General features: G+C 54.0%; 13 protein-coding genes and 1 non-coding gene across 21 annotated transcripts; 3 read left to right on the top strand and 11 right to left on the bottom strand.

The window, feature by feature from the left end:
* Positions 1-13,097: 13,097 nt before the first annotated feature.
* LOC131095047 (Fc receptor-like protein 4) lies at positions 13,098-18,482 on the top strand. The gene is made up of 10 exons (XM_058042638.1): positions 13,098-13,203; positions 15,800-15,820; positions 15,909-16,139; positions 16,352-16,609; positions 16,690-16,974; positions 17,310-17,555; positions 17,639-17,722; positions 18,098-18,119; positions 18,208-18,287; positions 18,373-18,482. Exons 1-10 carry the CDS (start codon positions 13,098-13,100, stop codon positions 18,480-18,482), a joined length of 1,443 nt encoding a protein of 480 aa, XP_057898621.1.
* Positions 18,483-41,783: 23,301 nt separating this feature from the next.
* On the bottom strand, positions 41,784-44,686 carry TAGLN2 (transgelin 2). Its single transcript, XM_058042906.1, has 5 exons — positions 44,626-44,686; positions 42,698-42,907; positions 42,443-42,617; positions 42,263-42,365; positions 41,784-42,180 (listed from the first exon to the last, which is right to left on the bottom strand). Exons 2-5 carry the CDS (start codon positions 42,887-42,889, stop codon positions 42,039-42,041), a joined length of 612 nt encoding a protein of 203 aa, XP_057898889.1. The 5' UTR covers positions 42,890-42,907; positions 44,626-44,686; the 3' UTR covers positions 41,784-42,038.
* A 6,968-nt stretch (positions 44,687-51,654) lies between these two features.
* Positions 51,655-70,455, bottom strand: IGSF9 (immunoglobulin superfamily member 9). Its single transcript, XM_058042637.1, has 20 exons — positions 70,305-70,455; positions 69,841-70,032; positions 64,382-64,534; positions 64,122-64,273; positions 63,286-63,403; positions 63,037-63,178; positions 62,759-62,904; positions 62,510-62,652; positions 60,489-60,629; positions 60,294-60,410; positions 58,903-59,053; positions 58,696-58,819; positions 58,447-58,622; positions 58,114-58,364; positions 57,320-57,404; positions 55,788-55,958; positions 55,575-55,620; positions 53,470-54,651; positions 51,950-52,095; positions 51,655-51,863 (listed from the first exon to the last, which is right to left on the bottom strand). Exons 1-20 carry the CDS (start codon positions 70,453-70,455, stop codon positions 51,676-51,678), a joined length of 3,975 nt encoding a protein of 1,324 aa, XP_057898620.1. The 3' UTR covers positions 51,655-51,675.
* Positions 70,456-74,921: 4,466 nt separating this feature from the next.
* Positions 74,922-77,219, bottom strand: DUSP23 (dual specificity phosphatase 23). 3 transcript variants are annotated; one of them, XM_058042923.1, is made up of 4 exons: positions 77,149-77,219; positions 75,971-76,243; positions 75,127-75,308; positions 74,922-75,033 (listed from the first exon to the last, which is right to left on the bottom strand). In XM_058042923.1, exons 2-4 carry the CDS (start codon positions 76,238-76,240, stop codon positions 75,015-75,017), a joined length of 471 nt encoding a protein of 156 aa, XP_057898906.1. In that variant the 5' UTR covers positions 76,241-76,243; positions 77,149-77,219; the 3' UTR covers positions 74,922-75,014. The 3 variants fall into 3 exon arrangements, with proteins under 3 accessions (XP_057898906.1, XP_057898908.1, XP_057898907.1); XM_058042925.1 differs by lacking the exon at positions 77,149-77,219 and adding an exon at positions 77,013-77,050; XM_058042924.1 differs by lacking the exon at positions 77,149-77,219 and adding an exon at positions 76,972-76,995.
* A 1,307-nt stretch (positions 77,220-78,526) lies between these two features.
* LOC131095235 (mucosal pentraxin-like) lies at positions 78,527-79,664 on the bottom strand. Its single transcript, XM_058042896.1, has 2 exons — positions 79,520-79,664; positions 78,527-79,204 (listed from the first exon to the last, which is right to left on the bottom strand). The coding sequence occupies exons 1-2, from the start codon at positions 79,581-79,583 to the stop codon at positions 78,609-78,611; spliced, it is 660 nt and encodes a 219-aa protein (XP_057898879.1). The 5' UTR covers positions 79,584-79,664; the 3' UTR covers positions 78,527-78,608.
* Positions 79,665-80,034: 370 nt separating this feature from the next.
* LOC131095295 (serum amyloid P-component-like) lies at positions 80,035-80,726 on the bottom strand (the record flags this gene model as incomplete). The annotated part of the gene is made up of 1 exon (XM_058042972.1): positions 80,035-80,726. A coding segment is annotated over one exon (672 nt), but the record flags the coding sequence as incomplete, so codon positions are not given.
* Positions 80,727-83,674: 2,948 nt separating this feature from the next.
* LOC131095218 (atypical chemokine receptor 1-like) lies at positions 83,675-86,297 on the bottom strand. Its single transcript, XM_058042867.1, has 2 exons — positions 86,277-86,297; positions 83,675-84,598 (listed from the first exon to the last, which is right to left on the bottom strand). The coding sequence occupies exons 1-2, from the start codon at positions 86,295-86,297 to the stop codon at positions 83,675-83,677; spliced, it is 945 nt and encodes a 314-aa protein (XP_057898850.1).
* Positions 86,298-88,378: 2,081 nt separating this feature from the next.
* On the bottom strand, positions 88,379-91,161 carry LOC131095223 (uncharacterized). Of its 5 annotated transcripts, XR_009115840.1 has the most exons (5): positions 90,704-90,769; positions 90,592-90,632; positions 90,326-90,550; positions 89,166-90,141; positions 88,379-89,112 (listed from the first exon to the last, which is right to left on the bottom strand). XR_009115840.1 is itself a non-coding variant. In XM_058042872.1 (3 exons), exons 1-3 carry the CDS (start codon positions 91,159-91,161, stop codon positions 89,779-89,781), a joined length of 903 nt encoding a protein of 300 aa, XP_057898855.1. In that variant the 3' UTR covers positions 88,379-89,778. The 5 variants fall into 5 exon arrangements, 1 of the variants encoding a protein (XP_057898855.1); XR_009115837.1 differs by lacking the exon at positions 90,326-90,550 and having other exon boundaries at positions 90,551-90,632; positions 90,704-91,161; XR_009115838.1 differs by lacking the exon at positions 90,326-90,550 and having other exon boundaries at positions 89,186-90,141; positions 90,551-90,632; positions 90,704-91,161.
* A 987-nt stretch (positions 91,162-92,148) lies between these two features.
* On the bottom strand, positions 92,149-119,529 carry CADM3 (cell adhesion molecule 3). Its single transcript, XM_058042833.1, has 9 exons — positions 119,398-119,529; positions 105,808-105,948; positions 104,268-104,420; positions 102,561-102,698; positions 100,215-100,385; positions 99,302-99,392; positions 97,429-97,598; positions 93,322-93,447; positions 92,149-92,324 (listed from the first exon to the last, which is right to left on the bottom strand). The coding sequence occupies exons 1-9, from the start codon at positions 119,471-119,473 to the stop codon at positions 92,206-92,208; spliced, it is 1,185 nt and encodes a 394-aa protein (XP_057898816.1). The 5' UTR covers positions 119,474-119,529; the 3' UTR covers positions 92,149-92,205.
* Positions 119,530-164,097: 44,568 nt separating this feature from the next.
* On the top strand, positions 164,098-164,171 carry TRNAR-UCU (transfer RNA arginine (anticodon UCU)). The gene has a single exon. It is a non-coding gene; the product is annotated as a tRNA-Arg (tRNA).
* A 3,917-nt stretch (positions 164,172-168,088) lies between these two features.
* Positions 168,089-176,371, top strand: GLMP (glycosylated lysosomal membrane protein). Its single transcript, XM_058042835.1, has 6 exons — positions 168,089-168,162; positions 169,148-169,405; positions 169,609-169,791; positions 170,968-171,186; positions 174,714-174,985; positions 176,103-176,371. Exons 1-6 carry the CDS (start codon positions 168,094-168,096, stop codon positions 176,272-176,274), a joined length of 1,173 nt encoding a protein of 390 aa, XP_057898818.1. The 5' UTR covers positions 168,089-168,093; the 3' UTR covers positions 176,275-176,371.
* Positions 176,372-183,130: 6,759 nt separating this feature from the next.
* Positions 183,131-191,341, bottom strand: MCL1 (MCL1 apoptosis regulator, BCL2 family member). Its single transcript, XM_058042871.1, has 3 exons — positions 190,801-191,341; positions 185,583-185,830; positions 183,131-184,569 (listed from the first exon to the last, which is right to left on the bottom strand). The coding sequence occupies exons 1-3, from the start codon at positions 191,339-191,341 to the stop codon at positions 184,453-184,455; spliced, it is 906 nt and encodes a 301-aa protein (XP_057898854.1). The 3' UTR covers positions 183,131-184,452.
* Positions 191,342-196,753: 5,412 nt separating this feature from the next.
* ENSA (endosulfine alpha) lies at positions 196,754-206,553 on the bottom strand. Of its 2 annotated transcripts, none has more exons than XM_058042949.1 (3): positions 206,401-206,553; positions 204,122-204,250; positions 196,754-199,041 (listed from the first exon to the last, which is right to left on the bottom strand). In XM_058042949.1, the coding sequence occupies exons 1-3, from the start codon at positions 206,455-206,457 to the stop codon at positions 198,871-198,873; spliced, it is 357 nt and encodes a 118-aa protein (XP_057898932.1). In that variant the 5' UTR covers positions 206,458-206,553; the 3' UTR covers positions 196,754-198,870. The 2 variants fall into 2 exon arrangements, with proteins under 2 accessions (XP_057898932.1, XP_057898933.1); XM_058042950.1 differs by lacking the exon at positions 206,401-206,553 and adding an exon at positions 206,211-206,241.
* Positions 206,554-207,005: 452 nt separating this feature from the next.
* On the bottom strand, positions 207,006-219,468 carry GOLPH3L (golgi phosphoprotein 3 like). The gene is made up of 5 exons (XM_058042878.1): positions 219,420-219,468; positions 217,466-217,648; positions 213,481-213,612; positions 211,706-211,820; positions 207,006-209,681 (listed from the first exon to the last, which is right to left on the bottom strand). Exons 2-5 carry the CDS (start codon positions 217,640-217,642, stop codon positions 209,254-209,256), a joined length of 852 nt encoding a protein of 283 aa, XP_057898861.1. The 5' UTR covers positions 217,643-217,648; positions 219,420-219,468; the 3' UTR covers positions 207,006-209,253.
* Between the last annotated feature and the right edge of the window lie 1,685 nt (positions 219,469-221,153).

The following is a 221,153-nucleotide window of genomic DNA, read 5'->3' as shown; positions in this document are numbered from 1 at the left end:
ATCGGAATTAAATTTGGATAAAAATAGGGATTTAAAAGGGTAAAAAGAGGGATTGAAATTGGGTTAAATAGATGAAAATTGGTTAAAAATAGAGATTAAACTTGGTAAAAAAAAAGGATTTAAAAGGGTTAAAATAGGGGTAAAAAAGAGTAAAAATAGATGAAAATGGGTTAAAATAGGGATTAAAATTGGGTAAAATAAGGAAATAAAATTGGGTAAAAATAGGAATTTCAAAGGGTAAAAACAGGGATGAAAATGGGTTAAAATAGATGAAAATTGGTTAAAAATAGGGATTAAATTTGGTCAAAATAGGGATTAAAGAGGGTTAAAATAAGGATAAAAATGGGCTAAAATATATGAAAACTGGTTAAAAATAGAGATTAAAATTGGGGGAAAATAGGAATTAAAATTTGGTAAAAATAGGGATTTAAAAGGGTAAAAATAAGTAGGGATAAAACGGGTTAAAAATCTCTAAAAACGGGTAAAAAGAGAGAAAAAAATGGGCTCAAACCACAGGAAAAAAGGGGAAATGTCCCCCATATCCCTGGGAGATGGCGGCTGGCATCGGGAGGTGGCACTGGGGTGGCATCAGGGTGACAGGGTGGCATCGAGCGGTGACACGGTGACCGCAGGAGGTGGCAGGGTGGCACCAGGGTGGCCCCAGGCTTTCTTCTCCACCACGGCACAGTAGCTGTCGGGCACCCCGGTGTCCCTGTGGGCACAGAGTGACACGGGAGGGGACATCAGCGGGACAGGGGTGACACGGGAGGGGACATGGAAGGTGACAAGAGGTACCAGGAGGTGACACAGGAGGTGCCAGAAAGCGACAGAGGTGACCCAGGAGGGGACATCAGCGGTGCCAGGGGTGACAGAGGTGACACGGGAGGGGACATGGAGGGTGACAAGAGGTACCAAGAGGTGACACAGGAGGTGACAGAGGTGACAGGAGAGGTCCCAGGAGGTGCCAGAAAGCGACAGAGGTGACCCAGGATGGGACATCAGCGGTGCCAGGGGTGACAGAGGTGACACAAGAGATGCCAGGAGGTGACACAGGAGGGGAAAAGAGGTGCCAGGAAGTGGCAGAGGTGACACAGGAGGGGACACAGGAGGTGGCAAGAGATGCCAGGAGGTGACACAGGAGGGGAAAAGAGGTGCCAGGACACGGCAGAGGTGACAGAAGATGTGCCAGGAAGTGACAGAAGTGACAGAGGTGGCACAGGAGGTGCCAGGAGGTGGCAGAGGTGGCACGGCCCCGCACCTGAGGCGCTGCAGTTTCTGCTGCCCCACGCGTGCCAGGTGCTCTGCCCGCTGCCGTGCCCGCGCCAGCTCCCGCTGTCCCTCCTCGATGGCCGCGGCTCTGTCGCGCTGCCGCCGCTGCCGCGACTCGCGGATCTGCTCCTGCAGCGCCTCCCCGTGGGCACGCTGTGCCCGCTGCCGTGCCAGCTGCTGCTCCTGCTCGCGCGCCAGCTGCTCCTGCTGGGCACTGCGGACACACGGGGAACATGGGGACACTGGCACTGTGACACTGGGGACATGGGGACATCACTGTGACATTGGCACTGTGACACTGACATGGGGACATTGGCACTGGGACGCTGGCACAGCTGTGACACCGGGGACATGGAGACACCACTGGGACATTGGCACGGTGACACTGGCACGGCTGTGCCCGCTGCCGTGCCAGCTGCTCCTACTAGGCACTGGGGACACGGGGACATTGGCTTGGGGACACTGGGTCACTGGGGACATCACTGGGACATTGGCACTGGTACACTGGGGACATGGAGACCTCACTGGGACACTGGCACGGGGACACTGTGACACTGGCACAGCCGTGCCCGCTCCCATGCCAGCTGCTCCCGGTGGGCGCTGAGGACGTGCGGACATTGGCACAGCCCCTGGGTGACGTGGGGACACTGCTACAGTCCCCTGGGCACGCCTGGCACAGCGTCTGGGGCGACACTGGTGTCCCCAGCGCCACCAAGATGGCACAGGGACCCTGCCAGAGACCCCAGTCACGCCTGGCACAGCTCCTGGGGTGACACCGGAGTCCCCAACCTCTCAGCTGTCCCCATGCCAGCCCCGGTGCCACCCACCCGAGCAGGGTGAGGAAGTCGCGGCGCTCCTGCTGCAGTGCCAGCGCCCGCTGCTGTCGCCGCTTTGTCGCCTCCTCGTGGCGGCCCCGCTGCAGCTCCTGCAGCTGCTCCGCGCGGCGCCGCTCCCGCTGCAGCTCCCGGCGCCGCCACTCGCGCTCCGCCGCCTCCGCACCGCGCCTGAAGCGCAGGGCCTCCTGCGGGGACATCGGGGACACTGGGGACATTGGGGGTGTTGGGGACACTGGGGACATTGGGGGCATCGGGGGCATTGGGGGTATTGGGGACATTGGGGACATCGGGGGCATCGGGGGCATTGGGGACACTGGGGACAGGGACAGCTCCCGGTGTCACCAGGCGCGCTCTGCCGCCACCTGGCTGCTCTTGGTCCGCAGAGCCCCGGGGAGGTGACAGCGCCCTGGGGAGGGGACGGAGGCCGGGGAGGGGACAGGGGTGGCAGTGCCACCCACCTGCGCCTCCTGCCACTCCCGCTCGCGCTCCTTCGCGGCCTTGAGCCGGTCCAGCTCCCGCTGCTGCTCCTGGCACAGCCGCGCCCGCTCCGCCTGCAGCGCCACCTCCCGCTCCTGGGGACAGCGACAGCGCTGGGGACAAGGGGACACCGGGACAGGGACACTGGGACACCACTGGGGACAGCGACACCGCTGGGGAGACACCGCTGGGGACAGGGACACCACTGGGGACAGGGACATCAGCTGGGGACAGGAACACACTGGGGGACAGCGACACGGAGACAGGGACACAGCTGGGGACAGAGATATCGGCTGGAGACAAGGACACAGTGGGGGACAGAGCCCTGAGAAGGTGACAAAGCCCTGGGGAGGTGACAGAACCTCGGGGAGGTGACAGAACCTCGGGGAGGTGAAAGCACCCAGGGGAGGGGACAGAGGCCCGGGATAGGAAAGTGCCATGGGAGGTGACAGTGCCTCGGGGTGGGACAGCACCCTGGGGAGGTGACAGCACTCCGGGGGAGGTGACATCTCCCTGGCACACCGCCCTCACCCCCTTGAGGCGCTGCTCCTCCAGGGCCCGCAGCTCGGCGCGCCGGTCGCGCTCCCGCTCGCGCTGCCGCAGCCGCTGGTTCTCCGCGTCCACCGCCTTCATCTCGGCCATGAGCTGCTGCTTGCGCTGCTGCCGCTGCTGCCAGGCCTGGCCACACCGAGGGGACACCGTGGGGACACCGTGGGGACACCGATCCCGTCACCGCAGAGCCCCGCAAACCCCGCCAGCCCATGGGGATCCCAATTCCCACATTCCCCAGGGACCCCAAACCCCTGGGATCCCCAATTCCATGGGATCCCAAACCTCTGGGGTCTCCCTCAGCAGGATTCGCATTCCCTGAAATGCCCATTCCCTGAAATTCCCACTCCTTGGGATCTCCCACTCCTTGGGACCCCAAACCCCTGGGATCCCCCATTCCCTGGGATTACCCTGCTATAGATCCCAATTCCATAGGATCCCAAACCCCTGGGATCCCCTTGCTATGGATCCCCATTCCCTGGGGTCCCAAATCCCTGGGATCTCCCTCACTGGGACCTCCTTTCCCTAGGACCTCCATTCCCTGGGATCTCCCACTCCTTGGGACCCCAAACCCCTGGGACCCCCATTCCCTGGGATTGCCCTGCTATAAATCCCAATTCCATGGGACCTTAAACCTCTGGGATCCCCCTCAGCAGGATCCCCATTCCCTGAAATCCCCATTCCCTGAAATTCCCACTCCTTGGGATCTCCCACTCCTTGGGACCCCAAACCCCTGGGATCCCCCATTCCCTGGGATTACCCTGCTATAGATCCCAATTCCATGGGACCTTAAACCTCTGGGATCTCCCTCATCAGGATCTCCCTCAGCAGGATCCCCATTCCCTGAAATCCCCAATCTCAGAAATCCCCATTCCCCGGAATTCCCATTCCCCAAAATCCCGATTCCCTGGGCTCCCCCATTCCCAGAAATCCTCATTCCCCAAAATCCCAATTCCCCAAAATCCCCATTCCCTGGCACCTCCAATCCCTGGATCCCCCAATCCCTGGATCCCCCATTCCCTGGAATCCCCACCAGCTCCGTGTCCCCTTGTGATGCCACCACGTCCCCAAGGCCACCAGAGCCCCGATCCCACCCCGTGCTGCCCTCAACCCTTCCAACCGAAATTCCCAAATTCCCGCTGGGAATCTCCAACCTCGTGATCCTCCCTCTTCATCTGCTCCAGGTGTTCCAGGAGCTTCTGGCGCTCCTGGAGTTTCTGCTCAGCCTTCAGCGCCCGCTGCTCCTGGTGCTGCTCCACCTGCTTGAGCACCTCCAGCTTGTGGCTGGGAATTCGGGAAGCATTTGGGAATTATTTGGGAATTTGGGAATTCGGGAATTTGGGAATGGAAAAGTTCCGGTCTGGCTCCAGAATTGTGGAGTGCACGGGGTGGGAAAGGGAAAGGGGAAAGGGAAAAAGGAAGGGAAAGGGGAAAGAGGGAGAAAGGGGAAAAGGAAGAAAAAAGGGAAAGGGGATAGAGGGAGAAAGGGAAACGAAAAAGGGGAAAAAGAAAAGGGGAAAAGGAGGGAAAAAAAGGAAAGAGGGAGAAAGGGAAAAGGGGAAAAGGAGAGAGGGAAAAGAGGGAAAAGGGGGAAAGGAGAAAGGGGAGGAAGGGAAAAGGCAAAAAAAGGGAAAAGAAGGAAAAGAATGGGAAGGGAAGGGAAAAGGGGAAGAGGAAAGAGGGAAAAAGAGAAAAGGAAGAAGGGAAAGGAGGGAAAGGGGAAACAGAACAGAAGGGAAAGGGAAGAAAATGGGAAGAGGAAAAGGAGAAAGGGAAAAGGGAAGAGGAAAAAAAAGAATGGGGGAAGGGAGAAGAGATAAGAGGAAAGGGATAAGGAGAAAAGAGGAGAGGGAAAAGAAGGGAAAAGGGAAGAGGAAAAGGAAAAGGAAAAGGGAAGAGGAAAAGGGAAGCACGGACCTGATGATCTCCTGCTTCCTGCGGCGCTGCACCTCCTCCTCCATCTGCAGCTCCTTCTCCCGCTCGCTGTCCAGGAGCCGCACCAGGCGCTGCTCCTCCGCCTGCAGCTCCCCCTGCAGCTGCTGCTTCTCTGCCAGCTGCCTGTCCTGGATGGATCTGCAGCGGGCGCTGAGCAGGAGCTGCGGGACACGGGAATGGAGTGGGAATGGGAATGGGAATGGGAATGGGAATGGGAATGGGAATGGGAATGAAATGGGAATGGGAATGGGAATGGGAAATGGGAATGGGAGAATGGAACGGGAATGGGAATGGGAATGGGAATGGGAATGGGAATGGGAAATGGAGATGGGAATGGGAAATTGGAATGGGAAATGGGAATGGGAAATGGGAATGGGAATGGGAGATGGGAACGGGAAAGGGAAATGGGAATGGGAATGGGAATGGGAATGGGAATGGGAAATGGGAATGGGAATGGGAATGGGAATGGGAAATGGGAATCCTGGATCTGCTGCTTCTCTGCCAGCTGCCTGTCCTGGATGGATCTGCAGCGGGCGCTGAGCAGGAGCTGCGGGACACGGGAATGGAGTGGGAATGGGAATGGGAATGGGAATGGGAAATGGGAATGGGAATGGGAATGGGAAATGGGAATGGGAGAATGGAACGGGAATGGGAATGGGAATGGGAATGGGAATGGGAATGGGAATGGGAATGGGAAATGGAGATGGGAAAGGGAAATGGGAATGTAAATGGGAATGGGAATGGGAAATGGGAATGGAAATGGGAATGGGAATGGGAATGGGAATGGGAAATGGGAATGGGAATGGGAATGGGAGATGGGAATGGGAATGGGAGATGGGAACGGGAATGGGAAATGGGAATGGGAATGGGAGATGGGAATGGGAATGGGAATGGGAGATGGGAACGGGAATGGGAATGGGAATGGGAAATGGGAATGGGAATGGGAATGGGAAATGGGAATGGGAATGGAAATGGAAATAGGAAATGGGAGCCCTGGAGCTTCTCCTGCCTGTCCAGGATGGAGCTGCAGCGGGCGCTCAGCAGGAGCTGCGACACACGGGAATGGGAATGGGAATGGGAAAGAGAAATGGGAATGGGACAAGGAAACGGGAAATAGGGGAAGGGAACAGGGAAAGGTTCCGGCCGCACCGAGTTCAGCCGCCGCATCTCGTCCTCCTGCTCCAGCCTGAGCCCGGCCGCGCGCTCCAGCAGCTCCCGGCGCTCCAGCTCCAGCTGCAGCCCCAGCTCCGAGGGCTCCCGCGCCTCCCGCTGCTCCTCCTGCCGCCACTCCGCGCTGCGGGCCTGGCTGCGCGCCTCCTGCAGGACAGGGACACTGTGGGACACTGTGGGGACACTGTGGGGACACTGTGGGGACACTGCCGAGCCTCCTGCGGGACACGGACACTGTGGGACACCGTGGGGACACTGTGGGACCCTGTGGGGACACTGTGGGACACTGTGGGACACTGTGGGGACACTGTGGGACACTGTGGGACACTGTGGGGACACTGTGGGGACACTGTGGGACACTGCCGAGCCTCCTGCGGGACAGGGACACTGTGGGACACTGTGGGGACACTGTGGGACACTGTGGGGCACTGTGGGGACACTGTGGGGACACTGTGGGACACTGTGGGACACTGTGGGACACTGTGGGACACTGCCGAGCCTCCTGCGGGACACGGACACTGTGGGACACTGTGGGGACACCGTGGGGACACTGTGGGGACACTGTGGGGACACTGTGGGACACTGCCGAGCCTCCTGCGGGACACGGACATTGTGGGACACTGTGGGGACACCGTGGGGACACTGTGGGGACACTGTGGGGACACTGTGGGACACTGTGGGACACTGTGGGGACACTGTGGGGACACTGTGGGACACTGCCGAGCCTCCTGCGGGGCACGGACACTGTGGGACACTGTGGGACACTGTGGGACACTGTGGGACACTGTGGGGACACTGTGGGACGCTGTGGGACACTGTGGGGACACCGTGGGGACACCGTGGGGACACTGTGGGACACTGTGGGACACTGTGGGACACTGTGGGGACACTGTGGGACACTGTGGGACACTGCTGAGCCTCCTGCGGGACAGGGACACTGTGGGGACACTGTGGGGACACTGTGGGACACTGTGGGACACTGTGGGACACTGCCGAGCCTCCTGCGGGACACGGACACTGTGGGACACTGTGGGACACTGTGGGACACTGTGGGGACACTGTGGGGACACTGTGGGACACTGCCGAGCCTCCTGCGGGACACGGACACTGTGGGACACTGTGGGGACACCGTGGGGACACTGTGGGGACACTGTGGGGACACTGTGGGACACTGCCGAGCCTCCTGCGGGACACGGACATTGTGGGACACTGTGGGGACACCGTGGGGACACTGTGGGGACACTGTGGGGACACTGTGGGACACTGTGGGACACTGTGGGACACTGTGGGACACTGTGGGGACACTGTGGGGACACTGTGGGACACTGCCGAGCCTCCTGCGGGGCACGGACACTGTGGGACACTGTGGGACACTGTGGGACACTGTGGGACACTGTGGGGACACTGTGGGACGCTGTGGGACACTGTGGGGACACCGTGGGGACACCGTGGGGACACTGTGGGACACTGTGGGACACTGTGGGACACTGTGGGGACACTGTGGGACACTGTGGGACACTGCTGAGCCTCCTGCGGGACAGGGACACTGTGGGGACACTGTGGGGACACTGTGGGACACTGTGGGACACTGTGGGACACTGCCGAGCCTCCTGCGGGACACGGACACTGTGGGACACTGTGGGACACTGTGGGACACTGTGGGGACACTGTGGGACACTGTGGGACACTGCCAAGCCTCCTGCGGGACACGGACACTGTGGGACACTGTGGGGACACTGTGGGACACTGTGGGGACACTGTGGGGACACTGTGGGACACTGCCGAGCCTCCTGCGGGACACGGACACTGTGGGACACTGTGGGGACAGTGTGGGGACACTGTGGGACACTGCCGAGCCTCCTGCGGGACACGGACACTGTGGGACACTGTGGGGACACTGTGGGGACACTGTGGGGACACTGTGGGACACTGTGGGGACACTGCCGAGCCTCCTGCGGGACATGGACACTGTGGGACACTGTGGGACACTGTGGGACACTGTGGGGACACTGTGGGACACTGTGGGGACACTGCCTGTGGGACAGGGACACTGTGAGGACACTGCTAGGGACACTGTGAGGACATTTCCTGTGGGACAGGGACACTGCGGGCACAGGGACACTGCTGGGGACATTCCCGGGCCTCTTACAGGACAGGGACACTGTGGGGACACTGCTGGGGACACTGCTGGGGAGAGGGACACTGCTGGGGACACTGCCTGTGGGACAGGGACGCTGCTGGGGACACTGCTGGGGACATTGCCTGTGGGACAAGGACACTGCTGGGGACATTCCCAGGGCCTCCTGATGGGACATTCCCAGGACCCTGGGGGACATTCCCAAGGCATTCCTTGGGGACATTCCCAGGGCCTCCTGGGGGGACAGTTCTAGGACATTCCAGGGCCCCTGGCACGAGGGGAGTGGGAAAAGCGGGACTGGGAAAAGGGGGATCAGGAAATTCGGGATGGGGAAAATCGGGATGGGGGAAATCGGGATGGGGGAAAATCGGGGTCAGGAAAAGCAGGATTGGGAAAATCGGGTTCGGGAAATTTGGGATCGGGAAGTTGGGGCTCGGGGAATCGGGAGATGCCCACAAAAGCCGCGTCCTGGCGGGATTTGAGGATCTGCGGCGGATCCGCGAGCGGCCGCGGGGGCTGAGCCTGCTCCTGGATCCGCTGGAATTCCTCATTGCCGATGATGAGCGAGCCCGGGGGCCGATCCCTGGGAACTCTGGGGGACACAGAGCACAATCAGGGACATGGGGACAGCACCTGGTGTTCCCCGAGTCCCCAAATCCCACCTGGGTCCCCAAATCCTCTCCAAGTCTCCAATTCCCTTCTGGGTCCAACTTCCCCCTGAGTCCCCAAATCCCTTCTGGGTCTCCTCGATTCCTGTGAGTCTCCAGATCCCTTCTGAGTCCCTGGGGGGTCCCCAAATCCCCTCTGGGGGTCCCCAAATCCCCCCCGAGCCTCACACGAGGTCCCGGACCACGTCCTTGGTGAAGACGCGGATGGTTTTGGGTTTGTCCTGAGGCACCGGGCCCGGGACGCTCCTCACGTCCTGGAGCTGCGTGATGGGGCTGGAGGAGCCTGAAATCTGTGGGGTAAAAATGGGGTGAGACCCCAAAATCAGCCCAAACTCGTCCCACGAAACCACCTTCAAAATCCCCACAAAATCATCCCAAAATCTCCCCAAAATCTCGTGAAAATAATCACAAAATCCCCCCCAAATTCCCCCCCAAACCCCATAAAAATAATCACAAAATCCTCTCAAAAGCCCCCACAAAATCACCCCCCAAATCACCCCAAAATCTTCCCACAAATCCACCTTCAAAATCCCCACAAAATCCCCCCAAAATCTCATTAAAATAATCACAAACTCCCCCCCAAAATCCCATTAAAATAATCACAAAATCCCCTCAAAAGCCCCCACAAAATCACCCCCAAAATCACCCCAAAATCTTCCCACAAATCAACCTTCAAAATCCCCACAAAATCACCCCCAAATCCCCCCAAAATCTCATGAAAATAATCACAAACTCCCCCCCAAAATCCCATAAAAATAATCACAAAATCCCCTCAAAAGCCCCCACAAAATCACCCCAAAATTCCCCAAATCCCTCAGAATCCCCCAAATCGCTTCAAAATCCCCCACAAAATCCATCAAACTTTGGGGTGAGATTTTGAGATGAGAGACCCTCAAACACCCCAAAGTTCCTCCAAAATTCCTCCATAATTCCACCAAAATTCCCCCAAAATTCCTTCAAAATTCCTTCAAAATTCCTCCAAAATTCCTCCAAACTTCCCCCAAAATTCCTCCGGCCTCACCTTCCTCGCCCTCTCCCCCTTTTCCTCTTTGTCCTTGTCCGTGTCCTTGTCCCTGTCCCGCTGCTCGTCCCTGGCCAGCTCCGCACTCCGCGCTCGCCGTAGCTGCTCCTGTGGGGACAAGGGACATTGTGGGGACATTGTGGGGACATTTGGGGACATCCCTGGGGACAATCCCAGGGAACAACTTGGGGACACCCCGGGGACATCGCAGGGACACCCCGGGGCATTCCCTGGATCGGTAAAATATCGGGATGGGGAACAACGGGATCCAGAAAATTAGGGTCAGGAAAAGTGGGATTGGGAGAATCGGGATTGGGAAAATCAGGGTCAGAAAAGCGGCATCAGGGAAAATGGAGTCGGGAAAATTTGGGATTGGGAAGATGGAGATTGGGAAATTTGGGATAGGGGAAATTTGGCTCAGGGAATCAGGAATAGCGGGATGGGGGAAAATCGGGATCAGGAAAAGCGGGATTGGGGAAATTCGGGACCGGAAAATTCGGGATGGGGAGATTTGGGGTGAGGGAATCGGGAGATGCCCACAAAAGCCGCGTCCTGGCGGGATTTGAGGATCTGCGGCGGATCCGCGAGCGGCCGCGGGGGCTGAGCCTGCTCCTGGATCCGCTGGAATTCCTCATTGCCGATGATGAGCGAGCCCGGGGGCCGATCCCTGGGAACTCTGGGGGACACAGAGCACAATCAGGGGAAAAATATCCCACATTCAGGGGGGAAAAAAATCACGGATTTTAGGCAAAAATTCCTTTAATTTTAGGGAAAAAATATTTCAAATGTTGGGGGAAAACCGCCCAAATTTGGAGGGAAATAATTGTGAATCTTGGGGGTATATAAATTTTATAATAATAATAAAAGAATAAAAAATTATAATAATAAAATTAATAATAAATTTTGTAATAATACAATTTGTAATAATAAATTTAAATACTATTTTAATAATTAAATAATTTAAATGATAAATTTTATAATAATAAAATTTATAAAATAAATTTCCGAATTTTGGGGAAAAGATCCCAGATTTGGGGGAAAAGCCGCCAGATTTTTGGCAAAAAATCCAGGTTGGTTTTTTTTGTGTGTTTTTTTTTTTTTTTTTTTTTGTCCTGAATTATCGGCAAAAAAATTCGAAATTTTGGGGGAAACAATGGGGGAATTTCTGGAAAAATTAACGGATTATTGGAGAAAAAATGAGCAGATTTGGGGAGCCTCACATGAGCTCCCGGATCACGTCCCTGGTGATGACCCGGATGGTTTTGGGTTTGTCCCGGAGCGAGGGCAGCGCTCCAGGGGCGGCGGTGACATTGGTGACATTGGTGACATCTTGGAGCAGCACGATGGGGCTGGAGCGTCCCTCGGGCTGCGGGAAAGGACGGGGTGAGACCCCAAAATCTCCGCAAAATCCGCCCCAAAATTCCCTCGAAGTCCCTCCAAAATCCGCCCCAAAATTCCCACAAAGTCTCTCCAAAATCCACCCCAAAAATGCCATCAAAATCCACCCCAAATCAACTCCAAACCCCCAAAATCACTCCGAATCGCCCCAAAAAGCACCCCTAAATCCCCCCCAAATCTACCCACAATCTCCCCAAAACCACCCCAAAATCCCCGCAAAATCTGCCCCAAAAATCCCATAACAATCCACCCCAAATCAAATCCCTGAAACCACCCATCATCACCCCAAAACCACCCCAAAATCCCCGCAAAATCCGCCCCAAAATTCCCACAAAATCCACCCAAAATCCGCCCCAAAAATCCTACAAAAATCCACCCCAAATCAACTCCAAATCCCCAAAATGACCCATAATCGCCCCAAAACCACCCCAAAATCCCCGCAAAATCTGCCCCAAAAATCCTATAAAAATCCACCCCCAATCACCCTTAATTGTTCCAAAACCACCCCCAAAATCCCCTCAAAATCCGCCCCAAAATTCCCTCCAAGTCCCTCCAAAATCCGCCCCAAAAATCCCATAAAAATCCACCCCAAATCAAATCCCTGAAACCACCCATAATCGCCCCAAAACCACCCCAAAATTCCCGCAAAATCCGCCCCAAAATTCCCTCAAAGTCCCCCCAAAATGTGCCCCAAAAATGCCATCAAAATCCACCCCAAATCAACTCCAAATACCCAAAATTACTCAAAATCTGCCCCAAAAAACCCCACAAAACTCCACCCCAAATCATCTCCAAATCCCCAAAACCACCCATCATCACCCCAAAACCACCATTAAACCGCCCCCAAATCTACCCAAAAATCACCCCAAATCCCCCTGAATCAACCCGAAAATCCCCTAAAATCACGCCAAAACCCCTCTAAATTTCCCGCAGCACCCCCAAAAATACCCCCGGGTGCCCAAACCCCGCACCCGGTGCCCAAATCCCCCATCCCCAAAAACGTGCCCGGTGCCCAAATCCCCCATCCCCAGCCCTGCCCGGTGCCCAAATCCCCCATCGCCAGCCCTGCCCGGTGTCCCCCGGTATCCCCGCTTCCCCTCCCCAGTGTCCCCCGGTGTCCCCGGTTCCCCTCCCCGGTTCCCCCCGGTGTCCCCAGTTCCCCTCCCCGGTTCCCCCGGTATCCCCGGTTCCCCTCCCCGGTGTCCCCCGGTATCCCCGGTTCCCCTCCCCGGTGTCCCCGGCTCCCCTCCCGGTTCCCCCGGTGTCCCCGGTTCCCCTCCCCGGTTCCCCCCGGTATCCCCGGTTCCCCTCCCCGGTATCCCCGGTTCCCCTGCCCGGTTCCCCTCCCGGTTCCCCTCCCCGGTTCCCGACCCCGCACCCGGCGCTCCCCGGGCGGGCTCCGAGCCCCGGAGCTGTTGCGGAGCCTCCGCCGAGCCCGGGGCGCACGGGAGGCACCGGGAGGCTCCGCAGGGACCGAGGTGGCACCGGGGGCTTTGGAGGGGACCCGGGAGCCCGGGGGGGCACCGGGATGGAGGGAGGCGGATCCCGGGCAGGGGCGGATGTCGCGCGTGGCCATTGGTGGATGTCGCGATTGTCGCCGGGCCCCGGCCGAGGGGAGAGGCAGCGGCTGTCGCGAGATGTCCCCAACTGCCCCCGGCGCGAGCGGCGCTGTCCCCAACGTCCCCAACAGCCCCGGAGCCGCGGGGGGGATGGGGGATCGAGGAGAGTCCTGGGAAGGACGGGGTGAGACCCCAAAATCCCCCCAGAATCCCCCCAGAAGCACACGGTTAACTACAACAACTCTCCTTACGTAGCTTTTCATTGTGATGGTTAACTGCACGCTCAGGAGAGTTTCACATTTTCAAGCGTTCTTTCCACTTCACGTGTCCCAGGAATTCTTTTGCTTGGTTTGAGCCTTGATTCGTTTTCATAAAGTACATGCCCCAGTGCAGATTAAATTTATATATTTTATGTCCTCACAAAGCCACCCCTGTTCTGTGGTTTGACAGTTCTTGATAGCCGAAGGGTCAGTGGTAAATTCCTCTCAGCATTCTCTTTTTTGGTGTTTATTTATTTGCTACTTTTCAATGTGTTCCTATCATACACATGAGATGCTCCACCTGTACATTAAATCAACATTAGCTATTTCACAAAATTATCTGAGTTCATTGTCACTTAGCTGCACAAATAAAGAGCATTAATAAATAAATAAATAAATAAATAAAATAAATAAATAAATAAATAAATAAATAAATAAAGGCATTAGCTGCTTCTGCAACAGTTAATGTTGTAATACACAGCACATTGTCTCTATCTTGATATTTTGGGAGAGCCTAAACTATAATGTATTTATCACACTGAAATACATGTTCTACACAGGGATAAGGGTAAAAAGGATGACAAATTGTAGTGTATCAAAGGCAGTTTAAAAGTGATTATGAAACGTGTTGTATCAAAATATTTTGCAAAAACCAATAAAATAGTGAAAGCCAATGACTACAAAGTTATTCATAACAGGGGGAAGGTGTATGGAAGGGTTTATTTGACTTCTCCTTATCCTGTTCTGATTTTGTCAGCAATAAATTCAATTCATATCTCTAAATCATAAGCAGTTTTGCCCGTGACAGGATTTGATGAGTGATCCTCCCAGGATCCTCCCAGGACAGAACCCCCTCCCTTTCCCGTCTGACTCTCAGCACAAATGGCCGCTTCCTTCTTGTCCAAGAAAAAGAAAGTGAAAGCATTGAGAGAGCACAGCCCAACACCTCCATCACCCACAGCCTCCCCACCCATCCTTGCACCCCTCACACCCCGTTTTTCCCCTCCCCTGTCGCCCCCCAACCCGTTCCCTGCTCAGGTGCTCCCCGGGATTGCTGAGCCAGGAATGGAGTGAGGGGATGTGGTGCAAAAGTGAGGAAAATAAGGAAATAAGAGAAATAAAGAGAGGAAAAATTCAAGGGTGGGAGAGGGCACAGAAGCAAAGCTGCCCAGGACCCTGAAGTGATGCCTGCCCAGGAAATGAGGACCCCAAGGGAACTTTGCTGGGCCCTGGGTCACCCCAAAATCTGAGACACCCAGGGAAGGAGCTCAGACCCACAGGCCCACCCAGCCACTGCTGTTGCCAGGCACCCCCATTCCCCTGGAACCCCAAAAATAGGACCCCCATTCCTTATGTCCCACCGTGCCTGGGCACCCCCATCCCTGGACTGCCAGTGCCCAGCACAACCATTGCCTTGATCCCATCCCATGGGCTGCTTCTTCCCTCAGAACCCCTATTCCCAAGGGTCCCCTTTTTCCCCCTGCACCCCCAACCCTGGCAACCACCTGCCATGACCCCAAATCCCTGGGGACCATGTTCCCACAGCACCCCCATGCCCGAATCCCCCAAGGCATGGAGACCTCAATTCCCCTGGACCCCCATTCTCCTGGACACCCATCCTTGGTTCCCCACATCCCCTGAGCCCCCCGAGTCCTGGCAACCCCATCCCCCACCATGTTCCCAGCCTGTGCCCAGCTTGTGGCCACCCTGCCCCCAGCAAGGGCCACCAACAGGTGGGGACGGACGTGACCTCACTTCCTTCCCCTTCATCCAAAGAGCCACCAGCCAGGGGAGCGGTGGCCACAGCAGCGAGTGACAGCCAGTGCACATGGCTGAGGACACCGGGATGGCCGGGAAGGTGGCACTGCTCCTGTGGGGTGAGTGCCCCGGGCACGGGGCTGAGACCCCTGGGATGGGGTGGGGAGGGGGCACAGGGGGGCTGTGGGGTCCCCTGAGCTCCCCAATGCCAGCAGTGCCAGTCCATGGTACCCACAGTGGACCTGGATGGGACTGGGGATGTAGAGTGGCTTTGGGGACAGGAACAGGGGACAGGAATGTGGGGACTGGCACCTTTGGGCTCAGGGAGCTCCGGGGATAGGGACAAGGGAACTGGGATGCAGGGACAGAAGGGGACAAGAATGGTGAGGATGTGGCCATGGGGATCATGGGGATGGGATCATGAGCTGGTGGGGGTGACCTGGGCCAGCATGGGCTGTGTCCGTGGTGTCCTCGTGCCCGGGGTGTCCACGGTGTCCCCACCCTCAGCCCAGGGTGGCCTCAGTGTCCCTGTTCCCAAGGCATCTGTGCCACAGGGATGTGATGCACGGGTGGCTGTGACACAGACATGTCCCCCTGGCCTTGCCAAATCTTTTGGGGACCACCCAGACACACTTTCTTACAAGAACTGCTGTCCCCATGGGGACAGCTTGGGGACATCGAGCTGCCCAACACCCCCTGTGTGCCCGAGCTGCTGTCCCCATGGTGCCACCCCCACTGAGCCCTGTCCCTTCTCCCTTCCAGCCCAGACCCTCGGCCTCGCTGGTGAGTCCTCGGGGGATGCCATGGTCCCATCCCGCTGTCCCCAGCCCCATGGTGGCCCTGGAAGGCTGGTGTCCCCTGTCACCCACAGGTGCCCAGACCACCCAGATCCTCGTGGAGCCCCCATGGACACCACCAGCGCTGTGGGACTGGGTGACACTGACCTGCCAGGGCTCGGGGACCGCCGGTGCCACCATCTGGTACAAGGACGGGCAGCGCTGGGGGCAGGAGGGATGTGACCATCTCAATGTCACCGAGAGTGGCACCTACAAATGTGACAGACCCGACACCGGACTCAGCCCCCCTGTGACAGTCTCAGCTGGTGAGGGGGGTTTGGGTGTCCCCAGCCTGGCACCTGCAGGGACCCCGAGGGCTCTGGGTGGGCTCCGCTCCATGGGTCACCTCCTGTGTGACCAGAGCCTGTCCCCTGCCCTGGGGACATCCAAATGCTGGAATTGGGGACCCCTGGTGCGCTGGACCCTCCAATGGGGGGTCCTGGTGCCATCGGGTGTGACAGGTCCCCTCTGTCCCCAGATGATCTGGTGCTGCAGGTGCCGGTGCGGGTGCTGCTGGAGGGGGACACGGTGACACTGCGCTGCCGGGGATGGCTGAACAAGAAGGTCACCTCGGTGTCCTTCTACCGAGAGGGGACAAAACTGAGGGGGCTCCCCGATGGCACTGAGCTGTCCCTGTCCCCTCTGCAACTGAGCCACAGAGGCCGCTACAGCTGCAGGGGCTGGGTGGAATCCTTGGGGTGGAAGCAGTCAGCGCCGGTGACAGTGACAGTGCACGGTGAGCCCCCCACACCCCGACACCCCCACAGCCCCTCCCCAGGGACTCAGGCTCACAAATCCCCTCCTCTCTCCTTCCAGAGCTCTCCACAGTGCCAGCGCTGGTGCTGGAGGGTCCCCCCGAGATCACCGAGGGGTCCCCCCTGAATCTCAGCTGCCTCAGCACCCCCAGCCCCCTGCGGCCCCCAGCCCCCCTCCTGTACCTGTTCTATAAGGATGGGCAGGTTCTGGGGGGCCCGCAGGGGTCCCCGCAGCTGCTGCTGCCCGCCGTGGGGGTCTCCCACTCGGGGAATTACAGCTGCCAGGTGCAGTCCCAGTTTGGGGCCGTGTGGAAGAGCAGCACCCAGCTCAGCGTCACGGTGCGCAGTGAGTGCGGGGATGGGCACGGGGAGCCCTCACATCCCTCCCCAATCCCCTGGCTGGGGACCTGCGTGTCCCCTTGACACATTCCTTGTGTCCTTCCACCTCTGCCCTGTATCCCCTCACCCCTCCTTGGTGTGACCCCATCCCTGACATCGCCCACCACACCCATCCCCATTGTCCCTATGCCCCCAAAACGGCTGCCAGCCCCTCCCTGTGCCCTCAGCCCTGTCTGTGTCCCCGTGGCCAATGCCACCATCACCCTCTGTCCTGTGTCCCCACAGTGCCCGTGGCCAATGCCACCATCACCCCCGGTCCCCTGGCACACCAGGTGCACGCAGGTGACAACGTGACCCTGCGCTGCTCGGTGCAGGTGGGCTCAGCCCCTGTCACCTTCACCTGGCTGCACAACGGGCAGGAGGTGGCCCGGGGTCCCCTGCTGGAGTTTGGGGACATCTCTGTGGGACATTCGGGCACCTACCAGTGTGTGGCCACCAACCAGCTGGGACAGGACGGGCACCGCGTGTTCAGGGCAACCAGCCCTGAGCTGGCCCTGGAGGTGACACCTGGATCACCCTGGGTCACAGGTGGGGTCACTCAGGGTCACTGTGGGGTGCGGCACCCCTGGGGTGATGGGTGACCCTGATGTGTCCCCCTCTGTTTCTTGCAGTGGCCACAGGGGTCGGTGGGGCCCTTTTGTTCCTGCTCCTGCTCGTGGGTGTCATCGTGGCCTGGCACTGGTGGCACCGTGCGGGTGGGTGACAATGGGGGGACTGGGGTCCCAGGGAGCTGTCGAGACCCACAATGTTGGGGAGCTATAGGGCAGCACCCACAGCCCCAGAATTGTCACCCTGTCTGGTGGTCCTGTAGGGTTTGGGGAGGTGCTGGAGGGTCCTGCTGGGATGTTGGAGATTCTTTCAGGGGCCCTGGGGGCGTTTGGGGGGGTCTCTGTCCCTGTTGGGCTTTGGGTTCTTGAGGCTGAGTTGGTCAGGGGCATTGAGTTCTGGGGGCTCCAGAAATTCTTGGGGATGCTGAGGGGAATTGAGGGTCCCATGGGGGTTCAGGAATCATGAGAGGATTCAGGGGCCCTTGGGACCCCACAGTCACCCCTCCCTTCTTTCCTCTGCAGCTGCCAGGAAGAACCAGGAAAGGTGAGTGGGGCTCAAACCTCATTCTCCCCTTTTACCCCAACCCCCAAGATCTCCTATTCGCTCCCCCACATCCCCTTTATTCCCTCAGGGCCCCTCCGGATCCCCAGATCCCCCCAGAGGAGGGGGAGGTGCTGTACAGCCACGTCGTGGTCACCAAGAGGGCAGGGGGTGAGTACAGGGGGGACACACACAGAGGGACACGTTACCCACGAGTGTCACCCCACCCAGATCCCACAGCCCTTGTCTCTCGCAGCGTCCCCCCTTGCCACCACCCTCCAGGATCCCCAGGTGACCTACGCGGAGCTGCGGGGACACCAGGGGCGACCACTGGAACCCAGTGACATCTATGGGAATGTGCTGTGACACTGGGGGGGAACTGGGGGGCACTGGGGGTCCCCACCAATGGGCACCCACTCGTGCGGGTGCTGTCACTAAAAAATTGCTCCTCAACCTCCTTGTGGAGGCACAAAGATCCCAAAGGGCTGAGAGAAGAACAATTTCCTGAAACAGCAATGAGAGAGAATAAAACCAACAGCAACAAGGTTCAGAGTCCAAATGGTCACACAAGGAACGATTTCCAGGGAAAGCTCCCAATAAGGAACAAACCCCAAATAATCCCCTCAGCAGATTTCCTCCACCACAGGAACCTGGTAGGGCCCTGGATCTTCCTTGCTCTGATGGAGGCTCTGGATTCCCTTGTCCCCTGTCCCAAACCCCTCCTCTGCCGTGTTCCCAACACCAGGATGACACAAAGTCCCTGTGGGGGTTCCAGAGCCTCTCCCATTGCCAGGGCAGTTGGGATCATGCCATGGCATAGGGTGGGGTGTCAGAGACAGGAAAAGTTTGATGTCTGGAGACATTTTGGAACAGCTATGTGTGGCAGGGGTGGGTCTAGCTTTGCTTTTGGCGAGACACGGCCCTGTCTGTCCATCAGTCTGTCAGCCATGGCACACTGGGGACAGCGTGACGCTTTGACCAAGCCAGCTCCTGAGTGGCTGGGTGACCAGAAGTGCCATCTGGGGAGAGGGCCTTTGGCGGCCCAAGTGGCTTAAAAAGCAGAGCATGAGGTGGCCAAGTCCCTGACCGTGTCTTCATTTGGGGTGTCTGTCCCATTCACGCTGGAACCCAGAAAGCGGCAACTCCTTTAAACGAGAAATGTCTGCCAAGGAAAGTGGGAATGATCCTGGAATAGAAAGAAGACCCATATAAAAAACTCTTTATAATCTCAAAGATGATGGGGTTTCTAGGCAGAACTGTAGGAAAAGGAATACCAGCTCTTTACTGGGAAATTTATAAACCAGAACAGAACAAACAACACAAACCCAGAACTTTCCCTCCCGCTCAGCGGTGTTGGTTTTTGTGGCAGTTATAACCGCGGCCAGTAGGGGGCGCTGTAGGGAGCACTCCCGGCCAGCAGGGGGCGCCCCGGCCCAGCTCCATCCCCTCAGGGGCCATGGCGGCCTCGGGCGGGAGGGAGGAGGGGAAATCGCTCCTTTTGCAAAATCACGGGCACCAATCGGTCCCGGCACCACCACCGGCAGCAGGCAGAAGCCGCCAAGGCAGCAGGTTGGATCCCAGTGCCCACTGGCAGCGTAGCAGTGTCCCGGGGCCAGGCACACGCCCTGCGCAACACCCGTGGCTGCTCTCCATGATCCCAAATGGAAGGAAGGCAGCGCCTGACCCCAGGCAGGTCTCAGGTCCACAGCAGCCCCTCTGGTGGCTTTACACCACAATTCCTGCAAACCCTCAGCCTTTCACTCCGGTGAGGAGGGCAGGGATGGAGCAGCTTTGGGGGCGCTGGGAATCCAGACAGGGTCACTCCCCAGAGTTCCACCATGGCCGCCAGCAGAGCCTCTGCTCGGTATTCCCACACTTTTCCCTCTCGTCTGGCAGACACATCCCAAACCCAAACATTCTTTCCATGAGGTTCCAGAAGACTGCGGGTTTTGTTCAAGAAGGAGGGTCCAGCTGAGGTTGTTGAGCAGAATGTTGTGGGTTGTGCAGTAGTTTTGTGGTTCTCTCTGTCCCTTACCAAGAGGAACAAATGATCAATTGCTGCATTTCTGGACTGGTATCCCCACAACTGCCATTGCAGTGGGGATTTCCAGCCAGCCCTGCTCTAGAAACCATCAAAGACCCTCACAGAGACACTGCTTGGGCTCCCTTTGGGTGTTGTATTCATATTGTTGTATATCATACTTCCAGAGTCTCATACCTTCTGGGTGGTTTTCTCACAGCAGATCTTCACAGCAGTGGTGTTGTTGCTTCTCAGTCAGGGCTCCTCTCCAAGGCTCTCCCTGACCACCCCGCCCCCTTTTATCTCAGTTACCTCCATGGGCTACAGCTGCTGCTTAATCAAGGACATCACAGCTGCAGCCCATTTACAATAACTAGAATCAGGGCAGGGTCACTAATACAATACAAAGATCTTTTACTGCCATTCATATGTTTACAATACATATATTTACTCAACCCCCTACATTTCCCCCTTTTCTTTTAACAATTTTTCCAATTACACAGTTACAATATACATAGCTGTCCCAGCTCCCAGGCTGCCACAGCTCTCGGCTGTCTTGAATACATACAAATCCCTAGATGTTCCCAGGCTCTTTTCCTCAAAGGCCATAGTCTTATAGCTCTCTGAAAAGCCATAGTCTTACAGCTCTCTGCTGTTACAGCTCCTTGATTCAAAGGCCATGCTATATTCTAGAGTCCCAGCTCTCAGGCTGCCACAGCTCTCAGCTGTCCTATTTTCTATGATGTCAAGGGGTTCCATACCTTCTTTCAATGTTCTTTATCACGTCGGGGTCACCAGATGTTGTATTCATATTGCTGTATAATTATATTTCCAGAGTCTCATACCTTCTGGGCGGTTTTCTCACGGCAGATCTTCACAGCAGTGGTGTTGTTGCTTCTCGGTCAGGGCTCCTCTCCAAGGCTCTCCCTGACCACCCCGCCCCCTTTTCTCTCAGCTACCTCCATGGGCTACAGCTGCTGCCCAATCAAGGACATCACAGCTGCAGCCCATTTACAATAACTAGAATCAGGGCAGGGTCACTAATACAATACAAAGATCTTTTACTGCCATTCATATATTTACAATACATATATTTACTCAACCCCTACATTTGGGGTTTGTGCTTCTTGCAGGGCTGAGCAAACCACAGGCAGGCCTGTTTCTACCCACAGAATTCTCACCTCTGCAGCAGCTCTAAAGCTGCAGAACCAAAGCCAAGGGCGCAGGGGGTCCCTCAGATGCTGGCTGCCCCCTGGGGCTGGGCAGAGCAGGGCTGGGCAATGGCCATCCCTGTGCAGTGGGGCTGGGCCATGGCTGGGCCCCAGCCTGGCATTGACAGGGGTCCCCAGGATGTGCCACCCCTGGGACAGGCACCAGGCCAGGAATGTGCAGGGACATTTCTGGAACCAACACCCCCGGGGAAAGGTCCCCCCATGCTAGGATGTGCCAGCCCCTGGGACAGGATCCTCCTGGATGTGCCAGGACACCCTGGATGTGCCCCAGCAGGACAGAACCCCCTCCCTTTCCCATCTGACTCTCAGCACAAATGGCCGCTTCCTTCTTGTCCAAGAAAAGGAAAGTGAAAGCGTTGAGAGATCACAGCCCAACACCTCCATCACCCACAGCCTCCCCACCCATCCTTGCACCCCTCACACCCCGTTTTTCCCCTCCCCTGTCGCCCCCCAACCCGTTCCCTGCTCAGGTGCTCCCCGGGATTGCTGAGTCAGGAACAGGGGGTGAGGGGACGTGGTACAAAAGTGAGGAGAATAAGGAAATAAGAGAAATAAAGAGACGAAAAATTCAAGGGTGGGAGAGGGCACAGAAGCAAAGCTACCCAGGACCTTCAAGTGATGCCTGCCCAGGAAATGAGCAGCCCAAGGGGGCTTTGCTGGGCCCTGGGTCACCCCAAAATCTGAGACACCCAGGGAAGGAGCTCAGACCCACGGGCCCACCCAGCCACTGCCCTTCCCTGGCACCCCCATTCCCCTGGAACCCCAAAAATGGGACCCCCATTCCTTGTGTCCCACCGTGCCTGGGACCCCCATCCCAGCACTCACATTCCCCAGGATCTCCATGGCCCAGCACCCCATTCCCAAGGAACCTTCTCCTGTCCATTCCATCCCCTAAAAATCCTCCTTTCCCCAGGACCTTGATTGTCCCAGGACCCCCCATTCCCATGGGAACCCCCATTCCCCCAGCATTCCCATCCCATGACCCCAAATCCCTGTAGCCCACGTTACCCTGGCACTGCCATCCCTGAGTCCCCCCAGCCCTGGGCTCCCCCATTGCAAGGGACCGCATTCCCCTGGGACCCCCCATTTCCCTGGACACCCATTGCCCGGGTCCCCCAAACCCTCTGAGCCCCCCATGTGGAGAGCCTGGTTCAAGCATGGCTTAAAGAAAGAGGCCATGAAGGTGTACAGCTGATGGGAAAGTAAAAGGCAGCTGTAAAGCAGCAGTTCCCAGGCTTGATTTTGTAAATAACTAGGTTCTCAGACACCTTTTCTATAAACAGCAGGATTCTCAGACAGTCTTCCCATAACAGGCAAAAGATTCTGTCCTTGGGCTCTCTGGGAACAGATAGCTGCTCTGAGAACAGATATGAAGGTTTTCATATCACAGTGAGAACGCTGGTCCTGTTTTCAAGAAACAAACCACAGGTATTGTAAAACAAAAGGAGGGGTTAGAGTTTTCTCTGTAAACTATCGTAAGCTTGAATTTTGCAATATGCATGAAGTTAATTAACACCATTATAAAAGATGACTGATTTGATCAATAAATCGGAGTCGATGCTGATCAACAACAGGATGGGTCGTCTCCCTTCGCTTTCAACAGCCCCCCACTCCTGGGAACCCCACGTCCCACCTTGTCCACCCCAGCCTTGTCCCCAGACTGTCCCCTCCCTTCCCACAGCCTGTCCCCACAGTCACATCTCCGTGACCCTGTGCTTGTGGCCACCCTGCCCCCACCAAGGGCCACCAACGCATGAGGATGAGATATGAACTCTCTTCCTTCCCCTTTATCCGAAAAGCCACCAGCGAGGGGACAGCCACCCCTGGCAGCGAGTGACAGCCAGTGCACATGGCTGGGGACACCGGGATGGCTGCAAAGGTGGTGCTGCTCCTGTGGGGTGAGTGCCCCGGGGGACGGGCCTGACACCCTGGGCATGGGGAGGGGACACAGGAGGGCTGCACGGTCCCCTGAGGTCCCCAATGCCAGCAGTGCCAGTCCATGGTACCCACAGTGGACCTTGGTGGGACTGGGGATGTCGGGTGGCTTTGGGGACAGGAATGTGGGGACAGGAATGTGGGGACAGGAACAGGGGACAAGAATGTGGGGACTGGCACCTTTGGGCTCAGGCAGCTCCGGGGATGGGGACAAGGGAACGGGGTTGCAGGGACAGAAGGGGACAAGAACGGTGAGGATGCAGCCATGGGGATGGGATCATGGGGATGGGATCATGAGCTGGTGGGGGTGACCTGGGCCAGCATGGGCTGTGTCTATGGTGTCCTTGTGCCCGGGGTGTCCACAGTGTCCCCACTCTCAGCCCAGGGTGGCCTCAGTGTCCCTGTTCCCAAGGAGTCTGTGCCACAGGGATGTGGTGCACGGGTGGCTGTGACACAGACATGTCCCCCTGGCCTCTCCAAATCTTTTGGGGACCACCCAGACACACTTTCTTACAAGAAGTGCTGTCCCCACGGGGACAGTTAGGGACACCAAACAGCCCAACACCCCCTGTGTCCCCGAGCTGCTGTCCCCACAGTGCCACCCGCACTGAGCCCTGTTCCTTCTCCCTTCCAGCCCAGACCCTCGGCCTCGCTGGTGAGTCCTCGGGGGATGCTGTGTCCCCACCCCCCTGTCCCCAGCCCCATGGTGGCCCTGGCAGGCTGGTGTCCCCTGTCACCCACAGGTGCCCAGACCACCCAGATCCTGGTGGATTCTCCTTGGAGGCCGGCGGTGCTGTGGGACTGGGTGACAGTGACCTGCCAGGGCTCGGGTACCGCCGGTGCCACCACCTGGTACAAGGACGGGGAGCGCTGGGGGCAGGAGAGACGTGATCGCTTCATTGTCATCGAGAGTGGCACCTACGAGTGTGACAGACCCGGCACCGGACGCAGCCCCCCTGTGACAGTCTCAGCTGGTGAGGGAGGTTTGGGTGTCCCCAGGCTGGCATCTGCAGGGACCCCGAGGGCTCTGGGTGGGCTCCACTCCATGGGTCACCTCCTGTGTGACCAGAGCCTGTCCCCTGCCCTGGGGACATCTCAGAGCATCCCAGAGTGGTGGACCCCTGTGTTGGAATTGGGGACCCCTGGTGCGCTGGACCCTCTAATGGGGGGTCCTGGTGCCATCAAGTGTGACAGGTCCCCTCTGTCCCCAGATGATCTGGTGCTGCAGGTGCCGGCGTGGGCGCTGCTGGAGGGGGACACGATGACACTGCGCTGCCGGGGATGGAGGGACAGCAAGGTCACCTCGGTGTCCTTCTACCGAGAGGGGAAGGAACTGATGGGGCTCCCTGATGGCACAGAGCTGTCCCTGTCCCCTCTGCAGCTGAACCACAGTGGCCGCTACAGCTGCAGGGGCTGGGTGGGACCCTTGGGGTGGCAGGAGTCAGCGCCGGTGACAGTGACAGTGCAAGGTGAGCACCCCACAGTCGCCACCCTGAAACCCCCACAGCCCCTCCCCAGGGACTCAGGCTCACAAATCCCCTCCCCTCTCCTTCCCTGAGTTCTCCTCGGTGCCAGCGCTGGTGCTGGAGGTTCCCCTCAAGATCACTGTGGGGTCCCCCCTGACTCTCAGCTGCCTCAGCACCCCCAGCCTCTGCGGCCCCCAGCCCCCCTCCTGTACCTGTTCTATCAGGACGGGCAGGTGGTGGGGGGCCCGCAGGGGTCCCCGCAGCTGCTGCTGCCCGCCGTGGGGGTCTCCCACTCGGGGAATTACAGCTGTGAGGTGCAGTCCCAGTTTGGGACCGTGCACAAGAGCAGCGCCCGGCTCAGCGTCACGGTGTGCAGTGAGTGCGGGGATGGGCACGGGGAGCCCCCACAGAACCCCCGGGTGCCCTGCCTGGGGACCGGCGTGTCCCCTTGACACGTTCCTTGTGTCCTTCCACCTCTGCCCTGTATCCCCTCACCCCTCCTTGGTGTGACCCCATCCCTGATATCCCCCATCACACCCATCCCCATTGTCCCTATGCCCCCAAAACGGCTGCCAGCCCCTCCCTGTGCCCTCAGCCCTGTCTGTGTCCCCATGGCCAATGCCACCATCACCCTCTGTCCTGTGTCCCCACAGTGCCCGTGGCCAATGCCACCATCACCCTCTGTCCTGTGTCCCCGCAGTGCCCGTGGCCAATGCCACCATCACCCTCTGTCCTGTGTCCCCACAGTGCCTGTGGCCAATGCCACCATCACCCCCGGTCCCCTGGCACACCAGGTGCACACAGGTGACAACATGACCCTGCGCTGCTCGGTGCAGGTGGGCTCAGCCCCTGTCACCTTCACCTGGCTGCACAACGGGCAGGAGGTGGCCCGGGGACCCCTCCTGGAGCTCAGGGACATCGTTGTGGGACATTCGGGCACCTACCAGTGCGTGGCCACCAACCAGCTGGGACAGGACGGGCAACACGTGTTCCGGGCATTCAGCCCAGGGCTGGCACTGGAGGTGACACCTGGCTCACCCTGGGTCACAGGTGGGGTCACACAGGGTCACCAGGTTGTTACTGACCTCCATGGTTCACGGTCACCTCAGTGTGTCCCCCTCTGTCCCCAGCAGTGGCTGTGAATGTCGGGAGGACCCTCCTGTTCCTGCTCCTGCTCCTGGCTGTCATCGGGGGCTGTCACTGGTGGCACCGCCTGGGTGGGTGACAATGAGGGGGGTGTTGGGGGTCCTGGAGTGATGGGGAGCCCCCAGAGTGGGGTCAGAGATCAGCAGCACCCAGGGCCCCTGAGCTGGGGGACACTGAGCCCGCAGTGACCTCAGCTGGGCGTGCTGAGGGATTTGGGGTGAATTTGGAGGGTCTTGGTTGGGCTCCAAGGCCTTGCCTGGGTGGGCTTTGAGGAACATTGGGGTGGAGCTCCTGGAGGGTTTGGGGAGCTCCTGGAGGGATGTGTAAATTTTCTGGGAGGCTGTGGTCAAACCAATGGGCGCTCAGATTTGAATGTTGGCACCTGGTTTGGCCGCTGAGATTTGGACGCGCCTCTGAGAACGCAGATGTTGAAAAGCAGAGCGCTCTGTGTGGGGATTGTTGTTGTGGGATATTTCTGGGGTCCTGGGGGAGTTTTGGGGTGCCCGTCTCTGCCAGAATTGGGGTTCTGGGGGCTCAGAGGGTTGGGGGCACCAGGGGGGCTGGGGGCACTGCGTTGGTGCAGAAGTTCTGGGGGTTCAGGGGTGCTCTGAGTGTCCGGGGGAATCAGGGGTCCATTGGGAATCGGGGCTGCAGTGGGGATTTGGGGGTCCCGTGGGTGGTTGGAGCTGCCGAGGTCCCAGGAAGGTTCAGGGGTCCCGGTGTCCCCACGGTCACCCCCTCCCCTTTCCCTTGCAGCCATGAGGAATCTCCAGGAGAGGTGAGTGGGGGGCTCGGTCTGGGACTCCCCTTTCCCCCTCCCCAGACACCCCCAGACCCCCTCTAATCCCCACAGGACCCCCCCGGAGCAGGGGGCTGTGCTCAATAACCACATCAGGGGCACCGAGTGGGCAGGGGGTGAGTACAGGGGGGGACACAGGGACACCCACAAATGTCACCCCCACCCAGGTCCCCACAACCGGCGTCACTCTCAGGGCCCCCAGAGTTGCCCCCCCGCCCTGCCCCACCTCAGGATCCACAAGTGACCAACGCGGAGCTGTCGGGACCCCAGAAGGGACAGCGGGACCCCCGTGACTACGAGAGCGTCCTGTGACACTGGGGGCACTGGGGGGCACTGGGGGCATCGATTCCCCTCAGGGGTCTCTTCATTCCCCCTCCCAATGCTGGGGGAGCATTTTTCCCCCTCCTATGTACCCAAAATTCAGTTTTTTGGTCAAACTGCATGAGGAGCATGGCTCACTCTTTAAAATTTGTAAATGTTTAGTAAGGAATAAAAGGGAATATATATTATAATATATAATTATATGTTATAATTGAGAATAATATGGTGTAATATATCATCATATATGTATAATTTATAATACAGAATGCATAATATATATAATATTTATAATATATAATATATAATATATAATATAGTAATACAATAGAGTAATAATAATTTGGACAATTTGAATTAAGACAATATGAGACAATAAATACAAAGAGTTACAGATATCTGGGTACCTTTTTCTGGGCACCACGAGCCCGAAAAAGGACCCACGTTAACAGAGGATTACCCCTTAAAAACAATAACCTGTTGTATATTCATACACTTCATACGTGATGCATAAATTCCATTCAAATATAGGATTCTAGGATTCTGTCTGGTCATCATCAACTTCTTCCTCTGAATCCTGAGAGCACCTCTGAGGCAGGAAGAAGTTTGTTTCTTCTGATAAGAGGGCAATAAATTCTTTTTCTCTGAAAATTCAGGTGACCTGTGGCTGCTATCTCGCTGCGAGTCCTTTCTTTAAAAGAAGTATCCTAGATAGCACAGTTTCTATTTTAACATTTTTTTTATAACCTAAAACTATATTTAACACAGTACTTAATTAATACAGCATTACTCTCTAACACAACACACGTAACATTAATTTTAATATTTGCGAAAAGCCAATCATAAAATACATGCATTTTCCACACTGACCATCCAGCCGTCTTCACCAGACACTTTTTGGGACACAGTTGGGATTAAGCTCTTTAATAATATCTCCCGCTGGGATGTGGCTGCACAGAGCTGGTCCCAGCTTGCAGGGCGCTGCTGGAGCTGTTTGATGAAGGGAGATGCCCGCAGCCATCGCCCCACCGAGCTCTGCCCTCGCTGCGAGTCTACAACGGGGCACGGCGGGCGCGGTGCTATCGAAAATCAAAGGCTACTCTGAGGAAGGGGAGGGAACGATGCATCTGACTCCATGTGTTATAAACAAAAATCTGCCAATTTTTTTTTTTTTTTTTTGTGAGGAAAAAAAAGTTACAAAAACTAATCACACCACTGTTGCTGCTGGGGTGCTGCTCGTTTGTTATGGTAATTACGGGTCGTTGTCGTTAATAGTTGTTTTTGTATCGGTAAAAGCTCTGGCTGGGGCTCTCCTCCCCAGACGGTGAAGAGAAGGAACTCAGACATGGAAGGGGATGCACGCAAACTAACTTCGGCACCAGGACGCCATGGGAAGCTACTATTCCAAACACACTGAAAAGAACCCCAAAACAACGAGCCAGTACAGAGTTGAGAAACTGGAATGATGTCCGAACGTGAGGAACGGAGTGCTGAGCCTGCGGAGACGCTGAACACCTTCGTGGCCGCTCACCCTGAGCGCGGGAGTCGTCCCGAAACCGGGACCGAGAAGGGGGGCAAGGCTGCGGAGCTGAAGACGAGGGGTCACGGCCATAAAGGCTCCGACGAGGATTGGACCCCCAGCTCTGCTTCTAGTGGACAAAGCTGCGCATATCCGTCTCCTCCTCCTTCTCTGAGTCGCCTGGGAGAGGCGACGGAGACTGCAGACCCGTCGAGCTGCCCAATCCTGAGCTGATCACTTTTATTTCACGTGGATATCAGAAGGCTAATTAATTACTTTATTATACTATACTATGTACATTTCATGCAAACTGAATCTGCCAAGCACTCACTCTGCACACACTACGCACCTGGCCCAAGGAAACAAAACATCCTCACTTTGGGTAAATAATCTCCATATTGCGTTCTGCTTTGGCACAACACAGGCAGAGCAAGGGATAAGAATTGTGTTTTCCCTTTCTCTGAGGTCCGGAGAATGCGAATCTCAGAAATCCTTGGGAAAAATTGCGCCTTGCTTTTCTCTGTGAAATGTGGCACCACGGTCCCGCGGTCCCGCTCAACCCCTGCCGCCCCATCTGTCGCCCTCACGGTCCCGGCACCCGTTGCCCCGGTCGCGGCCGCCCCCGCCATCCCGTTAGTCCGTGCTGCCCCGGCTACCGCGGTTCCCGCCCTCGGCTCCGCTATCATGTCGGCCCCGTTCCCGTTCCCGCCCCTATGAGCCTGGCCAAGCAGCGTCACCGCCGCTGCAGATTACATCCAGAGAGTGGAACCAGCTTCGGGTCGCAGCCATGGCCGCCATTACCGGCCAGCTCCGGCAAGGTCGGGCGCCTCCCCTTCTTCCAGCCCCCCGGTCCCCCTCCGCACCACTGACTCAGCGCCGGCAATGGCCGAAATCCCGCCTGCGCCCGTCGCTGCTGTGTCTTCGCCGTCTCCTGCTGCTCCTGGACCTGCGGTACCGAAAAGGCCCATCGCGGCTGCAGCGCCCGCTGTGCAAGTTACCGCACCGGAAACCTGCCTCCCTGCCTCTGGCTATCTGACGGCTCTCCAATGCAATTATGGGATATGGAGCCCAGCCCCCCAAGCCACCCCGTGCTGGCGATTGGGCAGTGCCGCTTCTTCCCGCCAGCCCAGCCCATCTTACGAGCTGCACGCCCCGGCCCAGCCGCCGACTCGCCCATCGCTCCCCCACCGCTCGCCGTGGTCCCACCGCAGCACACCCCCGCCGCCCCCACGCCGCTCCTCAGGCCTCCCGCCACCTCCCGGGGTCATCCCCGCTGACCGGGCAGCTCCGCCACCGCCCAGGGTAATCTCCCCGCTGACCGGACCCGCTCGGGCACCGCCAAGGGCCGCTTTCCCGCTCCTGCCAGCCCGCCCGCCCCGGCTCACGCCCCGCTCTCGGCGCGGCTGCGGCCGCACCAGCTCTCTTAGGTGGAAATAGACCGATCCCTTCATCTTTTTCTTTGTTATATCCAATAGCCTTTCTCCCGAGTTTTGAGAAAGAATTTGGAGAGGGCTGCCTTATAACCGAGCTCCCTAGAGAGTTTTACTGAGCAGCCGGAGCTGTGGTTACGAGTGAAGGGAGGCTGAGAGGAGGGCATAGCGCCAAGTCTCAGTCCTCCAAGGGCGCGTAGGTGAGGTCCGAGGCAAGCAGGTGCTGGAGGAATGCGGCACGGACGTCGTTCCTTTGCCATAGCTCTGTATTTTCCCCTTATTTAGTCCTTTGCTGTATTTTGTCAGTTTACCAGACCTTTCTAATTTTGGAAGGTTTGTGGACCTCGTACGAAGAGCAGCATAAGAGGCAGGACCACCAAGGCGGCTCCGGCCATCGCGAGGTGAGAAACCCCCAAAATCCGCAGCCAGCCCCTCTCCGAGCCCCTCTCGCCGCCTCGGCTTTTCCCGCAATTCCCGAATTGCCGCAGCAGCGACCCCCGGGCAGGGAGATCTGGGAGCAGAGAGGAGAAGTTGTGGGGGGACCTCGCTGTGGCCTGGCAGGACCTGAAGGGGCTTCGGGAAAAATGGAGGGAGAATTTTCCCAAGGGATGAGTGCCCAGATGAGGGGGAATGGGGTCAGGGGTGGAATTTGGGTTGGGTTTGGGGTGGAATTGTTCCCTGTGAGGGCCTGGCCCAAGTTATTCCATGGATTTCCATCCCTAGAAGTTTCCAAGGCCAGGCTGGAACCACCTGGGATAGGGGAAGGACCTTGGAACTGGGGTGGGATTTTTGGGATTTCAGGTTCCTTTCCATCCCAAACCATTCCAGGATTCCCTGGGCTGCTTTAGATGGGATTTTAGGGATCAATCCTTCCCTGGCCCAGGTGATTCCATGCATTCCCCATCCCTGGGAGTGCCCAAGGCCAGGCTGGACAGGGCTTGGAGCAGCCTGGGCGGTGGGAGCTGTCCCTGCCCACAGGATGAGCTTTAAGGCCCCTTCCCACCCAAACCATTCCATGATTTGGGCTCAGCCTCGCTCCTCAGGGATGCCCTGGAGACCCAATTCCATGGGCACCAATTCCATGGGCACCAATTCCATGGGCACCAATTCCATGGGCACCATGACATTCTCTGGGATAACGCTCTCCAGGCTGGTCCCCACGGAGCACCTGAGCCATTTGTCACACTGGCCATGGTGACACTCTCGGTCCCAGCAGCCACCCTCATCTTTCCTTGGGAACAGGGTTGGGGTCAGTTTTAAACACCTCGAGTTTCCCCCTTTTTCCTTGAAAACAGAGTGGGGTTTTTTAAGCACCTCAAATTTACGTTTGAGCATGAATTGATTCTCCTTGACGCTCCATTTTTGTAACACACCACGTCTAAAGCCACCTCCCCTCCACTCAGGCACTGAAAAACCACCCAGGTGCTCTTCCTCTTTGTGGTGCTCATTTTTGGGTGCTGGCACCCCAAATCCTCTCTGTTTCTGGACATCCATGGACGTGTTTTGGATCCTTCATCTCACCATCCTCATGTTCATCCTCCAAACCAGTGAGTGCCGGGTGCTCCTTGTCCCATAGGGACGAGATCTTGGGGTGGTTTTGGGGTTTTTGGGGTCGAGGGCTGTGTGGGAGCACCAGAGCAGCTCCACGGGGTGGATTTGTGCCCTGTGTTGGGATCCAAGGCTGGCATGGAAACCTGCTGGTAGAGGGCTGGTTCCCATCTCTGTGTGCCTCTCTGGGGTCCATCTCTGTGCAGCTGCTGCCCAGGAGCTCCTGGCAGAGGTTATTCCATGGATTTGCCATCCCTGGAGTGACCAAGGCCAGGGTGGAGCCTCCTGGGACGCTGGAAGGTTCTGGGAGGTGGAACGGGATAATTTTAAGTTCCCTCCCGGCCCAAACCTCTCCAGAATTCCACGACTCTCCTCCAAGGAGCAGCTCCAGGAGCTCCCTGAGCTCAGAGTTTGGTGCTCAGAGCGAACCTTTCCAAGCCCTGTCCAACTTTCTCCTTTCCATTTTCACCTCCAGGCTCTGTCCTCGTGCCCCCTTGCTTGTGCCAGGCTCTCCTTGCCCCTTGGCAAGGAGCCCACGGGGGCTTTGGGGTGGTTTTGGGGACCCCCGGGAGGGTGGGGATGTGTAGGGTGAGTGCCACAGGGGGGCAGCCAAGGGGAAGGATGCCCTGGCCTCTCCCCAGGCCATGGGAACCCTCTAAAGAGGAGAGATCTGCTCCAGCCTCTGCTCCAGATGTTCTTGCAGTGGTTTTAATTTGCTAATTTCATATTTCTCTGCTAATGCACCAATTACTGTGCTGGGTTAATGTTGGTCAATCACTAGTGCACTCATTGGAAAGTACTTATTTGTTTTTTGTTGTGATGCAGGATTAGGAGAAAGGTAAAGCAGGTTCAAAAGTTTAGAAGGGTATAAAGAAAAATTTATTAACAGTAACTAAAAGAAAGAGTAAGAAGAATCAGAACAAAACTTTTAGAACTTCCCCTCTCCAGCCCCACTCTCTACAACCTTTTCTTTCCCACTGAGAATGTAAAGAGGCAAAACTTAAAATTTCCAGTCACTTTACTACCTCTAGAATAGCCTTTCTTCATTTCACTTAGGGAGAGAAGTCCCTCTTGTTAATGTTATGGCGACTTCTCTACAAAAAAATGGTTCTCTCGTGGCTCTCTCCAGGAATAGCAGCCACCCAGAAAAATCCATAAAAAAGCCCTCTCATTTTCTGTAAGTTTTTCCCACTGCTGTGCTTATGGGCCATGTCAGCTTCTGGGGAACTGCCTGACAGGTGAGCTGTTCAAAGGCAAAGGTTTTCATTATCTGTCTCTGAAATGATCTTCCCAGGGGCACTGGATCTTCATCACTCTTCTCTGCTTCTCTGCTCAAGCTTCTCATGGGATCACAGCTGCTTTAACATCTGCTTGCTTTGGCATGGTGGCTTTTGCTCGAAATCTGCAATTTGAGCGCTTTTGCCTCCCTATTCCTTCACGCGCTGTAGGGGAGAAAGAGCCTTTCTCCATAGCTTACAAGAGGATTTCAGCCCAAAACTAAAGGTACCTCCTTATCTCTGCCTTGATTCCTCTTTGCTGAGCTTGGTGTTTTATGTGGTTCCTCTGCACTGCCTGTATTGGCTGTTAACCCATCCAAGCAGGCATTTTAACACAAGCATCCTTAAATCATCTGTTTCACTAAGCTTAATTAACAACAGAAATAAAAACTGCATCTTTATAACAAAGTTACATTAACATCACACATATAAGACCCATTTTAACATTTGCAAAAAGCCAGTATTATATTGTAATATGTATCTATAACATCCCCATAGGCCCCTGCTCAGCCTGGGTTGCCAGGGACATAAAGCCAGCTCCTGTGGAGGGCATGGCGTGATGTAATATCACCTGATCTTGAAAAACAAACAGTAAAAAAAGTATCCTGCACCACTGAGTAAGGATATGCATATATGAGTAATATAAGTAAGAATAAGTTTTGGCTAGGGGTCTGGCATGCCACAAGAAAATTGGCCGGGCACACAAATTCCTTCATTCCCGTGACTGCGCTTTTCCGCTGTTCAGTCCTTTGCTGTATTTTGTCAGAGTTTATTACCAAACCATTAAAATTCTGAAAGTGAGCGTGGATCTCGTCACTTCCAGGCATGCACGAGACGAGCAGCGTAAGAGGCGAGACCACCAAGCCAGCTCCAGCTGGTGCGAGGTTAGAGAGCCAAGGAGAATTCCCCAAATCCCCCAACCCCTCTCCATCCCCTCTTTTGTAGTGAGTCCAGAGTTTCAAAGTTCCCTTCCCACAGGGAGTGGTCAGCCTGGAGAAGCCGTGGTGCAGCTGCCCCACGCACCCCTGGCAGTGTCCGGGGCCAGGCTGTTTCCAGCTCCTCGTTCCCCTTTCCCTCTCAGGTCCCCTCCGGGCTCCATCCTTGGCACAAGGCTGCACATGAGGCTCAGGGGGCTCGGCCTGGGGGTGCCCTCGTGCTCTTCCTTCACCCAGGGACCCTTCCATGAGCCCCCCGTGAGCCCTCAAACACCCCCAGGCCTGATGGGCTTCATCCTCTGGGTGCAGCCACTACAGCCCAGCTTGGTCCCATCTTGATCCCACCTTGATCCTATCTTCAGCCTACCTTCATCCCACCTCGATCCCAGCTTGCTCCCAACTCTATCCCACCTTCATCCCACTTTCATCCCAACTTCAGCCTACCTTCATCCCACCTCCAGCCTATGCTCAGCACTCCTTCACCCCAGCTTCCAACCCACCTTCATCCCCCCTTCAGCTGACCTCCACCTCGCCTTCATCCCAAATTCTCTCCCCACTTTCCCTTCCCTGCCAGTGACACCACGGAGGTGACAAAGGCCGTGCACGTGTCCGTGAACCTCTGCTGCGACATAGAAGCAAAGTCAGCAACTGAGAGTTTTTGGAAACTCATAGCTCGACACTGTTTTCCTGAATATGAATTCAAAACCCCTTTTACTGCCTGCAAGAATGACTGCGCGCTCATCATGGATCAGCTGATGAAGGATGTCGGGATGGACTTTGAAAATATCAATGGTAAGAAATCCATCTCCAAACTCTGGGCACCCAGTAGGTGCTTTTAGTGCTGTTCTGGGGGGGATTTACACTAAATGAGAGATTTGTGACACCCCTGTGCCCCCCAGAGGAGTTTGCAGAGCTCGTGTTGACCTGCCAAGCCGAGGACTTCTTGCACGGGAGCTGCAGCTGCTCCCTGCGCCGCTCTGTGCCCGGAGATGCTGACAGTAAGGACTGCTTAGACGTCAACTCCTGCACCATGGATCAGCTGAGGGCTCAGGTGAAGAAATCATCCCAGAATAAGCCCATGATGCTGATGTACATGACACAGAACCACATCAGCAGCGGGAGCTTCACTGACACCATCTCCGAGATGCTCTGCGCAGGTGAGAGCCAGGGACAGGCGGGGGAAAGGTGGGGTGTGCTGATCCCGATCCCCTGAGAGCAGGAAAAGCTGGGATTTGGAGTTGGGCTGGGCTGATCCAGATTCCTTTGAGAGCCATGGGAACATTGGGATTTGGGGTTGGGCTGATCCCACTCTCCAGGCTCTGGCTCTCCCTGGAGCGGTGGCTCAGATGCAGAGGGAAGCTCTGACCCGTGTCCCTTTCTCTCTCCTCACCAGCAATCACCACAGACCCTCCCAGCCCCAGTGAGCTGCCACCCCTGTCCATGTTCAGCTGAGCTCCCGAGTGTCCCCAAATGTTCCCAATTGTCCCCAAGTGTCCCCGAGTGCCTGGGGCAGCTTTTCCATGCCCGGCCAGGGAGGGGAATTGGGGTGCCCGAGCCCAGCACCCTCCAGCTCCTCTCAAAGAATCTCCAGGCTCTTCCCAGAGGTGCCAGGGATGGGACAAGGAGTGGTGGCCACAAACCCAACCCCAGGAAGTTCCTCCTCTGTTTGAGAACCTCTTCCCATGGAGTGTCCCCTCTGGAGCCACCCCAAACCCACCTGGCCGTGTCCCCTGCTCTGGGTGACACTGTCCTGGCAGAGCTGGGGGATCTCCAGAGTTCCTTTCTCACCCAACAACTGTGAGATTCTGGGGTTTGGGAATTTGGGGATTCTGGGATTCTCCTGCTGCTGCCTCTGCCAAGTCACTCGCCCGCCGCCGCCTCTGCCCTGGCTTGGAGTGAGATCCCCTGGAATGAGGGATCAGGGTGGGATTTGATGCCAAATTCCCTCTGCCCAATGCCTGGAGGAACAGGATTTATTTTGGGTTGTTGTAGCTGGATCTTCTCTTTTGCAGGTGTCCACTCCGGCAACTCAGTCTGGATCATGGTCATAACTGTGATTGGAATTTGTGCGCTTGTTTTGATTGTATCGATTTCGCTCATGGTCCACTGTAAATATAAAGGTGAGCCTGGAAAAACATCCCTGGAAACCTGGGCAGCAGGAGGTGGGACCTGGGAGGGGTAGCAGAGCCAGGATGGGGGTGGTTTGGGGAAGATCTGAGGCTGATTTGGGGTGGATTTGGTGCTGATTTGGGGTTCTCCTGACTCTGTCTCATCTCCCTTCATGGTTTAACACATTGTTGGGTTTTTAGTTGGGGGAGAGCCCAGGGGCTCTGGGGTTGGTTCCCTGTGAGGCAGAGACAATCACCTGGCTGGGTGTGTGATTGAAACCACTGAAAGGAGCTGAACAGCCTCTGTAGAAAATCAGATTTTTTTAAAAACCAACAAAGCCCAAGCAAAACTCTCTTTCCTCTGGCCTGGGGACCGGTTACTGGCCTGCCCCACAGAGCCAGGTTGGTGTGGGGCTGGGCTGAGGTTTCTGCCTCAGCTGGGCCTTCCACCAGCAGTGTCCCAACGCCATGAGCAGCCACCAGGAGTGTCCCAATGCCACCAGGAGTGTCCCAACACCAGGAGCAGCCTCATGGCCAGCACTGGGGGCAGCTCCAGAATCCTCAGGGCTGGGTTCTCTCAGCCTGCCCTGCACTGGACTTCGCTTCGCTGCTTTTAGCCAGGTGTGCTGCACACAGAAGGGCAAAAGCAGCAAAAGCAGGTTGTTTTGTTTTGTTTTTACCAGTGACCTGGATGAGGGGAAGGTGCTGGGCCAGCGTTGGCAGCCAGGACGACTCACACGGTGCTGCTGGGGACATGGACACACAGGCTGAGGAGTCTGTCTGATGGAGCAGATCAACCCTTTGGTGCTATACAACACTACAAATACTGTTGATAAAGCTTTAGAACAAACAAACCTACAAACACCAATTCTCTCCCAGATGAGGAAAAGGGACAAAGGTGAAAACACATAAAGAAAATAACGTGGGACACTGAGGTCAGTAAGGAAGGAGTCAAATTCTAGATGGGAGGGGAGATGCCTTAGTCACATTCTGTAAGGCAATGGTGAAGATATACTTGATATATCAAACTTTGTTTTTTCCCTGTAATTCATGGGATTATGTAGCATTCTAACCAAAGCCATGAGAAGCATCAGTATTGAAATAAGCAGATGTTGCAGTAGCTGTGATCCAAGGAGAAATTTGAACAGAGAGGGATGAGAAAGGTGAAAAATATTTCCCTGTGATCCCAGAGATGGATTAAAAGAAGTTTTATTTTTATGCTAGAATAGCTCATCCTTAAAAATACCCCCCCAAAAAGTTGACGTGGCCCCTGAATGCTGCTGTGGGAAGGCTGCAAAAGATGGAAGCATTTCACGGTTCCAGATTTCCGGGCAGCCACGAGAGAACTGTTCCTTGCTGTGGCAGCTTTAGTTTGAAACTGGACAGAAACACCAATTTTGTGAGAACTGTTCCTTGCTGTGGTAGCTGTAGCTTGAAACTGGACAGAAACACCAATTTCGTGGTGGTTTCACTAATTTGGGTTTTTTAATTTGGGAAATTTACTAATTTGGTTCACTAATTTGGGATTTCTCTGTCAATGCACTGAAATTAGTGTAATGGATTTAGTGATTAGCTGCTGCTAATCACTAGTGGCAGCACGAACCCCCTTGTGGGAATAATGTGCACTAAGTCCCTGATTTCAGAAGGCTGAATAAAATACTTTATTAAGCTATTCTATATGACACTATACTGTATTACTAATACCACACACTAACTAGAAAAACCCATGACCAGTCAGTCACGACACAGTTTTGACCCAATTTGTCAATCAATCCAAATAACCATCACCAGAGACCCAATTAACAAATCAGTCTCAGTAAACAATCTCCATAATATATTCCATATGTGCCAAACAACAAGAGCAGCAAGTAGAGACAAGAGTTGTTTTCTCTTCTCTCTCAGAGCTTTCTCACTCCCTTCCTCAGGAGAAATCCTGGGAGGAGAGAGAATTTTGTCTCTCTCTGTTCAGAGAATGTGAATACCACACACTGGAACGTAATTACCCTTTACTTGTTGTGAGATAGGATCAGGGAATGGCAAAGCGGGCTCAAAACTTAATAACAGTATTTAAAAAAAAAAGTATATTATTTATTTATTTATTATTCTATTGTTTTCTTTATATTTTTATGGTTTATTTTGATATTTATAGAACAGTATAAAAAAAGAGGGAACACTAAGAATTAAAAACTTCAGAACATTCCCCTTCCCCCTACAACTTTTCTTTTCCTACTGACAATCCAAAGTGACAATACCTAAAATTTCAGTCAGTTTATGACCTCTAGAAATGTCCTGCTTCATTTCACTTAGGGAGAGAAGTCCCTCTTGTTAATGCTATGGAGACTTCTCCACAAGAAAACAGTTCTCTTGTGGCTCTCTCCATTCCATTCCCCTCATTTTCCACAAGCTGTGTTCATGGGCCATGTCAATTTATGAGGTACTGTCAGAAAGATGAGCTGTTCAAGAGCAAAGGTTCTCTTTATCTTAGGATTTCAGCCTAAAATTAAAGGCATCTCCTCACCCCTCCCATCTGGGATTCCTCTTCACTGACCTCGGTGTCTTCATGGTGCTCCTCTACACACCAGAATTTTGTCCTTCTTCCCTCTCTGGAGGGAGGATGGAAATACTGAGAGAGGTGATACCTCAGCCTGGTTTACAGGCCAAACAACTCAGGAGAAGACTAAATTGATAAAATATGAGTTTATCGTAGCAAGGAAGAATCAAGGCCGTTAGCACAGAAACTGATAGTATTAACACAAAAGGGATATTTGAAGTGAGAGGATATTTGAAGTGAGAGGATATGTGCCTTAATGAGCAGCAGTAAGCAGCAGAAAGCTCTTGCTTTCTGAATGTGATGCGCTGTTTTCATATAAATACTTTTTAGGGGTACAAAACTTAAGAGCAATTTATAATAATAAAGGAGGTACTGTTACTGTGTTTGCACAAGTGTGTGTGTGTTGTGTGTCCATCTCATCCGTGACAGCCTGGGGCCTGCAGATGCTCAGCTGAGCCTCCTCTGCCTGAGAGATGGAGGGGCCACACAGCCCAGCCCTGTTACCTCTTTGCTAACCAAAAAGAGATTTCCCGTGATTTTTTTGGTTTTCTTTACATGGGTGTCCCCAGAGGCCTATCAGCTTTGTCTTAGCATCACTTCAGTGAGTGCCTCCCATGCAAAACCACCACATTTGAGGGGAAGCCTCCATGACGAGGGAGACTCCTCTCCCCAAGGGAGCTGAAGAAACTGAAAGTCCCAGGTTTGGTCTCTTCACGTTATCAGTGGGAAAGAAATGAGGGTGTGTGGGGCGGATAAGCATTCCAAAGGTTTATTCTGATTTTCCTATTATTTTATTTTTGACTCAGTGAATAAAGATTTTTTTATACCCTTCAAAGTTTTGAGCCCTTTAAAGGGACCACTCCAGCGAGGTGCCCTTTGCGCGGCACGCCGGGATCTGTAGTTCAGCAGGCCGCGCCAACAGCAGGGTGTCCTGGGTGTCTGGACTACAACTCCCAGCGGTCTGTGCGGGCGCTGCGCAGAGAGTGCTGGGAAATGGAGGCGCCGGGTTATGAAGTATGGGGGGTTGAGGGAGGCTGGGACTACAAATCCCGGAGAGCAGCGCAAGAGTGTAGGGCGGGGAAAGGGGCGCGGCCTGTGGAAGGGGCGTGGCCTGTGCTGTGAGGGGAATGGGGCGGGCGAGCATGGAGGGGCTCAGAAATGGGGGCGGCTCTGGGGGTACAGCGGGGTCACCCCCTCCCCGAGCCTGGGAACAGAGCAGAAACCCCCCCAGACCCAAAATTAGGGGGTACCAGACTCCCCCAGCCCGTATATCCTGGGGGATGAAGGGAGGACACTGTGACACCAAATTGGGTCCCACCCTCCCCAGGCACAGGCAGCAATTTGGGGTTCAGTTCTTTATTTGCTTCATCCAACACCCCCAAACCCGGGGGAGTCCGTAAGGGCACTTGTGGTTATGGGGGGCCGCGGGGGATCGCAGCACCGATCCCTTGTGCTTTTGGGGCGATTAGGAGTGATTTTGGGGATTTGGAGTTGATTTGGGGTGGATTTTTATGGCATTTATATATATAATATAATATACAATTATATATTATAATGTATAATAATATATTATACATTATACATACAGAATAATATATTATATTATACAGAATAATGTAATATATATTAAATCATATATCACATATAATTTATAATACAGAATGCATGATATATACAATATATTATATTATATATAATACATACGACATATTGTATACTATTCTATAATATACTATACTATATTATATTATATTATATTATATTATATTATATTATATTATATTATATTATATTATATTATATTATATTATATTATATTATATATATTATATTATATATATTATATTATATATATCTTATATATATAATGTATAATATGTATAACATATTATATATGCATAATATATACAACATATTATATAATGTATAATATATATTATAAATAACACTATAATATATATTATATAGAAAATAAAATGTGAAAAGACTTCTGTGTAACTAAAAAAAACAGTGTAAGGCCATGCACCGATGGCATGTAATCCCAGCAATTTTACTCTATATAGGGAAAATTATTTTGAGCTTTTTGGGTGCTCTTTTGCAGTTCCGTAAAACCACCCCAGCGCTGGAATTATTGTCCTTTTTTTCTCCTATCATTAAACTTTTAAAATTCTAAGGAGTAAACTCTGTTTTTCAGAGTCATTCAGAATGTTTTGTCTTTTATGTTTTTCCGTGGAGTAGCATTGCCACCTGCTGTTTGATATTCTGAATTACAGTGCTTATTTTGGATGCTTTACTTCGATTTTTTTCGGTTCTATCATCGTCATCATCACATCCTTTGGCGATGGCATTTTTTGGGTTTGAATTTCGGGTAACTCCCTATTTCCCTCATCTCAAGATTTAAAGTGAGGGGGAAACCCTGTTGCCTTCCCTTATTAAGGGTTTAAATTGAGAAAATCCCCCTTTCCCCATCATTTGAGTGATTTAAATTAAGGGAAATGCCTCTTTTCCCCATATTTTTGGGGATTAAATTAGTTAGGAGAACCCATTTAATTGTAATTTTACTGGTTTAAGGTCAACACCCAAACTCTGCCTCATCCTTTGGCCAAACCTTCACCCGGGCAGGTTTTATCTCCTCCTGTGCTGACTTTGTCCATTCCTTGACCTGGCACTGGAGGCAAGACCCAGGAATTTTCCATCTTTCATATTTATTTTGTGTTCTGAAGGTTTTAGGTCATTTGGATCAAGCCACAGCCGGTGAGATTCACTCATTGGCCCAGTCCTTCGTTATCAATAACAAACATCCGAGGATTGCTCCCAAACAAAATGGCTTTGGCTACCTTTGGACTCCTGGTGGCCACCTCTCAACTGCCCCCAAGAAATGGGAATAGAATTCTTTCCATCCTCTGTGTCTTGCTTTGAGAGACAAATACCTGCCAAGGAGGGCAGGAACGGAAAAGAAGACCCCGTGCTCCAAATTATTAGAACTTCAAAAATACGGGGGGAAAGGTAGAAAAGGGAATAGCGGCTCTGTAGTAGAAAAGAAACAGAACAAACAACACAAATCCAGAGGGGAAAAAAATCTGCTCAGAGGGGGAAAAAATCTGGTTTTTCATATTTGGTGCAGTTATAACCGCGGCCAGCAGAGGGCGATGCAAGGAGCGCTCCCGGCCAGCAGGGGGCGCTGCGATACAGCGACAACTTAGCCCCGCCCCCTTTGCTCTTGCCCCGCCCAGTCCCTGCTGACCCCGCCCCCTTTGTCGTGGCCCCGCCCCTCCACGCGGCCATGGGGTCTCTGCACCCCCAAACCTGGATCCCCCCCCTTGTAAACCAGCAGGACCCCCCTGCCCTCCCCCAGCCCCAAATCACGACCATCCAAGCCTGGAAAGAAGTGGATCCGTTTATTGGGGCACAGGGGTTGCTCCCCAACACGCTGGGGGGGGCCCTCCAGCAGCCCCCAAGGCACTGCGGGGCGGTGGGGTGGGCGCAGCACCCACCCAGCCAAATAATAATAATAAAAAATTACTTTGGTCCTGACAAAACTGGGGCCGGGGGGCACCCGGCTGGTCCAAGGCGGGGGTTAAGGCAGTATTGGGGGGGACCCCCTGGCACGCAGAGGCCTGGGGGGGGTCCGGAGGGGCTCAGAGGATCTGGCGGGGCATCCCGTAGCCCGTCATGCCAGCCTGCGAGGCGCCCCGGTTGGTGCCCATCTGCAGCCCGATGACGCTCTGCCCCTCCTTCAGCTTGTCCTCGGAGAAGACGCGCCGGTTCTCCTGCGACTTCCTGCGGGCACAGCGGGTGTCAGCGCCCCCAAAGGACCCCCCCAGCCCGGCCTCCTTCCCCTCCAGCACCCCCCAGCACCTACTTGGGGAACCAGTTGGGGTCTCCCACGAATAGCCCATCACCCTTGGCCACGGCCAGGCTGCCCAGGTTCATCAGGGTCCTCTGCACGCACGCCATGTTCTTCCCTGGAGGATCCACAGCAGGCTCAGCTCTGTCTCCATCTCCATCCCCATCCCCACCCCTCAACCTCCGGGTCACTCACCCTCCCAGAGATCCACGGTCTGGAAGATGTCGGTGGCGGCGATGCCGTAGCGCTCGGCCGCCTGCAGGAACTGCGAGATCTGCTCCATCTGCTTGAAGGCCATGGCCGACGCCTGGATCTTGGCCACGGGCGCCTGTCCCCGCGGGTGGAGGCTGTTGATGAGCCGGCACAGCACCTGAAAGGGACAGGGACAGGGACAGGGTTAGGCTCAGGTGTGTGTCACGGTCACTCCCTGCTGTCCCCAGGGGTACTCACTGTGCCATCCTTCAGCCACTGCTGGAAGCCGTCCCTGCCGGGCGCCGGCTGTGCCACCGCGCTGCCGCCGTCGCCGCCGCACTGCGCCAGGATCCAGCGCACCAGCACCTGCTCCAGCTCGGGGTCGTACTGCCGGTCGATCTTCTGCTGCACCTCCCGGCTCAGCCCGTACGAGGGGCCCCGGTTTGCCATGCTGACGGGCAGGGGGGTCTGCGGGGATGGCACCCGTCAGTGGCTCACCCACCCCGTGAGCCCCATCCTGGTGTGGAGCCTTATCACCCATGCCAGAAGCTGCCCAGGCTCTGCCCTCTTCCTGCCCGGCTGGCCGGGCGCAGGCGCTGGCTCTGTGCCCACCCAAGGGCCAGCAGGGTGGGCAGCACCCTCTGTGCCACCCTGAGCATCCCCATGCCGCGGCCCGGCCCCGCACGGGCTTGGCAGGCACCGGGGGCCGGTCGGAGCTTGTTTGCAGATCTCGCCCGTTTGCTCGGGCCCGGTGCCAGATCCGGGACTGGCACAGGAGCGTGGGGCCAGGGCTGATGGCGGCGGTGTCCCCACCCCGGCGGGGCAGCCGGACCCCACCCTGGCCAGGTGCCGTGCCAAGGTGCCGCTGGAGCGGTGCCACCCATGCTGGAGATAATGCCCACGGGGAACATGAGCGGAGCGGCCCTGCCCATCCTGCCCAAGCCCCCGGGGTCTCTCTGTGCCCTCTGCCCACCAGTGCCGTAGTGGGCACATGAGGCTGCCCACCCCTTCATTGCCCCCACGCCCTGTCCTGCGCCGCTGACATTTGGCGGGCACCGAGAAGCCAGAACACATGCAGGCAGCTCTGCGTGCCCGGCGTCCCTGTGCCAGCCGGGCACATGTGGCAGTTGCTGCCCAGCCCACATCGGGGGTGCCAGGCTGAGCTCACCCCTGCCACACACCCAGCTCGGGGGTCCCATCACCAGGAGCAGCCCCAGGACGCGAAGGAAAACCGAGCGCAGCTGGGTGTGCCCCCGGAGCCAAAGCTTTGGGGCACCGTGGGGGTCTCCGGTGCCAGGCGCCGGGCACGGGGACCCCGCGGGGAGCGGCGTGGGGAGCGGCCGGCCGGGGGCCAAGGCGTTGGGAAACAAAGAGGAGCTGGAACTGGGATCATTTCCCGACCCAGCCGGAGCTTGCCCAGGCGGGATGGGGACACACCCGCACCCAGCCCCGCTGCCCCGGCGACCTCCGGACTCCGCGGGGGGAGAAACTGCGCCCAAGCCGGCCGGGCTGGGGACCCTCCGGCCACCGTGGGGGCACAGAGGGTCCCGGTTATGGGGCAGCCACCCGGGGGTCCCCAGGGACAGCCTGGGCACCCCGAGCTCCCTCCTAGCGCTGGCAGGGAACGCGCTGTACCCAGCCCCGCTGGCACCGAGCCACGCTGGGGACCCCCCAAGACCCTCCAGTGCCAACAGGGAGGGGACCCCAACCCGCACGGGGCCACCCTGGGGACCCCGACACACCCCGGGGACAGCAGGGAGCGGCCGCGCCCAGGGATGGAGCACCCTGGGGTGCCCAGAGCCCCCCGGGAGCAGCGGGAGGGGACACCGGGGGGACACGGGGGTGGCGGGGAGGGGACCGGAGCCAGCCCGACGGGCGCGCCCCGGGGCTCCCGGCACGGCGGGGCCGGAAGCCGCACCCCGGTCCCGTTTCCCGGGCGCGGCCGCGTGTCCCGGCGGCTCCGCGGGCGCGGTCCGGCCGCAACCGCTACCGGGACGGGCAGCGGGGACACCCCGGGGGACACCGGGCGCGCCCCGAGCACCGAGCGGCCGGTGCCCATCTCCGCCTCTTTCGTTCTCCCGGTGCGCATCCCCCTGCCGCTGCCCGCGCCGCTCCCGGTGCCGTCCCCATCCATCACGTGCCCACCTGCGCCCGGTGCCCGGTGCCCGGTGCCAGCCCCTCCCTACCTGCGGCGCCGGTCCCGCGCTCCCGGGGCGGCAGTGCCGGATGCCGCCGCCCGCGCCCTTTTCACGGCTGATGTCACCGGCACCGCCCGGCACCGCCCGCCCCCGGGGCGGGATCCGCCAGGGCCGGGGCTGGGACCGAGCCCGCGCCGCGCCCCGGGGCAGCCCCGCCCCGCCACGGGGACACGGGGGGGGGCACGGGGACAGCGTGACAGGGTGGCCGTGGGGGGGACAGGATGGTCATGGTGGGGACAGAGTGGTCATGGTGGGGACAGGGTGGTCATGGTGGGGACAGGGCAGTCAGGAAGGGGACAGTGTGGCCGTGGTGGGGACAGGGTTGTCATGGTGGGGACAGAGTGGTCATGGTGGGGACATGGTGGTCACGGTGGGGACATGGGGACAGGGTGGTCAGGAAGGGGACAGTGTGGCCGTGGTGGGGACATGGTGGCTCTGGTGGGGACAGGGTGGTCATGATGGGGACATGGTAGTCATGGTGGGGACAGGGTGATCATGGACAGGGTGATCATGGTGGGGACAGTGTGGCCGTGGTGGGGACAGGGCGGTCAGGAAGGGGACAGGGTGGCCGTGGTGGGGACAGCACGGTCAGGAAGGGGACAGGGTGGCCGTGGTGGGGACAGGGTTGTCATGGTGGGGACAGGGCGGTCAAGAAGGAGACAGGGTGATTATGGTGGGGACAGAGTGGCCATGGTGGTGACAGAGTGGCTGTGGTGGGGACAGGGTGGCCATGGTGGGGACAGGGTGATCATGGTGGGGACAGAGTGGTCATGGTGGGGACAGGGCGGTCAGGAAGGGGACAGGGTGATTATGGTGGGGACAGAGTGATCATGGTGGGGACATGGTCATTGTGGGGACAGAGTGGTCATGGCGGGGACAGGATGGTCAGGAAGGGGACAGGGTGGCAGTGGTGGGGACAGAGTGGCCATGGTGGGGACATGGTGGTCATGGTGGGGACAGGGCGGTCATGGTGGGGACAGGGTGATTATGGTGGTGACAGAGTGGCTGTGGTGGCAGAGGGACACGGGGGCTGCATGGGGACAGGGTGGCTCTGGTGGCCAACGTGAGGACGGAGTGGCTGTGCTGGGGACAGGGTGACCACGGTGGCAGGGATTGTGACAAGGACAGAGTGGCTGTGGTGGCAGAGGTCAGGACGGGGTCACTGCGGCGATCAGTGTCACACACTGCGGTGGCTGTGGTGGCTGAGGTGACAATGGGGTGGCTGCTGTGGTGACACAGTGTGACAGTGGAGGGGACAGTGGGACAGTGTGGCTGTGGTGGCTGAGGTGACGATGGGGTGGCTGCTGTAGTGACACAGTGTGACAGGGCTGTGTGGGGACAGTGTGGCAGTGGTGGCTGAGGTGACGATGGGGTGGCTGCTGTAGTGACACAGTGTGACAGGGCTGTGTGGGGACAGTGTGGCTGTGGTGGCAGTGCCACACAGGGTGGCTGTGGTGGCTGAGGTGACAATGGGGTGGCTGCTGTAGTGACACAGTGTGACAGGGCTCTGTGGGGACAGTGTGGCTGTGGTGGCTGACATGGATGCACTGGGGACAGGGGGGACACAGGGACAGTGGGGACAGCATGGCTGCAGTAGCAGGGACACAGTGACCATCATGGGGACAGGCTGGGCACAACCCCCTGAAGATTTAGGTGGGGACCATGGTGACAAAACCTCTGATGGTGGCAGCGATGGGGACACTCCCCACAGTGGCACTGGTGGGTGCCAGGACCCTGCTGTGACGATGATGGGGACAAGCAGGGCCTGGCTGTGGTGGCAGGGGGACAGCGGAGGCTCGGGGAGGGGACGTGGCCTCGGGAGCAGCCGCAGTGTCCCCGGTGGCGCTGGCACCGCTCCCGTCTCCATGGCGAGCGCCACCAAAACAACAAACAGAGCCCGGGCGCGAGGCCACCGGCCGCCTCCACAACGGTGACAGGGCCACCGCCGCAGTGTCCCCGTCACCCCACCCACCCTCAGCACCCAGCTCAGCACCCGCCGTGCCCGCCTCGGCTGGGGGGCCACCACTGGCATGGCACTGTCACGCTGTGGTGCCACCAGAGCTCAGCTGGGATGGCACTGTCACACTCCAGAGCTCAGCTGGGATGGCACTGTCACTCTCTGGTGTCACCAGAGCTTGGCTGGGATGGCACTGTCACTTTCTGGTGTCACCACAGCTCAGCTGGGATGGCACTGTCACGCTGTGGTGCCACCAGAGCTCAGCAGGGATGGCACTGCCACACTCCAGAGCTTGGCTGGGATGGCACTGTCACTCTCTGGTGCCACCACAGCTTGTCTGGGATGGCACTGTCACACTCCAGAGCTTGGCTGGGATGGCACTGTCACACTCCAGAGCTTGGCTGGGATGGCACTGTCACTTTCTGGTGTCACCAGAGCTCGGCTGGGATGGCACTGTCACTCTCTGGTGTCACCACAGCTTGGCTGGGATGGCACTGTCACACTCCAGAGCTCGGCTGGGATGGCACTGTCACTCTCTGGTGCCACCACAGCTTGTCTGGGATGGCACTGTCACTCTCTGGTGCCACCACAGCTTGGCTAGGATGGCACTGTCACACTCCAGAGCTCAGCTGGGATGGCACTGACACTCTGTGGTGCCACCACAGCTTGTCTGGGATGGCACTGTCACACTCCAGAGCTCGGCTGTGATGGCACTGTCACTTTCTGGTGTCACCACAGCTCGGCTGGGATGGCACTGTCACTTTCTGGTGTCACCACAGCTTGGCTAGGATGGCACTGTCACACTCCAGAGCTCAGCTGGGATGGCACTGTTACACTCCAGAGCTCGGCTGGGATGGCACTGTCACTCTGTTCTGCCACCAGGGCTTGGCTGGGATGGCACTGTCACACTCTGGTGTCACCATAGCCCAGCTGGGATGGCACTGTCACACTCCAGAGCTCAGCAGGGATAGCACTGTCACACTGTGGTGCCACCACAGCTTGTCTGGGATGGCACTGTCACACTCCAGAGCTTGTCTGGGATGGCACTGACACTCTCTGGTGCCACCACAGCTTGGCTAGGATGGCACTGTCACACTCCAGAGCTCGGCTGGGATGGCATTGTGACTCTCTGGTGCTACCACAGCTTGTCTGGGATGGCACTGTCACTTTCTGGTGTCACCACAGCTCGTCTGGGATGGCACTGTCACACTCCAGAGCTCAGCAGGGATGGCACTGTCACTCTGTGGTGCCACCACAGCTTGTCTGGGATGGCACTGTCACATTCCAGAGCTCGGCTGGGATGGCATGTCACTCTGTTCTGCCACCAGGGCTCGGGTGGGATGGCACTGTCACACTCCAGAGCTCAGCAGGGATGGCACTGTCACTCTGTGGTGCCACCACAGCTTGTCTGGGATGGCACTGTCACACTCTGGTGTCACCAGAGCCCGGCTGGGATGGCACTGTCACACTCCAGAGCTCAGCTGTGATGACACTCTCGCTCTCTGGTGCCACCAGAGCCCAGCTGGGATGGCACTGTCACACTCTGGTGCCACCAGAGCCCGGCAGGGATGGCACTGTCACACTCTGGTGTCACCAGAGCCCGGCTGGGATGGCACTGTCACACTGTGGACCAGCCCAGAAGTGTCCCCCTGCCCTCCCTGGGTCCCTCCCGCACCCATGGGTGCCACAGGGTGGGGTGGCTTTAACCCTCTAAGGGCTGTGGGTGTCCCCTGGGGACTTTGGGTGGCGTTTCCTGTGGCTTTGGGGACACGGGTGGGGGACACGCAGGGCAGGGAGTGACAAATGGGTGACCCATGGGGCTGGGCTGACATGGGGGGGACAGAGAGGTGCAGGAACAGGGGTGGGGTTAGGGGTGACACGGGGACAGGACCTAGGGGTGACAAAGGAAGAGATTGAGGGGTGACACAAAGACAGGACTCACCGAGGGGTGGCCCAGGGTGACACAGACTGTGCCAAGGGAGCTTGGCACACTGGGGCACAGCCCGGGGACACAGGGGGTGATTTGGGGACACCCAAAGGGCACAGGGGAGGGGACCTTGGGGACACACTCAGGGACACAGGGCAGGATGAGGGGCACACACGGGCAGAGCAGGGGGACAACGGGCAGCAGGCAGGGGGACACGGGGGGGACATGGCAGGGGACATGATGGGGGGACCCTGAGGGACAGGGGTGGGTGTGACTGGGGGACACGAGGGGAATATGGGGGGACATGAGGTGGGCGGGGCAAGGGGACACGGGAGGAGCTAATGGGGGACATGGGTGGGTGTGGCAGGGGACAAAGGGGACATGGAGGGGGCGTGGCAGGGGACACGGGAGGAACATAATGGGGGACATGGGTGGGTGTGGCAGGGGACAAAGGGGACATGGGGGGACATAGCGTGGGTGTGGCAGGGGGACACGAGGGGACATGGAGGGGGCGTGGCAGGGGGACATGGGGGGGCATGGGGGGAGTGGCAGGGGGACACGAGGGGACATGAGAGGGCATTTCAGGGGGACATGGAGGAACTAATGGGGGGACATGGGGGGTGTGGCAGGGGAACACAAGGGGACATAGGGGGACATGGGGGAACATGGCAGGGGGACATGGGGGGGCATGGGGGGAGTGGCAGGGGGACACGAGGGGACATGAGAGGGCATTTCAGGGGGACATGGAGGAACTAATGGGGGGACATGGGGGGTGTGGCAGGGGAACACAAGGGGACATAGGGGGACATGGGGGAACATGGCAGGGGGACACAAGAGGACATGGGGTGGGTGTGGCAGGGGGACACGAGGGGACATGAGAGGGCATTTCAGGGGGACATGGAGGGACATAATGGGGGAACATGGGGTGGGTGTGGCAGGGGGACACAGGAGGAAGAGATGGGTGACATGGGGGGGGACATGGGGTGGGCATGGCAGGGGACACAGGAGGAACATAATGGGGGGACATGGGTGGGTGTGGCAGGGGACAAAGGGGACATGGGGGGACATAGCGTGGGTGTGGCAGGGGGACACGAGGGGACATGGAGGGGGCGTGGCAGGGGGACATGAGGGGACATGAGAGGGCATTTCAGGGGGACGTGGAGGGACATAATGTGGGGACATGGGGTGGGTGTGGCAGGGGGACACGAGGGGACATGGGGTGGGTGTGGCAGGGGGGACACAAGGGGACATAACAGGGGGACATGGGGGGACATGAGAGGGCATTTCAGGGGGACACGGAGGGACATAATGTGGGGACATGGGGTGGGTGTGGCAGGGGGACACGAGGGGACATGGAGGGACATAATGGGGGGACAAGGGGTGGGTGTGGCAAGGGGACATGGGGGGACACGGGGCGGGTGTGGCAGGGGGACAAAGGGACACGTGCGGACGGGGGGGGGGGTCACCAACATCCGTGACCCGACGCGACCCGCGCCGGAGCCCACGCGCGACCCCCCGGTGATGTCATGGTGATGTCATCCCTTTGTCCCCGCCCCCTCGGTGACGCGCTCCCGCGCCGTGGCCATATAAGGGCATGAGCGCGCAGGCCACGCCCCTCCCGCGCGCCCGGGGCCGCCGCCAGGCCCCGCCCCCTTCCCGGGAGAGGGGGGAGAACCGGGGGAGGGACACCGGAACGGGGAGGGGGAGGGGACGGGGACACTGCCGAGGGGACAGGGACAGCACTGGGGAGGGGACAGGAATGGCGGCCACCCGGATAGGATGGGGAGGACAGCGAGGAGATGGCGGGAAAATCCCATGGAGGGGCGGGGGGAGACGGAAAAAATGGGGGGAGGGCAGCGAGAAGATGGGGGGGGACACCCCAAGGGAGGAAGATGTGAGGAGGAAAACGGGGGGACAGAGCAATTCGTGTGGGGAGGGACACGAGAAGATGGGGGGGGGGTACCAGAAAGATGAGGGGGGGGTACCAGGAAAATGGGGGGGGTACCTGAAAGATGGGGGTACCAGGGAGGTGGGGGTACAAAGAAAATGGGGGTACCAGGAAAATGGGGGGGTACCAGAAGGATGGGGGTACCAGGAAAATGGGGGGTACCAGAAAGATGGGGGTACCAGGAAAATGGGGGGGTACCAGAAAGATGGGGGTACCAGGAAAATAGGGGGGGTACCAGAAAGATGGGGGTACCAGAAAGATGGGAGGGGTACCAGGGAGATGGGGGTACCAGGAAATGGGGGGGATACCTGAAAGATGGGGGTACCAGGGAGATGGGGGTACCAGGAAATTGGGGGGTACCAGAAAGATGGGGGTATCAGAAAGATGGGAGGGGTACCAGGAAAATGGGGGTACCAAGAAAATGGGGGTACCAGGAAAATGGGGGGGTACCAGGAAAATGGGGGGGTACCTAAAAGATGGGGGTACCAAGGAGATGGGGGTACCAAGAAAATGGGGGTAACAAGAAATTGGGGGGTACCAGAAAGATGGGAGGGGTACCAGGAAAATGGGGGGGTACCAGGCAGATGGGGGTACCAGAAAGATGGGAGGGGTACCAGGGAGATGGGGGTACTAAGAAAATGGGGGCACCAAGAAAATGGGGGTACCAGGAAAATGGGGGGGTAACAGAAGGATGGGGGTACCAGGAAAATGGGGGGTGGTACCTGAAAGATGGGGGTACCAAGGAGATGGGGGTACCAGGAAAATGGGGGTACCAGGAAAATGGGGGCTACCAGAAAGATGGGAGGGGTACCAGAAAGATGGGGGTACCAAGAAAATGGGGGTACCAGAAAGATGGGGGTACCAGAAAGATGGGAGGGGTACCAGGGAGATGGGGGTACCAGAAAATGGGGGGTACCCAGAAGATGGTGGGGTGGGATTGATAGGGCGAGGCCGGGCAGATGCGGGTGGGGAAGGGGAAGCCGTGGCCAGAGGAAGAGGAAGATGCGGCCACAGGAGAATGGGGGATCCCGCACAAGGCACCGAGAGCGGGACGAGGCGGGCAGGGGGACCCCGAGATCATCTCGGGGGGACGCGGCAGAACCCGGGGTGCCCTGGGGATCCCCCCCACCCACCAACAGGAGCCAGAGCTGCTCTCACGCCTCTTTATTCCCCTCCCCGCCCATCCTTTCACCCAAAAGGGGGTCCCTAAAGCAGCGTGGCCACCTCGAAGCGCTCGGAGCAGCACCCATGGGTGCCCACCCGCTGCCGGGCCCCCTCCCTGCGGCGCCGCGCCCCCAACCCCTCGGCCCGGGGGGTCTGGCGGCGCTCCGGGGCTCCCCCCGTGCCCAACGCCTCCGCCGACACCGAGCTCACCACCGGGGCCGAGCCGGGCTCTGCGGGGAGAGAAGCAGCGTCCGGCCCCGCCGCGGCACCCGGCGGGGCGGCCACGGGGCCCGGGGAACGGGGGGGCCGCACTCACGGTGCCGCTGCAGGTCCCGCAGGGCGATGGAGGAACCGGGCCGGGCCGGGGCCGCGCCCCGGTAAAGCTGCAGCGCCTCCAGGAGCTCCGATTCCAGCGCGAACTCCGCGTCCCACTCGTAGTTCTCGTCCACCGAGGTGTTCCTCCTGCGGGGAGGGGGTGAGGGGCACGGCCCGAGGGGGTGAGACCACCGGGGTGGGCTCCAGGGGAGACCCCAAAAAGGGAAACCCCGAGGGATGGGTGTGAGACCCCCAAAAGGGAAACCCTGGGGATGGGCTCTAGTGAGACCCCAAAAAGTGAAATCCTGGGGATGGGCTCTAGGAGAAACCCCAAAAAGTGAAACCCTGGGGATGGGCTCTAGTGAGACCCCAAAAAAGGAAACCTTGAGGGATGGGTGTGAGACCATGGGGATGGGCTCTAGTGAGACCCCAAAAAGGGAAACCCCGAGGGATGGGTGTGAAACCCTGGGGATGGGCTCTAGTGGAGACCCCAAAAAGGGAACCCCTGGGGATGGGCTCTAGGAGAAACCCCAAAAAATGAAACCCTGGGGATGGGCTCTAGGGGAGACCCCAAAAAGGGAAACCCTGGGGATGGGCTCTAGTGAGACCCCAAAAAAGGAAACCTTGAGGGATGGATGTGAGACCATGGGGATGGGCTCTAGTGAGACCCCAAAAAGGGAAACCCCGAGGGATGGGTGTGAAACCCTGGGGATGGGCTCTAGTGAGACCCCAAAAAAGGAAACCCTGGGGATGGGTGTGAGACCATGGGGATGGGCTCTAGTGGAGACCCCCAAAAAGTGAAATCCTGGAGATGGGCTCTAGGAGAAACCCCAAAAAGGGAACCCCTGGGGATGGGCTCTAGGGGAGACCCCAAAAAGTGAAACCCCAACGGATGGGTGTGAAACCCTGGGGATGGGCTCTAGTGAGACCCCAAAAAGGAAACCCTGGGGATGGGCTCTAGGAGAAACCCCAAAAAATGAAACCCTGGGGATGGGCTCTAGGGGAGACCCCAAAAAGTGAAACCCTGGGGATGGGCTCCAGGGGAGACCCCAAAAAGTGAAACCCTGGGGATGGGCTCCAGGGGAGACCCCAAAAAGTGAAACCCTGGGGATGGGCTCTAGAAGAAACCCCAAAAAATGAAACCCTGGGGATCAGTAGGAGAGACCAGGGATGGAGATCAGGGCAGACCCAGAGGGATGAGATGCCAGGGATGGGCATGAGACCCCAAGATAAATGCCAGGAGAGATCCCAAGCCTAGGGATGGGTGGCATGGGCAGATGCCAAGGTCAGATCCCAGGGACAAGGGGCACCACCCTGAGGGATGTGGGAGCTGCCAGGGATGCTGGGGTTGAACTGTTCTCTCAGGACAGGGACAATGGGGGTGTCCCCAGGGCACTGCAGGGCTGGCAGGCAGCCAGGTGGCTCCGTGCCAGGCCCACTCATGCCAGCCGGGCGGCACAGGCCCGCAGCTGCCCCGGCACGCTGCGGGAGCCCATCCCAGTGCCCTGCCCACGGGCTCACCTCTTCCCGGCGCCAGCATCCGTCCTGCCCCGTCCCTCCTCGGCTGCCGAGCCCGCGCTGTGCCAGCTGCCCCCATCCCCGAGCGGCGTGCCCAGGAAGGTGCCCCCCAAGGACGGTGCCAGCGAGGGGGGCCGCAGGAAGGAGCCGCTGCCCCGGCCGCTGCTCTGGCTGGTCAGGCTGCCCCGCGGGAGCTTCTCCGGGCCCGCAGCGTCCGGCGGCCGCCCGGGGGGCTCAGTCCGGAGATGTGGGGCGGGCTGGGGGGGCGGCCAGGAGGGGGAACCGGGCAGCGAGGCCTTGGCGGGGCCCAGGGGCAGCCGGGGGGGCTCAAGGAACGCGGCGGGAGGGGAGGTGGCGTTGTTGGCACTTGTGTCATTGCAGTCCGGGCACAGCGTCCGCTCCGGGCGCGGGGGGCTGGCGGGGGCATCCGAGCGGGCACCGCTACCGGGGGGAGGCTCCTCCGGGGGGGGCCAGTCGCCGTCCACACACATCTCCTTGAAGAAGGGCAGGCTGAGGTACTGCAGGATGCCGCTGATGGGGCCGGGGGGCGCCGGGGGGCTGCTGGCCGGCCGGGGGGACTCCCGGGCCCGGGGGGGCTCCGGGACGGCGCTGTAAGGCAGGGTGGCGGCGGCAGAGGCCACGGGGCTCACGTCGCTGATGCTCAACGCCACGGCCTCGTCCACCACGGGGCTGCTGCTGCCGTAGCCGAAGTAGCGGCCGTGGCGGTGCCCGGAGGCCCGGGAGCCCCGGCGGGGCTGGCCCGCGGTGTGGGGGCGCAGCGAGACCCCCCTGTGCCACACGGGCTCGTCGTCTTCCTCGTCTTCTTCCTCATCCTCATCCTCGTCATCCTCCTCCTCCTCCTCGGCGGGCAGCTGGCGGTAGGGCTGCAGCGGGTCCCGCGGAGGCTCCGCTTCCAGCTCGGGCCGCGGCTCGGTGTCCAGCACGAAGCGGCCGTCGGGGCCGCGGCAGATGCGCTCCAGCGGGAGCTCCCGGTGCTCGCGGTGCTCCTCCCGGTGCTCGCGGCCGTGGCTCTCGTAGGCCGGGTAACGGGAGCCGGCGATGCTCAGCCCCAGGCTGGTGCCGGCCTTTTCGCCCCACAGCAGGCTCCGGTGCAGGCTGCGGCACGGCGATGGCTGCAGCTTCAGCTTCACCGTGCTGCCGGGGCTAGCAGGGCCACGAGCATTGCTGCAGGGGAGAGGCAGCAGCTGCAGCACCGCCAGCCGGGCTGCTCCTGCGTTTCCTGAGCTCTTCTCCAGCCAAAAGTGCCCGCAGGGAGAATGCCAAGGGAGCAGCCTGCTCCTAACGCCCTTGGGCAGGGCGTGGCTGTGCCCAGCTTGTCCCTGTGCCCCCAGATGGTGGCGGAGGGATAGTGAGGGGTGCAGTGGGATGGGAACATGGCATGGCCAGGAGTGGGAGGCAGAGGGATGGAGGGGAGCATGGCAGGGAGAGGGAGAGGGAGGAGAGTGTGGCACGGCCAGGAGTGGGATGAGAGGCAGCAGGATTTGGGGGAGTGGAAGCCAAAGGTGTGACACGGCAGGAGTGGGGTAGGGAGGGAAGGGGATGTGGAGGAGCATGGCATGGCAAGAGAGGGACAGGGAGTGTGGCATGGCATGGCATGGCATGGCATGGCATGGCATGGCATGGCATGGCATGGCATGGCATGGCAGGAATGTGGCATGGTAGGATCAGGACAGGGAGTGGAATGGAGGGAGCATGGCAGTGACATGGCAGGACATGGGGGGAATGTGGCACGGTGGGAATGGGACAGGGAGGGGATGGGATGGTGGAAACAGGACAGGGAGGGAGTGTGGCATGGTGGGAGCAGGACAGGGAGGGAGTGTGACATGGTGGGAGCAGGACAGGGAGGGAGTGTGACATGGTGGGAGCAGGACAGGGAGGGAGTGTGGCATGGTGGGAGCGGGACAGGGAGGGAGTGTGGCATGGTGGGAGCAGGACAGGGAGTGTGGCATGGTGGGAATGGGACAGGGAGGGGATGGCATGGTGGGAGCAGGACAGGGAGGGGATGGCATGGTGGGAGCAGGACAGGGAGGGTGCCATGGCAGTGACACGGCAGCACAAGCAGGGAGCGTGGCAATGGCGTGACTTACTGTGGAGGTGGAAGCTTCTTGCTGGGGGAGAAGACGAGTGGTGGATCTGGAAGGCCATGAGAACACAGGGGGATCACACGGCGAGCAACTCAAAAACGTGATGAGGAGGAGGAGGAGGAGACAGCAGCACCCACTCGGGCCCCACCCAGGCTGGCCTGTCCCCTTGTCCCTTGTCCCCTTGTCCCCTGTCCCCTTGTCCCCTGTGCCCGGTACCTTGGCGGCGCTTGCGGACGCGCGCGGCGCGGCGCCGGTTCATGATGCAGGCGGCCATGGTGCTGAAGATGACGGCCACGCTGAGGAAGCAGATGCCACCAATGACCCCTGCCAGCACCGGCTGTGGCAGCAGCTCCGGCAGCTGCGTGCGGGACGGGTACACCTCCATCCCTGCCACACACAGGGCACCCCATCAGGCTGGCACAGTGCCCTGGTGTCACCACCTCATGGGGACACAACTCCCTGGTGTCACCACATCATGGAGACACAGCAAAGACTCAGCTCTTGCCCTATCAGAGCTCTCTGCCCTTGGGGGGTCTTGTGCCCCCTGCCACACACAGGGCACCCCATCAGGCTGGCACAGTGCCCTGGTGTCACCACATTGTGGGGACACAACTCCCTGGTGTCACCAGGACCATGGGGACACAGTAAGGGCTCAGCTCCTGACCCACCAGTGCTGCTCTGCCCTTTTGGGGACCTGTGCCCCCTGCCCCACACAGGGCACCCCATCAGGCTGGCACAGTGCCCTGGTGTCACCGCATCGTGGGGACACAACTCCCTGGTGTCACCACATCATGGCGACACAACTCCCTGGTGTCACCACATGATGGGGACACAGCAAAGACTCAGCTCTTGCCCCACCAGGGCTGATCTGCCCTTTTGGGGACCTGTGCCCCCTGCCACACACAGGGCACCCCATCAGGCAGCACAGCCCCCCTGGTGTCACCACATGATGGGGACACAGCAAAGACTCAGCTCTTGCCCCACCAGGGCTGCTCTGCTCTTTTGGGGACCTGTGCCCCCTGCCACACACAGGGCACCCCATCAGGCAGGCACAGTGCCCTGGTGTCACCACCTCATGGGGGGCTCAGCTCTTGCCCCACCAGGGCTGATCTGCCCTTTTGGGGACCTGTGCCCCCTGCCACACACAGGGCACCCCATCAGGCAGCACAGCCCCCCTGGTGTCACCACATGATGGGGACACAGTAAGGGCTCAGCTCCTGACCCACCAGTGCTGCTCTGCCCTTTTGGGGACCTGTGCCCCCTGCCACACTCAGGGCATCCCATCAGCCAGGAGTGGGACAGGGAGGGAGAGGGATGGAGAGGGAGGAGAGTGTGGCATGGCCAGGAATGGGATGAGAGGCAGCAGGATTTTGGGGGAATGAAAGCCAGAGATGTGGCATGACAGGAGTGGGATAGGGAGGGAACGGGATGTGGAGGAGCATGGCGTGGCAGCCCTCCCCATGTGTCACCACCATCACGGGGACACAGCAAAGTCTCAGCTCCTGACCCACCAGGGCTGCTCTGCCCCCTGCCATGGGCACCATGTGAGGAGATACTCTGGTCCCTGAGGCTGAAGCCACTCTGGTTGCTGCCCCAGCTTCAGCCTTGGGGGTCCTGCTCTGTCCGTGCCCCCAGTTTAGCAGCAGGGACAGAGGGGTGGGAGCAGCATGGAAGGGGGCTCTCCTTTGGGAATTATTTGGATGTTTCCCACCTCAGGTTCTTCTCCCCACGTGGCAGCCCAGCCTCACCTGCCGTGGACACGTTCACCGTGTTGCTGGGGTCGCTGATGTAGCTGCCAGCAAAGGCCACCAGGCGGAACTCATAGAAGGCGTCCTGAGGAGGGACAAGGAGGACACATGTGGGATCTCAGCACCTCAGGACAGAGGTGCAGAGTGGCCGAGAACACCCTTGGGGGGCTCGGGAGTCCTGGAATGTTGCCAGAAGTGTCTGGTGACAGGACTTTGATCCTACACAGGAGATGACACCTGTATGAGGACTGGGAGGATTTTACTGGGTGAATGGTGAAGGGATAAGTTAATTAGAGTGTGAGACACAGGGTTTAGGATTTCTGTACAGGGGGGTCTAAAGAAGTAAGATGGAGGAATTGGGGTGTGTCCTGTCCTTCTTCTTCTTCTTCTTGGCCTCCATCTTCTGTGGTGATGGTGGCACTTTGGGATTGGTCTTTACTAGAAGTGCACCGGTTAATAAGAGTAGAAGGTATTGGAGAAAAATCATAAATATTGTACACGTAACTTCGGGTATAAAGATAAGTGACCGCCCCGGGGGCGGCGGAGTGTGCCCATGGCTGGCTGCTGAGCAGACCTCTGTTGGGCTGAAAGAAAATCTTTTAGATAAACAATTAATAAACACCGAGACCGAAACAAGATCAGAAGTCTCTCCTCGTCCTTTGAAGCGCCGGGCTGTCCAAGGCCACTCTGGGCCTTTCCAGGCCACCTAAACAGCCGAGAAACCGACAGACACAGAGCCGTGAGCCACGCTGCCACAGCCACCACCCAGCCCTCAACCCGGCCCTAAAGCTCACCTTGATGAGCCCTGGCACCAGCACCTGGGTGTCAGTGCCGGGGATGGAGCGCTCCAGCACCTCCCAGCCGCCCTTGTCCTGCCGCAGCTCCAGCGCGTACCCGCTCAGGGCCACCGAGGCACGGGCAGGGGGCTCCCAGCGCAGCAGGACCCCCCTCACCGTCTCGTTGGCAGTCAGAGCCCGGGGTGGCGACAGGAAGACGTGCACGGTCATGGCCGGTGGCTCCGGAGGCACTGTGGTCACTGGGAAGCCTTGGGGAGCCAGCAGAGGTTGGCACCGGGTGGGCACGGGGGAGGCACCGGGGGTGTTTTGTTTCTGGGGAGCTGCCCTTACCCCTGGGCACGGAGGTGACGATCTGGCTGAAGGGGCCGCTGCCCAGCTTGTTCTGGGCCAGGACGCTGAACTGGTAACTGGTGTCTGGCTGCAGGTTCTCCACCAGAAGGTGCTGAGCCCCAGCTGGCACCGACAGCGACACCCAGTCGTGGTGTGCCCGCGGTGGGTACCTCACCCTGGGGACAGCAGGGAGCCGTGAGAGGGAGCTGTGCTCCCTAAGGGGGGCACACAGCAGGGGTGGGCACTCACAGAGGGGTGTACCAGACGCTGAACCTCTGGAAGAAGCCTCCATCAAAGCCTGGCTCCCAGGAGATGTTGGCTGCCAGCAGCAGCGGGAGCACGGAGACGTTGGTGACAGCGTGGGGACTGGTACCTGGCGGGCAGCAGGGTCACGCTGGGGGGCTTGGACCACCCTTTGCAGCACCCCAGGGACCACCCCAGTGACGGGCAGCTCACCCAGTACGTGGACAGAGGTGGCAGTGGTGACACTGGCCACCTGGTTGGTGGCCGTGCATTCCCAGACGCCGTGCTGCTCCTTGATGAGGGGGTGGAGGACGAGGCTGCTGTTGCCATCCACCTGGGCACTGCTCTTGCCCACGCTGCCCACCTGTGGGGCATGGACATGCTGATGGGGGCACGGACTGGGGCTGTGACACTGCCACACTGGGGACAAGGGGACTTGAACATTGGGACAGGGCCCACCACCCTGGGGCTGCTTTGGAGGCCATGGGGCAGAGTTTGGTCACTGTTTTAAAGCACAACCAAGCAAAGTGATCTCAAACCCTTCAAGAACCATGTGATGGGACTCCAGTTTGGGATGGGAGGGACACAACCCCAGGAGTGATGTAGGAAAAAGGACACAACCCCAGGAGTGATGTAGGAAAAAGGTCTGGAGGCCACGGTGCAAAGTTTTGTCACTGTTTTAAAGGACAGCCAAGCAAAATGACCTCAAACCCTTCAAGAACCATGTGATGGGACTCCAGTTTGGGATGGGACCCAGGGGGGACAGGGACACAACCCCAGGAGTGATGTTGGAAAAAGGTTTGGAGGCCACGGGGCAGAGTTTGGTCACTGTTTTAAAGGACAGCCAAGCAAAGTGATCTCAAACCCTTCAAGAACCATGTGATGGGACTCCAGTTTGGGATGGGACCCAGTGGGGACAGGGACACGACCCCAGGAGTGATGTAGGAAAAAGGTTTGGAGGCCAAGGGGCAGAGTTTGGTCACTGTTTTAAAGGACAACCAAGCAAAGTGACCTCAAACCCTTCAAGAACCATGTGATGGGACTCCAGTTTGGGACGGGACCCAGTGGGGACAGGGACACAACCCCAGGAGTGATGTAGGAAAAATGACACAACCCCAGAAGTGATGTAGGGAAAAGGTTTGGAGGCCATGGGACAGAGTTTTGTCACTGTTTTAAAGGACAGCCAAGCAAAGTGACCTCCAACCCTTCAAGAACCATGTGATGGGACTCCAGTTTGGGATGGGAGGGATACAACCCCAGGAGTGATGTAGGAAAAAGGACACAACCCCAGGAGTGATGTAGGAAAAAGGTTTGGAGGCCATGGGGCAGAGTTTGGTCACTGTTTTAAAGGACAGTCAAGCAAAGTGACCTCAAACCCTTCAAGAACCATGTGATGGGACTCCAGTTTGGGATGGGACCCACACAACCCCAGGAGTGATGTAGGAAAAAGGACACTGCCCCAGGAGTGATGTAGGAAAAAGGACACTGCCCCAGGAGTGATGTAGGGACAAGGACACTGCTCCAGAAATGATACCCTAGAGGCCAAAAACAACCTCTGTCCCTGGAGGGGGGCTCAGCTGACCCCCCAAACCAGCACCCCCTACCTTCACCCAGGTGATGGTGGGTGGGGGATCCCCTCGAGCCGCGCAGGGAATCACCAGCTCCCGGCCCACCTCCTGGAAATATTCCTCCTTGGGCCGCACCGTGAAGGCAGGAGGGTCCTGCAAGGCAGAGGGGGCAGTTTGGGGGGGCTCGGCAAGGGGTGCAGAGCCAGGAGGGGACCCCGGGGGGCTCCTCACCTTCAGCAGGACCCGCGTGGGCCGGGACTCGCCGGCGGTGCCGTAGCTGTTGTAGGGCGTGCAGCGGTACAGCCCCAGCGCGTCGTCGTTGCCCGTGGCGATGACGATGGAGCCGTCGGCACGGACGGACCAGCCGGGGAGCTGGGAAAGGAGGAGGAGGAGGAGGGATTTGGGAAGGTGGGAAGGGTGGTGGGAGTGGCCGTAGGAGGGATTTGGGGAGGTGGGAAGGAGCTGGGAGAGGGGAGTGGGTGAGCAGGAGGGATTTGGGAAGGAGCTGGGAGAGGGGAATGGATGAGCAGGAGGGATTTGGGAAGGAGCTGGGAGAGGGGATTCAATGAGCAGGAGGGATTTGGGAAGGAGCTGGGAGTGGGGAATGGGTGAGCAGAAGGGATTTGGGGAGGTGGGAAGGAGCTGGAAGAGGGGAGTGGGTGAGCAGGAAGGATTTGGGATGGTGGGAAGGGTGGTGGGAGTGGCCATAGGAGGGATTTGGGGAGGTGGGAAGGAGTTGGGAGTGGGGAATGGGTGAGCAGGAGGGATTTGGGAAGGAGCTGGGAGAGGGGAATGGGTGAGCAGGAAGGATTTGGGATGGTGGGAAGGGTGGTAGGAGTGGCCATAGAAGGGATTTGGGGAGGTGGGAAGGAGCTGGGAAAGGGGAATGGGTGAGCAGGAAGGATTTGGGAAGGAGCTGGGAAAGAGGTATGGATGAGCAGGAGGGATTTGGGATGGTGGGAAGGAGCTGGGAAAGGGGAATGGGTGAGAAAGAGGGATTTGGGAAGGGGGGAAGGATGGTGGAAGAGGGAAATGGGTGAGGAGGAAGGAGCTGGGGGAGGGGAATGGGTGAGCAGGAAGGGTTTGGGAAGGAGCTTGGAGAGGGGAATGGAGGAGGAGATGGGATTTGGGAAGGAGCTGGGAAAGGGGAATGGGTGAGCAGGAGGGTTTGGGAAGGAGCTGGGAGTGGGGAATGGGTGAGCAGGAAGGATTTGGGATGGTGGGAAGGAGCTGGGAGAGGAGAATGGGTGAGCAGGAAGGATTTGGGATGGTGGGAAGGGTGGTGGGAGTGGCCGTAAGAGGGATTTGGGGAGGGGGGGAAGGAGTTGGGAGTGGGGAATGGGTGAGCAGGAGGGATTTGGGAAGGAGCTGGGAGTGGGAAATGGTTGAGGAAGAGAGATTTGGGGAGGTGGGAAGGAGCTGGGCGTGGGGAATGGGTGAGCAGGAGGGTTTGGGAAGGAGCTGGGAGAGGGGAATGGAGGAGGAGATGGGATTTGGGAAGGAGCTGGGAAAGGGGAATGGGTGAGCAGGAGGGTTTGGGAAGGAGTTGGGAGTGGGGAATGGGTGAGCAGGAGGGATTTGGGATGGTGGGAAGGGTGGTAGGAGTGGCCATAGGAGGGATTTGGGGAGGTGGGAAGGAGCTGGGAGAGGGGAATGGGTGAGCAGGAGGGATTTGGGAAGGAGCTGGGAGAAGGGAATGGGTGAGCAGTAGGGATTTGGGAAGGAGCTGGGAAAGAGGTATGGATGAGCAGGAGGGATTTGGGATGGTGGGAAGGAGCTGGGAAAGGGGAATGGGTGAGAAAGAGGGATTTGGGAAGGGGGGAAGGATGGTGGAGGACGGAAATGGGTGAGGAGGAAGGAGCTGGGAGAGGGGAGTGGGTCAGCAGGAGGGATTTGGGAAGGAGCTTGGAGATGGGAATGGAGGAGGAGATGGGATTTGGGAAGGAGCTGGGAGAGGGGAATGGGTGAGCAGGAGGGATTTGGGAAGGTGGGAAGCTGGTGGGAGTGGCTGTACCTTGAGGGAGCTGGGAGAGGGGAATGGCTGAGGAGAAGGGATTTGGGAAGGAGCTGGGAGAGGGGATTTGGTGAGCAGGAAGGGTTTGGGAAGGAGCTTGGAGAGGGGAATGGAGGAGGAGATGGGATTTGGGAAGGAGCTGGGAGAGGGGAATCGCTGAGCAGGAGGGATTTGGGGAGGTGGGAAGGAGCTGGGAGAGGGGAATGGGTGAGCAGGAGGGATTTGGGAGCGGCCCTACCTTGTCCAGCTCCAGCGGGCGCCCGTCCCTGGTCCATGTGACGGAGAGCAGGGGCGGGTTGGCCCTGCAGGGACAGCGGATCACGCCCCTCATGCCCTTGGGCAGGTGAGTCTCCGGCAGCATGGTGGTCACCTGCGCTGGGTCTGCGGGCACACACGGGGCTGGGGTCCCCACGGGGCACCCCTGTTCCCACCACAGCCCCCACAGCGGGGCTCCCGACGGCCTGGGGGGTGCGGGAGGGGGTCTTACAGAGCACCGTGACGAAGGCTGAGGCTGAAGGTGGCTTCCAGAGCCCGTTGCTGGGGGTGCAGGTGTATTTGCCAGCGTCGTCCGGGGTGGTTCGCTGCAGCAGGAGGCTCCCGTCCACCAGGACACGGACCCGAGCCTGGAGGTGGCTGGGAAGGGATGGCACAGCAGGGAGTGGCACAGCTGGGAGTGGCACAGCTGGGAGTGGCCCTGCTGCCCTGGGGTGATGGATTTGTCCCCAGCCTGTCCCTGGCACAGCAGCCCCCGGTGCCATCTTGTACCTGAGGTGGAAGACGTTGCTGCTGCCCTGGAACCAGGTGTAGGTGAGGTTCCCTGGGTACGCCTCAGCCTGGCACGCCAAAAAGGCATCTTGGGAGATGTTGACAGTGACGTTCTGGGGTGGCACCACGATGACGGGTGGCCCTGCGGTGCGAGGCAGAGGTGGCACTGAGGGCTGGGCACATGGGGACAGCCCCAGCTGCTCCCAAAACCGACCGTGCCACGGCTCCCTGGGCACCGCCTGTCCTTACCCTGCACGAGCACACGGGTGGTGTGGGTGACGGTGCCCTCCTTGCTGGAGGCGTGGCACGTGTAGGTGCCCGCGCTGGCACGCTCCACGGTGGCGATGCTCAGCGTCCCGTTGCTCACCTGCAACGGCACCGAGGGACGGGCAACGTGCCCCGTGAACCGGGTGGTGCCACCGCGCTGGGGATGGGCAGCAGAGCCTGGGCACACCCCACGGAGGGCGTTTTCACCCTCAACTGTTGTGGTGTGCTGTAATGTCCCATTTTGGCCTTCCAGGTCATTCCCCCAGGTGTGCCTGTGCCTCTCTCCCTTCCCCCTTGCCCCCATGCTGAGTGAGTCCTGTCAATCAGGCTGAACATTCCAGCAAGGCGTCGTGTGGTTGGTCAAGTTCAAAGGACGCCCCTATGCCCAGAGGTCATTGGCCTGTCTGGGTGTCATCTTCCCCTGAGACCCTGCCCCTTTCACCTGGTTGGTGGCTCACCTGTACCTCCCCTCTCCCTGTCCCTGAGCTTAAAAAGGTGATCAGACCATGCAGCCGTGTTCTGTTGGAGCAGTTGCTCACGTTCAGACCTCTGTAACCATGGAATAAACCTCTGGACATTAAACCCTCCAGCAGAATCCTCTCCTTTTTCTCTTCACCATCGCCTGAAGCCATTCCTCCTGAGGTAAACGGGGTTTCTAACAAGGCTGGACTTGTTCAGTGCCCAGCTGCAATCTCCAGCAAGCCAAGGTATCTCTGGGGTGACACACCGCAGTTGCTGCCTTAGGCCCAGCAGCGAGGGTCAGACTGGCCCAGGCACAATCTAACTGGGAATATTGGGAGCCTTTTTCCAAAACTCACCTGCACCGTGTCCCCGCTCTGGACAGGCAGGTCACTCCTCTTCCAGGTGACAACAGGCTGGGGGTTGCCCACAGCCCTGCAGGTGAGGCTCAGCGCAGCCTGGTCCCGCACCTCCACGAACGCAGGGGGGGTCTCCAGGAAGGTGGGAGGCGCTGGAAGGCAAATCCAGATGCAAACCCTCACCCTCACATCTGCCTCAACTCCAGCGGCAGCCCCGGGAGACGCGGGGCGGAGCAGCCGAGGGTGGCACGGGCCGGTACCGTTGACGGTGAGGTGGATCCAGGTGCCGTTCTGGAAGTCGGCGTCGGTGCTGTGGCGGTCGAGGAAGAGCACCCGGCACTCGTACCAGCCCTGGTCCTCGGCGCGCAGCAGGTCCAGGCGCAGCGAGGCGCCCTCCTCCAGCCGCACACGACCTGTGCCACCAGCAGCGGCTCGGGGACAGCCACGTCCCCGGGCCACCACCTCCCTGGGGCCACCCCTCCCCATGGTCACCCCTTCCCTGGGGCCACCCTTTTGCCAGGCCACCCCTCTCCCGGGTCACCCCTTCCCTGGGGCCACCCCTCCCCATGGTCACCCCCTCCCTGGGGCCACCCCTCTCTTGGGTCACCCCGTCCCTGGGGCCACCCCTCTCTCAGGTCACATTCTCCCGGGGCTATCCCCTCTGGGGCCACGCTTTTGCCAGGGTCACCCCCTCCCCGGGGCTACCCCTCTGCTAGGTCACCCCCTCTCTCAGGTCACCCTTTTTCCAGGTCACACCCTCTCCCGGGCCACCCTCTTACCGGGTCACCGCCTCCCGTGGGCCACCCCCTCTGGGGACACCCCTCTCTCGGGTCACCCCCTCCCCAGGGCGCCCGCCCTCACCCTCGGCGGGGTCCCCCAGCACGGCGGGTCCACGCCCTTGGAGCATCACTCCCCAAACCCCCTCCCACGACACCTTTTCCCCCTTCCCCTGGCAGCTCCCCCGGCGCTCTCACCCTGCTCAGCCCCGGTCACGGTGGGGCTCCCCCAGGCCGTGGGGTCCCGGGGGGGACACGGTGACCGGGGCTCCAGGGGGGGACACGGTGACCGGGGCTCCCGGGGGGGACACGGTGACCGGGGCTCCGGGGGCGTACACGGTGACCGGGGCTCCCCCAGGTCGTGGGGTCCCGGGGGGCACACGGTGACCGGGGCTCCCCGAGGCCGTGGGGTTCCGGAGGGGACACGGTGACCGGGGCTCCCCGAGGCCGTGGGGTCCCGGGGGGGACACGGTGACCGGGGATCCCCAAGGCCGTGAGGACCCGGGAAGGACACGGTGACCGGGGCTCCCCGGGCCGGGGGGTGCTCGCCCCGCAGCAGCCGCAGCCCCGCGGCCTCTTTGATGAGCAGAGGGATGAGGGCCCGCAGCGAGAGCGAGCGCAGCCCGTTAATCCCCCGGGCTATTATCAGAGCCATAATCGGCTCAGGGTGCAGTGGGCAATTGGCTCAGCCCAGGCTGGGGTGCGCGGCCAGTGGCCCCCAGTGAACGCACTGGCACCCCCTGTCTGGGGCACCCCCTGTCTGGGGCACCCACGATCCTGGGCATCCCTTTCTCTGAGCACAAACCATCCTGGGCATCCCCATCTCTGAGCACAAACCATCCTGGGCATCCCCTGTCTGGGCACAAACCATCCTGGGCATCCCCTGTCTGCGGCACCCCCTGTCCGAGGCACCTATTATCCTGGGCATCCCCTGTCTGGGGCACCTCCTGTCCTGGGCATCCACCATCTTGGGCACCCCCTGTCCCGGGCATCCCTTTCTCTGAGCACACACTGTCCTGGGCATCCCCTGTCCGAGGCACCCATCATCCTGAGCATTCCCTGTCTGGGGCACACACCATCCTGGGCATCCCCTGTCTGGGCACAAACCATCCTGGGCATCCCCATCTCTGGGCACAAACCATCCTGGGCACCCCCTGTCCCAGGCATCCCTTTCTCTGAACACACACTGTCCAGGGCATCCCCATCTCCAGGCACCCACCATCCTGGGCATCCCCATCTCTGGGCACAAACCATCCTGGGCATCCCTTTCTCTGGGCACAAACCATCCTGGGCACCCCCTGTCTGCGGCACCCCCTGTCCGAGGCACCTATTATCCTGGGCATCCCCTGTCTAGGGCACCTCCTGTCTGGGGCATCCACCATCTTGGGCACCCCCTGTCCCGGGCATCCCTTTCTCTGAGCACACACTGTCCTGGGCATCCCCTGTCCGAGGCACCCATCATCCAGGGCATCCCCATCTCCAGGCACCCACCATCCCAGGCATCCTCTGTCTGGGCACACACCATCATGGGCATCCCCATCTCTGGGCACTCACCATCCTGGGCATCCCCTGTCTGGGCACTCACCATCCTGGGCATCCCCTGTCTGGGGTACCCACCATATTGAGCATTCCCTGTCTGGGCATTCACCATCCTGGGCATCCCCATCTCTGGGCACTCACCATCCTGGGCATCCCCTGTCTGAGGCACCCACCATCCTGGGCATCCCCTGTCTGGAGCACCCACCATCCTGAGCATTCCCTGTCTGGGGTACCCACCATCCTGGGCATCCCATTCCTCGGGCATTCACTGTCCTGGGCATCCCCTTCCCTGAGCATCCCCTGTCTGGGGCACCCACCATCCTGGGCACCCACCACCCTGGGCATCCCCTGTCTGGGGCACCCACCATCCTGGCCATCCCCTTCCCTGGGCACCCACTGTCCAGAGCACCCCCTTCCATGGGCATCCATCCTGGGCATCCATTCTTCCCTGCCACCCCGGCACCCCTTGCCTTGGCACTGCCACCCCGGGCACCCCCGGGCCGTGCCAGGTGACCTCGCTCCCGTGACACCACGGCAGGGACATGGCACGGGAGCAGCCCACGATGCCCCATGGGCATCCCAGGAGCTGCCACTTCCCGAGGGGTTCCCGACACGGGAAGTTTTGGGGAGCCCCCGCTGGCGGCTCCACCCACTGTCACCGACGGTGCCCACGCCGTGCCCGAGGCACCGGAGCCCCGGCTGGCACCGCTGTTGGGATTCCGTGCCCCGCCAGACGAGCCCAGCAAGGATGATGAGGATGAGGAGGAGCGGCAGGAGCCGGGCAGGCGGGTTTGGGCACCGAGACCCACCCTGAGCCGTGCCAACCCCGCGCGCAAACACGGGCAAACCTTTCCCTCCCACCCCCGTGCCTTCACCCCACAGCTGTGGGGACCAGGGGTCTGCCAGCCTTCACCCCACATCTGGCTGCCACGCCTGGCCCTGGGAACTGGGACAGCTCTCAGAAGCTTTGGGAAGCTCTGGGAAGCTTTGGGACAGCTCTGGGAAGCTCTCAGAAGCTTTGGGACAGCTCTGGGATAGCTCTGGGAAGCCTTGGGAAGGTCTGGGAAGCTTTGGGAAGCTTTGGGACAGTTCTGGGAAGCTTTGGGAAGCTTTGGGGAGCTCTGGAAAGCTTTGGGAAGCTCTGGGAAGCTCTGGGACAGCTCTGGGAAGCTCTGGGACAGCTCTGGGACAGCTCTGGGACAGCTCTGGGACAGCTCTGGGACAGCTCTGGGACAGCTCTGGGACAGCTCTGGGACAGCTCTGGGAAGCTCTGAGAAGTTTTGGGAAGCTCTCAGAAGCTCTGGGAAGCTCTGGGACAGCTCTGGGAAGCTTTGGGAAGCTCTGGGAAGCCTTGGGAAGGTCTGGGACAGGTCTGGGAAGCTTTGGGACAGCTCTGGGAAGCTCTGGGAAGCTCTGGGACAGCTCTGGGACAGCTCTGGGACAGCTCTGGGACAGCTCTGGGAAGCCTTGGAAAGGTCTGGGACAGCTCTGGGAAGCTTTGGGGAGCTCTGGGACAGCTCTGGGACAGCTCTGGAAAGCTCTGGAAAGCTCTGGGACAGCTGTGAAAGCTCTGAAACAGCTCCGGGAAGCTCTCAGAAGCTTTGGGAAGCTCTCAGAAGCTCTGGGAAGCTCTCAGAAGCTCTGAAACAGCTCCGGGAAGCTCTCAGAAGCTTTGGGAAGCTCTCAGAAGCTCTGGGAAGCTCTCAGAAGCTTTGGGACAGCTCTGGGACAGCTCTGGGAAGCTCTCAGAAGCTCTGGGAAGCCCCAGCAGCTGCCAGCCCCCAGCCCCAGGCGCGGCGGGAGCAGCCGGCTCCCGAACAAAGGTCCCTTTGGAAGGGATCAGAGCGGTCTGGGGACGCCCCTGAGCCTCCCCCTAATCCCCCTGTGCCGGCCCCAGCCCCCTCCTCCTCCTCCTCCTCCACCGCCCTGCAAAAAACAAAACCCCGCGGCCCAGCATCCCCCCGCGCTTGGCAACCGACATTCAGAGGGACACAAAGGACAGGGAGGGGACACAAAGGGGGCTGCGGGCCCCGCCACGCGGCCAGAGCCAGCCCAGAGCCCACCGACCCTCTCCTAGGGCAGGGGACAGTGGTTGGTGTCACTGTGGGTGGCGGTGGCACGCAGGGGAGAGCCCACCCCATCCCACCACAGGAGGAGCTGCACCCACCCTGTCCCCAGGACCCCCTTCCCCGATGTCCCCGGGAGTGACACCGGTGACAGCAGCGGCGCCACCCGATCCGATCCACCTGGCAAGCGGCGGAGAGAAGGGGCTGGCATCGCCCTGCACCCACCTCCCCCTGCCCTGCCCTCGCCGGCCGATGGAAAACAAGAAGAAGCCGCGGCCCCGCTGCCATGGCGACGGCCGCCAGCCCCCCCTTGCCCACCCACCCAGCTCGCCCTCATTCCAGCCTCCAGCCCCTTCCCCCCAGCGCTGATCCCAATCTGCTCCCGCAGCCCTCGGCGACACGGGGGAGGGCACTGCCAGCCCCTTGCCGGGTAACCGGAGCCGCGGCAGCCCCGGGGCCCCGCGGCGCTCAGGTAACAGGAGCCCGGCACCGGCAGAGCAGGTGCCTCGTCCTGCCCGGGGCGTTCCTTGTCACCGCTGGTCCCCAAAGCCAAGGCGGAGCTGCTGAAAGCATCCCCCCAAAAATCTGCACCCATGTGGGTGTGCCAGGCGAGGGGATTTTTAGGGAAGGGATCATTTTGGCAGCAGGGTTTGGGTTGTGATCCTGGCACGATCCAGCCGCCCCGAGGAAAGGTCGGAGCACGGATTTTGGCACAGAAAGTCGGGGTTTTTGGGCTGCCATCCCTCTCCATGCCCAGGGGACACTCTTGTGGTTTTCCCCTCGTGCTCGCAGGGATCGTCTCGCTGGGATTCCTCTGGCTCTGCCACCGCTCCCTTTAAATACCCGCTAAAGCAGCGAATATCCCCCTCCCACGCCCAGCCCGTCCCCGGCCCAGCTTTGCTCCAATTAGCAGCTCCCCCGAAATCCCCTCCCCAGCCTCAACCTTCAGGCGACCCGCACGGGCCGGGGCAGCGCCCGCAGCCCCCGGGGCACCCCGGTGGCACCGGGAGGGCTTGGCCGTGCCACCCTGCGGGAGATGCCCACAGGGGGTGGGTTTGGTTTGGATTGGTTTGGATTGGTTTGGTTTGGTTTGGGGGGTTTCTCCAAGATTTCACCCTCTGGATCTGCATCCCCTCTGCCACCCCAATCCCTGCTGCCACCCCTGGGCATGGGGATTGGCACTCACCTGCTGCAGGGACCCCCGAAAGAGCCCCCCACTTTTTCAGGAGTGGGTTTAAGGCGGTCTAACACCGGCAGCACCCGGTTTGACCGAACCACAGCGAGTAGAGACACCGGACAGCCCCCGGGGGTCCCGGGAACCCCTCGCCCGCCACTCACCCGCGTACTCGGGGTCCACGCGCGGCGAGTAGAGGCCGAACTTGATGAAGATGGGGAGGACGAAGCCGAAGCGGACCCACTCGATCACGTAGAGCGGCGGGCGCGCCTCGTGTGCGCCCAGGAGCCCGCAGCCCAGCACCGCGCTGCCCCCGACGCGCCCCACCACGGCCCGGGGCTCGCTCCGGCCGCTGCCTGCGGGAACGGCACCGGGATGAAGCGGGATGAACCGGGATGGGGGCGGGACGGCACGGGACACACCGGGACACACCGGGACCCTTCCCCTGCCCACGGAAGCTCCCGCCCCCGCCTCTCCGGGACCAACCAAACCAATGCCACCGGGACACACCGGGACACACCGGACCTTCCTCCCGCCCCCGCTGTCCCCAGCTGTCCCCCGCCTCCTCCCGCTTTCCCGGAACCCGGCACTAGACGGACCGGTCCCGCCGGGACACACCGGAACATACCGGAACACACCGGGACCCTTTCCCCGCCCCCGAGCCCCGGTACCGGCCAGACCGGCCCCGCCGCCTCCCTCCCCGCCGCTCCCCGGGACGGTCCCTCACCCCCGGCTCCGGCGAGCAGGCTGAGGACGGCGGCGCGCAGCCACCACCGCATAGCCCAGGCCCCCCCTGCGGCGGCTCCCGCGGCGTCACCGGGGCCCGCGGACCGGCGGGCTCGGCCGGGCAGCCCCGGGGGCACCGGCCCCGGGCGGGGGGCGCGGGGGGCTCCGCGTCCCGCCGCTCCTCATGCCCGGCCGGCCGCCCTCGGCTGCGCTCGGCTCTTCCCGCCTGCTTTCGGCTCTTTCCGGCTCGGTTCGGGTCCGCTCGGCTCCGGCCGCCGCCGCCGGGCGGCCGCAAACAAACCCGCGACGGCGGGAGGGGCCGCCCAGGCCACGCCCCCCGCCGCCCGTTGCCGCGGCGACAGCCAATCAGGAGACGTCGCTGAGCGCCTCTGGAGGCGGCCAATGGCGGAGCGAGGCAGCGGGGAGCGAGGGATGCTGGGAAATGTAGTGCCCTGAGAGGGGAAGGGGAGCGGGGGGCGTGTGGGGTGGCACGGAGGGGGACATGGAGGGGAAAGCGAGGGGGACATGGTGGGACACATGGGGGATCACGGGTGTGACCGGGGAAAGCACAGGGGGCTGAAGGAGGGGCACCTAGAGGGAGGACACGAGTGGGACACATGGGTGGGACAGAGGGTGGGACACGAGGGGTCATGAAGAGTACACTGGGGTGACACATGGGTGGGGCACACGTGGGACACAGAGTGGGACACGAGGGGTGACGCACGGGTGAGACACACAGGCAGGACCATGGAGGGGACACACATGGGATATGAGTGGGACAGACGGGCAGGACACGCAGGAAAAACACTCCCGGGACAGAGGTGGGACCAGGGGACACAGATGGGACACAGGGGTGGGACTGTGGTGGGTCAAAGAGGGGACCCACGGGTGGGACATGGATGGGACACATGGATGGGACACGGCCAGGACACGTGGGTGGCGTTTGGGTGGGACACAGGGACAGGTGGGTGGCACTGAGGGCTGTGACAAGCAAGCCCAGCCCTATGTCCCCTCTGTGTGTCCCTCTGTCCCAGCGCTCCCTGCTCACCCTTCCCCATCCCATCTCCCTCTCTCTAATCCCACCCTAAATGTGTCCCCACACGGTGCCATGTCCCCATCCCATGGGCTGAGCCGGAGCTGGGCCACTCGCCAGCCTGGGTGAGGGGGGGGACAGGAGGGGACACAGAGGGGACATCCTGGCTGTGTCCCCGGCTCAGAGCCAGCATCGAGGGACCGGCAAACCCCGCACGTGTGACACCGGCCCGGCCACATGGGCACCCCGGGAGTGACACTGGGGCGATGCCCCCCCAGCCCAGCCCTCCTTGGAGGGGGTGGGGGGTCCTTGGAGCCCCCCCTGGCCCGGCCTGGCCCCCTGAGCCCGGGGGACTCTGAGGACAGCGTGGAGTCAGCGGGGTTAAGGGCAATAATTCTGCTGTAAGCAGCTTTGGGCCGCTCTGGCCCATGTGAGCTTAGGCTGGGCACTGCCACCGTGGCCACGGCGTCCCCATCACAGCCACATTGTCCCCACTGTGTCCCCATTGTCCCCATGCTGGTCCCCACGCAGGGATGGACACCCCAAACTGGCTGTGCCCTGGGTATGTGCCCCCCATGTGAGCTTAGGCTGGGCATCAATGTCCGGCACTGCCACCGTGGCCATGGTGTCCCCATCATGTCCCCATTGTCCCCATGCTGGTCCCCACGCAGGGATGGGCACCCCAAACTGGCTGTGCCCCCCATGTGAGCTTAGGCTGGGCATCGCTGTCTGGCACTGCCACCGCAGCCACAGTGTCCCTCCCCATCACAGCCACATTGTCCCCATCGTGTCCCCATTGTCCCCATGCTGGTCCCCATGCATGGATGGACACCCCAAACTGGCTGTGCCCTGGGTATGTGCCCCCCATGTGAGCTTAGGCTGGGATCACTGTCCAGCACTGCCACCGCAGCCACAGTGTCCCCATCACAGCCACATTGTCCCCATCGTGTCCCCAGTGTCCCCATGCTGGTCCCCACACAGGGATGGGCACCCCAAACTGGCTGTGCCCTGGCTATGTGCCCCCCATACGTGTGGCCTCGCTGTGGCATCATCCTGGGGACACTGGTGTCCCCAAAACCCCACCGTGGGCCACCAGGGCCAGCTGGGTGGCCCCAGAGTTTTGGAGTGACCCCACCAAATTCTGGGCACATCTGGGCAGGGCACAGCTGGATTGCCAGCAGTGCCCGGTGTCACCACGCCAATGTCACCACCCCAGTGCCACCACCCTGGCACCTTGTCCCCAAAGGAGAATGGTGACATTGTGACATTCCAAAGGAACTTTTGGGGACTGTGGAGCTGCTGGTTGAGGCGCTGGCCCCCGTTGTGCCCGCGCCATGTGCCACCCGCCCGGAAACGGGGACGGTGACACTGCTTCCAACCAGGATTTAAATGCCACCAAGGTTAGGAGCAGCTGAGAAGAGATTTCCAGGATTGGATTTTTGGATGGAGATGCCTCAATTCCGGCTAAGCTACACTTTAAGCACCAACGTCCCGGCTCGGCCCCCGGGGCGCTGACACGCTTGTCACCCTCCACGTGGCATCGGGGCACTGGCGGGTGACAGCGCTGGGGGGGCTGCTCGTGGGCCCTGAAGGACCCCAGAGCCAGAACCACCCCAGAGCTGGGATCCCATGGGACCCCAAAAACAGCACCCTGAGGGACCCCAGAGCCAGGACCCAGATCTAAGACCCTAAAGCCAAGGCCCCAAAATGAGGAGTCCAAAGCCAGAACCCAAAGCCAGGACCCAGATTTGGGACCCCAAAGCCAAAACCCCAAAGCCAGAACCCAGAGCCAGGACCCAGAGCTGGGACCCCAAAGCAAGTCCCCAAAGCCAGGACCTAAAGCCAGAACCCAAATTTGGGACCCCAAAGTCAGAACCCAGAGCCAGCACCCTGATTTGGGACCCCAAAGTCAGAACTCAGAGCCAGCACCCTGATTTGGGACCCCAAAGTCAGAACTCAGAGCCAGCACCCTGATTTGGGACCCCAGAGCCAAAATCCCAAAGCCAGGACCCAGATTTGGGACCCCAAAGCCAGAACCCAGAGCCAGGACCCAGATTTGGGGACCCAGAGCCAGGACCCAGATTTGGGACCCCAAAGCCAAGGCCCCAAAGTGAGGACTCCAAAGCCAGAACCCAGAGCCAGGACCCAGATTTGGGACCCCAAAGCCAGAACCCAGAGCCAGGACCCAGATTTGGGACCCCAAAGCCAGAACCCAGAGAGAGAACCCAGATTTGGGACCCCAAAGCCAAAACCCCAAAGCCAGGACCCAGATTTGGGACCCCAAAGTCAGAACCCAGAGCCAGCACCCAGATTTGGGACCCCAAAGTCAGAACCCAGAGCCAGCACCCAGATCTAAGACCCCAAAGCCAAAGCCCCAAAGTGAGGATTCCAAAGCCAGAATCCAGAGCCAGGACCCAGAGTTGGGACCCTGAGACACCCCAGAATGAGCACCCCAAAGGATCCCAGAGCCAGAACTTGGAGTTGGACCCCAAAGCCAGAACCCAGAGAGACCCCAGAGCTGGGACACCAAGAGATCCCAGAACCACAACCCTGAGAGACCCCAGACTCAAAATCCTGGAACCAGGACTCTGAGGAACCCCTGAGTCAGGACACAGAGCTGGGACCCCAAAGCCAGGATCCAGAGCCAGAAGCCAAGAGCTGGGAACCCAAGGAAACCCAGAGCCAGGATCCAAAACAACCCCAGAATTGGGACCCTGAATGACCCCAAATTCAGGGCCCTGAGGGAGCTCAAAGTCAGGATCCAGAACCAGAACCCTGAGGAACCCCAAACCCAAGACCCCAGAGCCAGGATCCCAAACAACCCCAGAATTGGGACCCTGAATGACCCCAAACCCAGGACCCTGAGGGAGCTCAAAGCCAGAGTTCAGAACCAGAACCCTGAGGAACCCCAAAGCCAGGATCCAGAGCCAGGAACCAAGAACTGGGAACCCAAGAGACCCCAGAGCCAGGATCCTGAACAACCCCAGAATTGGGACCCTGACTGACCCCAAATTCAGGGCCCTGAGGGAGCTCAAAGTCAGGATCCAGAACCAGAACCCTGAGGAACCCCAAAGCCAGGATCCAGAGCCAGGAACCAAGAACTGGGAACCCAAGAGACCCCAGAGCCAGGATCCTGAACAACTCCAGAATTGGCACCCTGACTGACCCCAAACCCAGGGCCCTGAAGAATCTCAAAGCTGGGATCCAGAACCAGAACCCTGAGGAACCCCAAACCCAAGACCCCAGAGCCAGGATCCTGAAAAAACCCAGAATTGGCACCCTGACTGACCCCAAATTCAGGGCCCTGAGGGAGCTCAAAGCCAGGATCCAGAACCAGAACCCTGAGGAACCCCAAACCCTGAGGAACCCCAAACCCAGAGCCAGGACCCCAAATCCCAGGATGCAGCTGCCAACCAAGCCGGCTCTGGGGGTGCCCAGCAGAGCATCCCCCCAGCGTGTACCCCAAAACCAGACCTGGAGAGAAGCCACAGGCCAGTCCTTTAATGCAGGAGGTGACAGACAGGGCTGGGCACGCCTGGCACCTGAAGGTGCCCAATTCCATGGACGCCATCCATGATCTCAGCTCTCCTTGCCAGCGCTGTGGAGGGGAAAATGCCACCAGTGAGAGAGGACTGGGGACATTTGGGAGCCACAAATTGGGCAGGGGACCACCCAGGAGGGTGGCACCTACCCCAGGCACTGGCAGAAGCGGAGCACGGCCTGTTCCTGCTCTGAGGTCTCGATGGAGCCGGGCCGGAGGCGCCGGATCTCACGGATGGCATCGCCCCCTGCCAGGTGCTGCTCCTTGCACAGGTAACAGGCCAGCAGCGTGCCAGTCCTGCCATGGCCCAGCATGCAGTGCACTGCCACGGCCTGGGCACAGGGACACAGCTGTGGGTGGCACTGCTGGCTGCCCACGTGCCCCTCTGAGTGACAGGTGACGCCCATTTTGGCGCTGCCCACATGGGATTTCTGCCTGGTGTCACCTTCTGTCACCCCCTCCCCGCATCTTCTTAGGTGTCCCTTCTTGAAGTGACAACTCCCTGAGATGTCACAGCCACCAGGTGTCACAGCCCTACCACAGGTGTGTGTGTTCCCCGCCAGGTGTCACCCTCCCAAAGTGTCATTCCTGAAGGAGTGACCATCTCCCAAGGTGTCCATCTCCCAAGGTGTCATTCCTCAAGCGGTGCCCATCTCCCAAGGTGTCACCCCCTCCAAAATGTCCCCCACCACCAAGGTGCCATCTCTCCAAACATCCCTCCTCAAGGTGTCCCTCCTCCCTGAGGTGTCACCCTGCTGAGGTCCCCCTCCAGCCCTCAAGGTGTTCCCCACCCTGACGTGCCACCTCCTCGAGGTGTCCCAAAGTGCTCCCTCAGATGTCTTCCCAAGTGTCCCCTCCCCTGGTGTCTCTCCTGGTGTCTTCCCTTCTGTGTCACCACCCCAACTGTCCCCTCCACTCTCCCCCAGCTGCCCCACCAGTGTCTTCCCACAGTTGTCCCCTCGCTGTCCCCTCCCCCGGGTGTCCCCGGCCGTACCTCCCCGCGGCCATTGGCCTCCTCCACGATCTGCAGGAAGCTCTGGATCTGCTCGGGGCTCGGCGGGGTGAAGTCGGCGATGCGGAGCCGGTGCAGCTGGATTTGGGGACAGCAGCCGTGGTGCGGCGGGGCCCGCTCCGTCAGGGACACCAGGTGTCGCACGCCGCGCTCCCGCAGGTACCGGTAGTGCCCCGGTTCCCGCGGCATCGCCAGCCCCGCCAGCCGCCCCTCGACCACCCACGAGAAATTGGGGGGCTCCAATGCACCCATGGCCTGTGGGGGGGGGGACAGGGGACACTGCTGCTCTGGGGACCCTCAGAGCCCCCAGGTCAGGATGCCTGGAACTCCCATTTCGGATATGGGACCCCCAGCTCAGGCCCCCAAGACCCCTCAACACCATCCCCCCTCCACGCCTCCAGAAGCCCCAATACCACCCCCAAAATCCCCTGGCCAAGACCCTTGGGAGCCACAAATAAAGCCCCCAGACCCCCAGCTCAGACCTTGCCCATCAGGACCCCCAGTTCCTCAAAACCAAACCCCAGCAGAACATGGCCATGTCCCCAGGATCCCCCAGATCAAGACCCCCAGACACCCCAATTCAGACCCCCTATATATAACCCCCAAAACCACACCCTGGAGAATGTGGCCAGGGTACCCCAAAGTCTCCTGGACCCCCTTGCGAGGACTCCTGGGACCACCAAATGAAGCCCCCAGACCCCTCAATTGAGACCTCCCATGTCAAGAACCCCTGGGACCACAAAACCCCACCCTGGAGAACATGACGAGGGTGCCCCAAACTCCCCTGTACCTCCCAGAACTCCCAAATAAACCCCAAATTCAGGCCCCTCAATTGACACCCCTCATGTCAGGACGCCTGGGCCCCCCAAAACCCCACCCTGGAGAACATGACCAGGGCACCCCAAACTCCCCAGCACCCCAAATCCCAAATTCAGACCCCTCAATTGACACCCCACATGTCAGGACCCTCACACCCATCTTACTCAGCAGAGTTTAACCGGGTGCCCCAATTCAGACTCCCAACCTCATCAGCCCCCCGGGACCCCCGTTCAGCGCCCCGGGCCCAGCTCGGGGTTCCCCCCGTCCCCACAGGCCGCAGCTCCGGGGCCCCGGCCTCGCTCCGTTCCCGCCGCCCCGGTGTCCCCCCGGCCCCGCCATACCGGGGAGGCCGCGCGGGGCGGAGCGAGAACGGGCCGGGCCCGGGCTGAGGCGGAGCTGAGGCGGAGTTGGGTCCGAGCTGAGGCGGAGCTGAGGCGGAGCGGGGCCGGGTTTGGGCCGGAGCTGAGGCGGAGCCAGGCCCGGGATGTGGCGGAATTGAGGCGGAGTTGAGGCGGAACTGGGCCGGAGCTGAGGGGAGCGGGACCGGAGCTGAGGGGAGCGGGACCGGAGCTGAGGGGGAGCGGGGCCGGAGCTGGGTCCGAGCTGAGGGGAGCGGGGCCGGAGCTGGGTCCGAGCTGAGGGGGAGCGGGAACGGAGCTGGATCCGAGCTGAGGTGGAGCGAGCCCGGAGCTGAGGCGGAGCTGAGAGGAGCTGGGTCCGAGCTGAGGTGGAGCGGGAACGGAGCTGGATCCGAGCTGAGGTGGAGCGAGCCCGGAGCTGAGGCGGAGCTGAGAGGAGCTGGATCCGAGCTGAGGTGGAGCGGGACCGGAGCTGAGGGGACCGGGGCCGGAGCTGGGGCCGGAGCTGAGGGGACCGGGGCCGGAGCTGAGGCGGAGCTGGGCCCGGAGAAGCCGCAGCGAGCGACGGAGGTGGCGCGGCGGTGACACAGGGGACAGTGGGGACACGGGGGAGGTCGGGTGGGTGTCGGGGGGACAAGGGGGAGACCCGCAGCTGCGGGGCCGCGGCGGGACGCGGGGCTGTGGGATACGGGGCTGAACCTCCGGGACAGCGAGCTGGAACCCGCCTGGACAAGGGTCTGCAGGACTGGGGGAATGCAGGAATGGGGGGCTGAATCTCCCGGGACAGGGGGCTGAGCCTCCCAGGGCTCTGGGACTGAGCCCCCCAGGACACGGGATTTCCACCCTGGGGCTCTGGGACTGACCCTCAGGGGCTTCAGGACTGAACACCTCGGGACTCAAGGTTGGACCATTCAGATCTGTGTGGGACATGGGGCTGTAGGGCTGAATCCCCGGGATACAGAGCTGGACCCCTGGAGCTCCATTGCTGAACCCCCCCAAAGGCTCCAGGACTGCACCCCCAGAGCTCTGGGTCTGAATCCCCCAGGACATGGGGCTGTGCCCCATCAGTATATGGGGCTGAACCCCCTAAGGGCTCCAGAACTGCACCCCCAGGGCTCTGGGTCTGAATCCCCCAGGGACATGGGGCTGAACCCCCCAAGGGCTCCAGAACTGCACCCCCAGAGCTCTGGGTGTGAATCCCTCAGGGCATGGGGCTGTGCTCCATCAGTATATGGGACTGAACCCCCCAGGGACACGGGGCTGAATCCCCCAAGGGCTCCAGGACTGCACCCCCAGAGCTTTGCCTTGGGGGGGCCTCAACCCACTCCCCCACCCCTAAAAACTACAAGAACCCTAAAAACACATTTCTCCATTTATGCAATGTTGGGTGGCTTTTGGGGAGGGGGTTACACAGCAGGGATTGGGGACACCCCCCCACAACCTCAGGGCTTCAGGTACACCTCTCCCACGATCTTGTAGGGGAAATTGTTCCAGCCAAAAAGGGGGGTTTGGCCAGGTGTGTCATACAGGGCTGACACCACCTCCGCGGTGGAGATGCCCACGTCCCACATGTACACGGATGAAATCTCCCCCACCAAGGACTGCTTGGCATCAAAACCACCCCCAAAGCTGTCCTGGTCCTGCCCCAGCACGATGGATGCTGGCACTCCCACCGTGTATCCTTTCTGCAGCCCCTTCCTGGGCCAGGGCTTCCCGTTGAGCCAGAAGCTCACGATGCCCGTGGAGGATTCCCAGCTGATGCAGACGTGCTCGACCTCCCCGAGGTTTTCAGGCACCCTGAAGGACAAGAACTGGTTGCCCACGTTGAAGTCGTACTGGCCAGGTTTGGGCTTGAAGAGCAGGATCTCGTTGCTCTGTTTTTTGGTGGCGTAGGAGAAGAGGCTGTAGGGCCGGCTGAGGTCGGTGTAGGACTTGAGGCACACGGTGAAGTTGTTCAGGGGCTTCTCCAGCTTTGCTGTCACCTGCACGTGGGCGCTTTGGGACTCTCGGGGGAACACGAACACCGAGCTGCCCAGGTCTGCGGGAGGTGACATCGACAGAGGTGACATCCGGCACCCGGCGTGGGTGCCACCACCACCAGCTGTGGCATGGGGTGTTGCGTGTCGAGTCCCTGCCAACCCCCCATTTCTGTCCTCAGGGTGCCCCTTTGCCATCGTGCCCCCTCCTGCAGGCTGTGCCCTGCCCGTTCCTCCCTTGCAGAGCTCGGGGGTGCCCCTGTGGGTTCCTCCATGCCGCCTTTGCCCCCACCCTGCACCCTTTGGGAGCACTCAGGGTGCCCCCACAACCCGCCCTGCATGTCCCCATGCCCCCCAGGGTGTCCCCATGCCACTACCTTGTGGGGCCGTGGGGCCGAAGAGCGCGGTGATGATGAGGAGGCCGAGCCACAGCGGCCCCATGGCACTGCCAAACCCGGCCACTGTCACCACCGTGGGAAAGGGGGGACCTCAGAGCCACCCAGAGCCGCTCCGAGGAGTGACAGTGACTGGTGGTGACACTGACCTTCGTCCCCAAGCCCCAGGACTGTTGGGAAATGGCGTGTGAGCGTGGCAGGGACTGGCTTTGGGGACAATCCCCCTGTCCCCAAGGGAGGAGCCTTCCCCTTCCTGGCTCCGCGTGGGGCTGGGCAGCGCTGGAACCGCTGGATCCGTGTCCTGCCCGTGCAGGGGCGGCCGTGGGGCAGCTTGTGGGGTGTGGGATGGGGAACGGGTGCCCTGGGTGTTGGTGGCACTCAGAGTGACCCACTGCCCAGCTGAGGGACCTTCCTCGCGTTGGGTTGTAGAGGTGACGGGGTGCTGGCTGCCGGCGAGACGGGTGTGAGCGACAAAGGGTGATGAGGGGAACAGCGGGACCGAGGCCACCCACAACCCTCAGGCCCCCAGCACCTCGCGGAGCCGCTGTTTCACCACCACATCTCCCTTGACCTGGTAGCTGAGGCTGTTCCAGGCCAGCAGCGCGGGCGGCAGGCGCAGGGACAGGAAGGCCGCGCGCATCTTCTCCGGCGACAGCCCCGCGTCCCACAGGTAAACGTCGGTCAGCTCCCCCGAGAAGGAGTTGTAGACGTCAAAGCCGCCCCCAAAACTGTCCTGCTCCTGTCCCAGCAGGATGGCAGCCGTGGCCCCCACCGTGTAGCCCCTCTGCAGCCCCTTCCTCGGCCAGGGCTTCCCGTTGAGCCAGAACTCGGCGATGCCCGTGGAGGATTCCCAGCTGGCGCAGACGTGCTCCCACTCCCTGCGGCCCTCGGGGACGCGGAAGGTGACAAACTTTCCCCCCACGTAGAAGCGGTACTCCTCGGGTTTGGGCTTGAAGAGCAGGATCTCGTTGTCCTGGCCTTTGGTGGCGTAGGAGAAGAGGCTGTGGGGCCGGCTGAGGTCGGTGTAGGAGCGCAGGCACACGGTGAAGTTGCGCAGGGGCTGCTCCAGCTGCGCCTGCAGCACCACGTAGGCGTCGCTGGGATCCTTCCGGAACACGAACACCTTTCGGTACAGGTCTGGGGACAACAGAGGTGACGTGCTGGTGTTGTGGTGTGCTGTAATGTCCCATTTTGGCCTTCCAGGTCATTCCCCCAGGTGTGCCTATGCCTCTCTCCCTTCCCCCTTGCCCCCATGCTGAGTGAGTCCTGTCAATCAGGCTGAACATTCCAGCAAGGCGTCGTGTGGTTGGTCAAGTTCAAAGGATGCCCCTATGCCCAGAGGACATTGGCCTGACTGGGTGTCACCTTCCCCTGAGACCCTGCCCCTCTCACCTGGTTGGTGGCTCACCTGTACCTCCCCTCCCCCTGTCCCTGAGCTTAAAAAGGCAATCAGAGCATGCGGCCGGGTTCTGTTGGAGCAGTTCCTCACATTCAGACCTCTGTAACCATGGAATAAACCTCTGGACATTAAACCCTCCAGCAGAATCCTCTCCTTTTTCTCTTCACCATGGCCTGAAGCCATTCCTCTTGAGGTAAACGGGGTTCCTTACAAGCCTGGACTTGTTCAGTGCCCAGCTGCAACCACCAGCAAGCCAAGGTATCTCTGGGGTGATACACCGCAGTTGCTGCCTTTGGCCCGGCAGCGAGGGTCAGACTGGCCCAGGCACAATCTAACTGGTAACATTGGGAGCCATTTTTCCAATATGCTGGCAGGCTGGCGTGTCCCACAGCCCTCTCTGGCTGTCCCCTGCTCCAGCATCCTCCAGCCCTGCTGGCCGAGAGTGATCCGAGAGCTGCTGCCACATCCCCCTGGACCTGCCCTGTGCTGGCTCCTGTCCCCAACCTCGGTGTTCCCCCACCTTCCTGGGCCACCATCCAGCTCCTGTCCCCCACCCTGGTGTCCCCCCTACCTTCCTGGGCCACCATGCCTGTGAGCGCAGCCAGGACAGGAAGCCAGAGCTGCAGGAGGCCCATGGTCGGTGCTGGAGCCGGGCGGGCTCGGCGCTGCCGCCGAGTTTATGTGCTCGAGGAGGGGAGGGCACTGTCAGGGGGATGTCCCCAACCCCAGCCTCAGCAGCCTGGCATGCCCGGGAGGGGTGATTTCATGCCCAGGGAGGGGTGATTTCATGCCCAGGGTGGGTGATTTCATGCCTGGCATGGGTGATTTCATGCCTGGCATGGGTGATTTCATGGCATCACGCGGCCGTGCCACAAGACCTGGGGTCACCCGCCTGCACGGGGCTCCCCTTAGGGCTGGGTTCTGGGTTTGTGTCCCCAACCCTGGGTGACAAGGACACCCCAGCCGTGCGCCCACCTGGGTGATGACCCCAACACTCCTTCCCCAGGTGTGCCTGCTGTGAAAAACCCCCGTTGGAGGGATGTGGTTCGATTTGGAATCATCTGAGGGGTACAAGGAAAGGTTCCCCTGTCTCCCCTGCCCTGAGCCAGTTTGGGGGCACATCCTGAATTCTGCTCTGTCTGTCCTGCCCCAGGGGACTGAGATGGAGCCCCGAGTGTCCTGGGGTGACCGTGGTGACCCAAGGGGACAGGCAGATGGGAAGGGTTGAAGGTTTTTCCTGCCCCAAATGACGGTGCCGGGCTGGGGGGTGTCGAGTCCCTGCAGGGGTTTGATGGATCCCCAATTTTGGGGACGATGTGGGCTCATTCCCCACTGATCAGCCCCCCAGTTTAGCAGGGGTGAGCCCCCAGCTCCTGCAGGGCTTGGCTCGGGCAGAGCAGCCCCATTGTCCCCTCTGCTGTGCCCGTGTCACCCCCGTGACCACACGCGCTGGCCCTCGTGGGTTTTGGGTATAAATGCCCCCCCTGGCAGGCTCCAAGCTTCCTCAGGAACCTCTGCTGCCAATTCGGAGGCACGAGGAGCCCACACCCCCTCCGTTTCCCATCCTCCCCATCACCTCCCAGTCCCATCCAGTTCATTAACTGGGCTGGAGCAGCGCCTCAGGCAGTTGTGTTTGTTGTGTTTAATTCCCCGCTGCATCCTCTTGGCTTTGTCACGAGAGATGGAAAAAATCCCATCGCTTCCAAGATCCCCCCCCCCGTCTGGAGTTTGGGGTGACCCCCCTGGGCAGCCTGAGGCACCCCAAGGCTTTCTGTGCTGGGCAGTCGGGGGGTCCAAAGAGACCCCAAGGGAGGGGACAGAGCGCAGGGGGCACACAACGGGGGACGCTGTGGGGGCACTGTGGGGCCAGAAGCTGATGCCAGGGTGCCAAAGCTTGTGCCAGCTGGCCAGGGGTCAGTGCTGGGTGGCCAAGGTTGGTGCCCGGGATCCAGAGTGCCAAGGCTTGTGCCAGGGGTCCGAGTGTGGCGCGGGGGGACCGGGACTCAGTGCTGGGGGTCCAATCCGGTGCCGTGGGTCCGTTTGGTTCCGTGGGGCAGCCCCCGGATCTTGGCAGTCCCGGGAGCTCGGTAGGCCCCGGAGCTCGGCATTCCCGGGAGCTCGGAATTCCCGGAGCTCGGCATTCCCCGGAGCTCAGCATTCCCGGAGCTCAGCACTCCAGGGATCTCGGAATTCCCGGAGCTCCGTATCCCCCGGAGCTCGGCAATCCCAGAGCTCAGCAGTCCCGGAGTTTGGCAATCCCGGAGCTCAGCAGTCCCGGGAGCTCCGTATCCCCCGGAGCTCGGCATTCCTGGAGCTCAGCAATCCCCGAGTTTGGCATTCCCGGGAGCTCAGCATTCCCGGAGCCCAGCAGCCCCTGGACCTCGGCATTCCCGGGAGCTCGGCAGCTTCGGAGCTCAGCATTCCCGGAGCTCAGCAGTCCCGGATCGGGGCAATCCTGGAGCTCAGCATTCCCGGAGCTCCGTATCCCCCCGAGCTCAGCAGCCCCTGGAGCTCGGCAGTCCCGGGAGCTCAGAGGCCCCCGGATCTCAGCAGCCGTCGGAGCTCGGCAGTCCCGAAACTCGACATTCCCCAGAGCTCGGCATTCCCGGAGCTCCATACCCCCGGATCTCCCCATCATCCCCCGGCCCTCAGCAGCCCCCGGAGCTCCGTACCCCCGGATCTCCCCATTATCCCCCGGCCCTCAGCAACCCCCGGATCTCCCCATTATCCCCCGGCCCTCAGCAGCCCCCCGCAGCCCCCACACCGCGGCGGCAGCTCCGGCCGAGCAGCAGCGCCAGGGGCCCGAGGCCGCAGTGCAGCACGCCCAGCGCCTCGCTCAGCCCCAGCGCCGTGTCGAAGCGCTCGAAGGAGCCGCAGGTGGGCTGGAGCAGCCCGGCCTGCAGCAGGAACTCCGCGCCCAGCCCCGCTCCGTAGGGCGCCCAGAGCGCCAGGAAGAGCCAGGCGAGCCCGGCTCCGTTCGCCCTGAGGCGCGGCACGGCCAGCGCGGCCAGCAGCAGCGCCGCGGGCAGCAGCAGCAGCAGGCACAGGCACAGCGCCAGGTGCAGCACGTAGAGCGGTGCCAGGATGCCCACGGCGCGCCGGACACACGCGGTGCCCGCTGCCACGCCGCTGACCAGCGCGGCCGGAGCGGCCAAGAGCAGCGCCGATGCCCACAGCGCCACGGCCAAGCGGCGGCTCCGCGGGTCCCAGCGAGCCCAGGCGGTGCTGCAGGAGCCGCTGGCCACCAGCAGCGCCTGGGCGAAGACGCTCCAGTGCCACAGCAGGTGCGTGAGGCGGCACAGCCCCGTGCCCAGGTGCCAACCCCGCGCCACGCCCGCCGCCAGCGCGGGCAGCAGCGCCGCGAACAGCGCCGTGCCCAGCGCCAGCTGCGCCACCAGCGCCCGGCTCTGCGGCCACCGCCACGCTTGGGGACGCTTGGCCAGGGCCACCAGCAAGGCGCCGGTGGCCAGCGCGGCCGCGACGCTGGTGGCGGCCAGGAAAGGGGGGGCGACGCGCTGGAAGAGGGGACAGAAGTAGTTGTGGCACGGCGCGGCGCCGTAATCCAGGAGGGTGTCGTTGCTGGAAGCGTTGTCGTCGTAGGAGAGGTCGCCCATGATTTCCTCCAGGTCCAGGGAGCTGGCGGTCTCCAGGATGCCGGGGCTCTGTGGGTGGTGGGCATGGGGAGGGTGGCACATGGCCCTGGTGGCACCGTGGGGATGGGCAGGGCTGGGTTATCAGGGAGGGACACGCGGGGACAGCCGGGCTGCGGGTGGGGCCGGGATGGCGCCGTTCTCTGCCAGGAGGGACGCGGGGAGGATGCGGAGCCCGGAGGGTGCACACAGAGCCCGCGGGGACACGGAGCCCCGTGGTCCTGCCCAGAATTGGGGACCCTCAGGGCGCTGCTCAGTGCTGGGGACTCCTAAACCCCTAAAATCCCCCTAAACCCCTAAAATCCCCCTAAACCCCACTGGGGAGCACTGGGGATTCCTGCGCAGAACTGGGGACTCCTGTGACCCCACTCAGCACCAGGGATCCCCTAAAATCCCCCTAAATCCCACTGGAAACTCCCATGATCCTGCTCAGCACTGGGGATCCTCAGGGGCCTGACTCCCAAACCCCAAAAATCCCCCAAACCCCACTGGGCACTGGGGACCCCCATGATCCTGCTCAGAATTTGGGACTCCTGTGACCCCACTCAGCACCAGGGACCCCCTAAACCCCACTGGAGGAGATTCCCATGATCCTGCTCAGAACTGGGGACCCTCACATCTCTACTCAGTTCTGGGGGACTCCTAAACCCCAAAAATCCCCCAAACCCCACTGGGCACTGGGGGCCCCCATGATCCTCCTCAGAATTTGGGACTCCTGTGACCCCACTCAGCACCAGGGATCCCCTAAAATCCCCCCAAATCCCACTGGAAACTCGCATGATCCTGCTCAGAACTGGGGACCCCCATGGTTCTGCTCAGTGCTGGGGACTCCTAAACCCCAAAAATCCCCCAAACCCCCAAAATCCCCCAAACCCCACTGGGCACTGGGGACCGCCATGATCCTGCTCAGAATTTGGGACTCCCGTTACCCCACTCAGCACCAGGGATCCCCTAAACCCTCATTAACACCCCTAAATCCCACTGGGGATTCCCATGATCCTGCTCAGAACTGGGGACCCCCACATCTCTACTCAGTTCTGGGGACTCCTAAACCCCAAAAATCCCCCAGACCCCACTGGGCACTGGGGACCCCCATGATCCTGCTCAGAATTTGGGACTCCTGTGACCCCACTCAGCACCAGGGATCCCCTAAAATCCCCCCAAATCCCACTGGAAACTCCCATGATCCTGCTCAGCACTGGGGATCCTCAGGGGCCTGACTCCCAAACCCCAAAAATTCCCCAAACCCCACTGGGCACTGGGGACCCCCATGATCCTGCTCAGACTCCTGTGACCCCACTCAGCACCAGGGATCCCCTAAACCCCACTCAACACCCCCAAACCCCACTGGAGGAGATCTCCATGACCCTCCTCAGCATTGGGGGACCCTCAGGGCTCTATTCAGTTCTGGGGGACTCCTAAACCCCAAAAATCCCCCAAACCCCCAAACTGGGGACTCCCATGATCCTGCTCAGAATTTGGGACTCCTGTGACCCCACTCATCACCAGAGACCCCCTAAACCCCACTCAACACCCCCAAACCCCACTGGAGGAGTTCCCCATCACCCTCCTCAGCACTGGGGGACCCCCATTTTCCTCCTCCTCACACCAAGGACCCCCCCGTGCCCTCCCCTCCTGGGGGATGTGCCACCACCAGGGACAGGAATTTGGGGCGGGGGGTGTCACTCACCACGGGGACACAGTTGCCCATGATGCTGCTCCGAGTCTGGAGGTGGCACCACCGGGGTGGCCACTCGGACAGGGCACCCACCAGGTGCCAGGAGGTGCCCGGGGGTGACTCCTCCGCTCCAAAAGGAGCCGAGGGCTGCGGGCAGGAGATAAGAGGTGCCCCAGGGCCGGCCCTGCCCTTCTCCCGCCCTGGCCAGCCGGCGGAAAAACGGGGGGAACGGCGCTGCCGGGAAATTTGTCGAGCAGGAAACCATCGGTTCTTGGCAGGACGAGTGAAATTAATTAGGGATTATTTGTCTTTCCACACGCTCCGGGGTGTGCCAGCTCCAGGGAGGGGTTTGGGGTTTGGGCATTTGAGGGGACCCCCCCTTCTCATGGAGTCTGGAATTTCCTCAAGAGGAAGGAAGGGCTCCCGGGGGTCATCCTGTGCCATTGGAGCAGCTTGGTGACAGCGCTGGTGGCCTTGGTGGCCTTCAGGGACATCTTGATAGCGACGTCCCTATGGGGCTGGGGGGCTCCGGGGTTGGGAATTGGGGTTCTGGTGGTAATTTGGGGGTGAAAGTGACAGTTTGGGGGTGACTGTGGAGCAGATTTAGGGGTGAAAGGCTTGGGGGGCTCCAGGGGTTGGGAATTGGGGCTGTGGTGGTAATTTGGGGGTAAAAGTGACAGTTTGGGGGTGACTGTGGAGCAAATTTAGGGGTGAAAGGCTCAGGGAGCTCCAGGGGTTGGGAATTGGGGTTCTGGTGGTAATTTGGGAGGATATTTTTGGGGGTAAAAGTGACAGTTTGGGGGTGACTGTGGAGATTTAAGGGTGAAAAGCTCAGGGAGCTCCAGGGGTTGGGAATTGGGGTTCTGGTGGTAATTTGGGGGTAAAAGTGACATTTTAGGGGTGACTGTGGAGCAGATTTAGGGGTGAAAGGCTTGGGGGGCTCCAAAGGTTGGGAATTGGGGTTCTGGTGGTAATTTGGGGAGGAAATTTGGGGGTAAAAGTGCTGGGAAGTGACAGTTTGGGGGTGACTGTGGAGCAGATTTAGGGGTGAAAGGCTTGGGGAGCTCCAGGGGTTGGGAATTGGGGTCGCTGCTGTTTGGGGAGGGCTGGGGGCCAGGATTTGGGGGGCTCTGAGGGGCAGATTTGGGGGTGAAAGGGCTGGGAGCTTGCAGGGATTGGGGGTTTGCTGTTCTTTGGGGGGAGCTGGGAATTTGGGGGGGATTGAGGGAAAGATTTGGGGGGGAAAGGGATCAGAAAGAATCTGGGAATTGGCAATTTGGGGGGGCTGAGGAAGAATTTGGGAATTGGGAATTTGGGGGGGATTGAGGGGCAGATTTGGGGGTGAAATGGCTGAGGAGGAGTCCGAAAATTGATGATTTTGGAGAGGTTGAGGAGGAATTTGGGAATTGGGAATTTGGGAGGGGCTGAGGAAGAATTTGAGAATTGGGAATTTGGGGGGGCCTGAGAGGGAATCTGGGAAATGGGAATTTCAAAGGGATTGAGGGGCAGATTTGGGGGGTGAAATGGCTGAGGAGGAATTTGGGAATTGGCAATTTGGAGGGGCTAAGGAAGAATCAGAGAATTGGGAATTTGGAGGGGTTGAGGGGAAATTGGGAAATGGGAATTTCAAAGGGATTGAGGGGCAGATTTGGGGGGTGAAATGGCTGAGGAGGAATTTGGGAATTGACAATTTAGGGGGGGTGAGGAGGAATTTGGGAAATGGAAATTAGGGGGGGATTGAGGGATAGATTTGGGGGGTGAAATGGCTGAGGAGGAATTTGGGAATTGGCAATTTAGGGGGGGGTGAGGAGGAATTTGGGAAATGGAAATTAGGGGGGATTGAGGGGTAGATTTTGGGGGTGAAATGGCTGAGGAGGAATTTGGGAATTGGCAATTTAGGGGGGAATTGAGGGGCAGATTTGGGGGTGAAAATCCCAGGGATTGGGATCGGGGTTGCTGCTCTTTGTGGGGAGGTGCTGAGGGTCAGGATCAGGGTGGGTCTGGGGGCTCAGAGGAGTTTTTAGGGGGGGCTGATCTCTGTCACCCCCTCCCACCACCCCCAAACTCCCCCCTCTTTGACCCCCCATCCCCAAACACACACAGACAAGGCAGGGTAAGGTGTGTAATCCAGATATATTTATAGGATTATTTTCCGAGATTAGCACAGGATATTAGAAAGGTTATAAAGTCACATCGACGGTCGTTGGCTCCCTTTTTTTTTTCTTTTTTTTTTTCTTTTTTCTTTTTATGTACAGACAGAAAAAAAAAAAAAAAAAAAAAACAAAAAACCACAGCACAACAACACAGCCCAGCCTCTGCCCCCCACCCTGGCCTCTCCAGAGCCCCCCAAAATATGGCTTTCGTGTCTATTGAGAGTTCAGTGCCGGCCAGGAAGCCTCCAAGGTGGGTCCCCAAATCCTCCTCGTGCCCCAACACCCCACGAACGGGTGGACGTGGGGCCACCAATGGGACCCCCCCAAGGACGGGGTGGTGGCCTGGACACGGTGTCGCTGCCACCGCCCGGGTGTGACACAAATCTTCTCCCGTCCCCACCAAACCCTTTGGTTCTCAGTGCCAGAAGTGGCCTCGGATGGAATCTCTGACCCTCAGCGGCTCCTTCCTCACCTGGGGCCAGGTGACACCTCCACAGGTCCCTGCCCGCTGCCCTGGGCTGCACTGCCACGCTCCCCACGGCAGGTGGGACCTCAAAAAACACCTCAAAACCACAAAAACCACCTCGAAACCAGCAAAAACAACCAAAACCACCTCAAAATCATGTCAAAACCACCAAAACCATGTCAAAACCACCTCAAAACCAGCAAAACCACCTCAAAACCAGCAAAACCACCTCAAAACCACCTCAAAATCATGTCAAAACCACCAAAGCCATGTCAAAACCACCTCAAAACCAGCAAAACCACCTCAAAACCATCAAAACCACCTCAAAACAACCAAAACCACCTCAAAATCATGTCAAAACCACCAAAACCATGTCAAAACCACCTCAAAACCAGCAAAACCACCTCAAAACCATCAAAACCACCTCAAAACAACCAAAACCAGCTCAAAACCAGCAAAACCACCTCAAAACAACCAAAACCACCTCAAAACCACCTAAACCACGTCAAAACCACCAAAGCCACCTCAAAATCTCCAAAACCACCCCAAAGCCACTTCAGCGCCACCAAAATCACCTCAAAGCCATCTCAGAAACGCCAAAACCACCCCAGACCCACCAGAAACACCAAAACCACGTCAAAACCACCTCAAAACCGCTTCAGGACCACCAGAATCGCCTCAAAACCATCTGAGAAACGCCGAAACCACCTCAAAACCACCAAAACCACCCAAAACACCTCAAAGCCACCCGAAAAACACCCCAAAAACTCCGCGTCCTGCTCCTTCCCAGTGCTCCTGGCACAGCTGAGCCGCGGTGGCCACCTCTGCAGTGTCCCCACAGTGTCACAACCCTCGCTGTCACCTCCGCGTGGCACCGAGCTGGGCCTCCTCTGCCTCACCTGAGCCCCAAAGGTGTCCCCAAAGGTGGCACGGGTGGTGGCAGGGTTTGGTGTGGGGTGGACACTTCCAGCCCCGTGGAAGAGGTGGTGAAATTCTTCCTGCAGCTCCCAAGGTGAGGTCTCCCATTTCTCAAAGGGTTCCTCTTGTCCAGATGACCCCCAAATCCATGGAGACACCTCCCAGGTGAAGTTACCACTTCTCCAAGGGTCTCCTCATCCTCCAGACAACCCCAAATCCACAAGGTGACCTCCCAGGTGAGGTTACTCCCATCACAAAGGGCTCCTCTTCTCCAGACAACCCCAAATCCACGGGGACACCTCCCAGGTGAGGTTACACCTCCCAAAATCCATGGGGTGACCTCCAAGCTAAAGTTTCCCATTTCCCAAAGGGTTCCTTCTCCTCCAGATGACCCCAAATCCATGGGGAGACCTCCCAGGTGAGGTTACACTTCATAAAATCCATGAGGAGACTTCCCAGGTAAAGTTCTCCCATTTCTTAAAGGGTTCCTTCTCCTCCAGACAGCCCCAAATCCACGGGGAGACCTCCCAGGTGAGGTTACCCATCCCGAAATCCATGGGGTGACCTCCCAGGTAAGGGTTGCCACCTCTCCAAGGGTCTCCTCATCCTCCAGATGACCCCAAATCCATGGAGAGACCTCCCAGGTGTTGTTAGCCCTCCCAAAATCCATGGGGAGACCTCCCAGGTGAGGTTACCCATTTCTTTAAGGGTTCCTTCTCCTCCAGATGACCCCAAATCCATGGGGAGACCTCCCAGCTGAGGTGACACCTCCCAAAATCCATGGGGTGACCTCCCAGGTGAGGTGACACCTCCCAAAATCCATGGGGTGACCTCCCAGCTAAAGTTACCCATTTCTTTAAGGGTTCCTTCTCCTCCAGACGACCCCAAATCCATGGGGTGACCTCCCAGGTGAGGTTACCCCTCCCAGAATCCATGGGGTGACCTCCCAGCTGAGGAACCCCTCTGGAGGTTCCTCTCCTCCAGATAACCCCAAATCCACAGGGGTTCCAGGCCCAAGGGCATCTCCTGCCACCCCCCTTGTGCCCAGACTGGCGCGTGGGATCCCACAACACCTCATGCCAAGGCTGGCGGTGCCCCGAGGATGCCAAGGGGGTGCAGCCCCATCCTGGGGGTGCCCAGTTTGAGGGGGGCTGAGCTGGAGAGATGGGCAAAGGGGTTTGGTTTTGTCTTGGAAGTGAAGTGAAGGTGAAAGAGGCAGGAGGAAGAGCAAGGAGGAAGGGTGAACCCCCCCCCCTCCCAAAGCCTCTGTGGTGACCCCAAACTGCCCAGACCCCCAAATCCAGGTGTTCTGGTTGGGATTCTCAGAGCCAAGAAGAAAATCAGCCCTTTCCAAGCTCATCCCTGCCCTGGGAAGGGGCTGGGGAGGGAAGTGGGGGGCAGAGAGACCCCAGCTCTTCCCAGGGAAGCAGCCCCAGCCCCAGGGGCGCTGCTCCCTGCACTGAACATCTCAATAGATGGTTCAAATTGGCATTTCCAATCAGAGAATTTAAGAAAAATTAAATAAATTAAAAAAAAAAAAATCAGGGGCTTTTTCTTCTAGATTTGCCCCCCCTCCCACACCCCCAAAATAAACCTGAGCCCTCCCCCCCCTCCCGCTGGGGTGGGACCGGGGAGCTCTGGGGGCTCCTGGTGTCTCTGGGGGTCCCACCCTGGCCTTTCATCCCCCTTTTCACACACTGACTGCACGAGGACAGCTCTGCTCCCGCATGGACACTGCTCCACAAGAACCACCAAGGACAAAACCGGGCCGGGGGCTCGCTCTGCTCCCACCTGGAGTCACCCCCCGACCACGGGGAGGGGACAACGGGGACACCCAGGATGCCAACCTTCACCCCGGGAACACTCCCCCCGCCCGGAGCTGGGATTTTATCCTTGGACATCAAAGAAACCAAAAAAAGGGAGAGAAACAAAGGGAAGAGCTACATCGACCCCAGCCCAACACCCCAACCAAGGGCCCGAAGCAAAGAGCAGCCACGAAACCAAAGCCATAAAAATCAAAAAAGGTCCAAAAAAGGAAGAAGGAAGGAAGGAAGGAAGGAAGGAAGGAGTCGCTCACTCACGGGTTTTGGGTCTGTGCGGTTCGGGGCGTGGGGATGGAGGTGCAAGCAAGCAAACGGGGCCGGGGCTCTCGCTGTTGGAGTGAAGGATTTGTACAAGTTCAAGAAGCGTCAGCAGCGCCTCGAGGCCGGTGGCTCTCCCTGCTCTCTGTCCCGCCATCCCTCTGTCCGTCCGTCCGTCCGCCCGCGCCGGGCGCCAGAGAAAATCTGTTGGGTTTTGTGGGGTTTGTGGTCTGGTTGCCGTTGCCATCGGGGTTCTCTTGGCTCCATTTTTCTTTCTCTCTCTCTCTCTCTCTCTCTCTCTCTCTCCTCTCTCTCTGACCCTTTTAGATGAAATATTCCTTCTTGTCGTCGCCGCCGGCCTGGCCGCCCTCGGCGTTGATGATGGCGGTGTCGGCGTCCGGAGCGTCGTCCGAGCCTTTGGCCTCGTGGGTCAGGTACGTCCCTGGAAAAGGGGGGACAGGGCTTGGGGTCACGGGGGGCTCTGGCAGAGACCCCTCCCACAAAGCCAGAGGGACTGGAGGGTCTGCTGGGGTTGGGTGCAATGGGAAAGGCACCGGGGTGGGAGGGGTTTAATGGGATGAGATGGGATGGGATGGGATCAATGGGATGGGATGGGATGGGATGGGATGGGATGGGATGGGATGGGATGGGATGGGATGGGGACAATGGGATGGGATGGGGACAATGGGATGGGATGGGATCGATGGGATGGGATCAATGGGATGGGGTGGAATCCAAAGGATGGGATCGATGGGATGGGATCAATGGGATGGGATGGGATGGGACCAATGGGATGGGATGGGATCCAAGGGATCCATGGGATGGGATCATTGGGATGGGATGGGATTGATGGGATGGGATGGGATCAATGGGATGGGGTGGAATCCATGGGATGGGATCAATGGGATGGGATGGGATCAATGGGATGGGATCCATGGGATGGGATGAGATCGATGGGATGGGATCATTGGGATGGGATGGGATCCATGGGATGGGATCAATGAGATGGGATGGGATCCATAAGATGGGATCCACAGGACAGGATCATTGGGATCCATGGGATGGGATCAATGGGATGGGATGGGATCCATAAGATGGGATCCATGGGATGGGATGGGATTGATGGGATTCATAAGATGTGATCCACAGGACAGGATCAATGGGATCCATGGGATGGGATTGATGGGATCCATAAGATGGGATCCATAGCACAGGATCAATGGGATCCATGGGATGGGATCAATGGGATGGGATGGGATCCATAAGATGGGATCCATAGCACAGGATCAATGGGATCCATGGGATGGGAGCTGCCTCCCCCTGCATTCCCTGGGACATTCCCATGCTGGGCAGGATCAGGAGCTGCCTCCCTTCATCCCCCATTGCCCCGAGACCCCCGAGGGCTCCTCCAGCCCCACCTGCAGCCCCCCAGGCCGTACCTTTGTGCCTGATCAGGTAATGTCCCAGCACGATGAGGAGGCTGAGCAGGAGGAAGACGATGACGGCCACCACGCCGCCAATCATCGCGTGGTATGTGCTGGAGGTCGAGGGCACCGGGCTGGCATCTGCCCAGGAAGGGGGAGGGAAAAAAGAGACACAAAAAGGAGACCCTGAGACCCTGCAGGGCAGCAGAAGATGCTGCTCCTCCCCACCAGGAGCTCCATTCTGCTGAGGGTGCTGGCACAGTGAGAATGAGGGGAGCAACAGGGAAATCTCGTCTTCCATCGAAATAAATTAAAAAATCAAAAAGCAAAATGGAAATCTCATCCTCCTCAATGGGGTTTTGGCCCCAAAAAGGGAGGGTGAGAAGGTTTGGGTGGGAGGGGACATGCAGGCTGGCATGGCCACCCGAGAGGTGATGGCAGGACCCCAAAGGTGGCCCTGAATCCTGTCCCGGATGTGGAATCCAGTGGAAAGATTCCACCCCGTGCTGGAATCCTGTGCCAGCCCTGTGGCACGGTGACAAATCCTCCTGCCAGCCGTGCCCCATCAGCTCAGGGTGGGCACAGAGCCACATTTGGGAAGGACAAGACGAGGGACACACGGGGTGGCAGCAGGACAGAGGGACAACACGGCACATGGACACACAGGACAAGGGACAGCTTGGGGCTCCTCCTGGAAAACCTGAGGGACTGAAGCCACCTGGCAGGGCTGTCCCCAGGCCAGGGCAGGGCCAGCGTCCTCCTGTGGAGCTTCTCCAGGCCAAAGAGACAGAAAAGGAGCTTACGGTACCTTGGATGGGAGCTGGAGTGAAGGATGGAGCCGAGGCCATGGAAGCATGAGAGATGGGCTGGGAAGGGCCCAGGGTGGAGTGAACGTGTGGGGTGGGGAGCTGGGGAACATCTGGGGAGGACAACAAAAACACAGGACAGGAATCAATGCCACGAAGGGACAGCGAGGTGACAGAGCCCTGAGGGGACCCTGAGCGGGTCCATCTGTGACCCCTCTGCTGCTGCCACCAACCTTTGGGACACTGTGACCATCTTGACCATCTCCTGTCCTGGTTACTCGTTGAAGGACCCTCGTGGTGTCACCCATGATGAGGTGTCACCTGCACTCTGCTGGGCAGGGGTGGCACCAAGGTGGGCAAGGCTGGAAGTGGCTCCAGTGACTGACACACGAGTGGCTTTAGGGATCCCATGGGTCCTTCCTCTTCTGCCACCAACCTTTGGGACACTGTGACCATCTTGACCATCTCCTGTCCTGGTTACCTCCTGAGGGACTCTCATGGTGTCACCCATGATGAGGTGTCACCTGTGCAATGACTTTGGGGACCACAGGGTGCTGGCACCAAGGTGGGCAAGGCTGGAGGTGGCTGCAGTGCCCGAGACACGAGTGGCTTTAGGGACCCCATGGGTCCTTCTGCTTCTGCCACCAACCTTTGGGACACTGTGACCATCTAGACCATCTCCTGTCCTGGTTACCTCCTGAGGGACTCTCATGGTGTCACCCATGATAAGGTGTCACCTGTGCCATGTCCTCGGGGACCACAGGGTGCTGGCACCAAGGTGGGCAAGGCTGGAGGTGGCTCCAGTGACTGACACACGAGTGGCTTTAGGGACCCCATGGGTCCTTCTGCTTCTGCCACCAACCTCTGGGACCATCTTGACCATCTCCTGTCCTGCCAGACCTTGGTTATTCCTTGAGGGACTCTCATGGTGTCACCCATGATGAGGTGTCACCTGTGCCATGTCCTTGGGGACCACAGGGTGCTGGGCAGGGGTGGCACCAAGGTGGGCAAGGCTGGAGGTGGCTGCAGTGCCCGAGACACGAGTGGCTTTAGGGACAAAAGTGACAATTCCACCAAGGCTGGATGTGGAACTCTGTGTCTGCTGTGACAGGGGCAGTGCCACCAGGTGGGCAAGGGACAGCGGGTGCCACCTCTCAAGGACAGCAGGTGCCACCTCTCAAGGGACAGCGGGTGCCACCTCTCAAGGACAGCAGGTGCCACTTCTCAAGGACAGCAGGTGCCACTTCTCAAGGGACAGTGGGTGCCACCTCTCAAGGACAGCAGGTGCCACCTCTCAAGGGACAGCGGGTGCCACCTCTCAAGGACAGCAGGTGCCACTTCTCAAGGACAGCAGGTGCCACTTCTCAAGGGACAGTGGGTGCCACCTCTCAAGGACAGCAGCTCAAGGGACAGCGGGTGCCACTTCTCAAGGACAGCGGGTGCCACCTCTCAAGGACAGCAGGTGCCACCTCTCAAGGGACAGCGGGTGCCACCTCTCAAGGGACAGCGGGTGCCACCTCTCAAGGACAGCGGGTGCCACTTCTCAAGGACAGCGGGTGCCACCTCTCAAGGGACAGCAAGTGCCACCTCTCAAGGACAGCAGGTGCCACCTCTCAAGGGACAGCACCAGGCACCCAGGGTGAGCTCCTGGATGGGTGCAGAGAGCTCTGGGTGCTCACACAGGGGACACGGGGGACACACAAGGGTGACACAGGAGTGGCTGCACAGGGTTGGGCATTTGGCGGCTCCTTCTGGGCAGGCTGAGGGAGGGGACACAGGGGGCAAAGTGCCACCAGTGAGGTGCCACCACACTGCAGGGGAAGGAGGCAGGAAAGGGAAGAGCTGGAGCAAGGGAGGAGAGCGGGAACCTTCGGATTTCCCAAACCCAAGGGAAAATGGCAAGAAATGGGATCATGGGGGGTGGGCACGAGCTGGGATGGGCACGGGGAGATGGGGTGGGCATGGGGAGATGGGGTGGGCATGGGGAGATGGGGTGGGCACAGGCTGGGATGGGCACAGGGAACTGGGATGGGCACGGGGAGCTGGGATGGGCACAGGGAGCTGGGGTGGGCACAGGGAGCTGGGGTGGGCACAGGGAGCTGGGGTGGGCACAGGCTGGGATGGGCACAGGGAACTGGGATGGGCACGGGGAGCTGGGGTGGGCACGGGGAGCTGGGATGGCAGCAGCACACAGCACACACAGCCCTGAACCACGTGTGACACTTGGCATGGGGACATGGGGACACTGAGCATGCCAGGCCTGCTCCATGTGTGACACATGGCATGGGGACACACATGGCCCTGAACAACGTGTGACACATGGCATGAGGACATGGGGACACACACAGCTCTGTCCCATGTGTGACACATGGCATGGGGACACACACAGAGCCCTGAACCACGTGTGACACATGGCATGGGGACATAGGGACACACATGGCCCTGAACCACGTGTGACACATGGCATGGGGACACAGGGACAGGCAGAGCACAGTCAGGGGACTGCACCACGTGGGGAGCAGCAGGAGCTGCCCCTTCCCACCCCAGGACAGGTGTCAGGGTGACACGGTGACACTTTGTGGGCACACAGGTGACACAGTGACACTTTGTGGGCACACAGGATGCAGTGCCCTCACCCACAGGTAACACAGTGATACAGTGACATGGTGACACTTCTGGGCACGCAGGATGCACAGGTGACACAGTGCCACATTGTGGGCACACAGGATGCAATGCACTCACCCACAGGTGACAGGGTGACACGTTTTGGGCACACAGGTGACACAGTGCCACATTTTGGGCACACAGGATGGAGTGCCCTCATGCCCAGGTTACAGGGATGACACAATGACACCTTTTGGGCACACAGGATGCACAGGTGACAGCGTGACACCTTTTGGGCACACACATGACACAGTGCCACATTTTGGGCACACAGGTGACACAGTGACACTTTTTGGGCACACGGGTGACACAGTGCCACATTCTGGGCACACGGGTGACACAGTGCCACATTCTGGGCACACAGAGGGCAGTGCCCTCACCCACAGGTGACAGGGATGACACAGTGCCACATTCTGGGCCCCCAGGGGGCAGTGCCCTCACCCACAGGTGACAGGGATAACATAGTGACACCTTTTTGGGCACGCAGGTGACACAGTGCCACATTTTGGGCACGCAGGTGACACAGTGCCACATTTTGGGCACGCGGGATGCACAGGTGACACAATGACACCTTTTGGGCACACGGGTGACACAGTGCCACATTCTGGGCCCCCGGGGGGCGGTGCCCCGGTGCCACCAGGGCCACACTCACCGCTGACGTCCAGGTTGTACTTGGCCACCACGCTGCCCATGGAGCTGGTGGCCGTGCACACGTAGGTGCCACTGTCACTCTTGTTGAGGAAGGGGAAGATGAGGACGCTGTCGGAGCTCAGCTGCAGGGGGGCGTCGCTGCCCTCCTTCTCCCAGAGGAATTCCTGCGGGCTGGGGACAGAACGGGGCCTTGGGAACCCAGGTCCTGCCTTCCTGGGCAGCCTGGGGTCACTGGGATCTTTATAGGGTGGGGAGGATTAAATCCTATAGGAGTGGGATGGGGTCAGCTGATAATTTGGGGTTTTTCTGTTCTGATTCCTTGGGGTTCTTCTGTTCAGCTTAATATTAATGTTATTGGGCTTTTTTATAGGGTGGGGAAGATAAAATCTTATAGGAGTGGGATGGGGTCAGCTGATAACTTGGGGTTTTTCTGCTCTGATTCCTTGGGGTTCTTCTGTTCAGGTTTATATTAACGTTACTAGGATTTTGCACAGGGTGGGGAAGGTAAAATCTGACAGGAAAAGGATGGGCACAAACTGATTCCATGGGGTTTTTCTGTTCTGATACCTTGGGGTTTTACTGTTATATTTTTCTCTTTAGTTTTATATTGATGTCACTGGGATCTTTTGATAGGGTGGGGAAGACTGAATCCTAAAGGAATGGGATGGGGATAAACTGTTCCTTGAGGTATTTCTGTTGTGTTTTTCTGTTTAGTTTTATATTAATGTTACTAGGATTTTTCACAGGGTGGGGAGCATAAAATCCTATGGGAATGGGATGGGCATAAACTGATTCCTTAGGGGTTTTCTGTTCAGCTTAATATTAATGTTATTGGGCTTTTTTATAGGGTGGGGAAAGTAAAATCCTATAGGAATTGGATGGGGATAAACTGATTCCTTAGGGGTTTTCTGTTCAGCTTAATATGAATGTTATTGGGCTTTTTTATAGGGTGGGGAAGATAAAATCCTATAGGAATGGGATGGGGTCAGCTGATAACTTGGGGTTTTTTTGTTCTGATTCCTTGGGGTTTTTATGTTGTGTTTTTCTGCTATATTTTTCTGTTAAGTTTCATATTAATGGTACTGTTTTGGTTTTTTTTATAGGGTGGGGAAGACTAAATCCTATAGGAATGGGATGGGGATAAACTGATTCCTTGGGGTATTTCTGTTGTGTTTTTCTGTTTAGCTTTATATTAATGTCACTGGGATCTTTTTATAGGGTGAGGAAGATAAAATCCTGTAGGAAAGGGATGGGATAAACTGATTCCTTAGGGTTTTTCAGTTCAGCTTTGTATTAATGTTACTGGGATCTTTTCACCAAACAATCCTATTCTAGCTGGAGACCCAAGGCCAATCTCTTCAAACTTCAGGCCCAAATCATAAACAACATGAAAAGAAGCACACAAGGAGGATAAAACTTCATCTTTTGAAGCTATCAATATGCAAATAAATGAAAATAAAACTTACAAACTAGATTAAAACTTACAAACTGGACTAAAACTTACAAACTGGACTAAAACTAATTAAAATGTGAGATCTTGTGACCAAGCCCCCTTTTGCTTCCATCTTGGAGCCATCTGGGCACTGCCAGGGTGTGTGGCTTTTGATGGCATTTCAATAAAAATTCACTTTATTCCTTTTAAATCCACCCAAATCAAGCTCCTTGAGGACGTCCCAGGACACAAAGGGGGAAATGTTTAATTTAGGGGTGATCCAGAATGGATCTGCTGCTCCAGGAGAGGACAGGGGGGCTCTCATGGAACCCCCAGGACAGGGACACCCCAAACCCAGCCAGCCCCTCCTGGGGTGGGATGTGGGACCTGGCAGAGGCAGGGGAGGCCCTGAGGAGGAGGAGGGAGGTGAGGAAGGCCTTACATGGGGTTGCCCTGCCCGTCACATTGCAGCTGCAGCTTCTCCCCCTCCCGTGGGTACTGCGGGTGCGGCTCGATCTTCGCTGTGGGTTTGTCTGTGGAAAAGGGGGAGAGAAACAGTGGGGTGAGGGACTGGAACCCCAAATCCTGACCTGGCACCCCAAATCCTGCTCCTGGAACCCCAAATCCTGACCTGGAACCCCAAATCCTGCTCCTGGAACCCCAAATCCTGCTCCTGGGATCCGAAATCCTGGCATGGAACCCCAAATCCTGCTCCTGAATCCCAAATCATGCACCTGGAACCCCAAATCCTGGCCTGGAACCCCAAATCCTGCTCCTGGTCCCCAAATCCTGACCTGGAACATCAAAACCTTCCCCTGCCACCCCAAATCCTGATTGGAATGCCAAATCCTGCTCCTGGCACTCCAAATCCTGTCCCTGGCATCCCAAATCCTGCTTCTGGCATCCCAAATCTTGTTCCTGGTGCCCAAAATCCTGCACCTGCCATCCCAAATTCTGCCCTGGAACCCCAAATCTTGCACCTGGAACCCCAAATCCTGCCCCTGGCATCCCAAATCCTGCACCAGGGATCCCAAATCCTCCACTTGGAAGCCCAAATCCTGCACCTGGGAACACAAATCCTGCACTGGCACCCCAAATCCAGCCCCTGGATCCCAAATCCTCCACCTGGGATCCCAAATCCTGCCCTGGTGCCCCAAATCCGGCACCTGAACCCCCAAATCCTGCACCTGGTAGCACGTGTCACCACGCAGGGGAAGTGTCACCATGCACGGGAAGTGTCACCATGCCCCACAAGTGTGACAAGACCACGATGTCCCCGCGTCCCTGAGCCCACCAGGCCACCTGTGTGGTGTCCCCTGAAGCTCCCACCCCACCCCAAACGTCCCCCCACGTACAGTGGACCTGCAGCTTCTGCGTGGTGGACCTCTCTGAGTTCTGCAGGGACTCGTGGTCCACGGTGCAGGTGACCTCGACCTCGTTGTCCTCCTTGGTGACACGGAACTCCACCCTGCTGGTCACCGTGAAGGTCTTGCCGTTGGGGTCCTCCACCACCTCGGTGCCCGAGTCTGTGGGGACAGGGGACAGTGACAGATGGCACACTGAGCAGGGGACAGCCCTGCCTGGGGCAAGGGGAAAGACAGAAATTTCCACTCAAGGGTTTGAGCTGCAGCTGCAGGAGAAGGTTGGATTGATGTAAATGCTGTAAAAATGTTATGGTGGTTGTATTATAATTAAATTATAACTGTATTATAACTGTACTATAATTGTATTATAACTGTAGTATAACTGCATTATAATTGTATTATAATTGCATTATAACTGAATTATCACTGTATTATAATTGCATTATAACTGCATTATAATTGTATTATAACCAACTGTATTGTAACTATATTATATACTACATATTAATTATGTATTATAATATAGTTCATTATAACTGTAGTATAATTGTATTATAACTGAATTATAACTGCATTATAACTGTAGTATAACTGCATTATAACTGCATTATAATCAACTGTATTATAACTATATTATATATTACAAATTAATTATATATGATAATATAGTGCATTATAACTGTACTATAATTGTATTATAATTGCATTATAACTGAATTATAACTGTAGCATAACTGCATTATAACTGTATTATAACCAACTTTATTATAACTATATTATATATTACAAATTAATTATTTATGATAATAGAGTGCATTATAACTGTATTATAATTGTATTATAATTGCATTATAACTGAATTATAACTGTAGCATAACTGCATTATAATTGTATTATAACCAACTGTATTATAACTATATTAAAAATTACATATTAATTATGTATTCTAATATAGTGCATTATAACTGAATTATAACTGCATTATAACTGTAGTATAACTGCATTATAATTGTATTATAACCAACTGTATTGTAACTATATTATATACTACATACTAATTATTATAATATAGTGCATTATGACTGTATTATAATTGTATTATAACTGAACTATAACTGTAGTATAACTGCATTATAATTGTATTGTAACCAACTGTGTTATAACTATATCATATACTACATATTAATTATGTATTATAATATAGTGCATTATAACTGTATTATAATTGTATTAAAACTGTGGTACAACCACATTATAATTGTATTATAACCATATATATTATAATTGTAAAAATAAAACAGACAGACATTAAGCAGAAAAATCACAAACATAGCTTAGTTTAGAAAGTTGTATTAGTTTAGAAGGTTATATATTATATAATATATATTATTATATATATAATAATGTAATGTAACATTGATATGATATGATCTGATATGATATGATATGATACAATATAATATAATATGCAATTATATTGTAGATTATATAATTATATATATTATTACACATTATATAATCAATATAACATAACATGTAAGTATATTATATATTTATACTTTATGATTTTATACGGCATAATATATAATATATACCATATAATATATACTATATAATATATACTATTTAATATATACTATATACTATATATAATTATTTATATATTTTACATATCATTATATATCACTATATATTATATAATTAATATAATCAATATATAATATATATTACTATATATTATATAGTGATACTATATATTATATATAATATATCTAAAATACATATATTATATTTTCATACACTATATATAATATTATATATTTCATTATACATCTATTAAAATATATTTTATATATTATATATAATAATATAATTATATATTACCTCCTATAACTATATATTACCTCCTAAAATATATCCATTATATTTTTATATGTTATATATAATATTAGACATTTCATTATACATATATTAAAATATATTTCATATATTATATATATATAATAATATAATTATATATTACCTCCTATAATTATATATTACCTCCTAAAATATATCCATTATATTTTTATATGTTATATATAATATTCTACATTTCATTATACATATATTAAAATATATTTCATATATTATATATATATAATAATATAATTACATATTACCTCCTGACTCCCACCCCTCTATAACCAAACACCCCCAACCTCCAACAGCGCCATCCCCCAAATCATCTCACACTGAAACCAGCCCCACCCTCCATTCCCAACAGCACCCTGTCCCCCCGTGCGGTGTCCCCAAGCTGTCCCCAAGCTGTCCCCACCCCCGGACGGTGCCACCCACCCTTGATGTCCCTGTTGCCCTTCCTCCAGCGCAGCTGCGCCGCGGGTTTGCTGCCGGACGAGCGGCAGATGAGCCGCGCCACCTTCTCCTCATCGATGGGCTGCTCGTGGCCGAAGATTTGGGGCTTCTGGGGGATTCCTGCAGGAGGAGGAGACAAAAAAAAAAAAAACATAAATCCGAGCTGGCAGTGCCACCGCAAGGTGTGACATGCAGGCAAGGTGATGGGGTCTGGGAGCTGCTGATGGGGGTTGTGGAGTTCTTTCCTCAGGGAAATCCTGCACTGGTATCCCAAATCCCATCCTGGCATCCCAAATCCAGCACCTGGCACCCCAAATCCTGCACCTGGTAGCACAAATCCTACCCTGGAACTCCAAACTCTGCACTTGGAAATCCAAATCCTTCCCCTGGAACTCCAAATCCTGCACCTGGCAGCCCAAATTCTGCCCCTGGAACTCCAAATCCTACCCCTGGAACTCCAAATCCTGCCCTAGAACTTCAAAATCTGCACCTGGAACTCCAAATCCTGCCCTGGCATCCCAAATTCTGCTCCTGGAACTCCAAATCCTGCACCTGGCACCCCAAATCCTGCACCTGGTATCCCAAATCCCACTCCTGACACTCCAAATCCTGCGCCTGGTAGCACAAACCCTGCCCCTGGCAACCCAAATCCTGCCCTGGAACCCCAAAACCTGCCCCTAGAACCCCAAAACCTGCCCCTGGAACCCCAAATCCTGCCCTGGAACTCCAAAATCTGCACCTGGAACTCCAAAACCTTCCCTGGCATCCCAAATCCTGCACCTGGCACCCCAAATCCTGCTCTGGCACGCCAAATCCTACCCTGGCACTCTAAATCCTGCACCTGGTACTCCAAATCCTGCACCTGGCACTGGGAAATCTTTCATCAAGGGTGGCACAGCCTGGATTTTAGGAACAATGAGAAATCTTTCAGCCAGGGTGGCACAGCCTGGACTTCAGGGACAGTCTGGACTTTAGGAATAGTTCTGGACTTTAGGAAAAGAAGGAAATCTTTTAGCAAAGGTGGCACAGCCTGGATTTTAAGCACAGTGAGAAGTCTTTCATCAAGGGTGGCACAGCCTGGATTTTAAGAAAAGAGGGAACTGTTTCAGCAAACCTGGCACAGCCTGGACTTTAGGGACAGTCTGGACTTTAGGAATAGTTCTGGATTTTAGGAAAAGAGAGAAATCTTTCAGCCGGGTGGCACAGCCTGAACTTCAGGCATAGTCTGGACTTTAGGGACAGTGGGACACCTTTTAGCAAAGGTAGCAGAGTCTGGACTTTAAGAAAAGAGGGAAATCTTTTAACAAGGGTGGCACAGCCAGGACTTTAGGAAAAGAGGGAAATCTTTCAGCCAGGGTGCCACAGCCTGGATTTTAGGAACAATTAGAAATCTTTCATCGAGAGTGGCACAACCCGGATTTTAAGCACAGTGAGAAATCTTTCAACAAGAGTGGCACAGCCTGGATTTTAGGCACAGTGGGCAATCTTTCAGCCAAGGGTGGCACAGCCTGGACTTTAAGAAAAGAGGGAACTGTTTCAGCAAACCTGGCACAGCCTGGACTTTAGGGACAGTCTGGACTTTAGGAAAAGAGAGAAATCTTTCAGCCAGGGTGGCACAGCCTGGATTTTAGGCACAGTGGGCAATCTCCCAGCCAGGGTGGCACACTTAGGGCTGTGCCCATGTCCTACCCAGCACGGTGACCAGGGCCTTGGCTGTCCTCACGGGCATGGTGAAGATGGAGCAGGTGTACTCGCCCTCGTCGGCCAGCACCACGTCGCTGATGCTGATGGTCAGCTCGTTGGGGGTGGATCTCTCCAGCTGGATCCTGTTATCCCGCAGGGCTGGGGACAAAAGGGACACTGGGGTCAGTGCCACCACCTCAGCCCAGTGCCACCACCCCAACCACCACTTCAGCCTGGTGCCACCACCCCAAGCTCAGTGCCCAAGCTCAGTGCCACCAACCCCAGCTCTGGGGTTTTACCTCAAGTTGGGGTTCGAGCTTATTTTTCCCCAGTTCTGGGGTTTTACCCAACTGTGGGGTTTTACCTCCAGTTGGGGTTTTACCTTGTTTTCCCCAATTGTGAGATTTTATTTCATTTTTCCCCAACTGTGGGGTTTTACCTGGAGTTGGGGTTTTACATCATTTCTCCCAGCTTTGGAGTTTTACCTAATTTTTCCTCAACTTTGGGGTTTTACCTGGAGTTGGGATTTGACCTCATTTTCCCCAACTTTGGGGTTTTTGCTCCTTTTGCCCCAACTGTGGGGTTTTACCTCCAGTTGGGGTTTTACATAATTTTCCCCAATTGTGGGATTTTATTTCATTTTTCCCCAACTCTAGGGTTTTACCTGGAGTTGGGGTTTTACATCATTTCTCCCAGCTTTGGGGTTTTACCTCCTTTTTCCCCAGCTGTGGGGTTTTACCTGGAGTTGGGATTTGACCTCATTTTTCCTCAACTTTGGGGTTTTACCTGGAGTTGGGATTTGACCTAATTTCCCCCAGCTTTGGGGTTTTTGTTCCTTTTTCCCCAACTGTGGGGCTTTACCTCATTTTCCCCAACTTTGAGGTTTTACCTCCTTTTTCCCCAGCTCCAGGCTTTTACTTCCAGTTGGGATTTTACCCCATTTCCCCCAAACTGTGAGATTTTACCTTATGTTCTCCCAACTGTGGGGTTTTACCCCATTTTTCCCCAACTGTGGCGTTTTACCTTTTATTTCCCAGCTGTGGGGTTTTACCTGGAGTTGGGATTTGACCTCATTTTTCCTCAACTTTGGGGTTTTACCTCCAGTTGGGATTTTACCCCATTTTCCTCAGCTGTGGGATTTGACCTCATTTGCCCCAACTTTGAGATTTTACCTCGCTTCCCCCCAACCATGGGATTTTACCCCATTTTCCCCAACTGTGGGGTTTTACCTCATTTTTCCCCAACTGTGAGATTTTACCTCATTTCCCCCAACTTTGAGACTTTACCTCATTTTTCCCCAGCTCTGGGATTTTACCTCCAGTTGGGATTTTACCCCATTTTCCCCAAACTGTGGGATTTCACCCCATTTTTCCCCAACTGTGGCATTTTACCTCCTTTCTCCCCAACTGTGGCGTTTTACCTGGCGTTTGGATTTTACCTCCTTTTCCCCAGCTCCGGGATTTTACCTCCAGTTGGGATTTTACCCCATTTTTCCCCAAAACTGTGGGATTTCACCTCATTTTTCCCCCCAACTTTGGGGTTTTACCTCGTTTCTCCCCGAAGTACAGCGTCTGCTGGGCAGGGTTGGACCACTGCAGCGAGGAATCGTCGGGATCCTCCACCTGGCACTTGAGCACCACCGTGCCCCCGGCCACCACGGTCTCGTCCGACGTCGTGGGCTGGCTCTCTGCACGGGGACAAGGACAACTGATGGTGTCACCTCCCTCCAGAGCATCCCAGGGGACAGCAGTGTCCCCCAAAAGCCACCTGAGCACAGCTCTGTGGTGGCCCTGTCCCTTTGAAGAGATGGCTCCAAAAATCATTGGGGGGGTTTTGTCTCGTTCCTGAGCTGGGATGGGTCTTGTCACCACACCTGCAGCAGCCACATGGACATGGGGACACTGATGTCCCCAAGGCAGCTCCCAGGGACAGGAGCACGGCCCCAGAGCTGCTGGAGGGTCCTGCCATGAGCAGATCCCAAATTTGGCCAGTGAGGATGGAATTGGGGATGGAGATGAAGGGTCAATCCCAGTTTGAGGCTTCTCTGGAAATCCTGCTCAGGGAGGGACTCACAGAATACCAAAATGGTGTTCAAAAATATAACATATATATAAATATATCAAAAGAGAAATATATATAAAATGTATATGTGTATATATAAAATATACATATAAAATATATATTTATATACATAAATATAAAAATATATATAATATTACAATGTATATATATATCAAAAGAGAAATGTATATAAAATGTATATGTATATATAAAATATACCTATAAAATGTGTATGTATATATATGTGTATGTGTATATGTGTATGTGTATATATATAAAATATAAATATATACATAATATTACAATGTATATAATGTATATCAAAAGAGAAATATATTAAAAATGTATATGTATGTATAAAATATACATATAAAATGTGTATGTGTGTATATAAAATATACATATAAAAGATATATTTATATACATAAATATATATATTATATTACAATGTATATAAAATATATCAAAAGAGAAATATATCTAAAATGTATATGTATATATAAAATATACATATAAAATGCATATGTGTATATATAAAATATACATTAAAAATATATATTTCTATACATAAATATAAATATATCTATTATATTACAATGTATATAATATATATCAAAAGACAAATGTATATTAAATATATATGTATATATAAAATATACATATAAAATATATATTTTTATAAATAAATGTAAATACATTATATCTATAATACTATAATGTAAATAAACCTATATTGAAATATATAATATATCTAGCATATAGCATATGTATATAATATTATAATAATATAATATTTAATAATCTATTAAAATCAGAAATATATATTATATATTTATATAATAGCCTATATTATACATAGAAAATATTCAATATATAATATAGAATATACATTCAATCTCTATATATCTATATCTCTATATCTATCTATGCATATATATATATATATATAATTTTATATATATATAAAAAATAAAGATTTTAAAAACATATTTCCCCAGAAGATCGCTCCTCCATCTCCCAGAGCAGGGGCTGGAGGGTGCCCTGAGGGGTCCCTGCAGCCGCCAGGCCAGGGGACAGTGCCAGCCCTGGCAGGTGGCACAGCCTGGGCTGGCACGGGCAGGGCGGATGCTCCCGGCGTGCAGCACCTGGCACAGCTCGTGGTGCCAGCCCTGCCCAGCCTGGGCTGCTCTGGGGTGGCACCAGGGGACAGTCCCTGCTCCGAGACCCCTGGGCTGGGGACAGGCTGGTGCTGCTGGCTGGGATTGATTGATTGATTTGGATTTATTCATTATTATTTTTATTCATTTATTAGAATGATATTTTATATTTTGTTATTTCTATTGTATTCTTATTTATGAAATTATTTCTCCTAATTTTGAAATTGTATTTTGTTATAAAATTTTGTATTTTGTTATTTCTATTATTTACGAAATTACTGTTATTTTTATTATTCGAATTTATTTTTATTATTTTTAATATTTTATATATTAATGTTTAATTAAATTTTAATATTTTAATATTTTATATATTAATATATATTATACATATTTCATTTATATATTTATATTTTTATGTCTAGATATTTAGATAATTTTATTTTTTATATATTTGTATATATTTATATATTTATTTATAGATATACTTATATATATTTATATATAAATATACTTACATATATTTAAACTTATATATATTATATATAAGTATATATACAAGTATATATATAAAGTATATATACTCTATATATAAGTATATATATACTTATATATATAGTATATATACTTACATATAGTATACATATAATATATATATTATATATTTAAGTATATATATACTATCTATGTATATATATATAATATATATATATATATTTTATATATATTATACTATATATATAATATATATAAGTATATATATACAAGTGTGTATATATATATATACACACTTATATAAATGTTTGTTTGTTTATTTATTTATTTATTTACTTATTTATTGAGGAGTTTTTGATGGGAGCACAAGGCTAAATTTCTTTTCACCTTGAGTGTGGCAAAAGAGGAAATTCAGGTGTTTCCATTTGCTGGGCATGGGGATTGTGCCATGTCCCCCTTGTCCCTTTCCCTGCAGCTTCCCAAAAATAAAAATTAAAATAAAAAAATTAAATATAAAAATAAAAATAGCTGTCCTTGGGCTGGGGGGGATGATCTGATCCTGGAGCTGCTCTCCCTGCCCTTGGCTGCTCCCAGGGAGGAAGGAGAAGAGGAGGAGGAGGAGATGAAGGAACAGGAGCACGTCCTTGCCCTTAGGGGTGGCACTGGGAGGGGGACAGGGACACTCACAGGTGTCCATGCAGCCATGAGTGTCCCCATCCAAAAATGAATGTCACCAACCAGTCATGAATGTCCCCATCCAACAAGGAGTGTCCCCATCCAACAAGAAGGGTCCCCACCCAGAAATTAGTGTCCCCATCCAACAAGGAGTGTCCCCATCCAGCAAGAAGGGTCCCCATCCAAAAATGAGGGTCCCTATCAAAAAAATTACTGTCCCCACCCAGAAATGAGTGTCCCCATCCAGCAAGGAGTGTCCCATACAGTAATGAGTGTCCTCATCCAAAAATGACTGTCCCGTTCAAAAATTACTGTCCCCATCCAAAAATGACTGTCCCCATCCAACAGTGATTGTCCCCATTCAGCAGTGACTGTCTCCATCTAGCCATGAGTGTCCCCATACAACAGGGACTGTCCCCACCCAAAAATTAGTGTCCCCGTCCTGTAGTGGCTGTCCCCATCCAAAAATTACTGTCCCCATTCAGCTAAGAGTGTCCCCATCCAAAAATTACTGTCCCCATCCAGCAGCGACTGTCCCCATCCAGGAAAGACTGTCCCCCATCCAAAAATGACTGTCACCAACAAGCCATGAATGTCCCCATTCAGCAATGAGTGTCCCCATCCAACAGGGACTGTCCCCATCCAAAAATGAGTGTCCCCATCCAGAAACGATTGTCCCCATCCAAAAATTACTGTCCCCATCCAAAAATGAAGCAGGGATTGTCCCAACCCAGCAATGACTGTCCCCATCCAGCAGTGAGTGTCCCCATCCAGCAATGACTGTCCCCAAATCTCTGCAGCCCCACGATGCTCCCAAGCAGGAAAAAATTGATTTTCTGCATCCCAGGAATTGTGCACCACAGGCACGGAGCTGCCTGCCCGGAGCAGCTTCACTGCTAGAGATCAATAATGAAATGTTTGATTTCACCCTCAGGACGCAGGGACAGAGGCTGGGAAGGGCCCAGCAGATGTGCAGGACGAGACTGGAGCTGCAGGAGCATTTCCAAGGAATGTCCTCCCTTTTTTCCAGGCTGGGAAAGCATCTCTGGAGCAGAAATAACCCCAGGGAAAACCACCCACTGCTCCAAGCCCTCCAACGCCTCTGGTTCACAGTCATGGCCCAAAAATGTTTCTCATTTCCCTCCTTCATTCTCAAAAAAAACCATTTCTTATTTCCCACTTTCTTTCCCAAAATTTCCCTCTTTCTTTTTTAAAAAATTCCTTCTCATTTCCCTACCTCTTTCCCCAAAAAACCCTTTTCATTTCCCTCCCTCATTCTCAAAAAAACCATTTCTTATTTCCCTCCTTCTTTCCCAAAATTTCCCTCCTTCTTTTTAAAAAAATTCCTTCTAATTTCCCTCCTTCTTTGGCAGAAAAACATTTCTCATTTCTCTACTTCTTTCCCAAAAAAACCCTTCTCATTTCCCTCCTTCATTCTCAAAAAACCCATTTCTTATTTCCCTCCTTCTTTCCCAAAATTTCCCTCCTTCTTTTTAGAAAAATTCCTTCTCATTTCCCTCCTTCTTTGGCAGAAAAACATTTCTCATTTCTCTACTTCTTTCCCAAAAAAAACCCTTCTCATTTCCCTCTTTCTTTCCCAGAAAACATATCTCATTTCTCTGCTTCTTTCCCAGAACAACATTTCTCATTCCCCTCCTTCTTTCCCAAAATTCCCCTCCTTCTTTCCCAAAAAAAAACCCCCTCCTCATTCCCCTTTTTCTTTCCAATTTACTCTGTGTTCATCATCACAAAGATTCAATTCATCCCTTGGGCACAGATGTTTTCCAAAGCTCCTTTTTCTCCTCTTCAAGGATTTTATGTTCCAGGAATTCCCTCCTCAGCTCCATCCCCACTTTTCCTGCATGGATTCTTGCAGGAATCAGCCCTGGAAGGGAGGGAATTCTGAATTTCTGTGTGTCCAGGCAGAAACAGGGTGGGAATTTGGAACTTTTGTGGATCCAGGCAGGAATCAGCCCTGGCAGGGTGGGAATTTTGAATTCTCGTGGATCCATGAAGGAATCAGCCCAAGCAGAGAGGGAATTTTTAACTTTTGTGGATCCATGAAGGAATCTGCCCTGGCAGGGAGGAAATTTTGAACTTTTGTGGATCCAGGCAGGAACAGGGTGGGAATTTTGAATTCTCGTGGATCCATGCAGGAATCAGCCCTGGCAGGGAGAGAATTTTGAATTCCTGTGGATCCTTGCAGGAACAGGGTGGGAAATTTTAATTTTTGTGGATCCATATAGGAATCAGTCCTGGCAGGGAGAGAATTTTCAACTTTTGTGGATCCATGAAGGAATCAGCCCTGGCAGAGTGAGAATTTTCAACTTTTGTGGATCCATGAAGGAATCAGCCCTGGCAGAGTGAGAATTTTAAACTTTTGGTGGATTCTTGCAGGAATCAGCCCTGGCAGGGAGGGAATTTTGAACTCACAGATCAGCAAACCTCAGACATCTGCTGTGCACATCCCTTTGCAGGCTGATTTTCGCAGGGTGCGAATCCACAGTCTGGAATATCCAGAGCACAAATTCCAGGCAGCTGAGCAGCTCCAGATTTGCCAGGAGAGAGGGAAACCTGCTCCTGTTTGGGTGCATCTGCTCCTGCAGCTCCAGGGCTGGTTCCTTCCCCAGTCCAGTGGCATCCAAATGTCCCTTGGGATCCATCCAGGCTGTCCCCAAAATGCAGATCCAGGCAGGGAGAAGACGCTCAGAGCCAAAGGTGAAGGTGGGAAGGATCCAGGCAGATCCAGGACAGGGGTTAGGTAAAATGCAGAGTTCGTTTTGGGGTCAGCAAGTTGAAATTTTCAGCATTTAGGACATCCCTGTGTGGTGTCACCTGGCTCTGGGTACAGGCAGGATGAAGGAGCTGCAGAATTCAGGGTGTTCCTGTTCTCCTCACGGGGATAAAATCCACGCAGAAACTCCAAAATGGTGCCTCAATTCCTTCTGGCAGCTCCCACAGGGTGAAGGGATTGATGCCAGGGTGCCAGGGGCTGGCACAGGAATGGAAATATTCCCTAAAAGTGGGGAAAAAACACAGCCCTGGGTGTGCTCCCAGCTCAGCTGTGAGATCCCGAGGTTCAGGGGGGATCCTGAAGTTCCAGCAGGGAATGGGATCTCATTCCTCGTGACCCCAGGGGCTTCACATCTTCCCACAAATCCCAAATTTCAGAGGATTTCCCTGTAAATGAGCATTTCTGAGAAGGGCAACAGCAAGAGAATGCAGTTTCTCATATTAAACCCCGAATTCCAGAGGATTTCTCCATAAACGAGCATTTCTGAGAAGGGGCACAGCAAGAGAATGCTTCCCACATGAAATATCTTCACCCCAAACTCCAAATTTCAGAGGATTTCCCTGAAAATGAGCATTTCTGAGAAGGGGAACAGCAAGAGAATGCAGCTTCACACATGAAACTCCCAAACCCCAAATTTCAGAGGATTTCACCATAAATGAGCATTCCCTGAATCCAGGAGCTTCACACTTCCCCACATTAAACCGAGTGTCACAGCTCCCTGAGGGACCCCAAAAGCAGAAAATTCCCCCAAAATCCTGGGGTACAGAGCAGGGTGACCCCTGTGCCAGCATCCAAACCCTGAGTGGTGAGAGGGGGCAGAGCAGATGGAAATCCCAGTTCTGTGCCACCACAAATCCCCCTGACAGCATTTCCCAGTTTCACAGCTCCCTGAAGAGTCCCAAAATGAGAAAATTCCTACAGAATCCTGGGGTACAGAGCAGGGTGACCCCTGTGCCAGCTGAGAACTGAAAAGGGGCAGAGCAGAGGGAAACCCCAGTTCTGTGCCACCACAAATCCCCCTGACAGCATTTCCCAGTGTCACAGCTCCCTGAAGGACCCCAAAAGGAGAGAATTCCCCCCAAATTTCAGGGGCACAGAGCAGGGTGACCCCTGTGCCAGCACCCACACCCTGAGTGCTGAGAGGAGGCGGAGCAGGGGGACAGGGACACCACAAATCCCACAAATCCCCCTGACAGCATTTCCTGCCATCACAGCTCCCCGAGGGACCCCAAAATGAGAGAATTCCCCCCCAAATTTCAGGGGCACAGAGCAGGGTGACCCCTGTGCCAGCTGAGAACTGAAAAGGGGCAGAGCAGAGGGAAACCCCAGTTCTGTGCCACCACAAATCCCCCTGACAGCATTTCCTGCTATCACAGCTCCCCGAGGGACCCCAAAACGAGAGAATTCCCCCCAAATTTCAGGGGCACATGGCAGGGTGACCCCTGTGGCAGCACCCTCCCCCAGCGTGGCAGCCCAGAGCTCAGAACTCCAATTTCTGAGTGGGTTTTTAGCTCCTACCCTAAGGCCAATCTCCCAACATGAGTGTTGCCAAGGGAACCGGCTCGGTGCTCTGACAGTTCTGTTTTAAGGATCTCCCTGCCCAACGAGGTGGCACAGCCCAGCTGGGTGCCCTGGCACGAGGTTTGGTGGCCCTGAAGCCACCTCAGTGCCAGTGTCACCTGAAGTGTCCCAGGATTAACCGCACGGGGTTGTGTAAGAGGAGATTTGGTTTTAATATCCTTATTTTTTATATTATATTAATTATTTTATATATTTAATATATATTATATTCATTTATAGATTTATATATTATTTTATATATTTAATATCTATTTATATATTATTTTATTTTATACATTATATTATTATATTTTATACTTTTAATATGATAATATAATTTAAATAAAATAAAGATAATATATATTATATATATTATATATATTTATATAAATATATAAATGTATAATTTATATATATAATATATACAATATATAACAGATATAATATATAATATATAATATACATAATATATATTATATATTATATGTATTATATTATATATTATATATTATGTATTATATATTATATATTATATATATTATAAACGAATATATAAATGATATATAATTTATATATATAATATATACAATATATACAATATATAATATACATAAAATATATTATATATTATATGTATTATATTATATATATTACATATTATATTATACATATTATATATAATATATATAATATATATTTTATATTATATATATTTATATACAAATATATAATATCTATATATTATAAAATATATATAAATATTTATATATTTATATATATTTTATATAATATATAAATATATAGAATATATAAATATTAAACATAATAAGTTGATAACTTATAATAATAATTAATAAATCCTAAAAATTTCTTTATTTTTAATAACAGAACTGAGGGGTGGGGAAGCCCTGCCAGCTCTGCTCCTCTCCTGGGGGACAGCACAGCCAATGCCTCCTCCTGACTGGCCAAAAATTGAATCCTGGAATGGTCAGAGCGGCAAAGAACCCACAGACACCCCAACAATCCCAACCTGGGCCTGGGCACCTCGTCCAAACTCTCCTGGAGCTCCTTGGGAATGTGAGAACCTCTGGAACATCTCCCCAGGGTTTGGGGGTCCAGTTCTGGCCACCAGTGCAGACACCCCAAAGCACATCCCAGCTCTGAAACATCTCCCCAGGGTTTGGGGGTCCCAGCAATTCCTGTCCCCCAGAGCAGCCCCCAGCCCAGGGATCTGCTGCTCCCCCTGCCCACTGAGCCCAGCAGTGTCAGAACTCATTTCCCTGCAAATCCCAGCCTGAAAGCAACAGCCTGGAAAAGCTGAGCTTGCCAACAAACAGCGTTTGAGGTGTTTGGAGCCTGAGCAGAAACATCTGCAGCTCAAGCACCGCCTGGAGCATCACCCAAGGACGGGGCAGCTCCCAGGACGCTGCAGGGACACAGATCTGCTGTTTCCTACTGGAATATTTACAAATATAACCGGAGGGGACGTGCCTGAGCTTGTCTGGCCCTTGCTGCTGAACCAAATAGGGGCAACTGTGGTGTTTTACCCCAGAGACACTTTTGGCTGTGGGTGTGTGGTGTTTCACCCCATTTTTGGCTGGCTGGGTGTGTGGTGTTTCACCCCACAGACACTTTGGGCTGGTTGGATTTGTGGTGTTTCACCCCACAGACACTTTGGGCTGGTTGGATTTGTGGTGTTTCACCCCACAGACACTTTGGGCTGGCTGGATTTGTGGTGTTTCACTCCACAGACACTTTTGGTTGGATTTGTGGTGTTTCACCCCACAGACACTTTGGGCTGTAGATTTGTGGTGTTTCACCCCACAGACACTCTGGGCTGGCTGGGTGTGTGGTGTTTCACCCCACAGACACTCTGGGCTGGTTGGATTTGTGGTGTTTCACCCCACAGACACTTTGGGCTGGCTGGGTGCTGCAGTTGGATGCATGGAGACAATTCCAGGCCTGCAGGAGCTCTGGTGGTGCTGGGATGGAGCTTCCCCCCATAACAGGGGCTGCTCCTCAGGTTTCCCTCTGTGGAGAAGCTCTAAGGTGATGGTGAAGGAGTCGGTTCTGATGGAGGGTTTGGATCCAGAGCTTTATTCTCTGAGTGCAGCACCAGCTCCAACAGAACTCCCTGAGCCCGTGGGTGCTGCTCCTTTAACCCCAGGGAAGGGGCAGGGAGCCACCAAGCAGGGACAAAGGGACAAAGGACACCTGGATGGCCCAATGCCCCCCCAGGGGTTTGAATGTGCCAATCACTCCCTGCTCTTCTGGAATTCCAGGGCTGACAGACAGCGCTGGGAGGGGAAAGGAGAAACGATTGATAAACCTGGCAGGGAATTATCAAGGCACCCGAGGTTCTGAGCTAAACCCTGAGATCACAACGCAACAATTTCCCAGCCAAACTCATGGAAATGCTGTTCCTGCCATGCCTGTCACCCTCCGGACACCGGGGAGCCGCAGCATCCAGCACTGCCCGCGGTCCCCGCGCCCTCGGCCGCATCCCTGGAATGGCTCCACACATCCCCGCTCTCAGCCTCGCCTTCCCCGCCTCCCTCGGGCTGCCTTTGGGTTGTCTGCCTCGGTGCTGCTCAAATTAAAGTTCCTGCCTCTGCTCCTCGTCCTCCTACCCCCAGGGACAGCACCGGGAGGAAGAGGAGCTCTCTGGGAGGAGGATGGAGAATCTCAGCCTCTCACAGGCGGGTGGAGGAGATGGGGCAGCGCACGGAGGTCACTGCCACCCCTTCCTCCATCACCACCCCATGAAGGCTCTGCTGGTCCCGGCTGATGGTGCCCGGCCAAGAGCAGAGGGGCCAGAACTGGACCAGATGGTTCAAGCTGAGCTGACCCAGTAACTGAGAGAGGAGGAGGAGGAGCAGATCCATCTGACTGTGGGGGTGTCACAGAGCTGGCAGCACCTTCCAGGGCCCATTGAAGAGCCAGAGCAACGAGGACTCCACTCAATCTGTGCACAACCAGCTCTCGGTGGGGGCCTGCACAGCCAAGGCTGGCAAAGCAGCTCAGGTGGAGACCAGGGCTGGGCAGGGGCTGCCAGGCCCGACACTGGCACAGCAGAACAAGCAGAGCCAATCTCCCAGCTGGCACCGCCACCAAAACCACCTTGGACACACAACCAGACCCTGCCCCGCTCCTCTCCTGCACGAGACACCCTGGATTGGCACAGAACGAGGTTAGGAAGCAGGGAAAACAAACAGGAGCAGCTCTGCTGCAGCTCCCTCCATCTGCCTGCACGGCCGCCGTGCCAGCGCCGGGGACACTCCCCAGATGCCGCCGCCTCCGGTTCCTCCGGCGCTTCCAACACCCCTGGAGAGGTGACAGCGTCAGGCACAGGGGGAAGAGGCAGAATTCTGCAGGCAGGAGACCTCCCAAGGCAGGGAATCCTGGGCAAACGGGGCGTTTTTCCCCTCCAGAGGAGGGTGGGACCGCGGGATGCTCAGCTCGGGTTCCAGCAGCGTTGCCCCATTCCTTGGGGATTTCTCCTCGCAGCAAACAGCACAAGCAGAGGTTTGGCCATGCCAAATCCTACAGCGTTGGCAAGCCAGAGGCAGAATTCCTGTCCTGGCAGCGGTGCCAGCACATCCCTCACCGTCTGGGCACCTCCACAGAGCCTGATCCCAGGCTTTGTCCTACAATCCAGCCTTGCCTGTTGAGCCTAACGCGTTGTGCCAGACAGCTGAGTGGTGGATTCCGTGCTCTCCAGCCTGCACAGGGATGCTCTGCTCCCTCCCCTGGGGCTCAGCACTGATCCCAGCCCTGGAACAGCTCCTTTTCCCCCAGGCAGCTGATCCAAGTCATCCAAAATCAGGTCGAGCAGGTAGTGAGTGATGCAGAGAGGTCGCCCTCCCTCCCTTCCCCTTCGTGCCTCTCCAGGGCTGTCAGTGCTCCCTCAGCTCTGGAGCCAAGGGCTGCTGCTGGCACAGGCACTGGGAGCATATGGCAGAGCCCTAGTGGCACTGGGGACGGGGCAATCCACACATTCCTTGGGGAAAAGCACCAAGGGAAGAATTCGGCTGCTCCAGACAGTGCTGGGCTCTCCAACATTCCAGCAGGACCTGTTCAAAGGTTGGAGGTGGTAAAAAAACATGTGGGACCTCACCCCACACAGGCTGGGAGGCTGCAGGGCATCTCCCCAGGATAGAGGGAGGTTTTCTGAGTGGTCTGGCCAAGCTGAGACCTCCAGAGAGACAAAACCACCCTGCAGGACAGGGACAGAGTGCTGAACCTGCCTCTCTGCAAACCTCACCACGTCCTAAAGTACCTCAGGGAAAAATCAGCCCCAAAGTTTTGGCCCCATGGTGGCCTCTCAGGGCACTGTCCAAACAAAAGGATTTGGACCTGCAGGTGTCACCTGCTTGGAAGCTGAAGGCGACAAAAACCCTGTGGGATCCCATCTCACATGGGCTGGGAGGTTGCAGGGCATCTCCCCAGGATAGAGAGAGGTTTTCTGAGTGGTCTGGACAAGCTGAGAGCTCCAGCAGCTCCAGAGAGACAAAACTTGCAGGACAGGGACAGAGCCCTGAACCTGCCTCTCTGCAAACCTCCCCACGCCCTCCAGTGCCTCAGGGAAAAAAAAAACAACCCCAAATCATCTGGTTTTGGCCCCGTGGTGGCCTCCCAGGGCACTGTCCAAACAAAAGGGTTACACAACTCCCGAGTGGAATAACCCTGCAGAGAGAGAATGATCCTCACACACAAGGACAACCACGCACCAGCCCAAACACACCCGAATGTGCCGACAGCAGCACAAACGGCAGCCAAGAGCTCAGACAGGGCCCTCTTGTGCTGGAGCAGGGCCTGGGTGGCTTCCAGGGGTTCCTCCACACCGTGCCATGCTCGTAGCAGAGCCATCCACGGCGCTGGAGGAATGTTCTCCAAGGAGGAGGCTCTATCCCTCCCCTGCACAGGTGCCAGGCAGGGGATGTCACGCCGGGATGGCTCAGGATGAGGCACCAACCATGAAAACACAACTTCTTTTCCAAGCATCTCCCATCTCCTCAAGGATTTTATTTTTGGGGGGGTTTGTTTGTTTGTTTGTCTCTGCTGGACTCTGGCTCTGATGGCCAGGGCTGGGCCACAGCAGAGGCCAGCCCAGGAGGAAATCTTGCAGTGTCACCATCCGGGCTGTGTCCTGTCCCAGGACAGCTCTGGGTCACGGCCACCTCTCCCTTCCTGGCATGCTCGGCCATCCCCAGCCCCGCAGGCTGAGCATCCCCACGCTGGGGCTGTCACAATGTCCCCACACCCCGGGGCTGAGCATCACCCACACCCAAGTGACTCTTTCGGGCGCCCGTGGGAGGACCGTGGCCAAAACCAGAACAAATCCCGGGATTCGTGGATGGGAAGGCAGCCACCAGCCCCCAGAGGCTGTGACAGCAACAGCGATGGGTGCGGGGGAGCCGCGGGGGCTGCGGCCTCAGCCCTTGTCCCCACCGTGTCACCTCCCACCCGCACAGCCCTCGGGACCCTCGGCGCTGCTCCCGATGGAGCGCAGGGATGTGGATGGAGACCGAACCCAGCCCCAGCATCCCCAGATCACAACACGGCGGCTCCAGCCCAGCCCCCGGCCGGCGGCTGCACCTCCCCACCCAAACACACGCAGCAGCAGCATCGCTCCTGTCACGACAGGCGACTCCCGACACGGCAAACGGAGCCGCCAGCAGCCAGACAGGGATGGCGGGTCCGAGGCACCGGGGCCGCCCCGCAGGGACCCGCAGCGACGGCGGACGCGGCGCTGCCAGCGGCGAGCCCCGACACAAATCACACCCGCTCCGCGCCGGTCGCGACCGTCGCCGCCGGTGAACCCCTCTTTGTGCGGCCAGCCCCGCTCATCCCGGCGGGACGGGGACCGCCGCCCATCCCGGGGAGGCGGCTCCCACCGGAGGCACCGGGGAGCCGCCCCAGCCGCGGCGCGGATGTCACCGGGCTCCCCCGGGAGCTCCATCCGCCCCTCCGTGTGTCACCGCCGAGCCCCGGCACCCTCACGGCGGGGCGGCTCCGCCGCACCGGGGATTCTCCATCCGCGCCCCCCCCCCCTCCCGCCGCCCTCTCCGCGGGCAGCGCCGGGAGGGGCCGAGCGCCGCCGCCGCCGCCCGCCGGGGCCTGTCTGGAACCTTCCGCCGCGGCCGTGGGGGGACACGACGGGCAGCACCGGCGCCGCCGTGACCTTGAGCCCCGCCGGCCGCCCGGGGAGCCGCACCCGCAGGCGGCGGCGGGGCGGGCCCCGAGGGCCGGGCGGGGCGGGGCGGGCGGTACCTGCCTGACCCACATAACGGCGCCGCCGCCGCTCCCCGCACCTGTCGCTCGCTTCCCCGCATCCCCCGCCATAAGCGGCGGGGATAACGCGGGAGCTTCGCCCGCTCGCGGTGCCGCCACTCACCGTCGCGGGAGAGGTTTCCCCGGGCGCTGCCGAAGCAGGCGATGAGCAGGAGGATGCTGAGGGCGGGGGGCTGCATGCTGGCGGCGGCGGGAGCCCGCGGGGCCGGCGCGACCGAGCCGCAGCGCGGGCGGCGAGCGCTGCTCTCTCCGCTGCTCCCTCAGCTCCGGAGCCGGCGGTGCGGCAGCGGCGGCGATTAAATAGAGCGCGAGGAAGAGACCATTCGTGCCGGGGTGGGGGGGGGGGAGCGGGGGGGGCAGCGCCGATGCCGCCCCCCTCGGCCCCCGTGTAAACACGCCCGCTCCGGCCGCCGGCCCCCCCCGCGGGCTGGGGCGCGGTGGTGCGCGCCGCATGCGCGGCTCCCCGCGGGAGGCAGGTGCGCGCGGGGCGGCGGCGGCGGCGGCGGAGGGCGGGGGGGGGGGGGGGGACGGCGGGAACGGGGCTGCCCTCAGGGCCCGTGATCCCCTCAGGGCCCGTGATCCCCTCGGTGCCCGTGATTCCCTCGGTGCCTGTCATCCCCGTGGTCCTCTCCATCCCCTCGGTGCCCGTGATCTTCGAGGTCCTCTCCATCCCCTCGGTGCCCGTGATCCCCGAGGTCCCCTCAGTCCCCGTGATCTCCGAGGTCCCCTCGGTCCCCGTCATCCCCTCGGTCCCCGTCATCCCCTCGGTCCCCGTCATCCCCTCAGTCCCCGTGGTCCCCTCGGTCCTCGTCATCCCCCCCATCCCTTCAGTGCCCGTGATTCCCTCGGTGCCTGTCACCCCGTGGTCCTCTCCATCCCCTCGGTCCCCGTGGTCCCCTCGGTCCCCGTGGCCCCCATCCCGCCCCCGATGCCTCAAAGTGCCGTCCCCAGACCGGATGCCCGCCATAGAACCGGGGTCTCGCCGGTGTGGCGGCAGAAACGGGACCGGTCCCACCGCAGGGTCCTCTCTCGGCTGGCGGTGTCCCCGCGATGGGCCCTGCCACTGTCACTGTCACTGTCACTGTCACCCGGCTGGGTGGATGGGGCACGGTGCCTTGGCAGGGAGAGGGGCAGGAGCAGAGATGAGGGCTGTCACCTGTGCTGGGGTGTCATTCTCACCGGGATGTCACCTGTGCTGGGGTGTCATTCTCACCGGGATGTCACCTGTGCTGAGATGACACCTGTGCTGGGATGTCACCCATGTTGGGATGTCACCCTTGCTAGGGTGTCACTCCCACTGGGGTGACTCCTGTGCTGGGGTGCCACCTGTGCTGGGATGTTACTCTCACTGGAATGTCACCCATGTTAGGATGTCACCCTTGCTAGGATGTCACTCTCACTGGGATGTCACCTGTGCTGGGATGTCACTCTCACTGTAGTGTCACCTGTCCTAGGGTGTCACCCATGCTGGGATGTCACCTGTGCTGGGGTGTCACTCTCATTGGAACCTCACCCATGTTAGGATGTCACCCATGCTGGGGTGACACCCGTGCTGGGATGTCACCCATGTTAGGACGTCACCCCATGTTAGGATGTCACCCTTGCTACAGTGTCACATGTGCTGGGATGTCACCTGTGCTGGGATGTCACTCTCACTGTAGTGTCACCTGTTCTAGGGTGTCACCCGTGCTGAGATGTCACTCTCACTGAGATGTCACCCTCGCTGGGATGTCACCCATGTTAGGATGTCACCCTTGCTAGGATGTCACCCTCACTGAGATGTCACCTGTTCTGAGGTGACACCTCTGCTCACCTGTGTGTCCCAGCCCGTCCCTGTCCCTTGTCCCTCCCGGTGCCACAGCCTCCCCTCGCACTGGCCCCGCTCTGTGCCAGTCCCCAAAGGTCGCTGCCCAGTCCTGGCTGTCCCCTGGGCATCTCCCTGGCAACCCCTTTATCCCCCCTCACCCGAGCGTGTCTCACCCATCATCCGATCCCCCGAGCTCTGCCATTTCCAGCCCTGGAGGATCTCAGGCCTCTGCCCAAACGCCCCCAGCTCCTTTCCCGAGGAGAATTAACCCTTTGTGGCAGCGCTCCCTCCCCAGCTCGCCACCTGTGGCACAAAACCCTTTTCTAACCCGGCCGTGGCGGGTTTTTAAAAACTTTCATCCTGCTGAACCTAAAAACTCCCTACAAATCCCTTTCCCACAGGCTCCAAGCCCTCCGGAGGAGCTGCTCCGAGGCTCCTGCAGCGGAGCTGTGCCAGGGATGGCTCCGTTAGTCACAATCCCCGTGGGAAGCGCCCGTGGGAGGCACCGACAGCTTGGGCACCTTCCCTGCCCATCCCCGCGCTGCCTCCCGCCTCCCGGACGCGCAAGTTGCAAATTTGGGGTCAGATTTCAGGTCACAGGAGGCTTTTCCCAGGTTTTTGTTCGTTGTGGGGTCAGAGAAGGGCTCGGGAAGCGCCCATGGGAGGCACCGACAGCTTGGGCACCTTCCCTGCCCATCCCCGCACTGCCTCCCTCCTCCTGGAGATGACTAAAATTGCAAATTTGGGGTCAGATCTGAGGTCGCAGGAGGCTTTTTCCAGGTTTTTGTTCCTTGTGGGGTCGGAGAAGGGCTCGGGAAGTGCCCATGGGAGGCAGGAGCAGCTTGGGCACCTTCCCTGCCCATCCCCGCACTGCCTCCCTCCTCCTGGAGATGGCTCTGGAGGTGACTAAAATTGCAAATTTGGGGTCAGATTTGAGGTCACAGGAGGCTTTTCCCAGGTTTTTTCTCCTTGTCCTACTGGAGAAGAGCTCGGGAAGTGCCCGTGGGAGGCAGGAGCAGCTTGGGCACGGTCCCTGCCCATCCCCGCGCTGCCTCCCTCCTCCTGGAGATGGCTCTGGAGGTGACTAAAATTGCAAATTTGGGGTCAGATTTGAGGTCACTGGAGGCTTTTCCCAGGTTTTTTGTTTCTTGTCCTATTGGAGAAGAGCTCGGGAAGTGCCCATGGGAGGCACTGACAGCTTGGGCACCTTCCCTGCCCATCCCCGCGCTGCCTCCCTCCTCCTGGAGATGACCCCAGAGGTGGCTAAAATTGCAAATTTGGGGTCACAGGAGGCTTTTCCCAGGTTTTTGTCCCTTGTGGGGTCGGAGAAGAGCTCGGGAAGCGCCCGTGGGAGGCAGGAGCAGCTTGGGCACCTTCCCTGCCCATCCCCGCGCTGCCTCCAGCTCCATGCAGGGTGTTGGGACGTGGCCCTGGAGGTGACTAAAATTGCAAATTTGGGGTCACAGGAGGCTTTTCCCAGGTTTTTGCTCCTTGTCCTGTTGGAGAAGAGCTCGGGAAGTGCCCGTGGGAGGCAGGAGCAGCTTGGGCGCCTTCCCTGCCCATCCCCGCGCTGCCTCCCTCCTTCTGGAGATGGCTCTGGAGGTGACTAAAATTGCAAATTTGGCGTCAGATCTGAGGTCGCAGGAGGCTTTTCCCAGGTTTTTGTTCCTTTGGGGTCGGAGAAGAGCTCGGGAAGTGCCCATGGGAGGCACCGACAGCTCGGGCACCTTCCCTGCTCATCCCTGTGCTGCCTCCAGCTCCATGCAGGGTGTTGGGACGTGGCCCTGGAGGCGACTAAAATTGCAAATTTGGGGTCACAGGAGGCTTTCCCCAGGTTTTTTGTTCCTTGTGGGGTCGGAGAAGGGCTCGGGAAGTGCCCGTGGGAGGCAGGAGCAGCTTGGGCACCTTCCCTGCCCATCCCCGCGCTGCCTCCCTCCTCCTGGAGGTGACTAAAATTGAAAATTTGGGGTCAGATTTGAGGTCACAGGAGGCTTTTCCCAGGTTTTTGTTCCTTGTGGGGTCGGAGAAGAGCTCGGGAAGCGCCCGTGGGGGGCAGGAGCAGCTTGGGCACCTTCCCTGCCCATCCCTGTGCTGCCTCCCTCCTCCTGGAGATGACCCTAGAGGTGGCTAAAATTGCAAATTTGGGGTCACAGGAGGCTTTTCCCAGGTTTTTGCTCCTTGTCCTCTTGGAGAAGGGCTCGGCAAGCGCCGGGATTTGGGAGCAGCAGAGGGGACCCAAACTGGAGCAGGGCGAGGGTCCCGTGGGATGGGGGCGAGCTGGGCCAGCTCTGGGGGGCTCTGGGGGGCTCTGGGAGGGTCTGGGTGGCTCTGGGGGGCTCTGGGAGGTTCTGGGGGGCTCCTGGCCTCTCACTCAGCTCAGTTTTATCTGGAAAAGGGGATTTTGGGGTGGCACCGGCTCTCCTGGTGGTTTTTTTTTGGGGATCCCCGAGCATCCCGTGCTCCCCCGGGCTGTGCCACAGCTCCGAGCCCCTCCCAGAGCCCCTTTTATGCTGTCCCTTGTCGCTGTCACCCGGCTTTTAACCCTTTCCCTTCCTCCTGCGTGGGCGCAGCACCCACTCGCCGTCACTCGGGCAGGGGGAGGAAGAGGAGGGAGGAAGAGGAGGGAGAGGAGGTGTTCAGCGTGCAGCAGGTACCGAGGCGACGCTCGCCGCGGCGAATCGCTGTGATTCAGCCCCGGAGCATCTGGGAACGAGCCGGGGGAGCCGCAGCGGCTCTGCCGAGGCGTCCCGGAGCCCCCGGGAACCGGAGCTGCCCTGCACGGGGCCGGGGAGGATGGAGCTCCCTCGGCTCCCGTTTGGCCGAGCTGCTCTCGGCGTTCGCTGCTTCTGTCACAGGAGTCCAAGCTCTGTCACCTCCTCTGGGTATTGTGCCAGCCCTCCAGGGCATCCCTCAGCCAGGTGGGAAGGGCTGTGCCAGGTGTGGGTGGCACAACCACAGCACCCCTGGGCGGGGCCAGCAGGTCTCAGTGCCAGGAGCGCCTGTGGCACCATCCCAAACCCCTCAGGGCAAGGATTGACCACTCCAAGGTTCATTTTCCACCCAGACCCAGCTGGAATGTGGAGCTAAAACATTTCCCCAAATCCCTGGGCAGTGCCAGGTGTGGGTGGCACACACAGAGCATGCTGCCAACCATGGGCACCTGTGGCACCATCCCAAACCCTTCAGGGCAAGGACTGACCACCCTGAGGTTCATTTTCCACCCAAACCCAGTTGGAATGTGGAGCTAAAACACTTCCCCAAATCCCTGGGCAGTGCCAGGTGTGGGTGGCACAAGCACAGCACCCCTGGGCAGGTCTCAGTGCTCTCCTGCTGCCAACCATGGGCACCTGTGGCACCATCCCAAACCCCTCAGGGCAAGGATTGACCACTCCAAGGTTCATTTTCCACCCAGACCCAGCTGGAATGTGGAGCTAAAACACTTCCCCAAATCCCTGGGCAGTGCCAGGTGTGGGTGGCACAACCACAGCACCCCTGGGCAGGCCTCAGTGCTCTCCTGCTGCCAACCATGGGCACCTGTGGCACCATCCCAAACCCCTCAGGGCAAGGATTGACCACTCCAAGGTTCATTTTCCACCCAAACCCAGCTGGAATGTGGAGCCAAAACATTTCCCCAAATCCCTGGGCAGTGCCAGGTGTGGGTGGCACAAGCACAGCACCCCTGGGCAGGGCCAGCAGGTCTCAGTGCCAGGAGCGCCTGTGGCACCATCCCAAACCCCTCCGGGCAAGGATTGACCACCCTGAGGTTCGTTTTCCACCCAGACCCAGCTGAAATGTGGAGCTAAAACATTTCCCCAAGTCCCTGGGCAATGCCAGGTGCGATCTTTCCCCCTTTGCCCCCCACAAATCTCAAAAATTGATCTGTCTGACCGTTCTTCCCTCACAGCTCTGGAGAATTTCCTCCCTGATCATCTCAATTTAATGATCTCTTGCCTTGCCACCCATCTCCTGACTTTTAGGATCTGGCCAGAAGCTCCTGCCTTCCCTTTGCAGTCCCTGCTGTCTCAGGGATTGAGGCTGAAAGATGCAACAAATCCTCCCAAATCATCAAACAGGCTCCATAACCAATTTCCTTTTCAACAGCCACATTTTGCTGCCACCCCGGGCACGGCTGGCGTCTCCCTGGAGGCTCTGCAAAGGCACAGGAATCTCCAGGGAAGCCCTGGGAGATGCTTCCAGCATCCCTGTGAGATCCTCTGGGTGCCCAGAATAATTTCCTTTAACCTCTGTCACTCGCAGGGCCTCGTGTGCTGCTGCTGCTGCCTCTCTGCAGCACGCTCAGCCCTGTTTGTTTTTGTACCTTGGGCTGATTTTGCTCTTCAAAAAGCCCTTCATTAGCCCCACGCTGGGTTGGAGTGGTTGCTCCTGTCTGGTGGCACTCCTCAGTCCTGGATTCGCTGCTCCACGCTGAGCTGAGCTGAGCTGAGCTGAGCTGAGCTGAGCAGGGGCAGCTCCAAATCCCCAAATTCCCAAATTCCACCCAAAACCGAGGCAGGAGGAGCCTCCCTCTCCTCTCCCTGGCGGCCTGGGGGTGGTTCCTGTCCCCAGTTCCCGTCCTTGTCACCTCATTGTTGGTGTTTTGGTCCCTCTCACCTGAGCAGGTAGCCAGGAGTTCCCCAGGGGACAGGGGTGTGGTTCCATCCAGGAGTGACAATTCCATCTAGGAGTGGCAATTCCATCCAGGAGTGACAATTCTATCTGGGAATGGCAATTCTATCTAGGAATGGAAATTCCATCTAGGAATGACAATTCCATCTAAAAATGACAATTCCATCCAGGAATGGCAGTCATATCTGGGAATGGCAGTTCCATCTAAAAATGGCGATTCCATCCAAGAATGGAAATTCCATCCAGGAATGGCAATTCCATCTAAAATGACAGTTCCATCTAAAAATGACAATTCCATCTGGGAATGGCAGTACCATCCAGGAATGAAAATTCCATCTAAAAATGGCAATTCCATCTAGGAATGGCAATTCCATCTGGGAATGGCAATTCCATCTGGGAGTGACAATTCCATCTGGGAGTGACAATTCCATCTTAAAATGACAATTCCATCTAAAAAATGGCAATTCCATCCAGGAGTGGCAATGCTATCCAGGAATGGCAATTCCATCTAGGAATGACAATTCCATCTAAAATTGACAATTCTATCTAAAAATGACAATTCCACCTAGGAATGACAATTCCATCCAGGGAATGACGATTCCGTCTAAAAATGGCAATTCCATCTAAAAATGACAATTCCATCCAAGACTGACAATTCCATCCAGCTTTTTGGCTGCTCACTGGATCTGCCAGCCACGTGTTTTGGTTTTTACTCCACCTTTGCACCTCCTTTTCCATCAAACCCACTTTTCCCCGTGCCAGGCTGGCTCTGGAGCTGGTTCCTGACCGGTGCAGGCTCTTGTGGAATTCCTGAAATTAGAGCTGAGCTGATTTTACAGAATTATTCCGCACGGAAATATCTTGTCCTTGATTTGCTTCTGTTGAGGTTTGGTTGCTCCTCCTGAGTCACGTTGCTGTGAATCAGGAGCCAGAACCTGATGCTTGTGTATATAAAATATAGAATATATATTATATACAATATACAATATGCAATATGCAATATGCAATATACAATATACAATATGCAATATACAATATAATATATATAATATAATATAATATAATAGATAATATATATTATATAATAGATAATAGAAAATAGATAATATATATAGTATATAGTATATAGTATATAGTATATATACTATATAGTATATACTATATACTGTATACTATATACTATATAATATATGTAAAATATATAAAATATATTATGTATTGTATATATATTATACAACATTATATGTTATATATTATATTATATATTTAATATAAGGAATATTATATAATAGACGATGATGTAATATAATACTATATATAATATTATATAAAATTATTATGTAATTATATTATATTATATTATATTATATTATATTATATTATATTATATTATAATTATTATGTTATTAGAGTTAAATAATGTGATGTGATGTGATATAATGTAATATAATGTAATATAATATAATGTAGTATAATATAATATAATATAATATAATATAATATAATATAATATAATATAATATAATATAATATAATTTATATTATATAGTATATTTTTATATATCATATTTATATATTATATATTATTATATTATAATTATTATATTATTAAAGTTCTACACTAAAAAATTGCAGGATTACAAATCAATAAAAATTGTAAAATCTAAAATCCTCAGGCACCATTTCATCACCAATTGCCTAAATCAAATTCCTGCAGAGAATTCTCAGATTGCAGAGCAGAATCCCACTCTGGAAATGGGAAAAATCCCCCCCTGGTAACGGCTCTGGAGCCTGGTGGAGCCGAATTCAGTGGCTGAGAACTTCAATTAATATTATATGTATTTAATTAATATAATAGTATCGATAATAATAAATATCATTAATTATTATATTATTTAATTAATAATAGTTTATATTATATACATTTAATATTATTTGTGTATTTGATTTGAGCACATCTAGTGTCAAAAGAGAGCCATAAACCAAGGAAAAAAAAAAAATCCCGGCCAAAAGAAAATGGGTTTTGAAAAGCTGGCAGGAAAATTAACAGGAAAGAAGAAAAAAGATAAATGCAGCAGAACTTTCTCCTTGGTAACTCTCACACTTCAGAGCACAATTCAGAACCTTGTTTAGAGGAACTCCTGGTTATTCCCTGAGTGTGTCCTAAGTGAAAATTCTGCTTTAATCCATGGAACATTGACATTTTATAGACCCAGCTTTGCCGTCCTCAGCTCCGAAAATGAGATTTTTTGTTGAACAACTGGGTGAAATCTGAGCTTGGAGGAGCTTTTGAGGGGACAGAAAATGAGTTTTAAACGCTGAAAATGACAACTGGTGAGGCAGCCAGACAACATCCTTACCGAGAGAAGTAACTTTTGATTTATTCCAGGTAATAAAACAGGGCCTGGATCAATATTTCACTATCAAAGGCATGTTGGTTTTTATTAATATATTTATTTATACACCGAATTCTGTGGAATTTTGGAGGAAGGGCAGCTCTGCTCCACCCCCTCGTGGCATCACAAACCTCGGCCACATCCCCGCCGTGTTCCCACCTCATTTTCCAGCTGGAATTTGGGACCTTTTGGCTCCTTGCTGTTCCCAGGAAGAGCCAGAATGGGCACGGACAGGGGGAATTTTTCCATGTGAAGGAGCAGATCCGACACTTTGGGTGAGGCACGGGGGTCATTAATTACAAAAAAACCGAATTATTTCCAGGCTGGCAGCTGGGCTGGGAGCAGTCCGAGCCTCCCGGGGATTTGCAGCCTCTTAAGCCCAGCTTAGGAGTCCACACTTAAAAGGGTCGGTTTGGCTCATTTTTAAGCTCGATTTCACAGCCCGAATTCCTCTCCCAAGAAAAATAAAAATAAATAGAGAAAGAAAGGTTTGTGTTGGGATTTCACAGGAGTTATCCGTGGGTGGAGCTGAGTCCTGGGAAAATGGGAGCGGGGAGGAGGGAGGAGAGGGGAGAAAGAGAGAGGGAGAGGAGGGATGGGGGAAAAGAGAGGAGGATGAAGGGTGAGAGAGGAGGATGAAGGATGAGAGAGGAAGATGAAGGATGAGAGAGGAGGATGGGAGAAAAGAGAGGAGGATGAAGGATGAGAGAGGAGGATGAAGGGTGAGAGAGGAGGATGAAGGGTGAGAGAGGAGGATGAAGGGTGAGAGAAGGAGATGAGAGAAAAGAGAGGAGGATGAAGGGTGAGAGAAGGAGGATGAAGGATGAGAGAGGAGGATGGGAGAAAAGAGAGGAGGATGAAGGGTGAGAGAGGATGAAGAGAGAGAGGAGAATGAAGGGTGGGAGAGGAGGATGAAGGATAGGAGAGGAAGACGAAGGATGGGAGAGGAGGATGAAGGGTGAGAGAGGAAGATTGAGACAGGAGGGAGGAGAGGGGAGAAGGAAAAGAAAAGGGAAGGGGAAAAAGGAAAAGGAAAAGGAAAAGGAAAAGGAAAAGGAAAAGGAAAAGGAAAAGGAAAAGGAAAAGGAAAAGGAAAAGGAAAAGGAAAAGGAAAAGGAAAAGGAAAAGGAAAAGGAAAAGGAAAAGGAAAAAGGAGGGGAAGGAAAAGGAAAAGAGGAAAGGAAAGGGAAAGGGAAAGGAAAAGGAAAAGAGGAAAGGAAAGGGAAAGGGAAAGGAAAAGGAAAAGAGGAAAGGAAAGGGAAGGAAAAGGGGAAGGAAAAGGAAAAGGAAAAGAGGAAAGGAAAGGGAAAGGGAAAGGAAAAGGAAAAGAGGAAAGGAAAGGGAAGGAAAAGGGGAAGGAAAAGGGAAAGGGAAAGGAAAGGGAAGGAAAAGGGGAAAGGAAAGGAAAAGAGGCTCCCAGACAAATCCCAAACCCCACCTGGGAGAGAAATCCCTCTCTACCACCAAATCCTGGTGGTTTTTTTAAAAATAAATGCTTCAAATGGCTCTTCCCAGCCCATTCCTGGTGCCTGTGCTGTAGCAACACGGATTTTTCCCCTCTTTAATTCTCATTAAATGTCTCCTCCCCGCTCAGTCCCCTGCTCAGTGTGCACCTCTGCTCTTGAGATCCTCCTTTTTCTCCTTGCCTGCCCTTCCCTCGCAACATCCACTGGGATATTAATATTCCAGACAGAAATTTTCCCAACCAGCCTCTTGTGCCAATTAAATCTGAATTTTGCTTTGTGGGAAGAATTCGAGCTGCTCCTGTTTGCTCTGGTTTTAATGTTTGTACACACGGATTTCTGGCCATTAGAGCCTCATCCACGCCTGTCCTTGTCCTCCCACGAACCAGGAATGGTGAAAATTAACCCTGGAATCAGGAGGGTTTCTTGCCTGCCTTGGGGTTTTCAAAGTCAGCTTCTCTGGTGGCTAAAATCCTATTAATTTCCAGCCTGTGCTCCTATTTTTATTTTTAAAAATATATATAAAATATTTTGTATTTTATTTAATATAATAAACATTTGGGATTGTTTCGGGGTTGGTGTGACAAAGGGGCACTGCTGGACCCCATAATTGGCACATGCTTGGAACAGGGACAGCTGGAGCTCCAGGATTTGGGATCATTTTGGGATTGGTGGGACAAGGGACATTGCTGGACCCCGTAATTGACACATGGTTGGAATGGGGAGAGCAGGAGCTCCAGGATTTGGGATTGTTTTGGGATTGGTGGGACAAAAGGCACTGCTGGACCCTGAACTGGACTTTGGGAATGTGGAGAGCAGGAACTCCAGGATTTTGGATCATGTTGGGATTGGTCGGACAAGGAACACTGCTGGACCCCATAATTGACAAATTGCTGGAATGGGGAGAGCAGGAGCTCCAGGATTTGGGATTGATTTGGGATTGGTGTGACAAGGGGCACTGCTGGACCCCATAATTGGCACATGCTTGGAACAGGGACAGCTGGAGCTCCAGGATTTGGGATCATTTTGGAATTGGTGGGACAAAAGGCACTGCTGGACCCCATAATTGACACATGGTTGGAATGGGGAGAGCAGGAGCTCCAGGATTTGGGATTGACTTGGGATTGGTGTGACAAGGGACATTGCTGGACCCCATAATTGACACATAGCTGGAATGGGGAGAGCTGGAACTCCAGGATTTGGGGGTTTTTTGGGATTGATGGGACAAGGGACATTGCTGGACCCCAAACTAGACATTGGGAATGGGGGCAGCAGGAGCTCCAGGATTTGGGATTGTTTTGGGGATTGGTGGGAGAAGGAACACTGCAGGACCCCAAACTAGATATTAGGAATGGGGAGAGCAGGAGTTCAAGGATTTGGGATTGAGCTGGGATTGGTGTGACAGGGGACACTGCTGGACCCCATAATTAACAAATTGCTGGAATGGGGAGAGCAGGAGCTCCAGGATTTGGGATTGACTTGGGATTGGTGTGACAAGGGACACTGCTGGACCCCATAATTGGCACATGCTTGGAACAGAGACAGCTGGAGCTCCAGGATTTGGGATTGATTTGGGATTGGTGGGACAAAAGGCACTGCTGGACCCCATAATTGACACATGGTTGGAATGGGGAGAGCAGGAGCTCCAGAATTTGGGATTGTTTTGGGATTGGTGGGATAAAAGGCACTGCTGCACCCCAAATTAGACATTGGGAACGGGGAGAGCAGGAATTCAAGGATTTGGGACCATTTTGGGATTGGTGGGACAAAAGGCACTGCTGGACCCCAAACTAGACATTGGGAATGGGGAGAGCTGGAGCTCCAGGATTTGGGATTGTTTTGGGGATTGGTGGGACAAGGGACACTGCTCGACCCCAAACTAGACATTGGGAATGGGGAGAGCAGGAGCTCCAGGATTTGGGATTGTTTTGGGATTGGTGCAAGGGACACTGCTGGACCCCATAATTGACGAATTACTGGAATGGGGAGAGCAGGAGCTCCAGGATTTGGGATTGTTTTGGGATTGGTGGGATAAAAGTTACTGCTGGACCCTGAACTGTACATTGGGAATTGGGACAGCAGGAGCTCTAGGATTTGGGATAATTTTGGGATTGTTTTGGGATTGTTTTGGGATTGGTGTGACAAAAGGCACTGCTGGACCCTGCACTGGGTACGCTGCTCTAAACTGGGCTGGGAAGAGAGTCCAGGAAATGAGAACGGCCTGAGGCAGGGAGGACATGGAAGGAGTTAAATCAGAGCGCGATCCTGAGCCAAGAGGAAGTGCAATGCCTCAAAAACATTCAATTGAGCAATTTGGGAATGAGTCACGGAATCGCAGAATCCCGGAACGGTTTGGGCTGGGAGGACCTTAAGGACCATCCATGGGGACACCTTCCATGACCTTCCAAGCCCCCATCCAGCCTGGTGCTGGCTCCTTGCAGGGATCCAGGTGTGGGAACCCATGAAATTCCTCTGGCTGCCCTGGAGGGCTCAGAGACCTTGGCACAGAGCCCCAGAGCCCTGGGACTGTGATTTAGCCCTTGGAAAAAAACAATTACCAACCTTTATATGAAGAATTGCAAGCCACAAAAGTTTAAGTAGAACGATAGTGAATTTATCGCGGGGTGAAAAACAGAATTTTGGGGTTTTTAGAATGGGGGTTCAGGGGGCAAGATGGAGGAATCTGGGTATGTCCAGCCTTTCTCCTTCTCCTTCTTGGCCTCCATCTTCTGGGTTTTGGATTGGTTTAAGGTAGAAACTCGCTGTCTAACGTAGGTGATAGTGAGAGGAATGGTGGATTTGTCCTTCCAAACTACCTCTGGGTCTTCTGGTAGGTAAAACCAACACTGGGAGATTAAAGAAACAATGGGAAGGGTTCCACTGATTGATGAATGGAAAAAGATATTTGCTTTTACAAGTAAACTTCAGGTTTGCTGATGAATGAAATGAGACATTGAAAGATGAAAGAAACAACGGGGAAGAAAAACCCCTAAATTCCGTAAAAATTTAAAATGGAAAGGGAGGGTTGTACATTAGGGAGGAATCTTTGGTATCAGGTGTTCTGGGAACACGTGGCTCCTTTTTCAGGTTTATTTTGCCCAGAAAAAGGTAACTGGACTGTCCATAACTCGTTGTTTCTATTGTCTTATATTGTCCTAATCCAGATTGTCCAAATTATTATTATTATTCTAATTATATTGCTATTTTTATGACCATTACATTACTATGAATTTTTAATTTTTTTTTTTTTTTTAAGAGATTGGTGTTTTTCACAGTTGCAGAGCTCAGGAAAAAAAAAGATTTTCTGACACCTTGGGGGTCATCTCAAGCACAGAAACCCGAGACCTGAGCAGAGATGGAGCTTTGGTTTCCCTGAGTTTCCCCAGGTCTGGAAACAAGGAAGGAGCAGCCTTGGCTGGGGTTAATCCTCTGTTAACGTGGCTCCTTTTTGGGGTTTATTTTGCCCAGAAAAAGGTACCCAGACTTTCCATAACTCTTTGTTTCTATTGTCTTATATTGTCCTAATTCGAGTTGTCCAAATTGTTATTATTCTAATTATATTGCTATTTTTATAACCATTATATTACTATGAAATTTTAAATTTTTTATTAAAAGTGATTGGTGTTTTTCACAGTCGTAGGGCTCGGAAAAAGAAAGATTTTCTGACAATCTGAAATTTAAAAAATTGTTTTGCCCAGAAAAACATAACTGGACTGTCCATAACTCGTTGTTTCTATTGTCTTACATTGTCCTAATTCGAACTGTCCAAATTATTATTACTCTAATTGTATTGCTATTTTTATAACCATTATATTACTATTTAACTTTTAATTTTTTTTTTAATGTTTTTTACAGTCGTGGGGTTCAGAAAAGACAAAAGACTTTCTGACACCTTGGGGGTCATCTCAAGCACAGAAACCCGAGACCTGAGCAGAGATGGAGCTTTGGTTTCCCTGAGTTTCCCCAGGTTTGGAAATAAGGAAGGAGCAGCCTTGGCACGGGGGGTCAGCTGAGGACAGCGAGGCTGTGCCAGCCTGGGAGGAGGCCAAAAAAGCAGCTGGGCACTTTGGGTGGAAGGAGAAATAACGCAGCAAGGGCCATTAAACCTGCAAGATTCCATCCTGGGCCTGGGGAGTTCCCTGAGACACAGGGGCAGGGATTTGGTTACGCCCTGACACCCCCCAAAACTCCCCAGGACTCGTTGGGGGAAAAAAAAAATGAAATTATTAAAGGAGATTATTAGAGGGATTTTGTGCAGATCTGTTTTCTCAGCTATGCTGGCGTGTTGCTTTCTCCTGCTCAAAGAGCTGGAGCAGCAGATTCGCTTCCTCAGTGAGGAGGATGCTGCTTTTGGAGTTATTCCACAAGCGAGGAGCATCTGATGCTCCATCAGTGGTGATAATGAGGCGTTCTCACTTTGAATTGCAAACGGAGCTGGGAGCTGTTCCGGGGAACTCCCTGCAGGAATTAGGGATGGGAGATTGTGGGATTTCATTTTTTATTTTGACTTAGAGATGGGGTAACTGAGAGGTGTTTTAAAATTTTATTCCATTTTTCGTTTTATGAGAAGGGGGGGACAATATAGATTTGTGTTATTATAATGAGAAGTTAAATGTTTTAAAATTTACCTATTTGATTAATTTATTTATTTATACTCTATACATTAGATGTTATAATTATACTATATATATATAGTATATAATATATACTATATATATACTATATAACATATACTATATATACACTATAATATATACTATATATATTCACTATATACTATATATATATTTGTATAATTATATACTATAATATATAGTATACATCTATATTATAATTATATACTATATATAGTAGTTTTTATATAGTTTTTATAATTAGAAGTTTTATAATTAGAAGTTTAATGTTTTAAATGTATTTATTTATTTAATTAATTTATTTACACACTATACATTAGAGGTTATAATTATACTATATATATACACTATATATATAGTATATATATACTATATAATATATACTATATATATTCACTATATACTATACTATATAGTATATAATTATACTATGGATGTTATAATTTATATTATAATTATAAATATTATAAATATATATTATATAATATAATATATATTATAAATATATATTATAATTATAATTATAATATATATTATAATTAGAAGTTTAATGTTTTTAAATTTATTTTATTTATTTATTTATTTATACACTATACATTAGATGTTATAATTATACTATATATATACTATATAATATATACTATATATATTCACTATATACTATACTATATAGTATATAATTTTACTATGGATGTTTTAATTTATGTTATTATAATTAGAAGTTTAATGTTTTTAAATTTATTTATTTATTTATTTATTTATTTTCACACTATACATTAGATGTTATAATTATACTATATATATACTATATAATATATACTATATATACTATATAATATAAACTATATATATTCACTATATACTATATTATATAGTATATAATTATACTATTGATGATATAATTTATGTTATTATAATTAGAAGCTGACTATTTTTATATATTTATTTATTTATTACAATCCACTATAAGTGTTTTTTTTATCAGCTTTAGCTACACTGTGTTGTAAAAGCTTTTTGTAATTCCCTGCAGGAATTACAGGGTGCCTCATCAGGGATGGGAGACTGTGGGATTTAACATTTTATTTCGACTTAGAGATGGGGTAATTGAGAGGTGTTTTAAAAACTTTATTCTGTTTTGCGTTTTGTGAGAAGGTCGATGTTATAATTTACGTTACTATAATTAGAAGCTATCTAATTTTAATTTATTTATGTTGTTTGTTTGTGTATTATACAACAACAACAACAACAACAGAAACAACAACTATTATTATTATTATTATTATTATTATTATTATTATTATTATTATTATTATTATTATTATTATTATTATTATTATTATTGAATTTCACACATTAACTCTGCTCTGGTGAGGTTTTTCCCCATGTTCAGGACAAATTCCTGCTCTGCTGGACGTCCCATCCTCATCCAGGGACACCAAATCATCCTCATCCCCCCCAAAAAAAATGAGCTTTGTGTTTCACCTTCCCCCTGGAGCTGCTCGTTAGCAAATATGGAAAGGAGTGAAAACCGGGCAGAAATTCTCCTCTGCATCACAGACTCTTAACCAGCCTTTAACTCGAATTCCTGCTCTGAGCTGAGCATTAAATGGCTCCAAATGGAGCTGGTGGGAAAACACGACCTCATTAAGTCTGTGCCCCATCCATCAGAGGCTGGAGGCAAACAAAGCACGCAGAGAGGGGACTTGGAGCAGGGAAAAGAGGGAAACACAGCACAGGTCGTCATCCCCATCAGGTATTCCCCATCCTCACCCTGCATGAGATTCCCTGGGAAACAACAAAAAAATGAAGGTGTTTTTAAAAAATTAAATAAAATAAAAAGGCCCGGACTAAAAATATTGAATTTTTTTTTATTTTTTTTTTTTTTTTTTATTCCAGAGGCAGCGAGATTAAACATCTCCTAAATTATACATCCATGGGGCTCATTACAGACACATCAGGGAGCTGCTGGCTGGCTGGAAAAACCTGACAGGGAGAGCTGCTCCAGCTGGTGAGCAGTAAAAACCCACCAAGTGCATAAAAACCCAGCCAAGCTGATGTTCAGCCCCTCAGGGTGGAACTCTGCTCCTTCTCCTGTCCAACCTCGGCAGCCTCAGTGAGGGATTGAAATCCAGGAGACTTTGCTGATACAGCAGCGAGAAATCACTGGGCAGGGAGAAAATTCCTGTGTCTGGGAGCTTGATTCATGTTTGGGTCGTTGGTTCGTGTTTGAATCATTCATTTTTGTTTGGATCCTTGTTTGTGTTTTGGATTCTTGATTTATGGTTGGATCCTCAATTTGTGTTTGGATTCTTGATTTGTGTTTGGAGCCTCAATTTGTATTTTGATCCTTGTTTGTATTTGGATCCTTGATTCTTGTTTGGATCCTTGTTTGGATTTTTGGATTTTTGATTTTTGTTTGGATCCTTTTTTGTGTTTGGACCCTGATTCTTGTTTGGATCCTTTTTTGTGTTTGGATCCTGATTCTTGTCTGGATCCTTTTTTGTGTTTGGATCCTTGCTTGGTGTTTGGATCCTTGATTTGTATTTTTATCCTTGTTTGTGTTTGGATCCTCAATTTGTGTTTGGATCCTTGATTTGTATTTGGATCCTAGATTTGTGCTTGGATCCTCAATTCTTGTTTGGATCCTTGTTTGTGTTGGATCCTTGATTGTGTTTGGATCCTTGTTTGTGTTTGCATCCTTTATTCTTGTTTGGATCCTCAATTTGTATTTTGATCCTTGCTTGTGCTTGGATCCTCAATTCATGTTTAGATCCTCAATTTTTGTTTGGATCCTTGTTTGGTGTTTGGGGTTTGGATCATCAAATTGTGTTTGGATCCTTGATTCATTGTTGCATCCTTCGTTTATGTTTGGATTCTCGATTTGTTTTTGTATCCTTGGTTTATGTTTGGATTCTTGAATGTTTGCATTCTCGATTTGTTTTTGTATCCTTGGTTTATGTTTGGATCCTTGATTCATTTTTGGATTCCTGTTCTGACCCTGCCACCCCAGAGCCCAAAGCACAACCAAATTCCATGGGGAAATCCTCAATTTCTGGCCCAAAATGTCCTTTTGGGAATCCCCTGGTGGCGGGGGACAGCTCCACAGCAGCTCTTTGTCTGCAGGAATTAAAGGGGATTATGGATTTATTTGTTCCTACCAGGAATAATGGGAATGGCAGCCCTGGCACTCCCACATGGGAGCTGCTTCCTCAGAGAGGAGAGCCAGGCACTGGAACTGATATTCCTGCCTGGAATTTTAAAACCAGCAGGAAGACGGATGGAAGATGGAATATCTTCTCCTGCTCCAGAGGGGAATCAGGATGGGAAGTGGAGAGAATGGAACAGAATTACAAGATGACTGAGGCTGGAAAATCAGTCCCAGCTGTGCCCCATCCCCACCTTGTCCCCAGAACTCCGAGTGCCACCTCCAGGGATGGGCACTCCAAACCTCCCTGGGCAGCTCCAAGGCCTTAAAACCCTTCCTAGGAAGACATTTTTCCTAAAATCTGATCTAAATCTCTCCTCATTTTCCTGTGCCTGTTCCCCGGAGCAGAACTCGACCTTCCCTGGGTGTCCCCTCCTGTCGGGAGCTGTGCAGAGCCACAAGATCGCCTCTGAGCTTCCTTTGCTCCTTTCCCAGCTCCTTCAAATATTCCCAGCTCCCTCAGGAATTCTTCAACCTCTTTCCCAGCTCCTCAGGAATTCCCAGCCCCTCAGGAATTCTCCATTCCCTTCCCAGCTCCCTCAGGAATTCTCCAGCTCCTTCAAGAATTCTCCATTCAATTTCCAGCTCCCTCAGGAATTCCCAGCTCCCTCAGGGATTCTCCATCCCCTTTCCAGCTCCCTCAGGAATTCCCAGCTCCCTCAGGGATTCTCCATTCCCTTCCCAGCTCTCTCAGGGATTCTCCATTCCCTTCCCAGCTCCCTCAGGAATTCTCCATTCCCTTCCCAGCTCCCTCAGGAATTTTCCAGCCCCTTCCCAACTCCTTCAAGAATTCTCCATTCCCTTCCCAAATCCCTCAGGAATTCTCCAGCTCCTTCAAGAATTCTCCATTCAATTTCCAGCTCCCTCAGGGATTCTCCATTTCCTTCCCAGCTCCTTCAAGAATTCTCCATTCCCTTCCCAGCTCCCTCAGGAATTTTCCAGCCCCTTCCCAACTCCTTCAAGAATTCTCCATTCCCTTCTCAAATCCCTCAGGAATTCTCCAGCTCCTTCAAGAATTCTCCATTCAATTTCCAGCTCCCTCAGGGATTCTCCATTCCCTTCCCAGCTCCCTCAGGGATTCTCCATTCCCTTCCCAGCTCCCTCAGGGATTCTTCATTCCCTTTTCCATCTCCCTCAAGAATTTTCCAGCTCCTTCAGGAATTTCCCAGTCCCTTTCCCAAACTCTGGACACGCTCCATCCCCTCCAGGCCTTGCCGTGAGCGTCCCAGAGCTGCACACAACCTGCCCAAAACCCAAACCAGAGATTGCTGAGGGGGAATTTCTGTTGCTGCCGCCCTCCCTCTGCTCAAACCCAGCTCCAGGGGAGGCTCACCCAGGGAATTCTCCCAAGCTCTGGTGCTGAGCTGAGCTCCAAGGGTTTTAAGGCCTTGGAGCTGCCCACTCCACAGATCCCTCCCATCCCATCTGGCTCCGGCCCTGCCCTCGTTAGTGGCAGCAGCCCCTGGGGTCACATTCCTGTCATTAATTTGGCAGAGATTGCTCAGATCCTCGCTGGGAGGTCACAGCACCACAGATGGCACCGGGCCACCACCCCTGAGGTGACACTGGGACCTCACCCTGCTCCTCACGGGTGGTGGCACCGCTCCAGGAGCGCAGATGGAGCTCGGGGTGGTCACTGCCATCAGCTGTCACCCTGTGTCACCAGCTGCTGGTTGAGGCAGAAAATGGGGTTTGGGATCATCTGGGGCTCTTCTGGCTCCTGCTGGAGCTTGGTGGCCCTGCCGGGGCCATCCTGAGGCCACCCCACCAGTTCCACGGATCTGGAGAAGATCCCTTTGGAGTCACATTCCCCTCCTGAGGGATCCATGCCTTCACCAAGAGATTCTCTTGGGGTATTTCCAAAGTTTCCAAAAATTCCATTGTGAGGATCATTGTCCTGAGGGGTCCTGAGCTGTCCCCCAAAGCTGCTCCAGCGCTTCTCCCCTCACCTGGACAGTGGAAAGGAAATACAAAAAAAAAAATCTCCTGAGCTCAGAGCAAAGCAGGGAGAGCTCACTCAGCAACTCCCACCACAGGCAAAACCGGCTCGAGTTGGGAAATTAATTGAGTTAATTGAATTTATTACCAGTGAGAGCAGAGGCAGGTAATGAGAAGTAAACCCAAGTGATAAAAACACTTTTCCCTCACCTCTGCCTCCTTCCCAGCTGAACTTTGTTCCTGATTCTGCTCCTCACATTTCCCTCCTCCCTGCCCTTGGTGCCTGTTCTCTCACTGCTCTGGCCACAACTGATCCTGCACAATCCCTTCTTGCCCTTCAATATTTTATCCTAGGGGATAAAATATTCCCCAAATCTAGAATTCACCTGCAGCTCCACAAACCCAGGGGGTAAAGATTCCCCAAACTCCAAAAATAGATTCCCCAAATCCAGGGGATAAAGATTCCCCAAACCCAGGGGATAAAATTCACCAAACCCAGAGGAAAAAGATTCACCAAACCCAGAGGAACAAAAATTTCCCAAACCCAGAATTCACCTTCAGCTCCACAAATTTAATCCCAGAGGATAAAAATTCCCCAAACCCTGAGAATAAAGATTCCCCAAATCTAGAATTCACCTGCAGCTGCATAAACTCAGGGGACAAAAATTCGCCAAAGACAGAAGATAAAGATTCCCCAAACCTCAAGAATAAAGATTCCCCAAAGCCAGAGGACAAAAATTCCCCAAATCCAGAATTCACCTGCAACTCCCCAAATTTTTATCCCAGAGGATAAAAATTCTCCAAACGCAGGGGATAAAATTCACCAAACCCAGGGGATAAAATACACCAAACCCAGAGGAAAAAGATTCACCAAACCCAGAGGATAAAAATTCCCCAAACCCAGAGGATAAAATTCACCAAACCCAGAGGATAGAAATTCCCCAAGCCTATAATTCACCTGAAGATCCCCAAATTTTTATCCCAGAGAATAAAGGTTCCCCAAAACTCAGAGGATAAAATTCACCAAACCCAGGGGATAAAATTCACCAAACCCAGAGGATAAAAATTCCCCAAGCCTATAATTCACCTGAAGATCCCCAAATTTTTATCCCAGTGGATAAAAATTCCCCAAACCCAGAGAATAAAAATTCCCCAAAGCCAAAATTCCCCTGCAGCTCCCCAAACCTGGAACCTGAGCAGCTCCAGAAATTTCATTTCCAAATCGAATTCTCCTCTCCAGGTGGGGATTTCTTCTGCTTGGTTCAATTTTAGGGGCTGAGGAAGATCCTTCCCACCAGCACAGTTCGGCCTCTCCGTGCCAGGGGGCTGCTGCATTTTATAAAAAGTGTTTTTCTGAATCAAATTGTGCACTCATCAGAAAATGGACCTTGCTGGTTGATGTATGTTTGGGAAGTGCCACGAGCGTTTATTGTGCTGTATAAATAAAATATAATAATGCTGAGACTCAAGGACTCCCATGGAGTCATTCAGGAGAGAGGCAGAGGGCCAGTGAATGAATTTGGACAAGGCTCAGGAACGGAAAAGAGATTTATTTATTGTTTAAACAGGGAGGGGAAAAAAAATAAAAATAAAAAGAAGGAAAAAAAAATCCACAGAAAGGGGTTCTGAGCCTGGGCTAAGCAACAGAGCAGATCCTGTGCTTGAGGAATGGGATGAAAAGGGGATTTTCCTCCCTAAAAATGTGGGGGGGAAAAATAACCATGGAATGGGGATTACACACCTGGATTGGGGAGAAGAAGATCCAGGGAAGGGAATGGCAGAAAGGACCCAAAAAGGGGGGTTCCACACTTGGATTTGGGAGAGGAAAATCCGGGAGGGAGAATGGCAAAATAACCCAAAATTGGGGGGTCCACACCTGGATTTAGGAGAAAATGATCCAGGAAATGGCAGAAATGACCCCAAAATGGGGATTCCACACCTGAATTTGGGTGGATGATCCAGGGGAGATGATGGCAGAAATAACCCAAAAATGGGGGGTTCCACACCTGGATTTGGGACTGGATGGTCCAGGGCACCTGGATGGCAGAAATGACCCAAAAATGGGGGTTCCACACCTGGATTTGGGAGAGGGTGATCTAGGAAATGGCAGAAATGACCCAAAAATGGGGTTCCACAGCTCGATTTGGGACTGGATGATCCAGGAGAGGGGACAGAAGAAATAACCCAAAAATTGCCGTTCCACACCTGGATTTGGGAGAGAATGATCCAGGAAATGGCAGAAATGACCCAAAAATGGGGGTTCCACACCTGGATTTGGGAGAGGACGATCCAGGAAATGGCAGAAATGACCCAAAAATGGGGGTTCCACACCTGGATTTGGGAGCAGATTTGGGGCAGGTTCGTGCCAAACTCCCCCTGCCCGTTTGCGCCTTTCCCTGGAGCCAACCCAGGGCTGCCGCGACCACAAAAGGATTCATCACTCTCGGGCTGTCTGCAGCCAGCAAACCCAGAGCAATGTTTGACAGCGAGGAATAATTACCTTGCCAGCTCTGCTTTATCCACATTTCAAAATTCAGGGAGTGCAGGGGAGGGGGGGAGATAAAGCCACGTTCCCAGCGGCTCAGGCAAGGAAGCTCCCACACCCCAGGAGATGCTGAGAGGCAATGGGGCATTTCCCCCTCCCCGTCTTCTCTCCTTTATTTTTCCCTCCACATTCCTCACCCATCCCTCCCTCTCCCGTGGGGCTTGGGATGGCCCCATCCCAAAAATTTCCACCCCCCTAAAACCTGGCACTAAAAATCCTGCCCAGCCTGGGGGGTTCACCACCCCGAGGTGAGCTCTGGGCCCAAATTATTTTTTTTTTCCGCACGTCTTTAATTAAATTAGCTCCGACACAAAAAAGGGTTGCCTGACCCTGATTGGGTTAAACGAGCCCGTCTCCATGGCAACCGGCTCCTCCGAAAAGGGCTGGCATCTCCTGCCTCTCCTCCAAACCTTTCCACATTCCTCAGCTCCCAGCCCTGCGATTTAAAGGCGCCAAGTTGGGTTTGGGAGGTGCCCGGCTTGGATTTGGGGGTTTGGGAAGAGCTGTGCCTGGATTTAGGGGTTTAGGAGGAGCCCTGCTTGGAGTTTGGGGGTTTTGAAGGCACCAAGTTGCATCTGGGGGGTTTTGAAGGCGTCAAGTTGGGTTTGGGAGGATTTGGGGGGTTTTAATGGCACCAAGTTGGGTTTGGGGGTTCTAAAAGCACCAGGTTGGGTTTGGAGGTTTTAAAAGCACCAAGTTGGGTTTTGGAGGTGCTCTGCTTGGATTTGGGGGTTTAGGAGGAGCCCTGCCTGGAATTTGGGGGTTTTGAAGACACCAAGTTGGGTTTGGGAGGATTTGGGGGGTTTTAATGGCACCAAGTTGGTTTTGGGGGTTCTAAAAGCACCAAGTTTGGTTTGGATGTTTTAAAAGCGCCAAGTTGGGTTTGGCATGAGCCCTGCTTGGAATTTGGGGGTTTAGGAGGAGCCCTGCTTGGAATTTGGGGGTTTATGAGGAGCCCTGCTTGGAATTTGGAGGGTTTGAAGGCACCAAGTTGGGTTTGGGGTGTTATAATGGCACCAAGTTGGTTTTGCAGGTTTTAAAAGCACCAAGTTGGGTTTGGGAGGTGCTCTGCCTGGATTTGGGGGTTTATGAGGAGCCCTGCCTGGAATTTGGGGGTTTTGAAGGCACCAAGTTGGGTTTGGGAGGATTTGGGGGGTGTTATAAAGGCACCAAGTTGGTTTTGGAGGTTTTAAAAGCGCCAAGTTGGGTTTTTTAAAATTCTTTCTCTGGCCTGCCAAGGTGCATTCAGCAGGTCAGACAGAGGCACTCTGCCTGCCCCCAGGGCAGTGTTATTTTTTATACTAAAAACTACCTGTACAATATTTACAATAACTTCCCAATACCTATCACCTATGTTAGAAAGCGAGTTTCTACCTTAAACCAATCCCAAAGTGCCACCATCATCACAGCAGAAGATGGAGGCCAAGAAGAAGGAGAAGAAGAAAGGCTGGACACACTCAGATTCCTCCATTTTGCCCCCCGAACCCCCCATTCCAAAAACCCCCAAAAAATCTATTTTTCACCCCGTGATAAATTCACTATCATCCTACTTAATTTTTCGTGGCTTGTAATCCTTCATACAAAGGTTGGTAATTGCACTTTTCCAAGGGCTAAATCACAGTTCCAGGGGTTTTGGGCGCTGTGCCAAGGGCTCTGAGCCCCCTGGGCAGGGGTTTGAGCCCACCAGGGCATCCAGAGGGATTTCCTGGATTTCCTGGGTTCTGACAGAGCTGCAGCTGCCTCGTTTCTCCTGGATGGATGGGGCCATCGCAGGAGGTTCAGGGCAGCAGAGGTCCCCAATAAATCCAGCAGCACGTGGGGAAAGCCGCAAAGGCTGAACGCTCTGCACGGCTCATCGGCTGTGATAGAGCCACCGTCCTTCAGCAGCCACCCCGCAGTGCCAAAAAAGCTTTATAGTGGGGTTTTTGATGAATTTCCACAAAGGTCTGGGCTCTCCTGGCAGGGTTTGACAAGACAGGTGTCTGCTAAGGAAGGCAGAAATGGAAAATGTTAACCCCTCCCTGTGGATTGTTGTAATTTTGGAATTAAGGGGCTATCAGGCAAAGATACGGGAGTAGGAATAGCAGTGTTTTGTTAGGAGATAAAATAAAATATAAAATAAAATATAAAATAAAATATAAAATAAAAAAATAAATAAAATAAAATAAAATAGTATAAAATAAAATAATATAAAATTTTAAAAAATAAAATATAAAAAATGAAATGAAATGAAATGAAATGAAATATTTATAAAATAAAAAAATTAAAATAAAATAAATACAAAACAACACTGACAGAGTCAGAACAGGACCTGACACCCTGTGGGTCAGGGTGGTGGCAGCAGTTTGATTAAATGGTGGCTGGAGTTTTTTTTGGAAATTTTTTTTTTGTTTTTTTTACAAATGCTTTATTGAAACAGTGATCCCGTAAAAGGGTGGAGTTTTCCTCTGAAAAAACTGGTTTTTCTGAAGGTCCAGGGCTGCTGGAGATGGGCCTGGGCCCCCTCTGGCAATGCTGTGGTGTCCCAAAACTCAGATTGTGTCCAGGTAGGAATGCTTGGCTCCTCCCCTGGGCGGAGCATCTCCCCATGGGAGATCGCCTGGACGTTGTGACGAGGTCTCCCAAATGTTGAGGTCTCCTGGTGGTTGTGACGAGGTCTCCTGGAGGTTGTAATGAAGTCTCCTGGATATTGAGGTCTCCTGGATGTTGTCACAAGGTCTCCAGGATGTTGTGATGAGGTCTCCCAAATGTTGAGGTCTCCTGGATGCTGTGTTCTCCTGGACGTTGTGATGAGGTCTCCTGGATGTTAGGATGAGGTCTCCTGGATTTTGTAATGAGGTCTTCTGGATGTTGAGGTCTTCTGGACATTGTGGTCTCCTGGATGTTGTCACAAGGTCTCCTGGGTGTTGAGGTCTCCAGGATGTTGTCACAAGGTCTCCAGGATGTTGTGATGAGGTCTCCAGGATGGTCCTAACTATCCCGGTCTGCAATAATTAATTGTCACCAGCCCAGAGCACTGAGTGCCACCTCCATATCTTCCTCCAGGTGGTTTGAGGGAGCTTGGTGTCCCCAAACCCACCTGGCCACTCCTTTCCAAGCCCTGACCACCCTTCCCACATCAAAATTCCTCCAGATGTCCAACCCGAGCCCGTTCCTCCTCCTGTGGAGCTTTGAAGCACAAAAACCAAGGAAACCAAGGCTGGAGTCTGCTGGAGCCGATGTTCTGGTCTCCTGGATGTTGTGATGAGGTCTCCTGGGTGTTGAGGTCTTCTGAATGTTGTAATGAGGTCTCCTGGACATTGTGATTAGGTCTCCCAAATGTTGAGATCTCCTGGATGTTGTGATGAAGTCTCCTGGACATTGTGGTCTCCTGGATGTTGTCACAAGGTCTCCCGGGTGTTGAGGCCTCCAGGATGTTGTCATGAGGTCTCCAGGACGTTGTGATGAGGCCTCCAGGATGCTCCTAATTATCCTGGTCTGCAATAATTAATTGTCACCAGCCCAGAGCAGCGAGTGCCACCTCCACACCTTCCTCCAGGTGCTTTGGGGGAGCTTGGTGACCCCTTCCAAGCCCAGACCACCCTTCCCACATCAAAATTCCTCCAGATGTCCAACCCGAGCCCGTTCCTCCTCCTGTGGAGCTTTGAAGCACAAAAACCAAGGCTGAAGTCTGCCGGAGCCGATGTTCTGGTCTCCTGGATGTTGTGATGAGGTCTCCTGGGTGTTGAGGTCTCCTGGATGTTGTAATGAGGTCTCCTGGACATTGTGATGACGTCTCCTGGATGGTGTGATGAAGTCTCCTGGACATTGTGGTCTCCTGGATGTTGTCACAAGGTCTCCCGGGTGTTGAGATCTCCAGGACGTTGTCATGAGGTCTCCAGGACGTTGTGATGAGGTCTCCTGGATCCTCCTAACTATCCCTGTCTGCAATAATTAATTGTCACCAGCCCAGAGCACTGAGTGCCACCTCCATATCTTCCTCCAGGTGCTTAGAGGGAGCTTGATGTCCCCAAACCCACCTGGCCACTCCTTTCCAAGCCCTGACCACCCTTCCCACATCAAAATTCCTCCAGATGTCCAACCCGAGCCCGTTCCTCCTCCTGTGGAGCTTTGAAGCACAAAAACCAAGGCTGAAGTCTGCTGGAGATGATGTTCTGGTCTCCTGGATGTTGTGATGAGGTTTCCTGGATGTTGAGGTCTTCTGGATGTTGTGATGAGGTTTCCTGGACATTGTGGTCCCCTGGATGTTGTGACAAGGTCTCCTGGGTGTTGAGGTCTCCAGGATGTTGTGATGAGGTCTCCAGGATGCTCCTAACTATCCCTGTCTGCAATAATTAATTGTCACCAGCCCAGAGCGCTGAGTGCCACCTCCACACCTTCCTCCAGGTGGTTTGAGGGAGCTTGGTGTCCCCAAACCCACCTGGCCACTCCTTTCCAAGCCCTGACCACCCTTCCCACATCAAAATTCCTCCAGATGTCCAACCCGAGCCCGTTCCTCCTCCTGTGGAACTTTGAAGCACAAAAACCAAGCTTGGAGTCTGCTGGAGCCGATGTTCTGGTCTCCTGGATGTTGTGATGAGGTCTCCTGGATGTTGAGGTCTCCTGGATGTTGTGATGAGATCTCCTGGACATTGTGATGAGGTCTCCTGGATGTTGAGGTCTCCTGGATGTTGAAGTCTCCTGGATGTTGTGATGAGGTCTGCTGGATGTTGAGGTCTCCTGGATGTTGTGATGAGGTCTCCTGGACATTGTGATGAGGTCTCCTGGATGTTGAGATCTCCAGGACGTTGTGATGAGGTCTCCAGGATGCTCCTAATTATCCCGGTCTGCAATAATTAATTGTCACCAGCCCAGAGCGCTGAGTGCCACCTCCACACCTTCCTCCAGGTGCTTTGGAGGAGCTTGGTGACCCCTTCCAAGCCCAGACCACCCTTTCCATGGTGAAATTCCTCCTGATGTCCAACCCGAGCCTGTTCCTCCTCCTGCGGAGCTCTGAAGCACAAAAAACCAAGCTCGAGCCTGCCAGAGCCGAGGTCTGGTGAGGACCCAGAGCTGGAGCCAGACAAAGAATTTGGATCCATCTGCTGCTGAAGTCATCTCCTCCCGCCACGGCGGAGGCAGGGAGCTGGGACAGCCTTTGAATGGCTGCTGCTGCTGCTGCTGCTGCTGCCGCAGTGATAAATTAGATCACTTTTGAGAGCACTTTAGAGCTGGACGGAAAATTCAGTCGCTCTGCTGCCAATTCCATCCTGTAAGTGGAATTAATGCCTTGCTTCAGCTGCACTCTCCAGCCACGAGCAAAGCCCCCGTGCTGCGCCTCCAAGGGATTTGGCTCAACCGGCAGGGAGCAAACGGGGGAGGAACCACAGCAGTGTTTTGGAGCCCACTTTGGCCTTCCAGCCTCAGACAAGTGAGATTTGGGCTGAAAAATCAGATTTAAGGGCGCCTGGAAGGCAGGGTTTGTGTACGGGGTCTTTCCTAGGAGGTGGTGGGGAGGAGCTGCCTGGGAAGGTTTGGAAATTTGAAGGATTGAAATCACAGAATTTTCAGAGCTGGAGGGGCCCACAAGGATCATCAAATCCATCTCCTGACCCTGCACAAGCATCCCAAAATCCCAACCTGCGCTGGGGGCGTTGTCCAAGCTCTCCTGGAGCTCTGGCAGCTTTGGAGCTGTGACCATTCCCTGGGCAGTGCCATCACCTTCTGGGGGAAGAACTTTTCCCAAAATCCAACCCAAACCTCCCTTGGCACAACTCCAGCCATTCCTGTCCTGGTCACAGAGCAGAGCTGACCCCTCAGGAGAAGCTGAGTCTCCCCTCAGTGTCTTCTCCAGCTGGACAAACCCGGTGCCCTCAGCCACTCCAGACCTTCCTCTTCCAGACCCTTCCCCATTTTCGTGGCCCTGCTGCTCCGTCAGGAGGGAGGAGAGAGTTTGGTGGGGTTTGTAAAGCTCAAATTAGCACTTAATGGGGGGGGAAAAAAAGCAAAGCAAAGCAAAGCAAAGAAAACCAAACCAAACCAAACCCAACCCTCTCCGTGCCTCCAAATGCCACCAGATCTGGACGGGGTCCAACCTGCTGCCCTGCAATGCTCAGGAGAGCTTGGGATGGGAGGAGAGCTCAGCTTTGGAGCAGAGCAGCAGGATGGCCCCAGGGAGGTGCCACCACCACGCTCAGGACAGGATTTGAGCCTGGAATGATTTGAGCAGGAGGAGCTCAGGGCAGCAGAGCTGGAGTTCCACGCACGGGGACACCTTTGGAGACCACAGGACTGGGCTGGAGCGCCAGAAATCCATCCCCACCCTGAGAGTGGGGAAAAGCAGGACATGGAGTTCCCGAAGGATGAGACTGGGGATTTGTCTGTCTGTCTGTCTGTCTGTCTGTCTGTCCCTCTGTCTCGGGGATGTGCTGTTCCCTGCAAGATGCAAGAACAGAAGTTCCCAGCTGAAGCACGAAATGTTTGGGAAATTGCATTAGGAAGTGGCTCTAACAGCCTGCTTTAATCAATTTTTTTTTTTTTTTTTTAATTTCCCATTTCCCAGAGCTGGCCTGGCCCTCGTGCAGATGGTCAGGGCTGGGGAGTCTGGAGTGGCAGAGAATGGAGAGCGGGAAAAAGCTCTTTTTTTTTTTTTTTTTTTTTTTTTTTTTTTTTTTTTTTTTATGTTGGCAAATATTCCTGCCTGGTGCTTGGTGAAGATCCCAGGATAATTCCTGCTGGAATTGCAGCTCAGGGGGTGTTACCTGGACAGGTACAAGGTGCTGCTGTGTCCCCTCTTCTCGATGCTGGCATGTCCGAGACAGAAACATGGAATTTTTAATTCTTTAGGTTGAAAAATGTTGGAACCCTGGATGCTGCGAATTTTCAATTTTTCTGCGCTGGCAGGCACTGACCCCCAAGAGAACACTGACCTGAGAAATCTCCCAAAATTGACCTGCGAAATCTTCCAAAATTGAATGATAGCACTGGGATTATGGTTGTGGGGTTTGATTAGAAGTGGGTAATATCACAGGGTGGAAAACTTAGAGTTTAAGGATTTAAAATATAGAAATATATATAAAGCAAGACAGAGGTTTTAGGGCAGTGGCTGGTCCTTCTTCTCCTTCTTCTTCTTCTTCACATTCTTCTTCTTCTTCACCTTCTTCTTCTTCTTCTTCTTCACCTTCTTCTCCTTCTTTTTAACCTTCTTATTCTTTTTCACCTCCTCCTCCTCTTCCTCCTCCTTCTCCTCCTCTCCTTTTTCTCCTTCTCCTCCTCCTTCTCCATGGGTTTAGGAGTTATTATGTAATTAGATTAAAAAGTCTGGCATTACAGGCCACAGGTAGCTAGTAATTGGGTCAAAAGTAAAAATAATTTAGGTGTCACTTCTTAATTAAACAGTTTATCCTTAAAAGGCCTTGGAGAGAGAGAGAGAGAGAGATAAGGCTCCATTTTTTTTAGTTTGTTAGAGTGAAGTGATGTAGAACTCACAGTTTGTAAGACTGTAATATAAATAAGAGCAACAAGACATCAAAAAACATCTGAGTCCAAATGAGAAATGCCATCTCGCACATTTAATCCTCGATAAAAAAAGAAGCAAAACCTCCACAGAAAAAGACCTCTGAGATCATCCTGGGATGAACCAGAGCTGCAGGGAGTTTTGTGCCTCTGTTTCCTGCTTTGCACCTGGATTGCGCTGCTGTTTTCACCTGGAAAAACTCAGGGTTTGTTTGCAGCTTTGGCAGCCTCGTCTCTGAAACTCCCAGGGAGGATCTGTCTCACCCTCCTCTCCCTCCTGGGGCTGGGATTTCTCCCCTCAGCATCCAGGGAAATATCCCTGACCTCCCAGTGGATGGCAGGGAATGGCTCAGACCTTCTCCCCCAGCTTTGATCCACCCTGCACACCACGGAACGAGGGGTCCCAAAAAAGTGTTTTTTCCACTCCACAATGAGCAGGACAAGACACCTCTGGTGGTTTCAGCCCACTCCAGTGAAGGGAAATGGGTTTGGGCATCCAAAAGGAGCAGGATCCTGCTCATTTGGGGTAATTTTGGGTTGGGCTCTCAAAGGAGCAGGATCTTGGTCCATTTTGGGTTCATGCATTTGGGTTGGGCTCATCCTGGTCCTTTTGGGTTGGTCATTTTGGGGTTGGACTCCCAAAGGAGCAGGATCCTGGTCCATTTGGGGTTGGTCCATTTGGGTTGGGCTCCCAAGGGATCAGGATCCTGGTCCATTTGGTGTTGGTCCATTTGGGGTTGGTAATTTTGGGTTGGGCTCTCAAAGGAGCAGGATCCTGCTCATTTTGGGGTTGAGCTCCTAAAAGTGCAGGATCCTGGCCCATTTGGGATTGGTCCATTTGGGTTGGGCTCATCCTGGTCATTTTGGGGTTGGTCCATTTGGGTTTGGGCATCCCAAAGGAGCAGGATCCTGGGCCATTTGGGGTAGATCCATTTGGGGTTGGTCCATTTGGTTTGGGCTCATCCTGCTCATTTTGGGTAATTTTGGATTGGGCCCCCAAAGGAGCAGGATCTTGGTCCATTTTGGGTTCATCCATTTGGGTTGGGCTCATCCTGGTCCTTTTGTGTTGGTCATTTTGGGGTTGGACTCTCAAAGGAGCAGGATCCTGGTCCATTTGGGGTTTGTCCATTTGGGTTGGTAATTTTGGGTTGGGCTCCCAAAGGAGCAGGATCGTGCTCATTTTGGGGTTGATCCATTTGGGTTGAGCTCATCCTGGCCATTTTAGGTTGGCCCATCTTGGTTGGTCCCCCAAAAGGAGCAGGATCCTGGCATCCATGGAGGCTTTTCCAGGCAGGAGCAGGTCCCCTGTGCCCCAGGCCAGGTGTGCAGTGACCTGGAAGCTGCTCCCTGCAGGTGTGAAGCCTCTCCCAGCCTTGTGCTGAGCGCTCCTGCCTCATTCAGAGCCTCAATGCGCTCATCAGCTCGTTTGGGTGAGCTCTCAAAGGCTCCTCACATCTGATATTTGAAGGATCCGGCGTGTGAGGCACCTGCTTAACTGCAGGCAGCGTGAGAAGCACCAATCCATTTGATAATTAAATGTTTGCTGCCACCTAATTGTCCCTTTCTCTGGGAGTGCAAAGCCTGTCTCCTGGCATTCTCCCCGGCGTGCTGAGCTTCAAAGGGAGCTGGAGAAGAGTTTCTTTTCTTAAAGCACAGGAGAGATTGAAGATGGAGCCATCTCGAAAACTGTCAGGAGCCAGATAAGAAAACCGAGAGAACAGCAAACCCAGCAGGCTAATTATAAACAGGCAAATATAGCAGAAAAGCAGATTGCAGCAGGCTGATAAAGTGACAACAGCAGTGACACTGCCAGAGCTGGCGCTTACCTAGGAACCCCCGGGCACTGCTGAGCCTGGAGCTCGGCTTTGCTCTGCAGATCTGCAGATCTGCCCTCCCGGAGCTGGCAGGACGGGCCAGGTCTGCACCCAGGGATCAGCTGCGCTCCTCAGCTTGGCTCCAGCCTAAACCAGAGGAGCCCCGGCCTGGGGAATGAGTTTCCAACCACCTCGAGCTGGCTTTTCCCTGGATTTGTGGGCATTTCTCTGCCGTGAGCAGTCCCTAAGGGCTGGGGGGGTCTCAAATGGCTTCTCCACTCCCCAAAGAGCAGGAGAAGACAGCTCTGGTGGTTTCAGCCCATTTCAGTGAAGGGAAATGGGTTTGGGCATCCAAAAGGAGCAGGATCTTGGTCATTTGGGGTTGGGATCTCAAAGGAGCAGGACCCTGCTCATTTTGGGTTGGTCCATTTGGGTTGGGGTCCCAAAGGAGCAGGATCCTGCTCATTTTGGGGTTTGTCCATTTGGGTTGGGCTCATCCTGGTCATTTTGGGTTGATCCATGTGGGTTGGGTTCATCTTGGTCATTTTGGGGTTGGTCCATCAGGGTTGGCCTCCCAAAGGAGGAGGATCCTGCTCATTTTGGGTTTGTCATTTTGGATTGGGCTCATCCTGGCCATTTTGGCTTGATCCATGTGGGTTGGGCTCCCAAAGGAGCAGGAGCAGGATTTTGGTCCATTTGGGGTTGGTCACATTGGGTTGGGCTCCCAAAGGAGCAGAATCCTGCTCATTTTGGGTTGGACTTCTAAAATGAGCTGGATCCTCCTGGTCATTTTGGGTTGGTCACTTTGGGGTTTGCCTCCCAAAGGAATAGGATCCTGGTCATTTTGGGTTTGTCATTTTGGATTGGGCTCATCCTGCTCATTTTGGGTTGATCCATGTGGGTTGGGGTCCCAAAGGAGCAGAATCCTGCTAATTTGGGGTTGGACTTCTAAAAGGAGCAGGATCCTGGTCCATTTTGGGTTCATCCATTTGGGTTAGGCTCATCTTGGTCATTTTGGGTTGGTCATTTTGGGGTTGGACTCTCAAAGGACCAGGATCCTGCCCCTTTTGGGTCAATCCTTTTGGGTTGGGCTCCCAAAGGACCACGATCCTGCTCATTTTGGGTTGGTCCTTTTGGGTTGGGCTCATCCTGCTCATTTTGGGATTGGTCCATCTGGGTTGGGGCTCCCAAAAGGAGCAGGATCGTGGTCCACTTGGGTTGCTCCATGTTCATTGGGCTTCCAAAGGAGCAGAATCCTGCTCATTTTGGGGAGATCCACGTGGGTTGGGTTCATCTTGGTCATTTTGGGGTTGGACTCTCAAAGGAGCAGGATCTTGGTCATTTTGGGGTTGGTTCTTTTGGGTTGGGCTCATCCTGCTCATTTTGGGATTGGTCCATCTGGGTTGGGCTCCCAAAGGAGCAGAATCCTTCTCATTTTGGGTTGGACTTCTAAAAGGAGCAGGATCCTAGTCTATTTTGGCATTGGTCCACCTGGGTTGGGCTCCTGGTCATTTTGGGCTTGGTCCATTTGAGCTGGGCTCACCCTGGCCATTTTGGGCTTGGTCCATGTGGGTTGGGGCTCCCAAAAGGAGCAGGATCCTGGTCAGTGGAGCATTCTCCTGGTCAGTGGCATGGATGGACGGCCCTGCTGCTGCTGCTGCTGCTCGGGGCCGAGCTCCCAGAGGAATTCCAGGAGGAATTCCAGGGCCAAACGAGCTCTCTGCTGGGTTCATGCCTCTCCCTGCTCGTGCTGAGCACAATCCCCCAGCTCCTGCCTTGCTGGGCTATAAATACAAACCCAGGAGCTGGAGATGGCTCTGCAAGCACGAGCCAGGGGGGTGGGTGTGTGCAGGCAGCTCTATTTTCGGCTGCTCCCACCCTGCAAGGTTTTCTGTAGTACTTTCAGTTGAACTTTCGGGGTTTTTTCTGTTTTCTCTTTTTAGTTTTTCAAGCTGTCTCGGGGGAAACGTGCAGTAAGAGGGGTGGCACTGGGTGATCTTTAAGGTCCTTTCCAACCCAGCCCATTCTGGGTTTGATTCTGTGGATTTCAGCGTCCAGACTTGGTGTTGGTTAATTATTCGTGTATTTTTGTTATAATATAGGATTAGGAGAAAGGTCAAGCAGGTTTAAAATTTTAAAAGGATATAAAGCAAATTTTATTAGTAGTAATTAAAAGAAAAAGAAGTAGAGGAATTAAAATTTTTTAGAATTTTTTTAGATATTTTGATATAATTTTTTTTTAGAATTTTTTGGGGGGTTATATTTTTTTTTAATGGTCATGTAAAGAAATTAAATTTAAATATTTTAGTTTACTGTTTTTAAAATAGTTTTTTTTTTTAGTTCAGAGTCTGGTGGAGAGCAAGGGGGCGTGTGGGATCCACTCCCACACCTCACCAGTGGCTCCAACAGCACCAAAACCCCGAAACCTGATGATTTCACTGGAGACAACTTTGCAGTTGTTTAATTTGGGAGGATGACTCTCCCGCCACCGGTGATGAGGGCTCAGCTGAGGCTCTGGAATTGCCTCAATCCTGACAGGGAATCCTGCAGGAATGCGAGGGGTATCACCACATCTGATATTTAAACATCCCACAGCTGATATTTAAACATCCCTGGGCCCTCCCAGGAGTGGAGTTTGGGCTGTGGTGGCTCAGATCCTGCAGAGCAGGATGTCCCCAGCAGGAGCCCCTTGGGGATGGTTTGGGAGGTGGATTCGTGGCTGAAAATGGGCTAAAAAGTGGCCAAATTATGCAATCCCTGTGCCAAGGAGTAGCTGATAATCCCAATTTACTGCTGGAGGTTCAAGCTCAAGGCGGCAAAAACCAATTCAGGTCGGGGCTTGGTGTCTGGGACTCAAAACTTGAGCATCACGTGCATCATCACATCCTTAAAAAAATCCCGATTTTGGGAGGAGCCGTGGGAACAGATCCAAATATTTTGGTTGCAGGAAGCCCTCGGGAGGAAGAGAAAACGATTGTGAGTGAAGATTTCCACAGCAAAGAGCAAAAAACATCCCCAAATGGAGAACTCGTGCTCTCCCTGCCTTCCAGAAGAGCGATTTGCTGCCCTCTCCTGCTCGAAGGCGGCCGGGAAAGGGCTGGAATTGGGGGAGAAAGGGGAAAAAAGGGGGAGAAAATGGAAAATGGGGGGAGAAAAGGGAAAAGAGGGAGAAAATGGAAAAGGAAAAAGGGGGAGAAGAGGGGAAAGGGGAGAAGAGGGGAAAGGGAGAAAAAAGGAGAAAGGGGGAGGAAATGAAAAAGGAAAAAGGAAAAAGGAAAAAGGAAAAAGGAAAAAGGAAAAAGGAAAAAGGAAAAAGGAAAAAGGAAAAAGGAAAAAGGGGGAGAAAATGGAAAGGGAAAAAGGAAAAAGGGAGTGAAAATGGAAAGAAGGGGAGAAAAGGAAAAAGGGGGTGAAAATGAAAAAGGAAAAAGGAAAAAGGAAAAAGGAAAAAGGGGGAGAAAATAGAAAAGGGGGAGAAAAAGGAAAAAGGGGGAGAAAATAGAAAAGGACAGAAAAGGAGAGAAAAGGAAAAAGGAAAAAGGGGAGAAAAGGGAAAAGGGAAAAGGGGGAGAAAAGAAAAAAGGGGGGGGAAAGGGAAAAGGGGGAGAAAATCAGAAAGGGAGAGAAAAGCGAAAAGGGAAAAGGGGGGAGAAAATGGAAAAGGGAAAAGGAAAAAGGGGGAGGAAAGGGAAAAGGAGAGAAAAGAGAAAAGGGGGAGAAAATGGAAAAGGAAAAAAGGGGGAGAAAATGGGAAAAGGAGAAAAAAGAGAAAAGGGGGAGAAAATGGAAAAGGAAAAAAAGGAGGAGAAAATGGGAAAAGGAAGAGAAAAGGAAAAGGGGGAAAGGGGTTTCCACTTTTTATTTTCCACTATTTGAGGTGAGCCCAGGGTATTTTTGCCTTGGCTTTGGTGAGTTCAAACTGGCACCTCCAGGCTGGGCTGGGCTGGCACTCCCAGGCTGCCTGGAGCCCCAGCCGGGCACTGCCACCGTGCCAGGGACACACCCAGGCCCCTCTGGGCTCGGATATTGGGAATTTAGACAAATTCCCCGAGCGTGGCTGCTGTGATAAAGCTGTTGCTGCCCTGCTGAGCCAGGCGGGAGCATCTCATTGATTTGGAGAGAAGAGCAGATAAGGGCTTTATCTGGGATGTCTCAGTCTGGGGATGAGAAATTGAAGGATGTTTTTGTCTGGACATCCCACCCTGGGCTGCCAGGATGCTCCAGCAGCCTGGGCTGTTATCAGCTATTGTGGCTCTGGGCTGACAATCTCCTCCAGCCCAAAAAGGAGAAGAAATCGATGGCTTATCAGCTCCAGGCTGCCACAACCAACCTCTCCTCAAAGGGCTTCCCACTGCTTTGGCAGCTCCAGGGGTGAGGGACGGGCTCTGAGCCGTCCCAAGGATATTTATTGGTGGAGTGATGGGCTGGGAGAATGATGCTCTCCAAAATAGATTTTGGAGATATTTTGGAAATTTATTATATTTTATAATTATATCATATATATATAATTTTAATTTTTTATATATATAATTTTAATTTTTATATATATATAATTTTAATTTATATATATATATAATTTTAATTTATATATATACAATTTTAATTTATATATATAATTTTAATTTATATGTATTTATATATTTTATATTTTCATACATTTATATTTATATATTTCTATTTGTATTTAATTGTATTTTTATTTATTATATGTAATATATAATACATTATACATTATACATCATAAATTATATATTATATATTACATATCATATATAATACATTATACATTATATATTATATATTATATATTATATATTATGTTATATGTTATATGTTATATATGGTATATGATATATATTATATATATTATATATATGATATATATTATACATAGTATAGATATTATATATGATATATGATATATATCATATATGATATATGATATATTATATATTATATGTTATATGTTATGTTATATGTTATAAGTTATATGATAATGTTATATATCATATAGCATATATTATGTTATGCTATGTTACAATGTTATATTATATTATATTATATATTATATTACATTACATTATATTACATTATATTACATTATATTACATTATATTACATTATATTACATTATACTATATTTTTATAATATTTTAGGGGAAAAAAAGCTGCATTTTTCTAGGCTTTGACAGATGCTGCTGCCCCTGGAGCATCTGAAAAACTCCTGGAAAGGAGGACAAATGCAGAAAAATGACCAAAACGCAGGAAAACGACCCAAATCCCTGCCCTGCGGAACTGAGGGTGAGCTGGGGGCCTGCAGAGCCAACAGGAATCAAAAATAGGGCAGGAGTTCCTGAGATGGAATTTGTCCACAAATACGCATTAAAAAATTTCCAAATTTAGACAATTTGGGGCTCTGATCTGCCTGGTTCTGGTGGGAGCACACCTGGGGCCAGTGAGGACAAGGACAGGAGCTCCTGAGCTGGAATTTGTCCACAAATTGGGAGTGACTTCTGGCATCTTCCCACCCTGCAGCTCCCCAAATACCCACTTTAAAAATCAAAATATGGAGCAAAAAATCCCCAAATTCAGAGCTGTGAACTGCCTGGTTCTTGTGGGAGCACACCTGGGGCAGGTGAGGACAAGGACAGGAGCTCCTGAGATGGAATTTGTCCAAAAATTGGAATCTTCCCACCGTGCAGCTCCCCAAAAACCCACCAAAAAAACCCCACCCAGATATGGATAATTTGGAGCTGTGAACTGTGAGATTTCCAGCCAGAGCTGCTCTGGGTTTTCCCTCCGTGGCTCTTTGTTTCTGTTTTTGTCTGAGCTTTCCTATGAGGATGTTTGAGCTTGTTTATCTGTTTCAGCTGAAAAACTCCACAAGCCCCAGCAAAATGCTAATAAGAAGCATTAGCTGCAGTTAATTGGGATCCTCATAATTATCTCCTGCTACAGCACCTACCCTGAGAACAGCAGGATGGATGCCAGAGATAATCAGACAGAAGATCTGGGGGAAAAAACATTGAATTTTCTTATCCAAATTAAGATTTTTTTTTATTTTTTTTTTCCCCCTTGGATTGATTACCTCACTAAATATTTGCTGTTGAGAGCAAAGCAGGCTGGTTCTGGTGAGGACTGCAAAGGGAAAATGATGGGTTCTCAATTATTTACAGCCTTGCTTGGCTGCCTGAGTGTGCACCAGGAATGCAAAGGGAATTTTGCTGTCGCTGGGAATTTCCACGGAGATTTTTCAGCGGGAATAAAACACAACCAGCGACGAGGGGGGGAATTCTGCCCAGTCCAAGCTCCAAAACCTGCTCAGTGATAAATTGAGCTGTCAGCAAGGCTTGATGATCACATCCAGAGCGCCCCAAACTGCCTGAGTTTGCAGAGCGGGAGTAAATATTGACTTGGCACAGAGCTCTGGGGTCAGCAGGTGAAAAATTCAGAAATTTCATTATTAAATGTGCCAGTTTTGTCCCAGCCTGGTTTATATTCCCTTATATATAATATATTCCCTTAAATAATATATATAATATATAATATATAATATATAATATATAATATATAATATATAATATATAATATATAATATATAATATATATAATGTATAATATAGAACATATAACATGTATTATATATTATATATTATATGTTTGTTATGTTATGTTGTTATGTTATGTAATGTTATGTTATATATGTAATTTATATAATATATTACATATATGTAATTATATATATATTTATAATATATATAATATATGTTCCCTTATATTATATATAATATATTCCCTTATATTATTATATTCCCTTATTATATCATTTATATTTTTATATAATTTCTATTATTATCTAATTTATATTATTGGCTCGTCCCTGAGTGGGCTTGGATGTGCCCCCACACTCAGCTAGGTGGGAGTTTTGGACTTGGAATAAACCCCCCAGATCCCTTTTTTTTTTTTTTTTTTTTCCCCTGGCAATTGAAGAATCTTGGGAATCTTGGGTTTTTCCAGGAAACAAGGGGGGAAAAAACCCAAGCTCAATTTTGCATGGCAATTGGAGGGGGAGGAACCCTCCCAGTGGATCCCTGTGGGTCCCAAGAGCTCCTCTCAGATCCCAGTGGGTCCCAGTGCCCCCCAGTGGATCCCAGTAACCCCCAGTGGATCCTAGGATATCCCAACAGCTTCTATCCAATCCCAGTAGATCCCAGTATCACCCAGTGGATCCCAGTGTCCTCCCACTGGGTCCCAGCAGACCTCAACAGCTCCTATCTGATTCCAGTGAGTCCCAGTGTCCCCCAGTAGATCCCAGTAACCCCCAGTGGATCCTAGGATATCCCAACAACTCCTATCTGATCCCAGTGGGTCCCAGTGTCCCCCAGCAGATCCCAGTGTCCCCCAGTGGATCCTAGGAGATCCCAACAGCTCCCATCTGATCCCAGTGGATCCCAGTATCCCCCAGCAGATCCCAGTATCACCCAGTGGATCCCAGTATCCCACCATATCCCACAGTGGATCCCAGCAGATCTAACCACCCCTATCCAATCCCAGCTGATCCCAGTGTCCCCCAATACATGCCAGTATCCCCCAGTGGATCCCAGTATCCCCCAGTAGATTCCAGTGTCCCCCAGCAGGTCCCAGTATCCCCCAGCGGATCCCAACAGCTCCTCTCAGATCAAAGCGGATCCCAGTATCCCACAGCAGATCCCAGTATCTCACAGCGGATCCCAGTATCCCACAGCAGATCCCAGTATCCCACAGCGGATCCCAGTATCTCCCAATGGACCCCCAGTGGATCCCAGCAGGTCGCAGCTGCTCCTATCAGATCCCAGTGGAACCCAGCAGATCCAACAGCTCCCGTCCGATCCCAGTGGATCCCAGTATCCCCCAGCAGATCCCAGCGGGTCCTCCCCGGAAAGGCCCCGCGTTCCCCGGGCCGGCCCCGCTCCCCCGGCCCTTTAGTCGGGGCCGGCCCCGTCCCCATGGAAACCCGGCCGGGCCCGGCGGAAAGGGCCGGACGGAGGCACAAAGAGCGGGGCGGGACCGGGACGGGCACGGGGCACGGCCGGGCCTGGAGCTGCTGTGAGCCCGCGGGCCGCGTCCTGCTCCGGGGATTGCTCCGGGAACTGTACCGGGGAATCACACCGGGGAACTGCTCCGGAAACTGCTCCGGGGAATAACACCGGGAGCTGTACCGGGGAACTGCACCGGGAACTACTCCGGGAACTGCATCGGGAACACCGGGGAGCAACTCCAGGGAACTTTACCGGGATCAACCAAAGGGAACTACACCGGGGAACTACACCGGGAACATGGGGAAACAACTGCAGGAAGCACCGGGAAACAACCCAGGGGAACACCGGGGAACAACAAGGGGAAACAACCCAGGGGGACATCAGGAAACCCCGGGAACACCGGGGAACAACCCCGGGAAGACCGAGAAACAACTTCGGGAAGCTCTGGGGGCACCGGGAACACCGTGAAACAACCCCGGGAAGCACCGGGAACACCGACGAACACCGTGAAACAACCCCGGGAAGCACCGGGAACACCGACGAACACCAAGAACCAAGCCCGGGGAACACCGAGAGCACCGGGAAACACCGGGAACATTGAGGAACACCGTGAACTAAGCCCTGGGAGCACCGGGAACCACCGGGAACACCGAGAAGCGGCCCCGGGAGCAGCGGCCGGAGCGGCGCCGGCCCCGCAGCGAGCCCTGAGGGTGAGGCGAGGCCTGCGCGGGACGGGCCGTGAGGGGACGGGAAAAGCGTCCGAGTGAGGGGAATTTTGTAAGGAAAACATTCAAAAACTGAAATGCTGAGGGGAGGAGGAGGCAGAGGATGGAAGGGAATTTTTTTTTTTCCAGTGCTTAAAGGGGCTCCAAGAGCGCTGGAGAGGGAGTTTGGAAAAGGCGTGGGGTGTGGGACAAAGGGGATGGGTTTAAACTGGAGGGGAAGTTTTGGGGTTTTGGGAGGAAATTCCTCGCTCTGAGGGCGGAAAGGGCTTGGAACGGGTTATTCCAAGGGTGCCTCATCTCTGGAAGGGTCCAGGGCCAGGCTGGATGGGGCTTGGAGAAACCTGGGATGGTGGAAGGTGTCCCTGGCATGGGGAACCCTTCCTACCCAAAGGATTGTCCTGGATCCTTTCCTGTCCAAAGGATGATCCTGGATCTTTTCACACCCAAAGGATCACCCTGGATCCTTTCCCACTCAAAGGGTGATCCTGGATCCCTGCCCACCCAAAGGATCATCCTGGATCTTTTCCCACCCAAAGGATCACCCTGGATCCTTTCCCAAACCATCCCTCAATTCTGTAATCAAGGCCAGTGCCCATTTATAATTTTCCAGTTTATCCAGCGTTTTCCCCAGGATCATCACAGCCTCTCTCCACTCCTTTTCTCCCTCATGGTTTTTGCTTCAGCCTGAGATGCAAAAATATCCCCTCTGGGGATTGATGGCCGGAAAAAAAAATCATTTTTCTGTGGTACTTGAGCTGCTATTCAAAAGGCCACACGCTGTATTTTAACTGAAAGCTTAGCAAAGTAAAAATCAGGAAAATCAGCCACTTACCCAGCAAGTTTTGGCACAGCCACCGATTCCAGCCCATGGCAAAACCTCCCAAAATTGTGTCTGTGTGATCATTTTAGGGGAGCAAAATTTAGGATTTCTTAGAAAGTGTTTTTTAGATGAACCCAGTCCCACAGACAAAGCAAGGCTTAGGCACTGGAGGATTTTAAAATATATGTGATAAAACCAGGAACAAGACACCTGGCTGCCTTTTGAGTGCTGCTGGAAGAAAAAAGGCATTACAAATTTAGGAAAAAAAATAAGAATATACGTATTGAAAGGATTTTTGAAAGAGCCTGCACCATCCCACAGGTGTAAGTGGATTTTTGGCCTCAAGCCACACAGCTTGGTGGCTCTTGGGGAAGGTTTTATTGGGGAATTGGGTGGTTGCATTTATAGTTTATATCATATAATATATATATTTACTATATATTTGTATTTATTATCTATTATATAATATAGGTATAATATATAAATATTATATAGTATATAGTATATATTTATGTTTATATTATATATTTATATTTACTGTAAAACCTTTCTCTGGAAACCACAAAGCAATCCCAGCTCTGTAGGGATTTCTGTAGAGTTTTTTCTGTAGGGATTTCTGTGAGGATTTCTTTTGGGTTTTTCTGTAGGGATTTTCTGTTGCTGTTTCTTTCAGTGTACACAAGATTTCTGGATCTCCCAGCACTGGTGATGCCGCCCTGGATCTGAAAGCTCCATCAGTCACCAAATTGCTCCGAGTTTTGTCATCCCAAAGGCCTTTCCCAGCTGTTTATGAGGTGCTAAATTCTCTGGGTTCACCCTGGGCCACTGCATCCTTGGTCGTGGCTCGTGTTCCCGCTGTCTGTGGGAAATGATTTGAGGCTGGGAGGATGAGCTGGGGGCCAGCTTTTTAATTCCTGCCGTATTTTTTTAACTCCTGACACATTTCACAGAGATGTTCTCCTGCCTCAGGACTGTGCTCTTCCCGCAGAAGGGGAGGCACCAAAACCAACCTGGTGCTGCTCCCTCCAGTCTCTGCTCCCCGAATTTGTCACATTTCCAAGGAGCTCAGGGAGGACTGAAGGGATGTTGGAGGTACAGAAACACCTGGCAGGTGCCCTCCAGAGCTGTGTGTTGGGATGAAGATGAGGATGGGGATGAAGCTCTGCAGCCCCTGGTTCTCCCCACACTTCCCCTGACAGAAATGTGACATTTTCATCAGCTCAAACTCCTGTTCTTTTGCCGAGTTTGGTGCAATTAGGGCTGAGGGGAAGCTCCAGGCAGGAGGAATTCCTTCAAACCTCTGATTCCAGGGATGTGGCTGCCCAGAGAGCCACAGCCATTCTTCTGAGAGTTTCTGCTCTTCCATTAATCATCTCCAGATTTTCTGCTTGCTGCTGACTTCAGAGCAGGCACTCTTGAGGTGCAGCCACCCAAAATGATACTGAAAGCTGGTGTCTTCATCCCCCAGGAGGAGCACACACTCTCCCAGGGCTGTGGGAGATTTTGCTCATCCTTTAGAGTTTTTTTACCTCTAAGATATTTTTTTTTAATGACATTTTTTAAACACAGCCTTTGGTCACCCTGCAGATGGGTGTTTTCTAGACTTTTGAGTTTTCTCCAGGTTCCCAGTGTGATCACAGTTGGTTCACAGAGGGATTTATATCAAGGATTAACAATTCACTGGGTTATCTTTTGCAGCAGGAAGGGTTTTTCTGATGGAAGTTCAACCCCTGCCTTCTTCCCCACCACTCCAAGGTGGATTTGACTTGTCAAGACCACCCTAAAGCCTTCCATGAGTAAAAGGATCACCAAATCCTTTGGGTTTGCATGAGGTGTGCTGAGTTTGTCAGTGCTGTGCCTCTTCTCTCCAGCACCACACACCTTGCCAGCTCACTTTGGGCAGAAGTCAGGTCTTTGCCAGACCTCAGGGGAGGATTTGGCACAGAATGGGAATTTTAGCCCTGAGCACAGAGGTGCCCCAGCCTGAGGCAGGAAGGACAGGCACTGAGGAAAGCAGGGATGCTTGTCCTGTGCAGGTGGAACACACCTGGTGTGATCTTCACCATCTAAAAATGGGTGTTTTGGGGGGGGTTTATCCTTAATTCTGATTCCACTGGGGGTGAATCTCTTTTTTATTCCTGCTCTGGGCTGTTCTCTGCCAGGAAAAGCTGCCTGAGGTTCAGGTCACATTGACCTCAAGGCAGAAGCTCCCTGAGTCAGGGAATTCCTTCCCTTTCATGGGAATTGGGGGGTTTATCCTCAATTTTGAGGTTCTGAGGTTTATCCTCAATTCTGAGAGAGGCTGAATCTCCTTTTTATTCCTGCTCTGGTTTGTTCTCCCCCAGGAAGAGCTGCCTGAGCTTCAGGTCACATTGACCTCAAGGCAAAAGCTCCCTGTGTCAGGGAATTCCTCCCCTTTCATGGGAATTGGGGGGGGTTTATCCTCAGTTTTGAGGTCCTGGTTCCACTGGGGGTGAATCTCTTTTTTATTCCTGCTTTGGGCTCTTCTCCCCCAGGAAGAGCTGCCTGAGCTTCAGGTCACACTGACCCCTGTGTCAGGGGATTCCTCCTCTTGGATTGCACTTAACATCTCCCCTTTCACAGGAATCGAGGGAGTGTTTGGGAGCAAAAAACAGCCTGAAATTTGTTCCATTCAGGCATTCCAAATGTGCCATTCCCAGCCTGAAATCTGTTCCTTTCGGGGATTCCGAATTCCCAGCGACGGCTCCGTGCCAGGGTTTGATCCATTGTTAATAGGTCAGTGGCTGTAAATGGACCTTTCCTGTTGTTTTGACATCTGTCTTCATTTTTTCCCCCTACAGAAAAGGCACAAATGTTTCTTCATTAAAGCCCTGATTGACAGCTCGCTGAAAGGAAACCCACGGCAGCCGCTTTCCCTTTCATTCCTCTGCTCAAACCTCAGCTTCTCGCCGTTATTCCACCCCGACAAGCCGAGCTGCCCTCACCATTGAGCTAAATCCTCTTTCATCTTTATCCCTCGGCTTCTGCAGCGAGGAGGATGCTGTGATGCTGCTGAGATGCAGCGAGGAACTCTGCTCCAGGATTTAGCTCTGCCCCGAGCGCCGGGGATGCTGCGGAAAGGTTGCCAGAGAGGCGGATACCAGCCTGCATCCAGCTTTTTGCTGCATCCCCGCTGCCGAGCGAGATGTGGATCATCCCTGGGATTATTCCTGCCTGTCCCTGTGCAGGGAGGGCACTCTGGAGGTGCTGCTGTGCCAGGGAGGTGTCGATGGGCACCGGACCCGGCGGGCTCTGCGGATTTTTCAGTTCTGGAGCCGACGCTCCCCTCACGGTGAGGTCTCTGTGGCGCAATGGACGAGCGCGCTGGACTTCTAATCCAGAGGTTCCGGGTTCGAGTCCCGGCAGAGATGATCTCCAGGCAGGTGTCTCTTTTCTTTTGGTGCCATATCCCTCAGATATCATCTCCAGACAGGTGTCTCTTTTATTTTGGTGCCATTTCCCCTCAGAGATGATTCCCAGGATCTCCAGGCAGGTGTCTCTTCTTTTTTAATGGCATTTCCCCTCAGAGATGATCTTCAGGATCTCCACGCCGGTGTCTCTTTTCTTTTAGAGCCATTTCCCCTCAGAGATGATCCCAGGATCTCCAGGCAGGTGTCTCTTTTATTTTGGTGTCATTTCCCTCAGACATGATCTCCAGGCAGGTGTCTCTTCTTTTTTAGGGCCATTTCCCTCCCAGGTCCTGATCCCTTACCTTTATAACACCCCTGAGAGTTAGCATGGGGAGGAAATGAATTTTCCTGGCATAGCTGATGGATGTAACATGCCTGTGCTCCCTTCTCCAGGCATTTCTCCTCCATCATCTCCCCCTTTCCTTTAGTTTCTCCTCCAAGCAGGTGTTTTAACCCCACATGTCCCCCCAGTACTGTCCCATTTTTGATACCTTCTTCCTAAGGGATGTTCTGTGCATCCACAGGTGGATGCTCCTCTGGAGATCCTGGAACCAACAAAAAGGGTGGAATGCTCCTCTGGCAACTCCAGAACTGGAAAAAAAGGTGGAATTCTACCATGGAATGATCCTGTGGTGATCCTAGAACCAACAGAAATGGTGGAATGGTCCTGAGGTGATCCTAGAACCCACAGAAATGGTGGAATGCTCTTCTGGAAATCCTAGAAGCAACAAAAAGGGTGGAATTCTACCATGGCAACTCTGGAAACAAATAAAACCAGTGGGATGATCCCATGGCAACCCTAGAACTGCAAAAAAAAAATGGTGGAATGATCCTGTGGTGACCCTAGAACCAACAGAAATGATGAAATTGCTCTTCTGGAACCCAAGAACTGGAAAAAAAATGGTGGAATTCTCCTCTCGTGTCTGTAGAGCCAACAATAAAAGTGGAATGCTCCACTGGAAATCCTAGAACTGATAAAAGGGTGGAGTGTCCCTCTGGCAACTCCAGAACTGGCAAAAAGGGTGGAATTCTACCATGGCAACCCTGGAAACAAATAAAAGCAGTGGGATGAGCCCATGGCAACCCCAGAACCAACAGAAACAGTGGAATAATCCCATGACAATCCTAGAAATGGTGGAGTGTTCCTCTGGAAAACCTAGAGCCAACAAAAATGGTGGAATGGTCCTGTGGCGACTCTAGAAGCCACAGAAATGGTAAAATGCTCCTCTGGAACCTAAGAACTGAAAAAAAAAATGGTGGAATTATCCTCTGGCAACCCTAAAATTTAAAAAAAAATAAAATTAAATGCTCCCCTGGCAACCCTAGAACAAACAGAAACAGTGGAATGATCCCATGGCAACCCTAGAAGTGACAGAAATTATGGAATGCTCCCCTGGCAATCCTAAACCCAACAAAAACAATGAGATGCTTGTTTGACAACTCTAGAACCAAGAAAAACTCTGGAATGTTCCTCCCCTGCCATCCCTAAAATCAACAAGAAATGGTGGAATTCTCACCTGGAATCTCCTTTCCCACAGGCAATAAAAGCTGGGTCTGATTTCAGGTTGGACACCTCTGAACCTTGAGGAATTTTTCACCCTCGTGGCTTCCCAAAGCCACCCCAGATCCAGCAGGGATCAGGGTGGAGGAGATGTTGGGTTCCTCCAGTAGCTCCCAGAATTTGGGGTTCAGGTTCATCTCTAAAGGGTTTGGGGTTCAGGTTTATCTCTAAATTTATCATTTCTGGCTGATTGTTGATGTTGGGGGGTACAAAACCCCCTGAGTTTGGGGGCTCTGAGCACCCCAAATCCAGCAAGGATCAGGATGGAGGAGGTGTTGGGTTTCTCCAGGAACTCCCAGAATTTGGGGTTCAGGTTTATCTGTAAGGGGTTTGGGGTTCAGGTTTATCTCTAAATTTATCATTTTTGGCTGATTGTTGATGTTGGGGTGACAAAACCCCCTGAGTTTGGGGGCTCTGAGCACCCCAGATCCAGCAGGAATCAGGATGGAGGAGATGTTGGGTTCCTCCAGTAGCTCCCAGAATTTGGGGTTCAGGTTCATCTGTAAAGGGTTTGGGGTTCAGGTTTATCCCTAAATAAATTCATCATTTCTGGATAATTGTTGATGTTGGGGGGTACAAAACCTTCCAGGTTTGGGGTTCTGAGCACCCCAGATCCAGCAGGAATCAGGATGGAGGAGATGTTGGGTTCCTCCAGGAACTCCCAGAATTTGGGGTTCAGGTTTATCCCTAAATAAATTCATCATTTCTGGCTGATTGTTGATGTTGAGGTGACAAACCCCCCCGGCTTTGGGGGCTCTGAGGGGTCTGTGCCAACACCAGAAGCTTTGGGGTGCCCAAGGACGGGGGCTGCACTTCAGGGGGCAACAACACTATGGGCAGGGTGGGGGTCTTTGGTGTCCTGGGGGGTGGAGGTGGGGTCTCACTGGGATTTGGTGGTCTCCAAAGTATGGGGCAGTGAAGGTGAGGGGTTTCTGGATGTTGGGGTGGCCTGGGGGGTCTCTGGAGCCCTGTGGAATGGGAGGGAGGGAGTTTGCCCTGTATGGGATCCTGAAGGATTGGGGTCTCCAGTGCCCTGCTGGGGAATGGAAATGGGGGGCTCTGCTGAGGGTGGGGGTCTCTGAGGGTCTCCAGAGTATGGGGCAGTGACAGTGAGGAGACCATGGGCTGCTCCAAAGGCCACGGGTGAGGCTCCAGACCCCCCAAGGGTCCAGAAGCTCCACGACGTGAATGAAGGGGGGGGGGGGTCTGCCTTGTCCTGCTGTCCTGCTGGATTGATCTGGGGGTCTGTGCTGGATGGGATGATGAAGGAGTGGGGGTCTCCATTCCATGGGGTGATGGACATGGGGGGTCTGTGCTGGATGGGATGATGAAGGAGAGGGGGTCTCCATTCCATGGGGTGATGGACATGGGGGGTCTGTGCTGGATGGGATGATGAAGGAGAGGGGGTCTCCATTCCATGGGGTGATGGACATGGGGGGTCTGTGCTGGATGGGATGATGAAGGAGTGGGGGTCTCCATTCCATGGGGTGATGGACATGGGGGGTCTCTGCTGGATGGGATGATGAAGGAGTGGGGGTCTCCATTCCATGGGGTGATGGACATGGGGGGTCTCTGCTGGATGGGATGATGGAGTGGGGGTCTCCATTCCATGGACATGGGGAGGTCTGTGCTGGATGGGATGATGAAGGAGAGGGGTCTCCGCTCCATGGGATGATGGATGGGGCGGGGGGTTCTCAGGTGCCCTGGGAGAGGGACATAGGGGTCTCTGCTCGGTGGGATGATGGAGTGGGGGTCTCCACTCCACGGCACGATGGATATTGAGATGTCTCTGCCGCCCTGGAGCCCGGAAGGGGCTCAGCGCACACCAGGGCAGAAGCAGAGCGGCAAATCCCGAGCGGTTCTGTCTCCATCCACATCCCGCACCCAGCGGCGCTCACAAGGGCTCCTTTACCGCGGGGGGCGGTTCCGGGCCGTACCGGGGCCGTTCCAGGGCGGTTCGCGGGCGGTCCCGAGGCGGTTCCGGGGCCGTACCTGGGCGGTCCTGAGGCGGTTCCCGGGCGGTTCCGGGACCGTTCCAGGGCGGTCCGCAGGCAGTACCGGGGCGGTCCCGAGGCGGTTCCCGGGCGGTTCCGGGGCCGTACCTGGGCGGTCCTGAGGCGGTTCCGGGGCCGTACCTGGGCGGTCCTGAGGCGGTTCCGGGGCCGTACCTGGGCGGTCCTGAGGCGGTTCCGGGGCGGTCCCCGGGCGGTTCCGGGGCCGTTCCAGGGCGGTCCGCGGGCGGTCCTGAGGCGGTTCCCGGGCGGTTCCCGGGCGGTCCCGAGGCGGTTCCGGGGCGGAGCCGTGGCCGGGGCCGGTGGCGCCATGGCCGCCGCTGCGGGGCTGGCGCTGCTGGCGCTGCTGGCGGCGGCCGGGGCCGAGCGGGGCCGGAAGGTGAGCGGGGCTCGGGGCTACCGGAGCTACCGGGGGTACCGGGGCTGGGTGCGGAGCTCGGAGCTCGTCCCGCGTTGCGGCGGTGGCTGAGACCCCCCCATGTCCCCTCCTGGGATCTCGGAGTGCGGAGACACCGGGGTGACCCAGCCAGGGACATCCCGGTGGGTGCGGGTGGGACTCTGTGCTCGCCCAGGACAGCTCTGCCAGCCTCGGTGCTGAGGGGAAACTTGTGGGGTAGTTTGTGGGATAGAAACTTGTGGGATAGTTTGTGTTCTCGGGGGATCCTGTGCGGAGCAGGGGCTGGGCTGGACCCGCTGGGGCTCCAACCTTGCGGGGTTTGGGGGGGAAAAGGGGCTCCCAGGTGGGGCTGGAGCTGAAGCAGCCCTCGCTGTGTCCTGGGTGACCCCGCCCTGCCACCCCTGTCCTGCGGCGACATGTCCCATGTGTGTCCCTTTGTCCTGATCCAGTGGGACCAGCGTGGCTGTGGGGTCGGAGAGGCGGATGGGATGGGATGGGATGGGATGGGATGGGATGGGATGGGATGGGATGGGATGGGATGGGATGGGATGGGATGGGATGGGATGGGATGGGATGGGATGGGATGGGATGGGATGGGATGGGAAAGGAAGGGGGCTGTGGAAGGGAAGGGGCTGTGGGATGGGATGAGAAGGGAAGGGCCATTAGGATGGGAAGGGGCTGTAGGAAAGGAAGGGGCTGTGGGATGAGAAGGGAAGGGGCTGTGGGGTGGGAAAGGAAAGGGGCTGTGGGATGGGAAGGGGCTGTAGAAGGGGAAGGGGCTGTGGAAGCAAAGGGCCATGAGGATGGGAAGCAGCTCAGAGTTGTGAAATGCTGACCGAGCGTGTTGAGCAACACCAGGGCTGCAGAGTCACGGGAGCCCGGGCAGCTGCAGTGTCCCATCCTCCTGTCACACTGGGGCTGTCCTGCCGGGCTCAGAGCCACCCCCAGCCCCGTCCCTGCCTCGCAGGTGTCCATGGAGTACAACCCTGGCTGGAACAGCTCCTCTGTGAACCTGCTGCACGTGCGGGCCGTGGGGCCTGAGGACACCCTGCACTACGTGTGGAGCAGCATCGGGGCCCCTTCTGTGCTCCTGGTGGCCACCCGGAGCCCCAGCAGTGCCTTGAGGGTCAACTGGACCCAGCTGCTGTCACCCAGCCCTGCTGGGGCCGTCTGGATCGACCCTCCCGACAGCGTGGTCTATTCCACGGCCGTGGTGTTCACCAAGGTACTGCTGGCAAGGGGCTGCTCTGGGACAGCTGGGGGTGCTGAGGGTCCCTGGGCAGCTTCCCAGCTCCAGGGAAATGCCCTCCATTCCCACTCCCATCCAGGGAAGTGTTGGCTGAGGCAGCTCTGCCCCGTCCCCTGGATCGCAGCACAATCCCCCGTCCTGCCGGTGCTCCCAGCCCCTCTCCCCTCCCTTCCCTGCAGCTCTTCGAGTTCAGCGAGGCCAAACCTTTGGGAGAGCTCTTCTACCCCACCTACGACCTGTCCGAGTTCTCCTGGGAGAGCCTCAACCACAGCCTGAACCACACGGCCCTGACGGCCGAGCTCAGGGGCGTCCCGGCCAGCGACCCCGGCGGCGCCTTCGCCAACGGCAGCCTGGCATTCCGGGTATGGCACGGGCAGGGGGCACGGGCAGGGGCTGGGGGCACGTCCAGGGGGAAGAGAGCTTGTCCAGAGGGCAGAGGGCATGTCCAGAGGGCAGGGGACACGTTCAGGGGGCAGAGAACTTGTCCAAGGGGAAGAGAACTTGTTCAGGGGGCACGGGGTGTGTCCAGGGGGCAGAGAGCACATTCAGGGGGCAGAGAACTTGTCCAGGGGCAGGGAACATGTCCAGGGGACAGGGCACACATCCAGGAGGAAGATGGCTTGTTCTGGGGGCAGGGGGCACCTCCAGGGGGCACCTCCAGGGGGCAGAGAGCGTGTCCAAGGGGAAGAGAACTTGTTCAGGGCACAGGGAACATGTCCTGGGGGCAGAGAGCTTGCCCAGGTGGCAGGCGCTGTCCCTGTGCCCTGTGCCCCATGTCCCTCACTGTCCCTCACTGTCCCTGGCTCTCCCTGTGCCCCGTGTCCCTCTGTCCCTCACTGTCCCTCTGTCCCTCGCTGTCCATGTGCCCCGTGTCCCTGGCTGTCCCTGTCCCCCTGACCCTCACTGTCCCTGGCTGTCCCTGTGCCCCATGTCCCTCGCTGTCCCTTGCTGCTCCTCACTGCCCCTTGCTGTCCCTCACTGTCCCTGGCTGTCCCTCTGCCCTGTGTCCCTCACTGTCCCTGTGCCCTGTGTCCCTCACTGTCCCTCACTGCCTCACTGTCCCTCTGTCCCTCTCTGTCCCCTGTCCCTCACTGTCCCTGTGTCCCTCTCTCCCATGCCCTGTGTCCCTCGCTGTCCCTTGCTGCCCCTCACTGCCCCTTGCTGTCCCTCACTGCCCCTTGCTGTCCCTGTCCCCCTGACCCTCACTGTCCCTGGCTGTCCCTCTGTCCCTCGCTGTCCCTCACTGTCCCTGTGCCCTCTGTCCCTCTCTGTCCCCCTGACCCTCACTGTCCCTCTGTCCCCTGTCCCTCTCTCCCATGCCCTGTGTCCCTCGCTGTCCCTCACTGCCTCACTGTCCCTCTGTCCCCTGTCCCTCACTGTCCCTGTGTCCCTCTCTCCCGTGCCCTGTGTCCCTCGCTGTCCCTCACTGCCTCACTGTCCCTCTGTCCCTGTCCCGTGCCCCGTGTCCCTCGCTGTCCCTGTCTGTCCCCCTGTCCCTCACTGTCCCTGTGTCCCTCGCTGTCCCCGTGTCCCCTCAGGTGACAGCGTACGAGGGCAGCGGCCGGGCGGTGCGGCTGCCGCGGCTGCTGCACACGGCGGACAGCTCGCAGCTGCAGTTCGTGCTGGCCGGGGTGCTGCCCCGCGGGAACGGCTCCCGCTTCGTGCTGCAGCTGGCCGCGCTGGAGCCGCCGGGGGCGCAGCGGCGCCTGCGGGCGCGGAGCTCCATCGACGATGAGTACACGCCCAGCGTCTTCCAGGTGAGCCGGGAGTGGCCTCTCAGTCAATAAACGGATCGGTTCGTCCGTCTGGTAATTGATATTAATCTGTCTGATAGATTGATATTAGGTAGAGTAATATAAACTAATAGAATTGATATTCATCTATCTAATAGATTGATATTAGATTAATTGAATTGATATTAATCTGTCTAATATCAATCTGTTACAAAGATTAATGTCCATTAATGATCTACTTGATATTTATCTAATATCAATCTAGCTAATATTAATCTGTTAGATAGATCCATCTCAATTAATAGAATTTATAATAATATATCTAATATCAATGTAGCTAATATCAGTCTAGTAGATAGATAATTTCAGGGATGGCCCTCAGTCAGTTAACTGATCGATTAATCAATATGTTCATTGATATTGTCTATCCAATAGATTGATATTAGCTAGAGTAATAGAAACTAATAGAATTTATATTAATCTATCTAATTGATTGATATTTGATTAATAGAATTGATATTAATCTGGCTAATATTAATCTAGCTAATATCAATCTATTACATAGATTAATATACATTAATTATCTACTTGATATTTATCTAATATCAATCTAGCTAATATCAATCTATTAGATTAATATGAATTAATAGAATTGATAATAATATGTCTAATATCAATGTAGCTAATATCAGTCTATTAGGTCGATTAATATCAATTAATAGAATTTATATTAATCTAGGAAATAGTAGAATTGATATTTATCTAATATCAATCTATTAGATAGATTAATATCCATTAATAGAACTGATATTAATCTGTCTAATATCAGTCTATTAGATAGATCAATATCCATTAATAGAATTGATATTAATGTATCTGCTACCAATCCATTAGATAGATCAATATCCATTAATAGAATTTATATTAATCTAATATCAGTTATTAGATAGATTAATATCCATTAATAGAATTGATACTAATCTATTATCAATCCATTCGATAGCTCAATATCCATAAATATAATTGATATTAATCTGTCTCATATCAATCGATTAACAGAATTTCCATTCATCTGTCTACTGCCAACCCATTAGATAGATCAGTATCCATTAATAGAATTGATATTAATCTATCTGCTATCAATCCATTTGATAGATCAATGTCCATTAATAGAATTGATATTAATCTATCTGCTATCAATCCATTTGATAGATCAATGTCCATTAATAGAATTTATATTAATCTATCTGCTATCAATCCATTTGATAGATCAATGTCCATTAATAGAATTGATACTAATCTATTATCCATTCGATAGATTAGTATCCATTAATAGAATTGATACTAATCTATTATCCATTAGATAGATCAATATCCATTAATAGAATTGATATTAATCTGTCTAATATCAGTCTATTAGATAGATCAATATCCATTAACAGGGATGATATTAATCTATCTACTACAAATCCCTTAGTTAGAGTAGTATCTATTAGCAGAATTGATATTAATCTATCTATTATCAATCCATTCGATAGATCGGTATCCATTAATAGGATTGATATTAATCTGTCTATTCGATAGCTCAATATCCATTAACAGGGATGATTTTTATCTACTATCAATCCATTAGCTAGCTCAATACCCATTAACAGAACGAATCCCTGTCCTGCTGTCTGTGTGTCCGTCTGTCCGTGAGTCTGCAGGAGCTGTGTCTGGTGGCCGAGCCCCCGAACGGCACCGGCTCTCCCCTGTCCTTCCTGCAGTGATATTAATCTGTCTCATATCAATCGATTAGATCGATTAATAGAATTTCCATTAATCTATCTACTGCCAACCCGTTAGATAGATCAATATCCATTAATAGAATTGGTATTAATCTATCTGCTATCAATCCATTTGATAGATTAGTATCCATTAATAGAATTGATACTAGTCTGTTATCCATTAGATAGGTCAGTATCCATTAATAGAATTGATACTAATCTATTATCCATTAGATAGATCAATATCCATTAACAGGGATGATATTAATCTGTCTAATATCAGTCTATTAGATAGATCAATATCCATTAACAGGGATGATATTAATCTATCTACTACAAATCCCTTAGTTAGAGTAGTATCTATTAGCAGAATTGATATTAATCTATCTATTATCAATCCATTCGATAGATCAGTATCCATTAATAGAATTGATATTAATCTGTCTATTAGATAGCTCAATATCCATTAATAGGGATTATATTTATCTACTATCAATCCATTAGCTAGCTCAATACCCATTAACAGAACGCACACGAATCCCTGTCCTGCTGCCCAGTGACCCGCTGTCCGTGTGTCCGTGTGTCCGTCTGTCCGTCCGCAGGAACTGTCTCTGGTGGCCGAGCCCCCGAACGGCACCGGCAGCTCCACGCTGTCCTTCCTGCAGTGATATTAATCTGTCTCATATAAATTGATTAGATCGATTAATAGAATTGATATTAATCTATCTACTATCAATCCATTATCTAGCTCAGTACCCATTAGCAGAACGCACACGAATCCCCGTCCTGCTGCCCTGGGGTGACCCGCTGTCCGTGTGTCCGTGTGTCCGTGTGTCCGTAGGAGCTGTCTCTGGTGGCCGAGCCCCCGAACGGCACCGGCGGCTCCGCGCTGTCCTTCCTGCAGTGATATTAATCTGTCTCATATCAATCGATTAGATCGATTAATAGAAGTTCCATTAATCTATCTACTGCCAACCCATTAGATAGATCAATATCCATTAATAGAATTGATATTAATCTACAATCAATGAATTCGATAGATCCATATCCATTAACAGGGATGATATTTATCTACTATCAATCCATTAGCTAGCTCAATACCCATTAACAGAACATACGAATCCCTGAACTGCTGCCCTGGGGTGACCCCCTGTCCGTGTGTCCGTCTGTCCGTGTGTCCGTCTGTCCGTGAGTCTGCAGGAGCTGTCTCTGGTGGCCGAGCCCCCGAACGGTGGCACCAGCTCCGTGCTGTCCTTCCTGCAGTGATATTAATCTGTCTCATATCAATCGATTAGATCGATTAATAGAATTGATATTAATCTATCTACTACCAACCCGTTAGATAGATCAATATCCATTAATAGAATTGATATTAATCTATCTACTATCAATCCATTAGCTAGCTCAGTACCCATTAACAGAACGCACACGAATCCCTGTCCTGCTGCCCTGGGGTGACCCCCTGTCCATCTGTCCGTGTGTCCATCCGCAGGAGCTGTCTCTGGTGGCCGAGCCCCCGAACGGCACCGGCGGCTCCGCGCTGTCCTTCCTGCAGTGATATTAATCTGTCTCATATCAATCGATTAGATCGATTAATAGAATTGATATTAATCTATCTACTGCCAACCCATTAGATAGATCAATATCCATTAATAGAATTGATATTAATCTATCTACTATCAATCCATTATCTAGCTCAGTACCCATTAGCAGAGCGCACACGAATCCCTGTCCTGCTGCCCAGTGACCCCCTGTCCGTCCGTCTGTCCGTGTGTCCGTCCGCAGGAGCTGTCTCTGGTGGCCGAGCCCCCGAACGGCACCGGCTCTGCCCTGTCCTTCCTGCAGTGGAAGGCGGCCGCCTACGGCTCGCCCAGCCCGCGGCGCGAGGACGGCGTGCGGTGCCGGGCCGGGCGGCTGCGCGCGGCCAACGGGAGCCTGCCCGCGGCCGCCGTCCCTCGCGCCTTCTTCGGGGACGGCCCGGCCGCCCTCAGCCTCCTCAACGTGTCCTTCGGCGGCGAGGAGGGACACGTCTACCAGGAGAGGAGGTACCTCAGCTGGTGAGTGAGGGGAGTCTGAGGGGTCTCAGTTGTGAGTGAGGGGTCTGGGGGGTCTCAGATGGTGAGTGAGGGGTCTGGAGGGTCTCAGATGGTGAGTGAGGGGAGTCTGGGGGGTCTCAGATGGTGAGTGAGGGGGGTCTGGGGGGTCTCAGATGGTGAGTGAGGGGGATCTGAGGGGCCTCAGATGGTGAGTGAGGGGGATCTGAGGGGTTTTAGTTGTGAGTGAGGGGTCTGGGGGGTCTCAGATGGTGAGTGGGGAGTCTGGGGGGTCTCAGATGGTGAGTGAGGGGGATCTGAGGGGTTTTAGTTGTGAGTGAGGGGTCTGGGGCACCTCAGCTGGTGAGTCGGGGGACCGGGGGGCCTCAGATGGTGAGTGAGGGGGATCTGAGGGGTTTTAGTTGTGAGTGAGGGGTCTGGGGGGTCTCAGCTGTGAGTGAGGGGTCTGGGGCTCTGGGGTACCTCAGCTGCTGAGTGAGGGGCATCTGGGGTACCTCAGATGGTGAGTGAGGGGGTCTGGGGGTCTGGGGTGCTTCAGATGGTGAGTGAGGGGTCTGGGGGGTCTCAGTTGTGAGTGAGGGGTCTGGGGGATGGATACCAAAGCTGCTGAGTGAGGGGATCTGGGGGGTCTGGGGTGCTTCAGCTGGTGAGTGAGGAGGCTCTGAGGGGTCTCAGGGAGTGCTGCTGGTGCAGAGGGCTCCATCTGAGGGGACGTTCCTGGTCACTCACCACGTGCAGAGGGCTCTGAAGGGTTTGAGGGGATGCTGCCGGTCACTAAAGATGGGCAGAGGGGTCCAAAAGGATCATCCCGGTCACTGACGACGTGCTGAAGGGTCTGGGGGGATGTTCTGGTCACTAAGGATGTACAGAGGGGTCTGAGGAGATGTTCCTGGTCACTAAAGATGTGCTGAGGGGTCTGAGGAGATGTTCCTGGTCACTAAGGCCGTGCGCTCTGGGCACTGGCAGGTCTCAGGGTTTCCCTATTCAGTGTCAATCTCCATTCCAAAGTCAGAATTCCCCCTGCAATCCTGCAGCAAAGGCTCCACGGCTCCTTGAGCAGCCTCACCCTGGCCCGACCCCTCTCCCCCCTGCCCTGATCGGTGCCGTCCCCCCTTCGCAGGTCGGTGCTGCTGGGCTTCGGGGAGCCCCCCAGGGACAGCTTCTCCCCTCTGGTGATCTCCATCGCGGCCGTGGCGCTGGGCGCGCCGCTGGCCGTGCTGCTGCTGGGCGGCTGCCTGCTGCTGCTGCTGGCGCGGAGACGGCGCTACTCCGAGTACGAGCCCATCAACTGAGGGGGCCGGGCCGGAGACCCCCGGGATCCTCCCCTCAAATCCTGGATCCTCCCATTGCCGGGATTCCCGGATTCCCTGCCCGGGATCTTCCTGATCCACGCAGCAAAGGGAAGCGATGGGGGGAGTTTGGTCGGGAAAATCCTCCTCTCCCTCTTCGTCGTCCTTTCTTCCTTCTCTTCCTCCTCCTTTTCTCCTTCTCTTCCTCGTCTCCTTTTTTTCTTCTTCTCCTTCTCCTCCTCCTCTTCCTCCTTTTCTCCTTCTCTTCCTCCTCTGCCTCCTCCTCCTCCTTTTCTCCTTCTCTTCCTCCTCTTCATCTTCTCCTCATCTTCTTCCTCCTCCTCCTCTTTTTTCCTTCTTCTTCTTCTCTTCCTCCTCCTTTTCTACTCCTCCTCCTGCTCCTTTTCTCCTTCTTTTCCTCCTCTTCTTCTTTTCCTCCTCCTCTTCCTCATCGTTCTTTTCTCCTTCTCTTCCTCCTCTTCTTCTTCTTCTCCTCCTCCTCCTTTTCTACTCTTCCTCCTCTTCCTCCTCCTTCTTTTCTCCTTCCCTTCCTCCTCTTCTTCTTCTCCTCCTCCTCTTATTCTTCTTCTACTCCTTCTCCTCTTCCTCCTCCTCCTTTTCTCCTTCCCTTCCTCCTCCTCTGCTTCTACTCCTTTTCTACTCCTCCTCCTCCTTTTCTCCTTCCCTTCCTCCTCCTCTTCTTCTACTCCTTTTCTACTCCTCCTCCTCCTCTCCCTCCTCATCCTTTTCTCCTTCTGTCTTCCTCTTCTTTTTCCTCCTCCTCCTCCTCTCCCAAGGGACACAACCACTGCTGGCCAAGGACTGTCCCCAGTGCCACACCCCGGGCTGTGCTCCCAGCCCATCCCAGCAGCTCCTCCCTGCTCCCCGTTCCTGCTGGGACCCCCAGTGCCACTCCCAGCACTGCTCAAGCTCAGGTGTGTCCTGCAGGGCTGGATCCCAGCTCAGCCCACAGCCCGGGGCTCCTCGGGGCTCTCACGGGGATCCGGGGCCCTGCTGGCTCCGGGTTCTCCATCACTGACTTGTCTTCAACCAAATAAAGTGGATTTCTAGACACAGCTTCCTGTGGGAATGCTGTCCTGGGGTGAGGAGGAAGAGGAGGGCAGCTCTTGGGAAGGTGCTGGAGCTCAGCAGGAGCCAAGGGACTGAGGTGTGGGATTTGGGGAGGGGGACAGGGGTTCCTTTGAGCTGTGGGGTCACTGAGGGTCCAGGGCTGGGCTGTCGCTTGGGAGAGTCACAGAATCCTGGAATCTCCCCACAGGGATCACCCAGTCCAACCCCTGGCCCTGCACTGACACCCCAAAATGGGAGCATTGTCCAAACCCTCCTGCAGCTCTGGCAGCCCTGGGGAACCTCATGGGGGAAGAACTTTTTCCCTGATAATCCATCCTAAACCTCCCTGACACAGCCCTGCGGTGCTGTCCCTGCTCACAGGAGCTGCCCCCGCTGAGGGAACTGCTTGAGATCCGTGTCCTCAAAGAGGAACAAGGAAAAAAAAGCTCAGCAGAAAGTTCCAAACTTCCCTTTCAGCCCTCCAGAGCAGGAACCCCCTGCTCCACCGCAGCCAAAGGAGGGCAGGAAGGGAAACTGGGGGAGGTTCCGTGGGGAGCTCGGTGTGGTTTTTGAGCCGAGAACTGAGGGGTCTGGGGGCAGGGTGAGGGATCTGGGACAAGATGAGGGGTCTGGGGCGGGATGAGGGGTCTGGGGGCGCCCCTCTCCCCATCCCGGGGGTCAGGATGAGGGGTCTGGGGCAGGATGAGTTGTCTGGGGCAGGATGAGGGGTCTGGGGGCGCGGCTCTCCCCATCCCGGGGGGCAGGATGAGGGGTTTGGGGCGGGATGAGGGGTCTGGGGGTGCCCCCTCCCCATCCCGGGGGTCCCCGCTCGTGCGGCCCCTGCAGTACCGCGCTCTCACCACGAGGCGGCGACAGCAGCGGCGCGGGCCCGAGTGCGGCACCGGCGCTGCCGCTCCGCGCTTTGGTCTCCGGGACAGCCCGGGCGGGGCAGCACTGGCGGCCTTTCCTCACCGGGAGGCAGCGGCGGCAGCCCCCGGAGCCCCTCAACCCCTCAGTGCCGGTACCGGGGCCTCTCAGCCCCGCGGTGCCGGTAGCGGCGGGTGGTGGCAGCGCCACTGCGCATGTGCGGAGCCTGAGGTGCAGTACCGGCCTTTGGCCACCGGGCGGCGACAGCGCCCTGCGGGCTGTCCGTGTGCGGGGCGGGGCCGGCCCGGTTCGGGACCCCCGGTACCGCCTTTGGTCCGGTACCCTCCGGTACCGCCTCTGGTCCGGGACCCCCCGGTAGCGCCTTTGGTGCGGGACCCCCGGTACCGCCTTTGGTCCGGGACCCCCCGGTACCGCCTTTGGTCCGGGACCCCCCGGTGCCCCCTTTGGTCCGGGACCCCCCGGTGCCGCCTCTGGTCCGGGAGCCCCCGGTACTGCCTCTGGTACCGCCTTTGGTCCGGGACCCCCCGGTACCGGCTCTGGTGCACTGGGAGCTCCCTGGGGTGTACTGGATCTTACTGGGGCACACTGGGCGCTCACTGGGAGCAGTGGGTGCGGGCCAGTATCGGGTCAGTACCGGGGCAGTACCGGGTCAGTGACTGCGGGGCCGTGCCCGGGCGGTGGCACCGGCACAGGAACGCCGTGTGCTGCCAGCGCATTCCTGCCTGAGTCACCGCCGCCTCTGCCCGGCCCTGCCCCGCACCCACTGCCCCGGTACTGCCCGGTACTGCCCCGCACCCACTGCCCCGGTACTGCCCGGTACTGCCCCGCACCCACTGCCCGCTGCCTGCACACCCGTGTGCCCTCAGAACCCCAAATCCCCCAAACACCCCCAAGCCGCAGCCATTCAATACCCTCTGTGCCCCCAGAACCCCTAAATCCAAACACTCCCCGACACCCCCAAACACTCCCCAACACCCCCAAACAGCCCCTGTGTCCCCAGAACCCTAAATCCCTCTAATTCCCCCCAAACCGCATCCATTCAACACCCGCTGTGCCCCCACAAGCCCTAAATCCTCCCAAACAGCCCCTGTGCCCCCTATAGCTCCTAAATCCCCCCAAATCCTCCCAAACACCCTCAGTGCCCCCCATAACCCTCAGGCCGGGGGGGGCTGGGAGTTGGGGAGAGGAGGAGGAAGAGGAGGAGATGAAGAAGAAGAGGAGGAAGAGGAGGAGGAGCCTTCATGGAGCAGCAGCCCAGTGCCCAATGCCAGGCTCGGGGAGGCCGGGAAGGGCATTTGGGGTGCCGGCGACACCCGAATTCATGGGAAAAAGAACAAAACCCTCCCTGGGGAGGAGGGGTCAGGATGTGACACCCGCCCACTCCTAAAAACCCAACCCTAAATACCCCAAATCTTCGTCATCTCAGCCCAAATGAGTCACCCACCACCACCACCCCCGCTTCCTCCCCCCGCAGGGACAATCCCGGCGAGCTGAGGGGGGGTCCCGGCACCCCGAAAACCTCAGGGTCCCTTCCCTGCCATTGGCAGAGCCCCTCTTGGGGTGGGGTCCCCCCCAAATTGCCAGGATCTCCCTCCCCTTGCCCAAAAATGGGGGGGAGAAAAGGGCAGTGATGGAGGGCAACCCCTCTCCCCAAAAATCATCTCCGTCCTAGGGTGGGGTCCCCCCGAAATCCCAGGATCTCCCCAAGGACCCCCCCCCCTAATAAAAGGATCCCCCATAAAAAGGACACCCCCCCATAAAAAAATCCCAAGGATCCCCCAAATAAAGGATCCCAAGGACCCCCCATAAAAGGGGGAAAGTGGCAGCGACCCCCCCAAAAAAAGGGGAAATCTCTGCCCCACAACACCCCTGAGCCCCAGGGGAAAAACCCCACACCTGGAGCGTGACAGAAACCCCAAAAATGAGCACAGATTTGGGTATTTTGGGGGTGGGGGGGATTTTTGGCGCATTTGCATGAACCCCTCCTCGGCAGATTTCGGGCTCGGAGCTGCTTCCCCAAAATTCCCCCACCCCAAAATTCCCCGGGCCAGGTGTTGGGGTGCCGCAAGCTGCAGCAGCACCCCCCCCCCCCCCCACCCTTCCTGCAGCAGCTGAATTTTGAATTTTTTTGAATTTTCGGTGGTGAATCCTCCCCCCCCTTCCCCTCCCCCAGCTCTTATTTACAGCCCGGTTCGGGGAAGCGGCGGCGGCTTCTGAGAAAAGCCCCGGTGGGGACGGAACCGGAAAGCTCCGGGTGATCGGCGGGGCCGGGCGGCTTCCAGGAAACGGAGCCCGAAACTGCTGCTAAAGGCACCCCAAAAGTGCCAAAAGCACCCCAAAACTGCTGCTAAAGGCACCCCAAAACTGCCAAAAGCACCCCGAAACTGCTAAAAACACCACAAAACTGCTGCTAAAAGCACCCCGAAACTGCTGCTACAGGCACCCCAAAACTGCCAAAAGCACCTCAAAACTGCTTTAAAACCCCCAAACTGCTGCTAAAGGCACCTCAAAACTGCTGCTACAGGCACCCCTAAACTGTTGCAAAAACCTGTGCCCCAAAACTGCTGCAAAAACCCCAAAACTGCTGCTAAAGGCATCCCAAAACTGCTGCAGGAACCTGCACCCCCAAACTGCTGCTAAAGGCACCCTGAAACTGCTAAAAGCACCCTGAAACTGCTGCTAAAGGCACCCCGAAACTGCTGCTGCAGGAACCCCAAAATTGCTAAAAACACCACAAAACTGCTGCTAAAAGCACCCCAAATCTGCTGCTGTGGGCACCCTAAAACTGCCGCTGCAGAAACCCCAAAACTGCTGCAGAAACTTCAAAACTGCTAAAGGCATCCTGAAACTGCTGCTAAAGGCACCCCAAAACTGCTACAGGAAGCTGCACCCCAAAACTGCTGTTAAAGGCACCCCAAAACTGCTACAGAAACCTCAAAACTGCTGCTAAAGGCCCCCCAAAACTGCTGCTAAAGGCACCTCAAAAGTGCTGCTAAAGGCACCCCAAAATTGCTGCTACTGGCACCCTGAAACTGCCAAAAGCACCCCAAAACTGCTGCTAAAGGCACCCCAAAGCTGCTGCAGAAACCCCAAAACTACTACAGAAATCTCCACCCTAACACCTGCCAGGAACCCCGAAACTGCTGCAGGCCTCTGCACCCCAAAATTGCTGCAGAAACCCCAAAACTGCTCCAGGAACCTGCACCCCAGTTCCTCCCCAGCCAGCACCCACACTCAAACCCCCCCTGCACCCCAACTCGCCCCACCCCATCCCCTGGGAGCCACCAACAACACCCCAAAACCCCCCAAGCACCCACACCCCAATTTAGGGGCCACCAACATCCCAAAACCCCGTGAGGCACCAACGCCCCAATTTCCACCTTCACCCCAACTCCTCCCAGGCACCCACACCCAAATTTAGGGGCCACAAACACCCCAAAACCCTGTGAGGCACCTGCACCCCAATTCTCACCAACACCCCAACTTCTCCCAGGTACCCACACCCAAATTTAGGAGCTACCTGTACCCCAGATTTCACCTGCACCCCAATTTTCACCAATGCCCCAACCCCTCGCAGCCGCCCACACCCAGATTTGGGAGCCACCAGCACCCCAATTTTCACCTGCACCCCAAATTCCACCCACACCCCAACCCCCTGGGAGTCCCCCCCATCACCCTGAGCTCCCCCTGCACCTCAAAACCCCCCGAGGCCCCCCCAAAACCCGCCCCATTCTCCCTTTGCATGTTTCCATGGCAACCTTTGCATGCAGGCCTCGCTGCGCCCGAGCAGGCCCAAAATATCCCCACAGACGCAGCGTTGCAAAAAACACCCAAAAAACACCAAAAACCCCCCCGAAAACCGGAAAACCAAAGCGAAACAAAACAAAAACCACCCCGAAAAAAAAGCAGAAAACCCACACCCAGCAGAGTCCTGCACTCTGGGCTGAGTCACTCTGGGCTGGTTTGGGGACCAGGGCCTGGCTTGGGGGCCCGGGTGTGGATTTTGGGGCAGGATTTTGTATTTCCTGAGAATTTTGGGGCAGAATTTTGTATTTCCAGAGCATTTTGGGGCAGGATTTTGCCTCTCCTCATGATTTTTGGGCAGGATCTTCCATTTGGCCAAGGATTTTGGGGCAGGATTTTGCATTTCCTGAGAATTTTGGGGCCGGATTTTGCCTTTCCAAAGCATTTTGGGGCAGGGTTTTGCATTTCCAGAGCATTTTAGGGCAGGATTTTTCCTTTCCAGGGAGTTTTGGGGCAGGATTTTGCACCTCCAAAGCATTTTGAGGCAAGATTTTTCCTTCCCAGAGCATTTTAGGCAGGATTTTGCCTCTCCACAGGATTTTGGGGGAATATTTTTCCTTTCCAGAGGACTTTGGGGCAGGATTTTGCATTTTCACAGGATTTTGGGGCAGGATTCTGCATTTCCAGAGCATTTTGGGGCAGGATTCTGCATTTTCACAGGATTTTGGGGCAGGATTCTGCCTCTGCCATCCACCCCAAACCTGCAGGGATGGGAATTTGGGGTGCAGGGACCCCCCTAAAGAGGGAGAAAAAAGAGATTTTAAAAGGGGAGGAAACTGCAGCAGTGCTGGGTGAGCACAAATTTTCCAGAGAATTCCTGAATCCCCCATCCCTGCAATTGTCAGGACAGGAGCTTGGATGAACCTGGAAGATCTCCATGGTCAGGAGGTGGAAAAAAAAGAATTTTAAGGCCTCTCCCCACCCAATCCAACCTGGAATTCTGTGATTAAAACCCCACAGAGGTGGGAATGAGGATGGCAATGTCCCAATGTCCCCAAAGCTGCAGGTCCCTTTTTTTGGGGGGGGCAAGGGGGGGGCACAGCCCAAATGCTGGGGAGGGAAAACGAGTTTGGCAGCAAAGGAATGAGAAAAAAAAAAAAAAAAAAAAGACATTTATTGACCAAACTACAGCTTGTTGTGCACACAAGCAGGGCCTGGCTGTGGCACCAGGGGACACCTGGGGACAAGGGGGGGGTCCCATGGGGTCCCCACCAGTGCAGCCAGGGTGGGCAAGGAGCCCCTTGGGCATCAAAATCCCCTGGTGGGGAGCCCTGAAGGAGCTGCAGGAGCAGCTCCAGAACATTCTACATTCAACCATCAGCTCTGTCCAGCTCATGGCTCGCAGGAGGAGGAGGAAGGGGAGAGAAGGAAGTGGCCACAATGAACTTCCACAGCTCCCCCACCCCCACCAAGAGGGAGCAAACACCAAAAAAAAAAAAAAAAAAATAAAGATTTAAAAGCAAAACCAGAACCATCAGCTGCTGCCAGCCAGCCGTGGTCACAGCCAGGCCACTGCTGCTTGTCACTCTCTGTCACCCTCCCAGGGGCAAAGGCTGGAGTGGAGTCCAAAATGCTGCTTCCCTCAGGAATGAAGCCACATTCACAACGAATTCCTCCTTTTTTTTTGTATCGTCAGCTCTGTAAAAATGTATATATTCTACAGATTTATACACATTTACAGGTTCTCTACATCCTCCCCAGCCAACTGGGGGTGGGGGTGGTTTTTTTTTTTTTTTACATAATTACAAAATGCATTTGTTATTTCTGAACTGGCTGTGTGAGTGGGGCCAGGACTGAGTTTGGGGTGACCCCAAACCTCCAAGCCCTGTGCCAAGGGGAGGGAAGGGGCTGGGCAGGGCTCCAGCTCGGTGGCACCGGCTCTGGCACAGCTCTGGGCACTCCCTGGCAGCACCTGGCTGCAGGTGCAGGCTGGCACAACATTTCCAGCATGCAGTGCTTCTGCTCCAGAGCAGCAGAGCTGCGAGTTTAGGCAGGGCAGAGAGGCAGCAGAAGGTGCTATTTCCAGAAAAAAAAAATGTTTAAAAAAAAAAACCAAAAAACCCCCACACAACCCACAAGCCTCAAAACATCTGCTCCAGGCTCAGCTGCCTTGCCCAGCCCAGCAGGAGCTGCTGGAGATGGTTCCCTCTGGGATCCAAGTGAAGCCAAGTCCACTTGAGGGAAGCAGAGAGGGAAAAAATCTCTTCCCAAAGCCACAAATCCTCCATCCATCAGCTGGGATCACACCTTCCTCTTCCTCAGCAACCAGCTGGGCTCCGGGGACAGCTCCACGTCCTCCTGGGGTCACTCAAGTCCAGCTTCAGAGGGAGCAGGGCAGCTGTGCAGCCCCAGGGAGCCAAAGTTCTCCCCAGATGCTCCCCGAAATGCTCCCCAAACGTGTCCAGGGCAGCTCCAGGCTCACCGGATCATGTAGGCCAGGCTGGCGCCCAGGCCGGCCACCCCCGCGAAGGCCATCAGAACGTTCCGGATGCTGCTCTCCAGGTCCTCCACGCGGAAAAAGTCCACAAAGCCCTCCTGGGTGAGAGAGGAGAGGGGGGTCAGATAGGGGGACAGCCTGCCTGGCACAGCCCCCAGACCCATTTCAGCCCAGAACAGCCCCCAGACCCATTTCATCCTACACATCCTATCGTGCACCCTCAGCCCCATTGCATCCTAAAACACCTCCAGCCCCATTTCAGCCTAAAACACCCCCAGACCCATTTCATCTTGCTCAACCCATTGTGCTCCCCCAGCCCCATTTCAGCCTCAAACATCCCCTGCACATCCCCAGCCCCATTTCATCCTAAAACACGCCCAGCCCCATTTCAGCCTCAAATATCCCCCAGCCCCATTTCATCCTGCAAATCCCCAGATCCATTTCAGCCTCAAACACCCCCAGCCCCATTTCAGCCTCAAACATCCCCACCCCTTTTCAGCCTCAAACAGCCACTGTGCTCCCCCAGCCCCATTTCATCCTACGACACCTCCACCCCATTTCAGTCTGCTCATCCCATTGTGCTCCCCCAGACCCATTTCAGCCTCAAACACCCCCAGACCCATTTCAGCCTCAAACATTCCCTGTGCTCCCCCAGACCCATTTCAGCCTCAAATATCCCCCAGCCCCATTTCATCCTGCTCATCCCCAGCCCCATTTCAGCCTCAAACATCCCCAGACCCATTTCATCCTGCACATCCCAATGTTCTCCCTGTGCTCCCCCAGCCCCATTTCATCCTGCTCATCCCCTGTGCTCCCCCAGCCCCATTTCATCCTGCACATCCCCCAGCCCCATTTCATCCTGCACATCCCCTGTGCTCCCCCAGCCCCATCCCAGCCACCCCAGCTGCCCTGATTTTGGGAATGCTGCCTCCAAGCTGAGCAGCAACACTCCAAAAACTGCTTTTTACCTCAAACCACCTCAGCCAGCTCACGCTGAGGTAGCATCCTAAACCCCACAACCCCCGTGGGTGACAGCGAGCCAGCACTGCCACCCACCCCAGGGGCAGGAGAAGGCCGGAATGTTGGGGAAAGCTCAGGAATTGTGACTCACCCAGCCCCCCTGGCTCTCCAGCCACTCCCTCTTGGAGGACACCAGGGCGTCCGTGATGATCCCAGCCAGGCTGCTGACGCTCTGCTCCTGCTGGATGCTCTTGAGGTGCTTGGCCACGAAGGCCCCGAAGGCGATGAGGGTCACCACGCGGCCCCAGTTGGTGACACCGTCGCTGAACATCTGGGCTGCCACCTCCACCACGCACTGCAGGTCCTCCTCCTGCTGGATCTGCAGCTTCCTCAGCATCCCTGAAAAAGCAACAGCGTGAAGGGGGGCTGCAGGACCACGGGGAGCTCTTCGAAATGCAGTTCACAACATGCAGCATGTCGTGGGAGACGGAGCTGTGCCCACAGCTTCAGCTGCAGGCAGGCCTGGAGTCCCTTTAATTTTGGTTACAGTGCATTATAAACTTTTCTTTTGCTTACAATGAATTATAAACTTTTGGTTACACTGCATTATTTACTTTGCTTACACTGCATTATATACTTTTCTTTTGGTTACACTGCATTATAAACTTTTCTTTTGCTTACAATGCATTATAAACTTTTGGTTACACTGCATTACACACTTTCCTTTTGGTTGCAATGCATTAAATACTTTCCTTTTGGTTACACTGCATTATTTACTTTGCTTACAATGCATTATATACTTTTCTTTTGGTTGCAATGCATTACAAACTTTCCTTTTGCTTACAATGCATTGAATACTTTTTTTTTTGTTACATTGCATTATGTACTTTTCTTTTTGTTACAATGCATTACATACTTTCCTTTTGGTTACACTGCATTATATACTTTCCTTTTGGTTACACTGCATTATTTACTTTGCTTACAATGCATTATATACTTTTCTTTTTGTTACAATGCCTTGCAAACTTTTCTTTTGGTTACAATGCATTATATATTTTTGATTACACTGCATTATATACTTTTGATTATATTACATTACAAACTTTTCTTTTGCTTACTAACACATTATAAACTTTAATTTGCTGAGCATTTTAATACAGCAGAACCAATCTATACTTTATTTTTTACCTATAGCCTATCATAACTGCTATAATTACCATTTTATAGTGGTATACTATAATATATCATATTCAAAATTCCATATTCATGTTACTGCTCTCCACTCACTAAAAGTCAGTACATTACAGTTTAAGCTAAAAGTTGGTTTTCAGTTTTCTTGCAGTGGAAAATTCTGAGATCTTTTTCCTGCTTGCAGCTTTGCTGACTTGTTTTTCTGTGGAATCTTCCTGCTTGGTAAAAACATCTTCTTGCTTGGGGTGGGTTTATCTTTTGCTCTAAGCCATAAAAACCCCTTCTAACAAACATAAAATACCCTTTGGCTCCTTGGTTATCAAGCAAGACTGGCTCAGCAATTTTTCTATATCAAAACTTGTTTTCATTTCTATTTCATTCTCAGGTTCTACATTTAAAAAATCGTTCTGCCAAGCATCTGTGAGATTTTCTGGTGAAACTTTCATCCTTCCCAGGATTTTTTTTTTAAAATACATTATTTTAAGATAATTGAAAATAACTTAAAAATAATGAGAAAATAAAATAAATTAAATCATAGAACTAAATAAGGTTAAAATACTTTAAATTCTTTTAAGATAATTGAAAATAATTTAAAATAAGATAAAAATAGTGTCAATAAATTAATGTCAATAAAATAATTTAAATAAAGTAAAATAATTTAAAATACTTTGCATTATTTTAAGATAACTTACAAATTTTGAAATAAAAAATAATAAAAAATAAAACAATTTAAATTAAATTCTAGAATAAAGTTAAAATAATTTAACGTAAGATAATTGAAAATAATTTGAATTAAAATAAAATAAAATCATTTAAATGAATAAAATAATTTAAAATAAAAATAATTTAAATTATGTAAAAATAATTGAAAATTAAAATTAATTTAAAAATTTAATTGTAAATAATTATTTAATTAATTTTAGCTCTGCCTGGCTAAAATTAATTAAATAATTATTTAAAATTATTATTATAATTAAATTACAAATTATAATTAAATAATTCTTTGAAATGATGCCCATCTCGCCCTGCAGTGCCCTCCGTGCAGAGCAAACAGCCGAGGCTGTAAAAGCCAAAGGCGTCACTGCTCGGCTGTTGCTCAATGTGCAGGAACCTCCCCGGGCAGTTCCTCCTCTGCTCGCTCAGGAAATCACCCAGGCTGCTCAGGAAACCGCCCAGGCCCGACATTCCTGCTGAGAGTCATCCCCCAGGAATGTCCGGGAATTGGGGCCAGCAACGGATCCCACAGGAATTGGGGCCAGCAACTGATCCCATTGATCCCACAAGAATTGGGGCCAGGAACTGATCCCAGTGATCCCACAGGAACTGGGGCCAGGAACTGATCCCATTGATCCCACAGGGAATTGGGGCCAGCAACTGATCCCACAGGAATTGGGGCCAGCAACTGATCCCATTGATCCCACAGGAACTGGGGCCAGGAACTGATCCCATTGATCCCACAGGGAACTGGGGCCAGGAACTGATCCCATTGATCCCACAGGGAATTGGGGCCAGCAACTGATCCCACAGGAATTGGGGCCAGCAACTGATCCCATTGATCCCACAGGAATTGGGGACAGGAACTGATCCCACAAGAATTGGGGTCAGGAACTGATCCCACTGATCCCACAGGGAATTGGGGTCAGGAACTGATCCCATTGATCCCACAAGAATTGGGGCCAGCAACTGATCCCACAGGAATTGGGGCCAGCAACTGATCCCACAGGGAATTGGGGCCAGCAACTGATCCCACAGGGAATTGGGGTCAGGAACTGATCCCACAGGAACTGATCCCACAGGGAACTGGAGACAGGAACTGATCCCACAGGGAATTGGGGTCAGGAACTGATCCCACAGGAATTGGGGACAGGAACTGATCCCACTGGGAACTGGGGACAGCAACTGATCCCACAGTAATTGGGGACAGGAACTGAGCCCATTGATCCTACTGGGAATTGGGAGCAGGAACTGACCCCACTAATCCCACAGTGAACTGGGGTCAGGAACTGATCCCACAGGAACTGATCCCCTTGGGAACTGGGGCACAGGAACTGATCCCACAGCAACTGACCCCACTGATCCCACAGGGAATTGGGGCCAGGAACTGATCCCATTGATCCCACAGGAACTGATCCCATTGATCCCATTGGGAATTGGGGCCAGGAACTGATCCCACAGGAACTGGCCCCACTGATCCCACAGGAACTGGGGCCAGAAACTGATCCCACAGGAATTTGGGGCCAGAACTGATCCCACAGGAACTGACCCACTGATCCCATTGGGAACTGGGGCCAGGAACTGATCCCACTGATCCCACAGGGAATTGGGGCCAGGAACTGATCCCATTGATCCCAGTGGGAACTGGGGCCAGGAACTGATCCCACAGGAACTGATTTCACTGGGAATTTGGGGTAGGAACTGATCCCACCACAGGAACTGATCCCACCTGGGAACTGGGGCACAGGAACTGATCCCACAGCACAGCTAAGAATGAAACCGAAGCTCTTTGTGCTCAATAAACGAAAAAGAAAGGAACCAAAAAAAGGGACGAGCTGAGAAAATGGCACGTCCTGCAAGGAGGAAGGTGTTTCACCAGACAGCACCCAAACAACCCCAGGAACCCCAAAACTGCTGCAGGGACCCCAAAACTGCTGCAGAAACCCCAAAACTGCTGCAGGAAATGCAGACACCGCCCTGCTTTGCTGGGCTCCATCCTGACCTGGGATCCAAACATCAGCACCAGCCCCAAACCAGCCCGAGTGACACAAAACCAGTGACACAAACTGGTCACTTCTCATTTCCAGTTCATGCCCAGGACAGGAACTGGGGGTCAAATTCCTACAGCTGCTTCAGGGCCCTGCAGAAGGGGGTGAAATGCGTGAAAATGGATTTCCCACAGAAATCTGGGATCCCTGGAAGTGCTCAGGGCCAGGTTGCACAGTTTGGAGCAGCCTGGGATGGTGGAAAGGGTCACTGCCATGGCACTGGAAGAGTTTTTGGGTCTATTTTAAACCAAACCATTCCATGGTTCTATGAGCACATCACCCAGAAAAATTCCCCTCACTAAAAATCCCCTTGCACCTAAACTGGGCAGGCTGAAACTCCCGAGCTGACCAATCTTTGGACGCTTTAAATACATGAAAACAGATTTCCCAGAGCAGCTGTGGCTGCCCCTGGATCCCTGGAAGTGCCCAAGGCCAGGTTGGACAGGGCTGGGATGGTGGAAAGGGTCCCTGCCCATGGCACTGGATGAGTTTTTGGGTCTATTTCAAATCAAACAATTCCATGGTTCTATGAGAACATTGCCCAAAAATCCCCTTGCACCTAAACCTGGTGGTGGTGAGGATCTGAAACTCCTGAGCTCACCAATCTCTAAATTAAAATGGATTTCCCAGAGAAGCTGTGGCAGCCCCTGGGAGTGTCCAAGGCCAGGCTGGACAGGGTTTGGACAAACCTGAGACGGTGGAAGGTGTCCTTACCCATTCTGGATGACTTTTAAAGTCTATTTTAACCCAAACCATTCCATGGTTCTATGAGAACATTGCCCAGAAATCCCCTTACACCTAAACCTGGTGGTGGTGAGGATCTGAAACTCCTGAGCTCACCAACCTCTAAATTAAAATGGATTTCCCAGAGAAGCTGTGGCTGCCCCTGGGAGTGTCCAAGGCCAGGTTGGACAGGGTTTGGACAAACCTGAGGTGGTAGAAGGTGTCCTTACCCATTTTGAGTGAGTTTTAAAGTCTATTTCAACCCAAACCGTTCCAAAATTCTATGAGAACATTGCCCAAAAATCCCCTTGCACCTAAACTGGGGGGATGAGGCTCTGAACCTCCCGATCTCCCCAATCTTTGCCCGCTCGGGGTTATTTGCAGACTCAGCCCAGCCGAGGGGGACACGAGGAGGACCCGGGGCTAATCTGTAACCACATTATCTCCTCTGCACACACCAACAGCGCCTTTTCCTCGTCCCCACGGAACAAAGTTCAGTTTCGTTTTTGAGCGCTTCCCAACCGCTTTTATTTAACCCCTTCCGAACCAAAGCCACGTCGTATCGATGACCCGGCCGAGACCCCGGCCATGAGGGCATCACCCCCGGCCCAAACCCGCTCCGGGCACCGGGACAGGCCCAACGGAGAGCACGGGGGTCTCGGCCTTCTCCCGGAGCATTCGACGGACACACACCTTGGAAGGCGAGCTCGTGTTTCCTCATGACGCCGTCGCCGACCCTCCGCAGCGTTTCCAGCGCCTTCTCCATCACCGCATCCCCCGCCGAGCCCGGCCGGCCGGGACCACCCAGGAGGCCCGGAAAAAGCTTCTTAGCGCTGGGCTGCGCCTCTCCCGCCACTTCCCTCAGGTAGCGGCTGATGAGCTCCAGCGAGTCCTGTCGGAGCCCGTCCGGAGGCCCCGGGGGGGTCCCGGGCAGCGAATCGGCGGCGGGGCCGCGCTCGGGCTCGGGGTCGCAGCCGTCCAGCTCCTCTTCGGGGCGCCATAGAGTCGCGCCGCAGCCAATCAGCGCGCGGGCAGCAGCGCCTCGGCCAATCAGCGCGCGGGGGGGGTCGGCGCGGCCGGCGGCGGCCCCGGAGCGCTCGCGGGGCGGCTCTGAGGCGGCGGCGGCGGCGGCCGCGGGCTCCGGGTGCTGCCCCGGCCCGCCGGGCGCCAGCGCCGGGGAGCCGCCGCAGTAGAGGTTGAAGCCGATGACGGCTTTCGGCTTCACGGCGAACATGGCGCCCGGTGCGAGCGGCCGGCGGGGTGCGGGCGGGACCGGCGCGGCCGGGTTATATAACCGGCGGCGGTGACGCCGTAGAGGCGGAGCGAGGGCGGGACAGCGAGCGGCTTTTTCCACCTCCGCTTCCGTTCTTGAGGCTGAAAAAAGAGCGCAAAGGAGCGGCCATCCCCTCCATCCCCCCAGCTCGGTACCCCACTCCCGGTGTCCCCGGTTCTTGCCGGTACCGGGCAGCAGCTCCCCGGTAGTGCCGGGCTGGTCCCGCATCCCTCCGAGCACGGCGGGGAACGGGATCCCCGGGGCAGAGCCCCCCGGCAGCGCGGGGCATCCTCGGGCACCGACCGGCCACGTGTGTCCCGTGCCTGCCGGAGGGGACCGGTCCATTCCCGGTTCATCCCCGGTCCATTCCCCGTCCATCCCCGGTCTATCCCCAGTTCATTCTCAGTCCATTCCTGGTCCATCCTCGGTTCATTCCCGGTCCATCCCCGATCCATTCCCGGTCCCTTCCTGATCCATTCCCGGTCCACTTCCAATCCATTCCCGGTCCATTCCCTATCCATTCCCGGTTCATTCCCGATCCATCCCCGGCCCATCCCCGATCCATCCCCGGCCCATTCCCGATCCATCCCCGGCCCATTCCCGATCCATTCCCGGTCCATCCCCGATCCATTCCCGGCCCATCCCCGATCCATCCCCGGCCCATTCCCGATCCATTCCCGGCCCATCCCCGATCCATTCCCGGCCCATCCCCGATCCATCCCCGGCCCATTCCCGATCCATTCCCGGTTCATCCCCGGTTCATTCCTGATCCATTCCCGGCTCATTCCCGGTCCATTCCTGATCCATCCCCGATCCATTCCTGATCCATTCCCTGTCCCTTCCCGATCCATTCCCGGCCCATTCCCGATCCATTCCCGGTTCATCCCCGGTTCATTCCTGATCCATTCCCGGCTCATTCCCGGTTCATTCCTGATCCATCCCCGGTCCATTCCCGATCCATTCCCGGTCCATCCCCGATCCATTCCTTGTTCATTCCTGATCCATTCCTGATCCATTCCCAGCTCATTCCCGGTCCATTCCCGGTTCATTCCCGGTCCATTCCCGATCCATTCCCGGCCCATCCCCGATCCATTCCCAGTCCATTCCCGGTCCATTCCCAATCCATTCCCAGTCCATTTCTGATCCATTCCCGGTTCATTCCTGATCCATTCCCGGCTCATTCCCGGTCCATTCCTGATCCATCCCCGATCCATTCCCGATCCATTCCTGGTTCATTCCTGATCCATTCCCGGCCCATTCCCGATCAATTCCCGGTTCATTCCCGGTCCATTCCCGATCCATTCCCAGCTCATTCCCGATCCATTCCCGGTTCATTCCCGGTCCATCCCCGGTCCCTTCCTGATCCATTCCCAGTCCATTCCTGATCCATTCCCGGCCCATTCCCGGCTCATTCCCGGTCCATTCCCGGTCCCGCAGCACCGAGCATCCCCCGGGTGCGGGGCTGGAGCCAGCACGGCCCCGCTGGTGCGGCCAAAATGGGGTTTGAAAGAAGGGACCGAGATTTAGAATATAAAAGTGGAAGAAATCTAGGGGAAAATATATACTCTATATTTTTATATAAAATAAAAATAAATATATATTCTATATTTCTATATAGAAGAAATATATTCTATATTTCTATATAGAAGAAATAGATATTCTGTATTTCTTGTGTAGAAGAAGAAATACTCTATATTTTTATATTTATATAGAAGAATATATATTATACTTTTGTCTAGAAGAAGAAATATATAGTCTATATTGCTATATAGAATAAATATATTCTATATTTTATATATAAGAAGAAATAAATATTCCATATTTTTATATAGAAGAAATATATCTATATTTTTATATAGAATAAGAAATATGTAGTCTATATTTCTATATAAATACACTACATATAGAAGAAGAAATGTATACTCTATATTTTCATATAGAAGAAGAAATAGATATTCTGTATTTCTAGATGGAAGAAATAGATCTATATTTTTATATAGAAGAAATGTATATTCTATATTTTTGTATAGAAGAAGAAATAGATATTCTATATTTTTATATGGAAGAAGGAAATTATATTCTATATTTTTATATAGAAAAGAAATGGATCTTCTACATTTTTATATAGAAGAAATAGATATTCTATATTTTGATACAGAGGAAGAAATAGCAATTCTATATTTCTATGCAGAAGAAGAAATAGACCTGTATTTTTATATAGAATAGATATTCTGTATTTTTATATAGAAGGAGAAATGGATCTGTATTTCTGTATAGAAGAAATGTATATTCTATATTTTTATATAGAAGAATAGATCTTCTATATTTTTATATAGAAGAAATAGATCTGTATTTTTATATGGAATAGATATTCTGTATTTTTATATAGAAGAAGAAATGGATCTGTATTTCTGTACAGAAGAAATGTATATTCTATATTTTTATATAGAAGAATAGATCTCTATACAGAATAAAAAATAGCTTCTGTCACCATCACCGTGCTCTGTTTGGAGCTGCCACCTCCCTGTCACCACTTTTGGGGACAAACTGTGACAAACCAAACCCAATGTGCTCTGTTTGGAGCTGCCACCATTTTTGGGGACAAACTGTGACAAACCAAACCCAGCGTGCTCTGTTTGGAGCTGCCACCATTTTTGGGGACAAACTGACAAACCAAGTCCAGCGTGCTCTGTTTGGAGCTGCCATCTCCCTGCCACCATTTTTGGGGACAAACCGTGACAAACCAAACCCAGCGTGCTCTGTTTGACACCCTGAGATGTCCCAGCTCACCAAATCCAGGGCTGTGCATCCCCCCGGGTGTCCCCAACTCCTGTCCCCCCTTTGTCACCCAGCCCAAACCCAGGTCCGGCAGGGTGCAATCCGTCCCTCTCAGAATCCTTCCCGTGGCCCCAAGGAATGCGTGTCCTTGTCTGGGAAGGAATTTTTGGCAGCAGGAGCAAGAGCAGGGAGCTCTGGCAGCACCCAGTGCATTTTTTTGGGAGGTGGTGCCAAGCTTTTAGCACAAACACGAGCTGAGCTGGAACAGCGTGTCCCTGCCTGTCCCCTCAGGGTCCCTGCGTGGCCTCCAGGCCTTGGGAATTCCCAATTTTGTTTTTTTTTTGGGAAAATCCAGGACAGGGGCACACGCAGAGAGCTGCAGGGGAAAAGTCAGGGGATGAAAATCCCACAGGTGGGACACGGCACCCCCTCATGCACCCCAAAATGAACCTGAGGGGTGGCACTGGGGACAGAGGTGCCACGGTGGGACAGAGTGGAAGGATTTGCAGCCGGAGCAAAGATTTGGGTTGGTAAAATCCCTCCCCTGTGCCCACCAGTGCCTCTGGGAGCCCACACATTTGGGGGGCTGTCCCCCACATATTTTGGGGGCGTCACCACACGTTTGGAGGGTATCCCCACACATTTGGATGGTGTCCCCACAGTTTGGGAGGTGTCCCCACACATTTGGAGGGTGTCCCGACATGTTTTGGGGCTGTCCCCACACGTTTTGAGGCTGTCCTCACACTTTTGGAGGGTGTCCTCACATATTTAGGGGGTGTCCCCACATGTTTGGAGGGTGTCCCCACACATTTGGAGGGTGTCCCCACAGTTTGGAGGGTGTCCCAACATGTTTGGAGGGTGTCCCGACATGTTTTGGGGCTGTCCCCACACATTTGAATGGTGTCCCCACACATTTGGGGGCTGTCCCCACACGTTTTGGGGTCCCCCCATACATTTGGAGGGTGTCCCCACACGTTTGGGGCTGTCCCCACACATTCTGGGGCTATCCCCACACATTTGGGGGTGTCCCCACACATTTTGGGGTCTCCCCATACATTTGGAGGGTGTCCCCACACGTTTTGGGGCTGTCCCCACATATTTTGGGGCTGTCACCACACATTTGGGGGTGTCCCCACACATTTTGGGGTCTCCACACACATTTTGGGGGGTGTCCCCACACGTTTGGGGCTGTCCTCACACATTCTGGGGCTGTCCCCACATATTTTGGGGCTGTCCCCACACGTTTTGGGGTCTCCCCACACGTTTGGAGGGTGTCCCCACACATTTTGGGGGCTGTCCCCACACGTTTTGGGGTCTCCCCACACATTTGAATGGTGTCCCCACACGTTTTGGGGGGCTGTCTCCACACGTTTTGGGGTCTCCCCACACATTTTGGGGGCTGTCCCCACACGTTTTGGGGTCTCCCCACACATTTTGGGGGCTGTCCCCACACATTTTGGGGGCTGTCCCCTCCCTCTGCCCCCCCCAGCACAGGGACACCCCCCAGAGCAGCAATTCCCCTTTGCACCTTTCCCTTTATTTCCTCTTTTAGGTTTTATTTCCCTTTTTTTTTTTTTTTTCTTTTTTTTTTTTGGAGTCGAATAAAAAGCAAGCACAGCAGTCCGGAAGAGGTGACCATGTAAAAAAATTATATATATATATATATATTTTTATATATATTTGTTACCTATTTACAAGATGGCTGGGACAGGCAGCAGGAGGGTGTGCAGCCACTGCCCCAAGCAGGTCACACAGGGGCTGGGGGCCACAGCAGGACCCTGTGGGGACAAGGGACAGCTCCCAAATGCCACCACACTCCTTGTCCCTGCCCCAGAGGGCGACAGGAGCAGCCCCGGGGGATTTTTCTCACAGGAGGATCCAGGAAACACCTGAAGGCAGAGCCACATTCCAGCACACCCTGGGCAAACACAGTAGGGAAGTGACACAGGTGACACAGGTGACACAGACAGGGGGAAAAACCCTGCTGGGCATCCCTCACTCCTGCCTGCCCTCCTTTGGTCCTTGGGGCTGAAATTGGGGCAGGTTTTGGGGCACAGCTGGGCCCACTCTTGTTTTTTTTTTTTTTTTTTGTTGGGATTTTGGTGTTAATTTGGGGTGGTTTTTTTCCTTGAGACAAAGAAAAGACAAGAAGGGGAAAAAAGAAATCAAAGTTTGGGATGCCCTGGCACAGCTGGGCCCACTCTTGTCCCTGCATGGAAAAGTGACACCAGGGCACCAGGAGGGGACAGTGCCACCCCCAGCCCTGGCTCTGCAGGTTCTAAGGTTTTTTTTTTGTTGTGATGTTGGTGTTAATTTGGGGGTTTAGTTGTTTATCCCCTCCAGGTTTGAGAGAAAGAAAATACAAGGGAAAAAATGGGGAAAAAAGAAATCAAAGTTTGGGATGCTCTGGCACAGCTGTGCCCACTCTTGTCCCTGCATGGAAAAGTGACACCAGGGCAGCAGGAGGGGACAGGTTTTCTCCCTCTGGTCAAGCTCAGCCAAGCCCTTCTGGTTTTGTCCTTCTGACCAAATTCAGTCAAACCCCTCTGGTTGTGTTCCTTTATCCAAATTCAGTCAAACCCCTCTGGTTTTGTCCCTTTTAGCCAAATTCAGTCAAACCCCTCTGGTTTTATCCTTCTGACCAAATTCAGTCAAACCCCTCTGGTTTTATCCTTCTGACCAAATTCAGTCAAACCCCTCTGGTTTTGTCCTTCTGTCCAAATTCAGTCAAACCCCTCTGGTTGTGTTCCTTTATCCAAATTCAGTCAAACCCCTCTGGTTTTATCCTTCTGTCCAAATTCAGCCAAGCCTCTCTGGTTTTATCCTTCTGACCAAATTCAGTCAAACTCCTCTGGTTGTGTTCCTTTATCCAAATTCAGTCAAACCCCTCTGGTTTTGTCCCTTTTAGCCAAATTCATCCAAGTTCCTCTGGTTTTATCCTTCTGTCCAAATTCAGTCAAACCCCTCTGGTTTTATCCTTCTGTCCAAATTCAGTCAAGCCCCTCTGGTTGTGTTCCTTTATCCAAATTCAGTTAAACCCCTCTGGTTTTGTTCCTTTTAGCCAAATTCATCCAAGTTCCTCTGCTTTTATCCTTCTGACCAAATTCAGCCAAGCTCCTCCAGCTGAGGTTGGGGCTCTACCCCCAGAGCACCCCGAGATGTTTCAAACCCTGCCCCAGCCCCTCTGGAAATGTTAGATGTTGTCTCCCTTGTGAGCTGAGCCAGGGACAGATCTCAGCTCAGCCCAACACCACCCCTGCTCCTGGTGTTTATTATCCTGAGATTTAAAAAAATATATATATATTTTTTTTTTCATCTCAGCCAATTTCTTCACTTTGAAGCTCTCAAGCTCACAGCTGACTGTGCCTTCAGGGCTGGGATCACACCTGTGAGATGTGGGATCACATCTGTGAGACCTGGGAACACAATTTCCAGGTCTGAGATCACAATTTCCAGGTCTGAGAGCACACTTTCAGACCTGGGATCACACCTGTGAGATTTGGGATCACTCTTTGCAGATCTGGGATCACAACTTCCACGTCTGAGATCACACTTTCCAAATTTAAGATCCCACTTTACAAGTCTGGGACCGCACTTTCTAAATCTAGGATCACAATTTCCAGAGCTGAAATCACTTTCCATATCTGGGATCACTCTTTGCAGAGCTGGAATCACTCTTTCCAAATCTGGGATCACAATTTCCACATCTGGGATCACAATTTCCAAATCTAGGATCATTTTTTGCAGACCTAGGATCACACCTGTGAGATGTGGGATCACTCTTTCCAAATCTGGGATCACCATTTCCACATCTGGGATCACTTTTCAGATCTGGGATCACAATTTCCACATCTGGGATCACTCTTTGCAGAACTGAAATCACTCTTTGCAGATCTGGGATCACCATTTCCATATCTAGGATCACAATTTCCAGATCTGGGATCACAATTTCCAGATCTGGGAACACACCTGTGAGATGTGAGATCACTCTTTCCAAATCTAGGATCACTTTTCAGATCTGGGATCACAATTTCCATATCTGGGATCACAACTTCCATATCTGGGATTACACTTTCCAAATTTGGGATCCCACTTTCCAGATCTAGGATCACAATTTCCACATCTGGCATCACATCTTCCATATCTGGGATCACGCTTTGCAGATCTGGGATCACACCTGTGAGATCTGGGATCACAATTTCCACATCTGGGATCACCATTTCCACATCTGGGATCACGATTTCCATATCTAGGATCACAATTTCCAGATCTGGGATCACCATTTCCACATCTGGGATCACCATTTCCACATCTGGGACCACTCTCCTGCCCAGCTGGCTCAATCTCTGCTTCCCCAAGCCCTGCAATCCCTTTCCCACCCCTCAGCCCTGCCCTGTGCCCTCCTCCAGGTGCCCCCTCTGGGGCTGTCCCAGCCAGCAAGGGGGCACAGCTCCAGTGCCTCTGAGAGCCACGATGGTGCCAAACAGCAGCAAAATTAAGGCAAAGCCTCTCTGGGAGGAAGGGCCAGCCCAACCCTGCCCTCCCCCAAGTCACCTTTGGGGTGTGTTTGCTGCAAAGACTCAAACAAACTACGTGGATTCTGCTGCTCCCATCCCTATGGTACAGTGAAGTTCAATCCATTTAGCCAAAAAAAAACCAAAAAAAAAAAAAATAGAGACAAAAAAGAGGGCAGCCCCCAGCTGGGAGTGCAGCTACCCTGCCAGCTTGCTGGTGACCAGGGAGGATTTCCTCTGGGGCAGGTCCTGGGGCGTGGGGATGTGGTCTCCTGTCACCAGGTTCTTGTCAGGCCCTGCACTGGGCAGCTGCTTGTTCTTCATCTTGGCCTTGGCCATGTTGTAGTCGCCAGAATCGAAGTATTTTTGCTGCAAGGGGGAGAAATGTTTGGGTTATTGGGAGTGAAGGAGGAGCAGGGGGAGAGCAGAGCCATGGGGAGCCTTTGGGGAGGGCTAAATTGGGATTGGGATTGGCTGTGCAGGATTTGGGATTGGGGTTGGGTGTGCAGGAGGAGGGGAACAGCAAAACCATGGGGAAAAAAAAAGAAATCCAAGCTTGGGATGCCCAACACTCAACACCCCTCAAATACCACCTGTCTCTGGTGCTTTTTATCCCTTTATCCCTTTCCCTTTATCCTTTTTATCCCTTTCCCTTTTTCCTTTGGAGAGGGTTAAATTGGGATTGGGGTTGGGTGTGCAGGATTTGAGACTGGGATTGGGAGTGGGATTGAGTGTGCAGGATTTGGGATTGGCTGTACAGGATTTGGGATTGGGAGTGCAGGATTTGGGATTGGGATTGGGTGTGCAGGATTTGGGATCGAGTTTGGGTGTGCAGGAGCTGGGGAACAGCAAAACCATGGGGAAAAAAACAAATCCAAGCTTGGGATGCCCAGCACTCAACACCCTTCAAGTTCCACCTGTCTCTGGTGCTTTTTACCCCTTTATCCTTTTTATCCCTTTCCCTTTTTCCCTTTGGGGAGGGTTCAATTTGGATTGGGATTGGGTGTGGAGGAGTTAGAACTGAAATTGGCTGTGCAGGATTTGGGATTAGGATTGGGTGTGCAGGAGCAGGGGCACAGCAGAGCCATGAGGATCCTTTGGGGAGGGTTAAATTGGGATTGGGGTTGGGTGTGCACGATTTGGGACTGGGATTGGGAGTGGGATTGAGTGTGCAGGATTTGGGATTGGGGTTGGGTGTGCAGGATTTGGGATTGGGGTTGGGTGTGCAGGAGCTGGGGAACAGCAAAACCATGGGGAAAAAAAAAAAGAAATCCAAGCTTGGGATGCCCAGCACTCAACACCCTTCAAGTTCCACCTGTCTCTGGTGCTTTTTACCCCTTTATCCTTTTTATCCCTTTCCCTTTTTCCCTTTGGGGAGGGTTCAGTTTGGATTGGGATTGGGTGTGGAGGAGTTAGAACTGAAATTGGCTGTGCAGGATTTGGGATTGGGGTTGGCTGTGCAGGATTTGGGATTGGGATTGGCTGTGCAGGATTTGGGATTGGGGTTGGGTGTGCAGGAGCTGGGGAACAGCAAAACCATGGGGGAAAAAAAAAGAAATCCAAGCTTGGAAGCCCAACACTCAAAACAAAGGTTTGCCTCGACACCCTTCAAATACCACCTGTCTCTGGTGCTTTTTATCCCTTTATGCCTTTATCCTTTTTATCCCTTTCCCTTTTTCCCTTTGGGGAGGGTTCAATTTGGATTGGGATTGGGTGTGCAGGAGTTAGAACTGAAATTGGTTGTGCAGGATTTGGGATTGGGATTGGCTGTGCAGGAGCTGGGGAACATCAGAACCACAAGGATCCCTCAGGGAGTGTTGGGATTTGGGATTTGGGTTTGGATATGCAGGAGCAGAGCCACAAGGATCCCTCAGGGAGTGCTGGGATTTGGGATTTGGGTTGGCTGTGCAGGAGCAGAGCCACAAGGATCCCTCAGGGAGTGCTGGGATTGGGATTTGGGTTGGGTGTGCTGGGATTGGGATTAGGGTTGGATATGCAGGAGTAGAACCACAAGGATCCCTCAGGGAGTGCTGGGATTGGGATTTGGGTTGGTTGTGCAGGAGCAGAGCCATGAGGATCCCTCAGGGAGTGCTGGGATTGGCTTGGCTGTGCAGGATTTGGGATTAGGGTTGGATATGCAGGAGCAGAGCCACAAGGATCCCTCAGGGAGTGCTGGGATTGGGATTAGGGTTGGATATGCAGGAGCAGAGCCACAAGGATCCCTTAGAGAGTGCTGGGATTGCTCTTTCCCAGGCCATGAGCAGATGACACAAGGGGAAATGCAGGCAGGAGTTAGGGCAGGTTTAAATTAGAGGCCTTTGGCCCCCAGGCAGTGACTCAGGCCAGGCCTGACTCAGGCACCTCTGACACAGAGCTGGGACCTTTGGATGGCGGCAGCAGCCCTGACCCACTGAGCCCTGGCACGGCAGGGAGGGGAAACCTCTGCAATGGTGGGATCACATCTGAGAGGGCTGGGATCACATTGCCAGAGCTGGGATCACATCTGAGAGAGCTGGGATCACATCTGAGAGGGCTGGGATCACATTGCCAGGTTTGGGATCACATCTGCCAGGGCTGGGATGACACCTGTGAGGGCTGGGATCACACCTGAGAGAGCTGGGATCACACCTGTGAGGGCTGGATCATAACTGTGAGATGTGGGATCACATCTGTGAGGGCTGGGATCACACCTGTGAGAGCTGGGATCACATCTGTGAGGGCTGGGATCACACCTGAGATTTGGGATCACATCTGTGAGAGCTGGATCATAACTGTGAGATCTGGGATCACATCTGTGAGATGTGGGATCACACCTGAGATTTGGGATCACACCTGTGAGATGTGGGATCACATCTGTGAGAGCTGGATCATAACTGTGAGATGTGGGATCACACTTGAGAGATCTAGGATCACACTTTCCAAAGCTGGGATCACATTGCCAGGTTTGGGATCACACCTGTGAGAGCTGGGATTATAACTATGAGATTTGGGATCACATCTGTGAGGGCTGGGATGACACCTGTGAGATTTGGGATCACATCTGTGAGGGCTGGGATCACACCTGTGAGATGTGGGATCACATCTGTGAGATGTGGGATCACATCTGTGAGATTTGGGATCACACCTGAGAGAGCTGGGATCACACCTGTGAGGGCTGGGATCACATCTGTGAATGCTGGGATCACACCTGTGAGATGTGGGATCACACCTGAGAGAGCTGGGATCACACCTGAGAGAGCTGGGATCACACCTGTGAGGGCTGGATCATAACTGTGAGATTTGGGATCACATCTGTGAGATGTGGGATCACACCTGTGAGGGCTGGGATCACATCTGTGAGATTTGGGATCACACCTGTGAGATGTGGGATCACATCTGTGAGAGCTGGATCATAACTGTGAGATGTGGGATCACACTTGAGAGATCTAGGATCACACTTTCCAAACCTGGGATCACATTGGCAGGTTTGGGATTGCCTCTGTGAGAGCTGGGATCACATCTGTGAGATTTGGGATGACACCTGAGAGATTTGGGATCACATTTTCCAAAGTTAAGATGACATTTTCCAGGTTTGGGATCACACCTGTGAGATTTGGGATCACATTTTCCAAAGTTAAGATCAAACTTTCCAGGTTTGGGATCACACCTGAGAGACTTGGGATCACATTTTCCAAAGTTAAGATCACACTGCCAGGTTTGGGATCACACCTGTGAGATTTGGGAGCACACCTATGAGATTTGGGATCACATTTTCCAAAGTTAAGATCACACCTTCCAGGTTTGGGATCTCACTGCCAAGGTTTGGGATCACATCTGTGAGATTTGGGATCACACTTTCCAGGTTTGGGATCACACCTGTGAGATTTGGGATCACACTTTCCAGGTTTGGGATCACACCTGTGAGATTTGGGATCACACTGTGAGATTTGGGATCACACCTGCTGAGCCAGAGCCTGACAGGATCCTCTGCACTGGGATGAGGAGCCCGGCCTGGAGAGCCACAACTTTTGGGATGATGAACCAGGATTTTTGGGATGATGAACCAGGCCTAGACAGATAGGACTTTTAGGATGATAAACCAGGATTTTGGGATGAGGAGCTAGGGGTGACAGAGCCAGGACTTTTGGGATGATGAACCTGGCTTAGAGCCAGGACTTTTGGGGTGAGCCAGGCCTACAGAGCCAGAACTTTTGGGATGAGGAGCTAGGGGTGACAGAGCCAGGACTTTTGGGATGAGCCAGGCCTACAGAAACAGGATTTTTGGGATGATGAACCAGGACTTTTAGGATGGTGAACCAGGACTTTTGGGATGATAAACCTGGCCTAGAGATGGGACTTTTGGGATGAACCAGGCTGACACAGCCAAGACTTTTGGGATGATGAGCCAGGCCTAGAGAGACAGGATTTTTGGGGTGCTGAACCAGGACTTTTGGGATGATAAGCCACACCTAGAGCCAGGACTTTTGGGGTAAACCAGGCCTACAGAGCCAGGACTTTTGGGATGGTGAACCAGGATTTTTGGGATGATGAGCCAGGCCTAGAGAGCCAGGATTTATGGGACGAGCCGGGCCTACAGAGCCAGGACTTTTGGGATGAGGAGCTAGGGGTGACAGAGCCAGGACTTTTGGGAGGATGAACCAGGATTTTTGGGATGATGAACCAGGACTTTTGGGATGGTGAACCAGGATTTTTGGGAGATGATGAGCCAGGCCTAGAGAGCCAGGATTTATGGGATGAGCCAGGATTTTTGGGATGGTGAACCAAGACTTCTGGGATGATAAAGCAGGCCTAGAGAGCCAGGACTTTTAGGATGATAAGCCTGGCTTAGAGCCAGGATTTATGGGGTGAGCCAGGCCTAGAGCCAGGATTTATGGGGTGCTGAGCCAGACTGACACACCAGGACTGTGGGGTCATAAACCAGAGTGACAAACCCAGGACTTTTGCCCCACAGAACAATCCCTGGCCCTTCCTGCACCATCCCAGCTCAAAGGGCATCCCAGTGCCAATCCCACCCATCATTTGATTGAATTTCATTTCAAATTAATTCAACTCCTTCAACTAAAATTAGAATTTTAATTTTAGTTAAAATTAAAACTAAAATTTTTTTAGACAAAAAAATTTAAAGTTAAAATAAAATTTGAATTTTTTTTTAAATTTTAAATGGATTTTTGGGTGTAAAATTAAAATTTTAAAGCGTATTTTTCAATTTTAGTTTTAATTAAGATTTTAAACTTTATATATAAATAATAAATTTATGTTTTCTTAATGAGATAATAAATTCAATTTTAAATTTTATATACAAGTAATAAATTCATTATTTCTTAATGGAATATAAATTCCATTATATATTTTATAAATATAAAAAATTTATAAATATAAATGTTTTCAATATAAATTTTACTTATATATGAAATTTTAAATTTTTTGGATCTCCTGTGCCCTCACTCACCCCTTTCTGCAGCCTCTTCATGAGGAAATCAGAGCCCCCAGGTTTCTGGCCCAGGTTGGGATATTTGGCCTTGAGCTTGGCCTCCTCTGCCCTCTCAGGGGAAATGCCTTTGTCCTTCTCCTGACAGTCCTAAAATACAGAAAAAAATCAAAAGTTATTCATTAAATAACATTTATGTTATTTATTACATCATTCATTTATATTTATGAATTAAATTTAAATGTATTTAATGAAATTTTCATTATTTTCTTATGAAGTTATATGTATTAATTAAATTAAAATTTATTTAATAAATGAAATGTTATTATTAAATTATATTAATTTCTATTTAATATAATATAAAAATTTATATATTTATCAATACTATATATCTATACATAATATATTAATAAATCCTAATATTAATACAATATTAATATTAATACAATGCAATATTAATCACATTAAATATAATATTGCAATAATATTGCAATAATATTGCAATAATATAATATAATATTGCAATAATATAGCAATAATATAATATAATATAATATAATATAATATAATATAATATAATATAATATAATATTATATTATATTATATTTTATTATATATTATATTATATTACACTATATACTACATTACATTATATCAATATAATAATAGCTAAATCTATTTATATTTATTAATCAAATTTAAATTTATTAAATAAAATGCACATTATTGCTGACATTATTAATTTATATTAAAATATTTAATTAAAATTTATTTCTTTAACGAAATGCACAATAATTTATGTTTACATTCATTTCTTAAATCAAAATTTATTCATGAAAGGAAATTGACATTATCGATTGCACTATTAATTTACATTTATTAATTGCATCAACATTTACTTCATAAATAAAATTGGCATTAATTATTACATTACTAATATATATTTGCAAATATTTATTAAATAAAAAATTATTTATTAAATAAATTTTACATTATTTCTTTTGGGAAGGAATTCCTGGATTTTAGGCTGAATTTTAGGAAGGAATTCCTGGATTTGGGGGTCCTGGGAAGGATTTTGGGGGTTCTGGGGAGGATTTGGGGGTCCTGGGAAGGATTTCAGGAGTCCCAGTCAGGATTTTGGGGGTCCTGGAAAGCTTTTAGGGTTCCTGGATGGGATTTTGGGGTCAGGGGGGTCTGACAGCAGCACCCAAAGCTTCATCCCCTAAAACCATTGCAGGGTCTGGGACTGCTGCCCTGAGCTCCCAGTTACCCCATCCCAGTTACACCAATCCATCCCAGTTACCCCATCCCAGTTACCCCATCCCAGTTACCCCATTCCCAGTTACCCCAATCCCAGTTATACCAATCCATCCCAGTTACCCCATCCATCCCAGTTACCCCAATCCCAGTTACCCCATCCCAGTTATACCAATCCATCCCAGTCACCCCAATCCCAGCTACCCCCATCCATCCCAGTTACCCCAATCCCAGTTACCCCAATCCATCCCAGTTACCCTATCCCAGTTACCCCAATCCCAGTTCCCTCCCAACCCCATCCCAGTTACCCCAATCCCAGTTACCCCCATCCATCCCAGTTACCCCATCCCAGTTACCCCAATCCATCCCAGTTACCCCTATCCCAGTTATACCAATCCATCCCAGTTACCCCATCCCAGTTACCCCCATCCATCCCAGTTACCCCATCCCAGTTACCCCCATCCATCCCAGTTACCCCATCCCACTTACCCCCATCCATCCCAGTTACCCCATCCCAGTTACCCCCATCCATCCCAGTTACCCCATCCCACTTACCCCCATCCATCCCAGTTACCCCATCCCAGTTACCCCCATCCATCCCAGTTACCCCCATCCATCCCAGTTACCCCCATCCCAGTTACCCCATCCCATCCCAGTAACCCAAATCCCAGTTACCCCCTCCCATCCCAGTTCCCCCATTCCATCCCAGTTACCCCCATCCCAACCCCATTACCCCCACCCCAGGTTAATCCCAGCCCCCTCCAGTCCCCGTTACCCCATCCCGGTCCCATCCCGGGTCCATCCCGGTCCCATCCCGGTCCCCCCCAACCTCACCCCACCGGCCCCACGCACCCCCCACGCCGCCATCGAGCCTAATCCGGAAGTCCCGCCCACTCCCAGCCCCGTAGCCAATCAGAGTCCGGCTTTCGCCAGACTGACTACAGAAATAACCAATCTCCGCTTAGGACTGGAAAGAGGGACGTGCAGGCGATCCAGTGGGAGTTCGCCCGATACCCCCTCAGTCCCCCGGGAGTTCCCCCACCTGTTTTTCCTGCCCGGTCTCCTCCGTGAAGGCGCCGGTACCGAGCGGGGCTGCCATAGCGGCGAGGGGGGGGCTCTGCGCTCCCTCCGCTGCGTCCGGCCCCGCGCCCTGCTCCAAAATGGCCGCCACCGCCTCCACCGCCTCAGCTGCGTGACGGACAGCAGCTCTACCCAATGAGCGCAGAGAAGCGGCCGCAGTGACATCACACCTGACCAATCAGTGCGAGCGGGGGGCGGAGCACTGAGGGGAGGTGGTGCCAGCAAAAGGGCGGGGCAACAAAGACTGGCATTAACAGCGACCAATGGAAAGCGAGAAACATCGAGGGGGCGAGGAAACAGGCGGGGCTTCCCCCCTGTCCCACAGACCCACGGGTTCGAGACCGGGGCCGGGAGGGTGCGGGGACACCGCGGGGACACCGAAAAGCCCCAAAAAGCGCCCCCGGGATGGAAAAGGGGCCTGGGGGAGGAGGGAGCTCACCCGCACCCATCAGCTGAGACCACCCGCAGCTCATGTCACCCGTGTCACCCTGGGGACATCCCGCCCCCTCCCGGGCAATGCCAACGCCGGCAGCTGCACCCACTGAAACACGGACACGGCACGGGCTGCAGAGAAATAATTCAGCTTTAAGTGAACTACAGGAGAATCAAGTGGGGGAGGAAGGAAGGAAGGAAGGTTGTGAACAAAAATAATCACAGTTTCACTTGGTTCTTCTTACTAGAAAGAGCAGCTGAGCCATGAGGGCACAGCCTGAGGGGGGCTCTGGGTGCCCAACACCGCCAAACCATCCCAGGAGGGTGTGAGCTCCCCATGGGCACCCCAGAGCTGGAGCTGGATGTGGGAGAGGCACCCAGGAGTCCTGTCTGTGCCAGGGTTTGGCCTCTTGGAGCAGCTCCTGGGGCGCCCCAAACTCTGCCACCCCAATTCTGCCACCCCCGGCTCTGCACTGGCCTCAGAAGGAAATGCCCAAGGAGCGAAGAGCTGCTGCCACCTCTCCCTGGAGGCACCACGAGGCTCTGGTGGTGGTGCTCGTGGTGGGTTCTCACCTCCCAACCCTACCTGGGAAGGGGAAAAACAAAAATCCCCTGGTCCCTCCCCAGGCTGAGCCCACCCAGTGCCCCAGGAACTGCAGGCCCCCATGGGGAGAGGGGTCCAATTGATGGGACCCATCAAGGATCTCCTCCACACCATGTGAGGTCTTATTGAAGGCCACCAGCATGGCCCAGATCATCTCTGTGGCCATGCCTTTGGCACCTTCCAGGTCCAAGTCCTTCTGGGGAGAGGGTTCCCCTTGATGGGACCCATCAATGATCTCCCCCACATCATGTGAGGAGGAGTGTAGGACTTCTTGAAGGCCACCAGCATGGCCCAGATCATCTCTGTGGCCCTGCCTTTGGGACGTTCCAGGTCCAAGTCCTTCTGGGGAGACCCCAGGGTGGAACCCCATGATGGGACCCACCAAGGAGAGGTTTTAGAACTTACTGAAGGCCACCAGCATGGCCCAGATCATCTCTGTGGCCCTGCCTTTGGCACCTTCCAGTTCCAGGTCCCTCTGGGGAGACCCCAGGGTGGAACCCCATGATGGGACCCACCAAGGAGAGCTTCTAGGACTTATTGAAGGCCACCAGCATGGCCCAGATCATCTCTGTGGCCAGGCCTTTGGCACCTTCCAGGTCCAAGTCCTTCTGGGGAGAGAGGTTCCCCTTGATAGGACCCCATGGAGGGTGTGAAGTCCCCTTGATGGGACCCATCAAGGATCTCCCCTACCCCACGTGAGGAGGGGTTTAGGACTTACTGAAGGCCACCAGCATGGCCCAGATCATCTCTGTGCCTTTGCCCTTAGCACCTTCCAAGTCCAGGTTCTTCTGGGGAGACCCCAGGGTGGAACCCCATGATGGGACCCACCAAGGAGAGCTTCTAGGACTTATTGAAGGCCACCAGCATGGCCCAGATCATCTCTGTGGCCAGGCCTTTGGCACCTTCCAGGTCCAAGTCCTTCTGGGGACAGAGGTTCCCCTTGATAGGACCCCATGGAGGGTGTGGAGTCCCCTTGATGGGACCCATCAAGGATCTCCCCTACCCCACGTGAGGAGGGGTTTAGGACTTACTGAAGGCCACCAGCATGGCCCAGATCATCTCTGTGGCCCTGCCTTTGGGACGTTCCAGGTCCAAGTCCTTCTGCGGACAGAGATTCCCCTTGGTAGGACCCCATGGAGGGTGTGAAGTCCCCTTGATGGGACCCATCAAGGATCTCCCCTACCCCACGTGAGGAGGGGTTTAGGACTTACTGAAGGCCACCAGCATGGCCCAGATCATCTCTGTGGCCATGCCTTTGGCACCTTCCAGGTCCAAGTCCTTCTGGGGAGACCCCAGGGTGGAACCCCATGATGGGACCCACCAAGGAGAGCTTCTAGGACTTATTGAAGGCCACCAGCATGGCCCAGATCATCTCTGTGCCTTTGCCCTTAGCACCTTCCAAGTCCAGGTTCTTCTGGGGAGACCCCAGGGTGGAACCCCATGATGGGACCCACCAAGGAGAGCTTCTAGGACTCATTGAAGGCCACCAGCATGGCCCAGATCATCTCTGTGGCCAGGCCTTTGGCACCTTCCAGGTCCAAGTCCTTCTGGGGAGAGAGGTTCCCCTTGATAGGACCCCATGGAGGGTGTGGAGTCCCCTTGATGGGACCCATCAAGGATCTCCCCTACCCCACATGAGGAGGGGTTTAGGACTTACTGAAGGCCACCAGCATGGCCCAGATCATCTCTGTGCCTTTGCCCTTAGCACCTTCCAAGTCCAGGTTCTTCTGGGGAGACCCCAGGGTGGAACCCCATGATGGGACCCACCAAGGAGAGCTTCTAGGACTTATTGAAGGCCGCCAGCACGGCCCAGATCATCTCCATGCCCTTGCCCTTGGCAGCCTCCACCTCAGGGTCCATATCCAGCAGGTCCTTGGTCCTGTTCATGGCCACGTCGTACTTGTCGTCGGCCAGGCTGGCAAAAACGTTCTCCAGCACGTCCGAGGCGTGGGCCAGCACCAGCAGGGCCAGGGTCCTGCGCTCCATGCGCTGGGGCTCGTTGACCCAACGCTCCAGGACGCTCTCCTGGAGCCTCTTGAGCAGGCGCTGCTTCTCGGAGGCGTTGCACACGGGGTGCGTGGTCATGTCGAAGAGGAGGAAGTTCTGCTTCTCCGTGGTCAGGATGCCCTTCTCCACCAGGGCCTTGGCCAGGCGCTCGCGCACGTTGCGCAGCTGGTACTGCAGCTTGAAGGGGTTCCAGGTCTCTCCTGAGGGGACGGCAGGCTCTGGTCAAGGGTTGTTTGCCAATCCCAACGTCCTTCCACCCTTCCGTGGTGGCCTGCTTGGGCTCTGAGGTCCAAGACTTCCACCAAAGCTCCCAACCCAGAGAATTCTACTCTGCCCCCACATTCAACCTTCTCCTGGACCTTCAGGGATCTCCAGGGATCCACAGCCAGGCCAAGGAGACTCTGCTCAAGGTTTCCTTCCCAATTCCAATGTCCTTCCATTCTTCCATGATGTCCTGCATGGACACCAGGTTCTGCCACAGGAGGTCTGAGGTCCAAGACTTCCACCAAGCTCCCAACCCAGAAAATTCTACTCTGCCCCCACATTCAACCTTCTCCTGCTCTCCTCATCTCCATGGACCTTCAGGGATCTCCAGGGATCCACAGCCAGACGAAGGAGACTCTGCTCAAGGTTTCCTTCCCAATTCCAACATCCTTCCATCCTTCCATGATGTCCTGCATGGACACCAGGTTCTGCCACAGGAGGTCTGAGGTCCAAAATTTTCACCAAGCTCCCAACCCAGAAAATTCTTCTCTGCCCTCACTTTCAACCTTCTCCTGCTCTTCCCATCTCCAGGAACCTCCAGGAATCAGAGCCAGGTCAGGGAGGCTCTGGTCAAGGTTTGTTTGCCAATCCCAGTGTCCTTCCACCCTTCCATGATGTCCTGCATGGACACCTGGCTCTGATCCCTTGGTGGAACTCAGACCCTCCTGGTGAAGCTCCCAGTGGAGCTTGAGGAGAAATCCCAGGAGATCTCCCAGGAGATCCCAGGGCAAATCCCTTCCCAAAGCCTCCTCCACCCATGGGTCATCCCAGGCTTGGTGAGGCCTCAGCATTTGGATCCCCCAAAATGCTTCCCAGGAGACCAAAATCCCATTGAGGATCTGGAAATCCTCCCAGGAGACCCAAATCTTATCTGAGATCCTCCAAAATCCTTCCCAGGAGACCCAAATCCCACCTGGGACCCCCCAAAATCCTCCTTCAAATTCTACCTGGACATCTAAATATCCCCCAGGGTGATCTGGGAAGGGAAATCAGGGAATCATGGACAGGCCTGGAGAGGGGTTTGGAGGGATTTGAGGGTCCAGAGCAGTTTTGGGATTCTCTAATCATCAGATCCTGGAGCTCTGGATGCAGAGGGTGACCCTGGATGGATTTTGGTGGCTTTGGTTGGGTCTCAGGGATGTTTGGACAGCCCTTAAAAGGGATTTTAGAGAGGGGTTTTGGAGAGATTTGAGAGTCCAGGGTGGTTTTGGGGTTCCCTTACTACCAGATCCCAGAGCTCTGGATGCAGAGCATGACCCTGGATGGATTTTGGTGCCTTTGGTTGGGTCTGAAGGACTTTTGGACAGCCCTGGAGAGGGGTTTTGGATGATTTTGAGAATCCAGGCTGGTTTTGGAGTTTCCTTACTACCAGATCCTGGAGCTCTGGATGCAGAGGGTGATCCTGGATGGATTTTGGTGGCTTTGGTTGGGTCTGGGTCCTGGAGCTCTGGATACAGAGAGGGACGCAAAGGGTGACCCTGGATGGATTTTGGTGGCTCTCAGGGATGTCTGGACAGCCCTGGAGAGGGGTTTTGGATGATTTTGAGAATCCAGGCTGGTTTTGGGGTTCCCTTACTACCAGATCCTGGAGCTCTGGATGCAGAGGGTGATCCTGGATGGATTTTGGTGGCTTTGGCTGGGTCTCAGGGATGTTTGGAGAGCCCTGGAGAGGGGTTTTGGATGTGTTTGAGAATCCAGGCTGGTTTAGAGTTTTCCTCACCACCAGATCCCAGAGTTCTGGATGCGGAGGATGACCCTGGATGGATTTTGGTGGCTTTGGTTGGGTCTGGGTCCTGGAGCTCCGGATACAGAGTGTGACCCTGGATGGATTTTGGTGGCTTTGGCTGGGTCCTGGAGCTCTGGATGCAGAGGATGACCCTGGATGGATTTTGGTGGCTCTCAGGGATGTTTGGACAGCCCTGGAGGGAGCTGGGATGGTGGAATCTCCACCTGGCCCTACCAGTGAGCAGCTCTATCCAGGTCTGCACCGTCTCTGCTGTCTCTGTGGCCTTGATGTGCCTGAGGGTCTCATCCAGCAGCACATCCCCGGTGGGAGCATCCGACTTCAGCAGCACCTGGGAGGAGCAATATCACAGAATATCAGCAAATTGTAAATTGGTGTCATTATTATTTAATTTTACATTATTATAGTTATACATAAATATTATATTAATATCATAGAATATAATAATATTGTGATTTTGTATCATTATAATATTGAAATTATGTAATAACATAATATTCTATTAATATTATATAGTATTATAATATAATAATTTTGCATCATTATTATATACTATTGTAATTATATAATAATAGTCTATCAATATATAATATTATAATATTGTAATATTGGATAATTATTGTACAGCATTGTAATGTTATAATGACTTAAAATTATATTAATATTATATACTATTATAATGTGTTAATATATTTGTACTTAATATTACTATAGTATTATAATGTGTAATCATGTAATACTATAATTATATTATATAATGTAATACTATAATTATATTATATAATATTGTCTTTTTGTTACTATATAATATTATATATTCGTATTATTATACTATATTATATATTTTATTAGTATGACATAATATATAATAATGTTATTATTATATAATATTGTAATTATATAATAATAGTCTATCAATATATAATATTATAATATTGTAATATTGGATAATTATTGTACAGTATTGTAATATTATAATGACTTAATATTATATGAATATTATATACTATTATAATGTGTTAATATATTTGTACTTAATATTACTATAGTATTATAATGTGTAATCATGTAATACTATAATTATATTATATAATATTGTCTTTTTGTTACTATATAATATTATATATTCATATTATTATATATTTTATTAGTATGACATAATATATAATAATAATATAATAATTAATAATATTAATTAATTAATTAATAAAATAATAAAAGCAGGCAGCTCCAAGGCTCAGACCCTGCCAGCTTGGCAGAAGGGGCCCAAAGAGTAAGATTTAGGGTTTAAAAAGTAACACAGTATGGTAATGTAATGATTCTTATAGGTTGTATGGAAATGTTATAGGATATGCATGCTGTAGTAGATTGGTTGATGAAAATGAGATTGAAATGAAAGCAAGCCTTGAGATGCCTCAGTTACTGAACACCTGGAAAACCATGGTGTGCTCACTGAAGGTGATCCCCTTGTGATGGAACAACACCCTCTGCAAGCAGGCAGCTCCAAGGCTCAGACCCTGCCAGCTTGGCAGAAGGGGCCCATAGAGGAGTTTTTAGGGTTTAAAATGCAACACAGTATGGTAATGTAATGATTCTTATAGGTTGTATGGAAATGCTATACGATATACATGCTGTAGTAGATTGGTTGATGAAAATCTGAATATTCAACACTGAAGATGATTTATTGTATTGTAACGGGAACTTCGCTCTCTTTTCATGCTCACTTCTTCATTTTCTCCTCTGCACTTCTTCACCCCCTCCTTTCTACAAGCTCTCCTCTCTCAAACCTTTCTCTTTAACTCTCTTACACTTTAAGCCTCTCTTCTCTCAGTCCTGCTCCGAGCTGCGGCTGGGCAGCTCCCAGCAGGGCCCTGCACCCATGCCCTTTGCAATAAACTGCAAATTCTACAACTTGGCTTCAAAGAGATCTCATCTCCATCCATCCCAACCCCCATCACTCCCCCAGACTCTCCTACAGACACTCTTACAACCTTCCTCTCCAGCAGCCTCTTCTTCCTCAGGGCCAGCGGCTCCAGGCGGATGCGGCCGCGCAGCGCCAGCTCGATGAGGATCCCGCCGCGCAGCCCCGAGGAGATGCAGTCGTTCCAGAACGAGGTGTAGCCCTGGGGAGAAATGGCAGGGAATTGAATTTGTCCTCTCTGTGCTTCTCCGTCCCTCCTGGACTGCTGGGATCCTGCCCAGGAGTCTCCCCAAAGCTTCCCAGATTTGCACATTTCGCTGCTTCCTTTCTCTAAACCTTCCCAGATTTCCACATTTCCCTGCTTCTCCGCCCAAGGCTTCCAGATTTCCACATTTCCCTGTTCCTGTTTCTTCAAACCTTCCCAGATCTCCCCTGCTCCTCTCTCCAAATCTTCCCAAACTTCCCTGCTCCTGTCTCTCCAAATCTTCCCAAATTTCCCTGCTCCTCTCTCTCCAAATCTTCCCAAATTTCCCTGCTCCTCTCTCTAAACCTTCCCACATTTCCCTGTTCCTGTCTCCAAACCTTCCCAGATTTCCCTCCTCCCCAAACCTTCAAAATTTCCACATTTCCCTGCTTCCTTCTCTAAACCTTCCCAGATTTCCACATTTCCCTGCTCCTCTCCCCAAAGCTTCCAGATTTCCAGATTTCCCTGCTTCCTTCTCTAAACCTTCCCACATTTCTCTCCTCCTTTCTCTCCAAAGCCTCCCAGATTTCCACATTTCCCTGCTCCTCTCTCCAAACCTTTCCTTTTCTGCCCTTTTTTCTCCCTTCCTGCTCTTTTTCCCTCCCTTTCTGCTCTTTCTTTCCTCCCCTTCTGCTGCTTTTTCTGCTGCTTTCTTTCCTTTTACTGCTCCTTCTTTCCTCCCTTTCTGCCCTTTTTTGCTCCATTTCTGCTGCTCTTTCTGCTGCTTTCTTTCCTCCCTTTCTGCTCTTTTTTTCTCCTTTTCTGCTGCTTTCTTTCCTCCTTTTCTGCCCTTTTTCCCCCTCCCCTTCTGCTGCTCTTTCTGCTCTTCTTTCCTTCCTTCTTGCTGCTTCCTTTTCTCCCTTTCTGCTGCTCTTTCTGCTCTTTTTCCCCTCCCTTTCTGCTTTTTTCCTCCTTTTCTGCTGCTTTCTTTTCTCCCTTTCTGCTGCTCTTTCTGCTGCTTTCTTTCCTCCTTTTCTGCTGCTTTTTTCCTCCTTTTCTGCCCTTTTCCCCCCTCCCCTTCTGCTGCTCTTTCTGCTCTTTTTTCCCTCCCTTTCTGCTCTTTTTTCCTTCCTTCCTGCTGCTTTCTTTTCTCCCTTTCTGCTGTTCTTTCTGCTCTTTTTTCCCTCCCTTTCTGCTCTTTTTTCCTTCCTTTCTGCTGCTTTCTTTTCTCCCTTTCTGCTCTTTTTTCCTTCCTTCCTGCTGCTCTTTCTCTGCATGGAAAACAAGGATGGAAGGACCTAAAATCCACCAGGAGCCTGCAGAAAAAGTGAAAAAACCTTTCCCAAAGCAAACAGGCTGGGCACCCCCAGCCCTCCCCAGGGCTGAATTCCCCATCCCCTGTGGCTCTGTTTGAGCAGAGCATGTGGACTCTGGGCTTGCCCAGCACAGAGAACCATCAAATAAACGAAGATTTTTTTATTTGCTTTCTCCACTTCCTTGTGCAGGAACACAAAGCAACCTTTCATCCCTGCCCTCCTGGTTTCCTTTCCTGGATTTTGCTCCTGGCTTTTTACAAGCAAAGATCTCCAGGAAAGGGTGTGTGAAGATGGGCAAAGGTTTCAATTTCCGTGCCTCAAGGGCATGTTAACCCCCGAGGAAATTTGAAATTCCAAAGCTCCTGGGTTATTTTCCAGCTTGGAAAATAAAAGCCAGCCTGGTTTGCAGCCAGGTCCTCCTACATGGACAGACTGGCACTTTAAATAACGAAATCACACCCTGAGCTCATTGAATTTGGCAAAAATCATCTTGTTTTTCCCCAGTCACCAAAGCATGAGCGAACACCTGAGCTGTGAAAACAGAGCCCAGCTCAGGGCCAGGGCTGCTGCTGCCTCTGCTTGTGAGCTCCAGGAATGTGGAAGGACAGGATGGAAGAATAATAATAATAAAAAAAAAAAGTGTGGCAAGGTTTTTCCCCTATTTGTTGTTCCTGGTGGCTCAAGGGCTGTTCCCAGGATACATTAACCAAGAACACCAAACACAGCCCAGGGGAACAGCAGCCCACGGCACCCCACTCCCAGGCTGCTGTCAAATATTTGCTCCAGGATTATTTGCATTGTGTTCCCTGAGCTGCTGCCACTTCCCAGTTGGCTCCCAGATCTGCTCTGGGGCTCTGGGACAGGACAGCCCCAGCCTTTGTCACTGTACAGCCTGGCCTGGATCCCTGGCACAGCTCAGCACCAGCTGGGACCAGCCCACGACTGCACAGCCCTGCTGGGAAGAAGGTTCTGGAACCTCACAAAGGTTTAACTCCACCCCTGGGGGAGGAAGAGGATGAAGAGGAGGAGGACATCTACCTCACGGTGGGAGACACAGGAATCATGGAATGGTTACAGATGGAAGAGATCTCCACTTGACCAAAGTGGGTTCCTGGAGCTGCAAAGCCTCTCTAGAAGCTTCTGCTCTGCCACTGCCACCCCAAAAAGCACCTTGGGCACCTGGTTGGCTTCCCCTGGTCTGCAATTCCCCATCCACTCATCAGGAACAGCAGATTTTAGAATTGTGGGATGGTTTGGCTTGGAAGGGACCTTAAAAGATCAACTGATCCCATTTCCATGGCAGGGCCAAGGTTCCACCACAGCCAACCTGGCTCATCCAACCTGGCCTGGGCCACTCCCAGGATGGGCTCAAACAGAGCCACAGGGGATGGGAATTCAGCCCTGGGAAGTTTTTTTTCACTTTTTCTGCAGGCTCCTGGTGGATTTTAGGTCCTTCCATCCTTGTTTTCCATGCAGAGAAAGAGCAGCAGGAAGGGAGGAAAGAAGGAGCAGAGAAGGAGGAAAGAAAGCAGCAGAAAGAGCAGCAGAAAGGGAGAAAAGAAAGCAGCAGGAAGGAAGGAAAAAAGAGCAGAAAGGGAGGGAAAAAAAGAGCAGAAAGAGCAGCAGAAAGGGAGAAAAGAAAGCAGCAGGAAGGAAGGAAAAAAGAGCAGAAAGGGAGGGGAAAAAGAGCAGAAAGCCATGGGACAACCTGTGCCAGGGCCTCACCACCCTCCCCAGGCTGATGCAGGAGATGGATGCAGGGGTGAAATCAAGGCACGGGGACAGCTCAGAGAACCCCACAGCAGGCAGAGCTGATAAACCGGTTCCTAGCAGCTGATAAGCACAAACCAACTGACCCCGGGGTGACAGGCACACAGGAGGAGCTCCCACAGGGACATTCCCACCCCTGGCTGGCCCAGCAAGGCAGCAGAGCTGCAGCTCCTGCTCCCTGCCCATCGTGGCTCCACACTCAGCCCAGCTGGCTCTGCTGCTCTCTGCCTCTTTCCCCTCCATTGTTAAGGGTGTCCCTGTGTGCCAGCTGCTGCTTTGGGGCTGCAGAGGAGGATGAAAGGATGTTCACCCTTTGATAAAGCAGCTGAGCCTCCTTCTACCCATGGCTTCAGCCCTGGAAAAAACACCTCCAACTCTGCTCAGCCCCTGTCCCCAAGGCAGAGCTGCTGGGACAGCATTATCAGCCACGTGCACAGCTCAGCTTGCCATCTCCTGGCACGGGGAGCCCAGAGCAGCTGGACCATCCCTGCAAGTGTCCAAGGCCAGGCTGGACAGGGCTTGGAGCAGCCTGGGATGGTGGAAGGTGTCCCTGTCCATGGTGAGGGTTTGGAACTGGATGAGCTTCACAGTCCCAACGCTCAACGCCACGGCTCAGTTGAGGTGTTGGACTCCATGATCTTTAAGATCTCTTCCAACCCAGTGATTCTGTGAAGGCCCCAAGCAAGTTCTGAGGGACAGCACTGAGAAGAACCCATCCCACCCTTTCTGCTGCTCCCTGAGAGCCTGGAGCCCGGCTTGCCCGCAGCGCTGCCCACCAGGCTCACCTCCTTGTCCTTCAGCCCCAGGAGCAGCACCTCCTCCATGAGGGTCAGGCGGATGTCCTTGGAGTCGTCGGGCTCGTCCTCGTTCAGCTCCCTGTCCGCAGCCTCCTCCTCACCCTCGCCCTTCCTCTCGGAGCCCCGGCCCTCGGCCCGCCGGCCCCGGCGCGTCAGCGTCGTCATCTCCGGCTGCACGGGAGGGGGGCACGGGGTGCTGAGACCCCAGACTCAAAACTCCAGAGCCAAACCCACCCCCCAAACCCCCTCCTCCATTCCCAGGCCCAAACACAAACCCATTTCCCCAAACCCAAACGCCTCCCACAGACCCAAACCCCCAGAGCCAAATCCCCTTCCCCAGACCAAGAGGCGCTCATCCCTTCTGCCCCAGGATTTCCAGCTCCCCCAGACCCAAATCCTCACCCCCAAACCCCCTCCCCCATTCCCAAACCCCCATTCCCAGAGCCCCAGACCCAGACACAAACCCACTCCCCCAGACCCCAAACCCCATCCCCCAGAGCCAAATCCCCTTCCCCAGACCAGGAGACGCTCATCCCTTCTACTCCAGGATTTCCAGCTCCCCCAGACCCAAAATCCCTCCCCCAAACCCCCTCCCTCAGACCCAAACCCCCTTCCCCAGACCAACAGACACTCATCCCTTCTACCCCAGCATTTCCAGCTCCCCCAGACCCCAATCCTCACCCCCACATCCACTCCCCCAGACCCAAGTCTCATCCCGCAGACCAAGGGACGCTCGCCGCTCCTACCCCAGGATTTCCAGCTCCCCCAGACCCAAACCCCCTCCCACAGACCCAAACCCAAACCCACTCCCCCAGACCCCCTGACCCAGATCAAGGGATGCTCCTACCCCACGATTTCCAGTTCCCCTAGACCCAAACCCCCAGACCCAACCCCCATTCCCAGACCAAGAGGCACTCATCCCTTCTGCCCCAGCATTTCCAGCTCCCCCAGACCCAAATCCCCTACCTCAGACCCAAACCCCCATTCCCAGACCAAGGGGAGCTTGTCCCTTCTACCCCAGGATTTCCAGTTCCCCCAGACTCAAAGCCCCATTCCTGGACCCCAGACCCAAACCCCCTCACCCAGACCAAGGGGCACTCGCTGCTCCCACCCCAGGATTTTCAGCTCCCCCAGACCCAAACTCCCATTCCCAGATCAAGAGGTGCTCGTCCTTCTACCCCAGGATTGATTTCCAGTTCCCCTAGACCCAAATCCCCTCCCTTAGACCCAAACACCCTTCCCAGACCCCAAACCCAAACCCCCTCACCCAGACCAAGGGACGCTCCTACCTAAAGATTTCCAGCTCCCCCAGACCCAAACCCCAGACCCCCTCCCCAGCCCAAGGGGCTCTCGTCCCTTCCCCCCCAGGGTTCCCAGCTCCGGGGTTGTCGGGGATCCCCATCCCCGCCATCGCTGGGCCGGTCGCAGCCCAGGTTCTGAGGGGAGGAGCAGCGGAGCCTCCGAGGCCGCACGGGCAGCGTCCGGGGACAGCCCCTGACCCACCGGGCTCCCAACCCTGGCCCGGTTCCGCCTCATCCCCCCGGGTTCCGTCCCACCCCTCACAGCCCCGATCCGGTTCTGCCTCATCCCCCGGGGGTTCCGTCCCACCCCTCACGGCCCCGGTCCGGCTCCATCCCACCGCCCTTGTCCCATCCCTCACGGCCCCAGCCCGCCCCTGCCTCACCCCTCCAGGCTCCATCCCACCCCTCACGGCCCCGGTCCGACCCTGCCTCACCCCTCCAGGCTCCATCCCACCCCTCACGGTCCCTGCCCGGCCCCGCCTCACTCCCCGGGCTCTGACCACCCCTCACGGCCTCGGCCCGGCTCCATCCCAGCCCCCGGCCCAGCCCCGCTCCATCCTGCCCGCGGGTGAAAATCCGCCCCCCCATGAGGGCTGGGGGCTGCTAAAGCCCCCCGCCCGCTGCTCCCCGCCCGGCCTCACCGCTGCCCGGCGGGTCCGCCCGCCCCGTTCCGCTCCGTTCCGGGGCCGCGGGCAGGAAAAGCCTCCGCGGGGCCGCCGCTGCTTCCTGGCCTCCGCTGGTCCCGCCCACGCCGCAGTTCTGACCAATGGGAGCCCGCGCGGGTCGGAGCAGCCAATGAGCGCGGCTCGGGTGGGTCAAGGGGCGGGACTTCCTACTGTCAGTCAGGGATTAGCTCCGCCCCCGCCCGCGTGTCGTGTCCCGCTCCCGTTCCTGTTCTTGTCCCGTCCCGTGTCCCCTCCTGGGTCCCATTCCCTGTCCTGTCCCCATTCCGTGTCCTGTCCCGTGTCCCGTCCCGTGTCCCCTCCTGGGTCCCATTCCCTGTCCCGTCCCGTGTCACCTCCTGGGTCCCATTCCCTGTCCTGTCCCGTGTCACATTCCGTGTCCTGTCCCGTGTCCCCTCCTGGGTCCCATTCCCTGTCCTGTCCCCATTCCGTGTCCTGTCCCGTGTCACCTCCTGGGTCCCATTCTGTGTCCCGTCCCGTGTCACATCCCAATCCCGTTCCCGCTCCAGTCCCGTCCTGTCCCGTGTCCATCCCCGCTCCAGTCCCGTCCCCTGTCCCATTCCGTGTCCTGTCCCGTGTCCCATCCCAATCCCGTTCCCGTCCCTGCTCCAGTCCCGTCCTGTCCCGTGTCCATCTCCGCTCCAGTCCCGTTCTGCCCTGTGTCCCATTCTGTGTCCAATCCCGTTCCCGTTCCTGCTTATCCCGTCCCGTGTCCCATTCCGTGTCAAATCCCGGTCCCGTCCCGTGTCCCATTCCCGTCCCGTGTCCCGTTCCCGCTCCAGTCCCGCCTCCTCTCCATCCCATTCCCGTTCCCATCCCGTCTCCCTCTCCCATCCCGTTCCCGTTCCGTGTCCCGTTCCCGTCCCGTCTCCCTCTCCCTCTCCCATCCCATTCCCGTCCTGTCCCGTGTCCCGTTCCCGCTCCAGTCCCGTCTCCCTCTCCCATCCCATTCCCGTCCTGTCCCGTGTCCCGTTCCCGCTCCAGTCCCGTCTCCCTCTCCCATCCCATTCCCGCTCCAGTCCCGTCTCTCTCTCCCATCCCATTCCCGTTCCCGTTTCCTTCCCCCATCCCATTCCCGTCCTGTCCCGTGTCCCATTCCCGTCTCTCTCTCCCAATCCCGTTCCCGTTCCGTGTCCCGTTCCCGTTTCCCTCTCCCATCCCGTTCCCGTTCCGTGTCCCGCTCCCGTGCCCTCCCCGCTCCCGTGCCGGTAACGGAACGCGCCGCTCCACGCTGAACGCCGTTTAATGACGAACGGACATTGATCATTTAACAGCCAAACCCGCCAGGGACGTTCCGCTGTCCCCGCCCTTCACTCCCGTTCCCCGACACCGAACGAACGGTTCGGGCGTGCCGGAGGGCTCGGTACCGGGTCCCAGCCCTGCCTTAAACCGTTCTGAGCTCAACCGGGCTCTCCCGGTGCTCCTTGGAACCGAGCAGAGGAGCCGTGCAGACCGAAATTCCTGCGTTCTGGCAGCGAGCCTGGAATTTAAAGCATGAAGAGAGCTTGGTCTTCACCTGAGCATGGTGATTCTGCTCCGGGAGAAACGCAGAGCGTCCAACTCCTCCAATTATCCCGGTGGGAAAGGCAAAAACCGGAACTGCAAAAACTGTAACAGCCTCTAACGGACAGCCCAGCCCTGTGGAAAATTCCAGAAATCACCCCAAAACTGGAGAGGTTCTGGGGCAGGCTC

The sequence above is a fragment of the Melospiza georgiana genome, chromosome 33 (genome assembly GCF_028018845.1).
Source record: "Melospiza georgiana isolate bMelGeo1 chromosome 33, bMelGeo1.pri, whole genome shotgun sequence".
NCBI classification, from domain to species: Eukaryota; Metazoa; Chordata; class Aves; order Passeriformes; family Passerellidae; genus Melospiza; species Melospiza georgiana.
The sequence above is the reverse complement of the archived record's forward strand: the minus strand, read 5'-3'. Positions and strand labels throughout refer to the sequence as shown.

Bases quoted from the DNA above. Each gene is read 5' to 3' on its own strand.
- GOLPH3L (XM_058042878.1), bottom strand. From the start codon at position 217,642: ATGACGACGCTGACGCGCCGGGGCCGGCGGGCCGAGGGCCGGGGCTCC. The intron at 213,613-217,465 runs GTGAGCCTGGTG...ATTTCTCCCCAG, and splicing joins TGGGGCTGAAGGACAAGGAG to GGCTACACCTCGTTCTGGAA. The intron at 209,682-211,705 runs GTAGGGCCAGGT...CCGTCCCCTCAG, and splicing joins CTGGATAGAGCTGCTCACTG to GAGAGACCTGGAACCCCTTC.
- DUSP23 (XM_058042923.1), bottom strand. From the start codon at position 76,240: ATGGGTGCATTGGAGCCCCCCAATTTCTCGTGGGTGGTCGAGGGGCGG. The intron at 75,309-75,970 runs GTACGGCCGGGG...CCCTGTGCCCAG, and splicing joins AGGCCAATGGCCGCGGGGAG to GCCGTGGCAGTGCACTGCAT.
- LOC131095047 (XM_058042638.1), top strand. From the start codon at position 13,098: ATGTCCCCAACTGCCCCCGGCGCGAGCGGCGCTGTCCCCAACGTCCCC. The intron at 16,140-16,351 runs GTGAGGGGGGTT...CTCTGTCCCCAG, and splicing joins CCCTGTGACAGTCTCAGCTG to ATGATCTGGTGCTGCAGGTG. The intron at 17,556-17,638 runs GTGGGGTCACTC...TGTTTCTTGCAG, and splicing joins TGGATCACCCTGGGTCACAG to TGGCCACAGGGGTCGGTGGG.
- LOC131095218 (XM_058042867.1), bottom strand. From the start codon at position 86,297: ATGGGCAACTGTGTCCCCGTG. The intron at 84,599-86,276 runs GTGAGTGACACC...CACCACCCACAG, and splicing joins TGGGCAACTGTGTCCCCGTG to AGCCCCGGCATCCTGGAGAC.
- MCL1 (XM_058042871.1), bottom strand. From the start codon at position 191,341: ATGTTCGCCGTGAAGCCGAAAGCCGTCATCGGCTTCAACCTCTACTGC. The intron at 185,831-190,800 runs GTGTGTGTCCGT...TTGCTTTTTCAG, and splicing joins ACACGAGCTCGCCTTCCAAG to GGATGCTGAGGAAGCTGCAG. The intron at 184,570-185,582 runs GTGAGTCACAAT...TCTCTCACCCAG, and splicing joins TGGAGAGCCAGGGGGGCTGG to GAGGGCTTTGTGGACTTTTT.
- LOC131095235 (XM_058042896.1), bottom strand. From the start codon at position 79,583: ATGGGGCCGCTGTGGCTCGGCCTCCTCATCATCACCGCGCTCTTCGGC. The intron at 79,205-79,519 runs GTAGTGGCATGG...CACCTCCCGCAG, and splicing joins CGGCCCCACGGCCCCACAAG to ACCTGGGCAGCTCGGTGTTC.
- ENSA (XM_058042949.1), bottom strand. From the start codon at position 206,457: ATGGCAGCCCCGCTCGGTACCGGCGCCTTCACGGAGGAGACCGGGCAG. The intron at 204,251-206,400 runs GTGGGGGAACTC...TCTGTATTTTAG, and splicing joins AGACCGGGCAGGAAAAACAG to GACTGTCAGGAGAAGGACAA. The intron at 199,042-204,121 runs GTGAGTGAGGGC...TCCCCCTTGCAG, and splicing joins TGAAGAGGCTGCAGAAAGGG to CAAAAATACTTCGATTCTGG.
- LOC131095223 (XM_058042872.1), bottom strand. From the start codon at position 91,161: ATGAGCTTGGAAAGGGCTGATTTTCTTCTTGGCTCTGAGAATCCCAAC. The intron at 90,633-90,703 runs GTCACCCCATGG...TTTAGCTGGGAG, and splicing joins GGGGTAACCTCACCTGGGAG to GTCACCCCATGGATTTTGGG. The intron at 90,142-90,550 runs GTCTCCCCATGG...TTTAGCTTGGAG, and splicing joins GGTGTCACCTCAGCTGGGAG to GTCACCCCATGGATTTTGGG.
- CADM3 (XM_058042833.1), bottom strand. From the start codon at position 119,473: ATGCAGCCCCCCGCCCTCAGCATCCTCCTGCTCATCGCCTGCTTCGGC. The intron at 105,949-119,397 runs GTGAGTGGCGGC...GTCCCCGTGCAG, and splicing joins GGGAAACCTCTCCCGCGACG to AGAGCCAGCCCACGACGTCG. The intron at 104,421-105,807 runs GTAAAACCCCAA...TTTTGTCCCCAG, and splicing joins GTACTTCGGGGAGAAACGAG to CCCTGCGGGATAACAGGATC.
- GLMP (XM_058042835.1), top strand. From the start codon at position 168,094: ATGGCCGCCGCTGCGGGGCTGGCGCTGCTGGCGCTGCTGGCGGCGGCC. The intron at 168,163-169,147 runs GTGAGCGGGGCT...CCTGCCTCGCAG, and splicing joins GGGCCGAGCGGGGCCGGAAG to GTGTCCATGGAGTACAACCC. The intron at 169,406-169,608 runs GTACTGCTGGCA...CCTTCCCTGCAG, and splicing joins CGGCCGTGGTGTTCACCAAG to CTCTTCGAGTTCAGCGAGGC.
- IGSF9 (XM_058042637.1), bottom strand. From the start codon at position 70,455: ATGCGGTGGTGGCTGCGCGCCGCCGTCCTCAGCCTGCTCGCCGGAGCC. The intron at 60,630-62,509 runs GTAGGGCCGCTC...CTCCTTTCCCAG, and splicing joins GCCCGCTGGAGCTGGACAAG to CTCCCCGGCTGGTCCGTCCG. The intron at 51,864-51,949 runs GTGAGTGCGGCC...CTCTCCCCGCAG, and splicing joins GCGGGACCTGCAGCGGCACC to AGCCCGGCTCGGCCCCGGTG.
- TAGLN2 (XM_058042906.1), bottom strand. From the start codon at position 42,889: ATGGCAAACCGGGGCCCCTCGTACGGGCTGAGCCGGGAGGTGCAGCAG. The intron at 42,366-42,442 runs GTGAGTGACCCG...TGGATCCTCCAG, and splicing joins GACCGTGGATCTCTGGGAGG to GGAAGAACATGGCGTGCGTG. The intron at 42,181-42,262 runs GTAGGTGCTGGG...CTGTGCCCGCAG, and splicing joins GACCCCAACTGGTTCCCCAA to GAAGTCGCAGGAGAACCGGC.